The sequence below is a fragment of the Carassius gibelio genome, chromosome B22 (genome assembly GCF_023724105.1).
Source record: "Carassius gibelio isolate Cgi1373 ecotype wild population from Czech Republic chromosome B22, carGib1.2-hapl.c, whole genome shotgun sequence".
Lineage (NCBI taxonomy): Eukaryota > Metazoa > Chordata > Actinopteri > Cypriniformes > Cyprinidae > Carassius > Carassius gibelio.
Window position 1 is genome coordinate 32694117 of NC_068417.1, and position 288358 is coordinate 32982474.

A 288358-nucleotide genomic window follows, 5' to 3' on the forward strand; every position below is an offset into this window, starting at 1 on the left:
CTTACTCCTCTAATATGCCACAGGGAATCACTTTGACTGGTCTTCTTTAGTTCGGTGCTAGTTATGTGTGTGTGTGCTGGCTGACTGACTGATCCCATTTTAACCCAGCTCAGATGTAGCCACACAGACGCTCTCTCTCTTTCTCTCTTCCATTTCTTCTCCATCTCTCTCTGTCAGGGATGAAAAGGAACCACATTATCTTTCCCCAGCACACAGTTGACCCAGTTAAAACTCTGAAAGTATGACAATTTAAGAAAACTGGTGAACTCCATTCCTTTCCTTACTTTAGCAAACATATGGGAACTCCACAGGAACATGGCAACTATTTAAAAATGTTTTATGACTGAAATGATACATCAGATGATATTTTCAAGGACTGGTTGACTCTGTTGTGCCTGGGCTTGCTGTCTCCATTGAGCAACTCCTTAAAGAATAGCTTACCTAGAAATACATTCGGTCAAAAAATACAAAATACAAAACAGTCTGTCTTCATTTACTCATCTTCATTTCAACCTAAACCCATATTATTTAACAGTTTCTATGGAATACAATAGAAGATGTTTATAAGAATGTTCATGCTACTCTTTTCCATGTAGTGGAAGTGAATAAGGTCTGATGTTGTAAAATAGGACAATAAAGCTCCATAAACATATTATTAAAAACTGGAATGAAAAAAACATAAAAACATAATAATAATACAAAAAAGAAGAGTTTATAACACCCCAAGATCTTGGAAAAGTAGTTTTTGTATTAATTTTTTTTTTAAACATAAAAAAGACTAAAAATGTCCAGCTGGTTTAACCGTCAAATAATTTTCCCTAAAATGTAAATACATTTTCAAATCTTATTTATTACCTATATATATTTTTAAAGGTATGACTCAAGGATTTTATTTATTTTTTATTTAATATGAATTCCACATATATTGTTTGCAAATACGTTTTTGAGGAGTTGCACCACATGACAGTTTATAGCTAGAAAGAAAACTCACCTTAAAAATGCATCAATATGAAGCGGTGAAAAAGTTTGGTTAAGAATTTCTGTTTCAGGAATTAAATTTTTATCTTTTAATGAGGCTTTTGTCTTCATTATGATATTAGGACACTTTTTATCATCCTGACATTTCCGACTTTATGCAAAATACTCAGGTGCTTGTATCTATCCTTATTTTTTTCCTTTCCAATATCAGTGAACCCAACGAACTCCCACTTTCCATGCATGCAAACCGTTTCATCTGATGAACACGGCTGCTCATGTCCTAGATTTCCAGATCAGTCCTTCTTGCCGAGGAAGAACTTTGTGAGACAGGTGAACTCAAAGGAAACAGTTGCTCAGCAGAATGGAGTTTTAAAAAGGGATTTTCAAGCATTTAATCAGCGTTCCACTTTTCGAACCGATTTCAGCTGTCACGCTTACAGTCGTGTTAAAACGTTCACAGTTTCCAGCATCTGAGCCAATGTCTGGGTTAACGCTGCAGTAATTAGCTTAAGGACACAGAGGAAATAGATTTAAAGGGATAGTTCACTCAGAAATAATTATAATGTCATCATTTTTTGACCCTAGTGTCACTCTGTGCAATATTTTTTCCCTCTTCTGTGGAACACAAGGGAGAAGGCAGCATATTCAGGCTACTTGTTTTAAAAGAAACTTTGACAGTACAATTGGATGGGAATTCTGGCAGTTAAGCTCTAACAAGGACAAAAAAAATAAAAAATACCATAAAAGTTGTCCATATGACTCATGCACACTATCATTTGTAAGAGTTGTATAGCAGTGCCGAGGAAGATAAATTTAAGTTTGACAAGCTACTCGTTTAAAGCAGTTAAAGTGTAGTCATACAGCTAAAATAGTTATCTAGAAGCTAACAAAAAGCAGATAACAGCTATTTAATGGGCCAATGGATTTTAAACACATAACTGTTAAATGTTATAATTTATATCAGAGCAGTATTTGTGGTTTAAAAACTTTCTTGAAAGGATCAGAATGAGAATATAACTGATATTAACAAACAGAGATGTACAGTAGCTTACAACTAAACATTTTGCTAAAGAAAGCAACAAAATGACAGCATTTAAAATTTCAAGCTGAATCAAATGAATTGATTCATTAAAAAGAATCAGCTTTTTCCTACTACACAAGTTTTTTGGAAGATATAGTTAATTGTGTTTTGTAAAGATGTGTTTACAATAGTACTTGTAGTACGAAGTAGTTAGCCAAAGTACTGTTACACTACTAAAAAGTATACAAAGCATTGGTACCTTTGGTTGTTTATTTCCCAGCACTACTACTGTGTCTATTCATGAGTGTGTGAGTTTTTTGCCTCATGTTAGCAGTTTGAGATGCTATTTGCTAGCTGTGTCATCTCTTCATTAAGTGCAGAGGGAAATGTTATGCTCTGTGAAGTTAATTCCTCAACAAAAATCCATCTTTGTGAATAATTTATCAAAAACTTGAGTCTCAGCTAACAGTTCTGAAAAGTTTTAACTACTGTATGTAAGGCAGAGTTCACCAAGCAAAAATAAGCCCTGTTGAAAAATAAAAACAGCATATGCTGGTTAGGTATGTTTTGAAACATTCCTGCTAGTTTAAGCTGGTCCTTAACTGGTCATGAGCTGGTTTAAGCTGGTCCTTTGCTGATCCTAAGATGGTCCTATACAACTGCTCAGGACCAGCTTAGGACCAACACTTGACCAGTTTAAACCAATTCATGACCAGCTAAGGACCAGTTTAAACCAGCTCAAACCAGCAGTCATGATTCAAAACATACCTAACCAGCATAATCTGTTTAGAAATAAAATAATACACTTTGAATGTACTTGTTAAGTTGTACTATAGTAATGGAAGTAAAAATCTTCATTACTCTAGTACTTCAGAAACCTGTCTTTACTTGTCTTGCCAAGGTCATCCAAACTCTCAAGAATTATATGAACCAGACATCAACAAGAAAATTACAAAATTTGATTTTGAAATTGGGTAAATGAACAAAAAAAACTAGAATCAATTTTTAAAAGCATCTGTCTGGTTTTCAACTCCTCAACAGGATGTAATTTCCTGACCGATTTGATTTTATTCCCTGCTATGTTTTATTTTTGAAGGAAAGTAGGTAGTGAACTCTTCCCGTACATGTGCAGCCTCTTTGTCGGATTAGTGCAATGTCCTGTGGGTGTTTCAACGGACTCTGGAGAACATAATGATGTTAATACTTAATTCAAAGAGCTTTCTTTTCTCTGCTTCTCTCCTCGGCGCTCCCCTTTCCTTCTTCTGTGTGGGAGGAATGCAGAGCGAACAGCTGTGTTGAGACTCGCAATGTGGCATTTCCTTGAGAGATGATTTTTCCCAAAAAGTCTTAAAGGGAATTACGAGGAGATTAACGCCTTCTCGGGCAACATCAACAAACATTTGTTTGTCGGGGCAGCTGCAAACATCATCGCGTTTCTTGGCAATTAGCAACAGCATTTTGTGGGTAGTTAATTTCGCACCCAATGTTATGAGTTTTAGGAAGGGACCTCATGTTTGAACAAGCAATGGAGGACAGCAATATCATCAACCCACTCTTTTTGTCTGTTTTAAAAAACTTAACTATAAAGTGTGCTAAAACAGATCAACAGAAAATAGTTTCTGAAAGACTGAGCTTGAGATTAATCTAAGCACTAGTTTCCACTAGGTGTGGGTGATATACCAGTAGAAATGATTGACCTTTGGAAATTTTTCAACCGGTAGAGATTTTGAACTATCGTCAATATGGTGGTTACACAGTCACGTGACATTGCTGTGCTTAATGGTCGCGAAAATGTATAGTTTGCATGCATGCTAAAAACAAGTGATTTTAAGCCATTTAAACACAATTAGTAGTAAAAGTGAACTCATTTAATTTAATGCATGCACTGTCTGAGAGTGTCTCAGTGTTTCTGAGTGCTGTCAAATGAGGTGCTCACACCTGAAGACGGTGATCATAGAGGACCTATGAAGTATTGCATGGAGTTATTTTGCCACTTTATTGGACACTTGTATGTGTCAGAAGGTAATTTTGGTCTTAAGTGAAAGCAAACAGCTGAGAAAGAAAACATGTGAAACAGTATGTTGGATCCGGGAAGCTCCTAAAGTGACAGCAGTCTAATATTCCTGCTCTCGGTCATTTATGTAGAAATGCTAACATACCGTTTTTCACCTACTATAGGCCTGTTTCTTTTTAACATACCCAGCAGACCAACCAAAATCATAATATGCTACTTGATAATGCTACCTACTGTACTGTAACAGCAGGTGACGGAGGGAAGCTCTCTTGTTAGCTGTATGTTAGCACATATAGATGACATCAAAGCTAACAGAAACAGTGTAAAATATCCAAAACCTCAATTAGACCTCTTCAAGTCATCAAGGTGGATCTAACTTCCTGTGTGGCCACTTCACAGCTCTCAGTCCATCCTAAGGTTAACCCTCCCCAATTTCTCCCAATTCTAATGAGGCATTATTAGCTGATTAGAGAGGACCCTCGTGAAAAAGATGAAAGCTAGAGTGAGCGAGTCGGAGAGAGCAAGCTGGATAGAGGGAGGGATGTAAAAAAAGATCAACTCACTGCTAGTTGTGCTGTGGAAGCAGTGGGATAAAGCTTCACAGTGAGAGAGAGAGGCAAACTGGGATATATTTCTATTTATTTCCCCCCCTCTGTTCCCATTTCTTGGCTTGTTGCAAAAAAATTTCAAACGAAAACAGACGTAAATTTAGCATCCTAGCAGCCAGAGCGTCTCCTCTACGCGCTCGTTCAGAAGACTCTCCGTGTCTAATGTGACACATTGGGGTGGAATCGTGGGACATTCGGTCACGCAGAGCTAAGGGAAGGATGGATAGAGTGAACCGGGTTTTAAACATCGTAAGACAGATGTCTCCCAGGAAAAGGGAAAGAGGGTCTCATTGGGAGGCGGAGAGCCCGGAGACCTGCGAGGAGAGTCTGTGCTCTCTCAGCCTTTGCATCAGCGGTAAGACCACCCCTGGCAAACTTTCTCTCTCGCTCTGTCTCTCGCTCCGTCTCCCCCTCCTCCCACTCTAATCCTTTTTTCATTACTGCTTTGTGGGTTTGATATTAACTTTGACCTGTGGTGTTCGCCACATACACTGAGGAGAAGAAAAAGCTCTCTCTCTCTTCTTTCCATCAGTGTGGCTTCAATTATCATCTTGTTTCCTCTGAGGGGAAGAGCGATTGAATTAATGGTGAAACTCTTGAACTTAATGTGGGGGACGCGGTTTCTCAATCCTAATGTTGTTCCTGAAGAATTGATTTTGTATTAGGCTTTTAAATATTTGATGAAATGGATGTTTCCGTGAGGCGCAATCATCATTTTCGGCTTTCATTTATCGGCTCAACTCATCATCGTTCATTCTACAGCTTTGATTTGGTAGGGTCTTCAGAGATCAGCGAAGCTTCACCGATATTAATAGAGTAAAGATCATAACTCTTCATTAAGTTATGACTAGCATGATTAATGGCTGTTTTAAAGGAGGACTTTATCTTCAGGAATTTTGAAGACACCAAAGTTTGTACGGTTGATTTTGTGTTAGAAATCAAATGGAGAACTGAATCTTTCTTTATACATCAGCTTTCATCTCATGCAAGTTTCAATTGGGTTTCAATTCCTAGTCATGATTGTAGAATCTCTCCTGTTGCTGTTTTTATGTTAAAACTTTCTTCTTTGTGCATACACTGAGAGTTAATGGGGTAAACTCAATGTTGGTTTGGACCCCACTGACTTTCATTACATAGACAAAATAAGCTAAAACATTCTTCTAAATATCTTCTTATGCGTTACACAGGTGAAAGAAAGTCATACAGGTTTGGAACAAAATGAGGGTGATTAAATGATGATGGAAATTTCATTTTTAGCTGAACAATCTCTTTAACTAGGACTAGGAATACATACAAAATATATATATTAAAACAATTATATATTATTTAGTTATAAATTAACAGCAAAATAATGTAACAGCAAACAATTCACCCACAAAAAAAAAGATCAGAATTGAGAAAAATAGAGAATTACATTGGAATTGTTAGGAAAAAAAGTGGAATTGTAAGATAAAAACTCAGATTTACTAGATATATACTCAGAATTGCAAGATATGCACTCAGAAAAGAAAAAAAACGTCTGAATTATGAGATATAAGCTCAGAATAACTAGATATAAACTCAGAATTGTGAGAAAAAAGTCGATAACAAATTGATAACACGTAAAATTAGATTTTTGAGAATCAGATTTGCTAGATATAAACTCAGAACTGCTAAATGTAAATTCAGAATAGTGAGAAAGTAAGAATTGTAAGATGTAAATTCTACATTTAATGAAAACAGACAGAAATGTCCAATATAAACTCTGAATTATGAGATATGTTTTCAGGATTTGCGAGAAAGTAGAATTGCGAGATGTAAACTCAGAATTGCGAGAAAGTTTAATTGCAAGATGTTAATTTAAAATTACATGAAAAAGTCAGAATTTTGAAATGTAAACTCAGAACTGCAAGAAAGTAGAATTGTGTAATTTAAACTTAAAATTACATGAAAAAAATAATTGTGATACGAACTCAGAGGTTTGAAATGAAAACTCAGAATTGTAAGAAAGCAAAATTACATGAACAAAGTAAATAATTCAAAATGTAAAATCTTGCGAGAAAGAATTGTGAGAAAATCAGAATTGTGAGATATTAACTCAGAATTATTTTTTTTCTCAGAAAATTCAGAATTATAAGAAACAGTCTGAATTGTGAAATAAAAAGTTGCAGCTACCTTTGTATTTTTAATTCTGTGGCAGAAATGGGCCTCCATACTTTTGTGTATAAAGCACAATCTATTATAGGCCTAATTAAGGCCCATTAAAAATAAATAGTTTCAATCTCTTTTTGTTTTTAACTCTTGTTGCATATTCCAACACAATCCCAAGAATTGCAAATGCTCCAGATGATGAAATCTCTCTTGCGTTTCAGATATGTTACATCTCGAGCAGTTTTTAAATATTTCATCTTCCATTCACTCCAGGAAGATTACATTGCTTTACATGTGATATATTATTTAAAACCTGGTGGAATATACTCTCAGATGCATTCGTGAGAAGCCCTACGTCTTTAATGAGGCATCTCACGTTTACACACAGGGGAGGCTGTCTCGCGCCCTGCGACACTCTGTAATTACAAGCAAAACTGTATTATTAGGTATCACTATTATATCGTTGTTCAAAGTGACACTGTGTGTTCCAGAGTCACAGCGTCCTGAAATAGCATTGAATTATTCCAATGAGAATTATGCATCAAACTGGAATGCATTTTAATGCTTTGTGTACAAGCTTCCAGTCAGACCTGCTTTGATTCGATGCTGATTATGTTGTTGCTGTTCTGCGCTATAGCTGTGAATTTTGCTGTGTCGTGGCACTGTGTTTTAAGAAAGCCTCCAATGTGCCAGTCGATGTGCTGATCGGCTCAGACTATGTTGAAATAGATTGTGTTACAGGCAGCTGAAGTGACTCGGTTTCTTGTAACTTGGATAAAGTCAGTGTGACTTTAAGAAAGAAAGAACGATCGGTTGCAGCTCGGTTGCTGGGTGCTAAATATACTCTGAACACACAGTGAGGGCACCTGGGAACTGTTCCCTAACTTTAGAAAAGGTGAGCTGTGAGAGGTAGAGAGACTCACAAAGAGAGCCTTTGTTCTGCTTTCGTGTTCGGAGTTTTCTGGATTTACCTTTTTGATGCTAGCTGAGCCCTTAAGCCCCACCTTAAAATCTCACTGACCAATCCTGAATTAGCAAATGTTGCGTTCCGCCATTTTAAATTGCATACAGAATGCAGCATTAGAATTTAACCAGTAGAATGTAAAATTGAATGATATTCACAAAAATCACTGTAACTAATAGACATTCACACTTTTTTTTTGCAATATTAAACATACAAAAAATAAAAATAAATAAATAAATATATATATATATATATATATATATATATATATATATATATATATATATATATATATATATATATATATATATATATATATATTGATTAATGTTTTTGAAAAGTTTATTATTAGTTATTTGAAATAGTAATCTTTTGTAACATTGGAAATGTATTTATTGTCACTTTTGATTAATTGAATGCACCCAAGCTGAATAAAAGCATTCATTTCTTTAAAAACATGAAGCAGCTTATTAGATAGAAGTTCCCTGTTTTATATAATTTTTGTGTATTGTAGTTGTGTTGGGCTGCTTTTGCTCAAAGGTAAGTTAATTTTACTGTAATTAACTTACAGTAATATATATATATATATATATATATATATATATATATATATACACAGATTCAGGTTATTATGTTAAAACGTTTACAGCACCATAATGAGCATGTTAGGCACAGCTCTGTTATCTTACAGTAACACAGTAATGTTATCAACCGTAATATCGGTCAAATGCGGTTTGTCTCTTTTCAGTTGACTTTGAGGAGCGTTTGATACTAATTTGCAGCCTCCACAGTTTTTAATCTCGTTACGGAGTAATTTAACAGTTCCTGTAGAGAAATGGCAGATAAACTGCTTTGGCAATGTCACACTTCATTCCAGTCAATGTCTTGTATTCATTTATTTTATAGAAAATCTTCAGTTAACTTCTGTATGTGTTAACTTCTGTTTATTTTTATTTTTATTTTATTTTTTTTGGTGTATGATGATGTATGGTGCTTAAAAACATTCAAATGTTACATTAGATTCGTTTAATAACTAGTATTGTTATTAAAAGATGATAAAAAAAAGTCAAATATGTTACACCACTTAAAATTATAACCATTGTAAAAATATTTCCAGTGTTTTCCGAAGGCAAACTTAGTTTTATTGCACTGCAGTGGATTTGTGATCCTTTTGTGCACAGTCTCAGCTGTACATTTGACTAGTTCTTCAGGTCAATGATCCTGTGAGTTCATGCTGCAAAGAAAACAATATGAGACCAGGGACTCTTGGGAAGCCAGAGGCCGATATGACACGAATCCACTGTTGTCTTTTGACCTTTGAAGTTTTCGAATTTGTGTCAGTGTGGTTTCGTACCCTCGTAGTGGATGACCATGTGTTCCCCCCCCTCATATAGCCACAAAAACACAATGTAGAGAAATACAATCCACTCCACACAGTATCCTGAATATTTTATGAGCGCTACACATCGAGAAAAGACAACACTGCTTCTGTCGCCTCATCTTTTCAGACATGTCACCGTATCCATCACACAGAACATCCACATTCTGCAAAGAAAAAAAACAAAACAGCAGGATTCTGATGCATCATGGGAATGGCGAAGGCGTCTGAAAGATTTGTGGGAAGGAATCAAAACAAATTTGATTTCACAGCAAATGTAGAATGATGAATACTAGCTGCAATTTGGAGCTGCAGGAAATAAGTAATTCTGTTTTATATAGCTATGCTTTATTATAATATTATATTAGATCTGATTTATTTCACAGGTAAGGAGGTTTTGATCAGGTTTAAGATGAGGCGAGATGTTTCTCTTTTATTGCTCGGAGGTTGCTCTTTCATACTTGAAATTTCATCTATGACTCTGTCTAGGAGAAACTAAGATGGATCACGAATAAGAAAGATTTGAGTTTAAATGGAAATCGGTGGCATTTAATTCCAGATTTTGGAATTTGAGCGATCTGTTGATTAAAAGCCTCAGGAATTGTGCCACCTCAGTTGCCTTTGCGCCCAAAATGGAGCCAAAAATGGCAAGAATGTTTCATCTCTTACCAACCGTGAATAGACCTTCATTTGCAAGTACTTGACTTAATTCAATCCTAACCAGTCGTATCCAGCTTGTGTCGACTGAAATTAGGTCAGGGTACATGTTTTTTTTTTTCACTCTTCCTTTTTATCTAGCTTTGATTCACGTATTTCAACCATCATTTTGTATATTCGTGGCCTTGAGTTCTTCGTTTTATGAAGCGAATGCGTCAGCTGCTTAATGAAATCCACAGAAGTGTGATAATGGAATGTTCGCCATATTTAATGAAGTCACTTTTGAATATTCATAGATTGCAGAATTATTCTCCTGTTCCCCTGTGCTTTTTATGTTGCCTATAAATTAAATTATAAAACTTAAAAGACTGAAAATCAATGGACTTGATGTATATTGTATTTTTGGTAATCTGTACTTCTCAGATATAAAAAATATAGTGTTATAGCCATTGATATATGTATATATATATATATATATATATATATATATATATATATATATATAGAGAGAGAGAGAGAGAGAGAGAGAGAGAGAGAGAGAGAGAGAGAGAGAGAGAGAGAGAGAGAGGGAGAGTGAGGGAGAGTTCTTGGAGCCAGGAAAAGATATCATAGGTGGCGCCAAATGACTATTATAACGTGATTAACGTGTTTAATCCAGCTATTTTTTATCTTTATGACTGATTCATAAAATCGTTCACTTAATTGTGTTTAAAAAATTGATTTAATTCAGGGATGCTTTGCTTACTGCAAAGTACTTTGATGTCAAACACCGATCAGTCTTTGCAGTGCCATATATTATATTTATATTTTGGTTGGCAAAATTGAGCAAACCAACATTGTGTCTAAAATAACACAATATTAACTTCTTAATGAACTGTTGTATGAGTATCACATTTACACTCGTGTGATATTGCACTTAGCCTACAGCTTGAATGATATTTCTTAAATATATATGATGTAAATATGAGACAAAAGTAACTTAACAATATATTAGAAGTTTATAACAAAAAATTAATATACTGACACATTATTTAGTTGATAAATTATCTTTTTGTTTTGTTTGTGTGTTTAGGCTTTTCTAGGGTAAATCTTTATGCCAATAGGGGTCTTTATAAGTCATTATAAGGTTACTCCCTGAGTCCTTCAGTTTCAAACCTTTGTCTTTGTTGTCTTTACGAATGATTCATTGAATCATTTACTTAAATGTTCAGAAACCCTGATTCGTTCAGGAGCGCTTACTGTGTGTTACCCTGAGATGTGCTTCAGACCTGTTGTGACTTAGGAAATATGTTTGGAAATAGTTTTGTCTGTGGAGCAAAAGTAATATTGCATATGAATGTAATTCAATCAACAATAACTCGTTGCATATGCTACGTAGTCATTCATATTGTCTTGAAATTGGTTTGCGTAGTGATATTTGTATATTTACCTCAGTAACCCTAAAATGGGATTTGTGTTCACCTCAGAAATGATTGATTTGTATGTTTACTTCAAGAGCTCCAATGCTGTGCCCTATAAATTGATTATTCCAGCCATCTGAGATAAAACACTTGTGTATAATCATTATTTTATTATAGGATATTTCGATGTGCACCTGTGCTCCAGAGGTGTCAACATTGACAACCAACAAATTACACCCATTTTCATTTTATGCATCAGTTTTCTAATTCTATATAGTATGAATGGATTAAAACTAGTTTGTGTGACCTTTTTTTTTTTTTTACTAATCTGAAAATCTGCACCGTTGCTACTTTTGAAAGTTTGTTGGAGGAAGACAGCGGCTTCGTTCCTCCACTTACAACTTGTTCCCTGAGCGATAAGTGTGAGCTGCTGGAAGTGCGAAACAGGATTACAGGTTCCTGCTTGTAAAAGAAGCCTCCTGTCATCTCTCCTCTTTCACTCTTGAATAAAATGCCACAAAGCTGCAAGGACTCGATGAAAAGGCAGCTCGAGAAGCTTGGAAATCGAATGATCTTTTTCGTTTGCTGTGTTGCGTAGCAGTTCTTGTTAATCACTTTTGATTTCTTTAGGTTTTGAGGTTTGAGGCCTTAAAAGAATGCAGTGTGCATTCGCTTCTTGTAGCAACTCTCAGATCTTATTTGTCTTCTGTGATGCAATGCAAGAAGATATCAGCTCTTTAAATCTAGAGTTTAGCACCTTTATATGCAAAGATAAATCACTGAAGAGATATTATTGTAGCTCTGAAAAGTACCCTATTTGTGTGTCATGGCTCATGTACCCACAGTGTTGACTTTAATATCACTTTTTATTATTTTATATATTATTATTTTTTATTTTTTTTTTCATTTTATATGCAATGGCATAATCAATGATTTGGAAAATAATTAAACTTTGAGCACTTTTATGTTCCTTTTAAGGTATGTTTATTAAATTAAATGCATTATTATTATTATTATTATTCATTACAAAATTTAAAGTACATAAAATTGGCCCCAGTTCAAACTTGAAAGCCTGATTAAAATCCGATTCCTGTATTTTACTTCACTGTAGGGATATTTGTTGAGGTGAGGTGTGGGCAATGTTGGAGTTGTGCCACTCTTATTGATTTGGATTGAGATTAACCATATGTTTTCATAATTCTTTCGGTGTAATAGCTTCTTTTACATTATATCATTCTTCAGTGTTAGTGCAGAGCTGTTTACCGATGCAGATTTATTCCATCCTCATCTACTGAACTTCATAGCTCCTTCAAAGAGATAATTCTCTGTGGTTTCATTCCCAAGTTTCCATATTCCCACAGAATTTTAAATTCATGACCTTCACAAATAACTTTTTTTTTAAATAAAAATAATATATATATTGTACAAGTACAAGTAGAGAAACTACCTTTCTCCGTTTTTAATGGTTAGTTGTTAGAGATTAGTGTTAACAAATTCTAAAACGTTAGTTTAATGTCACACTGTTTATAGCATTTGAAAGTCTGATTCATTTTAGTGAATCAGTTTATCTTAAACTGCTCTCTGATGTACAGTATTGGAAAGTTTGTTTTAAATTACTCTATGTAATACTGGAAATCTTGATTCATCTTGTTTGGTTTGTTCATTTGGTTCATTTAGATAAACTAAGATATTCAAAAGGGAATCACTGCTTCGGTGGCAATCTACTAAACTTTGTAGCCCTTTCAAAGTGATAATTGATTTCTCTGTGGTTTCATTCACAAATTCCCATATTCCCACAGGACCTTTACACGTCCATGTCTTGGTATAATATAACTTGACTTACGTAATATTTGAACCAGCAGTGTCTATCACAACACTTGCAGTGTTGGAAGTAATTAAACTATATTTTTATTGTAATGATCTACTTTTAACCAAATTTTACATCGCCAATTTATATTCTTTTTGATAAAAGTGTTTTAATGTCTGATTCATTCTAGTGAATCTGTCCATCTGAATCTGAAGTGTTGGAAAGTGTGTTTAATTCTAGTGAATCAATTCTTCTTAAAGAACTTTCTATTCATTGTTTTTAAGGTTAAAGATTCATTTCAGTTGATTCGTCTGGATAGTTTGACTGTCTGATTCATGGCTGGTTTATCTTAAATGGCTCTCTCATGTGTAGTATTGGAGAGTTTGATTAATTATATTGTATCGATTCAGCTCTCCGCTATGTGTTGTTGGAAAGTTAGATTCATTTTGATTGACCAGTTTATTCAGTGGGTTTGTTTGGATAGTTGTACATTAACAGATTCAAAAAGGAATCACTGATTCAGTGGCATTTCCGGTCTACATTTATACTAAAACACTTATTTTTTTCTTGTAGTCAGTGTAAAATGTGACCAATCACAGAAAGTCGGTTCTGGGGCATTGTGAGGTTTTCACAGATTCTAAAAGTGTAGTCTCCAAGCTTTCCAACGATGTGAAACACATGGAAATCTGATAATATTTGGAGAAGTTGTGGCCATTTGAATGTAGGCACGCAAAAAAAGCTCAAAAGGGAGAAAATGGCCTCTAAAGATTGTGCAGTTCTCACCTGTTCTCATTGCTGGGAGTGACGATAGGGCTCATTTACATCTCATTTAGATAAGCCATACCCCCTGTAAAGAACCCCCCTGTAAAGCTGCATGGTTGCATAGCAACGACAGATGCCACGAGAAAGATTGGACCACATACTATTAATAATAAAAGATAATATGCATTGTAAATGTCAGTAATTTATATTTTTTTAATTTTATAAAAATTATGTAGAGGCTGAAATCTATATCTATATCTGAATATCTTTTTATAAAACCTTTTTTTTTTTGGTCAAAACTCTATTTGAACTTGTGTAGTGTAGATAACATGTTGCAAGACACTCTTTTAAAATCTGGCCATTATTATTTCAATGTTTATGTAAAAAAAAAATTGTACATATTGATGCTAATTTTAATTGTTATTTGCTGGTTTTCTACATAAAACTTGGTGAATGAACACAAAACGACAAACTTTGATGTTTATGGAAACTCACTCCATAAGAAACAGAAAAGTATTATTGCACACTTTCTTTTGGTGCTTGTTCAATAGCATCCGGCTTGCCGGCCAGATCGCTGCATAATAATTAGCCACGCTTCCCTTGGAGGGCGGGGGCAATAACAAAAGAAACAAAAGCTGCCTTATCCAGTATAGAAAATACACACAGACAATGACCCACCCCTACTGCGTGCTAGAATCTCCCAAAAAAAGGGAGATTTCAACGTCAAAATGTATGCTTTTAAATAAATCAATACTGCTAGCTCAAACACGGAGAGGCTTCTTTGTGATCTCAACTAACAGATTCTGCAAAAAAAAAAAAAAAATCACCAATTTAAAAAAACAACAACAAACAATGCTCATTTTGCTCGAAAGTTGTGCTTCTGACTTGTGTCACTGGTTTCTGTGATGGGTCACAAATATATCAATGGAGTTCATTGGTTTAAAACTCTGTGTTTTTGTGCTAAAATGGTTTTTATTTTATATTTGAAAATATATTGCTCTCTTAAGTAGCTTTGCTGTTAGTTGCTCTTTGTTAGCAGCTTGCGGTGTTGCTAACGACTAGCTTGACTATAATTTAACTGACACCTTTATCTACCCACATGAATGAACTTTCTTTTTTTATTAGCAGTTACACAATATGCCCGTCAGCCTCTAAAATGCACCCAAGAACATGAAGATGCGACTCGCGCTTCTTCAAGTTGTCAAATTCCTTGTGATCCAGTCTCAAAGTGTTGTTTTTTATGAAATACGTTTTGACACGTTCAAACCTTCAAAGTCTTCATTGCTGAAGCTTTGTTGTTGCACTATCCAAAAAAGTGCCAAAACAGTTGCTCATAATCATTCCTGTCATAAATATTGTAGCATCTTGGTGCTCTGTTGGACAGACAGATGTTGACTTCATTCCCCGTTTATTCTTTTATGTTTTTCTTCGCGATCTTTTGAATTCTCTTCGCAAAAAGGATCACTTTCAAAGAAGCGCCTGTAAAAAACACTGAGATCTGCCTATAGGCTCCAGGTCTCTGTTTGTCTTTCTGTGGTGTGAAGTACAGAATCAATCCCAAGTCTCTTTTGTCGTGGCTGCAGGGAGCGAGTAGCCAGAAACTCGGATCAAAGAGCCGTGATTCACCCACCGCGAGAGAAATCCAGCTCTTGTACATGACTGATCCCTGCTCTGATGTTAAACTTTTGTGAAGGGAATTCAGTAAAACAGCCGACAGCTTGAACAAACAGAGTCTGAATCTGCGGCAATGTGTTGATCAGTTGGAGGCGGTTGAAGTCTCCCTTTTTAATTATTTTCTGATGTTCCTTAGGATTCCTCACATCCAGTTGTTAATGACGGCAGTTCAGAGTGTATCAATAATTCTCGCATTTCCAAAATGTATTATAGAAGTAACATGTTGGTGTCTAATTGCAGTTTCATGGAGTTGCGTCAGAGCTTTTAGCTCAGGAATAAATGAAGATGGGAATTTGAACGAATGAGTGGAGAACCTGAATATGAATCGACTGAAGAGAAGAATGAAACTTCCAGACTGACAACTTTACAGAAAAAGAGCAGTGCCATCATCCAGCTTAATTTAGTTCAAGTTTTTCTCAATCAATGTTGTCAGTCAGTGTGAAAGTTTTGTCATAACAACTCTCAGAGAGTTTAGCATGGTAATATACAGTACATGGTAAAGTTAATGTGTTTTGTCTTGGCAGAATAGATCTGCTGCTGCTACTAATATTCCCATAGACATGCTGCTGTGAGCATGTAGGAAATACTACTGCTGCACATATAAAATATATGAAATATAACCTCCGTAACATAACATACATTAAATCACCCTGTAGCAGATCTAGACAGGTGGAGCTGGGGAAGGAGGGGGGTTTCTGAAGTTTGCTTCAACTCAATTTTATTTGATGCGATTTAAAATTTTCCTTTCTCTTTGGAGTGTTACAAGCTCTTGGTGCATAAAGAAAATCTGTAAAGTTGCAAAGACTAAAGTCTCAAATCCAAAAACATATTCTTTATCATATTTAAGACTCTGCTACGCCCCCTAAAATGGCTCATTCAAACACACCCCCACACTTGAACTGATGGTAAAACTAAGGACATTATTAAGTGTCTTTACATTTATTTTGAAAGATAAAGCTTGCGATTATGGAAAGGGGCAATTCATTTCCGATGAGTGCTTGCAGTGTTCGGCCATTTACATTGCACTGGGTCAGTTGGCCAATCAGAGCAGACTGTGCTTGTTGAAACTTTGTAGAAAATGACACGTTTCAGAGAGGCAGGGCATAGAAGACCTACAATAATGTACAATATTTGAAAAATAATGTTTTTTTTTTTACATTAAAGCATGTCAACATCTATCAAGATATCATGATAAACAACGGAAAACTGTCCTCTTCAGGGTAACGTTAGTCTGTTTGTGTAATGATGCAGTATTCGCTTGTTAAGTCTGACGTCACGTAGCAGCGCTTCCGGGTCCAAACGCTCTATCAGTTACCACGAGAAAACAACAAAAGGTGCTAATATAAACTCACAATGTGATAGAATATTAGCGAAAAAGTTATAATCTTAACCTTTAACTCCATACCGAAGTCCCAGATAGCCAGACAATGAAAATATAAATATAAAAAAAAATATTAAAAAATTATTTGTGTTTGGGACGCTGTGAGCATGGAGACTGTAGTGTATACCGTAAGTTTGAAAGCGTTTAGCTTAAATGATTAATATGAATAAACAGTGCTCATAAACGGCTGCTGAGGTCGTATTCTCAAGTGAAGTGAGTTGAGGCTTGGACCCGGAAACAGCGCTTCTTACGTCATCACTTAACAACCGAATAGCGCTCCTGACAGACAGCGATCGTTAAGTAGAAGTGAAAGAGAAGCCCGTCTCACTTTAAACACATTTTTCTCACAATTCCATTCTGGCAAATCATAGCTTTCAACCATCTCCAGATAGCCATAACTTTTGTTACGTTCAAGCTATGGACTAAATGAAAACAGTCAAACTTAAAAAATTTCACCATTGCTGGGTTTTCCTTGATCGCATCACGAATAGACTTTTAAGTGTTTATTTTGTTGTACTTGTATTGTAAAGCCCATTTTCTCAAAATGAGTTTTTTTTTTCTCCTGCACTGAACCAACAGTCTCCACTTTAGTAGAACTTACAAACACCCCCCCCCCTCTCTTATATATAGTTAATTCACCAAAATATTGTGCAATATATAATATTTATACTTTATATTATGCTTATTCATACATAATTAACTGAATATGAAACCAATCATTTGTGGCCAGACTGAAAATGAGCTTCTTTTTTAAACTTCCCCACGCATCTACTTAAGCCAATCATAGATCAATATCAGGGAGCCGCGGTGACATACAACCTCGGCTCCTCCATATCATTCCCGAACAGACTTTCTCCATTAGGTCTGATAGCCGATAGTCTCAGCGCTGAAGCAGGACCTGTAGCAGCATGACGGTCCTCCTACATCACTGCATCCTTGCTGCAGAGACGTGGGCTGAACTGCCATCCTCATTAGCCAAATGATGCAGCATCTGTTTCAGGACCTGGAGTAAACCTTTGTTTCTTGGGTTTTTATTGTTTACTGTGTACAGTGTGATGGCTTGATCTTAGTGTACAAGACCAGTGCCTCAGGAAAAGAGGAAGTGATGAAGCAAGTGTAAAAGTTGGAAAGCAGACAAAGGTAAATATGCATAAAAGGACTAACAACACTATGCTTATTGCAGTTTTTTTGTAACACTTTTTTTTTTTTTTGGTCATTAAGTTGCTCAATACATGATGTTTTATATTCTGACAGAGCTCACATTTTAATAGCACCACAAATAATTGAAGCTAGGCATTTGTTTTCCATAATTCATGAATCTTTCTAGTGTGAAAAAATATAAAGTAATAAAAATTAAAACCCCTGTTTAGTTTAATTCATTTTTTTGTCTGATATATGCCATTTCAGAAAAAAAAATATTGAGATATATCGCTTAAATGTACTGTAATTCAGACAGAGAAGAAATGTTCAAATACCAGGAAAGCACACAGATGCTTTATTAGTGGTTGAATCATTTTCTATTTGGCAACTTTATTATGTAGCACAGAATAGGCCTCCATGCTTCTATTCTGGAAATGGCCTAGTTTTTGGTCTGTTTTTTTTCTTAGGGTGGGCGGAAAGCATGCATTTTAATCAGAGTTTACGAGTTAATTACACAGCGAGCCCAGAGATCAAAATGAATATATATTTCCTTCCCTTTTCTTAGAGTAAAAAGAAGAAAATGCAAAAATCTTTCAATTTAGGAGGCAAACGGGTTACCACAGAACTGTGCAAACAGGTTAAATCTGTGAAACAATAGTATTTAAAAAAAAATACTTGTTTTTTTTTAAAACTCATATGTCTTTCTAGTGAATCCAAAACTTTATATATTATTTGTTTAAAAAAGAGTTAAGATGGTTTTTAAAGCAGAGAAAATCTAATTATCATCTCATTAGCAGTTAACGCAAATGGAAATGTGATACTTTACCTTACAGTTAGAACAAAAACATGATTATTAATGTATCACAGCTTGTGCGTAATACCTCTTGGTTAAATGATTATGAAAATAATTTACATGGTTTACATTTCATACAAGTGATTCATTTACTTTTCCTTCATTTATATTGTTTGTCAAGTGTTGCACTCAGGGAAGAGAGGTAGAATTATTTATTAGGACTGTGTTATGTAATAGTTTATTTTTTTTAATAAAGTGATATGAAACAAGGCCATCACTTTCATAAAGGAGTGGGAGAAGTGGGTGTACTGACAGCAGAATCTTTCAAAGACAATTTGCTTTCATAACTGACATACGGCACTCATTCTTTTTCTCATTCAATTTCACTTTCTACAGAAAAACTTCAGGAATTGTCTTCTGTAATCTGTCTTAAATACATCTTTGGTTTGCCGTTGTGAATTGTTGCTCTACAAGATCTTATCTTATCTTATCTTATCTCATCTCATTTGGGTCACACCTCCAGGTCTGAAGGATTACATTTAATCTAAATACCTTTGTAAATTATCCTTGGATAATCAAACATATTTTAACATCAGCTTTATATAAAAGGGCTGTACATGCATTATATTTCAATTAATTGGCCAAGCATTTGCATCTGCATTTACGTACTTGTGTGAAGTACTATGTTTTTGTATTGCCTGAAGCTTTTAACTGACTGGAAATACATCATAGGCAATACTGTTTTTAACTCTTTGCAGCATCTATATGAAGCAGATCCAGTTTTCCTTAATAATGAGGCATAACAGAAGTCTTAGAGCCTGGAATGGTAATGGCTTTGCTCAGAACATCCCATTTGTAATAATGGCTGAGGTCAAGTTGATTGATTAACTGCTGTTTGAAGATACGTCCAATGTGGTAGTCTGTGAACATAAGCTTTTAGCTTAAAAATAAATATTTGTGTATTTGTGTTGATGAGCATAAATTGGAAATATGGAATTAAGTGTGCGGTCTTAAAATGATAGAACACATCTACTGACATCCACCATTTAGTTCTCATTTCTCAGATTAGCAAATAGTGTAAAAATTTAAACCAACATTACATTACAAAACAATAGTAATGCAACATTAAAACTGAAAGTCTCAGCTTCATGCAATGAAATATCAATTAATCATTATATTTAATGTTAATTGAGCCATGGGTTTATTGCTTTTCATTATGCATGAGTATGCAAATGAAATAGTTTTGATATATTGCATGAGAATGTGTATCTGGACTAATGTGTAAGATTTCAGGTAGGCACCGCACATCAAAAGGCAATGTGAATATGAGGTTCCATAGCCAGCTTATTAATCTTTCATTAAGAAGCACCACAAATGTGCTTTCATTAAATATGAAGAACTGTATGGTGTGTTTTATGTGTACTCTAGTTGTATTAGAATGAGGAAACAATAAAAGAAAATCTTGAAAATTGAAGGAAGAGAAACTTTGTTCATAAGCACTAGTATCACAATATGTAGTTAATATACAGTATTGAGTTAATGTGTCACTGGATACACCATGCTACATGAACTTATTTTGTTTGATTTGTTTATTTTGCAAGTTAATCTTGATGATCATTGTCTCTCCTAAATTTGAAGTATGTCTTGTGTGAAATCTATGTAAATCCTAAATCATACCTTCTGTGCTCCAGAATTTAATTGGGCCAAGTACAGAGCCCAGGGGAACTCCTTAAATCATGATTAAAAGTCATGCGTCTCTGGGTAGCATTTTATTTTAGAAGCTGTCAGTACTCAGGAATATCACTCTACTAATAAAGGGAGAATCCTAAGATGTGGTGGTTTTCAGCAATTGTATTTAGCAACATGTATGCCGTGTTTATATATAGCACAGTGCAAGCAATTGTACGTTTGTGTATCTACAAAGTGAAGTCATGTTCAGCCCTACCCCATACATCTATACCGCACTGCTTCACTTATTAGGAGTATGATGAAGTTGATGCATTGTGTGGAGTACTGTGCTCATCCCTTAACCACAACTGTATTTACATGGAGCGATAAACTCAGCGCTGCTGTGATTAATTAGAGCCGAATTCCAGTATGGGAGAAGAGAGGAGTAATTCTATTCAATTCCCAAAAGCTTTTCAGTGTTACCAATCGAACTGGAAAGAAAAAAAAGCTAGAGACAGATAAAGTGATCAAGTGTGCAAAAAAAAATAGACGAATGGCAAGAAGTGCACTGGAGGAATTGAGTGGAAAAAAGCAGAAGAATACCACAAAAGGAGGGAGTGATGTCGGGAAAGATGAGGAGATATAAATATTGATTACCATTCTTGTACCGATCCAAAGACATGACAAGGAAGCACTCAGATGCCGAGGTGTTCTTTGGCAAGAGCGCGAAACAACTCGTTTGTTCCCAGGCTCGTTTTTTTTACTCCCTCACTCGCTCTGTCATTCTGACAGATGCCGCCTTGCCTAAGAGCGCCACAACTTTCCTCAGCTAAGATGGGGATGTAACGTGTAGAGAGGTAGAGAATGAGAAATTGCCTTTTCTTGTTTCGTCTCCCAGCCTTTGTGGAGTGGCGGACTGCTCCTGAGAGTGCCATGTGACTTCTTCCACAGTGCTTTGGAGCTATTTTCCCCTCTCCCTCTCTTTTTTTTTTGCTTCCAACGATGAGTCGCTGAAGAGGAGAGGAGGTGGTAAGAGGAGGATATGTTTTCCGTTTCGCTCAAGTGCCGGATGGGGGTCATCAGACGCAGGATCAAGGGTACTGTGCAATGCACCACTTTCACACAAGCTTTTGGGATGGGGGTCGAACCCTTTCCAAGTGTTGGGAGGGGAGTCTCGGGATTAGTGTGTAATTAGGATGTGCGATAACTCTGTGTTGTGTGTATGTAATCTTGCCTTGCGCACTGATTTTTGAAACTTGATATAAGGAAAGGTTAGGCTCATATACAATGCTTTGTATTTGAGAACCTGGAAAGCCAAGCTGTTTGCTAAAGTCGAATTTGAACATCCTTTTAAAATCCAAGGAAGGGTGATATTTCAGGTGTGGTGGTGAGTGCTGCAGTTGTCTTTGCCGTATTGATAAACCTCTTATTTTTATTTTATCTAAATGAGTGGCTTATTATTTTAATTATATAGTTGAATTATTCATACATTGTGAACATCAAGTGTGCCAAATTGTTTATCATTGCTTTTCATTAGCGTTTCATTACTCCGAGTAATATTTTTAGACTAGAATTAAAAGGCCTTCACACTTTTATAGTGACATAAGTGGCACAGTTTTGAAGATGGTTGTAATTTGCTGCTTGTATTTGACTGCAAAACTTGAAAGCGTCCTAGTGTTGTGATAAAATTTTATCTTTTTTTAGTTTTGTTGTTCCACTTTTATATTTGCCCTCAATGCAAAAAGTATATACTATTTAGATATAGTCGGCTATATAACTGTACAGTTCACTTAGAGCGCTTCAAAATGCGTAGATGTGATCTTAAATTTACCAGGCCTGTTAAAAACTCGGAAGAATCATTGCTTTGTGGTAAAATTGACGTTGTTTTAACTCAATCACTTCTTTTGCTGCAAAACTACAAAAATATTCATATATAGTTGGCAATATAATTGTGAAGTTCACTTATAGTTATTCAAAATGCATAAACCGGTTGTGATCTTAAACTTACCAGGCCTTTTAAAAACTAGGAAGCATCTTAGTGTTGTGATTTTAAAAAAAACAAAAAAAAAAACACGTACTATTTATTTATAGCTGGCTGTATAGCAGTGTACAGATCACTTAATACTCAAAAATGCATAAACAACGTTTGGTTGTGATCTTAAATTTAACAGGCCCGGGCAGATATCAAGCCGATAAGTTTGACACCTCTTCTGAACCAGCAGTTTAGAAGAGCTTGTTTTTATGCATCTCGGGATCTCTAGCCTTAAGCTAGTTTGCAAGAAATCAATAAAGGATTGCCTACAAAAGTTCAAGACTGTAGAAGCAGCATCAGCGGTTGATGGCAAGCTTGTGTGAGGGGGTGCTGATAGTTTCAGTGCTCTGGTCCTTGGCAGAAGTTCAAGTTTACATGTTGAAGTATCAATGGTGGGTGATACACATGAGGTTTCTTATTCTTTCCTTGGGCCTTCAGCATTTTTATAGTTTTTCTGCTTTGCATAATCCATTGTTTCTTTGAAAACGTGTCTTAGAGACATTTCATGATCAAGTAACGGTCATTCCTCCAACTGAAACAACATATCTTTATTCAAAAGAATCCCAGTTGGCTTTAGTCATGTATAAAGAAGCTGGGAACAGTACACCACCTTGAATAAACAATCATAATGTGACTAATGATGTAATGGCAACAAAAAAGGTGAGAAAGTATTTACGTTAAACCAGTAAAACAAATCTGTTTCCAATGTTCACGTGGACAAATGATTGATGAAGGGAATTCCATGTATTGGAAAAAACTGGGCCTTAATTCCTCAAGTGATTTGTTGTGACAACATCTCTTTCCTAGTCCACATGCTTTGTCCAAGTTTATGGAAATCATACAATTTTGCAGTAGATTATTCTAGGTTTATATGTCAATTTGTATGTGCTGGCTTCATGAAGACTATCTAGAGAAGACTGGAAGTTTAATCTGAGATGACTGATCAGCTGTGACAGCTTTATTGGATTTATGTATGGGAGAGGTGGGCTCAGGACGAGCTTGATAAAAATGCAGGGACTAGACTGACTGCACTGGAGATTTCAAGCTGAAAACCAACTTCTCACTCTATTTAACTATGCAACCAAGATAACTGAAAGCAGCAGGCTGTAGACTTGCAATTATATTAGAGTGGCTTTTTTAGCTTTGTGTAATGGATATCCTACTCACATACTCCGAGTAGACACACATTGCATTGATTTTATTATGGCTTTATTTTTCACTCAAGGAACCGTAACGCTTTAGACATTTAAAAAAATAGATCTAATTACTTAATGACCACACAGGAACCAATTTAACCACTTTTTTTTACACACAGGAATACAGCTAGGACTTATGGGCGAATGCAAGATCACATTGCTAATTTTCTTTATATATTTATTTATTAGTTTTCATTTTTTGTAAAAAGTCTATAGGGTCGCTATGGACCTGTGGTATATAAATGTGTAAGTATTGTTTTCCCCTGCACAACTGTATTTACATATCTGATGACTCAATATGTGCAATGCATCGTTATTTCTCGAGGTGGCTATGTTTGATACACAATGATGATGTGATGCTTCACTAATAATTACCGGAGGCATAAAACAAAAGAATATTATCAGCAAAAAACTGAACTGGTTTGAGTACAGCAGAGCAATTACTGAATGCAACAAAATCTAAATGTCACTGTCATTCGATGCTGGATGTGGTGAATAAGCAGCCAGTGATCACAATATTGATTTTGAAGTCACTGAAGACGATAGTTATGAGAATATGGTTGAGATCGTGAATATGAGGCAGATGCTGAATGTACTGTGCTCTGCCGATGACAGCGATGGTAAAACCATCTGCTCACACTGAACCCTTTTAAGTTTCGAAAGGAAACAAAATATGCTTTATTGTATGCGATTGTTCTTAAAATATCAAGAGAGTTTTTTGCTATTGCAGTAGTTAGAGATCCATTCATGCATTCATATAGGTCCTGGTAGCTAAGGACCCGAATATGTAATAATGATTGGTGAAAAATTCATGCATTAAAGGGTTAATTGAAGTAGAATTGTATATGGTGACATTTTAATAACATTTCTTTCTTTTTTATGCATATATTAAAATGTAACTTAAATTTTGTTGGATCAATGTTTAAAATAAGAAACTTTGCTTGAGGGGTGAAAAACAATGCATCTTTCAAGATATATTTTTTTGACAATTTTAAATGATACGTTTAAATGCTACATTTTTAATTAAACTTAATTTGGTGTTCAGTCAAAAATGACTGACCTTTTAAAAATGTGTAAATCTCTCATTAACTTATTTATAATCATAATCAAATTATAATACTATATAATTATTATACTCATTGAAATACCACGTGTAACAAAAATAGACATTCAGGCAGATATATATATAGACATACAGACAGATAGATAGATAAAAATAACTTATGACTTAATTTATGACCTTTTTAAAATAGTTTCTGCGCCAGTTTTTCATATCAAATTTTTGCATTCATTAGCAAAAGCACTGTGCAGCAAAGAAGAGCAGATCAAAGAAAAGCATGATTGTGAAAATAATTGAACATGGTCTCCATCCCGACTGACTGACCTCTCATCCCGTACGAGAATGTAGGATGAAAGTACATTTAAAGATTGAAATTGTAAAGATTTACATGGGTAAGATGTTAACGCTAGAATTCTGAGCAGCGACTGATGGAAGAAGATGGAATAAGAGGCAGATTAAAGCGAGGAGATCAAAGATGGACGTGACATTGTTTCTGGATGTTCATTTCTAAGTGGTTCACAAGAGACCTTACATCTATTCCCTGGTATTTTCCAACAAAAGGACGAACATGTTTAGGGTGTTTGCTTGGCAAGGTGTTTTGAGGAAATGAAAGCTACAAGGCCCCGGCTAATGAGTACAAACAAAAGCTCTTCCTTTTGATCCATGTCAAAAGTCGCTAGCATAGAGGATGTTGCCAGATGGGGGTGATTTATTGCTTTCTCGCACATGCATTATTTGACTACCTGGAATGCTTAAGGGACCTCGCTCACTTTTATTCACTCACCACTGTGCAAGTTTTTCTGCTAAGGGAGTGTATGCAGGGCGAAAAGATTGCATAGCATTGTTTGAAGATGTTATTGTTTATATTCATCATAAGGTGCATTTGCCTTTGAATTTAGTTTGTTGTGTCTACCTAAAGTTTGTGGATTGGAAAGTTTGAAAACGAAGTCTTGGACTGTGAAAGAGCTCAAAAGATTTGCGCTTATTGTCATAAGTGTAACAAATCCTTTGACTTCAGGTTTATTTGTTTGTTGTCACAAAGAGTCAATATTCAAAGGACCTTTTGTATTTTGCAGTTCTAAGTTAATATGAAAACATTTCAGTGAATTAAATCATATCCCCTTTTTTAAGTCAAGAGTTGAGATAGTGTTTTCATTAAATTGCAAATGGGAGTTGTAAATATGTTTTCCTTATGGCTAGAAGCCAACAGCTGGGCTCTTTTATGTGTTTATCAAAGTAAATGATTTTAGCACAGAAAGCGTATTTAGCACAGAGAAGTACTGTTTGCTGTAGCAATTATTTTTTAATGATATTGTTGTCAGTGTGGCGATGGTGTTGGCCCAGGGCAAGGCTTAACAAGAGTAAGTAAATCACTATTTTTGGTGGCAATATGTTTCACTGTACATACAGCATGTTTTTATTTTATTTTATTTTATTTTATAGTGTAAAAAGCTCACATGCTAGTGAGCCTTTTTCAGAGCAGATTTTTTTTTTTTTTGCAAGTTTTAACCAAATAAAATGGTAACACAAGATTAAATGTGCAACACAAAATAATAAAACTATAGGGAGTCTCTATATAGTGGCAACAGGACACATTTTTATCTCATCCATGTTAATTTATTAATTTTTATTTTTTATTTTTAGTCTGAATTTAGTCTGAATTTATTATATATATATATTAGTAAGGTGTATTTAATATAAAATGTACTAATTTACAGCTTAGACGTACCATACAAGTTTCAACAGAATGACAATATATTTTTGTTTACCATAAATGTTTTCAGTACATTCAGCAGTATATTTTAACCATATTTAAAAGATTATACAATTAGAAAAATGACACATAAAGATGCACTTATTTCCTACTCATGTTAGTAAAAAAATATGAATTGCATTCAATATAAATGTAATCTATAATACAGTTTATAATATATTTAAACACAATTAACATGCAATTAAGTGTCTGAAAACGTTCCATTAAGTTGTTAATTAATGGGAAGGGATAGTTTACCTTTAAATTAAAATTCTGTTATGTTCTTCCAAACCTGTATTGACTATTCTAATGTGGAGCACTATAAAACATATATATATATATATATATATATATATATATATATATATATATATATATTTAAATTTTTAATATTTGAGAAATAAGTACAATTTAGCACATATTAGATAAATAATATATTTAAAGTCTTAAAGTATAACCTTTAATAAATTATTTTAATAAAAAGTGCTAAATTGAACTTTTTCCTCAATGGTTAAAGGGTCATTTACTCATCCTTATGTTCTTCCAAGCATCTGTGACTTTTTTTATGTAAAATATAAGGACAAATTCTGTCACTAGATTTTGTCATTGAATTTGTTGACAGCAGAGTTCCCAACTGATCCAATTCTCAAGTTCAAATCACTGACCCAGTGATTTGTTTGTTGACAAACACAGTCATCCGAAATTCTCTTTGTGTTCCACATAAGAAAGAAAGGTTCGGAATTCATGAGGGTGGCTAGATTTTATCATTTTTTGCCAAAAGTAAAATTTTAGGGTGACTTAAGTTCTTTCATAAACTATTCCTAAGTCTTTGTTTTGTGATCTGAAAGGACAAGGTTGGCGGTCATTATGCAATCACGACTTCATAATTAGGAATATTAATTGGATTTTAATTAAAGATAATGAAATCGCCTTCCTTACAGGATCATTATTCATTCCACGGCGGCCCACAGAGCTAACAACCTGAGGTGCCTCATGTTGTCCCTCTCGGCTTTTAAATTATGCCTCTAGTTGGCAGCCTTTCAGACAAGTCTCCCTATTTTGCTTCCCTCATTTTAAAAGACCCCTTTATGCAATCAGTTTCTTCATGCTCATTTTCTACGTCCATCTCTTTTCTGGTGCGGGCCACTTGTTGGCTCTCAAGAGACCGTGATGGTGCATTCAGTTAATCAGCACTGTGTCTGTGCTGCTCGCTGGTGCTGAATACTGAGAGGATGGTGGCATATGTCCCGTGTGCTGATATGAGCTCCAGCATTCAAGAGATACGAAGAGAGCATGCCATATCTCAGCATGCTGAGATGCCTATCAGACCTCCTCTCTGTGCTGAGGTTCGTTTGAAGCACTGCTTGGCATCCTGAGGCGGATCTGTATTGATCTGGCTTTGTTTGGCTCCATTTGAGAGGCAGTAAAATGAATGAGGTTTGGCAGAGTAGCAGAGACTTACCGATCTGATAGACTGTGAGGAAATTGATGAGGTTTGCATATTGCAGTGACCAGGTGCCAGGTTTCTAAACCATTACCATGTTATTATTTTCCATATTTGGAAACTTTACATGCAGCCTAGACCACAGGTCTCCAGTCCTTGTCCTGAAGGCCCACTGTACTGAAGAGTTTCACACTAAGCACAATGAAACATTCATGAGCCAACATATTCAAGGTCTTAAAGGTTACTAAAATCTTCCAGGCAGGTATGTTGGGACAAATTTGAGCTAAACTCTGCATGACTTTGGCCCTCCAGGAACAGGATTGGACACCTCTGGCTTAGACCAAGCTGTTACTAAAGGCAGCATACCTTGAGGTATCAAATCTACCTCAGACAGATTGAGCTTGATTACAAAATGGATAGCTGTGAACTGTAGGCTAATCATCGCATTATGTTCAGTGACAGAAAGAGACAATATATGGATTTCTGAAGCCACTTTAGTCACCAAATGTGTTTTTAATTATTTAGTTGCCTCAGCAATTGAAAAACATATTTAAGCACTTGGCTTCTCTCCTGTATGATTGACATGAGTCTCTTCAGACCTTAAAACCAGTGCTTAATTTGAGCCGGATACTGTTCTGGAAAATGTCAGATTTCATATTTTTTTTTAAATATTTCCGTATTTGTTTGTATAGATCCAGCATTAACAAGTGCATTAGATCATGACAGTGCATGCATGCATGCGAAACGGCGCAAGCGCAAGTTTATGTGGATGTATTTGGAGCTTAAGTATTGGTATTGTACATATTTTTGTACAGTTCAATGTAATAATGGTATAAAATACCAAATAAAGTGAAATATTAAAATGTATATACATTTAAAAACACTATAAACCATAGCTATACATTAGTTCCCCTTGTGAGGCTATGGCGTGCTTGATCAACTGAAAGCATACTTTTTTTGTCATACAGATATAATTCAAAACCGCACAAATTAAAACCGGAAGATTTGTGCTTTTGTAAAGTAAAGCAAACAAACAGGATGTGCATTCTTTCTTCTTGGTTTCCTTTCTGTGAATTTGGTTACAGAGTGCCACACCTCACACCTGTTTTAAATCTGTTAATTATAAGTAAGATATATTCTGGATATTTATATATTTCATATATATATATATATACACACTATGATTGTATTGTACATTTCTGAATTATATTTTTTATGTAACTTACATATACACTTTCGTTAAATCATCCTGGTGACAAATTTTTGACCCAGGGTTTGAAAAACTGTGCCCTAGGCTATAGTTGAAATGCTGAAATGTGTGAACGATGCTCTTATAGTTGAAGCATCACCGATTAGTAACGTCATTTTCAGTGTCGGCCACGGCTCCTTTTAACAGCTGTTTTGGATCTGTTTAAAAAGATTCAGTTTGATTTGGTGAACTGGTTCAAAAAGATCCGGTTACATCGAGTGATTCGTATTAATGACATAATTTAGATTTTTGGGTGAACTATCCCTTTAAGTACAAACAATGTGCAACCATAACCAAAGTACTCTGTCGATATTTAAAGTGCAAACAGAGAACACATTTTTCCTCAAGCATGATACTGAGCTAAGTGATGATTACAACCAACTAAACATCATAGCCTAAGGCCCGGTGTCCACCAAAGCATTTTTAGGCAGCTGAAAAACACCAGGTGCTCTGTTGAAAACACCCACCTGTGAGTGCTTGAGAGTGCTTTTTGTGGCCCAGCGTTTTTTTTTTTTTTTTAAGTTGAGACGCTTTGGTTTCAATGATATGGGATATGCGCTAAACTGTCTCTTGTATCTGATTTGGTGGATAATTTGTTTCCGACTAAAATGCTCCGAATGCTCAGAAACCAGCAATATTAATTTCTCCTTCATTTTTCTCATTGTTGCGCTTGTTGACACATCGTTGTAACAAAATGTGACAGTTGTGACAGTTGATCAGTGTGGAATTTGCCCCGCCCCTTCTGCTTTCTGATTGGTTAGCTGACTAGAAAGTGACAGTGATGAGCGCAGCGTTTTATCACAAGTTGAACATTCTTCAACTCTCGGCGTGAGAAAAAAAATGCCCGAACGTTCAGCGCAAAAAAGACGCTCTGCACACTCCTGGCATTTTAAAAAAATGTGGCACTCAGCTGGGTTTCCATCCAAAGTTGCGAATTTAAAATTGTAAAATTGGAATATCACATTTAAAACATTTGCGAATAAGCACAGTTTTTTTATCCAACGATTCAAAGAGAGCAAAATCTTCATTCCTATCTACTAAATTACTTGCACCACAGAGCGGGCAGACAAAGCACAATAAAGGTGGTCATTGCTTTATACAGACAATTGTATAATTGTTAAAAAGATAATTATACAGAAATACTTTGATGACAGACTTTGCTCGGGCATTTAAGAATGACCAACATAACATAATATCTCAGATACTGTGCTCACTCCGCTAGTAAGTCAGGTTATTCCATTCAATCTCACAAGGTCTATTCATTTTTTGATGCGCATGGAGGAATAAATTTGGCAAATGCGTTTCTATATCCCATTGTTTGCATTAACACTTTTTTTAGTTCGAGGAAAATAGTCAAAAACCACCTCAAGTGCGCTTATTTTAGATTTCTTTTGCTAATTATTATTATTATTATCATTTTTTAAATTTAATGATTCCATCACTCACTTCTGATGTGATACTTCAAAATCCCATAAAAACAGGTTGTTGAAAACAGCTATTGTATGTAGCCTAATTTGCACGCATCAAAGAGCTGCTCTGAAAATGCATGGTATTGTAAGCGCTTTTGTATGTGTGCTCGTGTTTTACTTTTGAATTTGCGATTACTCATGGAGCAGCAGTGCTGAGCACACAATCTGCAGGCTCTGTTGTGCAGCTAACCCTTAACTGTGGTCTTGTCAGTCATCTCGCCTAACTCTAGTCACATAACCAGTGAAATCTGATTCCTATTGCACATTGTGGTACTCTGCAGCTCGTGGTGGATGAGTAAAGCAGATGCTTTCAGTTTAGGACTGAAGTGACCATTGTCCAACTGAATTAAATTATTTTTTTTTTCTATAAAAAATAAATGTTGAAGTAGCATATTCTATGCAAATTGTATTTGTACACTCACATTATGGTGATATCAAGAGAAAGCTTTTCACCTAATTGAGAAATTAGGTGAAAAAGTGAAACGTACACACAGTGAAAGCTCTCGTACTAAATTTAAAATATCTTAAACTGTGCTCCGAAGATGAATGGAGGTCTTACGGGTTTGGAACGACATGAGGGAGACACATTAATTACATCATTTTCTTTTTTGGGTGAACTATCCCTTTAAGCTATATTAAAATGTATAATTTTGCCATTCTGTGAAAATGTCAGTTTGTTCATCACAGTTTTTGTTCATTTTTGCTTCATGCCATATTGTTATTGTAAAGCAGATTTATGGCTGTGCAAGCTCTTTGTTGTTGTATTTTTGGAGCAATTTAGTTTTAAAAACCGCATTTGTCTTGAAATTAGGATGCCTTCTTTAGTTTTATTAGTTGTTTTTAGTCTAAATTGACCTGTTCTAGTTTAATACTGTCAAACTAATAAAGCTGTCTGGTTCAAGATGCTAATTTGTAGGCCACACCAGAAGTCTAATTAACCACAGGTTCTCTTGGGGATTTGATAATGGGTTTTAGAAATACAAAGTATGCTACAGTAATAAAAAAAGAAAAGAAAAAGGTCTAGAGCTCCCACAGGGGTTTGAGTTTACATGCTTGAAAAATTAGACAACAGTTAGCAACTCATTTTGTAGCAACTTCTTACCAGCTTAAAGGTATAGCGGTTTCAAAATTCGGTATAATTTATGGTGTGGAACAAAAATGGAAAGTCTCTACAAGAAATATTAACCACATCCCTTGATTTACTCCAGAACCACTGTTCTAGAAATGTAAGAAATTTCAGATGAAAACAAAAGCTTAAAATTCTAATTAGCTGATTAAGTTTGGACAGTATTGAGAACCTAATTATTTTAAGCCGCCTGCACAAAACATTCGGACACAACTGTCGCATTTCTCCCTCTAGTGGTAGTTGCATAGCACTTTCAAACTGGTCATGTAGCAATGCCGCCTTTCCACCTTCTCAGACGAACGAAAAGCGACAGTCCAGAAGTCATTCATTTCGAATGGAGAGTAGTGCGGGAACTGATGTATTCTATAAAAACTATAAGCGTAGGGTTAGAATTACCAATATTTTTCTCACTTTAACATTATTCTGTTTTTGTAAAAATGGTGCTTTGGAATAATTATGGAAGAAATAATTATTTTATAATTATTAAATCATTATTATGTTGATTAGCCCCATAAAACCTACAATGTGTTTATTTTGGGGGTCAGTTGTTTTGTGACGATACATTCATACATTATTTTATTTCATTACAATTATTTATTTTACCATGGTGAATAAGCTGAGGTAACGGTTGCTGCACGACCCGTTTGAAAGTACCATGCGACTGCCACTAGGGGCAGAAATGCAACAGTCGTGTCCAAATGTCGCGTGCAGTAGAAAGGCGTTTTTTTACCTGAACCTATTCACCATGGTAAAATTGATGTGTGATTAATTAGTTCGTTTTTTAATCGATTGACAGCATTACTTTAATTAAATATATATTTGTATTTGTAGTTTCAAGTTTAGCAAGATAAGCTGAATTACTGGAAACTTTATACACCGCTCAACTTTAAGTTGTGTTTAATGTAACAGAAATGAATTCTCTGGATAAAAGGTTTTTGGCTGTTCTTCTTCCAGTGACTTTCCCTCCCTCTGCACATGCAGTCCATCATCTGAATGGATCGCTATTCAAATTAGCCTAGCTTATCATTTATAAAGACAGGTTTATGCCTTTTCATTATAGCCATGAATGTCATTTCAAATATATGGCTGGAGTAAAATCAAGCTCTCATTTTAGGGATGGCACCTCAAATATACACATCACATGTCTCAGTTTTATTATTCATAATTCAGTGCTGCTGAGTTTCTTCTGACATGTGTGCACTCTTACTGCCCTCTACTGATTAATACCTGTCATGCAATATTTATGGCTCATCCTCATTATTTCTGGAAAGACTGCATTTAAATTTGGGTCAAAATAGTCTCAGAATGAATATACTAACAAAATATGATTTGCAAATGCATAATGGCATTCATAAATGCCTATTTGTGTATTGCTTTTTGATGTTTTGAGACTTTTCCGACAGGTTTTTTTTACATAAGTTAAATGCGGATAGCATTTAGACAGCTAAATTCTCTATATAATCTCATTGTTATCTAAAATTGAGATATTTAATATCCCTTTTTCAGGTTAAGACACGGCAGCTGCTTATTTATTCAGAGACCATGTAACACAATGGTCCTCAAGTACTATTTAAAGGGTGAATGGAAGTTCTTTAGCCTGTTTTATGGTGCTTGAACCGCGATTATATGTCAGTGACAGACGCAGGAGGTAAAGTGTGTCACGGATTACTGAACAAACAATGTCAAAGTGGCTGAAGTTCAAGGCAATCTGAGAGCAAATTCAAACGGGTTAAAAAAACACTGTGCTGTCAAAGATCCAAAATACATCAGCTTTTATGATTGTCCTCTCCTCTAGCTGAAGCAATAATGCTATCATGCAAGGCGGATGCTAATAAACATCACTGCGGCTTCCAGGTCCAAATGACCGAAGTGGCTGTTGATGGGCCTGCCAGACCTGAATCTGTTTGCTCTTGCAGTGCCATAACAAGTCATTACGACAGATTTGCCTTCTCTCTGGTGCTCTTACAATAGATCTGTATAAAACTTTACGTAGATTTCATCCCAAATGTGTTCGTAGATATTCGATTTTGTGACACTAGATTTTGCGCACTGCATGTACCAAAGTTTTTAGATTTAGAAAGCCATCTGTAAGCCAGAACCTGTGTAAAAATTTCTTTCACAAATTCGCCTTACAGATAATAAAGCAAAAAGTATGTAGTATGTATGTTTAGCATGCTGTCCAGGGTGAGGGCTCAGAGCTTGGTATTTGCCCGAACACAGAGTGCTCCACCCGGATAGGAATGGGTTGACGGTGAGGAGTCGGGGTGGTGGAGGGCTCCTGAAAGAATAGAGAGAATGGTAACGCTGCTATGATTACATTATGTATACTGGATCTCCTCTCTCCTGGTGGCTGGATAGATGATGATGTAACTACTGATAGTGAATTGGCCGGGTTGATTATCTGCACATGCTCCTCCTGATATCCGTTAATAAAACATCACTTGTAATACCCAGTCAGTGGAAGATTCTGTGTACATGAATCTCCACCCTGTCTCCTCCCTGAAATAGCCATTTATGGATCATACATTAATGTCTATACAACGCCTAATTTTAATATGCATAAATTCATCTGCATATCATTTCCATGCATATTCCCATTCACGTGACACCATGTTTAGCACAGTTAAGGGTGCAATACTTTAGGAAAATATGAGATAGGGATTATAAATGCATTTTGAGACACCACTGTTCTAATTTATGAAATTTTCCTAGAAGTTAAACATATATATTAGAATGTTTATAGCCTATATTTTTGTGAATTTTATGAGTGAGTTGCCGGGGAGAGACGAACTCGCGGTGTTTTGGCTTTGTTTGTACATGGCAGTCATCTTCGAGGGATTTCATCAAGGACTGTATATACTATATATCACTGAATATACTAGATTTAATTTAATGCTAACTATATTTGCTGATTATAATTTATCTAACCTAAAATGTGGCTGTTTTACTACTTTCTGAATTAGCAACATGCTAGAATCATTGTTAGATTGGAAGCATGGCAATATTATTCTATTAGTGACCTTTTGACCGAGCGTTTTGTGCATTTTGCATTGTCGGGATTATGCTTACATCCAACTTAAACATCTAAAGTTCTCCCTTTGGAAGAAAATCTAATTAAACCAGCCTAAGCTGGTCTTTTAGTCTTTATGGTCTTTATGTGGAATTTGAGACTGTTCATAGCTGTTTTTTCTTTAGCTGATCAGGCTAAAAGACCAGCTGAATAACCAGGTAAAACTATCTGGACAGTTTAGTCAGGCTTGGAAAACATCCAAGTCTAATCAACCAGCATGGGCTGGTTTTAGCTGTTTTTAATCTTTACCATATCCAGTGTTGTGGGTAACGCGTTACAAAGTAACGCGTTAGAGTACTCTAATTACTTTTTTCCTGAAATGTGTAACTTAACGCGTTAGTTTCGTGCGTAAGTAATCAGTAACTTCGTTATTTTTTAAAAAAAGTAATCCGTTATTTTAAGGAAAGGAAAATCCCGACTGCAGCCTGCTTTTTGTCAGACAGTATGCCTAGGTCTACTGTGCCACCTGCGGATGTATCAGCGGAGCCGAAGCTCTGTGATCGTAAAGTCAATGGCTGTGATGCGTCTGTGCCCTGCGCCTGACCCTGTGTGTGTGTGTGGGTTTTTTTTTTTTCGAACTCCCGGCAAGATAGCAGAGAGGACAGCGTTTGGTTTATGGAAGTACGCACATTATTTTCAATTTGTCAACGAAAAAGAAATCGACTGTCGGACAAACGTTTAGAAAATCTGCTTCTGCTACGTTTTAATCACTACTTTGAAGAGTAAATGTAAGAGGACTGTGTTAAAGCGAATTTAGGCTTGTGACTGTGAGTGACACTTTAATAATAATTAGTTCGCCTATTAAGCGATTTGTCATTTGCCTGTGTGGCAGTGAAGGATTTAATTCGGTTTGTTATCATTTTTGTTTGACAGGCAGCTGTTAATTTCTGTTAGATCATTGGCTGGCTGGTTGTTCATCATTTCTAAATGGATTTAAATCTGCAAGCCTGTTTAAGGTTGTGTTTACAAGTAAGCATACTTGTACTTTGATAACTGCATTATGTAAAGTTAAAGAAAAATCAGGAGTTATCTTGTGGTGCTCATAATATACAGTAGCCTAGGCTACCCGGGCTGGGTAAAGTTAGGTGCGAATTTTGATTAATAATATGTTCTGTGATAATAAATAAATAAAACGCCATGTGGAATAGCCGATTGCTGACTGTCTTTCCTGTTATTGTTATCCTGCAGTGTTAATGTAGTCGGATGACTGACGTTATTCATTGTCGGGAGTCACGACTTCTAGGTGCATTTAAAGGGGCCGGGGGCTGTGTCTGTCATGTGTGAGCCGCTGCAAACGGCTTTTAATTTTTGGTAACGCATGAGTACTCTAACGCGTTACTTTTATGAATAGGTAACGCTGTATCATAACTGATTACTTTTAATTGATGGTAACGTTGTAACTTAACTAACTACTTTCCAAAGTAACTATACCCAACACTGACCATATCATTTCTGCAAACTTTTCCTCATAAACTTAGCAACATGCTAAAAGACTTTTTAATTATGTTTGCATCGAGTGTTGCACTTTTTGTTGGTAGAAACATGTTAAAATCAGACGTTTTAATCAGTTTTGAATCAAGACCTATCTGTGTTTTTCTCATTTTTATTTAAATTAGTTTCTCGTCAGTGTTTTGCATTGCTATCTTAGCAAAATGCTAACATTAAACTTTGTTGAAATTACTTTAGAATTGTGTGTTTTGTGCATTTCATCTTAGCTTAGCAGCTGACAACTATTAATCATCCTTCTATTCCAATTTTAAGATCTAACATCAAACTTTACTGAAATCCACTTTTGAACGGTCCTTTAGTCACTTTCATTATAGGCTAGACACCTTCTTCACTTTCAAGTCATCAGCTGTGCATTTTGCATTTTTAGGTCAGAAACATGCTAACATTAAACTTTATTAATCACTTTTAAATAAAATGTGTGTGTTTCGTTTTAACATCTAAGGTTTTAACATCATGCAATCAAATGTTCTCTGCACTTTGCATTGTTATCTTAGCAACAGGCAGCATTGGAAATGTGGGGGGACTGAGTCCGGGTCGTGAATTTTGAGGGGGGATGGCGTTTCATTTCCAATACGTTAGGTTTATTTGGAAATTAAAGTGATTTCTATAGTTTATCCATTAAAAAATTTCAAAAGCGATCACAGTTCTGCACATAAACCTAGCACGATAAATTCTATGGTTAGCTGTGCAATGCTGTCTTTTGTGATTGGTCATAATACCTGCATTATAACAAAGTATAGAGACGATGTAAATAATAGATTCAGTGTGCAATATGGGGAACTTCATTAATTAAAATGGACAGCTTGTGAGATTACTATGAACTAACTTTTTTTACATTAATCACAAGGGGTCATTAATGATGCTTACATTATAATTTGCGAAAGTTCACACATAACATATATTTAATTTGCCCTGAATTGCAGATTTCTGTCTTAACATCCAAGGAAGTTCAGAGAAAATATGAACAGCATTGCACAGCTAACTTTAGACACAAATATATCGTGCTAGGTTTATGTGCAGAACTGTGAAAAACTATAGAAATCACTTTAATTTCCAAATAAACCTAACCATATATGCTATAACATATATTTAATTTGCCCAGAATTGCAGGTTTGCAGAATTACAGAAAATATGAAATAAGTTTAATATTATTATAGATTATAAAGGGTCTTATAATCAAATGCATCTTAAAGGTTACTATTATTTCCAAAATTTGATGCTACCTTAAATTGCATCTGCATTCATGGTTAGCTTATGCTAACATCAAACTTTATTAAATGTACTTTAGAATTGATTCTTCTGTGCATTTTGTATTGTTAGAAAAAAAGAAAGAAAAGAAAAGAAAAAGCAATGACAGCCATCACAGTAGTTCTAATGGTTTTTTTACTGTTAAGCATTAAGGGTTTCCAATAGCAGTGTTCCCAAGTTCACTGTTTTCTTGCGGAATTGGGCTACTTGCAAGCTGTTGCCGGGTTGATTTTTATCCCCTTCGGTTTGAAGGTGTGACATATTGCATAAATTGTAAATGACTGAAATGTATTTAAATATTTAGTTTTTCATAAAAAGTGAGCTCCTTTCTGAAAACAGATGCTTTATGATTACTATTAGTGATTTTGAAGATGAAATTGTGTATAACTCATAAAAATATTTATTTTAGGTGTAGGAGTTGCAAATGTTGAGTTTTGGCATTTGGATAGGGTCATTTTTTATTGACCTTTGGGTTGGTTTTGTTACACAGACCCAATAGGGTGTATTGGGATATATTCCACCAGGATTCTCCAGCAAAGCAAACAGTATTTAAATCACATCTGAATCTTCTGTGCACTTCCTGTGAGGAGTGCTATTGTGTGGCCTGTTTTTCCTATGTAGGTTTTCCATTAGCATGTACATGCCTATGTACAGTACATGTATATCACATTTGATATTAGAACAAAGCCTGTCCAAACTGCAACTTATTCTGACCAACCCTAATGAAAATGCCAGCACTGTCGCCAGTGTTGTACTGTATTTTAGCATCTATATCAGGTTTTTTTAACTAGCAAACCTCCTGTGGTCCCTCTGAAGTCGAATCACAAAACATTGAGAAATTCAGTAATAAGCCATTTTGCAAAAGCCTTTGCCACTTTTGTCTGCACTGCGCATCAGGTGGTCCATGAACCTTCCTTGGGCAGCTTGCCAAGCCGGGTCTGAAGCGTAGGCTACAATAGATCTGAAACTTTTTGTTCAGTTTCTTCTTGTTGCAGAGGTGACACAAAACAAGAGACAATTCCTCCTCGAGCGTGTGGCCATGTGATGTGTGAAGCTCAACACAGCCCAGGTTTTTTCTCTCTGTGAAAGCGATATGTTTAAGTCCCGGTGGATGGGAGCAATCAGGATGTTGCAGGAACAAGGGAGCGCTCCAGAGAGGAGCTGATCAAAGCGGCTTCTCTTTCCCCGCCGCCGTCTTGTTGACTCGCGATGACACAAGCACAGACTGATGAATATTTGATCCCATCCGGGGTTGCACTTGACACAACTAGCGCAAACCCAAAGAGCAGCAGCACGACAATTTGGAACAGCATGTGGAAATATCTGCTCGTGTCTGGCGCCCACCATATTATTTTTCTTTGTAAAAGGAGGACATAGCAGGGAAAGCAAGTGGAATACGAAAATGTCCTATTTGTTTATTGATGCCGTCTGCACCAAATTCAGACTTTACAAAGGGAGATCTATATTTAAGAGCCACGGTGTTGTATGCTAATAATGCTGCGTTAGTAAAACATGCAACTAGAGCCTTATTCCTTTGAATTCTTTTTTAATGCAGAAATGAAATGTTGTTCTTTTTTAGTGTGCTGCATATGTTATAAAAAAATAGCTTTGGTGTGTGGGCGACACAATTTTGAATCTAGATCATGTTTTATCTTATGATCCCTGCACATTTTACGCAGAAGAAAAACATGCGATGCTGTGGACATGAATTGATAATTAGTATCCACGACTTTGTAAATGGTTCCCTAGTTTTAGGTCAATTCTAGCTATGTTGGACTAATTTGTTTCCACTTAAGTAAATGAAATCAAATAACTAAAGTAAACTTAGTATGGCCACAATTTGACTAAGCAATGAAATAAATAAGTACAACATGGATACAATGTATTAAAACAAGGAATTTAATCAGTACTACATGGCTAACATTTATCAAAACAATTTACTAAAATGAGGGAACAAAGCAGTAAAACGTAACCATGATTTACAAAAACGAGTGAACGAATCAGTACAACGTGGCCACAATTTACAAAGATGAGGGAACTAATCAGAACAACATGGCCCAAATTTACAAAAACGATGGAACGAATCAGTACAACGTGGCCACAATTTACAAAATTGAGGGAACGAATCAGTACAATGTGGCCACGATTTACAAAAACGAGGGAATGAATCAGTACAACATGGTAGGGCTGCACAACTAATCGAAATTTAATAGCAAAGGCAATAAATCACGATTAGGCAGAAGCTGTGATTGTCACGCATATCTTTCAGTGAAGCACAGTTCTGTGATCAGCAGTAAATCTCCATCCAAAGTCCAGATGGCGCTCTCATGCTGAAACTACAAATATGCCCCAAAGAAGAAATCCAGGAAATGACTATTGCTGAAGCTGAATTAACAGAATATTTAACTGCTTTCATTGATTCAGCATGACTAATAAACACACAACTACGGCAATATATGGTTTATCTTAGTTCTTATTATTCTAATTTTCATCATAATAAAGTATATCTATAATGAAATGCTAATAAACATAGTCTTTATCACTGCTCAGAATGCAATGACATATTGTGTGCCTTAATAATTCTGTTTAAGAAGCCACATCATCTCACAGAAGGGTTTATTTTAAACACTCGACTGATGTTATAAAGTGAGTTTGGAGTAAAAACATGTTATTAAATGTGGTATTTTCACATGCTCTCAGATGGAGCAGAGTTTACTACACAGAATCGTAGTTTACTGAGAAGATACGCAAACAGCTGTCATTATTGCAAACGATTTAGTCGATTTCATAATCCTACAATTATATCGTCTGTGATTTATGAACGCAATTTTGCATAGCTTGTCAGAGAACTACGTCTCTGTGTAGTGAATACTGCTCAACCTGAAAGCAGGTGATGGAGATTTACCGCTAATCACAGAACCGGCTTTACTGACTATATGAGCATGACAATCGCGATTAATCGCATTCGATTAATTATGCAGCCCTACAACATGGGAACAAATCAGTACAAAGTGGCCACAATTTACAAGAAACAAGGAAACTAATCATTACAATGTGGCCGCAATTAATATAAAAAGGGGAATTAATCAACACAATGTGGCCACAATTTACAGTAATGAGAAAATTAATCCGTACAACTTGGCCACATTTTCTAACATGAGGGAACGAATTAGTACAATGTGGCCACAATTTACTAAAATAAAGAAGTGTATCAGTAGAACAGGGTAACAATTTATTAAAAGAAGGAAACAAATCATATAACAATGAGGGAACAGAACAGTGCAATGTAACAAGGAATTTTAAAAACAAGGGAATGAACCAGTGCAACATAACCACGATTTACTAAATCAAGGGACAAATCAGTAAAACATGTTCAGGATTTCCTAAAACGTACAATCATACGATCTAGAAATATTTTTGGCTAAAATAATGACCTGATATAATAAAGAATAATAATAAATAATAAAGAGTTTTGAATTGATCATGTATTTACTAGGGTCGAAAGAAATGTGCTATGACTGGTTTAATTTTTACATGACAGCATACATTTGCAAAATCGTATTTGCATTGAGGAGTTTTCACACAGCATTTCCTTACATAAATTCTCAAAATCTGTAATCCTAACAATGCATGGATGGAAAGCTGGCTGCTTTGATCATATATTAATATAGCCATTTGCCAGTGATTTGCACAGTACAGCGATTTTACAGCACACCCATTTATAGCAGAAAGACAATAGCCTTTCAATGGACCTCTATTACTCTCAAGTATTAGCACTCATTTCAGTCTCTCAGCAATGTCCTCACAGCAATGCAGGGCTATTGCCTTTAGTGCTCTATATCCTCGGGGTGGATCAGACAAATTTAATTCCCCCATGCTGTTCCCAAGAGGAAGCATTCAGCTCCGGCCAGAGGGAAACCAATAAAGCGTGTATATGAGAGTTCAGAGGTAATGTGTGCTAGAATGGACAGAGCTGTTTAAAAGCAAGTACAAATGCGTACACATCTCTAGCTGTAAGTATGAGCAACAGTGATAGTTACACTCAGTTTAGCACTGATAACTGTGATCTGATTTTACAAATCAAAGCTGCTTTTTTGCAATCATTTATATACAAATAATCAGAAATGCATTAATGTGCATAATAGTATCCACAGTGAACAAATGAAAAATCTAGTGTCAAGTTCTTAAATCAGTGCTTGTGTTAATGTTGCATTCTTTTATGGGTTTGGAAAAAAAAATGTAATTTGGTGTAACCATCAGTAAATGAGTACACACAGCTTAATCATTGTGTGTGTGTGTGCGTGTGTGCGTGTGTGTGTGTGTGTGTGTGTGTGTGTATATATATATATATAGTTAAAAGCATTGATTTTAGATGTAGAAATAGAAAACATTAATATCAAAGTTTAAGAAAAGTAATACAGCATGACAGTTTATTGACTTAATAGCTGCATAATACATTTTGTAAGAACATACACTTTTTTGTGATGAATTGTGTGTGTGTTTGCCTATACTTTGTGTATCAGTTGTTTGTAATTAGTTGTGCTCCTTCATATTTTTATGTGATACATTTTTTCTCCAGATTTAAACTAAAACCATGGCAGCCAGTCCACCCCCCGCCACACTTTTACTTTTACATTAGTTTTACTTTATATTTAGTTTATCTTTAATTTACCGTATTTTAATTTAGTACTAGTTTTTCCATTTATTTATTTATTTATTTTTTTGTATTCACATCTGCATTCTGCATATTCACTAATTGAGATCTTTTGTAGTGCAATTTTTATTTTTTTACTGATTTGGTCTTATCAGATACTAATGCAATATGAAGAAACTTTGTAATTTTTTTGTAATTATGACTTGCTGAAAATAAAATATAAAATACTTCAAGCATATCAAAATGTTAGTTTAAACATTTAACCTATATAAATGTGCGCTATTGGGTGCATATCCAATAGTTTATGCAGAGAGTGGATGCTGAATCGTGCTTCAGAACATCAGTGAAAACAAATTTAATATGCCATCATTTTTCCTTAAAGATAATCATTATACATGTTCAGAACTGTGAAGGGTCTATTTTTATTTGTGTGCACTCACAATATCAAAGAAAACATTGTGCTTTTTTAAAATAAAGAAAATAAACAGGATGCGCTTGTCTATTCGATCTTTGAACAGGAGTTACGGTAATTTTTGTAGCTAGCTTTAGCCTATTTAGCATGCTCATATCAAGTTGTTGTGCGCCATGGTCAAGAAAACTCTACATTTGCATGTGTTTTTAAGCATTGTGTTTTAACAAAGAGTGATTTAAGCCATTGAAACACAAATAACAGCACTATATGTGCTAGCTGTCCGTTTCTGTTTCTGAGTGTGACTTTCCTGATCTGCCTGCTTCAGTTCTCTCGACATCAATACAGCAGGGTTAAGATGTGGACTTAACTTGGCTTTTCCACAACCCTTCCATTTCTCAGGTCATTGACTTATTTCAAGCTTGACTAAAGGCTCAACCATCATAACAAATGCTCTCGGATTCAAGTTGGCCAAAAGCTGACCTTTTTGATCAAAATCCCAAGTCTACAATAGAAGTGGAACTTTTTGACTTTGACCAGTACGCAGCCACTCATATTCCCCTTAGGAACCCAATTCTCTATATTGTAAAGAGGTTTTGACACTGGTACTCTGTCATTACGATCCAAACAGAACAGGTCGAGGCGGACGGAGCGAGAGTGTGTTAGTGATGAACAGATGCAGTAATGCTATAATTCACAAACACGTCCACCCTGTGGCTTCTCTCTTTGGCTGTGAGCTGAATTAATAGTTTTGTCATCTGATTCTCCACACACATAATAGCTCGCTGAAGATCACACACACTGCTCCCTACTGCTTCAGAGTCCCGAGGCTGTGAAATGACGCTGTGCTGTATCAGTATTATTGGCTGGGTATGAAGTCTCTGTATCACACTGACACTTTGATGTCTTTTAAATATCTTACTACATCTCTCCCACTGGAAATCCTTCTGGATACGATACATGTGGACTTCCTGCTTAATACAAACTTTTGTTTTTATTTACTACCATCTGTTTATTTTATAAAGTGTCTGAAAAATACAAGAATGCTTGAACCTGATACAAGTTAGAAGCGTAGTAAAAGAAGGCTTGCTTGATACTCCTGTTTGTTTTTTATGTTTTATATCTTAGTAATGTAATATATGTACACACTGATATTCAAAAGCTTGGTGTCTGTAAGATTTCTTGTTGTCAAAAATGTTTTACATTACAAGTAACATGAGTAACGTAATCAGATTACTTTTTAAAGTAACTAGTAACGTTATGCATTACTTTTAAATTAAATACGAAATATTGGCGTTAGAGTTAAATTTTTCCCAAGTTACTTTGTTTTCCCATGTATTTACGGATACCTCTCCAAAAGTTGCCAAAAAATGTAACTTTTGGTGTTTTGATGTTAAAAACAAAGAAGCAAGCCAAACAAGCAATGAATTACTTGAAAAAAGATAGCTAAGCATCGCAATAAGTTACTTTTTTGTGGAGTAACGCGATATCGTAATGCATTACTTTTAAAAAGTTACTTTCCCCAACACTTAAAATCAAAAAGGCTGCATTTGTTTGTTATAAAATATAGTACTATTGTGAAATATTATTATAATTCATAATAGATTTTTTTTTATATATTAAAATCTAATTTATCCATGTGATGGTAATGCTAAATTTTCAGCATCATTACTCCAGAGTCACAAGACCCTTTAGAAACCATTCTAATATGCTGATTCTGTGCTCAATAAATATTTATGTTTATTATTTTTAATATAATTATCACCTTTAGAAAACCGTGATGCACTTTTCCCCTCAGGATTCCTTCATGAATAGAAAGTTGAAAAGAGCAGCGTTTATCTGAAGGGTTTCTAACATTATACATCATAACAATCAATAAATACATTTTATATATATATATATATATATATATATATATATATATATATATATATATATATATACTAAATTAAAATAAATAAATAAATAATAGTAATGTGTAGTAAAATTGTATAATAAATGAATACATTTATTAAAAATAAGTAAATTAACTATTATTGGTGGTGTTGTTTGTTTTGTTGGAAAATTCATCACTAGAGAAAATCTAATTCAGATTTAGAGCTATAAGTCTGTTCATGACGTTATGTAAACTATTCATTGTGAACTCTGATCTCAGGCTCCTAAATATGTGCTGAGTGTGTCCCAGTGAATACAGCAGTGTTAACAGATCAGACACGGTTTGTCTAAATAAAGTGCCTCTGATCTGCATACTGTCTTACTGTAAACCTGGAGCTGCTGAGAGCTGTTGTTCATATCTGGAGCTCTTAGCTTTACAGTAGCATGTTATTGTGTGTTTTACTGTGATGCACAAAATTAACATTCAAATTTGAATATCTTTTTCATATATATATTAGCAATCTTTCAACATAATAAACATTCATTTCTTTTTAAATATTCATTTATTCTCCATCGTATTTCCCCTGGAGTTCAGAGAATCAATTAAGTCAAGGTTTCCTGCACTAAACAATGTGACCGTTTTCTAGTCTCTTTCTGCCCCATAATGAAAAAGTCCTGTAACTTTCAAATCTTCCCGAAGTGAAGTGAAAGCTGTGCAAGTGGCTCTTCTCTCTAGAGTCAAACATTTGATCGACTTGAACTCTTTAACTTCTCAAACCACTTACTTCTGAACCACATTTGGTCTATTGATGAAATTAAAGTCATCACATCAGAGACTACAGCTTGCGGCATGAAAGCCACAGTCTATCCATGACCTTCTTGTTTCATAATATAAAGAGACTGCTGCATGTTAAAACGCTGACACAGTGACTTCTAATGATTCTTGGCTTCCCTGGGAATAATTGTTTCTGCACAGGAAATTTTTTGATAATATTAATTAATATTATATTATTATTATTATTATTATTAAAATAGAGAAATAAATTGTAATATTTATAAACAATTTATATATAGACATAAGTAATGATATAATCATGATGATAATAATAATAATAATAATACAAATAATATAGTATAATAGTTTAATATAATAGTCATAGTAGTATATTAAAATATGTATATTTTTACACATTGCGATATAATTTAATCTGGAATATATATATATATATATATATATATATATATATACACACAAATAATATTAATATTAATAATAATAACAACAATAATAATGATAATATAAACTACAGTTGCAGTATTTATAAAATATGAAAAATACAAAAATAAATTACATATTTTTCTAATTATTCTCATTTAAATATGTATTGTTATTAAAATATATAATTTTTTCACATATTTTTCTAATATTGTATTCAATAATACAATCTGTAATTATAATTTTTTATTTTAAAAATATATAAAAATATATAAATATTTTAATAATAACAATAATAATAAACAAAACATTAAAATATATAAATATTATTATTATTATTATTATTATTATTATTATTATTATTGTTGTTGTTGTTAATACTACTACTACTACTACTACTACTACTGGATAATAAGTAATGAGCAGTTTGAATTTGAAAAGTGTGACTGGTAAAGTATAAATCTTCCACTGTTCATGTAAGTGTTGTGTGAGTGATTCATTAAAGTGCTGAGGTGGTTTCACTAGGGTCTTTGTGCTTAGACTGGACTGTTCACAGAAATCGGTGCAGTTTTACTATTTCATAACAGCAGAAATCCCCTCATGTGTCTGAATGGCACAGCACGATTTCTGCAAGGAGATTACAAAATGATATAGCAGCCAAAAAACAGTCTGTACATCCACACATTTCACAGAAATGTGTCCTTCTCTGAATGACTGTCTGAGGGTCATGAAACGTATTTTTGATATTAAAAGGGGTCATATGACGTTGCTAAAAAGAGCATTATTTTGTGTATTTGGTGTAATGAATTGTGTTTATGCGGTTTTAGGTAAAAAAAACTATTTTTTTAATACCAATATACCACTCAATTAAACCATTTACATAACACTGTTTTCAACTATAAACTGAAAACATGTTATGCGTTTTGGCCGTTTTTTTTTTTTTTCACGACAGTGGAGATTTGGGTCCTTAAAAACAAAAACAAAAACATTCAGATACTGGTAGACGAGCATCTGTTTTTGTGTGTAGGTGCAAAAGAGCAGCCAGGACCCCAAACCTACACTTGTGTAAACCCCTCATCTCCAGGTTTATTCAGGAAGGCAGCAGTTTGAGGGCAGAGAGAAAAAAGGGGGGAAAAGTAGGGCATCAAAAGTCCCGAAGGCTTTGAGCATACATTTTGCATTTATTAATCACAGTGAGCGTGAGCCAAGGAGAGAGAGAGAGAAAGATGGGGAGATGGTGACTTCGCATAAAATTACGGTTAATAACGACTAATGATTACTGCTCAGATGAGTAATTTAAAAAGACAAAGGCCGAAACGCCTCGCAGTATCATCTCGTGTCACCTCGCGGGTATAGAGGCGTTATTTATCCCAGATCTTTGATTTTGTCATTGATTGACAGCAAAAGTACCTCGTTGGCTCACAGACGGGACGGAGCTGGGAAGACGTACTAGATACGGAGCAAAGCAGCAATCAGGGAATATTTACCCAGCCGAAGGAAAGGAGAAGGACTATGCTCTTCCTACAGGCTATCCTGAGGAAAAGGATACTCAAAGGTACTCCGATTCTTTTAAAGTGTTAATTGCAATCAAAGACTTTCTTTCATCACCATCTAATGTTCAATTCAGGCATTGCACGGTAGCTAGTAGCCTTCTCAAAACAATGCAGTTAAAGCCAGTTAAAGTTGACGTTTTGGGTCATTTGGATATTTTTATGCAAAGGTCTTCAAGTGCGTGTCCGTTTCGGATGCTTGTGCTTGTTGTAAATGTGATTATGAGTTTATGATAATACAATCTGACAACAGCAAATAAGGCATATCCCTCCCGCGGAGGGCTGGGATTTCTCTGGAGTCGGGTGAACACTGGATGCACCTTGGATTGGGGGGTATTTAGAGATGAGTTTATGTAAATAGCTAGTGTAAATCCTGATGTGTAATTAGTATGTATACTCATCCTATTTATGTATTTGTATGAATGTTTCGATTGTGTTTGTCTTGGAGAATGTGCGAAGATTTGTTTTTCTTCTTGGTCACTCAGACCAGATCTGTGTTTGTTGGCACATTCGCGCTGCTGTTAGTCTTGTGGATGAAATGTTATGAAATATTTATGAGACACTGATCACAGCTCTGAAATGCCAGTGATGTTCAGTCAACAGGAGGAATCTGCCACCTGTTGGCGGACGAACAAATGGACACGCTGTATGAAGACCTCGTGTGTGTCCTGTCTTGAGCTGTCAGTCTTCATGATCTTGAAGAGTGAAGGTTTATCTTGGTTGTTGTTGTTTTGATTTCATTATTTGATGTTGTTTTGCTTTTATTTTGTTTTATTATATTGAGTTTTATGTTGTTTTGCTTTCGTTTTGTTCTATGTTCTTTTGCTTTCATTTTGATGTTTTATATTGTTTTACGTTTTATTTTGTTGTTTTATGTTGTTTTGTTTTTTTGTTTGTTTTATTTTGTTGTTTTCAGTTTCATTTTATAGTGTTTGATCTATTGCAATTGTGAAATGTTTGTGAAAGGTTTTTTTTTTTTATGCACTTTTAATGGCACTTAGTTTCATATATTGTAGTCTAAGGCATTCAGACATTTTAGTTGATCTCTTTCTGAAAACATCCTACTGTATATTGTTCATGCACGGTGTGTTTACAATATTTTGACATTAGTGCTGAATTCTGTTTTGTTTTTACTTTGTTTATTTTTGTTTTGCATTTGTAAAGCCAAACAAACATATTTTTGATTAAAGTTTTTTTTTTTTTTTTTTTTTTACCACTTGGCGATTTTAATAGCATTATAAAGTCAATTTATAGTATAATGTTCATGGATAGTACATATTAGAATGACACAAAAACTTTCAGTAAAATATGGGACTGAAAATATTTTCAATAAAATCTTTTTACATTAGTGCTTCATTTTGTTTTGTTTGATGTATTCATTAAGTTTATTGTTTATTTGTTTTTTTGTTTTGTTTTTACAGGTTTTACATGTTTCTTTTCTTTTGAAACTCTGAAACCACGTTTTTTGACACTTGATGTTTTTAATGGAATTACATGTGTGTGTGTGTGTGTGTGTGTGTGTCGTTAATGGCTAGAATATACATGTCCATACTGAAACAAAGCTTATATTAAAACCCTAAAATACGGCATCTAAAACACTTCCAGTAAAATATTTTGGCATGGTGCTTTGTTATCACCTGTGTTCAGGCGGTTGATGATGACAACCTGCCGACTGCAGCAGACAATTTATCGTAATCCTAAAATGACTTTGACCTGTTTTTGAAGACAGTGTCTGTCATGATTAGTATTGTTTTTCTGTCACACTTATAGTGGAGCACAAAGCATCTTTTGTTCTGCAACCTTTAATACACTGTCACTTATTTGCTTAAGTTTATGGAATATTAGTAAGAATGTGTGTTAATTTTGTTATATTTTAACTTTATTTTGTCAATTCAAAAGACAGAACTGCATTTTGACTCAGTGTTACACTATAAGTACAGAAAGCCAGAAAGATACGCCGTGCTCTTATCTTCCACATTCACAAGCTCCAGATGCCTTGTATTCTCCACACACATTCTCTTTGTTAGCGCAGACTGCGACTGCATCCTGCTTTAATTTGCACGGATATGTGTGACGGCACCTGCTATTGTCAAGTAGCTGCAAGAGGGCAGTGTATGCATCTTTGTTCACGCTGGATGTTCACGCTTTTTTTTCCCTAAGAGCAATGAAAAGAAATAATGAACTCCCATTTGTGAGTCAGGTGTGCATGCAGTTGTTTCAGAAGTGCAAGAACTGTCACGAGCGGCACGGTTATGATTAATTAGAAAATGCATAGGTTTGCACAACTGTAGATATACTGCTGCTTCGGAGTATAAATCTCCTGTCCTGGAGTATCTCATATGGGAATACAGTGCGATATAGTTAATGCCCATCAGCTACACTTTCAATGCACATCTTTCCTTTTCGTTCAAGATGCTGAAGCAGCATCTCTCTTTCTCTCGCTCTCTCTCTATTGCTTTAAAGCCGCTTTCGAAATGAAAACAGCGGCTGATTTGTGGAAAATACTTGAAAAATGGATTTGTTTCCCCGGTTTTGTCATTAAAACCAGCCTGTGGGGCATTCGTTTTTAATTAGTTAATTTTTCATTGTTTGAGTTTCTGTTTGCCCCCGTTCTGAGATGCGGTTTATACACGCAGTTCTTTATAGTTTTAACATCTGTACTATCTGTGCTCAAAATACTAGAAAAACTCTGTCTAGCGTTTGATGGATGTGAGCAAGGCTCTATTTCCTTGCGATATCTCATCCCCCTCTGAGCCCAAAGAAATATTTGTTACTACTGAATGCATAAATATGGTAATTAGTGACAAAACATGACAAATAATGAATGTTAAATTGTCACATAAATCATATAATCAAAGCTGCCCTTTTTTCTAAAAGTACATTACAACATACTTAAAAAGAAAATACTTATTATGTGTGTGTTTTTTAAGAACAGTAAAAAAGTTTTTTTAGCTGAATCCATGTTCCTTGGTAATTCATGATAGCAAGCCAATAGCTGTTGGTTTTTAAGAATACAAAACACATAAACACGCAATACAAAATTTATTTCAATGGCTCCTGACAATATATATATATATATATATATATATATATATATATATATATATATATATATAATTTGCTAGTAAATGTCACCTTACTTTAGTAATACAGATGTATGTGTTAGGAGGTAAGAACGATGGTAGACCAGGGCGGGGTGCAATTGACAGTCTTTAATAAAGAAAATAGTCTTTCAATAGATCTCCATGAGAGGAGAGGCAGGGATCCCGGGATGCCAACTCCCAGTCCAAAACAGAGAAGACCGCCGACGGTGTGAAAAGCCAAGGGCAGGTGCTGCACAGGTTCTCTGCAAACAGGCACAGCCGGATAATAAACAGTCCAATGACAGTATAACTCACAGTTGCAATAAAGACCAAACAATCCACGGACAAGACAGGACAGGACTAGGAAACAGACGTGTCTCACGAAAGGTCATCGAATAATCCGACAATGAGACAGGGCTAGAAAGAGAGAATAAGAAGCAGAGACAATCAAGGGCAAAAGAGGGACAGGTGAGGGAATGGAAGGGGAGACAGCTGAAAGTGATAATGAGCGGAGGAGTGTGCGTGATAGAGTGAGTAAGTGATCACAAGAGGGAGACAGAGACAGAGGAAAAGACCAGGATCATGACAGTACCCCTCTCTCAACGAGCGCCTCCTGGCGCTCCTGAGGGCAACTGGCGGGACCGGAGGAAATCATCGATGAGTGAAGGATCCAGGACATCCCGGGAGGGAACCCAACTTCTCTCCTCAGGACCATACCCCTCCCAATCGACCAGATATTGACGACCGCGTCCCCGACGGCGCATGTCGAGGATGCGGCGAACCCTGTAGACAGGGGTATCATCGACAAGACTAGGGACGCGCACAGGGCGAGAAGGGGGACGGATGACTGGTTTAACGCAAGAGATGTGAAACACGGGGTGGACCCGGCGCAGATTAGGCGGAAGGTGAAGTTTTACTGCGACGGGGTTAATGACTCTTACAATGCGAAATGGTCCAATAAAGCGGGGAGACAATTTACGTGAATCGGACCGGAGAGGTAAATTTGAAGTGGACAACCACACTCTCTGGCCGCAAACGTAACGAGGGCTCTTAACTCTGCGCCTATTGGCCGTAACAGTCATGCGTCTTCTAGCTCGACAGAGAGCAGATCGCACTCTCCTCCAGGTGCGTTTGCATCGGCTAATAAAAGCTTGCACGGACGGAACATTAGATTCAGAGTCTTGGGACGCAAATATCGGAGGTTGATAACCGAGACAGCAATGAAAGGGCGAAAGACCCGTAGCAGAGGAGGGGAGCGAATTATGGGCGTATTCGGCCCAAGAGAGTTGCTGTGACCATGACGCGGGATTCTGATGGGTGAGACTGCGGAGCATACGGGCGACAATTTGATTGGTCCGTTCAGCTAGACCGTTCGTCTGGGGGTGAAACCCGGACGAAAGGCTAACGGATGCCCCAATCAGACGACAAAACTCTTTCCAAAATTGAGAAGAAAATTGGGGGCCTCTATCAGACACAATATCAGTGGGTAACCCATGTAGCTTAAAAACATGATCAACCATGATCTGGGCGGTCTCTTTGGCAGAAGGGAGTTTGGCGAGAGGAATAAAATGGGCCGACTTAGAAAAACGATCTACCACGGTTAGAATAACGGTGTTACCCCCTGAGGGAGGAAGACCGGTGATAAAGTCGAGTGCTAAGTGAGACCACGGTCGAGACGGAACCGGTAGCGGACGAAGTAGACCGGCCGGAGGAGAACTGTCAGTCTTAGTTTGAGCGCACGTATTGCAGGAGGCAATAAATCGTCGCACGTCCCGTTCTAAAGAGGCCCACCAAAAACGCTGACGGATAAAAGCGATGGTGCCCCGGACGCCGGGATGGACTGTCAATCTAGAGGTATGTCCCCATTGAAGGACTGTCCGACGCGCTGACACAGGGACAAAAAGCAGCCCCCTAGGGCAGTTGCGCGGAACTATGACACGAGAAAGGGAACGCTTAACCAGCCTCTCTATTCCCCAGACGGCCGTGCCAATAACATGACCCGGGGGAATAATCTCCTCAGGCTCAGAAGAAGCAGAGGAGTCAAAAAGACGGGATAGTGCATCAGGCTTGACGTTCTTGGTACCCGGACGGTACGAGATGGTGAAATCGAAACGGGTAAAGAATAACGCCCAGCGGGCCTGACGAGCATTTAGTCTCTTGGCCTTGCGGATATATTCTAGGTTTCGGTGATCTGTCCAGACGATAAAAGGAACGGGAGCTCCCTCTAGCCACTGTCGCCATTCGCCTAACGCTAGACGGATGGCGAGCAGTTCGCGGTTGCCTACGTCGTAATTGCGCTCAGCAGGAGAAAGACGGTGGGAGAAAAAGGCGCAGGGGTGTATCTTGCCGTCAGCAGAGGAGCGCTGGGATAGCACCGCCCCGACCCCTACTTCAGAGGCATCGACCTCGACTATAAATTGTTTAGAGAAGTCAGGGGTGAGAAGGATAGGTGCGGTAGTGAAAAGCGATTTAAGAGTGTCGAACGCAGTCTGCGCAGAAGCGGACCATCTAAACTGGGACTTGACGGAGGTCAGAGCTGTAAGGGGTGCGGCTACTTGACTAAAATTACGTATAAAACGACGATAAAAATTAGCAAACCCGAGAAAACGTTGTAGTGCGAGGCGGGAATCGGGCACGGGCCAGTCGGTAACAGCCTGGACCTTAGCAGGGTCCATACTAATCCCCTCTGCCGAGATGATAGAGCCCAGAAACGTAACTGAGGGAGCATGGAAAGAACACTTCTCGGCCTTAACATAAAGTCGATTCTCTAATAGACGCTGAAGAACACGACGAACATGTTGGACGTGCACCTGGAGAGACGGCGAAAAAATCAGAATGTCATCTAGGTAGACGAATACAAAAACATTGAGCATGTCTCGTAGGACATCATTGATTAAGGCTTGAAAAACCGCGGGGGCGTTAACCAATCCGAAGGGAAGAACCCGGTATTCAAAGTGTCCGAGGGGCGTATTAAACGCGGTCTTCCATTCATCCCCCTCCTTTATACGTACTAAGTGATAGGCGTTACGCAAGTCGAGCTTAGTGAATATCTTAGCTCCCTGCAAGATCTCGAAGGCGGAGGACATCAGGGGTAATGGATAACGATTCTTCACAGTGATATCATTTAAACCCCGATAGTCTATGCAGGGACGCAGGGAGCCATCCTTCTTCTTAACAAAGAAGAAACCGGCTCTCGCTGGAGACGAGGAAGGAACGATGGTACCCGCATTGAGTGATTCAGAAAGGTATTTCTCGAGCGCCTCCCTCTCGGGGGCGGATAATGAGTATAGTCTACCACGGGGGGGCGTTGTACCTGGGAGAAGATCTATACTGCAGTCATACGGGCGATGAGGGGGGAGAGAAGTGGCCCGGGAACGACTGAAGACCTCCCGCAAATCGTGATACTCCTCCGGAACCCCAGACAAGTCACCTGGCTCCTCCTGAAAAACAGTTACGGGCAAGACAGGGGGCACAGCAGAAGACAGACAATCTACATGACAGGACAATTTCCAAGAAAGAATGGTGCCTTCTGCCCAGTTAATCTGGGGGTTGTGAAGCACTAACCACGGGTGGCCTAAAACCACGGGAGAAAAAGGGGAATGAAAAATAAAAAAAGAAATAGTCTCTCTATGATTTCCAGAAACAGTAAGAGTCAATGGTGAAGTCCTCTTCTGTACCCTAGGAAGGGAACTACCATCTAGGGCAAACAGGGGGGTGGAGTCTTGCAAATCTAAGAGGGGAATACCTTGTCTTAAAGCCCAAGTCTCATCAATGAAGTTCCCCTCCGCCCCCGAATCCAGTAATGCTGAGCAGGAAACAGACGATCCCAGCCACCGGAGGTGAACGGGAAGGGAAGTGCAGGACTTAGATGGAGAGACCCATGATGTAGCGCTCGCCAGCAACCCTGCGCTGGCTTTTACTGGGCACCTGGAGACAAAATGATCAGCGGCAGCGCAGTACATACATAGACGATCCATAATCCTGCGCTGGCGTTCCCGTGTAGATATGTGAAGCCCCCCTAGCTGCATAGGCTCAGGATTAGCAGCAGAGGGCAGTAGCGGACGAGTAGCTGTGGAAGAGGGGAGTAACGGAGCCTCCAATCCGCGAGCCCACCGTCGCCTCTCGAAGCGTCTTTCAATGCGAAGGGCCAGCTCGACTAGGGAGTCGAAATTGTCAGGAACCTCTCGGACAACGATCTCATCCTTAATCTCAGAGTTGAGGCCCTCGAGAAAGCGGGAGATTAGTGCCGGACCGTTCCATCCACTAGTAGTGGCCAGAGTACGAAACTCAATAGAAAAGTCTGTGACTGACCTCCTCCCCTGGCGCAGGGTGGATAGGAGACGGGACGCTTCAGCACCATGTGCAGACCGGTCGAATACTCGGATCATCTCCTCCTTGAACAGAGAAAACTTAAAGACGCAGTCTACCTCTGCCTCCCAGTTCGCCACTGCCCACTCTCGAGCCCGTCCATTGAGAAGAGAAATCACATAGGCCACCTTAGATCGATCCCTGGCATAGGTGGACGGCTGGAGAGAAAAAACAACCTCGCATTGGGTGAGAAAGGCTCGGCATTGTAAAGGCTCACCAGAATAGCACGGAGGGTTGTTTATGCGTGGCTCAGAAGGGTCGCGCTGTCCGGCTGCTGCAGTGGTCTCATGACGGTAGTGATGGAACTGCTGAGTTAGACCTGAGAGCTGGGCGGTCAGGGATTCTACGGCTCGTCTCGTGGTGGATAAATCCCCCTCATGTCTCCCCAGCAGAGCACCCTGGAGCTCCACCGCACGCTGGAGGGGATTACCACTCGCCTGGTCCATCTTCTGGTCGGATTATTCTGTTAGGAGGTAAGAACGATGGTAGACCAGGGCGGGGTGCAATTGACAGTCTTTCATAAAGAAAATAGTCTTTCAATAGATCTCCATGAGAGGAGAGGCAGGGATCCCGGGATGCCAACTCCCAGTCCAAAACAGAGAAGACCGCCGACGGTGTGAAAAGCCAAGGGCAGGTGCTGCACAGGTTCTCTGCAAACAGGCACAGCCGGATAATAAACAGTCCAATGACAGTATAACTCACAGTTGCAATAAAGACCAAACAATCCACGGACAAGACAGGACAGGACTAGGAAACAGACGTGTCTCACGAAAGGTCATCGAATAATCCGACAATGAGACAGGGCTAGAAAGAGAGAATAAGAAGCAGAGACAATCAAGGGCAAAAGAGGGACAGGTGAGGGAATGGAAGGGGAGACAGCTGAAAGTGATAATGAGCGGAGGAGTGTGCGTGATAGAGTGAGTAAGTGATCACAAGAGGGAGACAGAGACAGAGGAAAAGACCAGGATCATGACAGTATGAAGGGAACTCTATCACCCCTTGACTATGGAGGTATGTTGGTGCCACATAAAGGCAAAAACTGTAACGCTTAAAGTGCGGTAACATTTGTGTTTTAATTTGCATATGGCTAGCTTTAATCCTGTCAAAGATGAAACACGCAGGGACAATAACTCTCACGAAGCCTGTGGCACGAATTAACCTGATATGGTCATTGTGTGTTTTGTTGTGTTTGTTAGGATTTTTCATTTACTTATTCAAGTAATTAATTTATTACGAAGCCCATTTAGCTCTTTGGTGAAAGAAGATCAGTTGCGGAGCGGCTGGTTTGCTAACACACAGAATTTGTAGTAAGCAATGCCTTTGATCTTGAAAGCAGTATGTTGCAGCTGTAGTCTTTTAAAAAATGCTTGTATTGTAGAAAAGAGACAGACCCGGAGTCTAAATTACCCTTTAGACATGTTAAATTGGAGGAAAAGGCATGGATCTCTGAAATGCCTACAAGACCAAATTTCTGATACAGTGACCTATGCATTATCATTAAATTGGCCTTGGGGCGTTTTAGGAACTGAGTGACCTAGATTGATGAATCATTATGCTTTAGATGCAGTGTTGTACTTTTCAGATTTTGGGGTTTTTGTTGTGCAATACAGACATTTTTCCAGACTAACATAACATTTACAAGACTTGTTAAAAGCCTTACAGTGTATTTATGGTAATAATTTTATTACTATACACCTTTTTTTCAGTTCATTTCTTTTAAAAGGTAATTCCGGTCCTTAACTTACTTTATAAAGTTTACTTTAAGTTTGCTTTGTGTGCAGCCGTGTTATTATTTTTTACTTTGACTAAGCACTTTGCTCCCAACTTATTTAGTTTTGTCTGTTATTTGGTTTGTATCATTCTGTTTCGTCTGATTTTTGTTTTTACTTAAATTGAGTGAATTGCCCCCATTTAGCTTTGTCTTTTGTTTGGTTTAGTTAGTTTTTTATTTCATCTTTACTTTGACTAAGCACATTTCCCCACCCTATTATTTATTTATTTAGGAGGGTTGGGTGTTTTTACTTTGATTATGCACATTGTCCCTCCCTATTATTATTGTTTTTTTCTATTTAATCGTTTGTTTTATATATTTAGTTAGTATGTAAATGTGTAAGTACACACATAGTGTGTGGATATGGTCCAAGTACTCATCCCTCAGGTGGTGTCACAGAAGGCTTCATCTACCAAACTTCAGTTGCTCTGACACGCAGCTTTGAAAAGCCAGATTTCATGAGCTCACATCTGAAGTCTTTCCCTCACTGCATGTGATTGTGGTCAATCCCTCCAAAAGGAATAGAAAATGTCTAGAAGCACTGAATTTCCTTTTAACTGAAGGTGAAAGCAAGACCTTGAAAACGTCTTGAAAAGGAGTGAGGAGACGCAGGAGAATTCTTTAAGATATAGCATTTAATCATCGACAGGCATACACAGGAATTAAAAGACATTTCATAGAAGACACAATGGGACACACCTGGGAGCAAATGAACTAAATTGTGAACACTTAGAACTAATAGAACTGAAGACAGGAAACATGACCAAATAAGGAAAACCGGAATAAACATGTGACAACAAAGTTTAGTTTAGTTCATTAAAACATTTTAATCCATATAACTACAGTTTAATTTTGCTGATAAATTACATCGCATTACTTTTACATGACGTTTATTAGCAAATTGGATAAATTATGGCATTGTTTACATACATTCTAAACAAACAGGACAGAGTTAAAGATTCATTTCAGATTTGATTAGTGATTCATTTTCCTGAGTCATTTTGCTAAACAAAATCATAGATTGAATAGGAATCCTATATACAGGTCCTTCTCAAAAAATTAGCATATTGTGAAAAAGTTCATTATTTTCCATAATGTAATGATAAAAATTTAACTTTAATATATTTTAGATTCTTTGCACACCAACTGAAATATTTCAGGTCTTTTATTGTTTTAATACTGATGATTTTGGCATACAGCTCATGAAAACCCAAAATTCCTATCTCAAAAATTTAGCATATCATGAAAAGGTTATCTAAATGAGCTATTAACCTAATCATCTGAATCAACTTATTAACTCTAAACACCTGCAAAAGATTCCTGAGGCTTTTAAAAACTCTCAGCCTGGTTAATTACTCCAAACCGCAATCATGGGTAAGACTGCCGACCTGACTGCTGTCCAGAAGGCCATCATTGACACCCTCAAGCGAGAGGTTAAGACACAGAAAGACATTTCTGAACGAATAGGCTGTTCCCAGAGTGCTGTATCAAGGCACCTCAGTGGGAAGTCCGTGGGAAGGAAAAAGTGTGGCAAAAAACGCTGCACAACGAGAAGAAGTGACCGGACCCTGAGGAAGATTGTGGAGAATGACCGATTCCAGACCTTGGGGGACCTGCGGAAGCAGTGGACTGAGTCTGGAGTAGAAACATCCAGAGCCACCGTGCACAGGCGTGTGCAGGAAATGGGCTACAGAGAAGCAGCACTGGACTGTTGCTCAGTGGTCCAAAGTACTTTTTTCGGATGAAAGCAAATTTTGCATGTCATTCAGAAATCAAGGTGCCAGAGTCTGGAGGAAGACTGGGGAGAAGGAAATGCCAAAATGCCAAAATGCCAAAGTCCATTGTCAAGTACCCACAGTCAGTGATGGTCTGGGGTGCCATGTCAACTGCTGGTGTTGGTCCACTGTGTTTTATCAAGGGCAGGGTCAATGCAGCTAGCTATCAGGAGATTTTGGAGCACTTCATGCTTCCATCTGCTGAAAAGCTTTATGGAGATGAAGATTTCATTTTTCAGCACGACCTGGCACCTGCTCACAGTGCCAAAACCACTGGTAAATGGTTTACTGACCATGGTATTACTGTGCTCAACTGGCCTGCCAACTCTCCTGACCTGAACCCCATAGAGAATCTGTGGGATATAGTGAAGAGAAAGTTGAGAGACGCAAGACCCAACACTCTGGATGAGCTTAAAGCCGCTATCGAAGCATCCTGGGCCTCCATAACACCTCAGCAGTGCCACAGGCTGATTGCCTCCATGCCACGCCGCATTGAAGCAGTAATTTCTGCAAAAGGATTCCCGCCCAAGTATTGAGTGCATAACCGAACATAATTATTTGAAGTTTGACTTTTTTTGTATTAAAAACACTTTTCTTTTAATGGTCGGATGAAATATGCTAATTTTTTGAGATAGGAATTTTGGGTTTTCATGAGCTGTATGCCAAAATCATCAGTATTAAAACAATAAAAGACCTGAAATATTTCAGTTGGTGTGCAATGAATCTAAAATATATGAAAGTTAATTTTTTATCATTACATTATGGAAAATAATGAACTTTTTCACAATATGCAAATTTTTTGAGAAGGACCTGTATTGTATATGTCAAAGTATTCAGATTTTGCTTTGAACCTATTTTTGAACCTAAATAAATCCAACTGGGAAATGAACTAAACAAGTGTCACCCTCATGACATACCTGAAAGGATTCGTGCACTTAAGAGATCAAAACACCTATTACACGGTATGCTGTCAGGAGTCAAACTCAATTAGCTCACATTAGTGAAATTAGTGTTTCATTTTGTTTCTGAACACGAAGTCTGGCGTGAACGCAGGAGTTAGAAAAATATGAGTCAATTGTTCAAATAATTCATAATCAGTTCATGCATCATTAACTGATAATAATTCAACTTACTCCTCTTGGCCACAGTATTAAATCATATAATTAACATCTGTTATATATAGCAGTTGTAGCTCTTCCCTTCACTGGTTGCAGTGCTAATTAATTTTTGCCCGTTTCCACAGGAGATTAATTAAAATTTTATTGGCGATCATTCTTGCATGCTGGAAGAGCCGCATCGACGTGAGAATCTTTTATGAACTCCAAGAGTTTCAGGAAGGGAATGTGAGTTTCAGTATAACCGTGACACACAGCTAATGGAAAGAAGGTTGCACTTGGTTGTTTTAAAGTGACTGCTCACCCAAAAAACTAATATTCTGTCATAATTTACTCACCCTCATGTCAGCCAAAACGTGTATAACTTTCTTCTGTGGGCATAAGAAATGCATCTCGTTTTATCCTGAATGTAAACAATGCTGATTACATTATGGTTGAACCACTGTTTGCTAAGTTTCTGAATCTGGGAACATTTCAGTTGTGTTGCTCTCTATGCAGGATCAGAAAGTTTTTAGATTTCATCAAAAATATCTTATCTTGTGTTCTGAAGATGACCATAGGTCTCACGAGTTTGGAAGGACATGAGGGCGAGTCATTTTTGGGTGAATTATCCCAGTAAGTTAGGGAAAAGTTAACCTTAACATGTGAACAACAACAATTGCATTCTGGTGTTCTCTGGTGTTGGAGCTAACTGTTGTTTAATGCACTCAGTATCCAAAATTGTTTGTTATTGGCAGCTAGATTCTTACTTCAGCATGTTACTGCAATCATTGAGTTCCAGAGAGCCTTTAGGGACCTAATATCTGGAAGAGCTTTCAAGCTAATGCCTTAATACAGGCTAGTGGCTATGTTTAGCATTGGCAGAAATTTAGCATTGGCACTGAGTTTTCTGAAAAACATTTTGTTACCTGCTGTTGCCCTCCTGAACAGCTTTGCCCTACATGTAGTTTGCCGATGTGAAGCTCATTACCCCAAAGAGCAAAGATACTAAAGCCCTTTAGCTGTTTTCTAGCTAAAACTGCTAAGCAACAAGGTTTAGTCGTTGCCTAATTCTTTTTTGAGCTTCCCTCTGTTCACAAGCAATCCAGATTGAACCAGAATCTTTTTTTATTTTTATTTTTTTCAGGGAAAGCCGTACAAGACAACATAAAGAAGGAAAGTGAAAATGTTTAAAGCTGTGGAGACGTGTGTGCTGCCTGCCCTCATTGTGTCAGGTTGTAGTATGTTATCGGCACAGAGGCGAGAGATTCAAAAACAGCTTTAATTTGAGGGAATAAGAGGGAAACTTGGGAAAAAGAGCGGAGCAGCTTTTGGGAATCCATTTGCATTTCAATTGTGGGGTTTAAAAAAAAAACGTCTTAATGGCTGATTCTTCGTTCTCAAATGTGTAAAATTATTAAACCACAGAAGTCACGATTGTGGTGTACACTTAGGAACAAGTGCAAACCGAATAGATACATATCCCATGATGCTTTGCAGCCTTTCTTTCGTGAAAATGTCATGTCTGTTTTCCTGAAAGACAAAGATTGTGAAATTTCTCTAAGTTTTAAATAAAGTTTATGAGAGCACGTTTTACAAGAAAATACCTCTTCAGTTTAATGTAACTTACCATTTTCTACATTTCTTTGTTTTTAATTTATTTACAGACCACGCCAAAATGAAATTACTTTTTTCCAAACGAATCACTGTATTATCTGTCTCTTATCTGATAAACAGACTGTGGTTTATGCGACTCCCCTAAACTGTTAATTTACCAATATATCAAGTAGCTTCTGTAAAAGTCCTTTGTAATTGCATCATTAACATGCAACATGCTAATTTATTCAAACCTAAACCAGAAAGGTCGACATTATTTGTACGTTTTTCTGCAGGGCCCAGAATTGATCTCTCCAGCACTTCAAAGTGAATCCACTAATCAATTTTGACTGTATTAATTGCCATTTAATTATCTTTTGCATCATCAAAGAGCCTTAAATTGGAGTCATTATCAAAGATGTAATACTCTAGTTCATTTAACAGTCTCTATGTTACAGCAGCCATTTCATTTGAGAAAAAAAGCCTGATAGCAAACACACACTCATCTCCCTGATGTAACATGCTTCAAACGCCGCCTCAAAAAGACTGTCAGAAAGTTAGCTAACACCGCCATGAGTAATTAAACAGCAAAGCCATTGAGTAATTATACAGTACGTTATGTAGCAATTCAACTGATGTTCTCTATTACAAATCATTTTAAGAGGTTATTAAAAATTCTTAAGTGCATTGACACTTTTATGAGCTTTATATAAGCAATGTGTGATGAAGAAGCATATCTGTATCTCCCACTTCTAGTTTATCTTGTATTCTGCCCCATTTCTCTATATCCTGTATGTTTTTCTCCTATTCTTTGATGGATGGCAGACCATCTGATGAATAATCCTCAGCCACATCAAACGCTTGCATCGAGGTGAGGGAATTGTGCCAGGAGAGATATTCATCGCATTAGATCTAAAAACTGAATTTGGTGCACCAATAAATCTTAAATAACATCTTGACTTCCCAGGTAACGTAGTACAGGTGCATCTCAATAAATTAGAATGTCGTGGAAAAGTTCATTTAATTCACTAGTTCAACTCAAATTGTGAAACTTGTGTATTAAATAAATTCAGTGCACAGAGATTGAAGTAGTCTTTGATTCTTTTAATTGTGATCATTTTGGCTCACATTTAACAAAAACCCACCATTTCACTCCAAATCTCAACAAATTAGAATATGATGACATGCCAATCAGCTAATCAACTCAAAACACTAGCAAAGTTTTCCTGAGCCTTCAAAATGTTCTCTCAGTCTGGTTCACCAAGTTACACAATCGGAAGACTGCTGATCTTCATTGCCAAAGAAGCTGGCTGTTCACAGAGTGCTGTATCCAAGCATGTTAACAGAAGGTTGAGTGGAAGAAAAAAGTGTGGAAGAAAAAGATGCACAACCAACCGAGAGAACTGTAGCCTTATGAGGATTGTCAAGCAAAATTGATTCAGTGAGTGAACTTCACAAGGAATGGACTGAATGGACGGTCAAGGCATCAAGAGCCACCACACATAGACGTGTCAAGGAATTTGCTGAACCACAGACAACGTCAGAGGCATCTTACCTGGTCTAAGGGGAAGAAGAACTGGACTGTTGCTCAGCGGTCCAAAGTACTCTTTTCAGATGAGAGCAAGTTTTGTATTTCATTTGGAAACCAAGGTCCTAGAGTCTGCAGGAAGGGTGGAGAAGCTCAGAGCGCAAGTTGCTTGAAGTCCATTGTTAAGTTTCCACAGTCTGTGATGATTTGGGGTTCAATGTCATCTGCTGGTGTTGGTCCATTGTGTTTTTTGAAAACCAAAGTCACTGCCACCGTTTACCAAGACATTTTGGAGCACTTCATGCTTCCTTCTGATAACCAGCTTTTTAAAGATGCTGATTTCATTTTCCGACAGGATTTGGCACCTGCCGACACTGCCAAAAGCACAAAAGGTTGACTAAATGACCATGGTGTTAGTGTGCTTGACTGGCCAGCAAACCCACCAGACCTGAAACCCATATAGAATCTATGGGCTATTGTCAAGAAGAAGATGAGAAACAAGAGAGCAAACATTGCAGATGAGCTGAAGGCCACTGTCAAAGAAACCTTGGCTTCCACACCACCTCAGCAGTGCCACAAACTGATCACCTCCATGCCACGCTGAATTTAGACAGTAATTAAAGCAAAAGGAGCTTGATTTTGTATGAATAATAAAAAAATAAATAAAACGAAACTAGGTAAATAAATAATTGCTACAAGTTATTTTAGGCATCATCATTTTTTAATGAAACATGTGAAATTAGTTTGATTATTATATTTACTGACAGCAATGGTAATCTAAATGTAAAAACATGATGTGGTGCATAAAAAAAAATAAAAAATACATTTGTAAAAATATTGAGGCCACAAATAAGGAATTTGATCCCACTACTTAATTTGTTCCTTCATTTTAATACAAACAAATTTTTAAAATGTGGCCAAAGTATAACTAAAAGTAAACCATGGGCAACCAATTAATTACTTGACTAATTAATAAAATAATGCCACAAATGAATGAATCGTGGGAATTGATTCTTAATTTGTTCTGAAAATTTATCCATTTATCATAATATTCACATTATAATTTTCAGTTAGTGATATATTGTGCATTGGACAATTTTTATAATTTTACAAATTATTATTATTATTGTTTTATTTTTTAAAGACATGGCTGATTAAATCATAAAGCTGGTAGAATAGTAAGTTAAGAACGGAAATTAAATAAATAAATATATTGATTGTGTTTTTTGATGCGTGTATGTTGTCCAAACTAGCATACAACCAAAACTATAATTTGTGAAATTAAACATTTTTAGTTAGCTGGCAACCCATTCATTGTACTAGCTTAGCATACTGTTAGCATAGTATTCCAGTTTAGCCTGTATCAATGTGCTGTTTTGATGAGGTCTTTTAAAAAATCATGCATCCTGTTTTGGAGTCATTATTAGTGTACTCCGAGGCATCATGGGATTGTGATTGCCAGTTTGTCACAGAAGCAGCCTGAAATATTTAGACATTTACTAACCCAAGGCCGGAACATAACCCGAGACCACCTGGAACAAAAACCCCACTGACATTCTGATCGGGTCTTGATGTTCTCCATGGAGCGAGTTTGGGCACAATGCAGTTTTTGGTGTTACATTTTAAGAGCACCATTTCAGAAGAATGGTAAGACTGAGAACATAGCTTTTCCTGATTTATTAGAGTAAATACTATCGAAATTGTAACCATAGTTTTACTACAAACAAATTACATAAAATTCTTGTTGTAACATGAACATTTTTGTACGCACTGATTGACACTGATACCCACAAGAAGTTTCCAGCAATTTCATTCCTGACCATCCTCTGTCATTAGAGTTTTTTACCGATGTAAATTTGTTCGTGGATACAAGGTTTTAATTTAATATGCTGCTAGTATTGTACAATTCTGCTAAAAGTAAATCCATGAAATGCAAAAGAGACTGATATACAGGGACAGGGTTTATTAGTCTATGGTGTCAGAGGGGCATGATGGGCCATTGGGGGCAAAGAGGAAAGAGGGGCAGAGCGCTGATTCAGAGTCGCTCTGGGAAGCGTCTAAAGAGGACGGAGTAGCGGTTTGTAGCTGGAGCTGCTTGGTGTCATTGTTAGTATTTGTCTAAAAGGGGGAACAATGTAACTAGCAATGTAACAAAAAAAAAATCACCATCATGAACACACATACACACAGTTTTCTAATAAGTCCTTTTAAGTCAAGTCATGTCACTCGGCCGCCATCTTTTAAATGCCTCTCGGGCATGTAAGTGCAACTCCTATCTCTTAGAAACATCACATTCTCCAAAATTGTTCACTAAGCTTACAATGAAATTTCCTATTTGAAACCAATGAAATGCACAGTCAAAAGAGCACGTTTTAGAAAGCTGACTGTTTCTATAACAACCGGGACTTCTAAAGACAGACTTTTTAAAGACGCACTGACTTTACAGATTCGTGACTGGCTATTCCATCCAGAAGGCGAGGCTTCCTGCAATTGAGCAGCCATATTGAGCATTGCATTTTTCCCCAATCAAAACTGTACGAGTGACATGTCTTGGGTATTCTATAGTCTTTGGTCAAAGGATTTGCACAAACATCTTTACAAAATATTAGCCCAAACTTGGGCTAATGAAGCATGGGAATGCTTATATCTTGTACAACTAGGTTCAACGAAGCCTTGGAAAGATGAAGTCTATGAAAAACTTCAAATTAAATAAGGCTGTGTCTAACATAAATAGACGATCAATGAATTCTATATATAGCCTCATTCCATTCCTTGTCAGTCAGGAAGATATTAAGGTCCAGTTGCCAGGCGTCTATACAAGTTTTGTATATAAGTCAGAGATGGTTCCTCTTTGTTGTGGGTCGTCAGGAATAAGTTGATCAATAGGGTTTTGTTCAGGACCAGAAGGAAAAGAGGAAAAATGATTGCATGTGAAATCGTGCACCTGTAGATATCTGAAAAAGTGGGCATTAGGTATTTTAAACTGAGATTCTCTCGGGCCAAAAGACAAGAAGCAGCCATCAGCAAAAATATCTTTGAATTTTAAGATACCTTTTTCTTTGCCATAGCAAGAATTCCTGGTCATTCAGAGGCTGAGAAAATCTATGATTTCTGACAGCTGGGGCAGAAATTGAACCTTTTTGCCATCCAAAATATTTGGGAATTTTGGCCCAAAGCCGAATGAAAGTTCCATACCATTGGGTGCAACGACTGAGAGTCTAAACCCATCGGCAAGGGTGAAAATGGAAGGACTTAAAGCGATGAAGGAAGGATTCTATCTGGAAACAATCCAGTAGGTGATTTATTTAATGGGAACCTCGCCAATAAGTCAGAGCTCTTAAGTTATAAGCCCAATAATATAGTGGAAAATTTGGGAGGGCCAATATTTAAATAATGTAGGTTTCAGTTACTGTACATTTTGGTTATTTATCAACTTTATACGTATGAAAATTCAAGTTGTATGGTAGCAGGGTTGAAATGATGTACAGTAGTTAAGATTTAATTGCATGTGCTAAAATGTTGGTAACCTTGGGGTAATTAGATTTGATTAGGTTACAGCAATGACAGGGTTTTGTAATCAATAGATCAAGTAGAATTATAATCAAACAACTGCACATATTCACTTTTTATATTGTATTTTGCAAGACATTTTAAGATTGAAAAAAAAAAAAAAAAACATTGAGTAACCATTTCCTGATACTTGAGGTGGACAAACATGTAAAAAAAAAACAAAAAAAACCTCAGCAGTAACCTTTTCATGTAAAATTAAAGTAATTGACATTCAAATCTGCACTTTTTTTCCCCTAAAAACGACCCAGAGACCATAGCCAGAAGACAACAGAGAAGACGTCCGCTCATTTCTCCTTCAAGCTGAGCATTTTTAGTAGTCTTTTATATCCAGCAGAATGAATTGCTCTCATTCAGCTCAGAGATTTACAGCCATGTGAAGCAAATCAAAGGGGATACCAAAAATCTGTAGGGGAGGAGGAACCGTACAGCCCCGCATGGCAAAAAGACAGCTTGCATAGAGTTAGCGGAGAGAGAGAGTGTGTGTGTGTATGTCCACACACACACACACACACACGGAGTCGAAGCGTGTGGCCAGACTGGGGGGCGCTTGCTTCTGTTGCTCTCACACTTCTGTTTCTCGTTGGAGTGTGTGTGTTTGAATCAAGCACGCCAACATGCTCTGTGGGCTACGGAGAGAAGTCAAGACCAATTTTGGTGAGAATTGCTCTTTATTGGATTCAGGATTTGTCGATTAAAAGTGGATCCTTTAGTTTTATAATGGAGAGATGTGTGTGATTCTCAGCGTAGGGGAATTGGACAGAAGTGACGTGAAGTTCAGCCAAAGTTTGCCTGTCAAGATGTCTGGTTAGATCTTGTTATTTGGACTGGGTTGGTTTTTCTGCAGTGTCTTAAAGTTTAATGGCTGTTTGTGTTGTAAGGACTCATTAATGACATTCAGGAATTGTGAGACTGAAGCTGAGTATATGATGTGTTGTATATTGTGTTTTTGGAGATTTTGTCAGTTTTAAACATGCTGATATTTTTTCTATTTGCGGTAATGGTATAAATAACACATGTCATCTTTTAAGTATGTGTGCTACAACAGAGTAAATTTAAATTAAATTAAATTAAATTAAAATTAAATTTATGCAGAGTACATAGTTTATAGAGTACAGTAGTACTATATATATATATATATGCAGATTATAATGAAATATATATAATTATTAATATAAAAGATAATCATGTTATTATTATTATTTTCATTATTATTATTATAATTATTATCATTATTATTATTATATCTTGATCATCATAAGATCATCATAATCATTATTGTGTTATTATTATTATTATTAATTATTATTAATGTATCATTTAATTAACAAACAAATCCATAAATAAATACATTTAAAAATATATATTTTTTTAATGATGCATATAAATTAGCATAAATTATTAATGAAATAGATTTTTATACATTAAAAAAGTATAACTATAAAAATAGTATTATTATAATTATTAATGATTAATTATTCATATTATTAAAACATCAAAGTAAAAAAAAAAAAAAAAAAAAACATTGCTGCAAAAATTTTTTTACAAACATGCCAAAAAAAATAAATAAATAATTTTATTTTTTGCAAAAATATAAGTTCTTTATCTTTTAATTTAGTTCTGGAGGGAAATTAGATTGAACATATAATTACTCAACAGTGCTGTGTAAATTCCCTGGTATTTGACCTCCGTAATCATCTAGTACCATGGTATTTCCATTTGTCACATCACTGTACCACACCACCACCAAAGCACTTTGTGTGAAAAAAAAGTGTATAATGTGTGTGTCTTCTTTCCTAAAGCTGCTGTCACTATGGCAATGAAGGCTCGTAAATATCAAATGCAGAAAGCGTTCTGACTCAGTCTCCATATGTTAGAATCGCTGTTTCATGACATACAGTAACATGTATGATTCCCACTGTGATATTTTTTTGCTGCTTATGAATGACACAGTGTTTGAAAACCGTATTCATGGGCTCCATTGAGTGAGTCAGGGGACGCTGATCTAATGAAGAGGAGCAGAGGAAGCCGTCATGCAACAGAGCTCAGTCTAATGTTCTCCCAGCAGGGGTCACGACTCTGTGTGTGTGTGTGTTAGTAATGATGCTCAGACACTAGCTGAGATTGAGAGATCTTATCATATATAAGCATGCTTTGCTTTACTTGCTACCTGAGCTTGTACGACTATTTTTCAGTTCTACACACACACACACACACACACACACACACACACTGGTGGTGACTACAGCCAGGTTATGTTCTCCCATAATCCTGTCAACAATTACAATCCTGTAAAACACCTCCACATCATTCAGTCTGATACCATCGGCATGTTTTATGGGCTTAAGCTATTTATCATCGCACCTTTCAGCATATTTTGTTTTTCTTTGAATGCAGAGTTTTTAGAATGTGTTGATGGTAAATGTGATACAATTTATAAAATAACATTTCTTCATTGGCAATTAACTTGCTAAATAGTTTGTAAGTAAAAAAAAAAAAAAAAAAAAAAAAAAAAAATATATATATATATATATATATATATATATATATATATATATATATATATATATATAATTACAAGCTTACAAAATTACAAACTTTATCAGGGATTGGCTAAATAAAGGGTTAATTTTTGCCTTGGCAATCTCAAAATGGCCGCCTCCATGAGGAGACCCACTATATGTTAAACAAAACTTTTTTAAAGCTATTTCTGAGACAAGTTTAATCTGTGTATCGTGGATATTTTATATATATGAACAAGTCATGATTCATTAAATTCCATGATAACAGAAAGTGTCATAATAGCAGCTGTCAGCGAGATCGAGGCTTGTCATGTGATCTCAAAATGGCCGCCACCATGAGGAGACCCTCTACGTGTAAAACAAAACTTTACTTTTAGCTTTTTCTGATTAAACTTCAATCTTTATCTTATGAATATATATATATATATATATATATATATATATATATATATATATATATATATATATATATATATATATATATATATTTATGATCAAACCATGATTCATTTAAATCCATGATTAAAAAGTGTCATAATAGTGAGTGTTAGCGAGATAAAACTATACATTTTTGGTTTGTCATAAGATCGCAAAATGGCTGCCACCATGAGGAGACCCACTCTATTTTTTTTTTCTGAGATGAACTGGAATCTTCGTCTTGTGTGTGTATATAATCGTATAAATATTTTGCCAAAGTACTCTTTATTTCTATACTTTTGTTCAAACAGAACCCAAACTCACATCATTAGTTTTAAAAAAATCAACATTTGAAACATTCATCATTTACAACTCATTTTATATGGTAAAAACACAATTAATGTACTTGCTTTTTACTGTTATTTACCAAACATTTTCATTTTGCGAAAAGTGCGTCCAAACAGCAAGCAAGTTTTTCAAACGTATACAGCCCAACATTTGTTTGTACCCAATAACACTGAATATACATGATAACTTCAATCAAATAATCCATCTTTAAGCATCACAGTCCACTTGTACAAACAACGATTACGCCAACAGCCACCTTTCTCTGCCGCCCACACAAGACAACTTCTAATGTGGAGGAGCACAGTGTCCTCCTTCGCTGTCTTTCCTGTGACTAATCTCCCATTTACATCGCTGGCATTTTCAAACCTCTCATTATACTAATTGTGCCTTGTTTGTCCAGATGCTGCTTTGCTTGTTGCGTCGAGTTATTCAGGGGAAAGTGAGTTATGGCCATTGAAGGTGGAATAGGTGTAATTACATGTTTTCGAAGTATATCTCTTTAAATAATAACAGGCGTAATCATTGCGTATTTGTTGCGCTGTGAATTGCTTCGCCACTGTGGCAAGTAATGACAAGTTTGATGTGAAAAGATGAAGCAAGTGTTGAGCGTGCCTTGAATTAGAATGCTTCGTCTCACAAGAAACCTCAGGGAGAATGATCTATAATTCGTTGCTCAATTAATAGTCAAAGAAACTCCCGGTGAATAAGAAATGAGCTTTGTGACAAGGAGACAGTGTTCTTGGATTATAAAAGCTCTGTGATTTTCAGGAATTAATACATTTGTTACTAGCAATGAGTCATTGTAATGTAATTCTACTATAATTCTAAGTCTTTTGAGCTACATTAAACCAGGGGATTTATATATATATATATATATATATATATATATATATATATATATATATATATATATATATATATATATATATATATATATATATATATATAATGTATGTATATATATATATATACACAGTACATGCATAATATTGTCTCAGCAATATATTAATATAATACTAAAATATAATAAAAGAAAACACTAATATATTGTTTTAAAATCGGTTTTTCGTTCTGCATTCTAAACAATGGTCGGAAATTATAAAATTAATCACAAATTCTATTAATTTAATCAGTATTTTTTATTTATAGTATTTTACAGATTTTAAATGCACGGCTTTGATGCAATTCAGCCACAATCAATTTAATCTTAGTCATTTCATTTCCATTGTTATTTTTCGTATTTTACGTTTACACATACTAAAAATAGGTAAATAAATATAGTTTATTAATATAATGCTAAAATATAATATATTAGCATTTAATTTTTATATCGCCACGATTGTAATAATTAAGTTAGGTCAAAAGTAATCCAAATGTAGTCCGATTATATTACCTATAATGTGTAATGTAATGGATTACTTTACTAACTACAATTTTTGTCATGTAATTTGGAATTAGTAACGGACTACAATTTTAAATTAAAAATTAAATTAAATTAAATTTATGCATTTAGCAGACGCTTTTATCCAAAGCAACTTACAGTGCATTCAGGCTATCAATTTTTACCTCTCATGTGTTCCCGGGGAATCGAACCCCCAACCTTGCAAGTAAACCCAGCTCTGTGTATATATATGTACAACTGATCTATACAAGCACTATCTCTCCAGCTTAGTATTTTCAATTCCACAAAATATAAAATAGGAGAACTGGACAGATGTTGTTAACACCACAGGGGTTTGCTTGTACCTCTCTGGCCATCGACTATGTCCTGATGACAGGTTGTTAGTCTGTCCGTTTAAATTCGCTGTGAATTATGGTCATGCCCCGAGGGTGGGAATGCATTACATCTCCCGTGGTGAGCGGGAGACAGCCAGAAGGAAGGTTCAGGGGTTAACATGCTGAAATTTTTTCCCTGTTAAACCTCCTACACCCCTGTTGTCAGACGAATAGCGCGAGCTGTCTGACATCACATTATACCAGTCTAGGAAGGGTAAAAACACGCATCTACCTTTTTGCCAGGGCAATTTAACCTGTTCTCTTGGAGATTTACAACAGCATTACATCCTGTCACATCAAATACGTCCCACCAGGTCTTGAAGTATGGGAGAAAACATCCTGAAATTGTACCTTTTGTTAGTTTTGAAGATACAGTAGCAACTTTTCCATTTGATCTCCAGAATAAACACCGATAGTAAGTCGAAAGTCATACCATGAATTCTGTTTTTGTAGTTTCTAGCTCGTTTTGCCCATTATCAAAGAATCTGTGATTCACAAAATATGAAGCTTTAACAAGTTACTATACTAGACTTGCAATTGATACCAGTAGGCTTTGATGTTAATATGTTGTTGAGCAAATCAGTCTAATAAGAACTAATATTCAAAGCATGCACACATATTGGGTAAACGGATTCAAATGGGGTCTGGTCTGGTGCTAGCATCATGCTAAGGTACCAGTGTGACTCTCTGTAGTCCTAACGTGTCCATTATGAAAATGAACAATGGTTTTCATGGGTTTCATTTGTGGTTCCCATGGTTTAACTATATTAAACTTAAACTAAATCGACTCCAAAAGACACTCTCTGACAATAAACCAAAAAAAAACAAAACATAGATAGCACACATGAATAGGACATGTGATGTTAGCATATTGCTAAACTAATAGTGTAGTATTCTAAGTATTCTAAGTCTACTTATTTGTATTTTTTATTCTTTTATTATGTGTTCTATGTTCTGTCGCTGTCATTCTGTTGTACTGCGGAGCTTCTGTCACGAAAACAAATTCCTCGTATGTGTAAACATACCTGGCAATAAAGCTCATTCTGATTCTGATTCTGATTCTGATTCTGATTCTAAGTATGTAGTGCACACATTTTGGATAACTATTGAGCCACAGCCTACATTCAACATCAACTTGAAATTGATTCTAGTATGGTTTGATTTTAGCATGTCACTGTGTTAACCATGTGATACTGTAAATATAATAATACACATAAATATTGGTAAATGATTCCAGTGGAGTTTAAAGTTGGCATGTTGCTAAGCTAACGATGCATTACTTAGCCTAATATGTAGAAGCACACAATAAATGCAGCTCTTTACTGATCCAGTATTGTTTTATGTCAGCATGTTGCTAAACTAATGACTCAGTGCTCTAATTTAAAACAAAAAATATTTGACACACAAATGTTGGGTAAATTGATTCCGATGGGGTTTGATGTTAGCTTGTTGCTAAGAAAACGGACAAACTAATTTCAAGTACATATTGAGACATTCTAAAAGGGTTCCTATCACTCAACTCTTAATTTTTTACAACTTGGTTTGGCGATAGAATGTTGCTAACAACATAGAACACAGTAGCATATACAGGTGCTGGTCATATAATTAGAATATCATCAAAAAGTCGATTATTTCACTAATTCCATTCAAAATTCTAATGTTCATTCATTACACACAGACTGATATATGTCAAATTTTTATTTCTTTTAATTTTGATGATTATAACTGACAACTAAGGAAAATCCCAAATTTTCACTTTGAGGCACCCACAAGTTTCACTTTTTGAATGGAATTAGTGAAATAATCGACTTTTTGATGATATTCTAATTATATGACCAGCACCTGTATATGCTACTGTGTTCTATGTTGTAAGCAACATTCTAACGCCAAACCAAGTAAAATTGTAAATTCATAAATTATAGAAATATCAGGTAAAATGGTCTATATGCTGTATTTTTATTGTGATGTCCACCTTATTGGATGTACGTTTTCACTGAACTTGTTGCAATGCATCATGGGATACATTATAATAAACACAAGCAATGCTGCCTTGTAGTTTGGCAAAAACAAAAATGAGGATGAAGCAGCCAGCTGTCAAATGTCTTTGTAGGCAGCACAATCTAAAATCTTCACTTTTTCACACTGCAATGCTAATTAGCTTGTTTGCGTTGAAAGCCATCCTATTTGTTTAGTCTAAAGCACGTCCGGTGCATATTTAAAAGGAACAGCTGTGCACACATGAAAGAACGTGATTGGCAGCTGTGAGGCTTAATGGTGTACTTTAAAGTACCGGTTTTCGGGTTAATGTACCTGTAAATATTGCAGAGCGCTATTGCATTGCATTAAACAAGTGGATATTTCAACAAAAAAAAACACTGTGGTGGGTTGAGTGCTTTCAAAAGCAATTAACCCTTTTACCAAGTAGCCTTCCATCAAGATTTTGGCTTTCAGAAAGCGTCGAGAACATAATAATGACAAGGTTAGGATCATTGCCTAATTGCGACTAAATATACTTGAAGTACACTTATTCAAGGAACATCCCTCTGAACTTAAAATGACCCAACTCCCTAAACCCACTGGTGCGGAATACTTCCACTCCCGTTATTATATTCATGCCTGGAAACCCTGAAAAATCCTGTTAACATATCGCCCCAGGGTATCAACGCACAAAATGACAATGTCCCATGGTGCCACTCGCAGGGTAAACTGCATCGGTGTTTGCACAGATGTGCTTTGATCTAAAATGCTGGTTCTACTCACCTCCACATGGTTTCAAAGGACATTAATTTCAGTGGCCAAGACATAAGTGTGGTAAAACCTCACTGCTGTGAAGTCCCTGAACACACGCGCCCCCGCTGGTACGGTTTCAGCTCCCTGAGAGCGTCTCTGAACGAGAACCTGGATGATTATGGTGTTTAGCTGTGACAGTGATTTAAAAGTCTTTTCTGGTTTAAACAACTTAGTGCTGTTATTTCATAGTCATTTCATGTTTGTTGTGTTGTTTTTTCTTTTCTTTTTTTTTATTATATTGTTGAGTGTTGTCGGCTATAATGTGAACTTTATGCTTATGTCTGGTGTAGATATGGTGTTTTGTGGGTTGTTTATGGTTTGCAAGCAATCTTGCAAACCATACCACATTTATATCTTTTTGTATCTTTTTAGTTTATTTCAGTGAACTGTGTCAGACAACCGATTCACCAGTTCGCTTACATGATCACGGAATGACATCCACCCAAAAATGATGTGAAACTTGGATGTTTTACCTGTCTAAAATCTATAAAGTGAATGAACTAATCTTAATCAACTCACCTTTTGAAATAAACCATGAGAAACCATAAGAACTTTGATTTCACCCCTTCAGTCAAGTGCTTGTTTCACACATGCACATATGAACTGTTTCCTCAGTTCAGTGACTGTTGGAGGAACCGAATCACTGAATGAGTCGGCAAAAACCAGCATCATAGGATAATACACACCATATTGGCTCATTTCAAGTCACAGTGACTGTCAGACGTATGAAAGTGAGTGTTGATTGAGTTGCAGGTCTGAGCTACACAAGCTGCAAACTATTTCAGACATTTCAGTCTGATTTGATGAAGTGGTTCATCCAGTTCACTAAAAAGAACCAGTTCAAAAGAATGTTTTTTATGAAGTGGACATCACTCCGAACCATTTGCCTAAGGCTCGAATTATAGGTAATAATATTGTAAATAATGTACAGTTTCCTGCACACACTGATCGTTTCACTTCATAAGACCTCAGTATGTCATCAAGAGCCATGGGTATTGATTGTGTTATTTGTGTAGCTTTTTTGATGTTAAATGTGACAACATTGACTTGTATTTTATAAATTACTACAGACCTCGTTTTCATCTAAAAACTACTTTATTGCTATACTGAAGAAAGAAAAAGTCACCTCTTGGATGCCCTGAGAGTAAGAAATGTTTATTTAAATTTTTGGGTGAAGGACGATATGTTCTAATGTTCTAAAAAAAAAAAAGTTACCCTGAAGAAAAATAAAACCTAGACCTTGCATTTTTTATTCCACATTTTTTATTACAAAAATGTTTCGAAATGTCCCCATCTCTATGTTTTGCGCCATATACTTTCTTCGCTAATTTGATCTGCCAAGGACATGACGTCATGCGATCGACTATACCGTCTACTAAAGAAGCCTTTGTATGTAAATGTATTTGTGGATGTGCATTGAGTTTGCAAGATTAGCTACTATTGTGTGTGTGTGTGTGTGTGTGTGCTTATTGTCGCTGTTTCTTGGGAAGTTTAAGTGTGTGAAGTCTGTGTGTTTGCAATCAGTGCATTTAGCTCGTATCACCCAAGTTGCAGGTTCCTTTACTTGTAAAGCTTTTGGCTGTTTTGGGGCTGATAATGGGGAGTAATTACTGGAGGACATGTGGAGTTTAAACAAAGAGAGACACGAGCTCTCTCAGATTATAGCTACTGTATCTTCAGCTTAATTAGAGCCATTCATTTGAGCAGTTTGCCTTAAAAAAAAAAGGTTCTAAATGGTGTTTGTGCTAAATAACCTGCATTTACTATAGTCTTTGAATAGAACAGTTTCTAGTGTATCATGATCTACATATTGTTATAGTAATGTGGTATTGTGTTCTATAATGTGCATTTGTTAGTATTGCTTGTTGAGTGACTATTATTAGTATTACATTTTCTGCAACTCAAATTTATTTACTTATTTTTTTCATTTAATCACTTCAAACTGTAAATCTGCATTTATTTATTTCCTATTTTATCTCTGTCAATTGTAACATATATATTTATTTATTTATTTATTTATTTAAAGCTTCAGTTTCATTCCAGGTCCTTGAGGTGAAGCTAGGATTAATCTTTATTTTATTTAGCTATTTTTGTGCAGTGGCACTTCGGCGCATGACAAAAACAGATGGTTCTGTGCTCTGCGAGTTAGGTACCCGTCACAGCTAAATCGCTTCCTTTGATAGGTGACTCGTGAAGGTTTCCAAAACCCCCGAGCAAGCGGATTAGACGAATGCTGCTCATCACAGTGAATGCCGATATGCTGGAGTTTTCTGCCGGCTGGGAGGGAGTTTCGTTGGTTTGGTCTTGTGCTAGAGCTGGAGGCTAATCCCACCGTTGAGCCCTGTCAGTAATAGCTTTCAAAAATACAACAATAAACACTTTAGATTGCTCCCTGCAGACTGTCCTCGCATTCTCACGAAGGCTTGCTCATTTTTTAGCACTTGTCTGGTCTCATTCTGTCCTCCTTTGGCGAGTGGCAAAAGGTATTTTATTCTGTTTTTATTTGCTTTGGTCACCCGTCACATCATGGAATTTACTATTGCAGGAGCTTGAATGTATTACTGCATTGTCCTAATGATGTTGTGTTTTGAAGCGTGCAGTTGAACGAACAAACTGTCAAAACATAACAGAGTTTAGTTTGAATTATGGTATTTAGTGGTTTTTGCTAAGGCTTATGGATTTGAACAAGCATCTTAAATTTTGACACAGAAACAATTGCTGGAAAATATACAATAGACTGAAATTAAAGGATGGAATACAACAATCTAGAGACTGAGATTTGAGTTTTGGCTTATTTGACATGGACCATTAATTAAGCCGTGTAGTGCTGTGCTAATCATGCTAAAATCTAATCGGAAACCAATAAAAGCAATATAATAATGTGTTAATCATTTCTAGAACTCCTTTAGAGACATAAAAGCAGTATAGTAATGTGCAAATCATACTACTGTAAAATCCCTCAGAAAACCATAAAACCATTATATGTGATAATCATGCTAAAAATCCATCAGAAACCCAGAAAAGCAATGTGCTAATCATGCTAAAAGCCATCGGTAACCCATAAAATCATTATAGTAGTGTGTAATCATGCTAAAAATGTCTCAGAACGAAGCCCATAAAAACAGTAATTTGCTAGTCAAGCTAACCCCTCATAAACGCACATAAGCGGTATAGTAATATGCTAATCATGTTAGAAACTCCTTAATAAACCTGTTGACGCAATATTATAATGTGTTAATCATGCTAAAACTCCTCAGAAGCACATACGTATAAACAGTTGCATGATAATTATGCTAAAAATATTTAGTGATAATTATGCTAAAAATATTTAGAACAGTAAAGTGCTAATCATGCTAAAATGCCTCAGAAATCCATAAAATCAGTACTAGTGTGCCAATCATGCTACAAACTCCCCAGAAACCCATAAAAGCAGTATAGTAACGTGCTGATCATGCTAAAATTTCATCAGAAAACCATAAAAGCAGTCTAGTAATGTGCTAATCATGCTAAAAGTTTAATCAGAAACCCATAAAAGTCGTATAGTATTTTGCTAATTATACAAAAATCTCCTTAGAAACCCATAAAAGCAGTAATGTGCTTATCATGCAAAACAAACAAACAAAAAAAAAAAACATCAGAAATCCATAAAAGCCATATAGTATTGTGCTAATCATGCAAAAATCTTCTTATAAACCCATAAAGCCGTATAGTATAGTGCTAATTATGCTAAAATCTGTCCAGAAACCCATAAAAGCAGTGTAGTTATGTGCTAATCGTGCTGAAAACACCTCAGAAACAAAAGGTTTTTGGTAATGTACAAATGATAAAACGCCTTGCAGAACCATAAACTCAGTAATAAGGCCTATGCTAAAAATCATGATTATCAATATCTCAGAAAACCCATAATGTGCCAATTCTGCTAAAAAGTCCTCAGCAACATATAAAAGCAGTATAATATTGTGCTAATCATGAAAAAATAAAATAAATAAAATACAGAACACCTTAACAATATAACTACATGCTAAATCAGTATTCAGCACCTAAGAACATTATTTTCATAATAAATGGTTGTTTCAGCTGTAGTTTTGCAGAAATAGAATTTTTTTCTTAAATGGAGTCACCTGTTGAAAAAAGCTGGTACGTTGGTCTTAGCTGGTTTAAACTGAAACCTGGAAGTAGCTGGCTAGGCTGGTCAAGATGGTGGCATCGCATCTGATTAGGACATGGTGTACAAAATTATGTTAATGCAAATTATATGTTAACTAATCATGCCAAAACCCTCAGAAAATAACAAAATGTAAATATGCTAAACATGCTGAAGCTCCTCAGAACGGCCTAACAAAGGCATAACAACATGCTAAAACTTATCACACAGACAACCATATAGCATTGTGCTAATCATGCCACAGAGCACCAAACTCTGAGAGCACGTCTTTAATGTGCATGTTTACATCTGGAAGATGATTTTTTTATTTAAGTGATTGCTTATCTGAAATGCGTCTGTAAAGGTTTCCTGTCAGACATTAAATAGATGTTTAGAACATGTCTTCATGTATGTAAAACCACACTTTAGCTTTTGACGAAGACATTTTGCTCTACACGGATTCCTAAATTCTTTAGAAAAAGTAAACAGCCATGTTTTAACATGGTAACAAGCTGATATTGTTGACAGGAAGTTGCAGGCTTTCATATCAGCTTGCACTATGTACAGTATTATGGGCAAGCTTGTATCTGCTATCAAGTAATAAGAAAATATCCTGGTAACTGCTGCTGGAAGACTCTTATCTCCTCACCGCCTTACACAGCATAACCTCAGTCTGGTGATGGTATCTTTAGAGCCTTCACTCTTCCTCGCTGCTAGATCATTTATTCAGTGCAGGTTCCCTTCATCATAATGCACTTGTGAGTGTTTCTGTTTGAACAATATTCAATAAATTGTACAATCCACACCACTCAGAATAACAGGTTAAAAAAGTATTTGATATAAACTTGTGATTTCTTTCCCAGATGTTTACCTTTTTGTAACTTGTTGCGTGTTTTTAACATAAACTTGTTTGTAAAAGAGAACTTATTACTTTCCATACGCATGCGACAGATGATTGCGCTCAGAAAACTATCAGAAGTTTAAACTAATATGGCTTTAAAACGCACGATTTCAACGCGATAGACATGGTAATCAAAACCAAACAGATGTTTAGTTACGAGCTGTAATGGCGTATAGCTCATTTGCATTTAAAGAGACAGGCACCGAAAACATCCTTTTCCTGCTTCCATCAAAATAGGTATTTTCACAATGATATAATAAACGATTGTCCAGATTACTTCAGGTTTAGACCAAGATAGTATCGTTAAAAAATGTGTAATCGCCAACATCCCACATGTGCGGGGGAGGGGACAGTCAAAAATAGTCGTTAAAAACCTTTTTATAAATTCAGATGTTCATTCTTTGTAATGTGTGAAATGCATTGATATTGAAAAGTTAATTAATTGTTCTTTGATTTTCGCATCGCTGTTCCCTGCGCACTGTAAAGAACTCCATATTACTAAACTGTTATGCCTCCCACTAATATATAAAACAGAAAAGTTATGTTATACCGGTTTGGATTGACATATGATGGAGAGTAAAGTTTTATTTTAAGATGAACTATTCCTTAAATAATTTTTTTATTTATTTAAAGGAAACACAAGCGAAAGTTTATGAGCTTATTAGTATTATAACAATGGCAGCAACAGGTGTTACCTTCTTTTGGCTGAATACATTAATAGTGTTTGTCCTGCTGGCGTGAAAAGATGAAGTGAATTGTGCCAAGCGTAAGAAAGCTCCAGAGACGCTTAGTGCTGATGAGCCCAGTGCACAAGGGGAAAATCCTAATTTATGTAGAAACTTTGAAGAAATTAGACTATGCTGCTCATGAATATTTTATCCGCTCCAAATGAAGCATGTGCAATCAGGCATCCGGCTTGACAGAAAACAATCCGAAAGACGTTTGTCACACAAACGTTTTCTATAAAGAAGGATGGTGTTTCTGTGATTATTACCGTCAATAGATGACAGATCCGCATTAGCATGTCTCTCTGGATGCTAATACTCACTGCACTCGAAGAGACAGTTCATCTGTCCATGAATACAGAGGTGTAATACAGTCTATTTAATAAGAATGAATGTGTTTTTGCTATATTTTTGTTATTTAATACTACATAAGGAAATAAAGAAAGAAAGATATAATATAATACAATATAAGCACAACGTGATAATATATTTCATGATTTTTATGATTAATATTATCTATCTATCTATCTATCTATCTATCTATCTATCTATCTATCTATCTATCTATCTATCTATCTATTTATCGTCCTGTAATGCTATATACTGTATATTTTTATTATTAAATTGTATGTAAGTTTAATCGTTTATTTAAAGTTTAGATGTTATTTTATGGCATTTTAATAATAATAAAAATAATAATAATAATAATAATAATAATGAAATATATCAGCACATTCTTATTAATTTATATTGTATTACATTAGTATTTCACATTAACAGTATTTTTTTGTTTATTTTATTATGATTATTATTATTATTATTATTATTATTATTTATTATAATTTGTTGTGTGTTATGGTACAATTTGTATTTAAAATTGCAAATATTAAAGCCAGTTCAAAAGTACTAACATGATATACACTTTTTACATTTTTAAATGATATTTTAAGGTCAATGCAATTATATATTTGTTTATTACTCTGTTTATTGATGTGTATTTCTATAAATGTAGTAAAATTTAGGTTGTAGATGTGTATAATATAAATTTTCACAATGCAGAAATAATGATTCCAAAAATAAGTATCCTTCAAGAAAAAAAAAAAAAAATGTTTGTGTGTTTTTTTATTTTTATTCTTGTGTGTGTGTGTCCAGGCACACTCTTGACAGGTTTTGTGGGATTCCCTCACCAGTAGTTTTAGTTTTATATGAAAGTATAACTGAGGTCATTGTTCACAGTTGTGTTTAGGGTGGACTGCTTTCTCTAAGGTCTTTTCGTTGTTTCTCTTGTCCTGCAGATGATGGGCCGTACTCTAAGGGGAACAAGGACTCGACGGGGCCAGACAACTCGCTCACATCCAGAAGACAAAGCATCCCAGGTACGCTGACTCTCTTTCTATGTCGTCTGTTTGTGCCCACACAAATCCTCCCAGCTCCGCTCATTCGGCTTCTTTTGATCTGGTGGATCGTGTATGTCTTTCCCCATCAGGGATGTTTGAGCTCTTCTTGCCACATTGGTTGGGATGGCTGTTTGAGATGGAGAACGCTGGGGGTTTGGGGGGTGTTGTTACAGCTTTATCCAGATGTTTCCTGCGGTTCTCGAGAAGTGTCTGTCTGAGTCATTCTGCTTGCTGGAAGCGCTTGCTGATCCAAGACCTCTTTCTTCTTTAAAACTAATTGGATTAGCCGAGTCAACTCAAAGTGTGACTTTGGAAAAGTTTCAGAATGACATCTTAAAGCAGTACAGACATTTTCAAAGGTTATTTTACGTTTGACTTGTGTTTCAGTTTCATTTTTTTCTTCTTCTTTTTTTTTTTTTAAGAAACCTGCTGCAGGTTATTTGATACATGAATCTTCTTAATACAAAACTAATGCTATGTGTATATTTTTAACTCATCAAAGCTGCATTAATTTCCTCAAAACTATTGTTAAAAATGAAAAACTGTAATATTGTGAAATATTAAAATAAAAATGAATAGAAACTTTAAAATAATAGCATTTATTAGAAATATTAATATTTTGAAACATTATTCAAGTAATTAATATGATTGTTTGATCAATTTAATGTATCCTTGCTGAATAAAGGTATACATTTTCTTAAAAAAAAAAAACAACTTCTCTTTAAATTATGTAAATATACATATATAGCAAATTTGTACATTTAAATTAGCCAGAACATTTATATAAAAAATATATGATATTTTCTGTTTTAATATAATATAATATAATATAATATAATATAATATAATATAATATAATATAATATAATATAATATAATTCTTTCATAGAAGATGTTAGTACAATTTTATTGGCAGATTAAGGCATTTTCAGAATTGATTTTATGGGACATATTATAGTAGTTTGAAAAGACAGAGCTGATTCTGTGTCGTCGATTGCGTTCGGTCCATTACATTTTTACTTGTGGAAAACATTTGAGTTCCAAGCTGTTCACATCTAAACCCACACAGACATTGGCATGATTAGATTAGACTCTGTGAGAGATTTCGTGACCCAGCTGGATTCCAGAAGAAAGTGTAGCATCACAATTTCTGCTGCACTACTGGTGTGTGATAGATGTTTTCTTTCATGTGCCTCTTGGTTTGGATTTTATGTTTAAGAATTCATAAAATCACAGCACGAATGGAAGATTAGATGTGGTGTAGCATTTAAAAACAATCTTCAGCTTTCGTAATCTAGAGGATTTTGTGAAATGTCTCATCTTTAGTTAGATGGGACTAAGTGCAGCTCATTTGCATATCCAATATAATATCTGAGACCATCTGAGTGATGGAGGGTGAGGGTCATAAAAATGTGCTGCTGACTTCTGTCTCTTGTGTGTGTGTGTGTGTGTGTGTGTGTGTTTGTCTGTTGTGTTATGTCCTGAAGAACTGCGTGGGGTTACACTGGTTGAGCTGATTAAGAAGGAAGGAAGCACTTTAGGTCTCACCATCTCGGGCGGAACAGACAAGGACGGCAAACCACGCGTCTCCAACCTGCGGCCGGGTGGACTGGCGGCTAGGTGAGGACTGGAGCGGAAGTCATCAGTGCAATCTCACAAATTCATAACTCATTAGCAGTATCAGCCAATCAGAGAATGACAAAGCGGTCACCTGACATCTCAGAAAAACACCAAGCCAAACAGAATAGATTAGGTTGCACTTTGTACCTACAATTTAAAGGTGCTAATCATTGCTAATGTTGCTACATGTAGCAGTGTTGCATTTTTAGCGTGAATTACATCAGATACTTCTACAACAAATTCTGTTGCAATATGTAATTCTGTAATGCGATGTTCGTACGTACAGGAAGTTGAGAGCCTTAGAAATCTGATAAATTGTCGTTACATGTATTTTTCCTCATACTTTTGATAAAACTCATTTCTGTGATGTTAAAGTTTCCCCATCTTCAGTTGTTTCTTCTTTCCTTGTGGTATGAGGATGTTATAGAGCGCATCTGGGCTGATTACATATTTTTGTCAGGCATCATTGTGCTAGCTCATGTACGCCCAGAGGACAAAAGGGAATGAATAGCATTCATTTGTCTAATTAGCATCTAAATGAGCATATTTATACTCCCTGTGGGGTGTTCAACAACAGATAAGGAGTTCTCACTTTGCATTTACTTTCCATTCAGAATATTATTTCTTTTCTATGTTTTTGACCATTGATGGACATCTTCTCTGGACCTTCATACAGTATGTTATCTTGTTCATTTCTCTACATTAAACATGGGAAAAGCCATTTTTTACGTTTTGTTCAACAGACAATAGTGTGCCAGACATTAGCTAAACTGTTTAATTACTGTAATTTCAGTAATTACATGATTGAGTTACATTTCAATGTGTGTCAGGAGCGATCAGCTCAATGTGGGCGACTACATCAAGTCAGTCAATGGGATCAACCTGACCAAGCTGCGCCACGACGAGATCATCAGTCTGCTAAAAAACGTAGGCGAGCGTGTCGTGCTAGAAGTGGAGTATGAACTGCCTTCACCTGGTAGGAAGTTGAGTATTCTGACTTTTGCCTGTCTTGTGGCATGTTCTTCTCAATGTAACCCCGGTCTGAGCCAATCTCAGACCTCATGAGTGAATATCATAGTGAAAATGTCTTAGCGTCAGTAAATCCACTTCAGTTTGTGTACAGTATATATAATTATAAATTTGTAATGGAGAATGCATGAATATATGTTGAAAACTGTTGTGGATCATTTTTGGATGTTAAAATACTTTCTCCGATTTCAACCGAGACATCTATGCGTAAGCCAGTCGGTTATTTTGCAAAGTTGTTAAAGTATTAAGGCCCGTTCACACCAAGCACGATAACTATGAAGATAACGATAATGATATAGTTCTGAAAATCGTTCTCAATATTAAAGAATAGCAGAGTCCACACTACAAATATAACGATAAAGGCAAAGAGAAACGGTATCGTTGGAATTATTTTGAGAACTATTTTTTTCCAGCTGATGAATGATATAAATATTGACATCCAATCAGAATCCATCCTGCTGTATTTAAAGTGGCAGACGCAAGTGCGCTCAGGATAAACATACGATATCGTTCGCTGGTGTGGACGCTAATATTGTTATCTTTACAGTTATCTTTATAGTTATCTTTATAGTTATCGTTCTTGGTGTGAACAGGGCTTTACTCTTGGTCTGAGTGGCGGACATAGAAACATTAGCTTGACCAATTTAACAACATGTGATCCTCTTGCAAAAGTTTTAATGTATACAATACCATGATATCAGCGAAGGACTGATATTTTGCCCAGCAATGTGTTTCACGTTCTCATAAGCAATTTGCTGCTTAACTACTATGGTGTGTGTTTCCTAAAAGTATTGTTAGCTAACTGGTCACAATTCTAATCAAACTCTATTGGTAATGATGGAAGTAACTAGCCAGGCATATTTGTTTTCCAAAACCATAGTCTTTGTGGCTTCTAACATCAGTTTGAGAATTGTAGTCCAATCCAAACAACTTTGCGAATGTTGAATTCAGGAAACAGTGAATTGTTGAACTATGTAGGTGACAACTACGTTTGCGGCCGTAGTTGGCTAATAATAACAAGAAACTATGCTTCTAAACAAAGGTCAAGAGCTAGCCATACAAGTTTTCAAAGTTCATGTCTATGTTGCATCTATGATATTGAAAAATAGCAATTTGTAAAACTATTTTGGTAATGGTCGAATTATGCGACCATAGTTAGCTTATACTAACAAGAAACTCTGCTTATAACCACAGGTCAAGACGTACAGTAGTTGCAACCTCTAAGCTTTGCGATGCTGTTTGTGAATATTCTTTGGAGCTATGATTTCAGGAAACAGCGAATTATAAAGCGATGTTGGTTGTTAATGACCAAATGTGCAGTCATTGATAGCCAATACCAACAAGGCCCTGTGCTTCCAATAACTGGACCAGAGCTGTAATTCCAGCCACACAACTTTATGATTCTGTTTACGAATGTATGCTGAAACTATGGTTTCTGAAACGGCAAATAATAGAAATATGTTGGAAACTACTGAATTTGTGATTGTATACTAATAGAGCTGTAGCTCCAACAACACAGCTTTGCAACGCTGTTTGCGAGTGTTCGTTGGAACTACTGTATGCTTTTTGTAACACAAAATAATTTAGTAATGATGGAAGTTGTGACCATAGTTAGCTAATAATAACAAGAAAATAAGCTTCTAACAAGAGGTCAAGAGCTGTAGCTCCAACCAGACAGCTTTGGGATGCTGTTTTCGAATGTTTGTTGGAACTGTGATTTTGGGAAATAGCAAATCATGGAACTATATGGATAACAACCAAACTTTTGAACATAGCTGGCTAACAGTGCTTTTGGGAAACTCACCTCTGGCTGAATTATTGGCAGATGTTTGGTCAGTTGGAGATTGTTGTCAGTTTATTGGCTGGTAATCGTCAAAGCTTGTATGAAATCATCCAAAATTGTAAACCTTGTAAACAAATAACCATCTTTAGTTAGTTTTTCATTAGATTTTACAAAGTGTGTTAAACCTTTTCCAAACATTTCTAGATATCACATTGTCACTGACCAACAACAACAAAAAATTGACCTCTATAAAATTGACATCCACACTCTCTGATTATAATGGATTGCGGTGATTGTCTCTCATTGGCTCAGTTTGGCATGCGTTGTGATATATTGCAATCGTTAGCCAGTCTATCTTGTGCATGGCAGATAAATTGTCTGGTTTATAAGCTCAGTGTTTCTGGCTGACCTTCTGCTGAATGTCAGTTTGCATCTGGGTTTATTTATCTGATTGTCCACCAGAACTGGCCGTTCGCCCAGTAAAAGGTGCTGATTTAGAGATGCTATTGCCTCTCTCCTGTCTCTGTTGTCCCTCTTAGCGCCAGACAGTACCTCAGGTGTTATTTCCAAGACAATCGAGATCTGTTTGCAGAAAGAGGGCAACAGTTTCGGCTTTGTTATGCGAGGTGAGTTTGGGTTTGTTGGCACTCATTTGATTTTATTCCTTTATTCAATATTCCTAAAATCAAATGGTTGCAGATTAAATTACTGATTAAATTACTGACTACAGCATTTTATATATGTGTTATAATAAAGGTGGATCCCATGAGGACTGGCACAAATCCCGTCCTTTGGTGGTCACACAAGTCCGACCTGGTGGTCCTGCTGACAGGTAATGCATAACTCAAAATGATGCACTCTAAGTTTCTGCAAACAAACTGAGTAGTATTCGGTATTCGGCAGGTCATGTGATTTAAGGAACACAGTTCTTGTTGCAGTCATCTTCCATGTTTGGAGCATCAAGAACACACTATTTGCATTTTATCCAAATCCAGAAAGTAGGTCAGAGATTTCCCTCTCAGCTTAGATTGCTAGCTATTATACTTAGTTTTAGGATTCTCCATGCCTCTCTTACCAACCACTGTTCCCTACTTATAATAGCATCACACAACCTGCCAAAAGAGAAAAAAAATAAATAAACGTGTGTCTGGAGAGATAATTTTTTTTAATAAAACCCCTTTGATGTTAGAGACAAAGGCTGCCTTGATTGATTAGTGGAAATTGTATACATTGTCTTTCCTGAAGGCCCCCAGACATTGCATGAAGAAAATATAGCACTCTCAAACAGGTCCTCTTACATGTAACATTAATCATTAGTGTTGAATATCAAGAGTATTTTAAAGAAGCTGACTACCTAGTCAGAATATATTAAGGCATCGACCATGTTTGCCTTAAAAAAAATACCAAAAATTCATCCATTATGAAGGATGAAGTGAGATTTTTGTTTAATATAGTGAACTAAATGCACAAAAAAACATTTTAAAGCTTGAAGACATTAATTCAAAATATTTTCAAATTGACTCTATACAAAGTTACATTTTACAAAAAAAAAAAAAAAAACCTGCTTTGTTAACATGAACTATCAAAATGCTTCCAAAATGTTTAATATTTATCCTGATTTCAACATTTGCAAAACATTTAAGTTAAAAAGTTTTACTTTTAACATACTTTAGTGCAATATGAACTAGCTTTAACTTTAGTGTAAAAGGGTATTGCTCATTGTTCGTTCATGTTTGTTAAAGGATTATCTAATGCTAACAAATGAGATCTTATTGTGAAATGTTACTGTAATAGCAGTGTAAATTCCATTGAAAATATTACACTTGGTATGTGAACACAAAAAAAAAAAAAAAAAAAAAAAAAAGAAAATCCTGAGGCCATGATTCGGCACGCACAAACACACAGATACAGAATTATACATACTCACATTAATTGGTATGGCTATAACCATATAGCCAAAATAAGTCAGAAGACTGAAATAAGAGGTTAAAATCAGATCAGACCCAGAAGTGTTAAGCTCTGATAAAGCATTAATGTTCATTTTTGTTAGATTTTTTATAAAATGTTAATGTTTTGTGTAACAAAGTGCTTTCTGTGTTCAGGTTTGAATGTAATAGTAATGCAAAAAAAAAAAAAAAACTACACTTCAAATTAACATTTAAATCATCAAAAAAATAAAAACCTTGACAAAAAGTAGTCTTTGACAATGCCTTAATATACATTTCAATCCACAACCTAATAATAACCACAACCAGGAATCTCGTGGTTGCACCATGAAATTACAGGTTTTACTTTTACTTTTGCTCTCAACAGGAGGTGCTATTCTATTCTGCTATTCTATAAATTGGATTTTAAAGGCCTAGTCTCTATTTTAATCTGAAATTGTACTATTTTCAGTGGGAAAAAAGTTATCATAATTATTGCATAAATATTAATTGGTACCATTAAATTCTCTCAAAATACAAAAGAAAAAAATATTATTGAACAAAAATATATTAGATTGATTTTACTGAAGAAAATAAAAGTTACATTTCAGGTGTCTGGTCACTTTTGACCAAGAAGACCATGAGTGTGACTCTCAAATGATGAGCACACGATTACATTTCTTTTTTTAAATGTAAAGACATTTTAATATTTTAAAATGTAATTTATTCCTGTGATGGAAAAGCTAAATTTGAATTATTAAAGAAACAATTATTATTATCACAGTAGAAAACTGCCGTTCTATTTAATCATTTTGTGGAAACTAAAAAAAACTTTTTAGGAGTCAATGGCCAATTTAATTAAACATTTCTGAATAAAAGTATTCATTTAATAAATCTTACTGACTCCATACTATTGTGTGTTCTTGTGCAGGGAAGGGACCCTAAAAGCAGGTGATCGGATCTTAAGTGTGGATGGTGTGGTTTTACACAGTGCCACTCTGAGCGATGCTCTTACAGTACTGACTCAGTCTGGCCAGGAGGCCCTGTTCCAGATCGAATACGATGTCTCCATCATGGGTGAGTTACTTCAGATGCACCGGTTTCATATGTTGACGGAAAGAAAAACCCACATCTCCATTGGATTAAAATACAATTTGTTTTGTATGTTGCACTTTGAAAAGAAATGATGAAGTAACCCTCATAATGCCTCTTAAATCTGTATTCCCCTTTTAACTTTCTAGGTCTTTTGGTATCTGAAGAATCTTTATTTTATAAAACAGTCCTTAATGTTTTTTTTTTTTAACAAGACTTAAAATTAATGAGTGAAAGTGAAAAAAAAAATCTGTTTTTACTGTTACATCTTATAAAAAATATTAACGGTATTACCGTCCTATTACTTCATTAATACTTTTTTATTAAATACAAAATGAGAAATTATTTAACTACACATGATACCACACACACACAAAAGCAAAATATGCTAAATACTTGTGTTTTCAGTGTTGATGAGAAATTCTATTTTAATATATCATTGTATGTATTTTATAAATATGCTCTGAGAATTACCCAAATTCATTATATTGGAAATAATCAAATTAAATTCCTTTGAATTTTTAACTCATAATTGAATGAAAACAGTCCATAAATCATAAACCAAAGATTAAGTATTTTTTAAAGCCCATACATTTTACTCTGAAAAGTTTTCAGACAAAATACATTTAACTAAATAAAAAAGGTGATGCAGTTTTCATGTTGCAAAAGTTCATAAATAAGCCTTTATATTCATGTTTATCAGCAAGGTTAAATATATTTTATAACGATTTTTGACATTAAGTAACTCCATAGCTAATTTTACAAAAAGTATTTTTGACACTAATGGTATTCCATACATACATGCGTATTACCCAAGGAAAATATTGTAAAAAGTCTGAAAATAAATAATTAAATAAAATAATTAACTCTATTTTACGGGTCTTATACAAAGCATTTACAAAGTTTTGGTTTCGTTACTGAAAAATATTTTTCTGTATATATGTTTATGTATCTTTTCGGTGTCAAAATGGAGCTGAATGTATAATAAGGGGTAAATCAAATGACTTAAGCATTTATAGAGTGCTTTTCCATTTGTAGAAATTCTCCAGAAACACAGTGCTTCTCTCCAGAGATATCTGCTCTGTTTAACCATCTTCACTCTTTCATCTGGATGAACAGCAGGTTGTTGACCTTCAAGAGCGGAGAAACAACTCTCACGCATTTACCAATGCTGTTAAGCTAATTCATACTAGCCACGATAAGCACAACACCCACTGTTGTTCTCTTTCTAGAGTTAACAAGCTCATATCTTAACAAAATAGATGTTTGAAATCAACTTTTGATGCTCAAAACTGCCAAAAAGATGCTTTATTGAATGAAAGCTGCAGAAAGGATCCATTTAGAAACACAGTGTAACAATGCTATGCTTGTCTGTCCTTATCACCTGCCCTCAGATTCGGTGACAAACGCTTCAGGTCCTTTGCTGGTGGAGATTGCCAAGGCTCCTGGAGCCAGTCTGGGAATCACTCTGACCACGGCCATGCACAGAAACAAACAGGCCATCGTCATCGACAAGATCAAGCCCGCCAGTGTAGTGGACAGGTACACACTCAATGAGCCTCTGTCCTCAAAGCAACCATGAAAAACAACAAAAATCATTGAGCAGTTTCATAGCATTCCAACGTTTTGTCACTGATGCCGTTTTGTAAAAGGACTTCGTCATCTACAGTAATGGAAATGCATGTTAACATTTTTATAGTGTACACAAATATTTTACTTAATTTAGTTTCTTAATTTTTTTGTAAATCAAAACTTATATAAATGGTAAAGCATTTTCACAAAAAAAAAACCCGTGTGTGTGTTTGTGTTTGTGATTTAAACTATTCTTACATTAATAAATGTATTTCTTTTCACACAAATTGTTTGTAAAACCTTTACCAAAACTTATATAAATTGTTTGCAGAGCTACTATTGTCAGTTATTTTAAATCAAATGTTATTTGTTTGTAAAAGCATTCTTGCACAAATTATTTTTAGTTACTTTTTTTTTTACCTTAATTGTGCACAAAACCATTTTTTTAAGAATTAGGTTTTCTTATTACACAAACTGTTTGAAAAAACATTTATACCCACACAACTTTATTTTACTTTTCACATATTGTAAATTTTGTTTGTAAAATCCTTATTTTGGAAATTATGCTTTTTTTTGTTTTACCATGTGAAGTATGTTCAAATTCCGTCTTTCGATTCTTACGTAACAGTTTTACGAGAGATTCTTCTTTGTAAACTTCATAGTCATTAACTGCACACAGTCACATTTACTCTGACCAACTGTTGAATACAGTTGAACTTAATCCTTCAGAAATATTCTGAAATATGTCATTTTTAATAAATGCAATTTTAATTAGTTATATCTAAGATGCATTATTATTATTATTATTTGAATATTTTGTGAATATGAATCTTATTTATTCTTGTTTATATTACATGTTAAATACCTCATGAAACATCATTCACCGTATAACATTATTTTTCCATATATTTCCAAGAGAAGCATTCAGATTCATTTTTATGATAATTTGGGAGAGCGTCCCACATTTCTGACAGTTCTAGCAGTCCTCTGTTTGCGTCTCAGGTCTGGAGCGTTACACGTGGGTGATCACATCCTGTCTATAGACGGCACCAGCACAGAGCACTGCTCCGTCCTGGAGGCCACGCAGCTGCTGGCCAGCACTACTGATCAGACCAAACTAGAGATCCTCCCCGCACACCAAACACGCCTGCCCGGGAAACCCCAGGACACTGGTGAGAGACGGGAACATGTGGAGACTGCTGCGCTTTCCCAGACATGGATTAGGCTTAATCTGGGACGTCAGATGGTTGAATCTGATCTTGGAACAGACCTAAGCTGTGTCTGGAAAGCTATCTGTGAATTATTATTATTATTATTTATTTTTTTATATAAGGGTGATACAGAGTCATAAAAGTGTTTTGGTCTCATAGTGTACTAAAGCATAATTTGGCATAATATTTGAGTAAAAAATATATATTATACATATTAAATGCTTTTTAATTAAATGTTATAAAAATATATAGTTATATATAAAAGAAAAACAGTGTGTTAACCAGTGTTAGTTTCATTTGGTCAACAAAATTTTTTACACAAATAAAAACGAGACGATAACGAACTAAAACTCATTCTGAATGACAAAAACTATGATGAAAATCTGTTGAAGTTTTTGAATAAAATGAGATGAAAATGTCAGGGAGGGACTATTTGGGAAGAGATGAGTTCACAATGAATATCTGCTGTGTAGTTAGGATTAGATCTGTACATATGAACTGGCGAGACATAAGCTAACATACACTAGCTGCACGGCGCATAAAACTCTCAAAAATGTCAATATGTTGAAGGAAGAGAAGAGCAGACATATGGATAAATTTGACAATGCAAGAGAACTCTCGTGTCATATGAACAGAAAAATACACACAGAATGATGTTGAATTGTCCGTTTTTACAAGTATTCGCGTAAACACAGTTGATTACGTCTTAAGTGAATGTAAACACTGCTCACCTAGGGGTGTAGAAATAGATTGTTTCTTCGATGCATCGCGATGCAGACGAGAAAGATTCAGTATCGGTTCAGTAATAGACTGTAACCGATTATAAGGTACTGATGCTTTTCTAACATCATTTGTCGCGTATGTGCTTTGTCGGCTTGAAGCACCGCTAGGCAGAATGATCAATGTTATGACATCAGGTACAGCGAGAGTGATAAGAGAGCAGACGGATCCTTAGTGCGAGTAATTATAAATGCTCCAACTACTTTAAAAGCCGACATCTGGCCACATCTCGGCTTTTATGAAAAACCTGATCATGACCTGGAGAAGACACGCGCTAAGTGTAAATCATGTCACACACAATGAAATATGCAGCGGGGTAGTTATGGGCAAATTAAGTCTCGTGAAGCACTAAGGATATCCTCTGACTGTGTCGGGAAAAGATTCAAAGCTTTGAGTGTCTCAAACAGCGCCATCTGTAAATCAGCCAGAAGCCTGTGAAAGACACTCTGTAGAATGAGGCATCTACCACAGATCGTTTCAACTTACATGCACAAATAAAAGACTAACAGTGTGTGTGTGTGTTTGTTGAATTTCTGTCTCTGATAAATTCAATCACCCATTAAACTGTGTAATTTAATAACATTACGAATATCATTATTATGTAATAGAAGGATAATGTTCACATATGAATTGCATGACAAATATTGAATTTTTTAGAAATAATTTGTATTCTTCATATCTCTGGGTGCTTGTATTTATTGACAAAATTGTATAAATGTGTAGTAAAATTGAAAATTGAAGATGCAGTGCATCGTCAATGCATTGTGATGCATCGTGATATCGAATTGAATCAAATCGATGACGATTATCGTAACTGAATCGAACCGTGAGACTGGTGTAGGTTCACACCCCTATTGCTACCATTGCATCCGTGCATTCGGTTTTAAATGGAACCTAAATGCGTGTTGTGTTTCACCACAGTTAAATTGGTGTCTACCATGATAAGCATTAATATTAAATAGGGCTGCCACTTTTGTGAAAAAATCATTTTCGATTTTTAAGACATAAGTGTTCATTGAATCGATTGTAAAATTGTTTTTCCATGTCTAAGAAAAAAGAAGTTTCCTTTTTCAACGTCAAATAACGGACGAACGTAAAGAGAGCGCTGGAAACACACAACAAGTCAGCAATATTTCTTATTTATTGGCATGAAGTTTCGTGCAGAATAACAAACAGCAACAGGAGAGCAACATTGTCGAGAAATATATATGCAGAGGGGACAGCTGCCATAACAAAAGAAAAACACCCCTGCAGGCTTCAACCCGGCTGCATTTATGATTTAGGGCAATTCAAAAATATCCAAGATTATTTAAAATAATGATTCAATCCATTTCAAACAACTGTTCAAAAAAATTAAACCTTAAATGGACTTGAGAACAGGCCATGTGTGTTTTTTTTTATTGAACGTAACCGACACTTAGGCTAGGCAGCACTAGGCAGGCATAATGAAAAGCGCAAAAAGGCTAGGGCCATTACAAATTTATTGGACAGGAAAACAAGTCGATCAACATTTTCGGGGTCCAGAGCAGAGCGTTTTTTATTCACTATATGTCCAGCTGTTGAGAAGACGCGCTCCGACCGCACCGATGTCACAGCTGCGCAAGGTGGGGGTATTACTGCCAATTTTCCACCACAAAAGCGAGTCGCTGTCAGCTTGCAATGGTACTTTTCATAACTCTGAATCTCCTGTAACTAGATGCGTGAATGAGGCGAATTCACGTCTATCGCGCCGCGAGACCTCCAGACGCGTGTAAATGCATCTTTACATTGACTTAACATTGAAATAATTCACGCCAGATGCTCTATTTGTGTTTGGTGTGAACGCAGCATAAGAGGTCGCTTTCGACGTCCCCGGCCCCGCGTAAAATTGCTGGTATTTTCTGTCTAGCTTTCGCAACGCATACTGCACTTTCGGAATTCTTTATTTTCTTTTTCTGCTTGTGAGTTTTGTTACATCTATATTTTTTAATTGTTTAATTATTTTTAAATTAATAGTGTACATATTTGGTTAAAATGGATTCCCTATTTTCATTTCAACTTTTTTTGGTTGGTCCGATCGATTGTGCAATCGTTTTTCGAACTAAAAGTGACAGCCCTAATATTAAACCTACTGTATATAATGAGCTTTAAAAATTTAAACAAATGCTTACTAAATGCATTACACTGTAACTAAACCCATTCGATTTTAGCCAACTAAATTTACTGTAGATTTAGTCGACTAAAACTAGACTAAAACTAAAAGCAATTCAGTTAACAAAAATATGATTAAAACTAAATAGCAGTTTAGTCAAAAGACCATTACTAAAACTAATTCAAAATTTGCTGTCAAAATGATCACTGCTATGAACATCTAAGAAACTTTCAACAAAATCATGGCCAATTGTAAAATATGCCATGTGGAACAACCGCCTAATAAACCATATTTCTAATATAATATATAGTATATTTTAATATAATTAATAATTCATGATATTTAAAAAATAATGATTAAGATCATTATATTGTTTTCAGGGTGTGAAAAAAAACTGTTTAGTTGTTGGTTACATGACAGTAATTTAAGCGTCAGTTCATCTGTTGTGAATTCATTGAATTGCTGTTTTTTTAATAGAAAAATATAATAGAAAATATCACATAGTTATAAGATAATGATTAAGATCACATGTATTGATGGTTTAAATTAATTTAATCCCCTTTTAACTTGATGGTTAAACCATATGATGAGTCATTTCAATTCATAATTGAAAATGTGTTGATGTTGGTACATCATGCACTTTATTTTTTATTTATTTAAATAAAAATTTTTTATGAATCTAAAAAAAACCTGCATTATTTCACTGCAAATAAATAAGTAAATACCATTAGTTTTTTTTTCAAATTATTAAATTGTTAATATAGCCTCCTTACTGTTTTTCCTGACACATTCATAATTATTATTTCTGCCAGTGTGCTGTGGCAAGTTTTATGCCTGTGCTTGAGCATTTATAGGCTATGTAGGCAATTAAAGGCTCATTATAATTATTTGAATGGTTTATTAATAAACGTGCAGTTAGTCGACTAATGCTTAAAATTAACGAGTGCAGTTCTAATAATAATCAAGTGAGTTTATTATTAAAACAAGAGCATCTCTTTATCAAGATGGTGGTTATTGACAATTATTTGCACTTGTCTGAAGCATAATCTCGCTTAATTTTAAAACATTTTTCAGAAAACAAGTCTTAATGAGTGCCATTTTTCTTTATTTAATCTTGATTTAATAATGTTTGAATGCTTGTACTGTAAAACAAGACACGAGTACTGAAGAAGAAAATCACTTTTTTTGCAGTGTTGTCATTGAGCAAATCAGTTCATTATGGTTGTGGAGTACCATGCAAATCCAAAGGAGGTCATAATGATCTCTCTCTAATTATAGCGACATAAACTTCACATGTATCCTCTTCGGATGCACAAATGAGGACGAGAAAACATGGATGGCGAGACTGCTCTGTCATCTCATCTGCTGTCATCTCATTTAATTAGCTTCTCGTTCTGCTTGATGCCGCCCCAGGAGCTTTAGACCGCAGGACAGATTTAATCACGGAGACCCGCTCACCCTAGAAAACCAACAGACAGCGGCTTGATATCAAACCGAGACGCGGTGGACGCAGACCCAGATTGGTTATTTTCAGCCCCGTTTATATGCAAATGCAGGAGATGAACAGATGTCCGACCGCGCAATGCGCATTGCACTAAAAGCCTAAATTAGTAGCCTGCATGAGCTCTCGGACTGTTTGCAGCGAGAATCTAATCAATAGCTTATTATCATCGAGCGTATAAACATTTTCTATAATTGCAGGACTTTATGGATGCACCCAATGATTGGGCGAGTCCAATTATAGAAGATGCCGAAACTTTAAATGGTTGTTTTTAACTTGACTTTGAAGTTATTAAATGTGAGTGTACACATCTAAATTTAGGCCATTTATGATGTAGATGAGTGAATGGGTGCCGTAAGAATGAGAGTCCAAACAGCTGATTAAAACATCACAGTAATCCACTCCAGTCCATCAATTAATGGCGTTTTTATGAAATTAAATGTTGTGTGTTTGTAAAACATCATCCAAGACTATAATTTCTAGCCAAAATATGAGATATAATCCATAATAACGCTTCATCCAGCGATTAAGTCACTACAGAGGATTCATTGGTGTGATGTAATGCTACATTCCTCCAAATCTGTTCTGACCAAGAATTAAACTCATCTGCATATTGAATGGCCTGAGGGTGTGTACATTTTCAGCAAATTTTCATTTTTGGTAATTTATATTGCATATCCCACTTTGGATAGAACACAGAATCTAATCAATAGCATATTATCATTAGCATTGTTTTCATCACCCCGTTTTTATGCACATTTTGAAGTATAACATCAGAAAAAAAAAATCCTTAAATAGGTTTTATGCTTGTTTATGCTTATGCACATTTGTGAAAAAAAGGTTCCTGTGAATAATGGGAGATATGCACAATTTCCAAATCTTTAATCTGATAATCCAATTTTGCACTTAAGATAAATTAGTAGCTTGGATGGAAATCCAGCTATTGAGCATAAAAACCATTCTTTATAGTTGCACGACTTCATGGATGCTCTCAGTGACTGGGCAACTGCAATTGTAGAAGACATTGAAACTCCAGATGGGTGTTTTTATGTTGACTTTGAAGTTCTTGCTATTTCTGGTTCGGCAATCAACCAGAACCCTAGATGCCCATCAATTTCTATCTAGTCCAATTTTTTGCCCCACTTCTGCCACCATGACTGTGCCTGTGGAATTAAATCATGTCCACCAAAGCTTTAAACCCCAACAAGATAGCCTTGTGAATTCCATGCATTGCTCGCATGCATCGTAAACAGAGTTTATGATGCCATTAAAGCCCTGACGCCCAGATTTTTGGGCACAGGAACAAACGTCCCTAATGGATACGGACAAGTAAAGTGGTTTAGCTTTTCAGCATCTGAGCTGTCCGGCCGAAATATCACATGGCACTATATAGGTCATTCCCTGCCGTGCTGAGAACCCGAGAGGGGAGGTGGAAGGCTGTAATGATAGAAAAACATATTTGCGAGTGTGAACTTTGAGCCCCGGCAGGACTTCAATCAAGAATTGACACCCACTCGCAGAGCCGTGTCGATAATACATAGAAACTTCACCCAGGAAATAAATGAAGCTTGATATTTCGCCATATGACTACATTTTATATATGCAAATGTTGTAGCTGACCTTGTTAGGGAAAGAAAAGAAAATACGTCTGGTAACAAGCCCATTTGGGATTGCCATCTTTGAGATCCGGGGATTTCAAGTGAGGAAGAATAGAACATGTACATTTTAATATATTTGCATATTTCGTAGACATTTTTATCCAAAGCAACTCTGATATAACATTACACGAGTTTGAAGTAGACATTTAGATTTGCGCTTGCCATTTATTGTGTGCATTATGACCTGAAAAAAGTTTTTAAATGTGCCAATCTCTTAGAAATGTAATATCTGTATTCACAATGGCTTTATATGGTTTTGAAAAACAACAAAAAGTTTACATTTAATGACTTTTTTAAAATAACTTTACTACAACACATTTTAAATTGCGCAAGTTTTTTAATTTTCAAGGGAAAATGCCTTTTTAATACAGAAGACAATTTATAATATTTCAATAGATGTATTTACTACTCTATGACATCATTTCCCGTTTTATAGAAATTATGAGAAATCGTGACGCAATTATGTAATATAATCACATTTACAAGAAATTATTTTTTGCAAGAAAAGAGACAGTTATGAGAAATAATTGCAATATTATTCTGAAAATAATGGCAGAATTATGAAATAAAGTTGCAATCACAACAATAATGTAACAGTTATGAGATTTAGCTGCAAATTTGAGAGATAAAGTCTAATTTATGAGAAATTAAGTCACAGTTACAAGAAACAGTATTCAAAATGACGATAAAATAATTTACCTTTATAACAACTGCAGCATTATTTCTCATAATTGTGACTTTATGAGAAATGCCACAGAACTCTCTGACATCATTTCTTATGTATAATTTTCCAATCCTTTACGACATTTTGGCTAAATTTTATTGCATACATTTTTAATACATATATTTGTATACAAACATTTATATACAAATATTGGTCATATTTTATTACAATTTATACAGTATTATTTTTAATAACAACCATTTGTATTACGATTACTTTGTCGTTTTAATTTCAAGTCATTCTATGTAGGAAATGCATTTTTTATGTGTTTCTGAATATATTAATAGTTTTATGTCACTGACCCATGTTACACATCCCACTTTGGATGGAACATGGCAAGATGGTAGTTTGTTTGATTATAAATTTGTGTAGTATGTCTATATTCTGCGATACAGAATTAAACTACATACAGTTTATTACCAAATTAGCCCGAACCACTGCATATAACCTTAGCGTCAGTCACCTGCTGGTTCAGTAAATGACGTGGTCTTAAAAAAGCATTATTGTAATCTCCTTACTCAAATTAAGCTCCCGTCACATCAGCCTGCGTGGGAGACTTTACCGTCATCGTTCCTGGTGTTCTCAATTCCCACATCAAGAGACAGAGTTGTGTTTCTTAGAGACGTAGCGGACGAGCTTAGCATAAGCCACAAGGAAGAGGGATTTAGCGCTCAAACATTAGAAGATGCCTCATTGGTGCTCAGACGAACCGATAGTAGTATTTAACCTGGCTTGTGAAAATCTGTCTGAAAGTGCCATTTCTCAACGTCTTGTCACATTTTGTGTGGCAAAAAAAATAAAAATAAATACAAACATAATGCTAATAGAATGCTAATATGTGCAAAAGTTTAAAGGTTTGTTTAGTAATGTACCAAAGATTAAAGAAGTAGTGAGCAGACTTCATTAAAACCTTAAAGTGTAACCACACACACAAATACACACATCTCTAAGAGTGTTTTAAAGCTTCTTATGGTTTTCCAGAGATGGAGGAGGGTAAAGCTAAGCTACGTTAAAGCTAAGTTGTTGAATGTCATATTACTTAGTTAGGGCGTTTCACATTATTAATACCCTGCTGGAAAATCCCAAGTTGGTCCTGAAATTTTAAACATGGCAGCTGGTTTGTTGAAGGTCTAAACAGGTAAACCACCTTGGACCATCAACAAACCAGCTGGCAGTTTTTGGAAAGTTTTTGGTCAACCAGCTAATGACCAACTTGGACCAAACAAGCCTCAAGTTTGAGGGTTTTCCAGCAAGTTAAAGAATTGGATCTGTCTTATATGCTAAGCTTGTTAGTTCCAGTTATGAGTTCAGATATATTTATTGTTATCTAAAGAGACTTTGTGTTTTATGTATACAGTTTTATGTATTTTATAGAAATGTTTCAAAGATTATAAAATTTAAAATAATCTATTAAAATAATAATAGTCACACATTACATAAAAAATAACAGGCAGTTTTGAGAAATGGCAATTATGTATGGGATCTAAAATCACAATTGTTAGATATAAAAGCCTGTAATTACGAGAAATTAAGAGTTCACTGAGATTTGAGATTTAAATCATATTTAAATAAGATGTAGTCACAATTGAGAAATAAGGTCGCAATTAAGAGAAATTATGTTGCAGTTGTCATAAATAATGTTGTAATTATGAGATGGTTGGGATTATGAGAAATAATTTCAGAATTATTAGAAACCATGTTGCAATTATGAGAAATTAAGTTATGAGATGTAGTCGCTATTATGAGAAATTATGTGCAATTATAAGCATTACAAAATAAGTTAGTCGCAATTATAAAATCCTAACTTTCGTAATAAAAACGCAATTACAATGAATGGGGGGGGGGGGGGGGTCGGCTTGTTCTGTTTATTGTGAATAATATTTTTGACATTTATATATGACCCTTTCTATGCAATTTTTTTTTTAATAAAAAAATAATTGTAAATAAATATCATTAGAAATAAATAGTGAGAACAAAGCCACAGCTAGAAGATACTGTAGTTGCAATAACATTCATTAAAAAATGAATTCACAGTTTCAGTAAATTAAATAAAGTGGCAATTACAAGAAATGTAGTCACCATTACATAAATAGCTCCAGTTATAAGAAATTGTCACAGTTATAAGACGGTTGCAATTAAGAGAAATAATCTTAATTATGAGAAATGGAGCCAAACTTACAAGAGATACTGTAGCAAAGATATCATTATTACAAATGAAGTCAGCCACGAGACGAAGTTGCAATTACAGCAAATAAAGTCACAGTTACAAAATAGTCGCAAATTACGAGAAAATAAATAAATAAAAATCCCAATTATGAGAAAAAACAACAACCAATTACGTGCAAAAAAGTCACAAGAAATGAGATATAAAATTAGTTTTGTATTGCATTTATCAGACAAAGTCGTAATTATAATATTAAACCTATGTTTTGTTCATAATCTACAAGTTCATGGTAATATTAATAGATTTCCCATTTGTTGCTTGATAAACAATTTTGACCTTGCGTTGCGTCAACCCTTGATGTCCAGAATCTGCTTCCCGAAGCAAAACCACTAGCGAACCACTGCCCTGTAATAAATTACTTGTTTCAAGTGTGCTTGTTTAATTCATTAAATTAATTTTACTGTCTTTTAAATTCAGTCTTCTGCTCCTGTCAGACCCACTGCATTATGAGTGCTTGGAGATACTGCAGAACAAATGAGAACAAGCACATACACGCACACAGAGGCACTCAATTATACGGCCTGCCTCTAGCAGCAGGACTTCATTAGCCTGTTTGCTGATGAGCTTCCTCATTGTTTTGCATGCACAATCATTTTACACAGACCAGTATTAGGGACGAATATTATCACTCGAATGTGACTTCAACAGACCCCCAAGACTCCGAATGATGGATTTTCAGTGTTTAAATGAGGATTAATGTGAACAATACAGAGAGAAAGCCACAGAGAACGAGAGAGAGAGAGAGAGTGTTTGTGTTTGTGTGCATGTATTTTATATAAACGTTGTATTTTGCTATTTATTCTGAGAATCATGTAATTAATAACTCAATTTAGTAATCAATTTTCTGTGTTTAGTGAAAATTCAGAAAAGCGACCACCCACACTGTTGGGACCCCTGTGTGAACTACTGCCATTCTCAACATCCTGGTCACTGTAAGACAATGACATGGACCTCTGCTTCCAGTAACCCGTCCAGCTCTCAGGATTACTGCAAATGTAACTACAGTACATCATTTTTACACTTTTACCACATGCTTTATGAAGATGATTTGACTAGTTATACATATTATATATATATATATATATATATATATATATATATATATATATATATATATATATATATATATTTTTTTTTTTTTTTTTTTTTTTTTTTCATGACGGGGCATTTCACAACAAATGTTCCTCATGTAGATTTAGTTAGTTTTTTTAAGTTGATTGTAAAAATTTCGAGCAAATTGTCAAAGACGATATCTAATCATTAAAATAGGACTACGCGTATTTGCATGAGAACAAAAATAGTTTTTAAAATTAAGCTTGTGTTCAAATTGGTCATGATAATTCGCACAAATATTGCAAATAATATTTTGAATCTTAAATATGACTCTACACAACTGGGAGTTCCGCATAAAGAAGAACATTTTCATCACATATTTTGTTAGTGTACACATTAATAATGCAAATTCGCATACATTTGAATGCAATTTAAATAGGAGTCTGCATGATTAGGAGTTTAGCATGAGGGCGAAAAAGTTTCCCTTGCAGATGTTGACTGTGTTCAAGTTGGTCATGCAACATTTCATGTACGATGTCCAGTCATTAAATAGCAGTCTACGCGTTTTTTCATGTGAGGGTAAAATATTTTTTGCTTTGCAAGTTTCACTCGTGTTTCCAGTTGGTCATACAAATTCACACAAAATTTCATAGATGATATTAAGTTAATGAAATAGGAGTTTGATTAATAGTTTGACATGAGGGCATAGAAGTTTCCCTTTCAGATTTTGTCTGTGTTCAAGTTGGTATTGCGAAATCATTCAGAAATTTTGTTGCCAATTATCCAGTCATTAGTCTGCACAATTGGGAGTTTCTCATTAAGGCAAAAAGGTTTCCTTCTCAGATTTTGCTTGTGTAAAGTTGTTCACAAAAATTTGCGTGAAATTTCATTTACAATATCCAGTCGTTGCGAGTTTTGCATGAGCGCAAAAATCTTCTTGCAGATTTCGTCCATGTCCACGTCCATGGTTTGAATGTGGCTTCTTTATAACCTGTGCGTCATACATCACTACCGTATTGACAATAATATTGACATTTTTTGCTCTGAAATTTCTATATCACAAATATGACCCCAATTTTATTTTATGCTTTTAAGCATTTTTTTTTTTTTTTTTAGCCTGGGTTTCCTGCACCAAAATGCCATTTTTACTGAGCAAGTCCCATTTTCTTCAGATAATCTACCTCTCTAGTTGAAGTCATCCATCTTCATTTACAAGTTAAATAGCATTATGTTCATATGGAATATTGTTCTTAATCCAGACATCCACCTCCCAGGGGTTACCTCCAAATCCAATATAACGTCCTCTTAAATAACAAATGCTTAGTGCATAGATCTGCAAAGACTAGCAAGGGACCAATAGACTATGGATCATTAACCTGCAGTGAGCCGCTCAGTCTCTTGGACCATTACCATCTCTTTGATTTAGGATTTTTTAAATGCAGCTACACTGCCTGACTTTCTCTCTCCTTTCTTCCGTTCTCTCTAGCGGTAGTCTGCACTAACTTCTCTCCTGGGTCCACTACCACATCAGGCATGACCAGCCAGGGTTCGAACACGCTGCCCCGGGCCGCTCCTCCCATGAGCCCACGGAACTCTATGCTAAAGAGACGACAACGGAAAAAAGAGCACAAAAGCTCCTGTAGGTGACTGGATGGGTTTTCTCTTTGACATGCTCTAAAAGCATCTTAATGCATTTCATGACATCTCATAAGTGATGGATTTAATGGTTCATTAAATGAAGTTCTAAATGAATTGGGAAGAGCATAATCATTTAGTACTGTCATCATAACAAGTAAGAGGCAATCATTGCTCCATCCCAGAAACAGTTCTTCCAGCATCCTTCCACCTCCCTATATCTCCTCTATCTCTGTTATTTTCTCTCTGTGTAGTACCACAATGGGAGGTTGAACTTCTGCTGAGGAGAGCAAGCCAAGTTTGCTTAAAATTAACAATTAAGTTTGGATGGGCGCAAAAACTTGTGAAAGTGATGTTGGGAAGATCATATTGATAACGGCACCACAAAGTTATATTTAGTTGAACATACATAGTTAGTATTGCATTGTATTATTAGTGGAGGTTTTTTTCCCAATTTTTAGCTAAAACAATTTATTATCTTCAGAGTTAGGTGTTAGCATGTTTGCTAAGCTAAGAACACAGTACTGTAGACATTTTATACAATACATAACACAAACACATATTAGGTAAATCATTTTTTTTTTTAAATTAGACTGTTTTTATCTATTGGTTGATGTATTTTAGTCACCTGTGTAGTTAGATGTTAGCATGTTGCTTAGATAACAACTCCACAGTCTAAGCATTGTCACAATACATAAGCACATGTTTTGGGTAAATAATATTTTTTATTGCATTGAACTAGTTGTATTTATCAATTACATTTTTTTTATTTTATTTACAGAGTTGGATGACAGAGACTGCAACACATAGTACATATAAATATCTATTTTTGTCTATCAGTTAAACTTTTAGTAGAGTTGGACATTAGCATGTTGCTAAGCTAACAACACTTAGCCCTATCACTAAAACACAGTGAACACAAACACTGAGTAAATAATCTAGTTTTTATTAAATTGATTTTATTAGTTTTTATCTATCATTAAAAAAAAAAAAATGTTAGCATATTGCTAAGCTAACAACACAAAGCACTGTGTTACAGTATATATCACACACAGATTGAATCTATTCTTTTTTTATATGCTTAATACTGAATAATTCTACTTTTATCTCATTTCATTCCTCCATCTTGGACTTTTAATTGGTTTTGGAAAAAAAGTAGGGGCCTTTCACACTGAATTTATTTGACCATTGCCCTCACATCTTATGTCTTTCACAGGATCTTGCACACAATGTTCAATGTTCAAAACGAACAATCAAAAAACACCTTCTTTGTGAACAGCCCCTCAATGGATTAACAAAAAAAAACAGTTTTACGCATCTATTTTTCTCTCCGTTTAGCTGTATCTTTAGCCTCAAGTTCTGTGGGCCCTGGTGGTCAGATCGTCCACACCGAGTCCAGTGAGGTCACTCTGAGAGGAGACCCTCTAAATGGGTTCGGGGTTCAGCTCCAAGGTGGAATATTTGCAACAGAGACCCTCTCTGCACCCCCTCTTATCCGCTTCATAGAGCCAGACAGCTCGGCCGAAAGGTACGTCCCAAATGTTAACTCAACCATGTACTCAAAACCCAGCCATCCATGCTCACTCAAGCACATATGAACACTATAAGGTGCCACAATGGACAGAGATTCCATTAAAAATGCAAGCAGATCTTGTAACGATATCAGTGTTTTAATTTTTTTACACTTATGCCTTATGACAGAGTCAGCGTACTCTGACAGTTGAAAATGATCAAGCTGGATGTGATACTAACAGCGAATCTGAGTCAACACTCAGCAGAAAAATCACGTCTTTTATCAGTGATGTTTAAGAAAGAGACTTTCATTTTTAATTTAAGAGGTTGAAATGTGTCTTTGTCACACTTTGTGCTCTTAATGGGAGGGAAATGTCTCCAAAACGAAAGTCAGTCTGAAAGAAAGAATCGCTTTAACATCTCATAATGTTTTTTTCCTAGACACCCATGAGACTAAATGGAGGGCAGATGGATCCTAATTATTATTCTTATTTTATTATTTTCTGAGAAAGAGCCAATACTAATCTTGGACCACTTCTAGAGTTTCACAAGAGCTCTCAATAATGTATCAAATTGCATCTGCCAAAATACCAAAGATTTCAAACAAAAGTCAAAAATCTCAATACGAACTTCACACTTTTCTGGTCAGATTCTTCAGAGAACAAATTATCTGCTCTATGCTATCCACATTCACTTTATAGCTCTAAGCCTTTACTGTTTTATCAGTAGTCTCATTTGGGTCTCATCTTATTTGACCAAAGGATTTTAAGGAGAAACATCTAGCTGATACAAATTTTTGCTAACATTTTGCTAGCTATAGCGTTAAACTTTTATGATAAAATTGGTCTTGTTTTTGTCTCTTCTTTTGGGAGAATTGTAGAAGAATCACCTGAAACTAAGTTGTCGTGTCAGATGCTTTGCTAACTTTTGCTAGCATTTGGTAGTAGTTTCATTAGGGTCTCATTTTCTTTATTCTTTGACACAAAGGTGCTACATCAGCTGTTTGGCACAATTTTTTTTTCCTAACTATGGCTCTAAACTCTTACTGTTTGTCAGCAATTTTCTCATGTTTTTTTTTTTTTTTTTTTGTATTTGTCAGAAGAAATTGTAGGAAACTAAATAGCTACAAAGGTGCTATTACGACTGTTTTGCTAACACTTGGCTAGCATTTTGCTAACTATAGCTCTTCTTACTGAATGTCAACAGCTGTCTCAGTTTCTTTCATTCTTTTTTTTTATTATTTTTATTAAAATGTGTGGTGTTTGGGCATGTCAAGTCAGTTTTTCTCTTTCATAAACACATGGTTTCCAACAGTGACACTGGGCTTGCATATAGAAACCTGAGAAAACAATACACTTACTGTAAATCGTGCATTTTTATCATTGTGTTTGATACAAATCAACCTCTAAAATCAGTTTTTTAGTCAGACTTTTTGACTATTGGCATGAAGTCTGGTCCACTTTGCACATTCTTTTGTCCAGAAACCAGCCATTTAAAAGCATTATTCGAATTACGTGGTCATTCATGAATGTTGGTAACCAAACTGTTGATGATACTGTAGCTATTGGCTATTATGGAAATAAATACTATGGAAATCAATGGCTAATGTCAACTGTTTGGTTACCAACATTCTTCAAAATATCTTCCAAAAAAAAAAAAAGCACTTCACACAGGTGTGGAACGGTTTGAGGGTGAGTAAATGATTTTTGGCAGAACTTTCCATTTAAGGGGTGTTTGGACTGACAGTGATGTAGACGCTGGAGTAAGGGAACAGTAGCTTCTGAGTCCTTCTGTCTTATTTTGATTGGCAGGTGTGGGCTTCTCCAGGTGGGAGACAGAGTCTTATCCATCAATGGAATTCCTACAGAAGACGGAACGCTGGAAGAGGCCAATCAGCTGCTCCGGGATGCAGCTCTGGCCAATAAGGTCACGCTAGAGATTGAGTTTGATGTAGCAGGTTAGTGAGGTCTCACGTTCACCACCAAGCTCTTAAAACAATAATTGCTCCGTTTTCCACCAAGAGTTCCTAAGACATGAATTTGTCACTGTATTTTAAAGCCGTTGCACTTGTGTTTGTACTCGATCATAGTGTTGTTTTTGTTGTATGGCCAGAATCTGTTGTGCCTAGCAGTGGAACATTCCACGTGAAGCTGCAGAAGAAGAGAGGAGTGGAACTGGGCATCACAATCAGCGGTAAGACCTCGCATTGGTAAATTGCAGCGGCTTAGTTTTGACGTCAAGAGTCTGGGGAACTTCTTCATTTAGTTTGGTCAACATTACACCATATTTTGGTAAGAACTTTCGGTTGCACTTTATTTTACAGTACGTGTACTAACATGTAGTTACAGTGTATTTATCTAAGAAAGTTCTGGTAATACAAGGTAACTACATGGGGTAGGGTTAGGTTTAGGTTCAGGGTTAGTACCCAGTTATTACATAGTTATTGTAATTACTATAATAAGTACATAGTATGTACAAAAGTGCTACCGAACTTTTTTTTATCTACAGGCATCACAACTTTTATTTATCTTTCTCACAATAACCTGCAAATGATTTTAACCTGCAAAACACTTAGACTTTGCAAATGTGTTTTTATTCATTTATTTTATTTTTTTTATAAATTGAGGGTTAACATCTGCACTTGCCACCATCACACATGTAATGTTTCCTGGCGATTTGGATACAAAACCTGATTTATTAATCATAATTATACCCAAGCAATAGTTTGTGGATCTAGTTTAAAGGTATGCAAGATAATTTTGTATTATTGTAAATATTTACAAATATATCTTAAAAATAATGGTCAAAAATAAAAAACAATTCAAAGTTAAACCAAGTCACTTTGATGCTATTTTGCTATAGTAATAATAATGATAAGAAAAATAATAATTTGCATACGCACTGCTGATCAAAAGTTTGAAAATTGTTTTTTTTTAAGTTTTTGAAAGTCTCTAATGCTCACCAAGGCTGCATTTGCTTAATTAAAAATACCACAGAAACAGTAATGATATCAAACACTATTACAATTTAAAATAAATGATGGCTTGTGTCATTTAAGGATAAATTTATGCAAGTTCACTTTAGGATTACACATTTGCATTGATGTTCTTAAAGTCATATCACGTATTGGAAAAACAGCAGAATTTTTCATTATGCTTTGCGGATCTGTTAACCCCCAAACACACAAAAAAAACTAAAAAAAACATTTAAACCATTCTTTTTTTGGGGGAGATTTTAAGATCCCTCTCTCCCTGGCCTGTTTTACCATTCTCGGTTTCACTTCTCGAACTCGCCAAGATGTAGTAAAACTTTATATCCCCGAACGCACGGAAAATAAACCCACACAAATGTTTTGACATCCTCTCCGGTCATTAAACACGTCTGCGAATGGGTTTCCCTGACGGAGCATGTCCGTGTCCAGCCCCCCCTGATACGGGGCGTCCCATCTGGTGCGTGTCACAGTGTTACACGAGCCCTGATCAACACAGACTCATTTTTCAGAGCAAGTGTTTACAGGGCTCTCGCAGGCTTTCCGTGGGTCTGTTTACTGGAGCTCTTGGGTCTGTCTGGCTTCTTTCCATCTGAGCGTTGCTCTAAAGCTTCTTTACGGCATAAACACTGAGGCATCATGGGCCATTAAACTTGTATTATACTTGCATGAGGGCTGGTATGAATCACAGGCTTAGCATTCGTACCACAGTCACTCAGTCATCCACCGGTGGAAAGACTCTTGACCGTTTCTGTCAGATTCACTGCTCGAGTGTTTGAGCGCGGTTCTTATCTTGTCCTTCAGATGTCGGAAACATCTTAAAATGCTCTGCTTGCTGTACAGTAGTGTGTATGAGAAACTTTGAGTGGAAGACAAGAGCTCAAATCAGATTTGATTTTTTTAAGTCTAATAAATGTTTAAATTGATGGCTCTTAATTATAATGTAATGTTGAATGGCTATAGATAATGGTTACATTTTAGGGGGAATTTTCATTTTTATTTAATTTTTTTTATTTTTTTTATAGAGAAATTATATTTATTGGTATCAGTGTTACTGGCATTTAGTCATAATAAAAGATGCCATTAAGTAAATATTACAAATATACTGTCTTTATGTGGTTTGTACATTAATTTGAAGATTGTATGTGAAATTATTGCACTATAAAAGCATATTAAAAATGTTATGTTATGTGGGATTTATCTATATTAATTAGTAGTTTTTTATTATTGATTGACAGCACTATATATAAAAATGTATATACTTATAGAAGAAACGCTGCCACTGGACGCAGGGAGTTTTTACATTTGTTATTGAATCCAGTTCTTAAAATGTTTTATTCCATCTGTGCAAAATATTCCCTCTGAACGTCTGGCTCACGCTCAAGCTGGATCCAGATTTGAGTTACATTTTCCCCTTGAAACCGTGTTTGTGGGGGTGTGTTTTAGTGTGTGTTAGTGTGTGTGTGTGTGTGTGTGTGTGTGTGATGTGCTGAAACACTTGTGTTATGTTTTCCCATCTTTCTACAGCCAGTAAGAAACCAGGAGAGCCTCTCATCATATCTGACATTAAAAAAGGCAGCATGGCACACAGGTATGAACCAACTCTTAACAATACTGGCAGAAACTGTTTGAGCCTATAAATATGCTTTCTTTATGTTCAAATATTTCAAATCTTTTACTTAATTTATTATTATTCATTTTTGCATTACATATAAAATATTTTTACTCTTAGAAATTATTTTGCCCTTTAGTTATACAAATATTCATTTTATTTTAGTTTACTGTTTTGCCTTCTAAAATATAAATTCATATTATTTTATTCATTTTTCTACTTTCTGTATGCTAACGTGTTTGCTTATAGAAATGTAAATCCTGATTTATATATATATATATATATATATATATATATATATATATATATATATATATATATAAAATCATAACATAACATTTTATTTTATTATATTATAAATCTATTATATTTATATGAAATATAAAGTTTTATATTTATTATTTTACTACATTTATCTTTATATATTAGTTTTTTTGTTGTTGTTGTTTATATTTTATTATATTTATAATATTTCTTCCTAACACACAAAAAATAAAAAATTGGAATATGTAAAATATCAACTGAAACGTCTGATGCTGAAATATTTCACATATTTTAGATGCAAGAACAAAATGCTAAATATGTGTTTGTAATATCCTGTAGAGGGAGACAAACTCCGCATATATACTTCAGTAAAACTTGGAAGTAGTGTGCCTTCCTTTTTTTTCCCCTTTTTTATGAAATAAAATCAACATTTTATAATCAAAATTATATATATATATATATATATATATATATATATATATATATATATATATATATATATACACATACACATACACACACTAGAATGCATTGATATGTATTTTACTTGTTTTTGTCTTTTTGAAATATAAATCCCTTTTCTTGTTTGTTGAAAAAGCTTTGCGTTGCAGAGAGTCAAGTAGACTCTCAGTTGTTGGCTCGCTCCACAGATGTGCTCAGTGTTTGTTTGTGAGACTGAAGCACGTTTCATGGTTTCTTCCTGCAGAACAGGAACTCTGGAGCCCGGAGACAAGCTGCTGGCCATAGATAACATCCGTCTGGAGAACTGCTCCATGGAGGACGCCGTCCAGATCCTGCAGCAGAGCGAAGACCTGCTCAAACTCAAGATCCGCAAGGACGAGGACAACTCAGGTGTGTGTGTGTGTGTGTGTGTGTGTGTGACCTGCAGTCCAGCTTCAGAACATGCCAAGATCTTGTGAACGTCCTGTTTCATATTCAAAAGGAAAGAAATAGGACCGTGTATCACATAGGGGACATTATTTTGCATTGTGATATTATATTCCTCCCAGTTTATTTTTAATTCTCATCATAATAAGAGTTTACTTTTTAAGTAATATAGTGCATTATTATCCTCATACATACAGTACATTATATTAAACAAATAGGTTTCTTTATGCAAAATACTGTTTTAGAGTAACTTTGATTTATTTATATTATATATATTTATTTAGACTATTCGAAATATAAATCCTTTTTTTATTTTAGAAGTCATCATCATAACGTTTTACATGCTTCACATTACTTACATTTTTATAAATAATGGTTCCAAATGATAAAGATTAAAGCAAAATAAAAATGAGTTCATGGTTAAAAAGTAAATATTACATTATTATCCTGATTATGTATTTGCATAAAAATGTTTGTGGTCCACAAATAGGCTTTCTTTGTGCATAATACTATGTGTTATAGAATCAGGAATATATTTTATAGTTATATTTGCTCATATTTTATTTGTATGTTGTTGTTTTTGTCTCTTATAAATATAATTTTTTATTTTAAATTGTCATTTGTTACTTTTTCTTGTCATTTATACTGAAGGAAATAAAATTCAACAATAAAATACAAAAGAAAATATAAATACATTTAGTTTAGTGTTTTGTCTGTTAGAAATATAGGATGAAATATGAAATATGACCGGGTCAAGTGTTTCCAAAATAAAATCAGTCAATCCAAAATAAAATTCCCTATTTTGATTTTAAACATGTAATTTGAAAATCATACAGAAATCATGTCGGTGTGTAATTCAACATCTGACCGCCAGGTGTCAGTATATTAACGCTTGTCTACTTCAAACGCCAAACGCAACCATAGAGAAAGAATCCTGTCAATCAAACATTGGCCACACCTACTCACTCTTTATTATTACTATTTTCCACACTGAGAACAATAGTAAACCATTAAAAACTATAAAAATAATACAAGGATGGGAATTACGTAGTAACTTTTTTATACCTGTTTTTTTTTTTTGTTGTTATGAGGGTAAAACACCATCTGTGGTCAGAGATGCAGATCAATCGAAACGTTTTATCGTTGCTTTGAAATGAAGATGTCTTTTGTTTAACCTTTGTTTTGTTTCGCAGCACCAGGAGCAAATCAAGAGATGTAAACACTGAGCTCTTCTGTTCACAGTGTTCAATTATTCATTGGATATTCAGAATATGTTGAAGTGAATGCGTGTCAGTTGAGTGTAGTGTGACGTGTGACAGCAGAAGTGTGTCCTCTGTCCAGACGAGCAGGAGTCGTCCGGCTCCATCATCTACACGGTGGAGCTGAAGCGCTACGGCGGCCCGCTGGGCATCACCATCTCCGGCACCGAGGAACCCTTCGACCCCATCATCATCTCAGGCCTGACCAAGAGGGGTCTCGCTGAGAGGTGAGCCACGGGACACACTGATGGACCCTAAACCAAACACACCAGAAGTTACAGAGCTCAATCAGTCTAATCTCACCAGCACCAGCACGGCTCGAAGCACATTTCCTCATTCATCACCCCTCGCAGGAAACATTTCTCTGTGTTTGGCTTCCCATACCCACATGTATCCTCCTCAGCTGCCCTCAAACTAGATACACACGTGCTGCCCTCGCTTTCTGACTCTTACAATGAATTACAGAATTAACAGTGGCAATAATAATAATAATAATAATAATAATAATAAGGGTAATTCGGCTGTATAAAATATTTTTATGTGAATAAAACCCAGTCTATTTGGAATTATTGATTACTCATAATTAACAGTGATATTTATTAATAATAATAATAATAATAATAATAATAATCAGGTTATTTAAGCTAAATGTATTTTTTTATGTGAATAAAACCAGTCAGTTTGGAATTATTGACTGCTCATAATTAACAGTAGTAGTGATGGTAATAATAATAATTATTATTATTATTATTATTATTATTATTATTATTATTATCATCATCATCATCATCATGGTATTTCAGCTAAATTGTAAATTATTAATAAAAAAATGTTAATTTGGAATTATTGATTACTCATAATTAACAGTAGAATTTAATAATAATAATAATTTATTATTATTATTATTATTATTATTAGGGTAATTAAGTCATACTAAATATTTTCAGTTGAATAGAATACATAAATTTAGATGAAATTATTATTATTATTATTATTATTATTATTATTATTATTATTATTACTACTATTATTATTATTAATGTTATTATCATCATCATGGTATTTCAGCTAAATTTTAAATTATTAAAAAAAAAAAATGTTAATTTGGAATTATTGATTAGTCATAATTAACAGTAGAATTTAATAATAATAATAATAATAATAATTTATTATTATTATCATTATTATTATTATTAGTGTAATTAAGTCATACTAAATATTTTCAGTTAAATAGAATACATAAATTTAGATGAAATTATTATTATTATTATTATTATTATTATTACTTTTTGTTATTATTAATGTTTGTGTTATAGCATTATGTTATTATCATTATGTTATAATAAATAGTTATTATAAATATTGTTATATAAATATTACTATAAATAGTTCAAAGGATAATAGTAAATATTAAATATTTTTGCGTAAAAAACAAGTATATTATTATTATTATTATTATTATTATTATTATTATTATTATTATTATTATTATTATATAGCACACAGCTCACAATGTTTTTCTGAATGTTTTTTGTCATTAGTTGATGTTAACAGCCCTGCTAGAGTTTTATACTCATAACTGTGTCCAGCTTCGTTTGCAACGAAAAGCGGCGTCTGTGACTCTAAAATGATATCCCAGGTTCTCATAAATGGGTTATTACATGTATTTGCTGATCCTGATAAAAGGTCATCTTCTGTATGAACTGACCATTAAAGACTATACCACACACACACACACACACAAACACACACACAGCTACTGAGGCCAAACATGTATTGACAATGCGAGCTCCAAATATACAATGCTTCAAAGTGCATTCAGAAACACACAGATGTTTCTTCAGTTATGGACACGTTGTGTCTCCGGTTTGGATTCTGAAAGTCTGGATGATTGTCCACAGCTGAAGAAGCACCAAAGAGTTCATGATTGTGTGGTTGTGCTCTGTTCTCCCAGGACTGGGGCCATTCACGTTGGCGATCGTATTCTGGCCATCAACAGCGTCAGTCTGAAGGGGAAGCCGCTCAGTGAAGCCATACACCTGCTGCAGATGGCAGGAGAAACCGTCACCCTCAAGATCAAGAAACTGACCGACAGTAAGTAGTTGTATTAGTATTGTTGTTATTACCATTTATATTATGTTACTCAGATTTGATCATCAGATAACTGTGATTCCTCCTTCTGCAGCAGATGATAAGAACGATCTGGATAATGAGCTCAGCGATAACGAGGACGACATGACCGACTCGCAGAAGACCAATAAACTGTCGGACATTTATTCCACCACCATCCCCAGCGTGGATTCGGCCATGGAGTCGTGGGACGGCTCGGGGATCGACGGGGGTTACAGCAGCCAAGGTGAGTCCAGTCTCCTCACTTCTCACTCATCTGCTGACAGACTCAGTCAAACGTGTGACCTGATGCTCCTCCGAAGGTGCCTACACCCATCAGGCCGCTGGGATTGCGCTACACCCTCACGAGTGGCGTAACAGCAAGCAGAGGAACAGCACGCCTCCTCCGTCCCGCCGCAAGAACTACCCCTTCAGTGACGGAGGATTCAGTGAGGACGACTGGGACAAAGCTGCCGGGTGAGACATTTTTGGTGATCGTTAAATATTTTAGTTTTTAATGCATTTATTTGAAATTATATTTATCATTTATTTTAGCAATTAACTAATTAAAAATCTGTATTTAACTATAATTTTATAGTTGATATCATACACTTTTTTTTGTTCAAAAGTCTATACCACTTAAGTAAAGGAGCAGCATGAACACTCTGCAAAATTATAAGTTAATTAATACTCGGTAAATCACTACTTATGATGGGGAAGTATTAATATCATAGCAGTCCCTCTTCAGTTTCTCTCAGGATGCTCCTCTGATGTGGGAGCCAGCTGAAGTGCCTTGACCCTCATTGACTGTGATGTGTGCGTCTGCCGCAGATACAGCAGCCAGCCACATGCCGACGGCCTCATGATGGAGCAGGAGGACAGTTTCTGGTGCCAGGCCCTGGAAGACCTGGAGACCTGCGGCCAGTCCGAGCTCCTGCGGGAGATCGAGGTAAACCAAGAACGTCTTCAATCATCTCATGGGTTACAAAATTAACAAATAAGAGGATTGATAGCATTTCTCTGAAGACAAAAGTTGATAGTTTGCAATTGCAGTGTGATGATGATCAGTTATGTAAGAGTCATTTAACACATTAAACAAAAGCACAAATTAATTAAATATCATGAATTAAAGGTGCAGTGTGTACATTTTAGTGGCATCTAGTGGTCAGGTTATGTAAATTTCAGCGGCATCTATCGGTGAGGTTGTGTAAATCTTAGCGCATTTAGCAGCTAGCAGTGAGGTTGTGTAAATTTTAGCAGCAGCTAGCAGTGAGGTTGTGTAAATTTTAGCGCCATCTAGCGGTGAGGTTGTGTAAATTTTAGCGGCATCTAGCGGTGAGGTTGTGTAAATTTTAGCAGCATCTAGCGGTGAGGTTGTGTAAATTTTAGCGGCATCTAGCGGTGAGGTTGTGTAAATTTTAGCAGCATCTAGCGGTGAGGTTGTGTAAATTTTAGCGCATTTAGCAGCATCTAGTGGTGAGGTTGTGTACATTTTAGTGGTATCTAGTGGTGAGGTTGTGCACATTTTAGCAGCATCTAGCAGTGAGGTTGCGAATCGCATCCAACAGCTCAGTCTCCCGCTCACCCCTCCCTTTAGAGAAGCTACTGTGACTGACACAGGTAAAGATGTCATTGGTAAAGATAGCAGAGAGCAATGAGATTGCTTTACAAAGGTAAATCAAGGAATTATATTTACTTAATTATTCAATACATTGATGGTATTGCAAATTTTAATGTACTTGTTTATCATTGTGTCAGTGTTTTATTCACAAGAATAACAAAGTTACGAAATGTGCTCTGTAGAGCATTTTGTCCATTTAGGGCTACTGTAGAAACATGGTGGCGACTTCCATGTAAGGGGACCCGCGGTGTATGTAGATAGAAATAGCTCAATCTAAAGTAATAGAAACATTATGGTTTATTAAGTTGTTTATACACCTCTGAAATCATAGTTACCTGTATGTATATTACATTGAATTTATGTTTAGATTGTTGTAAATATTATGCATTGCACCTTTAATATGTTAATGGTTCTTTTTTACATTTCAAGAAGCAGTAGTCATCATTGCTGGGCAATCGTCTGTAGTTATGGAAATGGAAACTACTGCAAATATCATTTTTGAGATCCTGTTTGATCCAATAGCAAAATATAAATTCCACGATAGTTTTCTATGACCTTCTAAACCAAGAAATGACTCAAAACCTTTGGAAATCAGCGGTTGAGCAATGCTGTACAGTCCCAGTAAATAAAGTCAGATTGTGTTAGTCCGCCGCGTCTTCCACAACAAAGCACTCAAATCTGGCCTGCAACATGAGGAATTTTTCCGTTAACAATTTTTGTATTTAAAATTTTTGGCCTGTGCTTGTATCCTTGCCTTATTTACATAATTCCTGTAGTGAGTCGAGTGCTTAAACACCGCAGACATCGAATGCAAATATACACCGCCACCAGCATTTGCAGGTGGTTCTTGTGAATTCCCTTTTTTAAGTTGGAAATCCCAAATCACCAATCACTACACTCTTGTCACCACAAAATCACACAAAGTCTCTGCATACTGACTGATGTCTCATTTCACGCCTGTTTGCTCAAAACAATGAGCTCCGTTCTTACACAACCAACCGAGGACAGTTACGAAAGCATGGGAAGTGTTTTTATCAGATGTGTGATGACACTGACTAGCGAGGTCAGCCATAGATGACACGTTTCTTCATCGATACCTGACTTTCTGTTTTCCATGGAAGACAAAAGGATATCTTTGTCTCTTTTCAGTAGTGAATGACAGTATAATAACAGTGAATAAATTTTAATGAAGCCGCATGGTAGCTTTATGTGTGCAAAATACTGAAATTGAAATATATTTTGCATCCATGTCTATTCAGATATGCAGTCGTTACAGGTTTCATGTCAATTTTTTGTTAAACTGTAAAAAGTTCAACATGAAATTACAAATAAACATAAATAAACCCCCAATATAAATATTTTAAAGTATTTGTACGTTTAGATCTATAAATTCATATTCATATTAATTATATTTGAAATATTTTGTATATAAAATGGCAGAACTTTTTGGTATTTGTTCATGGAAAAGAGCAGCCAGGACATTCTTCACAATGTCTTCTTTTGTGGTGAACAGAATTAAGCGAGCCATACAGACTTGGGACAACATGAACACTATGTTAAAAGATTATTGGAGTACATTTTACAAGTAAAACACTATTTTAGTCGTTCTACGTAAAACTTTACAGTTCAAGTCAATGTGTTACCTGCCATATCTTTGTTATTGTGAAATTTACAATCAGCTTCTAAATAAGAGTAGTTTCTACAGCTCTTTTTTTCAGTGATGGTGAACTTTTTAAAATACATTTACATTTTTTTTTATTTTACATTTTAGTAAACTTGTATTAGTTTTTGTCATTTGTAGTATTTTGTTTGATTTTAGGTTTTAATAGTTTTCCATTTATTTTATGTTTTAGTTTAATGTAGCACTTAAATTTTACCCTAGCAACTAACCGAAGTTTAGCTAACTGATATATATTTGCAACAAAAAAGGCGTTTTCACTTAAAAACAGATGTGTTGCAATTCTGCGAGGACAAAGGTGAGATAAGGAGGATCCAAAGGGAGTATAAAGTGTAATAACTAAGAGTAAAACAAACACTAGCAAATCAGGAAACACACATAAGCTCAGATCAATGAGGCCTATGATCAACCAAATCCAAAAAGAGAAACGAAGCCTGTGCTAATTCAAAGAAGGGAAGTTGACAAAAAGACTGAATTCAAAGTTTGATGATGATATACTGTTTTTTGATTGGGAGCAATTAATTTCGTAAACAATGTCCAGTACAACACATAGGTTAAGAGAATGGCTGCTTTGTGGTTTCTGAGGGACTTTACAGAAGTATCTGTTGTAGTTATGTTCCCAAAATCACGTATTACTGAAAGTGCAAGCCAGCACAAATCTCAAATTATGTCATGAGGCGTAATGGGCTGCAGCTTTCCAAGTAATCTGCAATTTTTTGTACATTAACTCTGTTTTGAAAGTAATTTCGTAAGCGTTGATCCACACTGATCCTATGTGTATTGGATTGAGTTAGTAAAACCCATTGAATTACAGCTTCAAAGAGGCACAGATGCCAGAACTCACAGTAAACACTCATTTCAGTTGCAGTTCATTGGGCATAAATGGATCTGGAGCTCATTAAATGTAAATGAGGATGGGCTTCACGACTTCTGGTTAATAGAGTTTTATTAAATGAGATAATTAAATAATAATAGGAGCTCCCTATTAAAACTACATATGGCCTAAAGGCCCTCTCCATGACAGGAGTTCATTGCACTGGGGAACGTCGACTTGTGAGAAGGCAGGAATCAATGTTTGTGGTTGTTTTCCACCCGTAGGCGTCGATAATGACCGGCAGTGCCCTGAGTTTGGGTGTAGAGGGTGGAAAGGCCCACGGCGAGACGGTCAACCAACCTCACCTCAGCCCTCTGAGGAAAGCCCCGCATCTCCTCAACGAAACCAAGAACAAGAGCACGCTCCGTATGTCCGAGAAGACCTGGGAGTCACGGAGGATCAAAGAAGAGATCCAGGACATCCTGTCGCCCACACCGTTAGAGCTGCACAAGGTGGGCCAAAACGCAGCATAAGTTGAACACACAGTTGAACAGTATGTGGATCAAGTGTTGGTCAGCATGGGTGGTTTTAGAAACCACTGGGAGTATATATCTTGTCTGAAAATGTCCCTGGGAAAGGGCAGGGAGATTAATCTTTCACTCCTCATTGGTTAATACTGTAGGTGCTTTTTATGCGGTTTAGCCTGACATTTTGTTTTCATGCTAAGAATGTTATTTTTCCCTGTAGATACTTCATGAAGTTCATGCGAAACCGGTAAATGATGATATGCACAGATCTGTCGTATCAGCATAACCTTGGTTTATTTCCAAGGAAAGTTGATATATCCGGGGAGTTACTTTGAAGATTTTGTTTTGTTGTTTTGCTTTTTTGTTTTGTTTTGCTTTGCTTTTGTTTCCCTTTGTTTTTTTTGCTTTTTTTATTTCAGATTGCTAATGAGGTCCTGGGAACTGCTTTGAAAATTTTGTTTTGGAGTTTAGCTTTTTTTGTTTTGCTTAATTGATTTATTTTTATTTATTCATTGTTTTTCTTTTGCGTTTTTTATTTGCTTTGCTTTGATTTTACTGTTTTTATTAGATTTTTTTGTTTGTTTGTGTTGCTTTAGTTTTTGTTTCACTTGGTTTGATTATTTTAGAGGAAAAGCGACATGTCCTAGGAGTTGATTGAAATATTTTGGAGTTTTTGTTTTTAGTTTAGTTTATTTATTTTTTTAAATAGTTTTTGTTGTTTTTTGCTTTTCATTGATTTGCTTAATTTTTTTGTCTTGTTTTTATGATTTTTGTTTTGCTTAGTAGAGGTAGATAAATGCATACAGGTTTGTAAAATTATCTTTAAAATATGGTTAATATACTTTAAAATATGTTGCATAAGATGTAAAGAATGTAATATTCTGCATATTTGTGTCTCATAAATGTTTTACTGGGCAACATGACAATTTTTTTTAGAAACTTAAATAAAGTTAAACTATTTAATGAAATATTTAATTTAAGATAGATAGATATAGTGTTTTTTATAGTCTAGGGACTTATTTTTATGTGAACTGTTCCTTTAAGACTTCAACATCATCTGCTGAACATATTTAGAATAAATTAGCTCATAGCTGAATTGTTCAAATCATTTTGTGTTACACAATTACAGGTGACTGTGATGAAAGACCCAGAGAGCGATGACTTTGGATTTAGCGTATCGGACGGTTTCTTGGAAAAGGGTGTTTACGTGAACATGATCAGACCTGAAGGTCCAGCGGACCGTGCTGGACTCAAACCCTACGACAGGATCCTTCAGGTGCCTCTTCTCAGATCACCACACACTGGTTTGCCAGCATCCCCTCCCTTTCTCCAGCTATATGATCTGCCCAGCTTGGTTAAATATAAACTCAATCTGAGAGGGCCAGAATGAGGTATGAGAGCGTCAGTAGGTGTTTGACTCTGGGAGGACATGTCGAGTTAAACAGTGATTCGACTGGATCTTCTGCGTGGCTACACAGCACTTGTGGTCAAAAAAGAGCATCCCCCTGTTGCTAATCTGCCACACTTCACTGTCTGTGGAAATGATTAAATCTGTGCAAAGATTATACTTAACAGCTCTGGTGTGTTAACCACAGTTGCAACCATAGTTGTAGGTGCTTGCTTTATGGTGTCTGGTTTTGTATGTTTGTTTTCATATTTAATAATGGGTTGAAAATGTCTGAACAAATTCTATTGCAGATAAAGTCAAAGTTACATTAATGTTAGAATGTTAATTATTTTGCATACGCAAACATTTACCAAAGTTGCTAAAACAATAAAGTCTATAAAATCATACGTAAAATTCTGTGAAAAGATAAAAGTCTGTATTTTAGAAAAAAGAAAATTCATTCTAAATATTTTGTCATTAAATCATCATTTGTTAATACTGTAGGTACTTTTTTTCGCAGTTTCAAACTTATAAACGAGTTTTCCTCTCAAAATACTTTATGCAGTTTTATTTTATTATATAAATATATATATATATATATAATAAACCAAGAAGTTTTGATACTCGTGATTTTGTTTTCAAGAAAAACTGACATATCCTGGGAGTTGCTTTGTGATTTGATGTTTGTTTGCTTGCATTTTGTTTCTGTTTCCACTTTTTTTGCATTAAGAAAAAAAGTTTGATTTTAAAAATGTTGTCCTAAATATCTCAAAATTATGTTGATTAGCATATGCTTACGTCAGTGTTATTTATATACTATTATAGTATTTATTCATCTTTTGAAATAATTTTTTTGTTTTTGTTATTTTCAGTTTTCATATACATTTTTCTATTAGTAATTGTATGTAAATTTTTAAATATATTTAAATATAGTTCCCCTTAGATTTATTTTTATTCCAATTTTTAGTTTTTGTCATTTTGGTACTTCTTTTATTTCACTTAGTAGTTAAGAGAATTCAAAATGTAATTTTTAGACTCTTAAACTAAATGATGCTAAACAAAGGAGGCCCTTCATAAAGATGTTGCCATTTATAATCATGTAATAAATCAAAAAAAAGTGTACTGAATCCGATGTTTAAATATATTTCCACCAGGTGAACCACGTGCGGACGCGAGATTTCGACTGCTGCTTGGCTGTGCCCCTCATCACAGAGGCCGGAGACAAGCTCGAGCTGGTGATTAGCCGAAACCCATTAGCACAGCCGGGTGTTGCTCAGCCCCACGACTGCCATCCACACTTCAACCCCGTAGGCCATTCCCGTGAGCACCAGACCAGCACGCTGGACCTGTGACCACTGGGTAACTCAGACTATGACCACACCGGACCATTTGTTACAATCAGAAGAAGCCATCATTCACTGGTTTCATTACAAAACTCAAGTAAACTGAAATATCCAGACTATAAAGAGTGGTCGTGGAAACGAAACAACTAAAGATTTGAGCCAGTTTTCAGTACAAAACTCGAAAGGATCTGAGCCAGTGTTTTTTCTAAAGCAGAACAAAACAAAAAGCTAAAAAAAGATATATTGGACTACTACAATGCATACATGCAAACCATACATGGACTTCGCCCATCGAACCATTTTTTTTCTTTACTATGGAGCCTAGCACATGATACGGGGGAAAATATTAATATAATGGCCACAAAATTAGAATTCATTCTCTTGACTTAATTATATAATAAGTTTTTGTAAATCGTGGTCACATTGTACTGATTCATTCCTTCATTTTCGGAAATCACAGTCACATTTCACTGATTCGTTCCCTTGTTTCAGTGAATTGTATCCACATTGTACTGCTTTGTTTCTTTGTATTTTTTTTTTTTTTATAAATCATTGTCATTTTAATGATTTGTTTCCTCGTTTTAGTAAATTGTGGCCATGCTCTACTGATTCATTTCCATGTTTTAGTAAATTGTGGCCACATTGTACTGATTCATTCGCTAGTTTTGGTAAATTGTACTCTCATTGTACTGATTCATTCCCTAGTTTTAGTGAATCATGGCCATGTTGTACTGATTCATTTTCTCTTTTTCATAAATCATGGTCACTTTGTACTGATTTGTCCCTGCATTTAGTAAATCGTGGCCATGTTTTACTAAATTGTTCCCTCATATTAGTAAATAATGGTCACGTTGAACTGATTCTTTCCCTTGTTTTAGCAAAATAATGGCCACGTCATACAGATTTTGTTCCCTTGTTTTAGTTAACCATGGTTATGTTCTGCTGATTTGTTGCCTTGTTTTTTCAAACCATGGTCACATATTACTTATTAATTTTCTTGATTTAGTAAGTAATGCAATGTTGTGCTGATTCATTTCCCTCATTTTACGAACCTCAAACGAAGGTATGATTTAGTGTAATGTGATTGCATTCACTTTAAACGAGGAAACATTTAATTTAATTTTGAATTTGTGGCCAAGATGTCTATTTTTGTTTTCCTACAATTTTCTTTTCTTTTTTGTTTGGTGTGTTTCTGTTTACTTTATTTATTTTTTGATAAAAACACTGTGTTCAAATGTTTACAAAAAAGGAAAAGAATTCTGCTTTTGAAGTAGATCGCCATTAGACGTAAACATTTCTTATGTTTCCATTTTCAATGGCAAGTGCTTTTACTTCCAAAACAAAACTACAAATTAAGCTTTATTTTGGTTTTAGTGATGGATGAGTCACTGCAGGAATACCTTCGAGCACACATTGTACTTTCTCCCAAAACACCGCCATTCTTTGTTCCCTAAACGCATAAACATTATAGACTCCCTACAAATAAACTTAAATTTGCCTCTGTTTGCCTCAGACACAAACATACAAACAAGGCTTCAGGCCACAAGTGCAAATGACAACAATGCACATGATGACTGCCTGCTGCTTTAAAACTAAAGTTAATGTTTGATATTGCCAACAAAGACTTCACAGCATCTGTCAACAACAACACGTTTCTTATTTCTCAGGAGTATGCATTTTACATGAATAGGGTATATTTTAGTGTGCCATTACTTTTTATTGCAATAGTCATAAAATCACATACATCACATATATATATATATATATATATATATGTATATATATATATATATATATATATATATATATATATATAAATATAATATATTTGATTAAATATGTTGCATAAAATATTATTTAACAAAAAATGGCACGTACATAGTTTTAAACATTTCATAGTCAGTCATTTCTCATTTAAAATTCTTGTTTTTTAAAATAAATATTAGTCATTTCAGGTTATATTGCACAATATGCATTTATATATATATATATATAAATGCATATTGTGCAAAAAAACCTGAAATTGTCATTGTCATTGACTTCTTGAAAAGCTTATCATAGTAAATATTGTGGTAGCCCTACCTTTTCTCTCCACATACCTCTATTGATCTTTTAACACCAAACTGCTGGACAATGTAGCATTCGTCCAGTCACCACAAACGTCCAGGCCTCAAGGGCACGTTCTTTCACGGTAGACTGTCGCCAGGCTGCCATTTGCCACCACTGGCCAAATATTACAAATGTTTCCGCCACAGGCTATTTCAGACACATCAGATCAGGAGAGTTTGTAAAGCCGTCACATCGTTAACTCGTGTTCCACACTCGTGGGGCACCGAGGTTTTACAAAGTCACGTCTCGTTGGACATGTGCGGCCCCACTAAACATTTATCTAGTGTTTCACAAATGTGAGATTCATGGACTCCATTGGGCTGTGTGTGGTTGAATTTCTCTTGACAGCTGAGGGGGGAACTGAGGACGTTTAGTGTCGTCTGTCATGTTGCATGTTTGAATCATGGAATATTTTGCTGCTATTGAAAACCGTTTCACCCCACAAGAACATTTTATGTGAACAACTGGTTAAAGTTAACTTGATGATGGTGTGTCTGATCCCTTTGTGTGTGTTTGTGAGCTTAATGTATGGAATACAGTGTCTTTGAAGTTTAACGGAAACCACTGTTAAGGATGCCTCCTGACAAGGTTTGGGAGTCAATAACCGGTTTTATTCTGGGAACTGTTTCCATTTTTTTTTTTCATATGCAAAGGGAACTCTGTGTCCTAAGTACTCGAAAAACAGACAAGCAATGTATTTAATTGGGTTTCTCAATAACCACTGTTAAGATGCTTCTGGGCTAGATTTATGGATTTAGAAGCATTTTTATTCTGGCAATTGGTTCCATTTTTTTTTGGCAATGGAACACTGTGTTCTAAATACTCTAAAAAACAAAAACATTGTCTTTAATTGGTTTTACGTTTCCAATATACATAGTTTGGACAGAACTTACAGAGTATTTTTTTTATCCTGGGTGAAGAAATGTATCATTTTTCATATCCAACTTTTATGAAGGGAAGAAATAGTTAATCCAAATTCTGTCATTATTTACCAAAATTATTGCCAATTTTTAGTACAAAGCTATCATATGTGCTTAATGGACAAGGTCACTATTATGTTGTTTTTCTTCCATTTTTTTCTTAGTGTGAAAAACATTTTTCTTTTTTTTTAGGTCAAAAGAACATTTTTCCATTGTAAAGAACCTTTTATGAAATGGACCATTTCCGTGGATGTTACAGTTTCCTGATGGAACCATCAGTGTTAATAAAGAACCTTTATTTTTAAGAGTGTGAGTAAATCTGTATGGGTGGCAGACTTAAATGTTTCTTGGTTCACCTAATAACCATAAGCAATGATCAGCTCAGTTATATCCTGTTTTCCCCCTCATACAGGACTTCCTCCCTTGTGTGATTCAAACAGTTTTCCCACACTTAAAAGTCTGATTTGGGGGGTTATTTCTTCTTCAGTGTGGTCTTGTCCACACCAAAGCACTTATACCCAGTAATTATTTGTGGATTAGGTGAATTTATTTCCTCACCCTGCAGTCTTTACTACCATGTTGGAAGCACAAGCTAAATCTATTTGCAGTTAAGTAGAAAGCACTCATTGTTCTTCAAGACTTTGTTGAACAATCAGAGTCTCTGTTCTGGCCCATTGCATTAGGAGTCTACCCAAGGCTTGCTCCTAGGCCCCTTTAAGTTTCAGTTTTTTTTTCTCCCCTCTACCTTCCTGCCGTTTGCGTAATTCTACTCACTGCCTCCAAAAGCTGACTACAAAAGAGCACCTTTATTTTGTGTAAAATATTTTTGGGGGGTCTACTGTGTTAGACCACATTGTAGGCACATCGAGTGAAGTATCAGAGAAGGGACAGTTTTATTGCGGAGACGTTTAACCACGGTATTGTTCAGTGTAAGTATTTTAACATGTTGTATGTACTATTCCAGTAGGAAAGACAATGGGGTTCCTTTTATATGTGCAATATTGAGACCAGAGAAGGCTTTTAAAGGATTTTACATAAGCTTTATAAAGCTCCAAACGTGTTCATCCCTATGCATTTGGAATTCCTGATTAATGTATGCATTGATATTATTGTGTATTTTTGAATGTGTAATATGAAAGTTCTATTCTATGTACAGTATTTTTGTATGAACTCTAAACCCTGCTGTTTCCACAGCGTATTTGAAGCACAAATGGAGAAAGAGAACCAATAATCGAGTCTTTTCGTGGTTTGGCTAGACTGGTTTGGTGTTGAGACCCATTCCCAATCGATACGGGAATGTGCTAATGATATCCTTTTTTAAAAACAGCTGAATAAAAGAGGTAAAATGCACCACTCTGAGTCAAATTCAATGTGTTTGAGCACTTTAAATGGACATTTATGAGAAGCCACTGATTCTTACATTTCTAAAAACACTCTTGTGTAAAACGATGCATTCAATTTCCACTTAAGTTCGGAGCAAATCATGTAAATGTAAACAGGTGGTTTAAAAAATAAAAATCTTTCAAAAAAACATTTTTACAGAAATTGTTTCTTGCAACATTGTACGTAAGAATGCTTTTGCATGCTTTTTTCGTATATTGTGCGTTTTTTTTTTTTTTAAGTTAATTGTAGGTGTTGAGCTACAAGCACACAGGTTGTTCAGATGGATGTTTTATTTCTGCTGATTGGAGGCAGATCCTGAGGGATGTGATTGTAGCTGGATTCTCTCTGCAGCGTTTTTACCAAACCTAACTTGAGCATCACTGCGGCAGATGAGTTTGACTGTGGGTGTTGATGTTCTGGCATTTTTAAAGGATGCTAATCCGGTTTAACATAAAAAAATAAGACCTTTAGAGGGAAACAACTGAAAAGATGCCATCCAGAAAAGCCCTGATGAATCTGTTTTTGTTGTCTTGAGATCATTTGTTCCTCTTAAGAATAAACAGTCCCGTAACAATCAATCATTCCTTCCATTCACCTATGGAATGCCTATGCACTGTGTTTATTTTTATTTGTAGGTTATGGTAGGCAGCCAAAAATTCCATATTTACCATGGTGAAAGATGCTGAGGTCAGAGGAATAACACATGTGGAGTTTATACTCAGAATTTAAGCCAAACAAAGCAGCACTACCTTGTTTGATCTAACTAAAAACCAAACACTAAATAAACTGTAAAGCCATTTTACAAATTCTGAATGACAAAGGTTCACCACAATCAGAAGGGTTTTTAAAAGATAAATGTTTATTAAGAGATAAAAACTTATTTTTTCCATTTTTCCTTTTTTCTTCTTTTTTTGGTTACTGTAAATTCTTTTAACGATATACATGCTTTTTTTACACACATCCTCGAAAAATAAAAAAATAAAACATTTCTAATCATTACTTTAAAAAGTTTCTCTCTTGCATTTATAAACACTGCCCCCTTTAGCGCTTCTTCAAAACTGGAAGGGTTACACGAGATGCACAACAGCGGGAAACACACCGAGACTGCACATTAATCTCTGTATTGCTTAAAAATTGTGCCTCTTTCAACATTAACATTTACAATTAATTTTCTGTAATGAAGCATACCAAAGTAGAAGCTGTTGAGATCAATGGAGCATCTCCCTTTGCTACCGTTTCAACTTGGCCATGTCAAAAAAACCATATTAAATCCAATAAATTGAATCCATAACATTGGCGTAATCCTTAGAATCAAGATTGACTTTCTAATTAAAAAAGTATAAATTGTCACAGTAAGTAGATCTGCATTGAATTTTTGGTGTTAATTCAGCATACCATTCATGGTAGCTTAAATTGGCCCCTGTTCATTGTTTCTGAAATATCACAACAGCTTAAAAATCATACGTATTTTCACACTTCCAAGTACCAACTTTCTGAAAGACAGGTGAAGAAACAATGCATATCGTTCTACAAAGTATTGCACATTACAGTTCGCAGCAAGCTTTTTTTGTTGTTGTTGTTGATTAACAGTTGTGTATGATATCTATTGGTAATTGCTGAACAGATCAGTCAAATACAGTGATATTTTTTTGAATACAAAAGGCAAATGTGATTGGAAATACAAACAAACAGATTTGATACAAAATGTACGAAACTACCCTGAATCTATGTGGTTTTAAAACCTTTCCAGGCAGCTTTACATTCTGACATCCCAAAATCAGAATGTGTTTGGTGTCTATGAATCAATGTGGGCGACTTACGAACAGCACAGTGGATGGCCCGGATTTACTCTAAATTCGCAGTTTCTTTGCTGATAATTGCGCAGATAGAATGGACACACCTATTGTCTCTGCTACAAAAGTTGCTCACTGTGAATGCATCTTTAGAAGTGGGAAGAGACAGCTAAGAATTAGTGTGCTGCATATTTCCAAAGTCGTGCGCCGTTTCCAACTTACGACGTCGGAAAGTTTACAAAACAGACTTAAAGGTACAGTTTGTGCAAAAATTAAGTTCTGTTAATTACTCACTCTCACATTGTTCCTTTCTGTTGCGGAACTAATTAGAAGATTATATCTGCGAAAACAGCTAAAAATGCTGTATTATGTATGCCAGGCCAGTAGTTGGCGAGGTAACTTCGTAAAGAAACAATACGCGCTTACAGACTGAACACGTAATACAATGTCAATGTTCTTACAAATTTGTATTTTTATAGTTTACATTGGCATTATCAAAAACTTGAACTTTGAAACATGTTTTAAAAATCAAATGCTTGAAATGCTTCAATTGGTAGAGCATTGCGCTATTAAGCGCAAGGTTGGGGGTTCGATTCCCCGGGAACACATGATGGGTAAATATTGATAGCCTGAATGCTCTGTAAGTCGCTTTGGATAAAAGCATCTGCTAAATGCATACATTTTATTAAATTTTTAATTTAAAATGCAGTGTTTGTGTCAATTTTCATTCTTATAAAACGTGTAAATGTTATTGACGAAAAAACGTTGAATAATTCTTATACCTGTTCCACATAAAAACTAAAGTCATGCAGGTTTGAAACGACTTGAGGGTGAGTAAATGATGACAATTTTCTTTTTTTTTTCTGTAAACTATCCATTTAAATGGTGCAACAGTATGGAGAATGTAGTGTCCTATGTGGTATAGTGCATTGAAAACAAGCAGTGCTAACGGCTCGATTCTTCCGGACAGCACAATCTCCAGTCTACACAGTTTGTCGGGACACAATAATGCATAACGACTTCTATCCCTAAAAAGATGAACTTTTCACGTTTGGGGAGGACGAGATCTTTGCACACCAATGTGCACTTTTTGCAACTCGCGTTTATGGAGCCCTTTGTGTTTTTTTTTGTTTGTTTGTTTGTTTCCCCATGATTCTAAATTCTCTAAAAAATAAACAGCTTAATTTGGTTTCGATATGTACAAGATAAAAGTTTCTAAAATAGAACGGGCATGGTTCTATGTTCAGGATACTGCTGTTTGAGATCTGTTCTCGGTCTATTAACAGCGACAAAAATAGTAATATAATAGCATTATGATAAAAATATTAAAAATACAGACAGAAAAGTGTAACTTCCTCTGTAGAAAAATCAAAACAAAACAAGGACTCCTAGTGCAGATGCGTAGCAATGTAAACCTGGTCCTACGACTATGTCAAAAGTTACAGAGTATAATTTTAGTATATATATATATCACATATAAATATATATATATGCAATGGAAAAGCAGGTCATTATATCCTCTCACAGAGAGCGTTCACATCATAGTTTCTACTATGGTGTGGGTGGGCTTCATCAAGCCTCCGTTCCAGTTGGGGTCCAGCGGCTGCGCCAGCTCATTGCATTTGGGTTGGTACTCCTGAGGGCGAGAACTGGCTCCTCCTCTCACAGGTGCCGCCACTGCTTTGATCCTCTGGAGGGAAATGTAAAAGGAACATAATTGGCTTGTTCATTGGTGAAGAACCATTTTTGTCATTGAGACGATTGACTCACCTCTATGAGGGGTCCATCTGATTGAATGATTTTGATCACAACCACCATTGGTATGCAGATCATGGACGTGAGGGCCAGGGTCCAACCGACTCCAATAGACCAGTCCGGGTACTCGTAGACTTTGTTGTATCTCAAAGGGGTGTACTTAACCAATGAGAAGATAAAGCATCCCTGCAGCAAAAGAAAAAAGCAGTGGTCACAACAGCACACTCAATCCAAGTCTAATACAAAGTAGTATCTCCCATTACTGTGCATGACATATGTAATAGCTCACAGACTCATCAAACTGACAGATTATTGAAAAACTCTTAAAGCGATGTCACTTTGTAAAGAAACACTACGCGCTTACAGATTAAACAAAAGTGCATGATGTCACAGTTTTCACAAATTTGTTTCTAAACGTCTGCATTTTCAAACAGCCAAATTGTGTGTTGTTTATTATTGAATAAAAAGCATCATTTTACTTTAGCTAATCATTTTTTATAAAAAGAAAAAAAAAAGTTTTGCCTAATTTGTTTAATAATGATATATAAAAAACAAGTAATAGATTTATTTATTTCCTGTTTACCGACATTATCAATAATACATTATTTTTTTAATCATTATTAAACGCAAATAATAAATATAATTGTTGATCATTAATGTAGTTATTTGTAAACAAATCAGTGTGTACTATTTAATAATAATAGTGCTTGATAATTATTTGCCATTTAATAACAACAAAAACAATAACAATAACAATAATAATAATAATAATAATAATAAATGTTTTAAAATAGGCTTCAGTTGTATTTATAAAAATATTAATAATAATAATAATAATAATAATAATTTAATTTATCTATTTATTTAAAATATCTATTTATTTATATATTAGGGGTGTAACGATACGCGTATTCGTATTGAACCGTTCGGTACGACGCTTTCGGTTCGGTACGCGGTACGCATTATGTATACCGAACGGTTCGTTGGAGTAATTAATTATATTTGAAAAAAAAAAAAGAGAGAGAGAAAGAAATATAATGATATGCGTTCAACAAGGTAGCCCAATAACCCAAACAACGTAACAGGCAACGCCCCTGACACTCCCGAAGAAGAAAAAAACACCATCTTATATGTTTATGTTAGGCTACTCAGCAGGCGCTCGCTCACTCAGTACGCGCTGAAGGCTCGTTGCAAAATAGCCAATGCGTTTAACAGACTAGAAACGAGAAGATCCTCCAATAACCAACAGGTCTGGTGTTTGGGTGCACTTTGGATTCCCTTTAAGCTATAATGGTGATGGCAAGAGAGTGGTGGATAAAAAAACAACGGTATGTCGCATCTGCAACATGACAGGGTACACCAGCGGGATTACAAAAAAAAAAAAAAAAAAAAAAAAAAAAAACAGCGGGAATATCTGGGATATATGCGTCAGTACTATCTGGGAGAAACATGCATGCAGCAAACTATCCCTGCAGCATTTAGACACTATAGCTTACAGGGAATCCAACCCAAACACCAGACCTGTTGGTTATTTTAGGATCTTATATTTCTGGTCTGTTAAATGCATTAGATATTTTGCAACGAGCCTTCAGCGCGTGCTGAGTGAGCGAGCGCCTTAGGGGCCGTTCACATATGGTGCCTAAAAACGCATGGAAAACGCTAAGCGCGTCTTTCTCCTCCTTTCCAAAGCGCTTGGGCAGAAGCGCTCATGAGGCGTCTGTCTTTGCTAAGCAACAATGACATGCTCTCTCCATGAGACGCGGAAATTTCAGCGAAGGATAAATGGATTTGCAGCTCTAAAAATCGCTTGCAGTAGCTCTGCTACTGAATTTATTTCAAAATTGCAATCCATATACAACTATGATCAGCTGTTCCTTCATCTTGGCTGAGCTCTCAACGTTGTTACGGGAAAGGATGAAGCTGATTGGTTGGTTCTTGTCACATGACCCGCGGTGCGCTTGCGGCATTCTGAAAAGTTGAGATGTTTTTACATTTTGCTGTATCTAAAACGTATCGAACCGAACCGAACCGAACCGTGACATCAGTGTATCGTATCGAACCGAACCGTGAATTTTGTGAACCGTTACACCCCTATTATATATATATATATATATATATATATATATATATATATATATATATATATATATATATATATATATATATATATATATATAATTTTTTTGTGTGTGTGTGAATTATGATGTAGAGTTCTCTTTGTGTGAATCACCATTTAAAGTAGTAAAACCAAGTTTCCAAAATAACCAAAAAGGTTAATCCACTGCAAAAGAGACATTTAATTTAAAGGTTTCCTCAGTCTCCTCAGTGTTTAAAAGCTGTATGGCTGTACATACGGAAGGGATTTTTTTTCCCCCTATAGTCCTATGATGTTCACAGAAAAACGACATTCATGATCTCATGGAAACTAATCCTGCACTCATCCACAGCTTCTTCCATTCATTCTGTTGGCCAGGCAGATGGTCACCCCATCTGGAGCTCTGCTACAGTGAGATGGGAGCCGGATTTTTGCAGCAAATCCAAAGCGGAAAAGCAGCATTTGAATTTGCAGCCATGGGGGAGGGTAGAACAGCACAATCTCAAACTGAACTGTGTAAAATACTTTTTCATAGCACCTCAATGTGTCAACTTAGAAAAACACACTGCGTAGCGACCTAAGAAGAACTGTAGACAAGCACGTTTTTGCAATGCATCTATAAATAAGCAAACTACTAATTTCATCTGTTTTAGCGACTCTTTCTTCACCTAAAATGAACTTACCACACACAGAAAAGGTGTGACTACAGTCCAACTCCACTTCATCCAGGGATTTGGTCTGTAACCAATCATCTCTTCAATTGCATCATAGAAATTATCAGCGCCTGTGAAGGAGGAAGAATGTGATCAAGTATGAAATACACAGACATAATGACATGATACTACAGTGCAGATAGACGGAAACAAAGTTGCTGCATTATATAAGAATTACATTAACGGTTTATTAATTTGGTGTCCTGTTTGGGGTTGACAGAGAAAAACAATTACGAAGTGTAGGGTTACGTTTGTGTAACAAGTAGTGCAAGTAGTGCAGTATGTTATCAGGAAAATCTCCCATAGTAAAGGATTTTAGCGTTTTAACCTGACTCTACCTGCATGCAGGGTTTAAGCCACCTCAGCAGCAGCGCTATTAACAAGAGAAGTTTGGCATATGCTGACGCATTTAGGTTTAGAAATCAAGGTCATGACAGTAGGGAACAAAGACGTTATGTACTCTTTCAGAGCTAGGTTAATTCATGGCGAGCGTGTACATGTTCAAGTACATGTTCCTGGATCAACATCCTTGTTCCAATCAACCAATGAGTTTGAGATATACATTTTCAGAAAAAAACTGTCTGTTAAGTCTTGGGCTGCACGATGTGTCGTTTAAGCATCGGTATCGCGATGTACGAATCCACGATAGTCACATCGCAGGATGTGTGATGTAGGCTGTCATAGTTGATCCGTTATTCATTAACTGTACGGCCCTTGACGAATGTGATTCGCGGATTAATTGCACAGCAGTTTTAAAATTTTAAGTCCTGTGAGTTTAACAGGGCAGAGAGAGACAGAGAGCGCGCACGCAAGAGAGAGCGCGAGAGAGAGAGAGAGCGAGCCCCGGCCGCACGCTCACCATCTTCAAACAACACAAGCGCCATCTTGCTCTCTCTCCCTCGCGCATATTAATCAATTGACATGATGTTGTCGATGTTTAAATCATTTATAAAATAAAAAATGCTCACCCCATTTTTGTTTGTAAGAAAAAATTTGATTAGATTTCATATCGCAATATATATTGCAGAAAAATAAAATATCGCAATGTCATTTTTTCCCAGTATCGTGCAGCCCTAGTTAAGTTTATATTTTTGGACAATAATGTTCATCCAGGAACATGTCTTACTTGTCAAAAACACAGCGACCGTTAATTCATACAGCTGAAACCCTGATTTGTGAACTAAATCATTCTAAATGACACACGCTCTGTTCAAACATAGAACCACTCCTGAGAATTTCTCAAATATTCCTTTCATAACAAGTAATTTGCAATAAGGGTTTTCTTTTCATATCCCAAGAAAAGAGAACTCATTTGCTGGCTTGTTGCCATTTCTGTCAATAGATTAAGAAATAGTGCTTAAAGGTCCAAATTATGGAGCTTTGTCAGTGAGTGGTGGTGTTTAACCATAAATATTAATAATAATACTAATAATTTGTTATGATGTGGTAATCATGCAGTAACTGGGATGAACTCAAAATGCTACATCTTGCATTTTTACTATTGAAAGCATAACAGTAACAAGGTTTTGTTTTAAAGTACTGGCACACCAAATGTGTACCCTATTTATAATCCAGTACACCGTTATGAATAGAAGTCAAATTGTCTGTTTACTACAGTACTTATACTTACCATAAACCCAGGCTACAGCAATACATTCAAAGAATGCAACCCATAAAAGGCACACGCCACTGGCTGCATAGTAGTCAAAGAGTTGAAACACATACATGCCACCCTGAAAAACAGACACAAGTAAGTATTGAAAAAAAGAAAGTAGTCTGGTACATGCTGTAATTGCAAGGCAGACACAATAGAGAACTGTTTTGAGCAAGGGTTGGTTAAACACTTGACTAGTTTTCTTTTGGTAACAAAAACATTTGTTGCACAGGGGTGACATAAGACATTATGTCACGGAAAAATGGGACAGTGTGTGGCTCAAGCCAGATAATAGCATTGCCAGTTTATCACTGTTCCAGGAGCTTAGTGATCAGGGGTCGAGATTTGAAAGGGGCCAAGAGAATCTTAGATGTGCATTGTCGGACCAGGCCGGATCTCCTAGTATAGCAGTGTGATTCCTCTATGGAATTCTCACTGCTCAAAGCAGGTCAGGACTTCCATAAAAAGACATAGAACCGGGAGCGATAAGACACTGCTGGGACTGAAGGCCTCTTCCTTATGGGAGAGAGCCGGGGCAGTAGATTTGGCATGAGTGTGGCGTTCTTGATTACAGGAACTGTGGGTTTGGTTGAGGGTCACACACTATCAAATGACAATGTCACTAAAAACCTAAAAGGAAAACATATGGTGCCCTCCCATTCAAATAAGCTTCACTTGATATGCTCTTTATTTAGCCAGGGGAAAAAAAACAGCTGGTCCAATTTGTTTGCAAAGTGCTAAAGACTAGAATTAGTATGGATTTGAAGGGAAATCCTTCATAAAAGTGTTATTCGACTGTTGCGCTTACCTCTGTGACCATGGTAAGTCCCAACAGGTAGCTCACGAAACAGACTATAGCTATGAAGATTTCACGCCGGTAACCCTTCCTTAGGAAGGATGGATACAGATCCACTAGGGATGTGATCTGCCCTTCCACTTCGACAAACTGGGAAAAGAAAAAGTAACATGGTCATCCAAAACTGGTTTTATCAAGGATTTCATATTTTGAGTGAAAATTCTACAATGTAAAATAATAAAGACAGAATAAAGCTCATGAAACTGAGTTTGTGGCTTTTTGTTCAGGATTTTGGGCTTTGAGGACAGTCAATAGGAAATAGGTCAGTGCAGTTCAGCATCAGCTTGATAGGTCTATAAAGCTGTAACATACTGTAATGAAATCTATTACTGTAAGTAGTACTGTACATACAGTAGACCCTTTAATGTTATCTAGCACAGCTGCATTAATATTATTTTAGATACTTTATTTACCGGTCCAACCACCACACTCCAGTATAGTGGACCCACTGAATGTGGATGGACACTGATTTAGCAGTATTTAGTTTCACTGGGACCGAGAAATATGATCGTACATGACTGCTGCATGGGCGATTAGCTGCCAATTTTTTTTTTTTCCCTGTTTGTTAACATGTTTTCTTGTGTACTGTGGTTTACTTTGCTACAAAGATCTGTTGTCAAATTTACAGAGCTTTTTAATTGTATTTAACTTAGACAGCACTGCAATTGTTAGCTAAGAAAATAGCTTTAGCCATTAGCTATTAAATTCCAAAAATGTTTTCTGAATGGTCCACACACTGGGTTGAATATCAACATCTGGCTGCATCCAATGACTACTCTGTAAACTTATGGTACTCAAGCGGTATAACCGTTTTTCATATGATCCTTACCTGACTGTCGAGGCCCAACAGCAGAAGCATAATGAAGAAAAGAACTGCCCAAAATGTAGGAAGTGGCATCATAGACACAGCTTTAGGGTAGGCAATGAAGGCCAAGCCAGGACCTATTGGAAAGAGAACAGAGGGGGTGGGGAAGTGGAGAAAGCCCAATTAGCAATGCTAGCAATTTGCACACCTTGATCTATGCCGGTATGGTGCGTTTCGTTGTCGGCACAGACCAAAGGGAGACTTGAAAGAAAAAAATGAGCGAATATCTACATGACAAAGCGATCAAGCCAGACAAAATTACTGCCAGTGGTTCATTGATGAACAGTCCAGTGACTGTTTCACTCCATCTCCTTGCGAAATTAGCATCTTGAGGTTAGCATTGAAGTCTAGAAAGTGTTTCATATTCCATATTCAACATTACAAAGGACAACTTCAGAGGTAACATACAAACAACCCCAATTTGCTACTGCAACATAAAATGTAGGATCCAAACTGTTCACCAGAGGTTAGATGCAAAAACAAGCACAACACATACAGTATATAATTAAACCAAAGACCAAATTGAAACAACGACTCACATAGCATAATGTCAAAGTACAATAAAATGCACTTTCCGCAGAGTCAGGTTGATGCATCTATGACTGAACGCCCCCAAATTTACTTCTCTTTTGCAAAAAAAAAAGCCTTTTACCTTTCAGCTTCTTGCCATTTGAAATGTTTAGAAATCTATCCAACCAAATAATCCTGAAAGACTCCCTGATAAGGATCCTGTGGCTCCATACAAACATAATTGTGCTGATATGCACGGAAGTTCAAGTAAAGTTTAGGTTTGCGTGTCTTATAAACAAAGTGATAAAGATGTATGTTTTGTGCACCTCTCTTGAGCCAGACATACTTAGACCAAAGTCTCCACAGAGAAGGGCCAAAGCATGAACGGTGCAGAAGAAAAACTTGAGCTTAAAAAGCAGTCATTACATCAACTGATCTCTTTCACCATGAGACTTTCTAAAGACGATCCTGAACCACAGATCTAAAAGCAGCGTGAAAGACAAAGAGCCATTTTGAGAAACGTTTGATATGCACTACATGGTCAAAAGTATGTAGACACCAGAACATCTCACCCATGTGGTTGCTAAACATTTACTTTCAAAATCATGAGCATTAACACCCTTCTGGCTCACAGTTGATGTTTCAGTGCATCCAAACAGTGCTCAATGGTGTTCAGGTCAGAGCTTTTTCCACATCGCAGTAAACCATTCTGTCTTAAGACTGCAGGGTTGTATACTTCATTGTAGGCTCCGGCTTGTAAGTAAAGTCTATAACTGAAATAGCCAAACCCACCAAACAGATGCAAGTGTCAACATACTTTTGGCCATGTAGTGTGCCCAAGGTAGAAAAAGGAACCAATAGGAACTGACTTGGCGACCTTAGTCAAACTGCATAGAGTTCTCGAGGACTTAAACCCAAACTCGACAAAAGCATGTTGTAAATAGTCTCTATCCTGAACTTGGCACAAGATGCTTCTTGATTAGGGTCACCAGTGGAAACTTTCTTGAACAGCAGTCAATGCTGTTTCACACAAAAGTTGATTCTTCGCCATTAGTGGACTAGGACATGATGTTCCCAGTGGCTCCAAGAATGCATTCTCCGTACAGTTCTACAGTCGATTCCAATCGAATTCCGCTTTCCACCAAGAGACCTTCTACATTTCTTTTTGGTTTTTATCTAATGACCGATGATGAAGGTTCCGAATTTAAGGCTTTCTTTTTAGTCCTAGGTCCTGGAACTAGTTTTATTGGCTCCAAATTATCTACAGGCGTCGATGTTTGCCGCTGTTTTCTCTACAGGGTTGACCAAACTTTTCGTGTTGTTATTTGCAGCAGCAGTGCCCACCATCACTGTTGCTTGACCCTCGTACCTGACTCTGCCACATCGGCTATGTCCACCCCTTGCTCTTGTGCCATGAAGCCCAGGACGGAAAATATTGCGAAGCCAGACACAAAACTGGTAGCGCTGTTCAGGCCTCCCAGCAGCAAACAGTCCCTATGTCACACATATGTCATGGAGTTCGTTAATTAACACAAAGGTACCCTACGTTCCCACTTTGCCCGTTCACTGGACTAAGCCCCCCTCCCGCCCCCGGGACTTCGAAACACACCTGTAGCAGTTGTATTTGTACTTGTTGTAGCTTCCCAGTGACGTCATGGCTCCAAGACAGATGGCGTAAGAGAAGAAAATCTGTGTCCCTGCGTCGATCCACACCTAGACACAAGACGCCAAACCATTTGCTGACTGACAACATGAATTAAACGAACTCAAATATTTGCATGCGTTCAGCCTCTTGTAGGTCCTCCAGAACTGGATACATCATGAAGGACTAATATAAATTGTTGCAACAACTTCACGTCATGTTTAGATTTGTAGCTTTCTGACTGAAGCCATCATAAGCTTTTTTTATGTAGACTCTTTTGCATATCTTGGGTTTCTCTCTGTAAACTGTACATCCAAAGTTTATTCTGGGTTTAAGTTGCAGAGGGTCAATGGTGTACATTATGTCGACAAGCGTAAACAGCACTTTTCCTGGTGAAAAGGCCATCTTAGATGGCTGATTTATATTCGGGCTGATTTAGTAGCTAGACAGCACTGGTGGACTAGCACAGTCATGCAGTAAAAACTAGTTTTGGAAGTAGGTCAACTTAAAGTTGGTCTTTCTGTTGCAGCTAGTTGACCAAGGTTGTCTTGCTGGTTAAGCTAGTTAAGCCTGATGTAGACCACCATCCAAAACATAGCATTCTAGGAACCAACTATGTCGTTCTTTTCAGCAAAGTTGATAGTCATAGAGACCAAAGTGATGTGGAATCATGTTTTGGTGTGTAGGTTAAATTATAAAGCCTTTTGATGAAAATAGCTATGAGATCTTACCTCTGGGTCTCCAAGGCGAGTCAAATTTGGGTACAGATAAAATTTGATGCCCTCCGCTGCGCCAGGAAGAGTGACACCCCGTACAAGCAGGACAATTAACATGACAAATGGGAATGTTGCTGTGACGTACACAACCTAAGCAGAAAAGCCAAGAACACTGAGGTTAAACTTAATGCTATGGTTGTATGAAAACCCACAAACTTAGCAAGTTATTGGACAATTTAGAAAACTAAAGCAGAGCTTTTTCACTGTGTCTTTAAAAGACTTGTCATACTTTCCAGCATTCTAAGATGACATTCTGTCAAAAATGATTCCAAGGCTAATATGCAATTTACAGATTAACTTCACTGACAGTTTTATATTGGCTTTAGCAGATCTACTTTCTGGTCAGCTGTTTTCCTCCCATCATGTAATGTTTGGCTTGGCTAGCAATGTTATTTTGACCACAATGCTGGTGAAAACTACAAAAGTACATTTTAAAATTGCATTGTAAATTTAAAATTGCATGTTAAATATGCAGACTGTCACAAAAAAAAAAAAAAAACAGATAACGGAAAGTTATCTTTCATTTGCCTCCTTTAATGGAGCTCCGTCACATTAATGGCTTCAAGTGAAAACCAAAAGGAGCCTTTTAATGTTTTCCTAACATACTAAAATCCAAACACCAAATTGTAGTAGCTATTGCTAGAATTGCTATACAGCAATCTATTCTGACAGTGTCTGGAACCATGAAAAGATTCAAAAATGCATGCTCAAGGGAAACTTATGCCCAAGTCAAGAGGTGGTGCCTGCTGATTGACTTTCCTGTCTCTATTAGGAAGGAGGTGTGCTATATTTAATATTACTGCCAATAACCAGGGAACTGCTAGTATGTTTATGTTGACAACACTGACTAAAGTAACATTCGAATCTTCCTAGCTACTTATAAATCCAACGACATTGTAAAAACTATTATTCGTAGCTCTTAATTTAACGGAATGAAGTTGAAAAGATTTGTGTAATGCAAACAAGCTCACCTTCCCAGTGGACTTAACACCTTTCCAGATGCAGAAGAAACAGATGACCCATACAGCGAGCAGACATAGAGCCAGGTCCCATTTAACATGACCCACATGCTCGATACCATCTGAGATGCTGAGGACATTTCGCCTGTGGTGGAAAGAATGTTTGCTGGTGAGACACTCTAAAGCCCTTTAGGATGTTTAAGGAGCTACCATTCAAATAATCAGAGAAGTGGTTTAATCTGCTATGGCAGAAGAGTTCTCTACAAGCGCCACAATCTTTTGGAATGATTGAGGACAACTGTACAGATATACAAGGCAATGTCTTTGCTTCATAGTCCCACTTCTTCTCAACTAAATGCTCATAGCTTGATTTAGATGGCTTTGAAAGTACACAACAAAATTGTACTCAAGTAACGAGTACTTACTCCCAGAACTCAGTGACAGGTGAAGTGAAGTTAGTGGCGTTTGCAGCGCCCCAGAGTGTCTTGTTCTTGCGAAGGGTATCCTCCACACAATTTGCTGTGTTCCATTTGTTGTTGCAGCTTGCCCAGGGAAGCTCTGGCTGAAAGCACTGGAACAGGTAGTACAAGCCCCAGGCCAGAATCACAATGTAGTAGATATTCAGCAGAGACACAATCACTATGGACGCATAGCCGATACCTGTACAAAGAGAGGAAGGATGCCATTAAGCCAATGGCACTCTAGACTGACTTAGCACATTGTAGTTGTTCAAAGTGTTTGCGATTTGTTATTAGAACTTTAATGGACACAATGAAAGGAGTTGTGCTCCAGTGGAGCATGAGAATGGATAAATAAATGACAAACTTCTATGCAACCTTCTTGTGCTTTCTGTATAAACATGGAATAAACTTGTCGAGAGTTGGAGGTAAGTGATCCAAGACATTGGTTTCGAGTTTGAACTGTGTAAATCAATGTTGGCCAAGTTGACTGGAAAGCAAAACAGACCAAAACTTTCACCTCATTCACTGGCAGAGGGATATGGGTAATTCAACAGTTTGTATGTAATGATTGCTCACTGGTAAACTCTGTTTAAATAAGTAATGAACTTGTGGTCTGAAGACATTTTTGTGAGGTTTGATATACTTTGTTATATAAGAGAAAGAAATTTTAGTGGAAATCTGTTGCTTTTTTTCCCAAAGTAGTCATTTAATCCTTTTTAAGGATTAGGTTTTGATTCCTTTTTAGGGTGCAATGGTGATTGCTCTTTATTGGGATCAAACCAGAAACCTCCTGATCCCTAGATCTAGCTTTAGCCATGACACCACACGTATCATCAAAAATCTTGTATCGTTATCCATTAAGAAATAATCTATTACATATCGCTCTTGGTGCAAGTCAATAAAAGTGTGAAATTTAAAGCACTGTCAAGGTCTAACTAGGACTGACTAGTTTTAACCTAATTTGTAAAATATATTTTTTTTTAGTGGATTTGACGATAGGGTTTATCCTAACTGCAACTTTTTTTTTTAATAAACATATTTCCTATCAGACACTTAACATGAAACTTGTATGTCTTGCACAGCCTATCTTCAGATACAGATGGTGGTCTCTGTGACACACCTCCCACTCTGTGTCCTTACCAAGGGGTCAAAGTGGTTGGCATGGTCCCATTTGCCCCTGCTGGTAGATACCGTAACTACACCAACTGGCAGCAAAAAGCATTGTTCTCCACTAATGGCCATTTTAATCCCTGGTAAACTAAATACTAGATCAAAAAACTCACCTGTAAAAATTGGGCAAAGTTTCTCCCAACAGGTGATACCTCCCTCAGAGGTGAACTGACCAAGTGCAACCTCCAGGAAGAATACAGGCAGTCCTCCACCAAACAGGAAGATGAAGTATGGGATGAGAAAAGCACCTAAATGGAGCCAGGAGAAAATTTAATATTCTGTTAATTATTATATGCTATTAACTGTTTAACTCATATTCCTCAAGGAGTTCATCCACTACAATGTAAGGTTTTGACACTTGCTCTCATTCTCTTTCTGCATCTCTGTTGTGTGAAGAAAGTTAGTGATATGACAATTATGTTATTGACTAAATGGAAGGGAAAATCTAAGGGGATTTTTCAGAAAATATTGTAAATGAAATGTCTTTAATGTGTTGCTAGTGAATGTTTTTATGTTGATCTGAGGGTAAAGAGAAACATCGTTCCAAATGTTTTACATTATTCTCTGAAACAGATAAGATTTTTCATAATGTATAGTATTGTATAGTATTCTATGTAAAAAAAGAGGATAGTAATTTATCTGTCAAACTTAAAAACAAAAAACCAAAAAAGAAGTCCATAGGACCCAAAATAAGTCATGATTCACTCTCAGATCATATTTGTGTGTGCATTTTTATAGAAAATGAATTGGCCATGAGACACATGATAATGTATGACATGAGATTAATTTTCGTATGACTTTGAAACATTTTATGGTTGACATCATTCTCTTGTGTTCTATGGAAAAATAATAGCTTCTAAACATCTCCATGTGTATCCTACACAATAAGATTATTATTTGGGTTTAAAAAAACAACAACATGATGTTGAGTAAATTACAATTTTTTTTATTTTTGAATGAATTTATCGAATTGATGATCTTTGGAGTTGATTCATGAAATTAGGTCAGGAAATTTAGTTTTTATGATGGTCCCTCGGTGTTCAAAGTCCAAAGTATCAACAAATATACTCACCTCCACCATTTTTGTAGCAGAGGTATGGGAACCGCCAGACATTGCCTAAACCAACGAAGCCCCCGGCGACTGACAGAAGAAAGTCAAGCTTGCTAGCCCACTTTTCTCTTTGGGGGTGATTCCCCTCAGCTTCATCCTCTGGCCTTGTGCCCGGGCTCTTTCCAGGGGAGGGTTTCAGAATGTCTTTGTGGAAGTCCTTTAGACACTGAAGTTTCTCCTTCTGAGCCATGCTAAAAAGAAAACAAGGGGTCAGAACTCTTGACAGAATGCCAACAGCCTTAGGTTCAGAGATCACAAAGATTAGTTTTCAAATAATTTGTAATTAGGTCAAACATAAATAGTTAATTTAGAACAGCAGCTTTTTCAGGTATAAGAAATGTTTACACAAGAATATAACATGATGGTTAGCGTGATTAAAGTATCTTCTTTTTGTGGTTTGAAAACAGGAAATTGGCATGTATGACACAACTGAAAGAAACTTAGTACAATAACTTAGCTATGACCAAAAGTACATAAAACCTAAACTGATGTCTGTAGTCAACATGAAATGATGTTGACATTTTTACTTTCCTAAAACATTTTCCTGGTCTTGTTTTAAATGATTTGTACACTATAAACCTATTAACACATTCTACAGTTTGTCAAAGTAAATGTATACTTACACTATTAACTACTTAATATTATTGGAAATCAATTCAAGAGAAAATATAAGAAAATATTTTTGTCATTTTCACAGTCCATTTACTTCCTGATGGACAAAGTCAAAGTCAAAGTACCTTTATTGTCCCACAAGGGGAAATTGGATTTGCAGCAAATACCCAAATACCAAAATACCCATTTCACTCAGAAATACGTCACCTTATGGCGCACAAGGAAACCCTGAACACCATCACACACATAAATTAAATCTGATTTAATCAAAATAAAACTGCAGAACTGGTATGTGTTTATCTTGCCCATGTCCCTTTAAGTAACACAGTGTTTACGCTGTCAGGATTCTATTCAAGGATGGAGTAATTATGTCAGGCTTGGCGTCTTCTGTTTCAAAGCAGAAGCCAAACTTGCAATGGAGCCCCTAAGATGAATCCCAGAGAGTAAGATACCAAAGTCAGCTCCAATATACCTACCCGTTCCAGACTTCCTTACAGCCTGGCAACGCTTGAACAAACTATAGCCCCACTGTGAGGCTGGTTTCTTCAACACAAGCCTGCTTTTTTCCTTACTCTCAAGGAGACGGAAGAAGAGGGGGAAAAATCTACGGTGTGTTTGACAATCAATAAATACACATATATTCTCTTTTCCGTTTCTTTACTAAACATACGACCTAATAAACATACTAACTAATGTGGCAGCATGCCAGGACTCAAGTTAGTTCTTTTAAATTGGTCTTCCGGAGGTTTCTCTGTCTTTAACAGTGAAAGAATTTGGATGTTATTTTTTACAGTAGTTCCCATTTAACTGGTGATTGTCTGTAATGTTTTCGAATTTAGCACATGAACAAACACTTGGCAACACAAGACTGTAAAACACGGTCTAGAACTTTCAGAAAATTATGTTCATCCTCTTTAGGTAGGTTAAATCTGTATATTTCAAAGGCTTAGGAGCTCGCTACAACTCAAACACGCTCTGTTACATAACTACAGCGAAATCCTCCAGACACTTTCCATTTCCACTCTAAGCACTGTGGTGACAAACTTTACTGGCCGAGAGTCAAAGCAAGCAAACAAGTGGGTTAAGAAATGCAACTGGTTGGTGCCTTGTTGCAATGCCATGTTTGCCCACGAGTTGGCAATAATTTAATCGTCAATAAAATAAATTCAGTTTTAAAAGACAATTCTGATCTAAGTTTTTAATATCCAACATGACAAACTCCATTTAAGTGTAATCTTTAACCTTACTCCTCTAATTCGACCCCTTTCCCATTATCCACAAACACAAACATTCTCTCAAATTGACGTGCTGCCTGTCACTTACATTTCCTTCATGGCTGAATCCAATCGGTCTGTGTTGTTCTCTCAGCAGACACCATACCTCTGACCACACTCCCCCAATCTCTCCAGGGCTCAGTGTAAGCCGAGGTGACACCACGGCCCGCCCACAGACTAAGACAATTAAAAGCAATCAGTAGATTGGTCGCAGCTTCGGAGCAGTGGATAACCCGAGCGGCGGTCGGCTGGATGGTAAATTTCCACTCCGCAGAAGCCTCAGAGATCTATCTGAAACTATTTATCTTTGCATGTGTCGCGTCCACTTGTGGCAACCCGAGCTGCAGACATGACAAACAAGAGCATGTGGATGGCAATCCACACCTCTGTTGTATTTCATTTGAACAGCTGATGGTTTCCAGGCTTCTGTCATTAATGGCTTGTCTTTTCAAGACAAGTAGCTTAGCTTAACACACTATGACATGTAGTCAAGGAACAATTATATACGTTTGTTAAGTGGTTTGAAGACAGAGCACAATATTTGACTGACTGACAAGTCTGACTAAGATTCTGGTCAGCATTGAAGCAAAGACAATGCCACACACATTTGCATAGGGCTAAATGTGACGAGTAACAAAAGCCTATTGTACGACTTGTTTCCCTCGGCCGTTTGCATTTGGCAGCACAGCCATGATAAAGGGACAATGGCGATTTGTGCTCACAGGACCATTTCTATGAATTTTGGATCAGGCAATTTGTTCAAAAATGCAGAACAAAGGATCCACTGGCATTTTTTGCCATTTTTGTGCACAGTGCTTTGGAATGCTGTGGAATTTCTAAAACATGGCAGCCTACTTTGGAACACTGACTAGGTCTGTTTGATTCCCATGTAGAAACAATAGACTTCAATCGCACCTTTAAAGGAAGATGGAGCAGCTTCACTCCGGAATCCGCAATCAGACGCCTCCAAGAAGCTCCTAACAGAAAGTGATTTGTTCTTCCGCATTTATAGGTCACGTAGCCTGTGTGGCCATCAGGGATTTGTTGGGCCATCAACTTTGTCATCTCAGCTGAGCAACAGGATTGCTACATAGTCCCAACTACCATGGGAGACTTCAGGTCTGGAGTCGGCACTAGGCACTTGGCTCATTACGTAACCATCCCTATTTTAGAACCATGTACATTTCCTGAGTGCTCTCACATTAAATTCCTTCCTTTATGTACTCATTCCACCACATAAACGGAGTCCGGAGCACTAGAAGCACACTCTTATCCATTTATGTAAACCTCACCATGTAGCAATGATGCATGAAACTGAAGTCATGAACATTAAAGTCAAGCGTTGACAGCAGAGTTTGATCCACTTGTAAATAATCTATTACATGAGGGATTGTGCTCTCATGCAGTGCCTATAGTGAACCAAACTCTATCAATAGAGATTATGACGTTTGCATTTGCATTCTGCAGCAGTGCTGTGGTCATTGTGGGACATGGACTAGGTGGTCCCACTGTAGGAATACAGTCCTATATTACAAAGCACTCGCTTTTACGGCTCATTGCAAAGAATAAATCTGACCCAGTGGATTCAGGGTCAGTATGCCCATTATTAAATATAAATGAGAGAGGATCTAAGTATTGGTCTCAACTCTTGGAGAATAATTCAGAGTTAAGCACCAGTATAATTGAACAACCTAAGCTATTGTTTAATAATTAAAGTTTACACACTGTTGACTCCTCATTGTTGCACTACATGCATTGAAGAAACAACACTGCTACAAATTGACATTGTTACCAAACAAAGAAGGACTTCATCTGTTTCTAAAGTACAGTATTGTCACAAAAAACATAATTTAACTACTGGATGTTTATGCCGTAAATCAAGTCAACTGGTCTGACTTGTCAGTGTACAGTAGCAGATCAGATCAGATTTCTGTCATACGTCTCCAGCGTCCACCAAGAACTTCTACCCTTGAATATTTATGATTACACAAATGTCATGCTTATTCAAGGGGGATATCTATTGTCTGACCAAAACAACAAGTGGAAAGTTGAAGACATTATAATTTACTAGAAAAACAAAGAAAGAAAGAAAAAAGAAGATGACAAATAAATTCATTTTTATGGGTGGCAAATTTGGGTACAGGGACTGTTTCATGTCAATAAAAAAATGGTAAAAATAATATTTGAAAGGGAACCGAAGTCAGTGAACTGCATTCAGAAAGTGAGCTGTTCTGCTATCTGTCCTCTTTTTTTATATGGTTTAATTTTTAAGAAACTAAAAAGTGTTTGCATTATTCAGTCTGCTCGATGTTAAAGTTGTATATTAAAGAGAAACAACTAAATAATAATAATAAAAAAATGTTGGAAAAGTTCAAAGTCTAAACTGGTAAACCAAATTCTAGGCAGAGCTGTTTGTTGGCAGTCATGAAACAGTATCGCCTTTGTTAACAAGTCTTACTTTTTATTGACATCAATTAAAAAGCAGCTGATAGGCTCATATATTTGCAGTTCTCTTTTATGACACACTAAGATATAGACAACACACTGAATAACTGTTTGGCAGTGTTCGTCCTCACTGAGAAAATGGCATCTGCTCCAAATGCATTGCGGCTGTTATTATCAGCGTGCTGGGTATGCAAGCTGGCAACGTGCATAGAAACCTAACTCTGTATCCTGTATTGTGTTTGCTTGAGCAGGGACTGCAAGTGAGCTGCCTGACTTCCGCATAACCCAAAGCAGACTTCTGCATGAGGTGAACCTGTTTGCGAGACAACTTTATAGCACAGTCAGTTCAGGATGCTGTTTCATACGAAAAGCTGTTGTATCTGGCCGGTTCGCAGCATCTCGTTACAAATAACATGGCGTGTCAAGTTAAAAACAATTTTGTTAAAAGCCGTTCACACCTTGAACGCAGGTGTCTCGAAACTGGGGTTTTAAACTGGAAACGGCGTTTTTAGAACCGAGGAACTTACAGCAAAGACGCTGACAATATTCTAAGAAGCAAACGTTTTCTATGTAAACGCCGCCTTAGTTAGACGCTTTTTAAATCCCCCTCAAGTTGCTTTCAGTTCCGCTTCGTCTCGCTTTAAAACGCAAGGACTTGTCCTAGTGTGAACCGAAGCCAAAGACGTGTACAAGACCAACGACAGCAAACCTGCATCCGATCGCTTTGAAGGATGCGCGTCCGTGTCACAAGCTTTCGCGAAATGTTAGTTTTTCTCGAGAACGCATCCAACAGGTTGTTGACGCACCGTTCCCGGCTGCGTCTACAGTCGCATCTTCGTGTGCGTAAAATGTTCATTAACTTTATTCCACCCGCTTGACGCTATCTCGCGTTGTTAAGCCCCTCGACGATACAAGTTTTCATCGAGGGGACGTCAAACTGTCTATTCTTAACTCCATGCAGTCAGCACTCAGTTATATTTGTCTAGAGTGGGAGTGTGAGAAACCCAATGACAAGTGACAGCATCAACACAAACGCACAGAGCAGCACAGAATTGGACCAGCAGTTTAAAAGCCTGTCAAATAATCATGAATCATCACAAGAAAATGCAACAAGCCATTATATTATTCTCTTATAATATGTCTATTACTGAAGGCATTGTTTAAATCGCTTAATAACACGAGACAGAATCTTTTAAATAAACTGATACAGTAGCCTACTTCCTATTGAAACTATGTGTGACAAATAAGGCAAGCTGTAGACTTTTAAGTAATGATGTAAAAAGAAAAGAAAAAAAAAGATTCTTAAAAGGTAAATTTAGGTAAAAATTGAATAAAACATCAGTGGTCCCGCATCCGTGTTTCTACTAAATCCAAAGAGCAAACATGGGAAATAATGTTACCTTTAATGTTTATTTCCGTTAATTCCTTTGAAACGCTCGTGTCCCTTCTGTATTGTGCGGCGGCTCGGTGCTGAATAACAGCGGCAGCGGTACATTTAGTTTATGAGCGTTTTTTTTCTGACCTTTGTCTCTCAACATGGGTGACCATTAGACATCAGTTGTGGAAAAACACCGGCCTGCCTCCCGTGCGCGGCAGCAGCGCGTCTTCTTAAAGCGCCCGCTTCCTGTGTGTTCAGAAAAGCGCGCCTCCGACCAACGCGCATCACTGCTGCTCGCTCATCAAATGCGCCTCTGCTGGCCGTAAAGGCACTGCTGTGTCAGTACCTGTGCTGCGATACAGTAATCTTAGTGTATGAAAATGAAAGGAGCAAGCGAAAGTTTAGTGAAATATGGCACTTGATGCCAAATGATTCCTGTGAGTTATGCCTAAAGAGTGGCTCATCTGGTTTGTCACTTAACTTTTGCAGGGTGAGTCCTGCCAAAGACGTGAGTGACATTGATAGGTAAGAGGAACCATTACAGCACCTCAGGCCCTTTGAACTGAACAGCCTCTAACTGAACCTCAGACGAGAGCATCTCTAATTTAATATCAGCTGTCTGAATACGTGGGCCATTGGTAACTGTAAACCTCCAGAGAATCTCATTAAAGTCAGATTCAGCTGCATTTAAACAGGCAAAGTGGCATGCAGAAAGAGTCAGTTTATATCTGAGGTTCAGTATAGGCACATTTGTAAGCTAAACCGTTTTTGATGCTTATAAAATAGGAGGATGATCTGGTGAGTCACCCCTTTTTTTCAAATATAAAGCCGCAGTATATTTATGTTTAAAGGATTGATTTGCTGAATGTTTAATCTTTACCCTCAGGTCATCCAAGATGTCTGAATCAGGAGAGAAATATGGACAGATCGAACCACATTTACAAGCAAAAACAGTCGAAATCAGTTCTAAATAAATGTGCTGGTGGACTTTGAGGTAAGAAAATAACATGGGGTGGACTTTTTCCAGTGGAGGAAACATTAGTATGGATTATAAACTCATAGTTTGGCTAGCAGCAATGGTTTAAAGTTGACATGCTTTAATGATGTATTTGGTTTCTTCAAAACATGCAGCTTTACGCTTCTCAAGATGTTAACTGATAGACCGGTGTGGATTACTTGTGCATTATTATGATTTATCATTATTATTTTTTTTCATTTTGATGGCACCCATTCGGAACCAATGGTGCTAAATCTCTCTAAATCCTTTCTGATGAAGAAATAAATATCTTGGATGAACTGAGGTTGAGTAAACTATGAGTAAATTATAATTATTGGGTGAACTATTTAATACTTATCTACCCAAAATTAGAATATGAAAATCTGGAGAAAAATAATATATATATATATATATATATATATATATATATATATATATATATATTTTTTTTTTTTTTTTTTAAAAATACATTCAAATGTAATTGTATAGCATTTTTCACTTTAACTATCATTCCAGAGCATTCCTATGGTTAAGTTCGAAAACCCTTAAGAAAAAACGAAAAGAAACCTGAATAAACAGTTTCTCATAATGTGGCATGCTGGATTGCCACTTGTTGTGCAAAGTAGAAATCTGGATCTAGAAAAGAAAAACCAGTTGAGAACCATTCATTTCTCATTATCTGAAATGATTGAAGATGGAATTAAAGTACAGTTTTATAGTCTATAAAACTTGTAAATCAAAGATTTCACATTATAAATCACAATTTAGCTGAAATGCACAGCCATGCCAAGTGGTTTTAATATTGTTTGTGTACATCTGCTTTTCAGGGGAAAAACACTAATACAACCCCAAATTGACAGTAAACAACTCGATGGTTGACTTGGTGTTCTGCCTCTGCATGCGCAGCGAGTCCTGCTGTAGTTGTTGTGATTACGGCCCTTGTTTTGGCCCACGTTAACATCAGCTTGACTGAATTAAGATACTACCCACACGATACGAAGCATTAGTTTTGCTGTGTATCAAAACAGCGTCTAGCCTCCGACTAAAGTTTCTGTAATTTTCCACCACTCCTCGCTTGCGCTTCACTTCTCTAATTTGATCACAAGATCTCTTCTTTCCTTTCACAATTGTGTCACAACAGCAGTCCTGCGCAGCCCAGTGCCTCAGGTGATCAAAATAATGCAGCAGCTGTCAATCACCTCGAGTGCATCTGCTTGCAATGCAAACATGCTGTGTGAATGTTTTTGCATTATTTTAGTGCACTGCAAATCAAGTCAGGATCTCTTTAAGTCAATTTGCTCAGATGGGAAAATTTACAAATTAACAAGGGAAATTAACAAAATGGCGGTCATTTAAAGTATTAGAAGTTACAATAACAAATCATAATCTACAAAACAAGACATTATATTATATATATATATATATATATATATATATATATATATATATATATATATATATATATATATATATATATATATGAGAGAGATAGAGAGAGAGAGAGAGAGAGAGAGAGAGAGAGATGAAATTCAACATCTGGACAACTGCATGGCAGATCATTTATAAACTAAAAAGCAATGGACCTAGAATAGAGCCCTGGGGTATGCCTATTTCAGTCTATATATATATATGTATGATGCTGATCACATGGTTTCATGATAAAACTTTTTAGTTTTCAGAGGTTTTATGGTTATTGACATAGTTGACAGAATTTTGTGAATATAAGTCAAATATTTTCTTATTTGAAAGAAGATTGAATTTAAAATCAATCTATTTTCAAAGGTATTTAAATTGAATATAGAACATTTTATTTATTATTATATCAACTCAAGATTCAATTAATTAATTTTAGGAACATTTCAGCAATTTCAGGAAAATTGAAAAACAGGGTGACGCATATTATTATGTGTGAAATTATAAAAAATAAATAAAATGGTATTTCTGGAGAAAATGATCATAAATGGACATGAATGTATCCTAAATTATAGAATGACCCATAAACGGTATTCTTCATATCTGATATATATTCATTTAACATCTTAGATGATCTAATAAAATAGGCTTTGCACCAGAAAATGTACCAATAACCACCATAATAAAAGCATGTGCATTTTTACAGACAATTCAGTGCAACACTTTATTTATATACCAATAACAGATTAATATTAATCAACACAGTAGTTCATGTAATAATGCTTTTACACAAAATCTTTAATCCATAAAAATACATACATTTGAATTAAGATTTTACAGAAAATCTAATGCAGTTATTTATACACACAAACACAAATGTTTACTGTCTAAACCTGTGTGGTCTTTTTAAACAGAATATAGGTTTGAATCCCAAATTAACTGGCAAATCATTATTTTTACATGGAAAATAAAGAAATAAACATACATGTGTTGTCCCATTAAATATAATTTATCACAATATATGCTAAAGTCACTTAGCATACTTAGCAACCTGTAGCATTTTTACATTCTTTGCTTAAACTTCTACAGTTAAAATCGAATAGAATTCTTGTTCCTTCAGACTTGACTGAAGTAAAAGTCCCGCTGCAGTCGTTTTTTGCGTGAAAAGAGGATCTCCACAGAGCGACGGTGTCTGAAACATGTGAACGCTTGTCTGTTCGGCTAAACTGCTCAGTAGTTTTCCACTGTCTTGCAGAGGAAGTTGAAAAGAGGAAGGCAGAAACTTGTCATCAAACATGTTTACATGATAGTCCTTTAGCAGTTTCGCTATTTTTTTTATCAACGTGGGCTTTCACACGTTCATTCTCTGAATAACCTCTTAATGTTTTGACGGCTTTTCAGCAGAACGCAGAACAATTCTTCACGTTTGCAGCCAAAGAAAAGACAAGAAAGAAAAAAAACAATGACAACAAAGAAAACATTTCCTCTTCCAAAACTAATTTTCATTTCCTTTCCGAACTGCTTTGTAGAAAGATGAAAGTGTTATGTGATAGCAATAAGTAAAAAACAGTTACGCCCACTGTTTCCTCACAAGTTGCTGTAACAGTAAAACCATCAGTGTTTTCAAGGCCTGATAATAACCCACAAACTCAATTCTGTGAAGAGATGCAGGTACATGTCAAGCAGGATGCTGCATCATTCAAAAGTAAAATCTAACCACAATATGGCTGATGAAGGTTGGCGAACTTTAAAAACTAAAACTGAAAAATGTGGTCTTGTTTACAGTGATGAACAGTGCGAGCACTAACCACAACACAGTTGAACTGTCATTTGACACCATTCATTTGTCTCAACTTGAAAGTTTTTGTCCTTAAACGGTAACATCTCAATTTGGCCATCGTTCATAAAACAATTCTTATGTAAATTACTGCAAATCTGCTGTGTTGTTTTTCACAGACATTTCAGCGTGACGATTTACATAAGAATGATTTGAAGAACAATTTGTATAAGACTGAACAATACAACAATTTACACAAACGTACGTTTTTTTTTTTTTTTTTTTACCAAAAATTGTATATACGTGATAATTTAAGAACATTTTTATAAAAATTTAGTGCAGCGGTTTATACAAAATGGTTTTATGAAAAATTATATGCAATAATTAAATTAAAAAAAAATTTTTTACAAAGATTTTATATAAATTATTATTTATGCAAGACTGTTTTTACAAAAATTCAGTGCAATGCAAGCATGATTTTGTACCAAAAAAAAACAATTATTACATTAAATTTTGTGTAAATTTGCGTTAACAATCGTTTTGTGAATGATTTAATACAACAACATAAAATAAAAAATTAATGCAAGTATTTACACAATTTTAGTTTTTTGATGATGATGATGGATTCAATGCAATAATTTATACACGCATCATTTTTACCAAAGAAAAAAGCGAAATTTAGCATTACGCATGGTATGTAATAAACCGTTTTGGTAACAATAGTTTTGTGAAGGATAAAAAAAACTGAGTTTATGAAAGGATTCACCCACAGTTTATGAAATATAATGGTTTTAGAATCGATTCAGTGTAACAAATTACAATTTAAATGCTTTGATAATCAATAATTTACATACTATTGATCGTATAGAATATGTGTGCAACTCTTTGCACAAAAATAGTTTTATGAAGGATTAAATGCAAGCATGATTTAAAAAAAGTTAAATAATAATAATATTTTTTTGCATTACAATGGTTTAATGAATGGTTAATACAACAACTTAAATGGTCCTACAAAGGATTAATATTGATTTGATGAAAAAAAAAAAAACTATTTGCAAAAAAAAAAAAAAACATTTTACAGTTGATTCAATGCAATAATTTATGCAAGCATGATTTTTACAAAAGTAAAAAAAAAAATGGTTTTATGTAGAATCATTGCAACAATTAAAAAAGCTTGATTTTTACAAGAAAATAATGTAATTACAATTGTTTTATGAATGATTCTGTACAATAACTTAAAGAATGTCTTTACAAATTATTCAATTATATGACATTGATTTTTACAAACAATTTATGAACATTTTACAAAAATTTCAATGCAGCTGTTTACACAAAATGGTTCAACAAGGAATTCAATGCAATGTACTGTATGCAAGCATTAATTTTTACCAATGAAATAATATTAATTTTGCATTCCGATGTTGTCATAAAAAAAATTTAGTGCAACTACTTTTGCAAAAAATGGTTTTATGAAGAATTCGATGCTTAAATTTTGTAAAGGCATGACTGTTTATTTATATATTTATTTATTACAATAAAAAAAAGTTTTCCTGTTACATTACAGTGTTTTTAAACAAAATTCACTGCAGCAATGTATCTTGTTAACAAGCAGATCTATCTCATTGTGCATTTTGCACACACCATTATCCAAGTTTGCACCAGAATGCCCCCAATGTAGCTGGTGCTTAATTTTAGTATAAACTGCATTAAACATCGATTTCAACACCTCACTGGAGTAAATGAACTGTCAGCAGAAAAACAGGATATAGGCGGTCCTGTTCTTTTATGGCTTGACTAACATATTAATGTTTTATTGAGTAATTTATGGATGTCATTGGCAAAGATAGGACACAAGAAAGGAAGTCAACATGAACTGAAGTGACTCTTAAAATAAGGAAGTTAAAGAAGATCTACAGTACAAAAGTGCTCTGTTTAAAGCACACTTAGGTCAGTTTGTTCCGTTTTTTTGATGACTATAAACCATAACATCTTTATCCTTGACCCAAGTGCAATAGCTATTGGACAAATCCTTTATTTACCACAGAGATGCACAACTTGAGTGAGTGTCCACAACACAGGCTTATGACAATTCATGTTTTGCATCAATGACCTACATTTACCTCAAATGACTAAATTGTTTATGATCATGATCCTCAGCACTGAGCTTTTGTCTGTTATTTTCAATGATTCGCCAAAGACAGACACCTGTTTAAAGCTGCAGTCAACCAAAAATAAAATAATGCACCTTGAACATTCTGTGAAACGTCTCCTTTTGTGCTTTACAGAAAGAAAAGGCATAAACGTTTTAGAATGACATTAAGGTGAGTGAATGATGACCAAATGTTAATTTTGGGGTGAATGGACCCTGTAGCTTCTGTTATTGATACAACAGAACACTGTTTAGGGAAAATACAAAATCATGGAGGTGATAATGTAGTGCTACACACCTGCTGAGTTTCTGTTTAATACAATGAAGTGCAACATTCAGTGTTCCCAGTCACACATGCAAACGATCACGGAGTCCATGACCTTGGGCCCAATGTTAGGCTTGAAAAGGCACTCGGGCTTTTGGATGTAATCCTCTTTGCTGCTCACATGCAAACATGGTCAGACTGTCTCCTCTACGCTCTGGTTCGTCCCTGTACAGAACAACTCTACCAATGTCAATCCAAACCACGTTCCCAAAACCTCCCAGTGTCCTGCTTCAATCAGAGCAAGGCTAAGATTACACAAGCAGACTGACTTATCAGAAATTCAGGAAATGAAAAAATATATATATGCAGATCATTAATTTGACACATTCATTCACTGAAATATTACAGAAAGAGGAAAAAAATATTGATAAAAACATAACTTGCTTTTTGCCACTTTTGCCATTTAAAAATACTGCAAAAACTGTCAAAATATAATTTAAAAGTGTGTGCTTAGGCTACATAACATGCTAGTTATGAAATTAGCTTTATCGAGACATGAGAGTTAGCTGTTAGGCTACATACCAGCTTATTAGCTTCTTTGTACTTACATGACTCTTTGAAACTGTCAACAAAATATATTACTTTTATATATTTAAGATGCATAAGATAAAAGCTATGAAATTAACCTTAGCTAAAATACCAACATGTTAGCATTTTGTTACATAAAGGTCTCTTTAAAATTATCAAAATACTAAAACAATTATGCTAGCTATGAAATTAGCCTTGCAAGACAAGGGAGGGGGGCATTACATACCTATTTAGTGTTTTGTTACTGAAGTTCACTTTAAAATTTCAAAATAATACAAAAGGTATGACAGTATCATTTAATTTTGTGTATTTAGGCTACTTAACATGCTAAGTATGAAATTAGCCTTAGCTAACATACGAGCTTATTAGCTTTTTTGTTATTTAACAATCTGTCTCTCCCCACATCATTGTAGTACCACTTTGGAGAGTATGAGCTAACACAGGCTACTTACTTTCTTCTGTGTCAGCTACACCACACAGAGACATTTTCTACTTGTATTTTGAAACTCTACGCATTGCTTTGAAAGAAAACAGTGCATTCTTGTGGTGCAGCTGACACAGAAGAGAGTAAGCAGCCTGCATCATCTCATATCCTCCATTCTCTGGCGCTAGGGTGATGTGTGGAGAGACTTTTTGTGAAGGTATCTTCAAAACATGAAAATGTATATTTATGCTACAATATGTAACATGCTAGATTTAGGAACAAAAGTGATTCTGCCATTTTTTGATCCATTGTTATTTCCACAAGCATCATTTAAACTACAGAATGTGTGGACTTGCATGGTAATTGAAATGACCATTGTGTTTCAGAATTTTTTTTTTTTTTTTTTTTTTTTTTTTTTACAAAATTGACAATTCTCCTGTGATGCTATATGTACATTATTGGATGCAGTTAGAAAATTATAATGGTTTCCAAAACAAATTCCATTAAAAACATAAAGCATAAACTTTTAACCATTAAAACCATTCTAAAATGCTTTTCTGTGGTGTGTTTTGGGACATCTTCAATTGGGATTACAGTTTCCATTAAAACCATTACAAGACATATTATAACCAGTAAAACCATTAGAAATTTTGTGATGGCGTCTATTGTTTTGTTTTTATTTCAGCACTGTAAACACCCAAAAATAAGTTTCTGTGTGCGCGAATCAAAGTTAAAAACGTTGTTTGACAGTTAAACAAACAGCTTAGCTTATAATGACTGAACCGTCACGATCCAAAACAACATGTGAGTGAATGAAATGTCTCCAGTTACCTAAGGCAATCCTCTATAAACAAATACATGCAAGGTAAAAAGACAGAAATGGCAGACGACCAAATCCTTTAGGATATTCCCTGCTGCCAAGGTCAGTTAATACCACAGCAGAGATAGAAGAACACAGAGTAGACCACATTTAGAGATGCAGAACCTGGAATTAGCATGCTTGCTAATGTCATGTGCCTCTATATGACTGAGGAATGGACTTGTGTGTTATTTGCTTGCTCTTCTGACCCTCGACTGGTTGAAAGTGCTCTGTTTAATCCTATATATAACAGGCAAAATCTGTAGTGTGAATTCTAAGCATCTGGCTTAGACTCCATTCAGACTATAGCGGATTAAAACATAAGTGAAACTTCCCAGTAAGGGACCATCTTTGAAAACAATACAGTACATGATTAGCGCTATAATTAGCATTCTGCTGAAAAATGTGGCATGCTTTTAGCGAACAGTGGTTTTGAAAAAATGAACTGATCAAGCACACTTGATTAAATAACATTTGTCTAGGGCTTTGTCTGAAATCACTTTCATACACTTATGCATGCACTATTTGAGGGAACAGCCTTTTGTAGCACTTAGCTAGCTCTATAATGCAAATGAATAACAAGTGTACTGCCAGTGTACACTCAGATGGCAACCCCAGCACTTCTGCCACACTTAGTATCCAAATTTGCTTAGATGAGTTCGCACTATAGAATGAATACATTCATTTGGTGAAACGCTAGGCATTAAAAGTTAAAATAGTAGTCCTAGTATAAAATTTTCACATGACCTTGTTATTAGGGATGGGTCACAATGGATAGCTAATTGCTAAGTAAATTAATGACTTTTAAAAATATATTTTAACAATATGTTTATTAAAATATATTTAGATATATTTTGTTCAACTTATTTATTTCTATGAATTGTTACTGAATTTACATTATAATTACTGTTACGTTTTAAATTTGAAACATTTATTTATAATGTTGGCAGTTTACTGCGCTTTAGCTGTTTGCATGGTAAAACTCTGTCAAGTTGTGTCTTTAAATTAATTTCATGGAAATAAAATTAAGGTACCAGCACTAAAACACTAAATATTTTCTAATGATCACAAAAAAAAAAAAAGAATAGTGAGATGGACTTACATTGAATGCTTAATTACTAAATAAAAATGTAATTTTAAATCTTGCACATTTTGGCAAATGTAGTTATCCAAGTATTTCTTAATGTGCAATGTAAACATATTTTGTAAATAAAAATAAATGATGATAATAATAATAATAATAATAAATAGTAAGTATCCTTTGTTTGACAACTGAGTTTGACAAAACCAGAGTACATTAGGGGAAAATCAGGTTTACTTAAACTCCTAGTTTCGTTCACATACAATTAAACAGATGCCACTTATCGACTGGTTCCCATGCTTCAACAATTAAAGTTTTGACTGTCCAATCACGTGTTGTCCTGATTATATGACACCGCACGAGAAAGCACCTGCATTTTATTCCTGCTGCTTCTAGAAGAACAAAAAGTGCAAAGTTCACAGTCTGAGTCGTCGTCTGAGAGAGTGCTATGTTTGGCTGATAAATCCACTTAAGGATTTCCTCTCCTTCACTGCCGTACATAGACAATCACGTTATTATGTGTCTCCAGTGATCTCATAGAGAACAAAACTTGATCCCTCTTAAAGGAACAGTTCGCCCAGTTTGCCTCTAATGTAGTTATTATGTTTCTGTTGAGCATGATTTGTTACATTGAGTTTTTCATTTAGAAATATATAGTCAGCAGTCTATGCTAACCTTAACGTAACAAGTTGGTTGTGCAATTGTAATGGTTAAAGATATGAGCTGTTACTGTAAAGGGTGAAGGTTTTGTCCTGGTAGGGAACTAACACGTCATCGACCTAACAGTCCTGTTGCATCACAATGGTGCCCTTGATCAAAGCCTGTCACTTTAAGAACGGCCCAGGAGTCTCTATAATTAGTGTACTGTATTATTACATCTGCTAAATTACACCTCAGAGTCCCCAATAAACTAATGTCTGTCACTTTGAAAAAATGGTTTTAGCATTAATGCATTTAAATATCTGTCTCACAAAGGAAAATGAATGACATTTATGACAGTTCCAAACATGTCGTTTTACTCCCTGCTGAAGAAAAAATAAATAATAGAAACCATCACAGAGATTCTGATGGTTTCTACTACAAATACTGTTATAAACATTACAGACCGTTAACTTTTTATTTTTAACTATTAAAACCATTTAATAAATGGTCTCCTAAAGTGTTTTCTGACATATAGATACATATTCCATTAAGATTTTTATTGGTTTTAACAAGACACCAATAAAAGGCAACAAATTACCAGTAGAGACCAACGGGCGCCATAACAGTTTACATTAAAACCAGTACAATTACTTCTATATATACAGTATAGTAAAACTATTACAAAATCTTTGTTGATTTCTATTGTTTAACATTGATCCCTATTTAGTTTCCAATTACAATGGTTGTAGGTAAAGAATGTGTTAGACCTGCATTGAAAGGTCTATTAACATCTCCTTTTAAAAGTATTAGCTTGCTAAGCTAAGCTTGCTTCCCCCAAATCATATATTTCTCTCCTTACAGCTAAGCAGACCGAGATTAGCATGCTAAACCTCGTTTCGGGGAATTTAAAGATTAAAGATTACGTGATTTTGTGTTAATAGCTCTCATAAAACACTCTGTTTTTCAGATTCAGAGTTAACTGAAAGGTATTTAATATCAGTTTGAAAGCTAATCGGTTAGCATTAGCATTCATCCCACTGGACGAAGAGGTTTTTTACATCCATAATGTGTGGATGGATTTACTGTGATAACCAGCTTAACCTTGACCGCTTGGCTTGTTGACCGACTTTTCCAGTGAGGGTCTGTTGTTGATGTTAGCAAAAAGGCGGATGTTAGCAAAATGGCGGAAATGGCTTGCTGCATCTTTAAATGACCTCATAATTTACTGCAGAATTGCATTGTAAAGTGACTCAATGTGTCCTTAAACAATTCAGTGAGGTTTCTAAACCATTTAAACTTTTTCCATTACAATTTTCCAATTTAAGTAGTGTTTACCTATGCACAACTTAATGCTAAGATGCTAAAATACTGCAAGCGAGTTGTTATGTTGTTGCTAATGTGTTCTAATGGTTTCTTTTTTACCTCAGTGTTAACTGGGTTTTAGCAAGTTCTTGATGGGCTAGTAAAAAATAAAAATCACATAGTAGTTCAACACCATAGTCGCCCTGCTGAACAGACCAGCTAAAACCAAACCTGCTGGCTTTAACCTGGATGTAGTTGGTTGATCAGCTGGACTCCCAGCCTGACCACCTAAAAAAACCTTGGATCATTCTTCCGATAAAATTCTATTTGGCTTTTAAGTGGAAAATCAATCAGCAGGAGTATGATGTAGGTGTTGACTGAGGGATTCTGTCAGGACATGCACCCATCACTGCCTAGTGTGTAATGATGCACTGGAGGTGCCAATCTGTCATGGTAACCATAGCGGGCCAACTCCCTGTGGCCCAATCCAATTGGCAGTCTAGCACTTTACCAAGAGCCAGGTAAACCAGTGGAATAACAAGCGTGCGTTTCACTGCATGATGCTATATGGTTTTGTACTCTTAAAATGAGCATGTGTTCGTCTTTTGAGGAATTAATTTGCCTAAAATCACAATAGAATGACCAAATGAAAAATGTTTGAACATGCTGAGGGTTTGAATGCCCTTTGAAAAATGTATGTTTGAGCTTTTTAAAATAGGAGTGTGACCTTGAAAGAAAAAAAAAGGCAAAAGTGTACTAAAGGCACATATTCAAAGGCTCTATGAAGTCAGGAACAGAGTGACCAGAGTTTGCATTGACAATTGAATTTAAACCAATATGAAAATTAATGCTCAACCACAGTGTACACACTCACTTCAAATTAATTTGTATTTCTGAGACAGATAGTTTGCTTTACAATTGAATGCTTTCGGTTTGGTGTCCTGACAATCCTACAGCAACACTGGTTTGCATTATTGTCATTTAAAAATAAAAGGTTGCAAATATTTCCATTCGGGATTAAATACTCTAAAATCCTGCCAATCAATATCAAGAATTTATGAGACATCGTTTAAAAGACTGAAAATGGTGTTAAGAAGAAAGGCATAATAAAATGCAAATGCAATTATGGTTTTCTCCAATTGAAAGTTTTAGCATCCATGCATGTATGACCTCTGACCTGTTTTGACTGTTTTGGATCATGCATATGTCAGCCAAATCATTTCCATGTTGTTTTTCATGATTACTGGATAAGGATTTTAAATATTACACAACTGTGCAAATTTCCAAGGAGCATCGGGAACCCAAGCTTGGGAATAAAACACTTATTCAATTAATAAATGCGGTCCAAAAGTTTCAGAACCCTAATGAAAATGCATAACAAGTTTAAGTTAATAAAAAATAAATAAATAAACAAGTATGAATTTGGTGGTTTCGGGGCATTTGGCCCACTTCTACAGCACGTAAGACGAACTCTACAAATGCAAAACATGATGATCCTGTCCAACAAGGGTTGAGAAGAGCTTCTTGTGTTTGAGACACAGAACATCTGACATCGCACAGGTCAGTGTCACAAATTTGTTTACATTTGATTATGTTTTCTTAGTTTTTGGACCTCTCTGTACGTATTAGTATACACAAATCTCCAGTAAAACCGCCCATTGTACTCTACACAAGCAACACCAAGCCGATCAAATACAAAGTACTAAAATACATAATTAAGTGTCGAAATTTCCCATGACCTATTCATATAAAGATCTTGTTGAAATTCCCTTATATGTTTTAAGGTTTTCCTTGATCTTAGGTTGTCTGTAGTGTGTATGCGTTGATGGAAGGGAGTGATAAACAACCCAAACATGGTGACTGAAATGCCCATTCAGTGTGGTGGTCATGTTTAGGGCCTGACGGACGTGCGGTTTGTGATCTAACGGGTGGCTGTAAGCGGAGAGGGCATGACAGGTGTCATTTAGGGTAACAGCCGACATTCCGTATGTGTGAGCAGCAGTAAATAAAGTTAAGAATGTCATCAGATGCCAATGCCATCTTCAAACGAGTGGAATCCTTTCCTTAGAACATCACAGAAAATCAACCCCTGAAACTACATGGGTCCCGCTGGACACGCTGTAACAGTTCACAGTGTTTTAGATTTCAGTTGTACATTGAACAACAGATTGTAGTTAGATGTAATGGATGGAAAAATTAATTTGTCTGTTCATCCATCCATCCATCCCTCCGTCTGTCCATACAACAATCAGTATATCTGTTTATCCATTCATCGATCTATCCATCTTTCTGTATGTCTGTTTATCCATCCTTTTGTCCATCTGTCTGTCAACCCATCTGCCTGTTCCACCATCCATCCATCCACCCATCCATCCAACCATCCATCCATCCATCCATCCATCCGTCCATCCATCCGTCCATGCAACCATCAGTCCATCCATTTATCCATTTATCCATCTATCCATCTCTCTGTTCATCCATACTTTTGTCCATCTTTCTGTCAACCCATCTGTCTCTCAAACAGTCCATCCATCCATTCATTCATCACTCCATTCATCCATCCATGAGCCCATTAGTCCATCCATCCATATATTCATCCATCAGTTAATTCATCCTTCCATCAGTCCAACCATCCAACAATCCAACAGTCTATCCATCCTTTCAACCGTCAGTCCATTCATCCATCCATCTATCCACCCATCAGTTGATCCATCCATATACAGTATCTGTCCATTCGTCCAACCCTCCCTCCATCCATCCATCCATCCACCAGTCCAGCAGTATATCCATTCATTAATCCATCAGTTCATCAATCCATCCATCTGTCTGTCTGTCTGTCCATCCGTCAGTTCACCAATCCTTCAGCCCGTCAGTCCACCCATCCATGAATATATCTATCAGTCCATCCATCCATCTGTTCATCCATCCGTCCATCTATCAGTCCATCCATCGATCCATCCATGCTTCCATCCTTCTGTCCGTTTGTGCATCATATCTATTTATTTCTAAGGTACATTAATTAAATTTATTCAATGCATGTGGCATTGCTCCAATATTCAGTCAAAAGAAGCTCCCAGTTTGTTTTTCTTTTTGTTTTTCCTTTTCAAAAACAAATATCACAGGGCGTCATCATCATGTGCTAATCCTCTCCGCTATCAAATTCAATTTTTATGTAACATTTCATTTTTATTATTTATTTGTGTATTTTTGGACCCCAGTGGCCTAAACTAGATTATGATTCAGCAGAATGAAAGCAAAGCCGGGATTGTCATACAGGGCCTAGAGAGGAGAAAGCTCAATTTAACAGAAGACCGGTGATCAGGCCGACGGCAGCACACGTGCCCCTGCATAACCAGTTACATAATGCAGTGACCCACCGCAGCTCGCGGCATACCTCCAACAGATGATACACGCCTCAACATGCATCAACACATTTGCTGGATCTGTCAGCGCATGCATCTCCTAATATTTCATGGGATTTCTATACTGTATGATCAGTGTGAAAAGACTGAGCAGCTCAAACAGGGTCAAGTACAGAAACAATGATCATTTCCATGTAAGGGGTAAATTGCGACATGGTTGTTGTGTTTTTCTGCTGCTGCTGCTGCTGCTGTCCGATGTTCTCCCTGCGACTCTGGCTTGCAAATCAGTCTGTGAATCAGCAACTCTCCATGCAAATAGAAGCAAATGGTGCAGTAGTGTGCGCTCTCGGTAGGGCCTCTGGTGTTACGCATTAATATGTCTGGACTAGATTGTTGCAGTTTTCATTGGCTGTGTTTGTTTATGCTTTCGATTTATACAGTACTTCCAAATGGAGTGAGGAGTTATTATTGAAACGAGATTTGAAGAGCGCAACTTTTCAATGTCACAGTTAATGAAGGTGTGGCATCAAACTTTTGGTTTTTCCAATGGTTTTTGGATTATTGCTAAAAAAAATCAGCTCTGTTAACAACAAAACCTTTATACGTACACAATGGAACTCAATGGAACTAGAAGTGAGTTTTGGCCTACATTAATATGTCATCCTTGCAGCACTCTATAAGTAGAGGCAACTACTGCACAATCAACCAATTGTGTGTGTATATATATATATATATATATATATATATATATATATATATATATATATATATATATATATATATATATATATATATATATATATATATATATATATATGTATAAGAGCTAAATGACAAATTACCTTATTTTTGTAGTAGCTTTAATCAGTCACTAAGAGAACATTACTCCCCAATATAAGTGCAAGACGAATCTGATTTGGTTAAAGGACATAACCTAATCAGTTTAATGAATCAGAATTCCTCTCATGCCTCATCAGAGGACTAATTGGCTTAAAAAAAAATCTGGAACATTCTGGACCCAATCAAACAAGCCACTGGGCACTTGTCCCAGCCGTCTGTCCGATTATTTGCTCAAATTAGTCCTAAGCAGGTCACTGGAAGGCTTAACAAAGTGTCCCACTGCTTGTTATAAGCAATGTTCCCCAATAGAATTAATAAGTAATCGTTTATGACGTTGCGTAAAATCAGGACTGTGTCGATTTGATCATATACTGTAGTTTAATTCGTGATAACTTCAAAATGTATCTAAATTCGTTGCGAAAAAACATTTAGACCATATTTTAAAGCTCTGGAACAAAGACATTGGTTCAGTAGTTACTACTAAATTGACTCTGTACTAAATAAATACCAGCACAAAATAAAATGACTTTAGATAACAGCATCTGTCTAACGTGTAAATATAAATGCTTCGCACACAAACGAGCAGTTGTCGCTGTGTGACATTTTCATGGGTTCGGTTTACACCGCTCTTAAGACTCGGTTTGCTATTTTTAGCGCGCTATCTTTAGTCCAACAACGCTGTAAAAGAACAAAAGATCTGTATTGATTTGAGGAACGGGTGTACGTTAATTGCAGGCTTGTCGATCATGCAGGGGTCTGGTCTTTCAGACAAAGCTCACAGCACAGTTTGCATCAGTTCCTCTTGGAGCGTCCATTACTCTAGACGGACTGCTGCCTTGAGTCAACATTAGCACAATCAAATAGTTGTTTTTTTGGAAAGGCACCGCTAGCGGTTTTCGCACAGTGCATTCCAGGCATTATTGTGGCCGGAGCGTATGAGCTGGAGAAGACCAACACTTCTGCTGACAGATGCTGGCTCCGGCGCTTGGCCGGCCGCCTCACATTCAGAACCTGTTGATAGCTGAATGGAATTTCCAGGTTGTCTGTGTTCCTCTGATGCTAAATTTAAATGTTTTTCTTGGTAAAACTACCTTGTGGACGGGCCATATTTTAGGGCCAATAAATGCAAGGGCCCAAAATAGCCCTGCTTGTGCCTTTATTTCTCCACAGCGTGAAATTAAACTTTGCATGCATGCCTACCATAAAATGAAATTAATAGACTTGGCGCGGCTTCTCTTCCCTGTGGGAGGGTATTTGAGAAATAAAACATGCTCTTATTCTTCTCCGCTCTGTAGAACGGGATCTGGAGGCCTGTTTGTGTAGGAACAATCGGGGCCTTCTTACATTCCTGTCAAGTGAGGGTTTCCTAGCGTCTCTTTATTACAGTGTTTAATAAGTGTGTCTCCTTTAGTTTCTTCTGCATCATCTGAAGCCAAAAACTCCCATAAAAAACAAAGCATTTTTCTCATTGATTAACGTTTTCTCTTAGGGTATTTACTCACCATTCAAACTTCCTTTGAAAAGCATAGTCATTCATTCATTCAAATCATTTTTAGAGGGCAAAGTCTGAAAATCTGAAACCATAATAGACTGACAATGTTATATATATATATATATATATATATATATATATATATATATATATATATATATATATATATATACACACATATATATATATATATATATATATATATATATATATATATATATAAAAATAAATAATTATTATTATTAATGTAATTATGGTCAAATCAAAGTCACGTTGTGTAAAAAGAATTAATAAATATAAAATAAAATGTAAAGCACTAAACAAAATTGAAGCACTTGTCATGTCACGCACAATCAAACAAACAAACAAATACATAAATACATACTTTTATACAAAGTATACATTAACAAAATATATTCACTCATTATTTATTTATTTTTTTGGGGGGGGCAAATCAGTCATGTAATACAACAACAACAACAACATAAATAAATAAATAAATATTTATCGTTATGTTGTGCACAAATAAACAAATAAATACATACATAGTATACATTAACAAAATATATTCACTCATTCATATTTAAAAGATTTTTGTGAGCCAAATCAATCATGTAAAACAACAACACCCAAACAACAACAACAACCACCGAACAAACAACAAAAACAACAACGACACACAAACAAATAAATGTTAAGCTCTAAACAAAATGTATGCATTTTTTTCACGTTTTTAAAATATTTTTGTGGGCAAAATTGAAGTCATGTGGTTCAACTAACATTTGGAAACATGAATGAATGATAATAATAAATAAATAAATAAAGCAGGAAATGACATCACAGAGACGACCCTGCTGAGCAATGGCTGTGTCTATATCAATAAATCTCTTGAAATGTAGAATAATTGGACCTTCTAGACTTTCTCTCTTTGCGTTCCTCAAAAGTCCGACAGGTTTGAAACAACACGAGGGTCAGTAAATGATGGGAGAATTTTCATTTTCAAGTGAACAAACTCTCTCTAGTCTGTGATTTGGTAGTTGGTTTAAGACTTTGCATGATCCAAATAAGAGTTAGGACGAAATGCAAACAATTTCATTAAAACCATGCAAGAAACCTGAAAACCAGACACTCGGAGATCTCTACTTCGTTGCACAATGCAAAGCCAGTCCTAGTGAAGGACTTCATACCGAGTCTCAAATTGCCAACCATCAGCATTCAGTCAAAAACGGCTTGTTTACTTTCAGCAGGATCCCACAGTTACTTCAAGATTACACCGAGAAGTCAAAGCACTACTGACCCACATCTGTAATCTGTTATGCACCGATAAATGCTATTAAGTAGCATCTGTAATGTTTTGACACAGTTCAATTGCCTTATTGACCCTCTTCTGTTGTTTGACTTCAGCCAAAGCAATGGATAACTTGGAAAACCTGAAGTTTAGGCCGCAATATACTTTGAGTTTGGGATTTGTTTGATTTGCAAAAGCACAAATAATTAGTCAACAGCTTCAATCTGTGAAAACATCTCCAGTTTTACACCACCACTATCATGTGACCTATTTTGAGTGCACTTCCTTCGGATAAGATGAGTGTGCTCTTATCGGCTCCATTGCCTTTTACAGTGTTCACAGTCCTCTGTGATTGTGTGAGCACTTCAGAAGCCCTGTGAGCTCACGCTGGTCACGTATCTCTGGACGGGGGGCCGTGACCTCCGGTCGTGCCACCGGACCCTTATAAGGTGACTGTGTGTGACGGCTAGTGTTACCTGCTGCTGGCCTCAGTAGGGAAGTGATTTCTGCTGACCTACAGGAAGGGAACTAAAAGAATGATTTAGAAAAAAATCCAAATGAATTCTTAGTAAAGGTCAGACCAAGAGGCCGTGAGACCAGACATATTTTTAGTAAAATATTATGCAGATGGGATCTATGATGCATTCCGTGGACACAACAACAAAACACATGGAAAATACCTTTCATGCAGAAAAAAGAAATAATACATACATACCTATTGTATTTATAAATATTAATAATTTTACAACAGGTTTCTTTCTAAATTATCCTATTATATTATCATACAATTTTAATTTATTAAAAAATAAAAAATAAAATTGAAAATATTGAAACTGTGTATACGTTTAAAATTGAACAGCAACATTTTAAATTAAATTACATATCAATAAATTAAAGTATGACGAAATTGAAAATTATTCAATTGTAATTATGAAGCTGTTCATGATAAAAGCATAATTGTTACATTGTAACTACTATGATTATTATTACCACTACTACTACTAATAATAATATAAAAAAGTTTGTAATTAAATTGTATTTATTGTTATTATTATTATAAAGAACATTTACATATTCCTTACATATTTCTACTTCTTTTAAAACTTAACTAAGTTAAATAATCAATAATAATAATTAATATAATTATAAATACATTGTATTAAATTATACATATTTTTATAAATATATAATAATATAATATAAATAAGAATGATAAAATCATTCAAACAAAGCCACATATAATAATTTCCTAGTTACTTGCATGGCTACAAACCCTGTTTTCCGAATTCAGATCTCTTACATAATCAGTCTCGCTTGCAGGCCAAGACACATTTAGCCAGTCATTTATCTGCGCATTATTATAATCAAAGGCTCTTTACCGGCACATTATTTCTAAAATCACTTCAATATACAAATGCATCTGTTAGTCTTCAGCCTGAGGAGTCACATGACAGATCGGTTCGCCGTATTCTCCATGTTTTATACTCCAGTGACAGTGGAGTCTTTGCTGTTCCTTTGCTGTTTCAACAGATTAAGCTGGAAATAGATGAGGTTTCTGAAAGGCTGCTCACCCTCATTTCGTTGTTTCTTATCAGCTGCTGGGAGTCTCTATATCTCCCCTCTGGATCCAATTCAACTTTCCATTTCAGTCGTCCATCCTCTCCTAGCTGAAACCTCTACATTTTCTCGAAAAACTCTGCCTGGAATAGAAATGAAGAGACAAAAACAATGACGAGCTGTCAAAAAATGGCTGCGGCGTACCAAACGTACAACACAGGGGAGGAAAAGTCTGCTTCAATCTCCAGCTGAGACTTGTCAAAGCAAACTTTCTCTGCCTGCAACACCATGAGGATACGACACAGTATATTTAACAGAAACCCTGACAGAGAACTACATTATTTGATTGTGGTTTCATGTTGTTACACTGAAAACGTTATACTTCACTCAAGTTTTAGAGAATAACTAATGTAACTGTAAAATAAATGTAACTGTAATCAGTTACCAGTGTTGGGATGGAACTACATGCAACTAAAGTCCAACAAAGTCAATGGTTTTGCAGTATTTGGACCCTTTCCAACAATGACTGAGGGTTGAAACTTTTAGAATTTGAAGATCGGGGTACATTGAACTAATTTTGTCTTCTGTAGCTTCTGAAGGACAGCGCTGAATGAAGATTTTTAGGCAAAATAAGCAAATGTTCAAAAGTTTTCACGCCCCGGCTCTTAATGGATGGGTTTTCCTTCTGGAGCATCAGTGAATGTTTGAACCTTCTTTAATAGTCGCGTATGAGTCCATCAGTTGTCCTCAGTGTGGAAAAGATGGATCTCAAAATCATACAGTCATTGTTGGAAAAGGTTCAAATACACAAAATGCTGCAAAACCAAAGAATTTGTGAAGAACAGCAGGCGGTTAAACTGTTCAGGACAAACAAGGGACTCATGAACAACTGTCATTAAATTAAAAAACAGAGCTGTGGATCATTCAGATAACAACACAGTGTTAAGAATCAAGAATCAAATATTATGTGGCTTTTATGAACGTAAAACGCAAGTCGTTTATTAATTAAACAAATGAACCATGTCATTATTTTCATTAAGTGTGTGCCTGTGGCATTTCCAGCTCTTCATTAAGGGTTTGTGATGGTGTTTTGCTGTTCTTGTTCAGTCTCTCGGACATAATGACTGCAATAGTTTACCGCCATTTCTCTGAATGTGTGCAGGATTGCGGTTAATAGGATACTGTTTCCAGGTTCTCCTTGGACGTATTAAAGGGAACAGATTAGGTATGAGCTCTTCAAACAGGCTGGACGGTTCGGGCCCGTCTGCTCTGAATCCTGGGAAATGAAGAAAACTCTCATTACTCCCCAGAGGTTTGGATGGGTCATTTGATCCGTCTCCCCCGCTTTGAACAGAACAGAAAGACATGGTTGTTATTGAAGCGGAGTCGAAAAATAACGATTATAATTCCAGGCACCATATATTTAACTATGTTTCCTTGTAATTCAAAGTGATGGACTTGCCATGCCATGAATAATAGAAGTGAAAGAGCCCGGCGCATTTCGGCATGAGAGCTCTTGAATATCTCCTTCAGGTTTCCTAGAAAAACCTTTGTGGCGTCTGCAGCGAGAGACGCGCTAATTGTCTTATCAGCGGGAGGCCAGCTATTGGTTTTGGCAGGCAGCGTTTTGGTTTTGTATTGTGCAAGAGCAGGCGAGTGCTGGGCCTAAAGTCAAAGCCTCTAATAGAAAGAAAAGAGTTTAGGCGGTCGCTGTGGCCAAAACAGGAAGGAATGTTCGTTTCAGATTCCAGAAGTGGGTGTTGGACGCAAAGGCCTTGAAACCAGGAAATAAAGTATTTTAGCACTGTTAATGCTAATATTGTCATTACTGGTTTTTGGTAAATGTGTAAGCTTTGAATTCAATTAAAATGACACCAAAAGACACCAAGAATGTTTGCATTCCCCCTCGAGCTGTCCCAGATCCACAGGACTTACTCCCTTCTGTTGAACACATAATGAGATGTTTAGCAGAAAGTTCATGCTGCGCTTTCCCACATGATGAAAGTTAATGCGGATTAAAGGTGTGGAGGCAATAAGAGTGCCCACAATAAACAAAAGGAAAACGGTTTAAACACTTCTTCACGTGGTTTTGAAAAACTTTGAGGCCACTTTAAAGAAAACGTCATTTTAACGATCCGCTCATTCGGCGAAACCAAATAAAAGGAATATCATATTTTCTTTACACCCCGAAAAACAGCATAACAATGCTGACCATACAAGCTTTATCAACAAGAACAGAACATACAGAAACATCTTTCCTGGACCAACCTGGTTTCGAGTAACCTTGCTCAAAGGCACATAGGTGACAGCAGGATTGCTATCTAAGTAACTCTACAGTTCCTAGTTCTCCCGCACTTGGAATTGCACCAGCAGCCTTCGTGTTAGCATGCCAGAGCCTTCACCCTTACCCTCGCTCCACCTTAGCTTCTCAGCCGGTCATTCATAAGGTTCAAAGAGTCTTAATGGATCATATCTGCTAAGCTGACATTTATATGTCAGTGGGCCAGCATAGGGTGGAGTTGGTCAAGGTCTGTATTAACTCACTATAAGGTCATCAACAGACACAGAGGTGAAAAAAAAAATATATATATATACTTTTAGGGCAGAAATTCTTATATTATACTTCAGAAAGATATGCTATTATCAGAAAGTTGTGGTAATGTAGCTGTAAACGGTCATAAAGTTGATAGTTTGCAATCATAACTTCCTGCTTCGGTGAATGCAACTACTTTTGCATTGATGTTTGCTGGTTTCCATGATTCATGTGAGCTTGCATTCCATTCTCCTCAGAGGAACATGCTCACAGGACACTTGCTGACTCCGAGTTAGCCTGTTTCAAAGGTGAATTAAAGTATTGGCTGTGACAGGAATGGTGAATCATGTCTAGCATCCTGTAATCTCCCTGAGAGGATCTGCTCATTAGGTAAGACAAGGTCGCTCCGCCAACACCCGGCAGAGGCACAGTCAACACGTGCAACCTGCCTTATCAGCTGTGGAAATTTACCCTCAGCGTGCCTGTTGCCAAACAAACAGAGCAAAGAAAAGCTAGGCTCAGTTGTAGCGGGTGTCAAAACAAACCGGAGCATGTTGGCCAAATCATAGACAAAAGATCACATCTGTGCTTGTGCATTTAATTAATTCTCGATTCATGACACTAAGGGAATTTGTGCTGATAATTACATAACGCCAGTATTTGTATATTTGGAATGAAAACTGAAAGTACTGTGGATATTTTTATCTAAGCCAGTGTTAACTAAAGTTAGTCTAGTGTCAAGATAAAGCAGACAATTACATTTTAAAATCTACCATAACAATTATCTTTTAAGTGTAAAGTTATGCAAGTTATGATCGAGTTAGTCTAGTCTTAAGATAAAGTTGAAAAATATTTTGTTAGCCAAACACTGATCTCTTCATGAGTGGAATGCTGTTTAGAGTTAGTGTAGTCTAAAGTTACAGTAGTCTAGTCTCAAGATAATGTTTAAAAGTATTTTTTTTATATATATCAACCACAACAATTCTTCATAGGAGTTAAAATTTAGTCTAGTCTAAAGATAGTGTAGTATAATGTTAATGTAGTCTCACGATAATATTCAAAAAGTATTTCTTTATTCAAATTCAATAATCTCTTCATGAGTGAAATGTTAAGATAAAGTTAGTGTAGTCTAAAGTTAGTCTCGTATCAAGATAGTGTTTAATATATATATGTGTGTGTGTGTGTGTGTGTGTGTGTGTGTGTGTGTGTGTGTGTGTGTGTGTGTGTGTGTGTGTGTGTGTGTGTGTGTGTGTGGAATGGACTGAGGCATATAGACGTGTCAAGGAATCACTGACAGTTGTCATATTCCTCTTGCAAAGCCATTTCTGAACCACAGACAACGTCAGAGGCATCTTACCTGGTCTAAGGGGAAGAAGAACTGGACTGTTGCTCAGCGATCCAAAGTCCTCTTTTCAGATGAGAGCAAGTTTTGTATTTCTTTTGGAAACCAAGGTCCTAGAGTCTGCAGGAAGGGTGGAGAAGCTCAGAGACCAAGTTGCTTGAAGTCCAGTGTTAAGTTTCCACAGTCTGTGATGATTTGGTGTGCAATGTCATCTGCTGGTGTTGGTCCATTGTGTTTTTTGAAAACCAAAGTCTCTGCAACTGTTTACCAAGAAATTTTGGAGAACTTCATGCTTCCTTCTGCTGACCAGCTTCTTGAAGATGCTGATTTCATTTTCCTGCAAGAAAATGCCCACACTGCCAAAAGCACCAAAAGTTGGTTAAATGACTATGGTGTTGGTGCGCTTGACTGGCCTGCAAATCTATGGGGTATTGTCAAGAGGAAAATGAGAAACAAGAGCCCAAAACAATGCAGATGAAAAAAAAACCTGGGCTTCACACCACCTCAGCAGTGCCACAAACTGATCACCTCCATGCCACGCCGTGCCATGCTACTCTGTGCGGTCATAAAATAATCTTACATATTGTGCCTTTAAGTAATGTTCTTAAGTCACTGGGAGCAGTAAATTAGACTTAAACTTAAATGTGAGGTATGTGTATATATATATATTTTGGAGTGGAGCTACAGACTAGATACAGATGAAAGCTTGTCTGAAAATATAGTCCTTTTGCAATTCTATTTGGTCCTATAAATACACATACACAGATTTCAGTCTAAATCTCAGTGTTCAGCAAACAAGAACAGCGATGACTTCCTACAGCTTGTGTTGTTCTAGCTTTGGGCCACTAGCTCAACAGCAGAGCTTGGTGGAGAGACAGAGGCATGGCTAGTGACTTCTCATCTGGCACCGTGCCGAGTTACAAGAGTGCAAGATGAAGATATACTTCCAAAGAAAAATAAAAAATGAAGTATCAGTTTCATATTAACTTAATGTTTCGAATTAAACAATAACACAAGCAGCAGTCAATGGAGTCAACCAGAGGACCAAAACACTGCAATATAGAATTAAAATACAAACCACACACACATATAACGCAACATTTGAATAATTAGCCAATGGGAAATCAACAACAACAACAATAAAGTACAGGATGCAAGTTAAAGTTTGACAATAAATAAATACATTCTAATTTTGTTTTAAATACCAAATCTGTTTTTTTGTGCCAATAAACACATTTGGTATAGCATGGGAATTGGTAATCCAAAAACAATGGACTCTTCACCTTGATCTATAGCAGGGTCTCCTCCCATGTTCCTGGAGGCCATCCAACAGCACATTTTGGATGTATCGCTAATTAAAAACATCTGCTCATTAGTACATGAAGACCTTAAACAGGTGTGTCATATGGAACACCTAAAACATGTCGTGCTTCGGGGGATTTTCAAGGAACAGGGTTGGGAACCACTTACAGCCTCAGGCGGTTTCTTTATTTCTGAGAATATCTACTCTGACGTACTTTTCTCCTTTGTGTACTTGTTGTTACAGGCCTGTATCTTTATCTAAATAGCCCACGAAAAAAACCAACCACGAGATTCAACGCCTCAAAACTACACAATCCGCCAAAAACACACCAGAAAACATCTCGTCTCCCATGAATGAGTGCAACGTGCACAAAAGAAATATCAGCCCACAATGTAACCGAAACCTCAACACCCGCAGCGGCCGCTTGAGATTCATTCCACTCATTCATTTGCTGCATTCAGCCTGTTTTTTCACTGTTCGGGGAATGACAACAATGAGGAATAAAGAGGACTGGATCGGTGTATGGTCTGCAGAGCAAATCGGTTGGAGGAGTGTTGACATAGCTATAGCAGGTTTTTTACCGATCCTCCCCAAGGGACTGAAATGAAGCCAACAGTGTGTGAAGACTTTATATAAACAGGTTTAATATTTCATTAGCTTCTCAATTGGTCTAAGCTAAGCTAAGCCCGTTTGTTGATACAGTAGTTCACAACAAGATACAAAAAGCATACAATACACTACTCTGCAAGTAAGTAAATAAATAAATGGGCCTGTTCAGAGGAAATTACTATAATGAAATGTATCAGAATTTATAGACTAAACATTTCGACAGCAATAAAAATAACTTGTATTAAACAAACAAAATAATAAACGAATAATCAATCAATCAATGTAATTACTCTGGAAATTACTACCTTAATAGTAACTTAATACACTGCAATATGAGCCCCCCAAAAATACAGAAAATATAGATAATAATAATTATCTACATTTTGTGTTGCACATTTAACTTTTAAGTATTGTTTAATTTAATATACATTTTCTCTATAATGCTGTATGCATTTTCTTCCTCATTTTCTTTTTCTTTTAAGTTTGTTCAACCCCGTTGTGCCTTGACATCCTCTTTAAAAATAACAGTTCTGACATCTGACTGTTTTTTTTTTTTTTTTTTTTTGTAAATTGCTATAAGGTTCAAATAAGTAAGTTTCTTAGTTTTACACTTACAATGAATATATATATATATATATATATATATATATATATATATATATATATATATATATATATATATATATATATATATATATATATATATATAATTGATTAATCAATTAACTAAAAATAAATAAAAGTAATAAAAAAGTCAGTTTTCTGGAATTTACTGCCTTACTAATACATCATTTTATAGACTATCCATTGTGAAGACTGTAATAAAAAAAAAACTTTTTACAGAGGATATAAAATTGAATTATCTACATATTGCTTTGCATGTTTAACATTTAAATACAATTTTATTCTGTATGCAGTTTAACAATTTATGCATTTTATTGAAAAAAAAAAAAAAAAAATTCTTGGACTTTGTTCAACCCTGTTGTCCCATGACACCCTTGTTAAAAACAACAGTTCTGACATCAGATATTTTTTGACTTCAATGTTCAAATACATTAGCATCTTATGGTATGAGTTATACCTTTACATTGGCCTTGTGAAGCTCAATAGTTCAACTCTGTTACGGAGGAAAAACAAACAAAGACAGAGGGAATACTGTTCTTGCCAAATAGCAATGTAATGATAGTGTTACACTCTTAAAAATGAAGGTGCTTCAGAAGGTTCTTCAAGCGATGCCGCAGAGTTACCATTCAGTCAAAGGTTCTTTAAAGAACCTTCTCTTTCTTATCTTTTTATAATCTGAAGATTATCATCAGATGGTAAAGGTTCTTTATGCAACCATTTAGACAAAAAGGTTCTTCTATGGCATCGTGAAGCACCTTTACTTTTAAAAGTGTATTAATAATAGTAATGATAAATATCTGACATATTACGTGACTGCATTTTTAAAATTGGGGCCACTGAAAAAAAAAACTTCACTTCAAACACTAGCAGGTTATCACGAGTGCATCTGTGCAGGGAAAAAAGCTTATTCATTTTTGCCTCTCGGAAAGCTGTTATTTTGGAAAGATTTGATTTTTATAACAACAATCCCATGATCAAGTCAGATGACGGCTTATGAGGAAATAAAGCAACTAAATAGTGGATCCTTGTAAATCTGATCACATGCAGGTCCTGAAACCAGTTTATTCTTATTCTTACAACAGTTTGAGCCTAGTTAGCGCAAATGGTACATGGAGTTATAGTGCTCATATCATATGGGAAATGCAAGTTCAGATCTGGATTGATGGGATCTAAACCAGATTTTTATTTTAGAGTGAACTAGCCCTTTAAATTCCACACATGCATGAACCCATGTGCACTGTGCAGTCAGAATATATTTATTGCATATGTCTCTGACTCAGTGCTTTTCCTGCAGGCTATAAGCTGATGTTCAGGATGCTGACTGTCCCCAGATTTTCATGGTTAGCTGCATATTCATACAGTTTAAATGTTGCAGTATTACACATTCAATGAATGTAAACTAAATGTTTCCATGGCAGGGTTTTGTATGGCAAATGTATAACTGCCATTTATGGCTTTGACACAAGATATTGTGTGAGGTATTATGTTGAACAGGTTATCTGATCAACTCATGCAGCTGGATTATACAATGAAATGACTCACGCTGTGCTTCACGTCTGAATTGGGCAATCATCTGCTTTTTTTTTTTTATAAAAAGGGTGAGTCAGTGCTACAGATAAGATGGAAAAAAACAAGACGCCAGACTTAGGAAATTTCCACTCGCAAGCTAAAGGCCTATTTCAGAAAAAATGTCTTAGATAGTAGTGATGCAAAATTGAAGTTGCTGTAAAGTTTACAAGGAAACGTTTTTATAAGCAATTCATCTGAAATGTATAATATAAAATAGGTTAGTTCAGTTATCTAAAAAGTTAATACACATGCAAAAAGACAATTAAAAAAGAAATAAATCTAAAAACAGTAAATAAATCTACCATTTAAAAAATGCATTGGGTTTTAACTATAGTGTACACATTGCTATGCTAGTCATCATTTTTTTCTAGCAGTTCAAGTCTTTGTCTGCTGCATTTATGGGACTAATAAAACAGGTTTATTTCAAACTGTACCTTTATGCAGACTCTGTTGAAATAAGCACAGTGAAATTGATCAATGCGGGAAGCCATATTTCAGCATGACTAAGTTTTTGAATGCCGTGATAAATTTATTACTCGAGGTCAGTAATAAAGATCTGTCCTATGTTTGCATTCCTGAACCCAGGAGGCTACGATATAATACTGCAACACTAGACTATACCAGGACTTAAAGTGCATTAATAAGTCAACAAAAGCACGGTACATTTGATAGCTTCATTTGGCAGTCAATTTGTTATTCTACCTTACGTTTCGCAGTTAATATAATTATTTGTTGAAAGATCCACCTCGTAGTTCACAGCAGAGAGCATCCCGTCTTTTTAGATGTGATTTCTGTAACAAAAAAAACACAAATGTACATTTCAAAACCCCCCCAAAAAATAAAAAATTAAATAAATCAGTCAATAAATCGACCAATCAAACAATAAATCCCTTACTGGCTTATCTGAAATTATTGGATAATGGTAGACCAATGCATTTGTAAAAAATTATACTCTATCAACTGCATTTCATATATATATATATATATTTATACACAGTATATATTGTTTGTATTGTGCATGAAGCTTCATTCACATCAGTAGGTGTCAGTATAAAGTACAAAACCTCTGTTGCATCCTTCAACAAAATATAAATAAGCCAAACAGCAGTGCTAAAAACACTGAGAATGTCCTAGCAATATCCTAGATCACCATAGTAAATGCACAGCAGCACCCATGCAACCACCCAAAATACCCAAATAAATGGCATTGCACTGTCCTACTGTAGTAACCACAAAACAACATGCTAATGTAAGCATGCTAGTGCTTAACACTAAAGAACACCCTGCCAGCCAGCCATCAAGGCCATATAAAGTATCCAGAACATCTTATTAGCTACATGGCACCACCCTGGAAACCAATCAAAAACTTCAAGCAAAATTAACCCTAGAAACAAAGCAACATTAAAAAAAACTCAGAACACCTTAGCAATCATAGTCCTAGGAACCACACAGCAACATTAATACACTCACAACTTCTTAACGACAGAAACCAGCCAAAATATGGTAGCAACCACGTATTTATAAAAAATAAAAATAAAAAAAAATAAATAAAATAAAATTCCTAGCAACCACACAGAACACCTCAAAAACTGCATTTCAATGCCCTGGCAACCATCCAAAAACAACTCTAGCAACCACAAAGTTGTGTGCTGCAATACACTCCAAACACTTTAACAACCATCCTAATAACCACATAGCACCATGAAATAAACTATTAGTACACCTTAGCAGCCACATAGCAATGTCTTGGCAACCACTCCAGAAACTACACATAAACTCATTAAAACACCTTGCAAACACATATTAATGTCTTAGCAACCACCTGTCAGTACCCTAGAAACTGCCTAGAACATCTTATAAACTGCATAGCAATGCTTTGGCAACCATCCCATAAGCTATATTGTGCATTTATACACTCTTAACACCTTAGCAACAATCCTAGCATCCACATGGCAACATCAAACACTTAAAACACCTTAACCACATATCAGTACCCTAGTGACCAGCCGAACAATTTTGGCAACCATCTCCCAAAACGAGACAAAAAAAAATAAAACCCATTTCAAACGAGGCATTTGTTGCATCCAGTGGCGACATAATTTCTGATTATAATGACTTATACTGTCTTTTTACGCATTGCGTTACATATCATGATGCATAAACATAAAACCATGTCTGCATTTGTGATGCTAATTTTTATTTTTATTTTTTATAAAGAATATCTCTATTTGGATTTGAGACTTTAATCTTTGCAACTTTACAGATCTTTTTTATGCACCAAGTGCTTGTACCACTCCAAAAAGAAATAATTTTTAAAAATCGCATCATATGACCCCTTTAACAATGTGAAAACCACTTATACACTGTGAGAATTTCTTATCAACCATATAACAATGCGTTAACAACACTGACTATAGCTTAGAAACTACCTACAGCACCCTAGGAACCATCCACAACAAGCAAACTCAGTGCTGGCAAGACACAATAACACTTTTTATTTAAAAGTGAAAACAATAATACCAAACTGTATCTAATCACAGATCAGAGAATATTAACTTGGCTAGAAGTCTAGAAATGAAGAATCTGTGCTGGTCACACAAAGGTTGTCCGTCACTATTGTGCTCTTGATCCCCGGGGGACTGTCTCTCTGATTACTGCTCTGGGTACTGGATAAAGAGCATCTGCTAAATGCCAAATAACCAACACAAACTCCATGAGAATAAGTTTTGAGTTTCCAAATATGGACCATATTTTATGACATACAGTCCTGAGGGGATACACTTTTTCAATACTTCTGAACCCAGTGACTCCGGCACACGAAAACAACTCAAGTTCAAGCACAGTGGATGTAATGCAGCTAAATGCGCCAGTCCAGCGTTAGCATGCCCCTCACTGAAAGCAATACAGGGAACATGTGCTCAAGAGCCGACGGAAAAATAACATGTCATGTGCTGAACCACAACAGTTATTTTTCTACTTCAGTACATCTGTTAAACCACAGAGCCAAACATGCGCTGCCACTAACAATATTAGTATACATGCTGGGAAACTCAATGGACCTTTGGAGGGGTTAAAAGTATACATTTGTGGCCTTATTCTACTCTATTGAGTGAAGCCGAGAAGATTATGTACCCCCCCAAAATTGCCTAGTTGCTACTATTTTTCCTAATGGACCCTCAGTTCCAATTTTTGGAACTTCTTTTATGGGAAAAAATAAATTGTGAACATTCTTCTAATAGTCTTCAAAAATACGATCAGAACACCCTGGCAACCACCCTTAACTGCCTAGCAACCACATAAAAACCACCTTAGAAACACCCTAACAACACCTTTGAAACTACCTACAACACCCTAGGAACATCTTAGCAATGGATAAACACTTTCTGACAACTAATCATAAAACCTACTACCCACCTAGCAACTAGCCATGACACCATAATAACTTACTGGCAATGTTCCCAAAATCTCAGAAACAACACTGCAAACACAACGTCAACCACCCCTGAACACCCAAGCAACAAGCAACACATTGAACACATTATGTAGTAGCAGTAGTAACAATAGCAATTCCCTAAAACAACACCCGTTACACCATAGCACCTACCTGCAACACCCTAGCAACCTCGTAGAAATGGTTGGGCAAGCACTACAACAGTATAGCAACTTACTAGCAATGTTCCCAACATCTCTGAAACCACATTGTGATGCAACTTCAAACACCCTGAACATCCCAGCAACACATTAAAAAACATTCTGAACAGCAGCAACGCCGTCCTAACAACATTCAACAACAGTCTAGGAATCTCTTAGCAATGGTGACACACCTTCTGACAACCAGCCAAAAACCCTTCCTACCACACAGTAATGTGTTTAAAACGCATTTCTATAACCCTTCAAGTTGCACAAACTGAATTGCGAGTTGAAAATACGCCCAATAGAAACACATACATTTCTCAAAAACTCCCATACAGTATATCGCAAAAAGGTTTTTACGCTCACATGAGTTGGGTTTTTCAAGCACTTTGAAAAAGGAATATATTGCAAATCTGCAATGGAAACCTCCAAGAAACACCTCATATGTGGTAGCTCTCAATTAGGCTATAATGGGCTTTTCTTGCCATTAATGCTTGGATAACCCCTTATTTAAACACAATTATGGCTCCAACATGGCCACTGGAGCAGATTGCGGTAACTTTATTCAATGCTTGTATTTATACCAGCCATACCACAGCATGTTTCAGAAGCAACCCAGAAGCATCTCTCCATGCTGCTTTGCTTAAGATACACACCTACGTCTCCTTCGATTAAACATGATGACTAGTGCGGTGGCTGCGATACCAATTCTGTCGCCATGACTTATCACGAGAGGACAAAATGACATCTTGGTTGCATAATATCTGTTAATGGAAACACCGTCAGCTTTCCGTCCCTACAACCAACAAAACTCTAGCAAGCTCTTAGCTGTCTGGAATATCTTGTCAACCACTTTATAATGTTTTTTTAGCTATGATGAATGAATTCTCTAGAAACAACACCACAAACCATTAAAATAAAACTTTCAGAAGACAGCTCCACATGGCAATGTACGAAACACCCATTACACAATAGCAATTACCTACATCACTAAATCTACCTCCTTGCAATGTTCCCAACATCTTGGAAACCACATGGCAATGCCATGTCAACCACCCCTAAACACCATAACAACTGCACAGCAACACACCAAAAACACTCTGGGCCATAGCAATTCCCTGAAACAACTCATTACAGCATGGCTACCTAGTAATCTTGCAGCATTGGTTTAGCAAGAACCCAAAACAACTTATCGACAACATAGTAGTCGAACAAGAAAAAACTAGCAACCACACAATGCACTTTAAACTTTCACTACACTCTACAAAAAAAACCTGAAACCCCCTAGCAAGCTTTGAGCAATGTCTGGAACATCTTGTCAGTCTTGTGCACATTTAACATCTAGAAACAACACGATAACCCATTTAAAAAAAACAAAAACAAAACACTCAGAACACCTTAGAAACCCCATACGAATGTAAAACAGATCCTACAATCCACCTATATCGCCAAAGCAGCTTACCAGCAATGCTCCCAATATTTTCGATACCAAACCCCTAACAACCAGCAACACATTAAAAAACATTCTGAACAGTAGCAACTATCTACAGCACCCTAGCAACAATGAAGCAATGCATGAAACATTGTCAATTGAATTGCAATGCTTTGTAAACCACCTAGAACACCCTAAATAGAACACAGGAAAACTTTAACAAATCAATGCTTAGAAAACTATTGCAACCACATTGCAATGAACATAAACACTCAATACACACCATAGTAAAACCCTAGGAACTACCTACAAAATTACAGCATCCTCCAAGTTTCCAGCTTTTTGAACATCAAAACTGCATTGCAACACCATGTCAACCCCCCCTGAAAACCAAAGTAACTGCATAGAAACATATTTAAAACCGTTTCAACACCCTAAAAGAACACCTTTGGAAGTACTTTACAATGCCCTGGCAACCAACCTGGACAAACCAAATCATGTTCTAGAAATGTAAGAGCAATGTGAACATTCTTTAAGTCTTCTTTTTTATTTTATTCTGTACAAGTCAAATACTTCTGCAAGAAGGTAAGTTGGGCATCATTAGTCAACATAACAATCCTATTGGCAAGAATAGAATAAATCCCAAAATATAAACATGTGAGACAAGATTAATGACAAAGCAAAGTGAATTTGTTCCCACATGTGTTTTTGGTAAAGACATTCATCAAAATCAAATAAGAAAAAAATGCAAAACAAAAAACAGTAGGACTGGCCACAAAGGGGTTCCCAGGCATATCAAATTTCAGCTTCATTTTCAAAAATGACTTCTTGGGCTGTGTTTATAGATCTGCTTGGACGATTGTAAAGAAAGGACTTGTCTGAATGCACTTGACAAGAGTTGAATTTAAATCACATTTAATACATTTAAATCCAATAATTCAAGTAAAATGACATATGCTAAACAATGTATGCATATGTTGACAGTAACCTTTGACTTCTACAGTATTGTTTCCACATATTATGGAAGTCAATGGCTACCGTCAACAGCATTCTTCAAAATTCTTCTACCAGAATCTTCGGGTGAACTATGCCTTCAAGGCTCATTTAAATATAGCAGGTTTTCTGAATCTATTCGTGCTATATGTGGCCATCCAGCAACAACTCAATTCTGCTGTCAGACTTTTATTTTGACGCAATGGAACTGGGAGAGGTGAATCAAACGTTGTGAAGAATGGAAGGCATGCTTTCCACAGGGTCGCTGAGCCAAGTCAAGTGCTTGTTTTCCACATGATCCTGCTTTGGAGGACATCCAGATTGAGTGATCCAAGAGGTCCTTTAGTGACTATCAATGACTGGTGGGAGAGATACCATAAGTTCTCCGCTCTTCCCTAAGGCGTATGGTCCACAGCTGATACATTGTTGAGTGTTACAGAGGAAACGCACTGCAAGGGGAAAGTCATGGATGCAAGGTCAGGATATCTGAACTGGTATGCAGAAGCTGGATATTTCCATTCCAGACTGTAACTTACTTTACCCTCTCTCTTGTCAACATGTAAGGACAAAGACTATCTGCAGTTCCTGAACAAATCGATGTGCAATGTGCAATGAGCAATATGGGTGTTGTCAGATGGAATGATAGAGATCAGATTGATCACGGTTTAGTCATCTACCACAGAGAGAAGTTGTTTGCTTGTGCGTGCCGACAACGTCATTGGTTACAATATTGTGCCTCAATCAAACAAATTAATACAATTTATTTTTTCATACCTGTTTGTCTCTACTGCCAATGAATTGTTAAAAGCACAGTTTTTCAATAAAGATGCATGCAAAATAGACTGAAGCAGGGATGATGTATTTATGTAGGCCTGGGGTGCCCAAACCTCTTCCTGGAATGCCAATGTCATGCAAATATATCTGAAACCCTTATTAAACAAACCCGAACCAGCTAATCAGTGTCTCCAGACTCACTAAACACTTCTAGGCAAGTATGCTGGAGTTGGATTTACCTCAAATCTGTAGGATGTTGGCTCTCAGGGAGCAGGACTCTGGTCTCAACTCTGGTTCTCCAGGTCCACTTTCCTGCAGAGTTTAGTTCAAACCCTAATCAAACATACCTGAACAAGCTTTCCAAGGTCTTTAGGATCATAAGAATGTTACTGGGAGGCAAGTTTGGAGCTAAACTCTGCAGGAAAGTGGACCTGGAGGTCCAAAGAGGAGAGCCCCTGTTCTACGACATAAAAGGTGGCTAAATGGAACTACAGAGGCCTACAAAAATTGGTACAATTATATTTCCCCCCCAATTAAGAATATGGATCTTACACAGTTATGAGTGACTCAATGTTTTAAAGCTTCTCATGAAGCGACGCAATCCACTCACTCCACTTTCAGCACTGTGTCAAGTGAGGATTTGTGGCCAGCAAGACCAATCAATCCTCCTTTGTCCCACATATTGTCAGGATTATGGACCTGTCTGTGTGTTTTTGCCCCCTGTGACCAAGTTTCTGTCTCCCTATGTTTGTTAATTTTTATTTCCAGGTGTGTCTAGTTTCTTCCCCATGTGTTCCATGTCCCCGTTAAATTCCATATACCCGTGTTTCCCCCATTATCCTGCCCTCATGAGCCCATGTCCTTTCTGTTCAGTTTTGTTGGGTCTTCCAGTCAAGTACATGTGTCTTCCTCCTGTTCGTCATGTTTGAGTTACCCCTGTGTTGGATTAATAAAGACTCTTTCAATTATTCTCAGCTCCGTGTTGCTTCTAGCAGAGTAGTGTGACACATAAGGTGACGCGACTGGCTCTCATTGTTTAGATTTCCCATCTTGCGAAATTCTGCCGTAGTTGTCATGCTCTTGATCACTTATTTTCCCATAAATTAGCATTAAAGGGTGTCTTGCAGTCACAGGTGTAATATTCTTAATGTCACAACACTTAAAAAGTTTTAGAAGAAATGTTTGTTGACAGTTGGTCAATTGATTTCTGAACACAAATTTCTAGAATGATATATATATATATTTTGGTTAGGGAGAGCTTTATTGTGCCAATTAGTCAGCATCCATTTAAAAATTTTAACAAAACAATAATTTACACTCAATATGTTATTAATGCATATTGTTTTATAATGTACTATTGTATGATACAGAGGTGCAGATATTTGCCATCGTTTGCAATTAGTATAAAAATCAAACGATACTGCAATTTTTACATGGTGTAAATAGAAGCAATGGCAATTTGCACTTAGAGTAAAAATAATCCATTAATATTTGCACTGTGTAAATGGCTGACGCCTAAACAATCAAACAAATGAAATAAATAAATAATGGCTTCGACTAGCAGATATAATTACAACCAACATTATTAAAGTAAATATTTTAATAATAATAAATAATAATAAAAAAAAAATATATATATATATATATATATATATATATATGTATATATATATATATATATATATATATATATATATATATATATATATATATATATATATATATATATATATATATATATGTTATTTCATGTTTCAAATAACTTTTGTGAAAATACAATGACAAAATATGGGTAAAAGAATGCTCCAAAGTGTAAAATTGTCATTCAGTTTAATGGTTCGGACTATGATTTTACTAATACATTTTTAAATAAACGTGTAATATACCATGTTAAATACATTTTTTGCTTCCTTGGCATGTTCACATAAGTGTTGGCTGTATTATATTAATAGGACTATGTGTTATTTTTTTCATTAAATATTGAAATATCTAGGGGATTTTGGTCATTCAGTGTAAGGCGATCAGGAAGCCATTTTGAAATTAAATAAACAACCAATAGTCATCAAGCAGTCTGTGACATCATCAAAAGGCTCCCTAAAGACCATGTGGTGATTCAGTAAGGCAAGTTTATTGCTCTTAAATATTTGATAATTTCACCTTTTTATAGTGTGGTATCATGAGTTACAAAAACAAATGTCATTCAGTGAAATGACATTTTCACTGTTACACAACAGTGTCATCCATTACACTGAATGACAGTGTCACTGTTTAGATAACATTTTAGCATTTTATTTATATTTAAGATAAATTAGTGATATTTAGCACCAAAAAAATATATCAAACTTTATAAATATTAATGTTTTAATGCATTTTTGTCTTTTTGGTACTGATTTCTTTTAGATGCCCACAAACAAAGAGAGAGTTTCTAGGCACCGGCAGAAAGTTAATGCAGACCCATTTAGGGCAGTGCTTTTAGCAAGGAGACACAATGACAAAATAATAGGGCTGGGTTTAAAAAGATAGATTTCTCGATTTTAATCCATTCTAATTTTGAAGAAACAATGCTGATTTGTAAATCCCAAGAATCAATCTTTCAGTCTATGCTGTTTTCAGCTGATGTTAATCAATATCAAATTGATTTGAAATTGAATCAAATCGTGAAATTTGTGTCAAAGCCTAGCCCTACAGAATAATAGTTTACTGCTGTTTTTAGATAGAGACTCCACCCTACCTATACCACAAGTTAAGAGAGGCCACCAATCCTTAACATGTCATTTATGTTGCCAAACAGAAAGTATTTTTAATTAATATCACAGTTTATATAGATCTATGTCAGTAATTGTATGTCAATAATTAAAAGGAATCTTTATTTCAGCTATCAGAGCAGAAAGTGGTCCTCTATGATGGGCAGGTTTTGGGGGCTGAAGATGATGAATTAGAGGTCAACTGCATGCATCAAAGTGGGGCTGGAAAGAATGCATTTGTGTGGCCTGAGACACCAGACAAACTATTTTACTTCACATCTGATGTGAATGTGATGTGAATAGTGTCTGAACCTGAGCCATTAACCCTGAGGAAGTCCAAAATCACTACAGCACACTGGGAGAAATTTATTGAGTAGGCCTCTCTCTCTCTCTCTCTCTCTCTCTCTCTCTCTCTCTCTCTCACACACACACACACACACACACCCACACATACATTGATTGTATTACCACCATCTCTGTTCTTGATGAAATCTCTAAATCACTATATCTGTTATTTATAAAATGAGAGAAATTGTATTACCACCACTTTTTTCACAATTGTTAAGGTGTGTGTTCGTTTGTCCTTCAAGTTCCAATTTGTCAATGAAATGAGAGATATTGATTATACAGTCTTACCACCAGTTCAGTTAATTTTTACAAATATGATATGCATTGTGGAATAAAATTATTATTCGTTTCATCATCTGCTTCATTCAAAACATTGCAATATGGAAACAATGACACTATTTTCCACATTTTTGTCAAAAATGTCATTCAGCGTAACAAACCATGGTCATTTGGTGTAACAGATATATTTATGTAGAAATGAAGGAATATACTTATTCTGAGCTGTACTTAATATGTAAAATAATATGTGATCCTACAAAATTTTATTTGATTTTCAATTTCTTACAAAAACTTCCTGCTGACCAGTGGGTAAAACCTAATGGTTTAAAGGATATTGGCGAAGTATAATGCTGTAAAATTACAAATAATTCAATTTAACCCATAGAAATCCAAATTAGACAACAAAATTTAGTACCTGTGATTATTCAGTATTTAAATCAGTGTTTAATTTCTATGCAACCATCAGCACCAAACAGAACTGTAATATATACGTTTGAGCAAAATGACACCATTGGCTCAACCAATGGCAATCATTTGGGGAAAGTCTACTTGTTTCCAAACAATGGGAAACAGGGGAGTGTTTGAAACTTGTTTGTGTTTGGTGCCATCAGTGGTGCAGAAATTATTAGCTTCAATTTAATCCTCAGGATTTTCAGGTTTCTTATAAGAAATGGCCTTTTGCATACTGTACAGTAAACATACATTTCAAGCAGAGCTCTGGAGCTGCGTCAACCATACAAAACTTGACTGTGACGGAGACAACTGGGAAAGTCTCCAAACGCTTCCTTCAAACTACAGACCACATTCAGTTGACATGCAAAGCCCCCCGTTTAAAACAATCTTGCACAGCAGTGAACATGCTAAAACATGAAAACTCTGAACCATACTAACCATTTGCGGCTTGTTGTTTCTATATGCACACTGCAAACTGTACCGCTTGTAGACAAATACATGCATCAGCTGACACCAAGTTTTATTTGGCTTGGACAGAGTTGATTTCAGGATAGTGGTATAAATCCCAGATCCTAGAGAGAAGCTCGCTGGTAGGTGACAGATTTATTCAAATATTAACTCACAAGCTGGCAAACAGTCTCTTGGAGTGAGTTTGCACAGTCTCTGTTAGATGGAGGGAAATAACAGGGTTTTCACATCAGTGTCAATATAGAACTAGATCATTTACTGGAAAAAATAACTACATTTATGGTCTCTAGACTTATGTTAAATTCTAATACATTGAATCATAATACAACATTTATAATGATATCTTCTGCATAAAAGTCTGACAATAAGTCTGAACTATGTTGGGTAATCTACAATGCAAAAGATGGACAATCTTTGGAAGATTCATAATGGTAAATTGATTGATTTATTTGTATTTATTTTTATGATCCAGTAAACCCTATACATTTCTTTGTTTCCTGATGTTTAGAAACCAATCACTAATGGAAATTATGATACCTCATGTATGTTGCAAAAGTGTAATGTGTGTTGTAATCAATTCAATTTGTGATTCTGAGTTTTGAAGTCAAATATGTAAAACATGAGCAAACACTGAGTGTATATGTTAAACAAGAACGTATTTTCAACACTACATCACAGATCTTATTAAAGGAGGCACATTATGTTGTTGCTCACAATCATGTGCATTACATTAAACATGAGTCATTCAATTAAGTTAAATTAGTTTCATTTTTATTTTGTTTTTAGTCAAGGACATCACTATGATATCACATAGGCTGTTCCACTGGCAGAAAATTATTGGTCTAAATGACAAAAGAAAGAAAGAAAGAAAGTTATTCAAATATTTTGAGATTTCAATTTGAATTTATGTAGAGATTATTTTAATTATAACCAAGTAAGCTCCACCATTCTCATTACTTTATTATGAATAAATCTAATATTTTATACATTCATTATATACCTGTATATGTATAGGCGCTATGTCACATCAGCTAACCCCTGGGGTGCCTCAAGGTTCGGTTCTGAGCCCCGTTAAATATTATATAATTTCCAATAAAGCAGGAATTATATAACATTTATTTTTATGATATAATGATAATAGTCCACAGTGCATTAACTAATGTTAAAAGATACAAATTAATTAATACACATTTTTTTTTGTATTGCAAAAATCAAATTTCTAATTTTACCACATAAATATTTTTAAACCTGACTTTACAATATGTTATCCTGAATGTGGTGTTTTTTTGTTTTGTTTTTTGGACATGAGGCTTTTTTGACTGTGTATGCAACCTGTTCCCAGTGGCATTTCTCACAATAACTAAAACATGTTACTAAGGATGCAAACTGAGCCACCCAAATTTCCCTCCTTTAGAAACCCATCTGGCCCCAACCCAAAACCAATAAATCTGAGCTTAGGAAAAGAGCAAACAATATAGTTGCTCTGACCATCAATAGATAGAGGACAACATGCTTTCTTGTATTGAATTAGGGCCTTTAGAAAGCAAATACAGTCCACTGAGAAAAACTAAGACAAGGCTCACTTAAGGGGGAAAGGAAGTACTTTCAATGCATGTCAACAAGCAGCGGAAGAGAACTCCTAATGGGTACAGAACTGCCACTGGTGTGCATGAAGAAAAACATGTCTCGTTGGAGTATGGTATGCAAACACACACAGGCATCTTTCAAGCTAGTCTGGGCAGTGGCATGAACTCCTTAGCAAGTACGGGAAATGACACTTGCAGAGCACGCAGACCTTCTCCTAAACCTTTCCACTAGATGGGTTCCACATGGTCTGTAGATAGTAGTGGCATTATTATAGCAACCTCATTGCATTTTTGTGTTTAGAGCATTGTGTCGTCCCAAAATCTTGGTTAAACCATTAACGTGCCATGGCACCAGATGGGTTGCACGATTGTTGGTGCTGGTTTGTGGTTTGATTCAAGTGATGGAATGTGACTAGGACCTGTTATTGTGTTTATGGTTACTGTAAAGGGCTCGGCTCAGGCACATTTACCAGGAAATGATGAGATGAGAGTGAGGCATTGCTGGAATCTACTACTTAAAAATATTTTCATTTTACACTGTTAAAGCATTTATGAGCATTATGATACAAAAAATTACATGTCTGAAAAGATAAATGGGATAATTTATGGTTGCACATTATTTTTACAGTCCACTTTAGACATTGCTATAAGTAACTTTGCAACTAAATGTCAACTAACTCTCATTAATTTGCAACTACATGTCTATTAACTCTCAGGGTAGACTTAGGTTAGGTTTAGGTCTGTAGAATAATTTGACATATGCTTAAAAAGTTTCTAATAGTCAGTATGTTACTGTCACATGGACTTTATAAACCACAGCAAGTGAAGGCCACCAGACTCCACATACATTTTACTATATTAGACAGGGCTAACCAATGGGGTGCCTCAGAGATCAGTGCTTGGCCCTTTTTCGATATACAAAACCTCACTCAAACCATTTAATTAATGAAAATCCACTGTAAATATATTATTATATTATATAAACACTGAAATGTTGTTGAAATTAAATCATGTAAAATTTGAATTCTCCCATGATTCATGTATAACCTGTTTCTTATTGTTGGCAGACCAGTTAAATACATGGCATGAGATAATAGCAAGATTGTTTTTTCTTTAGTTTGTTAATGAACAAGTGCCCATAATTTTCAAAACACCTGCCCATGTGCAGTAAATGTTTTAGCAATAATAATATTAGGTAATGAAAACATCAATTCAAAATGTGGAATTAAATGCATTTTTGAAGCTATATAAGGCTCTGTTACAGTCCAGTTCATTGATTGGCTACTGTAAATGTAAATAACAGCCCAACTCTCTTTTCCTCTCCCTTTTTAATATTATTATCAACTTTTTATAGTGATGCTTACATAAACCGACCTTGGCACATATTAACTGTCTGGCCCTTCATCCAGGACTTCTTCCTGTCATTGACCGCCTGTTATCTAACTGCTTGGAATAAATTATTGCATTGTGATTTGTTGCTGGCTACTTCGCAGAAGTCATTTAACCCATTTTCTCCTGACAGATCCCATAAAGCTAATCCTCTCAGTGAGAAAACGTGTGTCAACTTAAATGATAATCAGCCTGTATATAAGCTGGGTTGGGGGCTGGTACTACTTGTGGAGTTATGGTAAGATGGGCTTTGACAGTTAAATCTGGCACAACAGAGCACTGTTCCAAAACCTAGTTAGCTGCCTACCAAGACACCAAGTATGCTCCCAGTCCCAACACAAAAATGCTTCCAGTTAAATAATATAAGTCTGTCTTTGAAAGTACCTCAGGCCTGTCGCAATACTCACACATTTACCATCTTTGCACTTGACCATTTGTCTACTTACATTACATATTTCCTTCATGGATAAACTATTTGCTCATAACCTTGAGAGATCCATGCCTGAACACTCACTGTTAGCTCTGCAATACAATTTGCAACAACATTTTACTACCAAATGATATGTAATATCTTATTCATTTAACTTACATCAAATCTTGCATTTTTTATGGCAAATTGCTTCCTGAATATGGGGAATGATGGGATACGTTTAGCTTCGTTTATTCGTTTATGCAATCCCAGAATGCACTGCAGCAACCACAGTGAAAAACGAATATTCTAAATCAACCACTGAATTTCAGCTAGTATGCTGCCTCAGATGGTTGATGCCTATGTAGACAGCAAGGCAGCATGCTATAGCTAATCCAAGGTGTTGTGGTTTTGCGTAGACTGATGGTTTTAGTTAGGAAAACATATTGAAGGTTCTCAGGGCAAAAAAATGAAATAAATGGAGAGCACCAGACTTTGTCAGCTTTCTATAAATACCCTTTCAACACAAACATCAGTGAAAACTATTTAAAGTTCATAGTTATTTTTTTAAAGGCACTTGTAAAATTGCCTGGACGCCTTTAAGTATATAAAAGATTTATTTTATAAGCAAAATAACCAAGCTGTTAATGAGTGTAACAAGAAGACAAAAATATCCTATAGGTATGAGGTTTGCCTTGGGAACAAATTAATACTGAGCGGTACTTTAGGATGCACGACTTGAACAGAAACCTAATAACACTTTTACTAGTTTCTGCCGCCAGTAATACATACGTTTTGTGAGCTGATGGCTTTATTGTTGCATGAGCAATTGAGCTGCTGGTTTAATAGAGTTGTTGTTGATAGCAGGAGCGACTGGAATGTTTGCGTTTTGGCATTTCTTCACCTCCATACAAGGGCAAATGGTGGCTAGCCAAAGCTGTATATTGTTTTACAAGAGTTGGAATTACAATGTGTAATAACAAAACCAAACTAGATGAGTGGTGCTTACCCATGCATTACTTGAAGCCACAATGCAAATAGCCAGGGCATTTCTATGCTATTGCTAACGAGTGTTTTTTGTTAGTAGCGGTGGCCCCTGTGGGGGGGTTTATCCACCTTATTTTCCAATGCGGAAGTAAGCCATTTTCTTTGTGAATTCCAGTTCATTAGATGCTATATGTAAATAACTAGAAGAATAAATAAATGTATGCATTTAGCAGACGGTTTTATCCAAAGCGACTTACAGTGCATTCAGGCTAACAATTTTTACCTATCGTGTGTTCCCAGGGATTCGAACCCACAACATTGCGCTTGCTAATGCAATGCTCTACCACTTGAGCTACAGGAACACTATAAGAAAAGTAAGTGCCATAAATGGTAAAAAATTTGCACTGCAAACCTGTGTGATTATGATAATTAATTAAACTAATATGACAAATTCCAGAGTGCAATGTGCAGGTAAAATAACTGGAAGTGGATGACACCCGAAGACTCAAAAATTCAAGGTACTAACGTCAAGGTAAGTTACGCCTGCTCTAAGATGGATGTATTATCTTAACGTAAACAAATTACATCCTAAAATAGTCTACATATTTAAGGACGCCTTATAATATATGCAAGCACCAACATTTTCTGATACAAAGTTTGTGGACAGCATTGGAGGGAAGGAAAAGACGTTACCTTGCATTGACTGTGACTGACGATGAAGTGTGTCACAAACACCCATAGAGTTAAGTACAGAAAACATGGATAAACAACACCTGAGAAGTCCAACACTTCAACACAATACACTTGAAACAGCAAAAGCCCACTGGAAATCGTTTGTTATGTACCCTACAGGTGCAAGAGTGTGTGCACCAGTAATACTGTTCAGTGTTTACCCATTGTTCACAGATACAATATGGGTCCACTGCCAGATGCAAAAACATCCTACAGGGAACAATTAATATTACACGAACAATGCTTTCGCTAGATTAACTCGACACAAACGTGCTGTCCCCTGCCATACAAGCTCTAACGACTGGGACAAAGCCACCAGGAATACAGTCAGTGAATAAGTCCAGCGCTGCTCTCAATATAGACCACACACTGTTACGATTCTAAACTCCAAATGTAAGGTAGATCTATTTGTGTAGCGTTCTGGCATTTGAACGGGATCTCTGACGCACGGTCCGATCAAGGTCAGCGGGGCCGTTTATTTTTCCCCTTGGCTGCGAGCGTGGGCTTCTGCAGTCCGTCAGCGTGGCTTTTAAAGGGAAGCGCAGCTGTCCATCGAGTCAGGCGAGAATTCACAGGTGCCCGTATATCAAGCTCTGTGGACGTGGGCCTATTTCAGCCATTGTGTCGTCACTTAACAGACAATCGCTTTATAAACTGTCCTGACAGATCGGCATGACCTGAAAGTATCTGATGTATTCGTAGCAGAGCTCTTTTCACCTGCGACCGAAATAGGAATTTATATGCGACTTTACTATTATTCGTGGGTCAGAGTCTCCTAAAACCAAAATACAGTGGAAAATAACAAAAACAAAAGAGGCTTCTGTTTTAATTGGGGTCGGTTTAAGTGCGGGCAGGACACTTCAAAGCCGTTGGAAACAGAAATTTACCGTAATACTCTCTGAGCAATGTAAATTGCTCTGTTTACTCCGAATGACACTGTTGAACCCAAAAACTCTGCGTAGCATGTCTAGGAAAGTCATCAAATAAGGAATCCCTGGCAAACGTCTGCAGTCTCTCCAGACCCTTCTGGCTGTTGTGTGTAATAAAGTTGTGGAAAGGAATTGTAAATTCCTTTCGGGTATTAGCTCAAATTTGCCCATTTGAGGGTCAACAAAAATGCTGCTGGTGAACGTCTGAGCACAGAAAAAAATGGGATGACTGGACATAAACAATTATAGAAACAATTCAGTTTTTCCACATGAAATGCGATGCATTTATTTAAGTACTGCCTGCCAAACACTTGAACAAATAAAGTATTAAAAACGAATTCCCATTAAGCTATTTCTCATGATGCTAAGGTTTATTTGATTGTTGTCAGGTATGCTTGTGTTGCTCTATTCAGATTTCATTCCAGTTAACAGAAATGTTTGATTCTAGAAATAATAATAATAATAATAAAAAGGGTGTTATGCATGTTTGCTAGGTGGCTGCTTTGTGAAATCGGGGAACACACTATTAACTATGAGTTTTCCCTCAATAAATTCCTAATTTGCTGCTTATTAATAGTTAGTAAGGTAGCTGTTAAGTGTAGGTATTGATCAGGATTAGGGATGTAGAATAAGGTCATGCAGAATAAGGCATTAATAAGTGCTTAATATTCTAGTAATATGCATGCTAATAAGCAACTAGGTAAGAGACCCTAAAATAAAGTGTTACTGTGAAATCTTATGGAAATTTAAACGTGCACATTTTCTTTATGTTTTAAACCATATTTCATATTTTGTAAATAGTGCTTTTGTGAGTGAAGAATGAGAAAGTTATTGCACTGGCCTGTTTCTTGTTTGTAACACCACCTCATCTCGCTCAACTCAAAGCTGCTTTTCATCAGAATCTTGTCTGAATACGGGCCAAGCTGATAAATCTGATTGTAGGCCTGTCTGTTCGGGGACAATTAAATCAAAGTTTGAAAATATACAGAGAAGCAACAGAACCGCTCAAATAACAGCATGCCATAGTTTATCGGTTTGCCCGACAACTATTTTCAATAACAGCACAATTTTGATTTTATGTCTGCAATTTAAGAAGAAATAAAATCAAGGAAACTCGAAACGATTATATGTCGAGGAATCCATTTAAATTAGTTTTTATTGCTTTTTTGGGGGAAGAGAGTTAAAAACAAGCAGACCACAGAAGCTACTGTTGTTTGACACAGCAGAGATGTAAATCTCTGATTTTATGAGAAAATAATTTGTTTACTCCATTTCTTTGGATGCGACACTGTCTGAACGTTTTATGAACATATTCAATAGATTCTGACAAGTGAATAACACATGGAAGCAGAAGAGAGTTTAAAAGCAATTGATATGGATATTGATAAACAATAAAATAAAATAAAAAAGTCTAAATAATTTTTTTTAAAAAGCATAAAATAACAAATTCATTGTTTTGTTTTGTTTTGCATGGTTGGTTGTTTGATTATTTTAGATTATTGCTTTTTTCTTCTTTTTTTTAAATCAATCATACTGAACTAAGAAATACTAACAAAAAGATTAGGCTGTGCCCTTAGAGTATTTGAGATAAAAGACTGAAGTTAATTTTTACTACTTGTTTTACTGCTACATCAAAGAGAGTAAAACATGTTTGGATGCTTTGCTTTGAACACAAACGAAGAATGTTGGTCTAAACAAAATTATATCACAAACGTTCATCGCTTGGACAAAAAAAAAAACATTGTGACTTTTTTCAAAATATCTTCTGAATAAAAAAAGGACAAACAAAACATGTTTTTTCTTTCTCCAGTAAACAGCATTAAATACATCACGTGTCTCATTTCTAGACGGACAACAATAAAAATGAATGATCCACTAATCTCCATTTAATAACTGATTTCACATGTTCATGCACTGAGCACTAATCTAAACTGACACACCTGTGCAAATTAAAACTCAAAATGCCAAAAACAACTGGACTATGCACTGACTTGCCAGCATCTTTCTTTGCACATTAGTATAACATCTTACAGTGCATGTGTCTATGTTTAGCGCTGCTATTTCCAGCTCAGGAGGATTGCTGGACTCTCCAGCCGATCTAAGTTTAGAGCCGCATGTCTTTGATGTCACGTCCCTCACGGCCGTAAGCCATTCTCAACATCCCGAGACATGCTTTTCACATTAGTTAGTGGGAAAAACCGATCCTGAAAGGTGATGTGGATTCAAAGTTCTCCAGAGGAAGATGTGTATTAAAGAACGATTGCAGGTACAATGAGTTCAGGTCAATCAGCATTTCTAATGTTGAGTAATGATCACTTAATATCTTTGTTTCATTTCTTTGGGTTTACAGTGAAGCACTAACAATGGAAGTGAATGGAGGCCATGCATTTGTTAATGTGTTAAATACTCACTCCTTTATTATATGGCTACAAAACATAACCAAATATGAGTTTTAACAAGATTTTACTATGATAACCACTTTCTTTATTTCTATAAAATAGCATCCAACTTTACACATGTTTGCCATTATACAGCATTAGAGCTCAATTAATAGCCTACATAATAAACCCATTATCAGACAATAATGTTCTGATTATTAAGTGTTGCACTTTGTCGTCTCCCACTCCCAACAAAGCTTTTCTAAGTCTGGTAGATTCTGATTGGCTGTCCATATATATTTTTTTATCATTCATCAGCTGAAAAAAATAAATAATAATAATAATAATAATAAATTATATATATATATATATATATATATATATATATATATATATATATATATATATATATATATCCATTGATATCATTCCTCTGTATTGTCATCATTGTAGTAGTGGTATGGCCTTTCTTGTAGAATTAGAAAGATTAATGTAGCATTACATCACTTGCTCAACAGTGGATGCTCTGCAGTGAATGGGTGCCGTCAGAATGAGAGTCCAAACATCTGATAAAACATCACAATAATCCACAAGTAATGCACCACTCCAGTCCATCAGTTAACATCTGGTGAAGTGAAAAGCTGTGTGTTTGGGAGAAACAAGTCCATAATAATTTTATTTATATATATTTTTTTACTTTAAGATATTGCTTCTGGCCAAAATATGTGTAATCCATAATAATGCATCCTCAAGTGAAAAGGTTCATCTCCTGTTGTCTCTCACATCAAAAATTCACCCACATATTCTTTTTTTTTTTTTTTTTTACTCTGTTTTGGATTGTTTTGGTCTCTAAACAGAGTTTAATTTGTGCATATTTCTCTCCTGATTCAGTCGAGACAACTTTTCCCCTGGAAAAGCCATCTAATGGATAGAGTACCTGTTTAAAGTTAATACTGTCTCAATGTATTTGTGTTTTACAAACACACAGCTTTTCACTTTGCAGTATGTTAATTGACAGACTGGAGATGGATTACTTGTGGATTACTTGTGTATTATTGTGATGTTTTTATCAGCTGTTTGGAGACTCTGACGGCACCCATACACTGTCAATAATGTAATGCCAAATTTCTCCAAATCTGATGAAGAAACAAACTCATATAATCTTTGAATGGCCTGAGAGTGAGTATTATTTTAGCCATTACTTTAAAACTTAATGCATTCAGATACTTTTATCATTCTTGGTATGCACAACTCTTTAAGATGACTTTTTTGAAACAAGGTATGAGAAATTATCGTTTGTAGTAAACTACATTATGGCTACAAATGATGTCGACTGAACTTCTGCAGCACTAACGTTCACTTAGACAGTGTACAGACAGTAATGTGCACACAGTCTTTATGATTTCTATATGTAATGCATTTTGTCATTTCTAAGCATTCACCTGGAGGCCATTCATGTTGAATTGAATTGTTTCGGGTTCAGCTAACTGAACTGCTCCAGTGTTTATATAATCAGTGCAAAGCCCAGGAACATGTTTGTAATATGAAAGAACACACTAATAAAGAGGAATGCAAACCGTCAGTCTCCCTCTCCCACAGAAATACAAGTTTACTAACAGGATCAAATGAACTTGGCCAAAGAGAGTGAATTGTCTGAGATAAAAAATACACCACAAATTCCATTTAAAAAATGTCTCCTCAAAAAATTATCCTGTGTTTCCAGTGCTTATTCCAGCAAAATAAATGTAAGACACATTTGGTAGAAGTTAGAGAAATATTTAAACCATCTAGAGGCCATGGTTATATTTTTATACAAATATCTGAGCAGAATATTTGGTGGAGCAACTTGGCGTTCCTCCACAGAAAAGCTCAAATAAGCTCGTCGATTAGCACTTCATAAGTTTTAATGTACAAATAATGTTGTATTGGTAATATATAACAGTAAATGTATTTAAAGATGTCTTCTTTTCATCATCTAGGATCTTATGTATCATTTTGTCACATGACCACTAGCCTGATGCTACAATAACACTGTTCTGAGATGCAGCCAGATTTTTAAACGTTTGTCAGCGGCTCAGAACAGTGTTCCCTTTTGGTCGGGTCTCAAAACTAGCTATATTTGGTTATCAGCCACCTCCAGGAGGCTATTTTAGGCTGTGGGAAAAGTTAGTCCCTCTTCATTGAGAACTCTGTCACTGTCTGCTAATGGGAAAGACCCATATCATGGGAAAGTGTTATTTTGGTGTTCTTCTCCAAACAACGGCTCTATTTTGGGAGTTGCGCTTTTAGTTTTGACCCAGGAGGCCGTTTAATACATCATTGAAATGGTAACTGAAAAGTGAATTTGATGTTAATTTGGGGGAACAGTAGTACACAGATAAATCGCTTCGATGCGGAGTCACACAGAACAACAGCGCCTCCCACAGGAACTAAACATCGTCCGGTTGAATGTAGCGTTGTCTCCACCTACTGGTCATAACAGAGCATGACACGCCCAATGCATTTATTGTGATTTAAGTTAAAATGTAATTATATATATATATATATATATATATATATATATATATATATATATATATATATATATAATTATAATACACTACTAAAGTAAAGAAAGACCCTTGAAAATTTAATACAAATATTATAGCACCTTTAGCAGGGTCATCTGATCAAACTTCGAGTAACTGAGCTGAACTACATCATATTAGCCAAAAATGAGCTCATAAATCAAAAGTTTAGATTCACACTTGGGGAAAAGATGAGCCACAGACTCTATGTACCTTCAGTATGCTCTTCAATTATAATTCACATACTGCTCTCTACTGGCTACGGTTTATAATCATAAAACAAACTGCACACAGATGCATCAAGATTGATCAAGGATCAGTTTATTAGTAACTCAAGTTCAATTATGTCATCTGAAATCTATTTTAATGTATTTTAATATGTAATATGCTCCTGTGATAGGAAAGCTTCATCACTCCATTCAGTGTCACATTGAGCCTTCACAAATCATCAGATAAATGCCAATATTCACTAATCATATCTAATATTTGCTGCTCAAGAAATATCTTATAATTATCAGTGTTGAAAGCAGTTGTGTGGTTTAATATTTCTTGGATATGATACATTGCTGTTCAAAAGTTTGGACTAATACTTTATTCAGCAAGGATGCATTAAACTTATCAGAAGTGACAGTAAAAATATTTATAATGCTCCTTAAGATTTATATTTCAGATAATTACTTTTCATTGAATGTTTTATTCATCTTAGAATCATGAAATAAAAAAAAATCTATATATGGAGCAAAAACCATGTTTACAATTCATAATAATAAGAAACATTATAAATATTTGACACTAATGATAATTTTTAATTATTAAGGACCAAAACTGCTTATTACAAGGATTTAACGACTAATAATAATTCAGAATAATAATGGTCTTATTGTATTTTATATTTAAAAAAAAAAGTAACCTTTGTAAAAAGAGACTTTTCAAAAACATTTTAAAATCTTAATAAGAAATTGTATATTTATATACTATAAAAAACATGCATATATTTACTCCTATGATAATATCCCAACCTAACCTTAGTAAGAATATCATTCATTAAAAAAATAAAAGAAAATAATTATTCTGTTCTAATGTCTCAGTGTGGAGTTAAGGATGCACTTATTGTATATAATATAAGCAGATGTTTAGTAGAAATGTTTCTGCATGACAGATCAAAGGTTTTATTATATTAGTGAAACCAGCAGCCATTCAAGATAAAAAGATTGAACTTCAGGAATTTTAATGACATGTCAAAAAATGCCAAATGTCAATCATGTCAAAAACACATTACGCAAATGAAGTGCCAACACGGGTTTCCAAAACGTAAAACAATCAACTTGCAAAATAAACAGATTTACAGCTCTGTGGTTACAAAAACAAAAAAGTCCATCACTTGAAGAATCTAGAGTCAAAAACATAAGTGTGTAGATACTCTTGAGTACGACAAGTCACCCGACCCTCAGCGGCGGAGCCACTAACACGACTCCATCCCCTCGGACAAACAGCATGGGGATGTTACGCTTCGTCGACTGTAAAACAAACACGCATTTCAACACCACACCGGATGACTTCAAATGAAATACAACTTCAAATCTAATTAAGTGTCGTTACTTTAGAAAAAAAAGGGAAGAAAAACAAAATTATTTTGAATATTAAAGATTAGCAGCGCCCCAATCCTACAATTACAATACTGTTTATTCTAATAGATTAAGTTTTTTCGTTGCTGCTGTTAAGATTGATTTATATTTGTCACCAATATAAGTTTAATTAGAAACAATCACAACATGGATGATTTTTTACAAAAAAATGATGCATAAAGGGGGTCGCACACCGGACGAGAAGCGCAGCTCCGCGTCGCGTCGCGCCACGTCTTTCAAATTCGAACACATTATTCTCTATGGGTGTACACACACCGGCGGCGCCATTCGGCGTCTGTCTGCGGCGCCCAGCTACGACTCAGAACGCTGTTCAAATTTCTGCCGCGCCACAGAGCGCCATCTGCATAGTTTTATATTAAAAAACCCAGATGTTATAATTGAAATAAAAGTAAAATACAGTACACTTGTTTCATTCAAATAAAACATTACAAAGTGTTTGGTTACGTTTTCAGCTGCACAGTTACCTAGACAACAGATACAACAAAACAATAACAGACTTATTATAATAACACAGATTCTTTTCATTAATTAACGTTCAAAACTCAGCTTTTATCAATTAAAATCATATATTTAAAATAATAATAATAGATGAAGTTAAAACTCTCCCATCTTGCTGCGAAATTGAGCTCACGCAGAATGTGCGCGTCCGGTGTGCGATACTTTGAGTTGTCCTACATGTGGCGCGACACGACGCGGCACTTCTCGTCCGGTGTGCGACCGCCTTAACCCCTTAGGATTGAGTTTGAATTGTACATCTAAGACCGCAAAAACACTAAGAAAACCGTGGACTGCAGTGAGAGTGACCTTATAAATCTCCTCATACGTCTCCTCGTCGATCTCCACAGTCGTCACGGTCTCCTCAACATCTCCCAGGATCATGTTTAAGTGCTGGTCATAGGCCTAATGCAGAAGAAAAAATAATAAATGTATAAACAAATTGTGTATGTAAGAAGTTTGATTCTATATAATAATGCTAAAAGTATCCATATAAATTTACAATTAGAGACTGATTGTTTGTCTACATCCTGCTGACTAAAACAATTGAAAAAATAAAAAAATAAAATAATTTTATTTGGCCAAAATACAAATGTATTTGAAAATCTGGAATGTGAGGGTGAAAAAAAAAAAATAAATCTAAATACTGAGAAAACGCAAGCCTGATCAGGGTTACCCGTACCGAATCGTACTGTACTGTATCGTATCGCTCAGTGAAAACGAGCCAAGAGAGAGAGCGAGAAAGATTTAGTTTAACTTGAAGTACCATAATAAATACTACTTAAACTGCAATAATATTCATTAATAATAATTAATTATTCAATAATACTTCATATAAATTAATTCTAGATATTTTTAAAAGGACAAAACTATATATATATATATATATATATATATATATATATATATATATATATATATATATATATAAATACAACAACTGACACATATACTACAGCTACCTGAAATGAAACCAGGAAAAATTATAATAAAAAAAACATTATAATACACATATTATTAAACACTATACTGTTGTATACCAATGATGCTAAAATAATCCTTGTGTTACGTTACTTCAAGACATTATTATATACTACTATATTAAAACGTTACTAACATTAGCAAAGATTAAAACTTTCACAGTGTGTTGTCCTGCACTGTAGTTGTAAACTGATAACAGAAGTAAGGAAAGCTGGCCATCAGTAAACACACGGGCTGCTGCATGGATGAATGAATGAAAGGATTAATAGATGGATGGATGGAAGAGTTAGTGTGTCTCACGTGCAGTCTGCCGCGCAGCTCTCTGTCGTTCCTCATCTTCACATAGATCCTCTCGTCCAGACTCAGCCGGATCAGATCCAGAGGCTCTTCCACTGTGTTGCTGCTCTGCTGCTGCAGATCACGTTAACATTACAGTCATATTAACCGAGGAAAGTGTGAACAACCTTCTAAGACCTGCGGTTTATAAACTGCCTCGAAATACTCGTGTGTTCAACAAGACACACATTAAAACATCCGCATAATATTCAGCAGCTCCGCGATTATATATTAACAAATATTAACGACATAACGTTACACTTGTCACTTACGTATGTAAAACAAAATAGCATACCTGCTCAGCGTCGTCCGCCATCTTTCAAAGTTACCCAGAATGCTTTCCGTTTGTCTCCCACAAATCGTTGGGCGGGAAACGTGACTGTTTCCTGTTAGTCGAAACAAAAAAAAAGAGTTCCTCCAGAGGGCGCGTGACGGCTCAGAAACCTGAGTCCTGAACTGAGAGGCATCTTTGAACGCTTTTAGTAATTTGTAAATAATAACTTTTAAATATATTAGTTCCAACTACTGGAAAACGACTAGGCCAAGGCTATATTTAAGATCAGCTTTAACATACTCCTTACGTTAGTTTTTTAAACATTTGAGGCTTATAATAGGCTACCAATTTTGTGAATCATATGAGGGAAAAGTTTAGTGGACATTACTTACACTTGCGTATATCAAAATAATTAGGCTAATATAGACAGGGATGGATCATGACACAGCGGTGCCCTGGGCCCCCCTAGGTTGAAATTTTGTTCCTTTTTATTCAAAACTTTCCCTATTGGCTAAATATATAATAATAATAATAAAAAATAATGATTCATAAATATAAGTAAATACATTGTACACCTTTATAAATCATGTTAGTTTATCTTTAAAGCACTATGGGAAAAGTAGCCTAATATTAGTCTAATCTATTAACTAGGTGAAGTTAGATAAATGAGTCATCAGGTAAAATGGGACAAAAAAGTAGTAGCCTCATATCTCTTTAAACTGTTACAGCCAATCGTAATAACTGATCTTGCATTGTAGGTTCAACACTTGTTGACATGTAAAAATATTTTTTAAATAATGATTTGTTTTAGAGTCTGAGTGTTACATGAAGATTGTCAGAGAAATTGTAAGGTAAGTGAGCCTGACATAGTAAATTTCATTCAGAAACTATAAGTAATCTTACCAACAAAGCAAAGGTTTATGAACAAGGTTTTGACATGCTCTTTCAAATAAAAAACGAGTTTAAAACCAATACACAATTGGTGCTCTGCATTTAACACACCCAGAGCAGTGGGCAGCTATATAGCAGTAAAATATGGAGTGCAACAAGGATCCGTCCAAGGTCCCCTTCTATTTTCAATATACATGTTGCCCCTTGGTAATATTATTAGAAAATACGGAATTAGCTTCCACTGTTATGCTGATGATACTCAGCTATATATATCAACGAGACCAGATGAAACTTCCCAATTATCTAAGCTAACAGAGAAAAAAATGTTATTTCTCTTATTTAATTCGGATAAGACAGAGATATTAATTATTGTACCAAAAAACAGTACACAGAATCTTGTAGATTACAAATTGCAACTAGACGGATGTACTGTTACTTCCTCTACAGTCAAAAATCTGGGTGTTATAGACAGCAACTTGTCTTTTGAAAATCATATTTCCCATGTTACAAAAACTGCATTCTTCCATCTTAGAAACATTGCCAAGCTACGAAACATGTTATCTGTTTCTGATGCAGAAAAGCTAGTTCATGCATTCATGACCTCTAGACTGGACTATTTTAATGCGCTTCTAGGTGGTTGTCCTGCTTCTTCAATAAACAAGCTACAGGTAGTCCAAAATGCAGCAGCTAGAGTCCTTACAAGGTCAAGAAAATATGATCATATTACCCCAATTTTACAGTCCCTGCACTGGCTACCTATTAAGTTCCGTATCAGTTACAAATTATCATTACTTACCTATAAGGCCCTAAATGGTTTAGCTCCAGTGTACCTAACTAGCCTTCTACCACGTTACAACCCATCACGCACCCTAAGGTCACAAAACGCTGGACTTTTGGTCGTTCCTAGGATAGCAAAGTCCACTAAAGGAGGTAGAGCTTTCTCACATTTGGCTCCCAAACTCTGGAATAGCCTTCCTGATAATGTTCAGGGTTCTGTCTGTTTAAATCTAGATTAAAAACGCATCTCTTTCGCCAAGCATTTGAATAATGTATATCTGAAATTGTGAAAGCAGTTGTATCTGATCAAATGTGCATTCCTATATTCTTTAGCTTGGGTTAAACTAATTAATTTTACTTTGTTGGAACAGCAGCTTTGCTAATGATGTCTCTATTTGTTTCTATGTTTTGCCATTAGGATTTACACAAGCTCCAGTCTGGATCCAGAACACCTGAGAAGAGATGATGCTGACCCTCAGAGGACCCCAGATGATGCTATCCCTGAATCAACAAACAGAACTAACAATTATTGCTACAAGTGTGACTGCATCATATAATAATTGCTGTTAATAATGTTCATCGTCTGGCTGACTACGTCTTGTATTAATTTTTCTGAAAAATCCTGTCATAGGCGCACAAACTGACAGTCACCACTTATAAGATACTACTAAATGTTGTAGAAACATAATTTTCTGTAAAGTTGCTTTGTAATGATTTGTATTGTAAAAAGCGCTATACAAATAAACTTGAATTGAATTGAATATCCAGCGCCCGAGGAGCAACCGGGGGTTCAGTGCCTTGCTCAAGCGCACTTCAGTCATGGGTATTGAGGGGGATATTTTACTCTCATTGAAGCTGTTTATACAGTCAAATAAATATCTTACATACAGACATCTGCACTTTGTTTAAGATGAGAGAATAAATTCTCCAGAGAGCAACATTCAGTCAGCGAGCATGCGCACTGAAAAAAACACAGGCTTTTCAGCGATGACATCTGAACGTCTCTGGCCATTGCATTCATAAGCTCAACAGAATCGTGTGTGATTGGTTATGATTCAGCTGGGCCCCCCTCTGGTCTAGTGCCAGGGAGGACTGTGTGTTAATCCGTCACTGGACTATAGAGTAATTTACTTTTCAGACAAAAAAACTGCAAGTTTTTCTGCAAGCTTGTTGTGACATCACATAGGTCTAAATGTAAACTGGACTAACTAGGCCTATACATAAAGCGTCTTGCTCTCAAGACCCAAATTAATTTGAACAATTTAACATGAACTCTTCCTTTTTGAGATTAAGAAAACATTGCGTAGAAAATGATTTATTGCAAATAAATGCAAATAAAAAAAACATTATTGGCTCACTCCCCCTCTATTTCTAGAGGTGAGACTTTGTGGTTCATTTCTTGTACGTGCAAGACCAGTGGAACATTTTACCCGAGCATCTGTAAAAACTTTACATAGCCTGTAGGTCTCCTGGGGTAAACATGTCTAAAGAAGTGTTAGCCACAGGTGAGCAAAGCTGTGCAGATGTAGCATAACTAGAAACCAAGTTGTGATGTAAAAAAAAAAAAAAGAAAAAAAAAACTTTTGGAGCGCTCATTTTAATGTAATTACTTTTCTCCACTAAAAATCAGTCATTTAAATTCCATAATTTACCCAAAGCATTCCCTTTAATTTTCTGTGGAAATGTGGATGCATTTTATGGAGGATTATTCTTTTTTTAAATTAAAATAGTGGCAAAGAAATGGTTTAGCGAAAATGAAAACTGGTGTGAATTGTTTTATTAGTTTCAGTTCCTCTTTTCACATTGAATGAATGTGTTCATGTTGCAGTATAGAAAATGATGTTATGTCCCACACATGGTCAAGGAAGTATCGAAATAGTGTTTTTAAAATAGCAACCTGAGACGTGCAGACAATATGCTAAGACCACATACACATACCACATACACATAAGATCAGTATCACAGTGAAAAATTTGTTTTAACACTACATTGCTTTTATTATTGCAAGTTCTTAATATGTGTGTCTTTTTTCTGCTCAGAGTTCTTGGTTGATGTGACGGACTGCTTTGTTGGCTGTTATTAACCCTTCTTTCTTGCAAGGTGATCTCTTTTTGATCTAACAAATAGGACTATACACACTAAAGACCAGTCTTAAATGTTAAAAAACATCCGAAAGCTGAATAAATCAGGTTTTCATTGATGTATGGTTTATTAGGACAGGACAATATTTGGCTGAGAATGAGATACAACTATTTGAAAATCTGGAATCTGAGGGTGCAAATAAAATAAAATAAAAATAAAAATACTGAGAAAATTACCTTTAGCTGTCCAAATGAAGTTTTTAGGGATGCATAATACTTATCAAAAAAATTAGTATATTTGCTTTAGGAAATGTTCAAAATATCTTCATGGAACATAATCGTTACTTTGATTTTTGGCATAAAAGAAAAATAGATAATTATGACGCATACAATGTTTTTTTGGCTATTGCTACAAATATACCCCAGCGACTTAATATCTTAGCATATCTGCTCTATTCATTATAGTGAAAGGTATACTGTCAAACTCCGTGAAGCGCACACAATATACTGTGTATTATTATTATTATTATTGCTGGTCTTCTGAAGTCATACATTATGTGAAGAACAAATCAAATGTTTTTAAATGTTCTCCAACTCTCAAACATCATTCGCAATTGCGCAAGAGACAAACATAAAACATAACATTCATTTGTTCAGTGTCGACATGAATGGGGTGACTACATGATAACATATTCGTTTCAGAAGCAAACATTACGCACACAGTTTACAGTTTGCATTGTAACGGCTTTAATGGAAAAATACAGCAGCACGCGTACATGTGTCTGTGTCTCTGTTTAACACACATATTATCCCAATCCTTACAACACTTCTAATGAAATAAACACATTATTGCAGTACATCAGCAGAAGTCTAAGGAGAGATGAGAGATATGAATCTCGCATAGCTACAGTTAATCAATTTCTTTGCCGAGACAATGGCCAATTATAAAGTTTTTAAACAATCATCGTACAGATGTCTGACAAAAGAATTGCTCTCAAGACAGTTAGCTAGGTCAAAATTAGCATATCTAGCCTATACCATCTCACAAACATTTCTAGAGCAACAGTCGTCTGACTTCCTGCCTTACACCTACGGCTTCTGTCTGAAAACCCAACGGTTTTGACAAGCACAAATCAAAGTTAATCAACTTGACAGCAATACTACTGGCAAGGCAATTGATTTATAAGTCAAACATATTTCATTTGATTACAAATTCATTAAATTAATCTGTACAACCACTGAGGTAAAGAGCCAAAACCTTTGATAGAAGAGATATAGGTATATACAAAACACTTTTTAAATGCAAGGAGGAATCACACTAAATGGGGTTATGCTTGGGTGTTCTTGATTTTGGGAACTGTAGAAGATCATAGGTGCTGTTGACTTCGCTGGAATGAAACCTTTGACACGCCACTGGAAAGTTCACTGTAGCGTACTGTAAAAGCATTCAGTTATACCATTTAAATCTTAATACAAAACTGATAGCACTTTTCTTAAAGAGGACAAACAGTTTAATCCATACAATCAGAAAAACACTGAATGCCACTGTGGCTTCTTTGCAACAAACCTCTGAAGGGTGCAGATACTGTAGATAACTTTAAAGCTTTCATGTTATGTGGAACAACTAGGGTTATTCAGCTCTACCTTTTCAAAAGCATGTCCATGCATGAATGCAAGCCCAGAATAATAGAATATGCAATACATAAAAAATGTAAACCCAGAAAGTTCTCCAATTTGTCATCTTATTGATGGTAATTCCCACATGGAATACTTTCTAATTTGTCAACTGTCTATTTCCTAACATCCCATTTCATTAGCAAGGTATAGCATCTGTTGCATCATATCGCAGACTTTATTAAAACGCAGTTAGCACCATTCTACATTTTAGTTGTCGACTATAATCACTTCAGAGGAATTTCAGTATTTATATTGCTGTTTGTTTTGTTGCTACATATTTTATTCAATGAGAAATAAAACCAAACAAGTTGCATTTTCTTGACTGAAGATTAAAGATAACCAGTAGAATACACTTGTCTACTAACGGTACACTATCTCTTAACTAAAGGATACATATGAATGAATGAATGACTACGGTTATATTAATCAGGGTTTTACTTGTTTTACCTGCACTTGGCTTGCAGCTTGCCGTTGTCCATGATCCATAACTTGAGGCTGTTGTAGGTTTGTATCTTGAGATTGTATCAAGTTGTCTCTGGTTCTCTTGCTTCCACAAACAAATACCTTTAATAGTCCTTGGAACGACAATGTGAATATAGATTAAAAACTGATGTTTTTACATTTTTACAGATGAAGTCATGATTCAATCAAATAACTGACCTGTGATCAGAATGATCAGAAGAGCATTGAACAGAGCAGAGATGATGAGGATGATAATCTGCCAGTGAGTCTGCTTCTGCTCAATGTCCTTCACCGCTGTATGATTCTGGATATCTGCTGTTGGTTCTGATATATAATACATCCAGAGGTGTGCATTTTGTTTTTGTTAGTGTCTTAAAAGCATGTATTGAACGGTCACTCACCAATGATCTTCAGTCTCATGACACTGCTGTATTCTTGAGGAGGATGAAATTTCATACAGTAATAAACTCCTAAATCATCAATAGTGATGTTATTTATGAACAGATTGTGCTTATTTTGTACTGAATATTTCTGTTGAAATGTGTTATTTAAGTAAAAAGGAGCTGTATTTGAGAAAGTGCGTAATATCAGAACTGGAGAATCTAGTTTTATTAATGACCAGATAACCTCATTTGCATTAAGATCACAGTTTATAGTCACATTTTGACCCAAATCTGTTAAAAGATCTGTTAAAGTCTCTGCAGCTCGACACCATAAGAGCAGATCTGTGGAATAAAACACACACACACATACATTGTTATTAAAACATATTTAGTCATTGCTTTAGTTTACACAGCAGCAAAAAAAAAAAACATAAATAATAATAAATAAATAAATAAATAAGTACATAAACTCACAGAGCTGAAGGTGACTGAACTTCATAATGTAAGTTTCTTTCATGCTGCGTTTGCAATGAAACTTCAACTGAGAGCTTTCAAGCGGGGAATTTTAACCACATTAGGAGGAAGTTGAAGGCAGGTTTGCACTGGCCACATTCTGTAGTTTTTATACCATTAGCATAAACCTGACCAACGCTCACACACACACATTTATATATATTTGCAAGAAATTTAGCTTTTTAATGTTCTATAAACTATTATTTAATGGTTTGTTAGTTTTACGAGTTCTCAGTAGTTTTACTTCAGGACCCAGATATCACATTGAACATCAATTCATACACAGACACATGTGGCTTAAGAAAAACGTTGACATTTATTATAATTTACCATGTATATACTCACAAATATGCAACATTCTTAACATGACAAAGCTAGAATAAGAAAATGCAGTTTTTAGTTTTACATTTTCTTACAAGGTTTTCTGAGTGTCTGTTGAATGTTGGTGGTTTATGCTCTCTGCATTCGATACACCACAAGCTCAATGTGGTCCGTGCAAACTTTGTTTATCCTGATTGCAAGTGAATAGTTTTTTTTTGTTTAGTTTTTTACTTTTAACTTGCCTAGTATTTTTCATATGTTTAATGAAATCAAATGTTTACATCTAGGGTCTTCAAAAGGGGCTCTGTCATTTATTATTTTACTAGATTGTGTGAAGAAGAAAAAAAACAGACTTTGAACAAAACAATAACATTTAGTTATGTTCAACAAAAGCTAATGTTCAGTTGAATGTCATAATCTGTCAATATAAATCCGTACGTGACACTATATACATCAATAATGAGGATTTGCTGTATAAACGCTATGAAAAGCTACGCTATATTAATGTGATTTTAAATGTGTACTGCAACTAGTACTGCAGGCTCTAAGTTACAAAGAATTAATTAATACCATTTATATATAGAATTGTATGGTTTTATTTATTCTGTTCACTCTTGGGAAACAAAATATTATTAACTTACATTTTGCTAAAAGCCATTAAGGATGTATTTAAGTAACCCACGGGGCTCCTCATTTTGGGGGTCACACTTCACAACTTTAAAAGTGAACACCTCAAGTCTAACTTATCATATATGTGATCTCAATAGTTTTTTTTTTTTTTTTTTTTTACATTCCTTATATATATTCCAATTAAAGGAGACAGAATGGTGTTATGTGGTGGAAATAAACACATCAAATCATATGCAATACCATGATGTAGCCACTAGATGATGTATAGCCTTTATAAACTACTAGAAAAACAATCTTATTGGATCATTATTGCAGTGATTTACATGTTTCTGGCGTGTTGTATGTTTGGCAACAATCCTTTTAACCTTAACTATTACGTTGCACACTGTAATTTCAGTGAACCGCATTAAGCTTTGATAACATTGTGCATTCATTAAAAAAGAAAAAAGATGTGCATTCACTATGGCATTATTTTGACACGGTCATGCAGCAGGTAGTTTACAAATATAAACAAGCAACAGGCATATAAATGTGCATTCCCTTTTCCCTTCTTGAAAGGTATTCAATCAAAGTTTCAAAAGATCCAGTCTTCTATGTATTCCCTAAACAGCCAAAAACAGTTATCAAATTGAGGATGCTGGAGGATATTAAATAAATGAATACATAAAACAGATGAGGAGTGTCGCCAGCTGTTTCTTGAAGGTTGTGGTGATCTTAGCTGATCAGGTTAAGGTTGGAATCTCATTCCATCTCAGAGAAACACACAATAAGCTCATGTAGATACTGTAATAAGAAGATAAACTGCTTCTCTGGTCAATATACTTGAATACAGAGCAGAATGAAAACAGAAAGCAAAGCCACAATCTTCTCTGTTCTTGATTGTGTTCCTTGGTCTTTTTCACCTAGTAGACGAAATAGACAATTTCATTAAGTTGAGCAAAGCAAATAAAAAAATATTTAAATAATAGTTTAAATGAATCATCCTTATTTTTTCTCCACTAACCTTTGACTAGTAGCTCCATGCTGTAAATGAGTAATTCATTTGTGATGTGGCATTTGTAGTTTCCTGAATCATTGTACTGAAGGTTGTTGAGTTTGAGGGAGAAGTTTCCAGTCTTAAATGCTTGAGGAAAGCTTTCAGTTCGGTTCTTATAAACTGAATCCTGCTCTTGCAGAGAAACCTTACCCTTAATAATGTCAAAGACTTTCAGACTATCATTGTGTCTCCAGTGCACTGTAATGTCTTCAGCCGTGTTCTGCTCAGAAGAACAAGGTAAAACCACAGAATCTCCAACAAAACCCACAAATAAGACCTGCAGAGGCACTGAAAACAGAGAGAATAAAATATACTGTTTTTCCCACAAGAAACTTGATATATGTAGCATTCATGAATGATCGTTGACTGGATAGCATCTAAACACTAGTTTACTCTCAATCAGAGAACACTGCAAATGCATTGATTTTAATAAAGATGTGCATCACAAAAACAAACAGGAATAATAAAGGTAACTGTTGAAGTAACAATCCATAATGTGACCAAACAAATTCAGTTTCTGAAAACTAATTTTCTGTTCCCACTTGATTTCAGACTAATCAGGCTCTTCTCATTACTCATACCCAAATTAGTGGCAGTTTTCTACAGTGTGTAGTGTTATCCAAATTACCTGAAAATATCTGATAATTTAAACATTTTTTAACAAGACATTTATTTATTTATTTTTACAAACCTTTGATACGCAGCTCCACAGTTTCAATTTTTGATTCTTCTATGATGTAGCACTGGTATTCTCCTGCATCAGTGTGTTGAAGATCATTGAGTTTGATGGAGAAGTTTCCTCTCAGATACTCCTCAGTGAAGCTTTTAGTTCTGCTCTTGAACTTTGGGTCTTGTCCTTCCAGAGAGACTTGACCCTTAATAATGGCATATACAATCAACCTGTCACCATATCTCCAATTCACTGTTAGTTGAGATTTTTTAGAAGAACAAGGTAAAACAACAGAACCTCCAACGACACCCTCAACAGTGACCAGCAGAGACACTGAAAACAGAGACATTGTAATAAAATAAATAGTTTTCATGCAAAAAAACAACAACCTAATAAATGTTTAAATTAGATAAATAATTTTTTTCCTTTTCTCTTATCATTATTTATTTTGCAGGACACTGACCCTGTTAATATTCTTGCTCACCTTCATTTATCATCATTAACAAATGAAGTAAAACAACGCAGCACCTGTAAAAACAAAATTAATTGAAATGTTTACATTCTGCAATATAAAAATTCAAAAATATTCACATCTGTGTTTTTAAACCATTGAGGTGCATGATTCCTTTTTATGTTATCAATAAAATTCCTAACTTTGATACAATATCTTGAAAAAATTATATTCAATATAACTTTCTATTCCATGGAAAATACATTAAAGGCATAATATAAGGCATGGTTATTTGAAATTATAAAAACAGGGTGTGGTTATCTAGGGATGCACCAATCTGATATTCATATCGGGTATCGGCTCTGATAGCCTACTGCCATTTTTATCAGATCGGGTACTGGTCAGAGAGGGCCGATTCAAATACAAGATTGTTTTTTCAGTGCTCGTTGATGTATTTCAAAACGCAATTGCAATGTTTTCAAATGACACTATAGTATAGAAAAACCCATATTGGTCGATCTCTAGACATCACTAAAACAGTTTTTTTGACTAACCTCCGCCCACAGGAATACACAAAAAAGGGGGCGTGGTCTTGTTGCGCTCAGATGGAGGAGGAAAAACAGCGTTTGTGTTTGTCGCCATTTTGTCGAAACGCTGTTATTTTCATCTCAGAGTCCAATCACCTTTGTTTTGGGCTTCCCAGGGACGCTGTACTTAGAGATCAATGCTTACAATTTATGTTTAACTCAGTTCCTGAAAATTATAATCCACTGGTAAAACTATGTGAAGCACATTTTGCTGAGTACAGCTAGCTTCCTCAATCTCAATCAGTTTAACGCCGTATTCGCACAAAGATTATTCTTGAAAGATGGAGCAGTTCCCTCTTTGTCTGGAGAAGGCGTTGTTTATGGACCACAACCGGTTAGTGTTTTTTATTATTTAAGTTGGTGCGTTTAACAGTTTCTGTAACTTATTACACAAAGGGCAACACTGTTTAGCTTTGTTAACTAGATCCGTGAATGTTTGGAAGTGAGGTAAACGTCAACAGATTTTCTCTGCTCAGGGAGTAGGGAGCAATGAACACTGTCAATGGAAACACAGTTCATGCACGGAGCTCACTTCTAACAAGCTGATTATCTGAATAAGGTGTTACAAAGAGACGTGCAGAATATGCAGAGCTGGGGGGCGCGAGGACTGGAATTAATAACCGCTGGCTTAATGTGAGCTACATATGAATATTCAAGTCCTTACATTAAAGTTCACACAAACCCTGGTCTCTGCTGTGTCTATCAGTGATTCATTTAGCCTTTAAACCCTGGCCGCGTTCGGATATGAGAGTCAGCTCAGTAAAGCTCTCCAAGATCGTTCTGTGTTCCCATTATTATACTTGATTTGTAAATACATGGCTATGAATTAGCAAAAAGGGTTTTATCTACTTGCCAGAGTTAAATGTTGTTTTTTTACTTGCTACCAGGTTGCTGTGAGAACAAAACACGTGCTTAGAAAAGACTACAAATTGTTTTTAACATGCACAGTAACTTAAAAAACGATTAATAGAAAGACTCAACTGTTGCACATATATAATACACTACGCATCAATCTCTATTCCCTTTTTGCTTTGCACTTTTTAACATTCTGCCGACAGGATGCACACATTGTAAACGCTTCGTGCTGCACTGTATTTGTTTTGTCCTATCGTATATATCGATACCTTTTTTGGCCTCCGAAGTAGCTCTTGGGAGAAAATTTAGATATATGTTTACTTCAAATTTCTTCAAAGAAAATTATTAACTTCCTATTATTATTTATTTATTTATTTTTCTGAAAATTGGGTGGCGTGAGCATAATGTTGAATGATAAACACATGTAATGTTTCATTCATACAGAAAACGCAGGGCACATAAAAAACAAAAATGCCTTAAAGTAGTAATAGAACACATCAGGTTCATGGAAATCCCTAACATGGATTAAGGCCTCTAACTATCACTGTAGCTAAATAAAAAGAAGACAGAAATGCTGATCAAACATGAAAACAATAAACACAACATCTGTATTGTACACTTCACGAATTTTCATGAGATGAAATTATTTTAATTATTCAAAGTATTAATAATGCAATGTTATTCGTATTTAAGTGAGTTTGGAGTAACAACATATTATTAATAGTATAGTTCAACCCAAAAACCAAAATTGCCCATAACATACTTACAAAATGAAACTATTAATGTTGTGTTAACAACAGTATCTCTATTACAGTATTTCAATTACAGTATTTCTTAGTATAGGGACAGAAATCTTTGGCAAACTGCACCATATGGCACGAGCCCCATGAAAAAAGTGCTATGGTAATTTACAGTAAATACTATAGTGTTTTTGTGCTAGAGGTGTCGCGATATACTGGTATTGACGATAACCGTGATATTCAAAACAACAATTATCGATATTGTGTTAAATTAGTGTGTGACAATATACCGCTATTAAATTAAAGCAATTGTAGGATGATTGTAATTAAGATGGCTGAAAAATCATAAATACAACCACTAGTAATAAGATTGAATGGCTTATCACTTTTGACCAACAGGTGGCGCTGTAATCAAACCATTTTGGTGTGTTCTGTGTGAGATGACAATGGCACACACAAAGTTTGGTGTCAATATGCCAAAGCATAGCAGAGACACAGGCTGAAGTATCATTTTGGCATGATGCCTCAAATTCGTCGCGAAAACGGTTTTGTGTATCAATACAAAATCCATAACATTTTTTCAGCACAGTCTAAATATCATCTGATTCAATTTTGGGGAAAATCGGACCAATGGCTGAGGAGTTTGAAAAAGTAGGTTTTCAACAAATCAAAATGGTGGACAAGAAGTTCAGCTCACTCTGGCATATTTGGTATCTATGTTGTCGGCATAAGCCAGGGAATATTTTGAGACCAGTTTCATTACAATAGGCTAATACAATAAAAACGTTATAAGCATTTTAACAAGTGTAATTATTAACCGTTAATGAATGGTTTATTACTCTTGGTCAATGTAGAAATGGTGAAAAAATCATAAATACAACCTCTCGTAGCATGATTTATTGCCTTATCAAGTGTGACCAATAGGTGGCGCTGTTATCAAATTGATATGGTGTGTTCTGTGTGACTGACATTGACACACACTAAATTTGGTGTCAATATGCCAAAGTATTACAGAGCTACAGCTACAAGTGCCATTTTAGCATCATGCCTCAAATTTGTTGCTGTAGTATGTGAAAACGTATTTGTCTATCGACACAAAATCCATAACATTTTGTCTAGATTATCTCACTCGATTTTGGTGAAAATCGGACCAATGATTGATGGCAAGTTCGAAAAAGTAGGTTTTCGACATAAATAAAAATGGCGGACAGGAAGTCCAGCTGGCATATTTGGTATCTATGTTGTCGACATAAACCATGGAATATTTTGATTACAGTTTCATTACAATAGGCTAATGCAATAAAAAGGTATTATGATTTTTATAAATGTAATTATTACTGGTTAATGAATGGTTTAGTACTCTTGACCAATAGGTGGCACTGTTACCAAATTGATGAGGTATGGTCAGTGTGAAGTGACAGTGACACATACAAAGTTTGGTGCAAATATGTCAAAGCTTTGCAGAGATATATCCTCAAATGCATTTTGGCACCGCGCCTAAAATTTGTAACGGTGCTGTATGAAAATAGTTATGTCAATCAACACAAAATGCCTAACTTTTTGTCAGCTTTGTCTTAAGATGATCTGACTTGATTTTGTTGAAAATCTGACCAACAGTTGAGGAGGAGTTAGAAAAGGGAGGATTTTAACAAATCAAAATTGCGGACCGCGAGTTCAGATTTCCTACAAAAAAAACTGGTATGTCTATTGTCGGCACAACCCAAGGAATATTTTGAGACCAGTTTCATTACAGCCTAATGCAATCAAAAGTTATTAGAATTTTTGGAAATGTCATAATTGAAGGTTAATTAATGGTTTATTACTCTTGGCCAATAGGTGGCGCTGTTACCAAATTGATGTGGCATGGTCAGTGTGAGGTGACAATGACAAATACAAGGTTTGGTGCAAATATGTCAAAGCTTTGTTGAGATACAGCCTACAATACATTTTGGAATCCTTCCAGCAAATTCGTTGATTTGCTAAATGAGAACCATTTCGTATATCGACACGGAATCCCTATTTTTGGCCAGTGGGGTCTGAAGATGATCCTCGTCAAATTTGGTGAAAATCGGACTACCAGTCTAGGAGGAGTTAGAAAAAGTGGATTTTCAACATTAATCAAAATGGCAGACAGGAAGTATGGCCAATTTTGGCATAATTGGTATCGATGTTCTCGGCATGACCCAAATAATATAGGGAGACCATTTTCATTGCAATAGTCTAATCTATTCAAAAGTTATTAGCATTTTTTTATATTTCATTATAACTCTTGACCACAAGGTGGCGCTGTCATCAAACATTTTGAGTACCTTCAGGGCATGGAGCCCAATATTTTTCATAACGATACGATAATTACAAAAATACAGCATTTTAAAACAGTTTAAAACGGCCGACGCCTAAAATGGCTGACATGGGAAAACTGGATATCATTGGACTCGACATGACTCACTGAATCTAAAGTGAAGTGAAGTGAAAGTGACATTCAGCCAAGTATGGTGACCCATACTCAGAATTCGTGCTCTGCATTTAAACCATCCGAAATGCACACACACACACACACACACACACACACACACTGTGAGCACATGCCCGGGGAGCAGTTGGGGGTTCAGTGCCTTGCTCAAGGGCACCTAAGTCGTGGTATTGAAGGTGGAGAGAGAGCTGTTCATGCACTCCCCCCACCCACAATTCCGTCCGGCCCGAGACTAGAACTCACAACCCTTTGATTGGGAGTCCAACCCTCTAACCATTAGGCCACGACTTCCCAGACTTCACCAGACCATTCAGAAGTTATGGCCGAAAATATGCATTTTTCATATCTCCTGACCAATAGGTGGTGTTGCGTCGAAACACTGAAGGTAGTCTCAGGTCATGGTTATTATAACGCACCAAGTTTGGTCTCAAGATGCCAAACCATTGCCGAGTTGTTGTGACTGTCCTCCCTATCAGTGTGCCAAATTATACAACTTTCCCGCAAGCGGTTCTATGGGCTGCCATAGATTTGCGGCAGAAGAAAAAAATAACGCTAACGGATACAATAGGGGCCTACGCACCTTCCGTGCTTGGCCCCTAATAAGAATCCTAACGGATACAATAGGTGCCCACGCACCTTCCGTGCTTGGCCCCTAATGAACAGTTATCTTATGATAACACCACATGTAAATACACCACAAAACAAAACATACTCCAGCGCCAGTACCTGGTTGAGCTCCCAGGTGGCAGTATTGTGCCTTAAAGCTGACACCTGTCACAAAAGGAAGACACAGCACTCGCAGCCACTCAGAGGAGAGACGTGTTCAGAGTAAGTGTTCAAAGAATGGGAAATGTTACATTAAACTGTTAACAGCAGTTTTTTTGTGTGTGTTCATATACTTAAAGGGATAGTTTACCCAAAAATCTAAATTATGTCATTAATAACTCAACCTCGTGTTGTTCCAAACCCGTGAGACCTCAGTTTATCTTCGGAACATAGTTTAAGATATTTTAGTTTCAGTCTGAGAGCTCTCAGTCCCTCCATTGAAGCTGTGTGCACGGTATACTGTCCATGACTCTTTTAATGTGGCTGACACTCTCAACAAAGTTCAAACAAACCAATATCCCAAAGTAATTCATTTACTCAAACAGTACACTTACTGAACTGCTGTGAAGAGAGAACTGAAGATGAACACCGAGCCGAGCCAGATAACGAACAAAAGATTGACTCGTTCACGAGTCAAGAACCGGTTGCATCGGTTTTTGGATCACCAGTAGTTCTTTCGGACAGTTCGATTCAATAAACCGGTTGAAGAAAACTTATTGGAGACGCAAACTTAAAACGATTCAGTTTTATTTGGTGAACTGGTTCAAAAAGATTAGGGATGCACGATCATGATTTTTCATGGGCGATTCTGATTTTTTACAGGCAAACTGGCTGATTCACATTTTTTTTAATCTTTAAGCAACAAACAAGAAAGAAGGAAAGTGTGCATAAACAAGATGTTTACTTGGTATTTAATAGGGCAAACTGGTTTTTGGCTATTGAAAACAATAACCATAACCATCTGAAATTAACAGCAGTTAACTGCACAGTAAGTAGCCTATACATTCAATACAAACACAGATGGTACAGACATCAGCATTTAGCTTTTGTTTTTGAATTGGGATGGAACTACATAGAACTGACCTTGTGTTAAAATATAAAAACAATGTTGGTGCGAGATGTAAAGTGTTTCATTCATCCAATTAAAAAAAAAAAAATAGGGTAACTATTCACATATTTTTTTTACTTGAGCCACTGAAAAGTAAATAACTATTGCCTCAAGTTAAAAAATACAGATGTGAATCATTACCCTACAATTTTTTTTAATTGGATGAATGAAACACTTTTTTTTCATTTTGCTACAGCAGGTGATTTTTAAATCAAATTAAGTCAAAGTATTTTTAAGGTAAAATAAAAATAATCATCCCATACAGAACTGACGTTTACTTCTGGCTTTTCAAACGTGTATGCAAGTTCTACTTTACCAAAAAAAAAAAAAAAAATTGTTTTGTCACAGTTTAGTCCGTTTCGTTTCTCATCCAACACGCGAGAAGTTGAGCTGAACATCCCTTCACAGGGCACGGACAGATACAGTACGCTCGCGCAGCTTCAGTGAGAATTTTGTGCACAGCTTATTTTGTGCACCAGTACAACAACGGCTGTTCGCTTCCTGCTATCTGTGCCTCAGACTTATAGCTCTACACTTCCAGTGCTGATCGGCTGCCCCTGTCCTGCGCACAGATTCCGAAATACTTCCACACAAATGACATAGTGAATGATTACAATGTAGTCTGTGCACACGGGTGCACTTCCAGAAAAATTGGCCGAAAAAAGACAAAAAAACGATAAAAAAAAAAATCAAAATTGCCGATTGCGTATTTTAAGCAAAAACCGGCCGGTTCCAATTTATGGCCGGTCAACCGGTGCATCCCTAAAAAAGATCCGGTTACATCGAATGATTCGTTCGCAAACTGGATATCACAAACTGATTTGTTTTGAACTTTCTCATAACAGACATGGAAGAGAAGACAATGCTGAATAAAGTCGTCCTTTTTGCTATTTTTGGACCAAAATGTATTTTCGATGCTTCAACAAATTCTAACTGACCCTCTGATGTCACATGAACTACTTTGATGATGTTTTCCTTACCTTTCTGGACATGGACAGTATATCGAACACACAGCTTCAATGGAGGGACTGAGAGCTCTCGGACTAAATCTAAAATATCTTAAACTGTGTTCCGAAGATAAACGGAGGTCTTACGGGTTTGGAACGACATGAGGGTGAGTTATTAATGACATAATTTTGTTTGCTGTACTTGACTTGTTTTAGTATTTGGAATCAATACAGTCTCTTTATTTCTTTGTTAAAATCTATTAACAGTTACACAATTACAACTGATCATGAAAAACTGAGGGACAACATCGCTATATTAATTAAACTTGTAAAATGTTAAGTTGATCGCGTGCCATGCACTTAATTCCTCATCTGCGGTCATTCTTCAATAAGGTTCATTAGTTAATATTAGTAAATTACATTAGTTAAGATATATAAATAACAAATATTAAAGAACCATATTTCCACAGCATTAATTAATCTTACGCTACGTTCACACCACAGGGCTTAATGCTCCATTTTTTTGCAAGGCCGTTCACATTTCCAGTTAAATGCGACCTTTTGGGATCTCCTGTGTGAACGTGAAATGACCCAGAAGTGACCCGAATGCGCAGAAGAGTACTCAACGGTGAACGACGTCACTTGTTGTTAGCGGAAGTAGTTAACTTTATACATAGATGTCAACAACAGTGTAGTCAACAGCGGAGCTCTTTTTGCAATATTAAAGTTATTTCACCAATGGAGCCAGCACAATTACAATCTTCTCGTTTTAAAAAGAAAATTAAAAAGAGGGTTTTTGGCCATGGCGTTTTGTGGAGCAGTGTTAGCAACGTTGGTACAGAGAAATGCATGGGTGCGGACTCGGAGTCGCAGCCAGGAGTGGTGGGATACTGATGTGAGTGGCTGGCTCTTCTCGTTCCCGCCTACTTCAACACAGAATTATGACGTTTGTAGCGTATCAATGACGTACGGGTCGGATACATGTGGCCTGGCCGTTCAGACGGAGGTCGCATTTCAAAAGATCGGAAACGTATCGGATTCAGGACCACAGGACCCAAGTGGCCTGGGTCACATTTGAAAAGATCGGATCTGTGTCGTTCAGACTGTCATGAAAAGATCAGATACAGGTCGCATAGGGGCAAAAAAAAAAATCGGAATTGGGTCGTTTCAGCCTGCAGTGTGAACGTAGCCTTAGTTCATGTTAATTTCAGCATTTACTTATGCATTATTAAAATCACAAGTTGCGTTTGTAAACAGTAAGTCTATTCATTAACAAATAATAATAAATTGTGTAATAAATGTATTGTTCCCTGTTCATTCTTGTTAGTTAATACATTAATGTTAACTAATGACATCTTATTTTAAAGTGTTACAATTAATTTATTCATCACATTGTTGAGTATTTTCTCTCTTGTTATTTCATGGGAGTTTCATAGAAGACATTTCATCAGTATCCTTAAGTTTGTTGGGTAAAACTCATAAACAAAGTGAGTTTGACTAATACCCCCGCCCCCCCATAGGTAGCACGATATATAGTGATAATATATTAAATAATGTAATGTAATAGTGCAATACTGTACTAAGTTTATATTTTATATTATACAACAATAAACTACAGTTTATTGTACAAAAAACTAAAGTATACTGCAGTATTTATTCGTTTACCAGTTCACTATAGTTAATACTGCAGTATGCTTTAGCATTCATTAAAAAGTGTTGTAAGTACTGTAATATATACAGTATAATACACTTTACTATAGTATAGTTCATAAACACTACAGTATTTACTATATTATGAATGCTGTACATATGCAAACTATTTATGTGTCTATACAGATAGATAATGTAACTAAACGATTGTAAAAGTTTAGACATGCTAGTCATGCTAATCTTCAGATCAGGGTGGAGTCCACATTTTACACAAATGTGAAGGAACTTCCTTCAGAATTTGTTTTACTCTTCGCTACTGGCAAAAAGAAAAGTGTTTGAGGATGTCGCTTCACTAGTAGACACGGATGACACAGAAACTTACGTTTATTTATTTTTCTACTAAAGGCCTAGTATTAGCCTACATATGACTTCATTTCTTTCAAGCGTTAGGGTTCTTCCCTAGCTTTGTTTAGCTAGATTTCCTAATGCTATGTAACATATTTGTTTAAGAATAATCAGATAGCATACCTGATGATCATGACTTGTGAAATAACTTAGAAATGTAATGTTTGTCTCTTCAATCGTGGAAATTTCGCTAATCTAAAAGACCATTTGGACCGCGAGATTGTAACGGAGGCTTCTCAAATCAAGACAATAGTCATGTCCGGTTCGCAAACGAATCGTTCTTTTGAAACGGTTCTTTTTAGTGAACCGGTTCAACAAAGCAGACCGAATCGTACAAAACAAATCGCATCTCGAGTGCGCACTGGTCCACAATTTTCTAAAGTGTCTTACTTTCAGTCATGCCTTACAAACCCTACGATTTGAAATAAACCAATTAAAGTATGTCCTTAACTCTAACAGCATTAAACGCGTGCAGACTGAAAGAAACGATGAGCACAAGCAGCTGAAATAACGGAGCATGATGGATTCTCTTATATTTCTAAGAGATCTTTAGTGCCAGTTGATCAAGAAGTGACGATGTTGTTCTCTTTGACTCGTGGAAACGGTGCTTTAAATGTTTTATGCGTTAGCAAATTTTGCACATAAGTTAAATTCGAGTCTTTGGATGGAAACATAGAACCGAGCTAGAGAAACGGATTTTTTTGAAGCACCTCTGGGCGCCGCCACTGGCTAGCGAACCCCCACCTGCAGTTAGCATTCCGTTGACTCCCATTCATTTTAGCGTCACTTTGAAGGCGAATAACTTTGAATCTGAGGCGTTTAAAGAATCCATTTGTCCATTAATCATTTCTTAAGAAACACGAAAATGTTTAAAAGGCTCCATTACCTTCTATCTTACGTTATGGTCCCGTAGAAGCAGTTTTTGTAAAAAACAGGCTAACGATTGCGTCATAACCAGCGTCCAGTGTTGCCAGATTGGACTAAAGATGTCCAGCTCAACTACAGCTTAAAACCCGCCCATTAAAAAAAAAAAAATGCCAGCCCAAAATACATACTGTTATTAAAACTGTTAGAATAAAACACACCATTTTTTTTCTTATTAGACAACCAGACTAACAAATCGCACATTGAAGACCAGGCTCGCCCCAAGTATATCCACGTGCATCTTTTTTTTTTTTTTTAACTTTTTTTTTTTTATATATATATAAATGATAATTTTAATAAAACACAAGGTCTACATCGGAAACCTCAGAAGGGGACACAATTTTTTATTGTTCTTGTGCTACTATTGTCAGAACTACAGTTCTTTTCTAATAGGCCAGTTCTCAAATCATTTCATTATACTTTTCTTTTTGTATTAGTAGGCTACATACAAATTTGTGCTTAATTACCAACTCATATTTTTTTATATTATCATTATTAAAATTATTATTATTATTATTTAACTTCTAGACCACTGGGCGAATCAACATGAATTCTCGTTTTTTCCTTCTTTTAATTTTAAATAAAATAATGACTGAATGATACACGGAATCGTCACTAGACACAAATCAGCTATTACGTTTCAGAAATGATCAAACATCAGAATTGTACATCAAAATAAAACTTTAGGCTAATAGCATAAACACCTTTAATATGAAGTTAATGTAGATAATCCCCGCAGAACTGATGAAAATATCTTTATTTTAGAACAATTCTAGAACTATTTAATAATAGGACCAACTTTGTACAGTCACAACCAGTTTGATTAATAGATCGTTGAGTCAAATCTCTCCAGCAACTGCCTGGGAGGTTTGAATGTTGCCGAGGTAAACCCATTTCTGACCAGGCCAGTGCGCACATCCATGATGCTGGAGAGTAAAGGTAGTCCCATGCGATTCCTAGTGTCATCTTTTAAAAGAGACGAGGGAAAATGCCCGCTCAACATGGGCATTGGAAGCAGCCAGAACAAGAAGTCTTATGGCACCTTGTGCCAATTCCTGGAAACACTTGTGCCCCCCTGCATCTTTAAACGCTTCGACTTCGAGCCAAAACTTGTCAATGTCCTGATCATCAGAGAAGTTTGTGGTTGCCACATTCCTCCACTGCATTTCTAATGTACCAATGGGACACGAGAAAAGATCAGCTGGCAAGTCCTTTACTCCAGGCCTATTTATATTATGACAGATTTCGGGCAGAAGAGCTCCAGTTTGCTCAGGATTTCTGGGGCTAGCCTACTTTCCTCCAGTTTGTCCATAAATGTGGTACCCAGGTCCGCATCCAGAGGTGATAGGAATATGCCAGACTGTGTGAGGTCAAGTTCACGGAGCTGCTTTTGATTATGCAAGACGCTCGATTTGAGAATGCGTCTCACAGTTGTCATGTACAGCCTTTCCAAGTCTCTAAACACACCGAGAGAGTTTCCTGTTTCTAATTGAAAGCATTTATTTACAGCTGTGATTTCCATCAGAACAGGCTGAAGAAAGTAAATGTAAATTTAACAAACTGCCGAGCAGTATAGCAGTGTTCTGTACTTGAAGCCATGTTAAAGTGCAGTGTGAGGGCATCTTTTTGATCCACAATGCGGTTCATGCAGTCAGCCATCACAAGCCAACGGGTACAGCTTGGACTTCTTAATTTCAAGGGGCAGCCCCCGTTATTGATAGTCTCGTATATGTTCTTGTACTCATACTGCCGCTTTGCTGAATGTGCGAACCAGTTGTAGGTTTCTCTAACCATGTATTCTATGTTGCTTGGAAGAAGCTGCATTGCTTTATTTGCAACAATGTCAATTTAATGGCAAACATAGCGAATAAGCTGCAGGTTTGGCTGTATTTGTTTAAGTAGGGTGAAAACCGAGTGTTTTTTCCAACCATTACGCTGGCACCATCTGTGGCAATGCCCATCATGTTTTTAATCTGGAGACCATTCTTTGATAGAAAAGCGACAACAGTGTCTGATATGACTTAAGCATTAGCATCTGTCAGCTCCACAAGTCCAAGATATGTACTTACAAACTTGTTGTGTTTTTTTTTTTTTAGTGGTATTTCACACAAATGCATAGAAGTTTGTTCACGGATATGTCAGTGCTTTCATCGAGATACAGGGAATATGGAGACTCCCCAATTTCCTCCACAAGTTTTTCTCTGAAGTGTGGCGCGAGGACAGATTTGATAATGGCTGTACACTTTGTCCGGTGCATTTGCAGGGCTCTCAAGTCTCACGCATTGGGCGTGAGACCCACACATTTCAACACGTTCACACGCTCACATGCCACACCTTGTATTTCTCACACGGAGACATTACGAGGACAACGCCCACCAAGTTGTGGCGCTATTTTTTAAACAGCGAAACAGGTAGAGGAATCAAGTGAGTTCCCCGAAGGACCTGACACGCACCAGCTAATCAAATAAAAAAATATAGCTACCGATTAGCCAATCAGAAAATAGCATTGCTGTATCTGGGTAGGATTTTCACAGGCTTGTGCGCAAAACAGATTCAGACTCTCGCTGAAGTAACTTAGGTAACGTAACGGTTACAGAAGAGGACAGCAGTTGTCACATTTTAAATGATTTACATCTGACCAAGCTATTTTTTTACAGACTGATCTGTAAATCGTAAATGCTGAATTAAATAAATATTATTTTATTTGTAAGAATGTGTCATTTATGAAATCAGACACCTGTCCCCATCAAACCCCTGCCGCCATCGCGGCCGCCGACAAAATCTCACTCTGAACTCAGTTCAAACTTGAGAGCCCTGCATTTGGAATGTTCCCATCTCATCTTTCAAAATGTCTGACAAATAGTCCACCTCATTTATTGAACTGTGACAAGCAATGTAAGCAGTGTTTCTAATTTCAAGGCGGTTTTGGGCATCTTTGATCGGACACTGCCCTGCTGCTCCCGCTGACACAGTAAAAGTTTTTATACTTGGTGCACAGCGCGATTTGTGTATTTTTTGTATTAGCATGCTCTTTCAAATCATTTAAATGTGCTCTGATTTCTGATTGACAGTATTTACAAAATGCCTTTGTATCATCGCCTATTCCAACATGTGGAATTATATATGGAATTATATACATAACAAAAAACTGAAAATATGTCATATTGTAGGTTCTTGAACGTAGCCACCTTTTGCTTTGATTACTGCTTTGCACACTCTTGGCATTCTCTTGATGTGCTTCAAGAGGTAGTCACCTGAAATGGTCTCCCAACTGTCTTGAAGGAGTTCCCCGAGAGATGCTTAGCACTTGTTGGCCCTTTTGCCTTCTGTCTGTGGTCCAGCTAACCCCTAAACCATCTCGATTGGGTTCAGGTCCGGTGACTGTGCCAGGTCATCTGGCACAGCACCCCATCACTCTCCTTCTTGGTCAAATAGCCCTTGATGCCTTCAGTGTGACTCTACAATTGTCATAGTCATGAAAATAAAGAAAACTCTTTGAATGAGAAGGTGTGTCCAAACTTTTGGTCTGTACTGTATATCCAGGTGATGATCAGGCAAGGGGCAGACAATCTCCAAAAGTTAAAACTAAGGCAGGCAGAAGGTCGAGGCATGGGATGAAAATAGAATGAATAAAGCTAAGACACAAAATAGCAGAACTAAGACTAGGAATTAAGGCAGGGAACTAAAATGAAAGAACTATAGTTAAGACATGGAAAACTCAAATAGGGAAACGGCTCTGCAAAGTAGCTAAGGCTCTAGAGCGCTAAACTCTAACAACACTCGGCCCAAATGAGCAAGAGAGCGAGCCTTTTGTAGAGCGTGTGAATTGGCCTTAGATGTGCATGTAATCATTGAGATGCATTGTGGGAAGTGTAGTCCAGGGTGATCTGTGACAGTCTGTGTGGTGCAAGAGTCAATGTAAAGCACAGGCAAATTCTGGTGGCGATCGGACAGAAGACTACAAACCAGATTCGTTACAGTGTCTCATCTATAGAAGATCCCAATAATGCGGGCTGCAGATCCTTTTCCTATTTGGCGCCTTAACTCTGGAATAACCTACCTTACATTGTTTGGGAGGCAGACACACTCTTGCAGTTTAACTCTAGATTTTAGGCCTATCTCTTTAACCTGGCTTACATATAACACACTAACACATTTCTAATATTCAAATCCATTAAAGGATTTTTAGGCAGCATTAATTAGAAAAATCGGAACCGGGAACACTTCCCATAACACCAGATGTACTTGCTACATCATTAGAATGGCATCTACGCTATTATTAGTCTGTTTCTCTCTTATTCCGAGGTCACCATAGCCACCAGATCCAGTCTGTGTCCAGATCAGAGGGTCACTGCAGTCACCCAGATCCAGTACGCATCCAGACCAGACAGTGGATCAGCACCTAGAAAGGACCTCTACAGCCCTGAAAGACAGCGGAGACAAGGACAACTAGAGCCCCAAATACAGATCCCCTGTAAAGACCTTGTCTCAAACGACCACCAGGACAAGACCACAGGAAACAGATGATTCTTCTGCACAATCTTTGCTGCAGCCTGGAATTGCACTGCTGATTTCGTCTGGTCGGAGGAGAACTGGCCCCCCAACTGAGCCTGGTTTTTTTTCTCCATTCTGTCACCGATGGAGTTTGGGTTCCTTACTGCTGTCGCCTCTGGCTTGCTTAGTTGGGGACACTTCATTTACAGCGATTTCATCGACTTGTTTAAAAAGATAGTATTTAAACAGAACTGATCTGGATGATGACATCACTGAATTCAATGATAAACTGCCTTTTTGCTGTATTGATACACTATTTTTCTATTTAATGCTGTCCAGTTGCTTTGTTAAAGTCTGTATTGTTAAAAGTGCTAAATAAATAAAGGTGACTTGACATGAAGAGAAACAATCAGTTTTTTGAACCAGTTCATCAAAACAAACTGTCTGAAAGAACTGGTTCGAGAATGCAACCTCTATCGGTGTGTTTGATAAAGCACCGTAAAATGAAAATGTTGAAAATGTTGCAAAATCGTTTGTGTCTACCTTATAGAACACAGCTTATTGAAAAATAAATATTTTATAGCAAAAATGTAGAAATATGACTGGACTTACGGCTGCACTAAAACAAAATGTATAATGCGTTCCATATGGAAGGGCTCATCCTATTCCCTAATCCCTTAGCGGAGCTAATGCGAAAATTGGCATTTTCACATTAGCTCCGCCCACATCTGGAGAAACCTACATATATTCTGCTTGTTCTAAAAAACTGAATAATTCTAAATGAACTTCATTATTTTGACAGGAGAAGACAACAAACAATATAGTTTACATGTAGCGTGTCGATTCAGCGTTGTAAGACTCTCGCTCTCTCTCTGTGCATGTCTGAGAAATGTCTCGTTTAGGTATGGTAACCCTCGTTCCCTGAAGGAAGGAACGGAGACCCCACGTCCGTGACTGACGCATAATGTTATATCGCTTCGATAGACTGTAAGACTCCAGCCTCTAGTTGCTGCCCATGTAATGACTCTCCCAACCATTAATTGGCGCTGTCACTCATGAGGTGTAATGACTCTCCCATCCACTAGGTGGCCCAGCCGTTGTAGAACTCTCTGCGTCACTACTAATTAGGGATTGATTTCTACCACCTGCTGGTCATTATCTTGTTGGTGTTCTGCCTATTTAAGTGTGCCTCTTCCTGAGACTTGTGTTCAATCTTGAGCTAACCTGTCGTGTGTAATCCTTGCCTAGGAAGTCAAGTTTGTTAAACTTCTGGTTTTGTTACTGTTCTTCTTTTGTTTTGTATTTTCACTGAGGAAGCACGGCTTATTTTATGTTGTTCTTTGGGAACTTGGAGCCTACAGTAAAACCCTTTTGTTTGATTGACAAAGCCTGCTTGTTATTCTTCTGCTCTTGGGTCCAACGGATATCTATCACTCACCATAGCCCTGTGGTAAAGAGGGAGCTCAGTTGACTAGAAGACCTGAGTTCGATTCCAGCCTCAGACACCCATTACATAGACAAATCTACTTCTAGTGTAAAATAAACGAGCCAATGCACATTGGAATGCAATTATTGCATTCAGCTGCCGCTCATCACAGCGTGAGTATAAGAAAACAGCAGGTCCAATGCATTCCAGGTTTTCACTGATGAGCCGAGTCAAAGACCCGGCAGTTCAGCAGCGGTACAGCAACCATGGTGACAGGATGTGGCGTGTCCGTTCCCTCCTTCAGGGAACAAGGATTACCATAAAATGTGGGTGAGATTGGATAACACTGGGAAAATGTACATGTTCTGCTTGGAACAGGGATGCTGGGGAAGCCCCATCCTTCCCGAAGGAGGTCTCGGGAGCAAATACACATATAGCATTCAGTTAGGTGTATATGGAGAAATTTGAGGTGATTAATACCCTCTTGGGGTGATTAATACCCTCTGCAGGGGACACACAGACTCTAAGGCTATACAGTGGACTATACACATACGAGTACCGTTTAGGCCTTAGTACGGAACACAGCCTTCCATGGTTCTCATGGATTCATCATGAAGGCCTGGCGCCGGACGTTCTGAGCTAATGTGTTAGGGGTTGCCCAGCCTGCAGCTCTACAAATATCTGTCAGCGAGGCACCACGAGCCAGCGCCCAGGAGGATGCAACACTTCTAGTTGAGTGAGCTCGCAATCTGAATGGGCAGGGCACACCCTGAGCCTGATAAGCCAGGGCTACGGCATCCACAATCCAGTGGGCCATCCTCTGCTTAAAGACGGCACTCCCCTTCTGCGGACGGAACAGAGCAAAGCCAGGGCTGGGTCTGGCTCCTTTGGGGGCAGCCCTTCGTTGACCGAGAATGCATGCAGGTCCCCTGCCCTCTTGATGGAGGCCAGTGAAAGTGAAAGTGAAGTGACATTCAGCCAAGTATGGTGACCCATATTCAGAATTCGTGCTCTGCATTTAACCCATCTGAAGTGCACACACACAGAGCAGTGAACACACACACACTGTGAACACACACCCGGAGCAGTGGGCAGCCATTTATGCTGCGGCGCCCGGGGAGCAGTTGGGGGTTCAGTGCCTTGCTCAAGGGCACCTAAGTTGTGTATTGAAGGTGGAGAAAGAATTGTACATGCACTCCCCCCCAAAATTCCTGCCGGCCCGAGACTCGAACTCACAACCCTTCGATTGGGAGTCTGACTCTCTAACCATTAGGCCTTCATCACTCGGAGCACATAGGCACTGCCGGTCAGACCAGACAAGTGCCTACAAGCCCGGGAAGGAAGCACCGGGTCTTCACGCCAGGAGGAGACGTGGCGTCGAGGGTGACCGACTGAAAGGGAACAACGCTATCAGCAAAGCGACATTAAGAGTTTACAGTTCTGCAAATACAGGTGCACTGTGTGTCCATTGAGATGAATTGAAAAAGTACAGATCGCTTGATGAAGAGAGAACTCTGAAGCGCTCAGTCATTGTTCAGCGAGTGAAAATGTGCTAATCTTATAATAGCCTTGAGCACACACACTGGCAAGTAAAATCTAAGAATTTATTAGCCAATGGCTTACGATAGACATCATTTACTCGTCCAGAGCAAAATTTAGTTGCATATGATATGTGAGTGATTTACTCCAATCAGCTAATCAACTCAAAACACATGCAAAGGTTTCCTGAGCCTTCAAAATGGTCTCTCGGGTTGGTTCACTATGCTACACATTCATGGGGAAGACTGCTGTTCTGACATTTGTCCAGCAGACAATCATTGGCACCCTTCACAAGGAGGGTAAGCCACAAACATTCATTGCCAAATAAATAGGCTGTTCACAGAGTGCTGTATCCAAGTATGTTAACAGAAAGTTGAGTGGAAGGAAAGAGTGTGGACGAAAAAGATGCACAACCAACCAAGAGAACCACAGCCTTATGAGGATTGTCACAAGGAATGGAATGGACTGAGGCTGTGGTTAAGGCATCAAGAGCAACCACACACAGAGGTGTCAAGAAATTTGGCTACAGTTGTCGTATTCCTCTTGTTAAGCCACTCCTGAACCACAGACAATGTCAGAGGCATCTTATCTGTGCTAAGGAGAAGAAGAGAACTGGACTGTTGCCCAGTGGTCAAAAGTCCTCTTTTCAGATGAGAGCAAGTTTTGTGTTTCTTTTGCAAATTAAGGTCCTAGAGTCTGGAGAAAGGGGGGAGAAACTCAGAGACCAAGTTGCTTGAAGTCCAGTGTTAAGTTTCCACAGTCTGTGATGATATGGGGTGCAGTGTCATCTGCTGGTGTTGGTCCATTGTGTTTTTTGAAAACCCAAGTCACTGCACCCGTTTACCAAGAAATCTTGGAGCACTTCATGATTCCTTCTGCTGACCAGCTTTTTGAAGATGCTGATTACATTTTCCAGCAGGATTTGGCACCTGCCCACACTGCCAAAAGCACAAAAGGTTTGCTAAATGACCATGGTGTTTGTGTGCTTGACTGGCCAGAAAACTCACCAGACCTGAACCGCAGAGAGAATCTATGGGCTATTGTCAAGAGAAATAAGAGACCAAAATGTACAGTAAATAAACATACTTTCCAGAAGACCAACGATTCACAATGTTTTTTGTTTTTTTTGGTTGTCTCATGAAGGATTCTAGTTTGTTTGGATGGTGAATTGTTGGGTTTTTGTTAAATGTGAGCCAAAATCACCACAATTAAAAGAACCAAAGACTTAAACTACTACAGTCTGTGTGCACTGAATTTAATACATGAGTTTCATAATTTGAATTGAACTTGTAATTTATTGAGATGCACCTACATTACATTTTCTTTTATTAATTGTCAAATTCTGCTGTTTTGAATGAAAAGTGAATTCATGTAATTCATAATTATTTTGATGATAATAGCATTTTTTCTGTTTTGTGTTTTCAACATACTAGGGATAACTAAAATTGAATTGGATGCATATTTTAAAATACAAAAAAAAAGTTCATATTGATCACTTTACAAAAATTATTAAAGATTATTTATTTATTTGCCATTAACATAGTGGTCTTTTATTAATATTTTCCTCAAAACAACAGTCCCCCTAATGTTCTAGATATGATTGTGGGCTTGTTTGATACAAATAAATACAAATATATAAAAAATAATGATCCAGAGAAAGAGAACAAAGAGGGTTGATTATTATTATTATTCCATAAAGAAAAACAAATTCTACAGGGTTGGCATCCCACGGCTGAAGACATTACAGTGCACTGGAGACACAATGACAGTCTGAAAGTCTTTGACATTATTGACAGTAAAGTTTCTGTGGAAGAGCAGGATTTAGTTTATAAGAACTGAACTGAAAGCTTCCCTCAAGCGTTTAAGACTGGAAACTTCTCCCTCAAACTCAACAACCTTCACTACAATGATACGGGAAATTACATATGCCAGATCACAAATGAATTACTCATTTACAGCATGGAGCTACTAGTCAAAAGGTTAGTGGAAAAATAATTTAATGTTTGACAAAGGTTGTATTTAACATATGTTTTTATTTTTTTACTCAACCTAGTTTAATTGTCTTTTTGTCCTCTAGATGAAAAAGGAACACAATCAAGAACAGAGAAGATCGTAACTTTAGTGGCTTTGCTTTCTGTTTTCATTCTGCTCTGTATTCAAGTATATTGACCAGAGGAAGCAGTTTATCTTCTTATTACAGTATCTACTTTAGCTTGTGTGTTTATCTGTGATGGAATGATATTCATAAACATAACCATCAGTTACATATATCAAAACAACATTTATTTCATTATTTACAGTCGCTAGTTAAAAAACAAACAAAAAATTATGTGCATAATACAGGATTGGAAAATCAATCCTGTAACAGAACAAAATAAATGAACAACAAGAATAATGAATAAAAGCATCAGCAGCACTTGTACCCTTAAATAGACACTATAGTTTACAAAACTGACAATGTCGCACATAATCCCTAGAAGTGCTCCAGGAAAGAACCCAAACCAACCACAATCATGCTAAAAATTCACAATAAAATACACGAAATAATGAAAAATAAACACCGTAATCAAAAGCAAAACAATAGGCCTCTATGTGAGAAAGTCAACTGCCATATGCACTTTGTACATAAATTACACTAAATTAGTCCAAAGAGCACAACTTAAAATAAATAACATGCCCAAAATGAAATACAGCCTAAACATTACAAACCAATTCCTCTCTACAGAAATGTTCACAATACGGACTATAACTGATAGACGTACTTCTGACCAGTGTCTAATATACAAGAGCAAAGATAAAGGCAACAAGATTACATAGCAACACTCAACAAGAAAAGTGGATGTGTAAAATATTGTCATAATAGGATTTCAATTACTAATCTTTACAAATATAGTAAACTATAAATGCAATGATTCTTTTAAAAAACAACTAAAGCGGATTACATACCGAGCTGCCAGTGGAATCTGTTCCTACATGTCAGATCATGTGCTTAAACCACCTGTATAGGGAAGATCATATTCCCTCAGGTTTCACTTCCTCATGTTTCTACTGTAGGCCTATAGTCCCTCCCAACAGTAAAGGACTGTTTACACTCCATATCAGTCAAGGGACTTTAGACGTGACAGAGGATAAGAAGATATATTAGGGTGAACCTAATCAACACACCAAATTGAAAAAGAAAGGAATATTATGTTTAAACTCAAATAATTTCTTATTGAAATAGTTAATAGTTAACAAATTAGCATTGAGGTATTTTGTTCTGTCTTTATACTTTTTAATATATATATAAATATTAAATATATATAGCTTGGATAGACACACATGGGGACACACTTAACTGTGCTCAAAATTATCAAACCAAGCAGTATTTAAAGTAGGCCTACAAGAACAGTGATCAGTGTCACCTCTAATTGTCAGTGTGGGTCAATGCTGTCCTCTGGTGGTCACCATCATGCATTAGAAAAAAAAAAGACCCTCCTGACCCGAATAAAGTAGCCTACATGGTCGGTGTGATTTTGCGAAGTAAGACGTGTCCCTGGATCAACATTACGGTCCAAAAATAGACTTAACCCATTCCCTACCCCTAAACCTACCCATAATTTATTCGTAAAATCAGTGGGAAATAATAGCTGATTCGAATTCAGAAGGTACAGCATGCACATCCAAAACAATAAAACTGGGTGCTGGACAGACAAGTAGTTGCAAAGGAAAACAATGAGTCCGCACACCAGAAAATGCTCCTTAGCAATTTTAATGATTGCTCACCACGTGTAACGTTTCGGGCCCAAGACCTTCATCAGACATGAAAACAAGTGGAGAGACACACCTCCATATATACAGCCATGTATGATCACATACATCCCTGATTAATCACATGACCAATCAAGTTAAATTGCAATTACATCAGGAAAACAGATTAAAAATATATATACACACCGACATTTGTAATACAAAAAAAATATAAGTGGCTAAGAGAAGGCCTGCAGTGCTTAAAGCATAGCCTAGAAAGTTTTTTAAAAATGTCTATCACTGTAGGCAGTCATGATAGAGGAGCAAGAATGTAAGGGGTAAATATAAGGGGTACCACAAAAGTGTGTTACATACATCATATATCAAGTCAGCAAAACGAGAACACAACATTTACAATATTAACACAATTAAAGGAGTTATTTACAGAAATGGCCACATGTCAAAGTCTTCATTCAACACAATATTTTAATGTTATAGTAAAGTAACCATGACCTTGAAATCCATTACTAGTACACCTTGCCTTGAACCGTCTCAAAAGGTCTTACGAGGCAAGCATGTGCTGGTCCGAACGGACAACACAGCGACCATTGCATACATCAAATGACAAGGTGGTCTGCGCTCCCTTCGCATGTCACAACTCGCCCGCCACCTCCTCCTTTGGAGTCGGAAGGTTCTGTGGTCACTTCATGCCATTCACATTCCAGGCCTGCTCAGTCGTACAGCCGACGAGATATCTCGAGCAATGCTCCCGGGAGAATGGCGACTCCATCCCCTGACGGTCCAGCTTATTTGGAGATGGTTCGGAGCCACTCAGGTAGACATATTTGCTTCTCCAGAGACCTCTCACTGCCAGTCGTTCTACTCCCTGACTGAGGGAACTCTTGGCATGGACGCACTGGCACACAGCTGGCCGCTGGGCCTACGCAAATATGAGTTTCCCCCAGTGACCCTTCTTGCACAGACACGGTGCAAAGTCCAGGAGGACAAGTAACAAGTCTTGCTAGAGGCGCCGTATTGGCCCACTGCGAGCTGCGGCCTGGGCAACCCCTAATATGTTCGCTAGGTTCTATAGCCTTTGTGTAGAGCCGGTATCCTTCTGTGTTCTCACCTCAAACGGGTAGTGGCACTGAGAGGCCCCGGTTAGTGTCAGCTTGATTAAACTACTCCAGAGTGTCCATACTGTAGACCCTGTTGAGATCCTGGTATACATTGCTCCTGCTGCCTTCTTATACTCACGCTGTGATCAGCGGCAGCTGGATGCAATAATTGCATGCCAATGTGCACTGGCTCGTTTATTTTACACTCCAAGTAGATTGGTCTATCGAAGCAATATCCCATTTTGCGTCAGTATGAACCAAAACAAATCCCCTATCGTGACACATGGGTCTAAAATGACCCGTATTCAATTCCTGTTATTTGATACTTTACTGAGCATTGTTTTGTTATATCTTTTCAAATCAGTTTATTTTAGCATTTAATATTCCCTGATCTATAAATTCCATGATCTATGAAAATGTCCATATGTATGTTTTGAGTGATGTGAAACATGTTTTTTCATACTTTTCTCGCAGTATGGCAGTATTTGATTTCAATTCAACCTCTAAAAAACACCTTAGACCTACGTAATAGTTCACGCTGCATCAAAAATGGAGAATCTACTGTTTTTGTGTTATTTTATGAACACTTGAAAATGAATGCAGGTTTATACTGATTTTTCATGATTTGATGTGCGTAACTGTCAAAGTAAAGGTCAGAACTCACTCTCTGACTCTGAGTTCTATTCTTGCAAATTAATAAGTTACAGTTGATCTATAAAATATTTAAAAAATCAGTCACCAAATATCAAAACTGCAGACTTTAAGCTTTCAAACGATACAGAGTTTGTCAAGAATACTTTTGGGTTCAAGCTAAAATACTATGGTTTAAAACATGTAATGAGATGTGGGCCCACACTGTACAAAACAAACAAACAAACAAACAAAAAACAGTTGACCTTACTCAAAAACAAACAAATAAATAAGGCAATCTATCACACTCAATTTGTTTAGTCAACTCTACTAACAACCGACAATTTAAAAACTTTAGTTCATCTAATAAACAAAAGTCATTCTACTGAGTGTAAAAAGATGTCAGAGCAACCAACGACTTTTTAGCATTTAGCAATGCAATTTTTTAACAATTCTTTCTTTTAGATTTATTTGCAAAGCATTCATAACAATAGTAGTTATAAGTAGTATTTGCCTCTTAAAATTAAAAGCACGCTGATAGACAAATCAAAGTTGTAATGAGATGCCTGTATACAGTACCTCAGCACACGACTGTAAACCATGGTGAGAATCAACTAATTTTAAATCAGTAAAAATATGAACTCTAACACATGACAGCTAAGTACAATTTAAAACGATGATCATATTTTATTAATAATTAAAATGTATTCATTTTATAATGATTGGAACTTGTGCAATATTGTTAAATGTAAAAATAATTTTTCGGATTACTCAATTTGAAAAGTTGGGAGAACATTTGGATATGTTGTGAACAAATACTTGAGTATCAAATTAAGGTAAACAAAACAACTTTTGTTAGTGACATGTTTAGGGGATTTTTGTTCGGTTCACACAAATTAAACTGACTTCGACTAAAAAATCATTTGAATCAGTTCTACTAACATCACATTTGTTAGTAAAACTTTTTGAAAGTTGGATTTTTTTTTTAAGTTCACCGGTGGGCCAGAGACAGGTAACGGGTTAATCATTAAGATGACCTTTTGTCTCGAAGTATATTCAATAATTTGAGCGATTTTGATTTGCTACTTAAATCTACAGCATTTAAAAGAAAACAAAAAAAACCCCCATCAAATTCAAGTAATTAACAGGATCAACTTTGCACTGCTGCCTGCGATCGTGTCAAGTATCAGCAAGATTTGCATCATCTTGTAAAGCGAATGTTTTAGAAAGTGTTTCACCAAGTTTTTGTGTCATCTATTGTTTTTTTAAAGGGAAAATAATATCAAAGGCACTGTGTACCCTGGGGTTCCTTTAGCCCCATTGTACCCTACTCTTTCCACAACTGCCAAATAAATGTGTTTAACATGATATACTTTGTATGATTTTATTATGTGAGCAGAAAGAGACAGAGTCGAGAGACATTAAAGTAGCACAGCTGGAACAACAGTCAGTTACACTTAATGACATTCATTATACCAATGTATCTGATCACAGAATGGAAAGACAAGTCAGCTCAATAAACTTATTTGAAGCATTGCAAAACTGAGCTACATGGAACCCACAGATAATGATTCTTGCTTCCGGCGGCTGTAGAAGTGTGGAGCTGGACTGTAACCTTTTACATGGTGTGGGAAGTCCACTGCAACATACTGGAAAAGTAAAGGGAAAATCAGCAATAATAATTAATGTGCATGAAACTGTGCTGCAGTTGTATTTAAACATTCAGATATATGCAAAATCCACATTTTCTACACTGAAAATGTGTATGCCTCATCTTCCTCAATTAGTACACTTTATTTATCCTGTTATATTAGTCCCGATATTGTTTTACCTGCACATGAGTTGAGTCTTGAGGTTGGTCAAGTTCCACCCGAAGCTCTCTAGTTTTCTTAAATCCATGAACAAATCTTAATAATCCTTTAAAGTGACACAAATGAATTTAGATTTAACATTAATACTCTTAATACTTTTCCAGTTGAAACACACATGCAGTTCAATCAAATAACTGACCTGTGATCAGAATGATCAGAAGAGCATTGAACAGAGCAGAGATGATGAGGATGATAATCTGCCAGTGAGTCTGCTTCTGCTCAATGTCCTTCACCGCTGTATGATTCTGGATATCTGCTGTTGGTTCTGATATATAATACATCCAGAGGTGTGCATTTTGTTTTTGTTAGTGTCTTAAAAGCATGTATTGAACGGTCACTCACCATTGATCTTCAGTCTCGTGACACTGCTGTATTCTTGAGGAGGATCAAATTTCATACAGTAATAAACTCCTAAATCATCAATAGTGATGTTATTTATGAACAGATTGTGATGACTTTGTCCTAAATATTTCTGTTTAAATGTTTTCTTGAAATAAAAAGGAGGCGTAGATGAGAAAGTGCGTAATATCAGAACTGGAGAATCTACTTTTATTAATGACCAGATAACCTCATTTGCATTAAGATCACAGTTTATAGTCACATTTTGACCCAAATCTGTTAAATGATCTGTTAAAGTCTCTGCAGCTCGACACCATATGAGCAGATCTGTGGAAAAAAACACACACAAACACACAAACCATTGTGGAATGTAATTGTCATGAAACAAAACATCTATTGATTAATTTACAAAGCAGATTTAAATTAGTGTAATAAACTCACAGAGCTGAAGCTGCATGTTCTTCAGGATGTTAAAATACTTCATGATTCAGTCTTGTTTCTTTCACACGACTCTAGAGATGAAACTTTACCTCAGAGCTTTCAAGATAACCGGGTGATTTTAACCACAATCAGGAAGAAGTTAAATGTGCTCCTACCACACATGCAGTGCTTCTTTATTTGTTCGAAACTTAATCATTTTTTAACTATTTATCTTTTATTTGACTGTAACAGTTAGCAGTATGACCCAAGACCGTGACTAAAATCTGGTTTGAGGTCTTTCCAATGTTACACAAACACTAATATTTTCTTCAGCTGTAGATCATTGAAAACGAAACGTGTATTCTCAAGCAAGTGAGCCTATATTTACATTACCCTGGGTTGTATTTTATTTTGCATAATTTTGTTCATGACTAAAGGTTTCACCTTATACCATTTTTGTGTTGACCGTTTTGAGAACATTTTTAGAACCGAACCGAATAGAACAGAATTGTAAACCCAAGTGTTCAGTGTGAACAAACATGTTTGAAACCATGGTGTGTGTTAATCACAAACTAAACATATTAAAAACAATTAACATGCATGTCAAAAAATATCTTTAGTACGTTTATTAAGCTTTGTTTATTTAATTTCTAGCTGTATGTCATATTTATGAAACAAAACATAAATTAGCAGAACATTATACAGTTTTATGAAATTTTAGCATGAATTGGAAAAATGGTGCGAGCAATGAAATGTATGTTTAGAAATGCTACAGTAGCTGAAGAATGATATATGATCAAGTATAATTTGTCACATGAAGTTTCATGAAAGCTGTTGTGTAGGGTAAAAGGCTACTTCAGCACAAGACATCTCATTTGCTCTTTAATTTACAACTCTTAGTGCTACTGTGAACTTGTCAACACACTTATAATAGATAAAAATAATTTTATAAGCAATATCTCCACTCAAAAGAGTACGAGAAAAACCATAACATTATAACATTAATATTTTCCACACTGCATGTTTAGATGCAAAGCAACAAACTTACAAAATGTAACAAAAGAAAATATATTTCTGATGTGTCATACTGAGAAAAAACAACAAATTTAACTCCATTATACATTATTCTCAGTTGGAACAATACATGTATAATTTTATCAAATAACTCCCCTATGATCACAATAATCAGAAGACCATTTATGAAAGCAGATACGAGTGTAATAATCAGCCTTTGTATTTGATTCTTGCTTTTTATCAGTCAGTTTTATAAATTATGTTATTTATTCAGTGCCATGCAGTCAGGAAAATTGTTTATTTACAATTCACATAATGAGAAAAAAACAAGATGCAGTATATATTAAATGACTGTATAACATCAACGTGATCAGTGAATGTTCACTCACCAGTGACGTGTAGTCTGGTGCTGTCTCTGTCTGTGTCTGTGGTCAAACAGTAATAAAGTCCTAAATCATCGATAGTGACATTATTTATGAAAAATTAGGTTTACTTTGCACTGAATATTTGTGTCTGATTTTATTGTTGTAGTAACGTGTTGGAAAGAAAGTGTGTAAAATCAGAACTGGAGGATCTGGTAGTTTCAGTAATAACCAGATAACCTCTGTTTCATCAAGATCACAGTTTATAGTCACATTTTGACCCAAATCTGTTAAATTCTCTGCAACTCAACACCATATGAGCAGCTCTGTGGAATAATTAACACAGATACATACAAAACAAACTATATTAATTATAATAAGTGTGTCATAAAACAATACATTCATTTATAAAATTATGAATCACATTAAAATATTAATAAAACACAATAAACTCACTCAGAAGAATCTTCCGGATGTTAAAATACTTTAGCATGATGTAGTCTTTTGTCTTTCAAGACATCAGAGATGAAAAAACAAACAAAAAACCTCACAAGCAAGAGGAAGTTAAGGCCGTTTTACTTTGACCACGTGTAGTGTTTTCATTCATTTGTTCAGAACTTATTCGTACATAATAGTACAAATTATTTTGCTGCTTTTGTGTTACATAAACACCAATGTGATGTTTTCTTCAACTGTAGCCTAGTCTGTCATTTTAAGTAATGTCCAATAACTCAATAAATAAAATTTAGGTGAGGTTTGTTTGTTCCCATGAGTCTCAATAGTTTAATTCTCTCATCAACCACAATGTGTTTATAGCATTTTTTGTTGTATGGTTATGTTCACTTGTTCAAAGTTTAAACCACCTGCTGTGTGCGAGTGTATGTGAGAGTGTTTTTCATCAAGTGACCAAACCAGTGGAAAACTTCACTTGCATGAAACCATGCTGCGTGTAAACCACAGACGAGCTGTGCAGAAGATGTGACACGTTTTTGGGTTTTCTATATTCTATCTTTGATACACTGGATGTGGTGTGACATGACTAACTCCCAACAGTAAACTGATGCCTCGTTCCATTTATGATGTACTGACACAAAGATCAAATGATTTGCAATGGTTGCTTTGTCACATCCAGTGACGACAGACTCAAGCTGTTGTATTATTTCTGTAATTTATTTGTTTATTTTGGTCATTAGAAGGTATGAATGGCTGGTAACTTAAAAATGAAGTATAGATACAGTATACATTTAGTACATATTTAATATATTATAATGGGAGGAGCCAACGACAGACACAGTGGGCGTGGCGTCAGGCCTCGGAGAGGTTTTTATTAACAGAAAATCAAATAAAACGGGATAAAGGTGGCCAAAGGGGGAGAGTGTCCAAAACAAAAAGGGGATCTGGTTTCCTCGTCATGCTGGGGGATTCATGTGGGTCATGGAGGAAGGGTCCAGGTAAGGGGCGGAGTCCAATGGGCGCACTTGCTCCCCTCTTCGGCCCGGGGCGCGTGGGGCGGCGGCTTCCTCTAGCGGCCGCATCACTCTCATTGGCCGAGGCGTTTGCAGCTCACGTCTCTGGACCCACGAGGACACCAGTGTGCATGCACGGGGAAGAGCTCGTCTAGCGCCCCTCATCTCTCACACACCCACTCCTGTCGGGAGCCTGGTGAAGGGCGGCGATTTACTCTGAACTCACTTTGCATAAAACTACCATTCATGTCATGCCCTGACATTTGTGCTTTTTTCAGTTGCTTATAAACATCTAAATGGCTAAAGTCTAATTTCACTGTAATCAGCACAAACTGGGCTTAAATAATATGTGAGCAGCATGTATGTACATGATTGTGTTTTTGAGAAAAAAAATTGATGCGTGGTTAGTGAAAAACAAAAATAATTAAATCACTTGAATAAGGCCTAAACACCTAAGCCCTTTTCACACTGCGATTCCGGCAAATACACGGGTAAAGTGTTCCGGGTAGCGCAATAACGTGCGTTGTAACCAGGGCCGGCTTTGCCGACAGGCGATATAGGCGGTCGCCTGGGGGTCCATCTGCTGGACCGGGCGCAAAATTGCAGAATTATAAAAAAAAAAGTTAATTAAATGTATGTATCATATTATGAAAGCTGCGCACACGCAGTACACTTTTACTGTGCACTGTCCACACACTGCTTGTATTTGTCCATTTCTTTTACTAGATTTACAATACTAAAAAAGGAGTCACTCTGACAGGCAGCTGTCAAACTCAAGGGGGGGGGGGGGGGGTCTCTCTCGCCTTGGGCACCAAATAACCTAGAGCCGGCCCTGGTCATAACTATGACACGGCATTAGATCTTGCTTTTGTTCACACAGCGCTCTTCCCGGGACTGAACCCGGGAATGTTTCTTGCTTTTGCCTCGTAACAGACAAAGCTAACAAAATACCAGAATGGAGGAAAAGAGGCATTATACATTTCTTTATATTTCATGCCATGAAAAGCCATTTCTCTTGAAGAAAGTTTGGTAGCTTTTCAGCTATGGGATTTACTCCTCTAGCAGTGTCCAGATATGTTAGGCCAGGCAAATAGCCATCTTGGCGCGCCACCTGTAGTTCTATCAAGAGATCGCCTAACTCTCTTAATTTGACATAGTCCTTGCTAAGAATCTTAGGGAAATTTTCTAGCCTTTGCAGGAGTGGATTTTCAATTAACTCAGGAGCACTAAAACATTCTGTTAATCTTTCCCAGGCCACATTTAGTGTTGCCTTAGGATCACTGACATGGGCTAATTGTAATCTTTTCACATGGTCAGATGATTCTTTACCAATCCACCTAATACACAGGTCCAACTTTTCACCAGCAGTCAGGCCTAGGCCTTCTGTGGTTCCAACAAAGGCTGATTTCAATGCTCTAAAACTCTCTGGTCAGTCATCAAACTTAACTAGACTTGTGTTTACAAGCTCATGACATGCTAGAAATTTAGCAAAATCCAACATACCCGAGGCTGCATTCTGGTAAATTGGTGTTGACTCTGGGCATACCATGACAGGTTCCCTCTGAGAGAAACATGAAGTACATGGGTCATTTATTTCCTGCTTAACCTCGTTTTTGACTGACTGATTAAGTGGCTGAGATGGCAGTTCGGTGAACACATCCTGTACATAATTCATTATAGAGAGATGATGAGCAGTATTGTTAATGTCCGAGTCTTCAGGATACAAATTGTTACTGAAATTTGAATTCTGTATGTCTTTTTCTTTTGGTTTATAAAGTCCGCTCTAGTTTGAGTCGCAACATAGTCTTTAGCCCTATTCGGGCAGGACTAGTTTTACAGGGGTCGTTAGAGAAATCTGCGTTTCACAGACGTACTTGGTGATTTTAATCCCGTCCGAATCTGCCACGTCTGTGTTTTTCTCACACAACCTCTGTGATAATTCCAGAGCAAATTACCTACTGTTTTTCAGCAAACTCAGTGATCCTCTGAGAAAACTAATCCCGTCCGAATGCGAATGTCTGTGATTGCCGGTGATATTTTATTTCACAACGCGTTTCCTTGTGTGTTTTGGCCAACGTGAATTACCGTAGATGCTCTTACCGCACGCATGTTTGATATATTTGCTTACCGGCAAATAAATAATAATAAAAAAATAATACAAATAATAAAATCAAGAGCAAGATCACGTAAACTGTAAATACCGGCTATTGTAGTATCAGCATCTGGTAAAATTACTCACGTTCATTTATAATGTTTGAATTACATATGTAACTTTATGAAAATTAAACATACGGTAGGTTTAGCCTACTACAAATAAAAGGAAAACAAGTTAGACTAAAGGAACCACACATTAACATGGTTTTTCTATACTAGCCATTTAGTATTTATTGTGTAATACTAATGGCAATCATTCTGAATGAATGCAATGCACGCATAATGATCACGTGATCTCTTTGACGCCCAGATGTTATACCTTTAATAATAGATACTTGTATATTATTTGCTCTTTACAGGTGCAGAAATGAAAGCTCTCAAACAAACATGTCACCATATTAAGAAGTGGAAAGACATGTTACACTACCGCAAACATAAATTCTGAGTGATTTGAAAATGTTCTTTGTTAGTTCATGATAGCTCTGATCCATTAAATAATGTCAACAGGCACATCTTTTGTTCTTAACAATGTATTAGTAAATGCAGTAGCGTGCCATGGGTTTTCAGTTAGGACCTTCAGTAAGCAACTGTAAACTACACACCCTTACAAATCTATCTTACACATCTCCGCAGCCATATGCAGATAATTTGACACAGGCTCTTAACGGCAATGCCAGCTGATCAACAGCTGATCCACCAATACAATGATGATGCACCCACAGCTGCAGAACTGTACAAATGCTGGACATCCACACACCACGTCACAGTATTTTCAATAAACACATACACCTCCATAACAATGTGCATGACTCAATACTCATTAAATAATAAAGCACTCACCTGTCACTTGTAAATAACATCTGTGCGCCTGTCATTCCATGTCCATTTACTCGTATAAAAAATAAAAATAAACATGGCCAAATAACTTGTGTTTCCCACAGCCTTACACTCTATTTGAAGTGGTACTCCCATGCCCCCATATACAGTACATGTATATGTATATGCAAATACATTTTCTGCCAGCAGAAAAGCGGGCGAGAGAGAGGTTTCTACAGTAACGGCTGTAAAGCAGCGCTGAGCTCACAAACATTGCTTTATCAGGCAATGACATTGAACATTTTCTAAACAGTGATACAGTGAGTGATATAAAAACACTTGCCCCGTTTTTTTTTTTTTGATTTTGAAATGTGTAATGCTCATGTTTATGTCAAAGTCTTTTGAAAATCACTTGAATAAATCTATTTGTGGTGGTCAGTTTTGATATTGTGGCAGCCCAGCACAAATAAATCAATGTTTGGGAAACCCTGTGCTCAGTGCTAGCTGTTAGCCACTCATAGATGCTCTTTGAAATGAAAACAAAACCGTTGTTAGCGAATTCAGTTTAAGTAGTTTATTCCTCTTTTGTCTGCAAAAGAACACCTTGAAAAAGGCAGATCGCCAACATCTTTGAACAAAAGGGAAGCACTATCAGTTCAACCTCAATTAAACTAATCATAGGCCATTTTGTGGACATTACACAAATGAAAATTATACCTAAATAATAATAATATATATTTTTTTTTACATAATTAAATTTGTATAGGGCAAGCAGAGAAGGCCATGCTGGCCCACCACTGTGTAAATGTTGAAATTAGCTAGGTTAATATAGCAGTGTCTCTCAGAAGTCAAGATGGGCAGAGGATCACCAATTCCTCCAATGCTGAGGCAAAAAATAGTGGAGCAATATCTGAAAGGAGTTTCTCAGAGAAAAACTGCAAAAGGTTTGAAGTTATCATCATCTACAGTGCATAATATCATCCAAAGATTCAGAGAATCTGGAACAATCTCTGTGCGTAAGGGTCAAGGCCGGAAAACCATACTGGATGCCTGTGATCTTCAGCCCTTAGACGGCACTGCATCACATACAGGAATGCTACTGTAATGGATTGTTGGTGAACACAATCCACCATGCCATTCGCCATTGCCAGCTAAAAAGAAGCCATAGCATGATCCAGAAGTGCAGGCGTTTTCTGTGGGCCAAGGCTCATTTAAAATGGACTGCAAAGTGGAAATCTGTTCTGTGGTCAGATGTATCAAAATTTGAAGTTCTTTTTTGAAAACTAAAGAGACTAAAGAGGACAAGGACAACCCAAGTTGTTATCAGCGCTCAGTTCAGAGAATCTGACTGGAACAGGCCTGGGTGTATTTTGAATCTGGGGGGCCACAGTTTCGCAGTAGAAAATGAAACTAAAGAGATGAAACAACAACAACAACAAAATAGCGCAGACTGCAACAGACAGCCGCGTTGAAAAGCTCTTATGAGCAAGAAGAAATGGGTCTGCTAGGTACATTAGTCGACCTGGAACATAGACAACATTGATATCATATCGCTGAAGCCTCAAAAGCATTCTCTGCAATCTCTTAGGTGCGTCTAAAAGTGGCTTTCTTGTGATAGTTTCTAGGGGTTTGTGGTCAGAATGGACTTCTACATTCCAGCCATAGGTGTACTGGTGGAATTTCTCCATCCTAAACAGGATTGCCAGGCATTCTTTCTCTATTTGAGCATACCCCTTTTCTGTGGGTGTAAGTGCTCTGCTGCAAAAAGCAACTGGTTGTCCTGCCTGCAGAAGTGCTGCACCCAGCCCTGTCTCTGAGGAATCACATTGGAGAACCAGGTCTTCTTCTGGATTATAATATTTCAAAACAGGTGCAGAGGCAATCGTTTGTTTTAATTTATTGAACGCTTCTTCCTGTATATCAGTCCATTCCCAGACCACATCTCTGTGTGTCAGTTGTCTTAATGCGTCGCAGCTATCTGACAAGTGTGCACAAAATTTGGACAGATAGTTCACCATACCAAATAATCTCTGCAGCCCCTTCACATCTGACGGCCTGGGCATCTCCGCTATGGCTCTCACCTTCTCTGGATCAATCTTTACACCCTCTGAAGTCAGTCTGTGTCCGCGATGTATGGCACCTCTTTCTGTTTCAGCTTGAGTTTGTTGAAATTTAGTTTGATGTTTCTGTTTCTACATCGCTCCAGTAGTTGTCTTAGTTTTTCGTTATGATCTTTCTCAGCTGCCTCATCATTATCGCCTTCCCCACAGATGAGGATGTCATCCGCTATTATCCGGATTCCTGGGAGCCCCTCCAGCGCCTGAGTCAACCTGTGCTGGAAAACTTCTGGAGCCGGGCTGATCCCCATGGGCATTCTGATCCATCTATACCCGCCAAATGGAGTAGCGAAAGTAGTAAGATAACTTGACTCTTCTGACAGCCTTACATGCCAGAATCCGTCCTTTACATCACACACTGTAAAACTCTCGCCTTGGTCAGATCCGGGAGAACATCGTCTATGGTAGGCAGAGGAAAGTGTTGACGCTTAAGTGCTTTGTTTAGTGGTCTTGGATCTATATAGATTCTTAATTTTCCACTTGGTTTCTTCACCACCACCATGCTGCTTATCCAATCTGTGCTCTTTTCTAACTGAGCTATGATGCCTCTATCTACCAGGCTTCCTAGTTCGACTTTTAGATGCTTCATTAGTGCCACCGGAACTCTTAGCTTTGGAAGCCTCACCAGTTTAACTTTAGGATCCACCTCGAGGTTATATTTCCCTTCCAGGCATCCATCTCCCTCAAATACATCAGCATACTCTCGTTGTAAGTCGTTCTTGCCCCACGTTTCGTTTTCTTTGCATCTCTCTGTGGTAACAATATCAACAATTGCCATAATGATTTCATGCTGTATTCTTACCAGATCCATTGCTTGCACAGCCTTGTTTCCTAGCAGGGGCACTGATTAGCTTTCCTCCACTACAATGAACTCCAGACGATAAAGTTTTCTGTTTCTGGGGTTTCTTATTTTTATTCTGCACTTCCCTATGGGTTACAAAGTGCTCTTGTTATACATGACCAGAATCTGTTCAGTCTTTTCCATTACTGTGTCAGGGTTTAACAGTTGAATTGGTATGACGTTGCAACTGGCTCCGCAGTCTAGTTGAAATTTTACTGGCCTCTCACCTATCAGCATGGTTGCAAACAGCTGTTTTCCATGTTTGTCCTCCTTTTGTGAACTAAGGCTTAGGATTTCTCGATATGGTTCTTCTTCCTTTTCTGCCACACTGTGTATTCCTTTTCGCACTGTCTCTTTTGTTTTGCAAATGGTTCAGCTTGCCACATTTCCTGCACTGCTTTCCATAAGCTGGGCAACTCCATTTTTTCCACTCATGCTGTGTTTTCCACAGAATTTCCACTTAGCTGGTTGTGTCTGTTTGGCACTCTGGGCCTGTCTAACTCTCTGAACTGCGTGCACTTCCGTTTTCTGACCCTCAATAGTCATCACATTCTCTTTTGACAGTTGTGATGCTTTACATATACTCACACACTTATCAAGTGTCAGGTCCATCTCTCTTAATAGGCGTTCTCTCACGTTCATTATGCCGCATACTATTCGGTCTCTAATAAGAGACTCTCTCGCCGATCCAAAATTGCATGTTTCTGCCAGCACTTTCAAGTCAGTAACATACTTGTCAAACGTTTCGGCTGAGTTATGATTTCTGGTGAAAAATTTGTATCTTTTCCACAGTTTCATTCGGTGCTGGATTGCAATGATTTCTGAACGCGGTTAACAGCCATTCCAGCATCAGCTCGCCGTCAGCCGGCAGAGCCGCGCTCAGCTTCTTACACAGTTCTCTTCCTGTTTCTCCGATTAGATATTGGAAAACTTTTACTTTCGTTTTGTTGTCCGCGTCTTTAAGCGGCAAATCCATGTACAGGGAAAACTCCTCTTCCCACGCTTTCCAAGCTTTGGGTATGCACGTAGCATTCCAGTCAAAATTTGCTGGCGGTTTCAATCTGAACGCACCCTCCATAATCAGACCTCGTCTCTCGCAGTTGCTTTCTCGATAGCAAACTTAATATTTCACTTTTATATCGTACTTTACCGCTGCCACCATGTTATGCTTGGTTCTCTCTGTCAATATCTCTATTTTTTATATAAATAAAGGAATCTCACAAAGCATGCTTCTCAGTGCTTTCACTTTACTACACGTGCTCGCGCATCTTAATGAAGTCAAATACACAGGACTCACAGTTTAACCATACATGGTCTGTCACATCCTTCTGACAATATATAACATATTGTAACAGGTTATATAAAATATCAAGGTGAAAGTCATCATAGCTTGCTTAGTATAGACCCAGCTCCCAACCCAACTTTGAGAATAGATTAACGGCGATATTTTTTTTATCGCCCGATAAGAGTCTCGCATTAACACAGCACGTTAATGCCGACAACGGCCCACCACTACAAAACATATAACTTATGGATTGTTATGTCATGAAAATAAATAAGTAAACAAACAACCATAGCCCAGGTGACAAAAAGTAACACAAATGTAACATAATGCATTGCATTCCATATAGAGTAATGCTATTAGTTTTTTTTTTTTTTGAAGTAACGCAATATTTTAGTGCATATCTTTTAAAAGTAACTTCTCCCAACACTACCAGTAATTTCTGACCTTCTAAAATCATACAGAATTTGTTTTTTTGAAAATCTAAAATAGGTTTTGGGGTAGGGTTAGGGGATAAAAAATACAGTTTGTACAGTATAAAAATCATTACGTCTATGGAATATGAATGTCCTCATAATACATGGAAACCCAACATATGTGTGTCTGTGTATATGTAAGCTGTGCATAATATGTCACATGACCCCCATATTAAAACATATGATCTGCAATTTAGAGATGCACATTCAAGTATTATTTTTATGCTCAAAACAGCTTTTGTTGCAGGTTTGGTGAATCGCCAATGAAAAAAAAGCTATGCTTGGAATATAGCACAAGATTAATGGATAACTTAATTTTTTGGAGGATATCTACCTCTTGTATAAAACAAAGCAGTTTGAATACCCTGCTGAAAACCTCCTTTTGTGTTTGATAGAAACTCATAAAGGTTTGGAGAGACAACAGAGTGAGTGAATGATATCTCATCGAATTGAGAAGTTGACAAATAAGAGGACTAAGAACCTATATTAAGGAAATAAGATTTGGCACAGTTTAGATTTTAAATCCATGTTGGGCCATATTCAGCTCAAAGTTGATACACAAGTCCCACAAATTAAGCAGCAGTCATCTTAAAATTCTAAAACTAAATGTACTAAATGTAAACTAAAAATCTAACTAAATGTACTTATAAGCACAGACTGCACTGGAAAATTTACAAATTTGCAACTAAATAAAAACAGCAGAAGTGTGATTTACCAGCCAAACACTTGACACATTTGTACAAACACGAACACTAAACAACTGATTGATCCAAAACATAAAGTAACACAAATTAAACAACTTAAAATTCTACAAAAGAAAATCACCTATACTGGACTGGGATCATTAAAATCTGTGCAGACCTAAATGCCAGTTAGGGTGACCATGAGCCATTTTGCCAGGATTTTTATATTACCTAAAATATCCAGATTTTGGCTGTTTGTGCTGTGCAGATCGATCATTGTATGGCATTCATAAGAGCTATAGAGAGCAGAGCAGACGGCTCCTTATTCATTCAAATCACTCTCTTGGTACTTTAGTGTCATGCAATGATCGGTGCACAGCGAAGCTTCAAGTTGAATGGACGACCAAACACCTAACATGTATGTGTATTTGCATTGCTTTGATCATTCTCTGGAGATCTCACCTTCTCACACGCCACGACTGGTTGATTATGTAACATGCCTGCATGTTATTGGTCAAACTATTTTGGATGTTTTAGGCAATATGGAAATCCTGGCAAGGACGCGTCCTGGAAAACAGGCTCATCCTAAGTTTACTTAGAAAAAACTTTATACTAAAAACAAGAAAATCATTCTACAGCCCAGGGAGAAGACAAAATCGAACATGCTATTCTAGAGACAACCATTTCCTTATATTCCCTCTTTCATAAACATAAAAGACGTACCGTTTACACTCCATCTGATTTTTAGAAGAGACGGCAGAATCTGTATGTCCTTCTAACATCAGCTGGATGTTGCTGTGGCTCACTTTTTTTCTTTAGAGCTTCATAAATATATATTTTTCCACTTCAGTTTAAATTATTTATGTTCCCCTGAGGGGCAGTGCCAATAAAGATGATAAATTTGCCGCACCAAAGACAGTCAATTAGTTTTAAAGACATTAAATTACAGTGTGATTAATCTTTTTTTAAACATATTTTACACCAACGCCTCAACTAAACTCACACCTTTAATTAGAGAAAAATATATCATGCCAATTACACTGTTAAGTAACTCAGAAATCATAAAACATTGCGTGCATAAACACTATCAAAACGGTGACATGAACTACCAACTGTAATTGCATTGATACTAAACCTGCTGTACACCCTAATGAAGAAATGAAGATGCACTTAAATTTACATTAGGAAAATTATCCATGAACTTTCAAAACTTTACTATATGTTCTTTAATAATAACTATAATCATCATCATCATCATCATCATCATCATCATCATCATATTAAAACAGCTACAAGGACATTAACAACCTTGGTTGTGCTTTTATAGTGAAATATTTCAAGAAGTGCTATATATATATATATATATATATATATATATATATATATATATATATATATATATATATATACATATATACATATACATATATATATATATATATATATATATATATATACAATAATTAAATAAATAAAACATTAGCATGGCATAAATTAAGCTTGACATGACTAGTGAAACTAAACATGAAACCTGCTTAAAAAGGGTTACATTTAGACAAACAACAAGAGACTCATTGGGGCTGTTTTCACAAGAGCAGAATACAAAACATGGAGAGAGAGAAAAAAAATAAAACAACAACAATCAAGACAGGAAATAATACACATGACCAGAAACTGACTATAAATGAAACCATCACATAATAGAAATCTAAACATAAAAAAGTGTAAAAAAAGAAAAGAGAAAGAACGTAAATTAATTTTCAAATTTATTGTAGATGGTCATTGAATACTTAATTTGTATTTCCCCATTTCTCTGAAACTTGCATGATGAAACTGAGCAATTCATATTGAGAAATTCTGTAATTGATAATAAACATTATTTTCTAATCTAAAAATTAATTTAAAATTTGTTAAAAGAGAGTTTTCATATCTAATTTATCAAATTTCACTGTTGTAAAACAATAAGATATATAGGATGAATGTAATGCTGTTTTATTAAAATATGAAATTAAAATAATACATGAAGAGTGCCTCTAAGTGCCATTTAAAATTTTCTTCTAAACTGAGCGTTTTTTTATCAGGCTCTCATGTGTAGGTTCAGTAATTTTACTTTAATGTCAATTCATTTATTTAGCAATGATGACTCCATTAAACTCTTTGGCTGCATTCCTTTTCAGATGGGAAGTGATATAAAAAAATTATATCAAATTCAATGTTTGCATTTCAGTGTAGTTCTGTGTTATGTAATGTCTAACGTTATTGCTTGCATTTCATGAACTGTATGGTGCATGGTGTTCTTTACTAAATGGAGGTGTTACTATAACATGCAAGTGAATTTCACAATCAATAAATTCCATAAAGTCATTACAGTTCTTTACAGATGCTAGGACAAATTTCTCAATACTTAGGTCACTTTTGCAAAACTCTTCACACAGTTCTCCTAACCAACTTTCAGCTTGGCAACGCAGTTCATTTCACATTCAAAATGCACAACAAACAAAACACTTTCTTCAGGTCTCAAATCAACTCATTCTTCCAGAACACTAGCTTTTAAATAACTTTTAAATAAAAAAAAATAAATAAACAACATAAAATATTGACATATTCTGCATCATGTCTGATTTATTCCAGTAAAATATATTGCAGTGAATTCTAAACAGAGATGTGTCCTTGTTTTACACAAGAAAACATTGTATAATACTACATGTTGTTAGTGTTTTTAGGTCATTGTTTTGTGGGTGATAAAGTGTGTCGGCTGTCGACCTTTGCTAGTGTTCTGGAAGAATGAGTTGATTTGAGACCTGAAGAAAGTGTTTTGTTTGTTGTGCATTTTGAATGTGAAATGAACTGCGTTGCCAAGCTGAAAGTTGGTTAGGAGAACTGTGTGAAGAGTTTTGCAAAAGTGACCTAAGTATTGAGAAATTTGTCCTAGCATCTGTAAAGAACTGTAATTTTAAGATTTAAAATATATTTCATTAAAATATTACTGTAGAAATGTAGCAAATTGCTGTCTTATTCAGTTTTGTATAATGTTATTGTTTTGAACATAAGTTTAACAGTTGTGAAAACAGTATGTAAGCATGTGCAAATTGGCCTGTACGTACAAAGAGTTTTGGCAGTTGTTGTGTCTGACTGAGAAAAGAATTCATGAAATTTGAGAGATGTAGTCATTGAATGCATTTTGTGTCAAAGCAATCATAATTGATCCTCAGTTTAGCCCACATAAACTTCTGTTGTGCTCACTGTGTGAATGATTTGCAAAAGTGACCTAAGTATTGAGAAATATGTCCTAGCTTCTGTAAAAAACTGTAATATCCCTATAGTTGATTCAGTGCTGTCCTCTGGTGGTCAACAACAGTAGTGCATTATGGCAAAGGACTTTTGACATTTTAAAGATGTCATAATGTCATTTCTTTAATGAGTTTATTTCAGTTTGACCCTTATCTCATTTAGATTTGTTTTAATAACTCATGTAAACCTCAGATTTTAAATATGACTGTTTTTTTTTTTTGTGATCTCATCTCACAAGCACTTCTCTGACACTGTTGTTTCCTTCATAAACAAGAAACAACTTTTGAAACACATCTTTAGCTGAAATCTTTTTTTTTCTTTCTTTTTTTTTCTTTTTCTGATTGCTAACTAAAATGAAAAATAACACAGGTTAGTGAAACCTGACACTCAAAGAACAAAACCTCAACCCAAATCTGCACATCTATAAACACATTCTCAGCACACTTCTCTACATTAGACACAAAAATATAAATTATGTCACTTTGCAATGTGTAAGTGGTTCAAATGGAACCCAACTGTATGAACCATGTGTGTGTTTTATACGGTACAAAAACTGGGTTTTGTTAAATATAGTTAAATAAATAAGGTTTTAAATGAAGTGTTTTGTTTTGCAAAAGATTTTGAATGAGAACTTCTGATTCTTGTGTGTGTGGATGTGTGAAATGTGTGTAGTGTTTTGACAAAATGAGCCTTGTTTTTTTTTAATTGTGCCTAAGCAATGGTAAAAAGCTGTAAGCTCATTCCTGTCAGGAAGATGCTGAAAAGTGTTCTGACTCGGGTGAGAACCAGAAGGGTGTAAGTGAGATTTTACCAACTTTACAGGAGGACCAAAACAAAAAAATACCATAGTTTGAATAGACCATTGACCTGATTTTGTGTACTCATTTCAATCTTTCACAATAAAAATGTGTACAAACATGGATGACAGTACACTTACAGAACAACATTTTAATAGTTAATCAGGGTGTTTTGTTGTTGTTGTTGTTGTTTTTTGTGTATAATCATGGGTGTATCTGCTGACAGTATGAACAAAACATTACATTAATGAGTTTAAAATAAATAATAATCCATTGTGATAAAATATCTCAGAAAAAAGGCCAAACATCAAATTAGTTAATTGAATGTGAATAATTTTACTAAATAGTAATCTCAGCCACTTACAGTTTTTTACAATCACTATGACAGTTTTTTTCAATACATTTAACAAGTTTCCTAAACTCTTCACGCACCAACACACCTAAAACACACAACTGGCAAAACAGTTAATTTCATGCTCAAAATCACACATTTAAAAAAAAAAAAAAAAACTAATTTTCAAAATACAATAACAAACGAACACTATAAACTATGTCTAACAAAACACTGCAAACATGTTTTAAAATCAAATAATTATTCAAAACATTAACACATGTTCTCTTCCTAGAGGAACATTTAGTCAATCATAACACAATGACAAAAAAAAAAAAAAAAACACTATCATCCGCTGAAATTACAGAAACTGCATTATTTTATGTGTCAGGTCTGTCCTTATACAATAGACCGTATTGTATTGATCATAGATTTTTTTTGCACTGTAGTTTTTTTTTAAGACTCTCTATATTTTAGTTTTTTTGAGTTTAGTAAATGCATGCATTTTGTTTCTTTTGCTGAAGAAATTCTATACAAAAAAAATTAATGACCATCTCAGAGTAGCTTTATAAAATATAGTTTATGTAAAAAAAATAATAATACAGACACCGAATTGCTGCAGTAAAGACTTTATTTGCAAAAGGACATTACTGCAAGATATACAAACAGAAAAAGCACCGGAATTCTAATAAAAAAAATTAAAAAAAACAAAGTAATCTTCTAATCTGCCGGGTTTTCTGCATTTGGCCACATGTTCTCATCCACATCACACCTGATATCTTCTCTGGCAAGGCATCGTGGGAAGAATCTTTTGGCATGCCTTATTCACCCCTGGCAGTGTTCAGCTGTGTTGTCTTGGCATGCAGCATCCATTGCATCCAGGAGAGACATTTGGTCATGTGGATGATGGTCAAAAACCTTCCATCTCCAGGCTGAGAAAAACTCCTCAGTGGGGTTGAGGAAAGGGGAGTAAGGGGCAAGGAAATGGGACATCATCCTCGGATGGTCATCAAGCCAGGCTGTGACTGCACAGGAATGGTGGAATGCCACATTGTCCCATGTGATAACATATATTAGCAAGTTGTCTCCCACCTGTCACCTTTCTACCTCTGGCACCAGTCTTTCTTGCAGGTCTTCTAAAAACAGAAGAAGGCGGTCAGTGTTGTAGGGGCCAATCTTACATTCATGCAGGAGTGCACCGTTGTTGGAGATTGCGGCACACATGGTGATGTTGGCTCCTCTCTGCCCCAGCAACGTAACTGTGGCCCTTTTGCCAATTATGTTTTTCCCCACGGCACCGCCTTTTGCCAAGTTGAAGCCAGCCTCGTCAACATAGATAGCCTCCAACTCCATGACTGAAAGTAATTAGACACAGTGTATGTAAATGCTGTGCTGTATTGTATCTACTGTATGTTCTAATGTACTCCAGGCTTAAAGAGTAGTTTACTGAAAAACACACTGTGTATAATACAGTAATGACTGTATTGCATAACCTTACCTGGACGTATTGGTGACAGAGTTCTTTGATGCGCTCACCGTTCCTTTTAAAAGGAACTTTGTATAGTTGTTTCATTCAGACTCTGTGTTTAGCTAGAGTCAGAGAAATGGATGTTATGCTGATTTCTGCAATGTTCCTAAAGACAAGGTTGTCCTTTACAACTCTGGACTGAATGTCCTTCAGTTTTATTTCATTGTCAGCAATAATCATGTTGACAATAGCAAATTCATGTTCTTCATTCAAGAGCATTCCTCTGCCCCCTGAGGGAGGTAGACGTTGAATCCTTAGAGGGACAAAATAAAGTTACTGGAGATTGGAGGCATACATTCACTCTAATACAGTAAATGGTCAAACTGACACTTTTCAGTAGGAGAAGCAATATCCTACCTGTTGGTTTCTCTGAAAATATGGACAATGGATGCAACTGTGTCCCGGCTGAGATTTGGCTGTACTAGTTTACCAGCCTCTCTGTATGATATCCTGTGGTTTATGACATGGTCAATGATAGTAGCTCTTATTTGATCAGTTACCCTAGCTCTGGTCCTTCTTTGAGCGCCGTCACACATTCTAACTCCCCTCCCTCTAACTTGCCCCACTCCTCTCACTTGTCCTTGTCACACTCCTCTCACTTGTCCTTGTCACACTCCTCTCCCTTGTCCTTGCCCCACTCCTCTCACTTGTCCTTGTCACACTCCTCTCCCTTGTCCTTGCCCCACTCCTCTCCATTGTCTATGTCCCACTTCTCTCTCTTGTACTTTTCCTTGTCCCACTCCTCTCACTTGTCCTTGTCACACTCCTCTCCCTTGTCCTTGCCCCACTCCTCTCCATTGTCTATGTCCCACTTCTCTCCCTTGTACTTTTCCTTGCCCCACTCCTCTCCCTTGTCCTTGTCACACTCCTCTCCCTTGTCCTTGCCCCACTCCTCTCCATTGTCTATGTCCCACTTCTCTCTCTTGTACTTTTCCTTGCCCCACTCCTCTCCCTTGTCCTTGTCACACTCCTCTCCCTTGTCCTTGCCCCACTCCTCTCCATTGTCTATGTCCCACTTCTCTCCCTTGTACTTTTCCTTGCCCCACTCCTCTCCCTTGTCCTTGTCACACTCCTCTCCCTTGTCCTTGCCCCACTCCTCTCCAGTGTCTATGTCCCACTTCTCTCTCTTGTACTTTTCCTTGCCCCACTCCTCTCCCTTGTCCTTGTCACACTCCTCTCCCTTGTCCTTGCCCCACTCCTCTCCATTGTCTATGTCCCACTTCTCTCCCTTGTCCTTTTCCTTGTCCCACTCCTCTCACTTGTCTTTGTCCCACTCCTCTCACTTGTCCTTGCCCCACTCCTCTCACTTGTCCTTGCCCCACTCCTCTCACTTGTCCTTGCCCCACTCCTCTCACTTGTCCTTGCCCCACTCCTCTCACTTGTCCTTGCCCCACTCCTCTCCCTTGTCCTTGCCCCACTCCTCTCCCTTGTCCTTGTCACACTCCTCTCCCTTGTCCTTGTCACACTCCTCTCCCTTGCCCTTGCCCCACTCCTCTCCCTTGCCCTTGCCCCACTCCTCTCACTTGTCCTTGTCCCACTCCTCTCCCTTGTCCTTGCCCCACTCCTCTCCCTTGTCCTTGCCCCACTCCTCTCACTTGTCCTTGTCACACTCCTCTCACTTGTCCTTGCCCCACTCCTCTCACTTGTCCTTGCCCCACTCCTCTCACTTGTCCTTGCCCCACTCCTCTCACTTGTCCTTGCCCCACTCCTCTCACTTGTCCTTGTCCCACTCCTCTCCCTTGTCCTTGCCCCACTCCTCTCCCTTGTCTTTGTCCCACTCCTCTCACTTGTCCTTGCCCCACTCCTCTCACTTGTCCTTGCCCCACTCCTCTCCCTTGTCCTTGTCACACTCCTCTCCCTTGTCCTTGTCACACTCCTCTCCCTTGCCCTTGCCCCACTCCTCTCCCTTGCCCTTGCCCCACTCCTCTCACTTGCCCTTGTCCCACTCCTCTCCCTTGTCCTTGCCCCACTCCTCTCACTTGTCCTTGTCACACTCCTCTCACTTGTCCTTGCCCCACTCCTCTCACTTGTCCTTGCCCCACTCCTCTCACTTGTCCTTGCCCCACTCCTCTCACTTGTCCTTGTCCCACTCCTCTCCCTTGTCCTTGCCCCACTCCTCTCCCTTGTCTTTGTCCCACTCCTCTCACTTGTCCTTGCCCCACTCCTCTCACTTGTCCTTGCCCCACTCCTCTCCCTTGTCCTTGCCCCACTCCTCTCACTTGTCCTTGTCCCACTCCTCTCACTTGTCCTTGCCCCACTCCTCTCCCTTGTCTTTGCCCCACTCCTCTCACTTGTCCTTGCCCCACTCCTCTCACTTGTCCTTGCCCCACTCCTCTCCCTTGTCCTTGCCCCACTCCTCTCACTTGTCCTTGTCACACTCCTCTCACTTGTCCTTGCCCCACTCCTCTCACTTGTCCTTGCCCCACTCCTCTCACTTGTCCTTGCCCCACTCCTCTCCCTTGTCCTTGTCACACTCCTCTCCCTTGCCCTTGCCCCACTCCTCTCCCTTGCCCTTGCCCCACTCCTCTCCCTTGCCCTTGCCCCACTCCTCTCCCTTGCCCCTGCCCCACTCCTCTCCCTTGCCCTTGCCCCACTCCTCTCCCTTGTCCTTGCCCCACTCCTCTCCCTTGTCCTTGTCACACTCCTCTCCCTTGTCCTTGCCCCACTCCTCTCCCTTGTCCTTGTCACACTCCTCTCCCTTGTCCTTTACCTTGCCCCACTCTTCTCCCTTGTCCTGGTACTAGTTGTCCTCTCCCTTGTACAGGCATTTTCTTTCTTTCTTTCTTTCTTTCTTTCTTTCTTTCTTTCTTTCTTTCTTTCTTTTTTTCTTTCTCTTTGTGTTGCTCTATATTGTTCCTTTTCCACACAAGATCAGCCCAAATAGTCCTCTTATAGAACCTATGATCATGCGAAACCTCAACACCAGGGTGTGGTTCCTAGATCGGAATCAGCTGTGTTTTATGTATTTGCATAACTGCATTATGGAATAAAATTGAATAAAATACAGTTATTATATTTGTGTTTCAATTCGCAATATAATTAGCTGTTCACTTTAACTTTAGTCTATATAAGTTATGTTTAGAACATGATGTTATCTGTTCTAACATACAGTGCGAAAGCATTTGTAAATTTGACTGTAAAATTACATTGTTTTGGTCTTGGTTGAGCTTGTGTGTAAAAGGAGTTCAAGCATTTTAAATTGGTGTTAACTGTATGCATTTTGTATCAAAGCAACAAGAAATGTGTTAATTGTATAGCCTACAAAAACGGATGTTGTGCTAACCGTTTTAAACGGTAAAACTTGTTAAAGGTATTGAAAAAACTGTCTTAGCGATTGTAAAAATTTTTAACAATTTGGTCCTTTACAGATTCCTTCCCTAGTGAAAAATAAATATATACAAATTGGTAGAAGGCCACATAAGATATAATACTGCAAAGTAAATCTTTCTTTTTCACAGAAGTGATCTTTAGTGGATATCTATATAATGTTTCACTCACTGCATTTCTTGCATCCTTTTCCCAGTCATCTCCTTTGTCACAGATACAGACACCCACAGCCATATAACCATGCAGCCCAAGTTACCCACTGAAGCTAAGCAGGGTTTAACTGGTCAGTACCTGGATGGGAGACTCCTGGGAAAACTAAGTTGCTGTTGGAAGAGGTGCTAGTGAGGCCAGGAGGGGGTGCTCACTCTGTCATCTGTGTGGGTCCTGATGGGGACACTATACTGTAAAAAGAACCATCTTTTGGATGAGACATTAAGTGAAAGTGTAAGCTCTGAAATTCGCCAAGGATGGTAACCCATACTCAGAATTGGTGCTCTGCATTTAACCCATCCAAGTGCACACACACAACAGTGAGAAGTGAACACACACATCCGGAGCAGTGGGAAGCTATATATCCAGCGCCCGGGGAGCAACTGGGGGTTCAGTGCCTTGCTCACAGGCATTTCAGTCATGGAAGAGAGTGCTGTTCATTAACCTGTCATAAAAATACTTGGTCATAAAAATGTTGTCAATAAAAAATTAGGTCCTACAATACATATGTAAGGGAAAGAATAAGTTTTAAGACAATGTGATATGTGGAAACCCAAGTTTATATCAATATTTGCAATATCTTACTGGGTCGGCCCAATCCTCCAATTTTATTATATCTGCTAGGGGTAAGAAATAATAAATATAAAAAAAGAAAGAACAAAAGACTTCCAGACCAAAAAAAAAAAAAGAAACCAAAGAAAACACAATAAAGCTTTATTGTACATCAAAGACCAAAAAGGCAACTACCAATTATTAGAATTCATTAAGAAGAGACCCAAGGCCCAAAATAACAAACAAAACCAATCTAATAAAATAAAATAGCAATATAGGTAATGTCACAAAGAAAAGATAAATAAATACAATCAACCTAAACTAACTAATCAAAAACACGGTAGAAATGAGACTTAAACAAAAGGGCAGGTCTTTCCTACATTACTACCACATTCCAATGGAAACAATGATCAAAAGAAACATATAAAACACTAACAGTCTGAGTCTGAGACAGTTTTGCGGCAAAACTTAACTCAAAATATGAAACTCGACAGAAAAGAAAAGAAAGTAAAGTAAAAGAAAGAAAGAAACAAGAAGAGTGTGATGAGACCAGATGGCTTCTCTCCTAATGATCACAGAAGAGCAGCAGACATGCAGAACATAAAACTTAAAAAGCAGCAACACAAATTCATGGAGCAATAAAGCAAAATTTGTTGCGCCCTGAGTTTCTGAACTTGGCTGTTGGACTCATCCCAAATTGTGTCTTGACCAATTCCACTAAAGATCACTTCTGTGAAAAAGAAAGATTTACTTTGCAGTATTATATCTTATGTGGCCTTCTACCAATTTGTATATATTTATTTTTCACTAGGGAAGGAATCTGTAAAGGACCAAATTGTTACAATTTTTTACAATCGCTAAGACAGTTTTTTCAATACCTTTAACAAGTTTTACCGTTTAAAACGGTTAGCACAACATCCGTTTTTGTAGGCTATACAATTAACACATTTCTTGTTGCTTTGATACAAAATGCATACAGTTAACACCAATTTAAAATGCTTGAACTCCTTTTACACACAAGCTCAACCAAGACCAAAACAATGTAATTTTACAGTCATTTGCTAAAATCATTTAAGTTAATTTTTTTCTCATTAATATACACACAGCAACCCATATTGACAGAAAAACACAGAATTGTTGACATTTTTGAAGATTATAAAAGAAAAACTAAAATATATGAATACTTTCCGTACTCTCTGTATATGCTTTGTGTGACACATATGCACACACTCTCTCTCACACACACACACACACACACACACACACACACACGTTTCATATATATTTACATATATAATACAAAATAGATAATGTACAGTCACACTGGCTTTGAGGATGTTTTGTTGTTTGACTTACAGCCTAAAGCTACAACATCTTCACGAAAACTCAACATTATTATTTAGCACAAATCATGCCAAATATGTGTAGTTATGCGATACGTTTTCAAATACAATGAGAAATACAACTAAAATGGTCAGATGTTATTTGTTGATTCTGGCAGCTCTAGAAGTGCATATGTGCCATTTATTTGGCGCGACTGAAACCTTTTACATGGTGTGGAAAAGTCAGCGGTAGTGTACTGAAAAAAAAACCCAATACCATTTAATCATAATGCAGATTTGATACAGTTTTCTGTTAAATGATTTTCTAAAACAAGATCTTCTTTTGTGCTCCACAGAGTAAATAAATACAGGTTTGAAATGACATGAGGGTGAGTACATGAGAGAATTTAAATATCCTTTTGATGGGTACATAATAGTATCCTTACTCATGTTTTATTGTATTGATATTACTTGTTTTCCCAGTGCTTGGCTTGAGATTTGTTGTTGTTCAAGATCCATAACTTGGGGCTGTTGTAGGTTTGTATCTGGAGATTGTTTCAGGTTGTCCCTGGTTCTCATGCTTCCAAGGACAAACACCTTTACTATACCTAAATGGGACAGTAAATTCAGATTCAATTCTTCCCATTTTTAAAGACAGAAAGATGCATTTCTAAGAACTCACCTATGATCACAATGATCAGAAGACCACTCAACAGAGCAGATATCTGGGTAATAATCTTTAAATGTGTCTGATTCTTCTCAATGTACTTCACGACTGTTTGATTCTGGAACTCTAGATCTGGAGTTGGTTCTGTGCAATCATTGAACAGGTTTAATATTACTATTTAATCTTTTGTGTCTAACCATGATTTAGTGTTTAATTTCAGTGAATGTTCACTCACCAGTGATGTGAAGTCTGGTGCCGTCGCTGTATTTTGGAGGTTTGTATTTTTCTATGGCACTGGTCACACAGTAATAAAGTCCCAAATCATCAAGAGTGACATTATTTATGAACAGACGATGATAACCCGGCACTGAATATTTTTGTTTAAAAGTTTTATTGTAGTAAAAAGTAGCTGAAGTATTGAAAGAGAGTAATATCAGAACTGGAGGATCTGGTAGTTTCAGTAATAACCAGTTAACATCCGTTTCATTTAGATCACAGTTTATAGTCACATTTTGACCCAAATCTGTTAAATGATCTGTTAAAGTCTCTGCAGCTCGACACCATATGAACAGATCTGTGGAATAAAACACACACACATATATTCAATATGACCTCACCATTAGGAAATTAGAAATCAACGTAGATTAGAAAGCTCATACAAAAACAATTATGAATTATAACAAACTCACAGAGATGAAGCTGCATGATCTTCATGATGATCAAACTCTTCAACACGATGCTGTGTAGGTTTCTTCTGTCTGTGCTGAGGAAACTGTACCCCAGGAGTTTCAAGCGGCGAATTTCAGCCACATCAAGAGGAAGTTGAAGTCAAGTTTGCACTGACCACATTATGTACTTTGCAATTCAATTAGCTTTTAGTGTCCTATGAACTACTGTATTATTATTTGATAGTTGTATATGCCAGTTACTTTATTGTTCTCAACTGGTTTTACTTCAAAACCCATAATTTATATCCAACATCTAATGGAAACCCAACACAGAACCAAAAAATGGTTTTGATGGACAAAAATCTAACTCTAAAATTGCCAATACTGTGAACCATAAAAGATACATAAATATGCTTTATTATTAACATGACAGAAGCTGAATAAGAAAGCTGAATCTTTTAATTTAAATTCTCTGCACATTGTGTGTGTGTGTGTGTGTGTGTGTGTGTGTGTCTGTCTGTGGTTTCTGTGTCTTGGATGTTGATGGTTTTTAACACTCTTGACATCACTTATTGTGGTCAGCACAAACCTTAGTTATATTCATTGCAAAGTGAATTGTCCTTCTTTTTTATCTTTGAACTTTTGTATTATTGTATCAGATGTTAACACCTTATCGTCTTTAACGGGGAGTCTGCCAATTATTGTTCAATCTCAATATATTTTGTGAAAACAATTAAAAACATAATAATGATAATATTTAGTTCATTTAAACAAGCTAAATATGTTATTGTCCTCTCACATTCTATATTTTAATAGCTAAATGTTAATATTAATAGGCCTGACATATCATTTACCATCATCGCTCATTGATGATTTTGATTGCTTCCGTTGTCCTCATTTGTAAGTCGCATTGGATATGGAATAGAAACCATTTTCACTCAGAAATTGCTGGTAAATTTCACAAACAATTAAAAAGAAACCACAAGTAACACACTTAAATAAAGGAGCCATTATAAAGTAGAATGCCACTTAAGGTTCTTGGTCTCAAGGGGGGTTTTTTTTTTTTTTTTTTTTTTTTTTTTTTAGAACTAAGCAGACTCTTCAGTGTCGTGATGTTACTGTGAGAAATCAATAATGGCCTCCAAAGGGAGAAAATTTGATAAGGAAAATACAGTATAGAGATAGATTTGTCAAATGAAATTGTTGGACAGTCTGATTCCCCCTAAAACACACGTATCTCAACCAGTTCGCATGCTCCCACACCACACCTTGTACTTCTCATGCAGGCATAAAGAGGAAGTTTTCTGCTGAGTTTTGTCTCCATCTACCAGCCAATCATAAATGATCACCCCTTCATTTTTTAGCATTTTTATTTTAGGATTCCTGGATGAAATCACATCCCTGTGATCAAAGACAGTCAAAGTCAAAATCACCTTTATTTATATAGCGCTTTAAACAAAATACATTGCTTCAAAGCAACTGAACAACATTCATTAGGAAAACAGTGTGTCAATAATGCAAAATGATAGTTAAAGGCAGTTCATCAATGAATTCAGTGATGTCATCTCTGTTCAGTTAAAATAGTGTCTGTGCATTTATTTGCAATCAAGTCAATGATATCGCTGTAGATGAAGTGACCCCAACTAAGCAAGCCAGAGGCGACAGCGGCAAAGAACCGAAACTCCATCGGTGACAGAATGGAGAAAAAAAAAACCTTGGGAGAAACCAGGCTCAGTTGGGGGGCCAGTTCTCCTCTGACCAGACGAAACCAGTAGTTCAATTCCAGGCTGCAGCAGAGTCAGATTGTGCAGAAGAATCATCTGTTTCCTGTGGTCTTGTCCTGGTGCTCCTCTGAGACAAGGTCTTTACAGGGGATCTGTATCTGGGGCTCTAGTTGTCCTGGTCTCCGCTGTCTTTCAGGGCAGTAGAGGTCCTTTCTAGGTGCTGATCCACCATCTGGTCTGGATACGTAATGGATACGGGCGACTGCAGTGACCCTCTGATCTGGATACAGACTGGATCTGGTGGCTACGGTGACCTCGGAATAAGAGAGAAACAGACAAATATTAGCATAGATGCCACTCTTCTAATGATGTAGCAAGTACATCGGGTGTTATGGGAAGTGTTCCAGGTTCAAAATCCTTTAACGGATTTGGATATTAAAAGCATAGTAGTATGTTATGTATAAGCCAGGCTAAAGAGATGGGTCTTTAATCTAGATTTAAACTGCAAGAGTGTGTCTGCCTCCCAAACAATGTTAGGTAGGTTATTCCAGAGTTTAGGCGCCAAACAGGAAAAGGATCTGCCGCCCGCAGTTGATTTTGATATTCTAGGTATTATCAAATTGCCTGAGTTTTGAGAACTTAGCGGACATAGAGGATTATAATGTAAAAGGAACTGATTCAAATACTGAGGTGCTAAACCATTCAGGGCTTTATAAATAATAAGCAATATTTTAAAATCTATACAATGTTTGATAGGGAGCCAGTGCAGCGTTGTCAGGACCGGGCTAATATGGTCATACTTCCTGGTTCTAGTAAGAACTCTTGCTGCTGCATTTTGGACTAGCTGTAGTTTGTTTACTAAGCGTGCAGAACAACCACCCAATAAAGCATTACAATAATCTAACCTTGAGGTCATAAATGAATGGATTAACATTTCTGCATTTGACATTGAGAGCATAGGCCGTAATTTAGATATATTTTTGAGATGGAAAAATGCAGTTTTACAAATGCTAGAAACGTGGCTTTGTAAGGAAAGATTGTGATCAAATAGCACACCTAGGTTCCTAACTGATGACGAAGAATTGACAGAGCAACCATCAAGTCTTAGATAGTGTTCTAGGTTATTACAAGCGGAGTTTTTAGGTCCTATAATTAACACCTCTGTTTTTTTCTGAATTTAGCAGTAAGAAATTACTCGTCATCCAGTTTTTTATATCGACTATGCTACCATTAGTTTTTCAAATTGGTGTGTTTCACCAGGCCGCGAAGAAATATAGAGCTGAGTATCATCAGCATAACAGTGAAAGCTAACACCATGTTTCCTGATGATATCTCCCAAGGGTAACATATAAAGCGTGAAGAGTAGCGGCCCTAGCACTGAGCCTTGAGGTACTCCATACTACACTTGTGATCGATATGATACATCTTCATTCACTGCTATGAACTGATGGCGGTCATATAAGTATGATTTAAACCATGCTAATGCACTTCCACTGATGCCAACAAAGTGTTCAAGTCTATGCAAAAGAATTTTGTGGTCAACTGTGTAAAACGCAGCACTAAGATCCAATAAAACTAATAGAGAGATACACCCACGATCAGATGATAAGAGCAGATCATTTGTAACTCTAAGGAGGAATATAATTGTGAGGATACCACCTTTTCTAGTATCTTGGACAGAAAAGGGAGATTCGAGATTGGTCTATAATTAACTAGTTATTTGGGGTCAAGTTGTGGTTTTTTGATGAGAGGCTTAATAACAGCCAGTTTGAAGGTTTTGGGGACATATCCTAATGACAATGAGGAATTAATAATAGTCAGAAGAGGATCTATGACTTCTGGAAGCACCTCTTTTAGGAGCTTAGATTGTATAGGGTCTAACATACATGTTGTCGGTTCATATGATTTGACAAGTTTATACAATTCTTCCTCTCCTATAGTAGAGAATGAGTGGAACTGTTCCTCAGGGGGTCTATAGTGCACTGTCTGATGTGATACTGTAGCTGACGGCTGAATGGTTGCAATTTTATCTCTAATAGTATATATTTTAAAAGTAAAGTAGTTCATAAAGTCATTACTGCTGTGGTGTTGGGAATTGTCAACACTTGTTGAGGCTTTATTTTTCGTTAATTTAGCCACTGTATTGAATAAATACCTGGGGTTATGTTTGTTTTCTTCTAAAAGAGAAGAAAAGTAATCTGATCTAGCAGTTTTTAATGCTTTTCTGTAGGATAGGTTACTTTCCCGCCAAGCAATACGAAATACCTCTAGTTTTGTTTTCCTTCAGCTGCGCTCCATTTTTCGGGCTGCTCTCTTTAGGGTGCGAGTATGCTCATTATACCATGGTGTCAAACTGTTTTCCTTAACCTTCCTTAAGCGTAAAGGAGCAACTTTAAAGTGCTAGAAAATAGAGAGTCCATAGTTTCTGTTACATCATCAAGTTGTTCTGAGGTTTTGGATATGCTAAGGAATTTGGATACATCAGGAAGATAACTTAAAAAGCAGTCTTTTGTGGTAGAAGTGATGGTTCTTCCATACTTGTAACAAGAAGTAGAATTTACAATTTTGGCTATATTAAGTTTGCACAGAACTAAATAATGATCTGAGATATCATCACTTGGCTGAATAATTTCAACACTATCAACATCTATTCCATGTGACAGTATTAAATCTAGAGTATGATTTCGACAATGAGTACGTCCTAAAACGTGTTGTCTAACACCTATAGAGTTCAGAATGTCTATAAATGCTGATCCCAATGCATCTTTTTTATTATCAACATGGATATTAAAATTACCTACTATTAAAACTTTATCTGCAGCCAGAACTAACTCGGATGTAAAATGCTCATGTTTATAACAGTAATCTTGGGGGGTGGACTCATTTAAAATAATGTAATCATCAGGTTTTAGCCAGGTTTCTGTCAAACAGAGTACATCTATATTATGTTCAGTGATCATATTATTTACAACAAGTGTTTTCGTAGAAAGGGATCTGATATTCAATAAGCCAAGCTTTATCATTTGTTTATCCATATTGCTTCTGTTTTTTATTTGTTGAACCTCAGTTAAATTGTTAATCTTAACTTGGTTTGGGCATTTTTTTATTTTTTTATTTTATTTTCTAGTTCAGGGAACAAACACAGTCCCTATAGTGTGATATCTAGGTGAAAAAGTCACTATGTGCTGAGAATTAGCTGACCTAGCTAGCAGACGGTCGGTTTAGCCAGTCTGTCTGCTTCCTGATCTGGTCCCCAGTTAGTCAAGTATAAACACTAAGACTATTTGCCATATTTCTAGAGAGGAGAGTGGCACCACCCCAGGAGGGATGAAGACCATCTCTTTTAAACAGGTCAGGTCTGCACCAAAAGCTCGTCCAATTGTCTATGAAACCTATGTTGTTCTGTGGGCACCACTTAGACATCCAGCCATTGAGTGATGACAATCTGCTATGCATCTCGTCACCACGGTAAGCAGGGAGGGGACCAGAGCATATTACAATGTCTGACATTATGCTTGCAAGTTCACACACCTCTTTAAAGTTATTTTTAGTGATCTCCGACTGGCGAAGTCGAACATCATTAGCGCCGGCATGAATAACAATCTTACTGTATTTACGTTTAGCATTAGCCAGCACTTTTAAATTTGCCAAGATGTCAGGCGCTCTGGCTCCCGGTAAACATTTGACTATGGTGGCTGGTGTCTCTTTATTCACGTTCTGTACAATAGAATCACCAATAACTAGAGCACTTTCATCAGGTTTCTCAGTGGGTGCATCACTGAGTGGGGAGAACCTGTTTAATGTTTTGATCGTAACAGAAGAGCGGTGTTTTGACCCACGACTACGCTGCCTCACTGTCACCCAGTTGCCCTGCTGCAGGGGCTCTGTTGCCGGAACCAGACAATGTGCAGGAATCCCTGAGCTAGACGCATCCAAAGCCATATCTAGTCCCCTAACATTCTTACTGTCCTCAATTAAAGTTTGGATGCATGTCTCTAATTTTGAAATCTAATCTGTCAGCCTAACTATTTCCCTGCATTTATCACATGTGAATCCCTCATCAGCGACAGAGATAGATAAACTGTACATGTGGCAAGAGGTGCAACGATAGCAGGAGAAGCCATTACTCACCGTGCTTGATGAAATATTCTTACTGCGGTTGTTTGATGAACTTGTGAAAAACTGGAGCGAGAGAGAGGAGAGGAGAAAAGAAAACGCTAATGACAAGCTAACGAGTGCTAACGCTTTGCAGGTGTACTGCACTGACGGATATAAAATAAAAGTGAACGATCAAAGTTAATCTGATAAGATTGATCGATAATATCAGAAATAAGCTGTGAATTAAGTTATATTTTACCACTTTAAAAAAAACAGAGAGTGATAGTAAGATAAAGATTCTAGAGAAAAAAATTAAATAAAAACAGCTACACAGAGCTGAGAGCTGATGTTGGGGAATACACCCAAATTTGTGCTAAATTATTATTGATGCAGTCAAACACTCTCCAAGTCCAGAGTCTGGGCTCGAATCCAAATAAACATTTCTGAAGAAACTTATAAATAATGTCCGTCAGTTATCCGACATGACAGAGCTTGAGAGGTGAAGAAGTGAGGAGAAGAATGACAGATAATTGCCAAATGCTTATGTGCAAAACTTGTCGCATCATACCAAAAAGACTTGAGGCTGTAAAGGTGCTTCAACTACATACTAAATTAAGGGGATGGATACTTATGCAATGAACTTATTGTTGTTGGTTTTTTTTTGTATATAAATTTATGACGTTTTGGCAATACTGTTTTTGCTTTGTCATTATGGTGTGTGGAGTGTAGATTGATGTGGAAAAAATGTAAAGTAATTTAAAATAAGTCAACAACATAACAAAACATGAAAACAAAAACGAAGGGGTATGAATACTTTTACAAGGCACTGCACTGTATAGTGCAAGTTGTTGAGAGTGCTTGAACTCTGTCTAGTTTGCAATGTGTTTATTAAATATGTTTAATATAAAGTCAGATGTATTAAAAATATTCTATGTAATGACACCCCTATCTAGCACAAATAAAAAGACGAGTTTTACAGATAGGCTAGTTAATAGATTACACTAATATTATACTATTTTCCCCATAGCCCATTATAGATGAACTAACATGATCTATAAAGGTGCAAAAAAAATTGTTTACTTATTTGAGAAACGTCATATTTTAGGACATAGTTAACAGGTTTTGGAAAATTTTGAATCGAAAAGGAGCAGAATTTCAACCGAAGGGGCCTTTAATCGGTCCATGTCCAGGTCACTGCTGTGTCATAATCCGTCCCTGAGACCTGGACGCTCCTAAATCTTTATAATTCATTCTATTTATTCATTTGCATTGCAAATCTTACAAATCTGTCACTGTACACATTTATAATAAGTGGCATTTACCTAAAATACATTCAGGAAAAAATGTTTTGTTAAAATGTGTTTATTTATTTGTATGTTTACGTTACTTTGTGTTTTCTTGTTTATTGCATGTCTGCAAGCATCCTTTTTTCAGTCTTTTATTCATTTATTTTTGCAATTACTGTTACAGAGTGGAGTACAAGGAAAAGAAGGTGGAGAGAAGGAAGATGTTGCAATATGAGCCAAGCCAGACTTGAACGGTTGTCCCCATGATCTAACAGCTCTTAAGTCTCCACAGTCCACCGTGTCACAGTTCTGACGAGTGGAAATTATTTTAATAATAATACAGCACAAGCAAACTGCATTTAAGTGTCCTTTGGTGTTCTCTGATGTTCAAAAACATTAATAATGTATTATGGCTGCAGGCTGAGGAGGGTATTTTGAAACTTTTCATCAATTCTTTATTTATTTATTTTTTTTATTTTTTTTGATGTCCACTTTTTTATTATTTCGTTGACTTTTTATATACTATGGAAATAGATCTCCACTTAAGAGTTCGAAGTACTAAAAATAAATAATAAAGGCATGATAAAAGTCTCAAATCCTTGTGTGTGTGTGTGTGTGTGTGTGTGTGTGTGTGTGTGTGTGTGTGTGTGTGTGTGTGCGTGTATATATATATACATATATAAAACGAATAGACAAAATCCTCATCTTAGATGTCTTTACACAAAACACTTGCCAATGGTCAGTGGTTTGTGTATTTAGTTAGTTAGCTGGTTTGTTCTTGGTTTTCTATCTCAGAACTGCTCTCTTGTGGTCAGGAGGCATTTCCTTTGCACTGTGGCTTAATCATTTAGTTACATCTGCAACTTAATACAATTTAACAGAAATAGACAGAAAACATGAAAATCACACTATTTCCAGTAAAATTCTCGACTCTAGATCTGTGAGTCTCTCATGCATAATTGTTAGGTACTGTATTATGTTTTACGCATTTGCATGCCCCTGGCAGTGTATACATTGGTGTATAAAAGCAATATCAGCACATATGCATAAATATAATAATATTTGTAAGCTTCATAATTAAACTTTACACTAGGCATATTATGTTTCTATACTTTATATAACATGGTTTATATTTTCTCATAACATATCAGTGTTTGAGTTGAGTCCTGAGGTTCGAAATCCAGAACTTGAAGATTCTGCCGGATTGTATCTTCAGATTGTTTCAGGTCATCTCTGTTTCCTTCATCACTATGAAGCTTTATTAGTCCTTAAAAGTGAATTCAGATTTGACATCAAAATAGTTCATCCAAAAAAATATTGTTTGGTCACTTAAGGTTTTTTTTTTACATTACATTATTCAAAATAAAGAGATGTAACTGTAAGAGCTGTTCAATATTCTTCAAAAATATTAAACAATACCATACACAGTTTAATCCCATAATCTTCCTATTTGGAGCCAGTTATGTGCAATAAAAGGACTCACCTAAGAACACAACAATCAGAAGAGCATTTATGAAAGCAGAGATGTAGGTGATAATCCGCAAATGTGTCTGATTCTTCTCAATGTACTTCACGACTGTATGATCCTGGATCTCTAGATCTGGAGTTGCTTCTGTGCAATCATTGAAGGGTTTAATATTAATCTTTTGTGTCTAACCATGATTTAGTGTTTAATTTCAGTGAATGTTCACTCACCAGTGATGTGAAGTCTGGTGCCGTCACTGTATTTTGGAGGTTTGTATTTTTCTATGGCACTGGTCACACAGTAATAAAGTCCTAAATCATCAAGAGTGACATTATTTATGAACAGACGATGATAACCCGACACTGAATATTTCTGTTGAAAAGTTTTACTGTAGTAAAAAGTAGCTGAAGTATTGAAAGAGAGTAATATCAGAACTGGAGGATCTGGTAACTTCAGTAATAACCAGTTAACATCCGTTTCATCAAGATCACAGTTTATAGTCACATTCTGACCCAAATCTGTTAAATGATCTGTTAAAGTCTCTGCAGCTCGACACCATATGAACAGATCTGTGGAATAAAACACACACAATATGGATTATTATGGTGTCATAAAACATTATAAAGAACAGTTCATAATGAAAAATAAAGCATTCAAGTACAATAAACTCACAGAGCTGAAGCTGCATGATCTTCATGATGTTCAAACACTTCATGATTCAGTCTTTCTTTCACACGACTTTAGAGAAGAAACTTTACCGCAGAACTTTAAAAATAATGGTGATTTTAACCACAATCAGGAGGAAGTCAAGGGAAGTTTTTATTTTGCTTGCGATCCTCCCACATATAATCCTACATATAATCTTTTGTCATTAATATATACAACAAAAATGTATATATATATATATATATATATATATATATATATATATATATATATATATATATATATATATATATATACATACACACACACACACACACACACACACAAGTTCTCAGAAGCCACTATTTATTTATTCTTAAAGCAAGTTTGGATTGTAGATTGTGTTGGATTTTTTATTTATTTTATTTTTATTTTTTTGTCTCTTCGCAGCTAAGGCCTGGTTCACACGGGACGATTTTAAAATTGTCGGCCGATTTTCCAAATATGAGAGACCCCACACACAGCGATAAAAAATCACGGATCTAACAGTTTTGGTCGCTCCGTGTGTGGTGTGCAGCCACACGGCAAAATCAACACATCACACACGAACCGATTTGACTCCCGAGCATTCCCAGGTCAGACTGGAAATCTCGCAAAATCCCTCGAGATCAAACGTGACTTTAGAGTAAACAATCATGGCGGACGAAGAGGATGCAGTGGCCATAGTTTGTGCTTCGTTTTTAACGGGAAAAAACATAAGAAAAACAAGAAAAGGCGATGGTCAAAGAGGTGGAGACAACGCGAGCATGGACTATACTTGCTATATCATAATATGGAGATAAGTTGTTGTTTTATCTCATAGAAATGTTGTTACGTACTACACAGATTAATAACCGTTGAAATAAACGTTCATATATTCGTTTGTACTCTGGTGGACTGCAGTTGTGGATGTAGTTATGCCCATCGACTTTATTTGTATTTGTTATATTATATACGCCGGCTGTTTTGATTTTGTTTCCCGGTACTATCACTGCCTCGTCACCTTGCTTTCTGATTGGCTACATGCCACAGTCCACAGGCTGCGTGATTGTTTGTCCTCGGGGGACACCACACACGAGAAGAAATCGGGCAAAATAAATCCAACATGTTGGATATCCCCGATTTGAGATCGGAGCGGTCCCGACATTCTTCCGAGCAGAGGAGATTAGTCTTAACACACCACACACGGCAGGAATATTTGATCAGATTATTTTACGATAATCGGAGCATCCTAAAATTGTCGGAAGGGGTGAATCGGGGCTAAAATCGGTCTAATTATCCTGCCGTGTGAACCAGCCTTAAGTGGTATTATTGGGCCTTGGAATGAAAATTATTCATTTCAACATTTGAAAGTTTTTTGGAAATGTTTAGAATACAATAGAGTGGGAAGTATGAAACTTGTTTGTTAAAGTATTTATTATTATTTGTTAGCTTTAGTTACCATTCATTTTTAGTTATTTTTATGTTAATAAATGGAACCTCATTGTAAATTGCTGCCACAGTGTCTGGTGTCATTTTCACCAGGTCAAACTCCTAACCACATGATGCATGCAAGTGTATGTGATCATGCTGTTCATCTAGTCATCAAACCACTGGAAAATATCATCTGCATGAAACCATAAACGTGTTAACCACACACCAGTAGAAAATAAAATAATAATACTGATAAACTGTGCAGAAGTTAGATGTTATTAAATTTGTGTGTGAAAATATTAAAAACAATATGCTTGCCAGAAAGAAATTTAGTGTAATATGAGAGGATTGAGGATGGCAGATGGAAACAACGAATATCAAAAACAAGTGAACACAGAGAGCTGAGAACGGAGACATGAGCAACTGCATCAGGAACTGTGGGACAACAGGGAAAACTACAAAGGACTACAAACATGGCACTAGAAACAGGAAGTAAAACAAAAAACATGATGACACAGCGAACACATGACAAAAAAAATGCATCTCCATCATCTGATCCAGATGAATACAGGTCTAGGCTGGGACAAAAAAAAAAAAAAAAAAAAAAGGGCACTGGCATTTTTGCTCAGACTGGCCCACCACAATCATTCAGACACAACCAACCAGTACACCATCCTTGTGGTCCCTGTAGATATGCAAATCTACCTTTCCATTCCCAAAACCCCTACAAAGCTGAGAACTAAGTGCCATGGACCAGTGTACTCCCTATCTCTTGACTGACTCCCTGGTGATCAAAGGTGCTCTCCTCCACTGCTAACTCTACATAAGGACAGAGAGAGAGAGATGATTACAATTATTTGGAAGAGTTATTAAACATACACTTAATAAGGATCCATTTTGGTTATATAGTCCTGTATTCTTGAAGAGCAGGAATAAACCAAGAGACTCAGGAGTGGAGCCTGTTAAGAGATGATTGGGCCAGCCCAGTGTCAGTAAAGAAAATGGACCAATGGGCCGCTGTCCCTGCTTTATGGGCTGGAAGCCATTTATACTGCAGTGCCCAGGGAGCAGCTGGGGGTTCAGTGCCTTGCACAGAGGCACCTCAGTCGTAGTATTGATGGTGGAGATAGCACTCCACCCACCTGCAATTCCTGCCAGCCTGAGACTCGAACTCACAACCTTTGGATTGTGAGTGTGACTCTCCAACCATTACACCAAGACATCAGAAATACAAATGTAGATTCTACAGCATCTAAATACTTCAGTTTCATCCATCGCACCCAAAGATAAACTGCAGTGCTTTACAAATATAGGACAGGAAGAGCTAAATAAACTTATCCCTGTATCTAAACCAACAACATGTTTATTAGATCCTGTACCCACTAAATCACTGAAAGAGCTGTTACCTGTAGCCGAAGAACCGCTTCTCAATATCATTAACTCGTCGTTATCTTTAGGACACGTCCCAAAACCATTCAAGCTGGCGGTTATCAAGCCTCTTATTAAGAAACCAAAACTAGATCCTAGTGTACTGGCAAATTATAGGCCTATTTCAAATCTTCCATTTATGTCTAAAATTTTAGAAAAAGTTGTGTCTGCTCAATTGAGCTCCTTCCTGCATAAAAATGATCTGTATGAAGAATTTCAGTCAGGTTTCAGGCCCCACCATAGCACAGAAACTGCTCTTGTTAAAATTACAAATGACTTGGTTCTTGCTGCATCTCATTGCTAGTTTTACTTGATCTTAGTGCTGCGTTCAACACCATAGATCATGAAGTACTCATAGGTAGATTACAAAACTATACATGTGGGGTGATTTCTGTATTGTAAAGGGAGTTGGAGTTCATACATAACTAGATTAATTTGGCAGATGATGGGAAAGGGACCAATTAATCTGGGACTCATTGGAGGACCTCAGAGATATGCAGGCCATGTTCAGCCTCATTCCAGGAGTACACAAGGATGTCCTCAATATCGACCAGCACGAAGCGATGTAGATACTCCCGGAATACCTTATTCATAATACACTGGAATGCATTGGCGGCAATGACCAAACCATAATGCATGATGTGATATTCATAATGGCCAGCAAGCATCACCAAGGCAGTTGTCCACTCGTCCCCCTGACATATCCAAATGAGGTTTTATGCACTCCTGAGGTCCAGCTTGTTGAAGATCTCTTTTCCAGTACAGATGGGATGAAGGGAAGTTGATGACCAGTATTTGACCATGATTTTGTTTAGAGCCTGCAATCTTGGCCACGTCCTTCTTGGCCATGAAGAAAAAGTTAAAAGCAGCAGGGGAGGTGGATGGACAGAAATAGCCTTGCTGTAATGCCTCCTCGATGTACTCCATGGCCTTCTGTTCGGGGATGAAAAGGGAGTATATTTTACCTCTGGGTACTGGTTCATCGGGTATGAGATCAGTGGCACAGTCCAATGTTCTGTGAGGTGGCAACTTGGAGGCTCGCTTTGGACAGAAAACGTCACTGAAGTGGGGATATTAATTTGGAGTTGATGGAACGATTCTCTAGCAGGCTCTCTATGGATGTGGAGTTGACTGGGATCATCGGAACGGACAAGATGGGTCATGTGAGGTTAGGAAAACATCCAGGAAAGTCCCCCTGTCCCCCTTCATGACTTCTCCAGTTGACCACGAGATTGAGGGTTTGTGGGAAAGCCAGGGACACCCTAGGACAATCCCAGTAGTGGGTTCCTCCAGAACCAACAAACAACAGCCTTTGCACCTGTAACTTGCAGACACGCAGCAGGATGGGACCCACACAGTGTCAACCTGTCCTCAGCTGAGGGGACTTCCAGTTATTGATTTAATTTATATGTACATTAATCCGGATAAGATATGGACTTTGGTTTCAGATGCTTTCCATATGCATACTATCTTCCAAAAGATGCTAGTTTACTCAGAAACATCTAAAAATGCAAAAATTACCTGAAAATGCTTAAAACAATTGTTAATCAAACAATGCACTTCAGTGGCTTAACAGCATGAATGTGAATCTTGTTTTGAAGTTGCTAAAAGTCATGTGCCATGTTCTTAGAAGTCTCATTTGGTTATTGTAATATTTTGAAAATCTATCATTTACAGAATAATGACTAGAAAATGGTGTAACCATGGTGGTGTAAAATAACAGACATACCTTTTTTTTTCTTAAAGCTGTGGTAACTTTTGACGCTCTAGTGGTTAATAAACAGAACTGCTTGCGTCTTGTGGAAGAACATCGTAGCCGGAGCTACTTCTCTCTGTTTATGTCCATGAAGAATCACAAAGGTACTGGGTTACTCCGCCGCGGTACCCACGAAGCAATCTAAAATAGTCCGAATATAAACTCTTATTATAGGTGCACCCTAGTGATTCAGGACAAGCCAAAAACACGGTTTGGAAAATGGATTCATGGTGTACTCGCTTATTATATACATTTTTCTACATTTTGAACACAAACAAAGTTACGGACCGCAGCTCTGATTGGTTGTTTCTTAACGGGAGCGGATGACTTTCTGCTAATGGCAATAGGACACTGGGAGGAGCCAGAGGAGCTTGATTTTTCATTTTTCTCATATTCTACTGTCAAGACATAATGACAGGTTTAACAAAAATGTAAAAAAATATATTTTTACAAAAGTTACCTACTGCAGCTTTAAGTTTGTTTGGTAAGGTTTACTGACAATAAAATCATTGTCAGGATAATTTCAATTGATATATTATATTTACACTACATTCATGAGAATTTAAGAAGAAATAGCCTATGCTTAATTGTTATAATAATGTTAATTTATTTTTACTCAACCTAATGCTGTCGACATTGTGTCCTTTAGATGAAAAAGATCAAAGAGCACAATCAAGACCAAAGAAGATCATAACTTTAGTGCTTTATTTTTTTAGCCTACATTCTGCCCTTTCCTGAAGTAAACTAAGAGGCACTGCTGGCCTCTGCTGGTCACAAAGAGCAAAAATACAATGCTTGAGTTTTACAACCTTTTCCATTTTTCAAAGGTGTCATGGATATCATGGAATTGTATTTATTTATTATTTATTTTCCCCCTGAGGTCCACTATAAAGTCAATTTTTATTTATTTATATTTATGTAATTATTTATTTAATGACTAATGTCCACTCTTTTTATAAACCTCGGAATGTCCTGCTATCCAGAGACAAATAAAGATTTAAATAGAGGTTCATGTTTCTTCAGTTTCATGATGGGGAAAGATGGTGACAGAGTTTTACAGATTAACATATTAATAAAAGACATGGCAAGCTTGATCAAAGTTTCTAAGTCACTTTTAATATGATCTTAACAAATATACAAAATTCTTAGGTTTAATCCTTATAAGAACCTTAAGCAGGACCCGTTGTGTTGTGAACTTGTGAATTTAATTTCAAATTGATTTTAATTTGCATATTTACACAATGTTTTTATTCATTATCAGTTTAGTCTAAAACCTGCTTTCTAGCTCAATACTGCTCTCTTGTGGTCAGAAGCTGTGGCTTAATTGTATTGTGATATGACAGTAAAACAGAAATAGACAATCGACAAAAAGCACAGAATATGACCAACAGAAAACATGAAAATCACATTATTTCTGCTCACATTGTCCTGATTTTAGGACAAAATATGAACATAATCTCAAATGATTTAACTAAAACAATATATATATATATATATATATATATATATATATATATATATATATATAGAGAGAGAGAGAGAGAGAGAGAGAGAGAGAGAGAGAGAGAGAGAGACAGACAGACACATATGAATCTCGAGTTGGTTCTGTGCAATTATTGAATGGTGATTTGTAGTCTGGGGCGTTGCTGTATTTTGGAGATGTGTCTGTGGTCACACAGTAATAAAGTCCTAAATCATCAAGAGTGACATCATTTATGAACACACGATGTTTACTCTGCACTGAATATTTCTGTTTAAAAGCTTTTTATTCTAAAGTAATGTACTCCGTTACGTTAAGATCACAGTTTATAGTCACATTTTGACACAAATCTGTTAAATGATCTGTTAAAGTCTCTGCAGCTCGACACCATATGAACAGATCTGTGGAATAAAACACTCTAAAATATTCACATTAAAATATGTTAAATGATATTGTGTCATAAAACATTGTTATTAATTTACAAAGCACGTTATAATATTCATGAAGTACAATACACTCACAGAGCTGAAGCTGCATGATCTTCAGGATGTTAAAACACTTCATGACTCAGTCTTGTTTCTTTCACACGACTCTAGAGAAGAAACTTTACCTCACAGCTTTAAAAATAACGATGATTTTAACCACAATCAGGAGGAAGTTTTACTCTGACCACATGTAGTGTTTTTTTTTTATTTGTAAAAAAAAAAAAATCAACCATTAAGCTCTTCTTTTTTCTTTTCTTTTTTAAGTAATCTCTAATTTCATACTTGTAATAGTCACACTTTATTTTATGGTCTAATTCTCACTATGCCTAAATATCCTAATTTGCTGCTGATTCATAATTAATAATGTAGTTGTTAAGTTTAGGTATGAGGTTGAATTAAAGGATCTAAAATATGGTCAATAAGGCGTTAAAATGTGCATTATAAGTACTAATAATCAGCCAATATTCTAGTAATATGCTTGCTAGTTAACAGTGAGAATTGGTGCTTAAAATAAAGAGTTACACCTGTGACATTTACATTTGTTGTGAGAGTTGTGTTTAGTGTAGCTTTGTTCATAGTTTCTTTGTGGTCAGATGTTGCTACTATTCTGTGTCCTGATGAAATGTTTGTTCGGTTTTATGGAATTGAATAAGAAAGGAGTAGAATAGGAAGTGTGAAACTCAAAAGTAAAATATGTGTGCATGTGTTAATGTTTCGTGGTCATGTTCACTTGGTTAGAGTCTAAACCAGCTGCTGAGTGCGAGTGTATAAGATTGTGTCGTCTTTCAAGTGACCAAACCAGTGGAACATTTAATAAGCACAAAACCATGTGTTTAAACCACAAACAAGAGTTGTGCAGAAGATAGACGTTTCAATATGTACAACAATATTCAAAACTGATAGAGTGAAAGCAAATAAATAAAACTCTATAGTACATTTATTGAGGTTTGCGTCCTTGATTTCCTGATTTATGAAAAATAATAAAACACAAAAATGCAAAAGTAGCAGAAAATACCATGATTACATAAATTTGGAAGAAATGGTGAAAGAAATTAGTTGTTGCATTTGTAAAAAACTGATTCATATTCACCAAAATGTGTATTATGATATAGCAAAACTTATAATTATAATAAAAAATAAAATAAAAAAAAAACTCAATTCAGTTCAAGTTTCCTATTAGGCCAAATAACTAATATAAAATAATAAAAACAGTACATTTTAGTTTGGTGGCACAATTTCTGCATATTTACATCACACATTGTCTGTATAAGACAGCCGTCCTCTGCTCTTGGATCAGTTTGATGTTAGCGGCACACAGAGAAAAATCTATCTCAGCACACTGAAAGAGGAAGATATTAAACATCAATGGCCTTATACAGTAATGAAAGAACAATATAAGATAACATTTACTGAAGATGTATCTCACCTGTAGATTATTTGAGTTTTTAGCTGAAGTGTAATTTGTTGATCTTCCACTGTAGCTCTTCACCAAACCTAAAGAGAATATATATTCAAACATTCCTCAATACACACATTATAACAGTTGAAACAAACGAAGTGCACATGTGATAGTGTTACATTAGATTAAATCTAATGTTTGTTTTCGTGTAGTACAAGTACAAACCTATTAATGTGAAGATCAGAAGCACATTCAGCAGGACAGAGGTGATGATGCTCAGGTTTCTCCATCGAATCTCAGATTGGGAAAAATCATGTGATTCTGTCTGATTCCTGAGGACCGAGTCTGTAAAAGGTTTGTAGATCAATCTTTATTCAATTTCAGTCTTTAACATTGTAATGAAACAGAAAAAAATACTAGTTCTTCATAAAATGATAAAGTATATTCAATACTGAAATCCATAATATGATTTAAAAATAGATCTGAAATGCTAAAATAACTCACCGTTGATGTAGATTTTGGTGCCGTTGCTGAATTTTTGTGGTTCACTAGTTTTGACACAATAATAAACTCCTAATTCATCAGCGCTGATATTTCTGATGAACAAACTGCTGTTAGTTTTCACTGAGTATTTCTCTTCCAAGGTGCCGTTTTCATATAGAGCTCCTTCATATGTGCTATCAAAAGTGCGTAAGATCAACTCTGGAGGATCTGGTGATTTCTGTCTGTACCAGTAAACCTCCTTTATATCAAGATCACAGTTTATAATCACATCTGCTCCTAAAGTTACTGAAGTGTTTGTTAAACTCTCTGCAGCTTGAGACCACATCAACAGATCTATGAGAGAAATAAAACACATTTATTCAGACAGAAATAAACCTAATTTACTGATTTAATCAAGTCTAATGTTATAAACTCACAGAAGTGAAGCTGTATGATCCTCATCATCTGATCTTCTGTACTGTGATCATTCAAACATCTCTTACTGTGAGAGGAAACACTGTGAAACCTCGACCACGCACAGAAGAGGGGAAGTTAGAGAATGCACTATAGGCAGTTCAAAAAATAATAATACAAATATGGCATCATTTTTGTAAAATAATACAAAAATGGCGTCATGCGCAGTACTTTTAAATAACAGAAAAAAAGCATAATTTTATGAAAAATTGTGAATAAAAAAAAATACAATTCAGTGCATTCAGAAAGAGTTCAGACCTCTTCATTTCTTTTTTCAAATTTTATTATATAAAGCTTTATGCAAATATATATATTATTGTGTATTATTTTACATTATGTCATACATATTCCATAGCCACAAAGCAAAAACAATGAGATTGCTAATTTATTAAAAGGAAAGAAACTAAAATATCACACTGACATAAATATTCAGACACTTATGGCATTTGAAAAGTAACACAGATGCATCACAATTTCTCTGGAACATTCTTAGAATTAATTGTGACTATATTTAAGAAAGGCACAGAAGAATATAGAAAGCTCAGAGATACTGTAGTACACACACAAAAAGTAAAAGAAACGGCAAAAAACACTCGCACATCATTCTAAAGTCTAGTTCTCACTATTGATTAACTGACTTTAAACTCTTAACTTGATGCTTATTTGTCACATTTGTGAGATGTGTTTAGTGTAGTTTTGTTCATACCTTTTTTTTGGTTTTTTGTGGTCAGATGTTGCTTCTGTTTGGGTTGACATATTTAACGGAAATGAATAAGATGTGTGAAACTCAATAGTAAACTAAGCACAATTGTACATTTGTTGATGTTTTGTGTTCATGTTCACAAAGTTTAAACCACCTGCTGCGTGCGAGTGTATGTGAGTGCTGTCTGTAAAGTGGAAAACTTCACTGTGGGTAAACCACAAACAAGAGCTGTGCAGAAGAATATTGAAAACAATTAGCAAGCAAGTCCAATTGTTTCTTTAATACATTTATTGAGGTTTGTGTCTTTAATTTCCAGTATGAAAAATAATAAAACATAAAACTGCAGAACTAGTAGAAAGTTTCATTGGCTGTAGAGGACAGTCGTGGTCTGCTCTTGACAAGGCCCCATGTTGAATAAATCAATTTCAGCACACTGAAAGAAGAAGATATTAAATATCAATGGCTGTAGACATACTGTAATGTACAGTCAGCTGGTGATTATTTTTCAAGTATTACAGGCTTGAATCACATTTTTAAATATTTTCTACCTGAGTATGTTTAACAGCGTAACATTTTAAATGTTTAAGATCATTCAAATAATGAATCTTGTTCATGTTATTTGAGGTTGAAAGGACTTACTGCAATCATCTCTAGGACAGTTACAAATAAGATAACAGATATATTTTACCTTTGGATCATTTGAGTTTTGAGCAGCAGTGTAATTTTTAGATCTTCCAGTTTCGTAAATGTAAGCTACGTAGCTCTTCACCAAAACTGAAACAACAATCAATCAAACACGACTGAATTTACACATTACTACAGTCGAAAAAGACCACATGTGATATGATTACCTTTGTGTAGAACTAGTTTTCCTTCTCGTAGTGAGTTCAATGAGACCTGAACATATCTTTAGTAAAAGCAGTACAAACCTATTAATGTGAAGATCAGAAGCAGACTCAACAGGACAGATGTGATGATGGCCAGGTTTCTCCATTGAGTCTCATGTGATTCTGTAAAATGTTTCGAATTCTGTCAATCTCTGTTTCAAACATTAACAACTTTATAAACACATACAGTACTGAAATCCATAATATGATTTAAAAATAGATCTGAAATGCTAAAATAACTCACTGTTGATGTAGATTTTGGTGCCGTTGCTGAATTTTTGTGGTTCACTAGTTTTGACACAATAATAAACTCCTAATTCATCAGCGCTGATATTTCTTATGAACAGACGACTGTTAGTTTTCACTGAGTATTTCTCTTCAAAGATGCTGTTTTCATATTCAGCTCCTTCAGATATGCTATCAAAAGTGCGTAAGATCAACTCTGGAGGATCTGGTGATTTCTGTCTGTACCAGTAAATCTCCTCTATATCAAGATCACAGTTTATAATCACATTGGATCCTAAAGTTACTGATGTGTTTGTTAAACTCTCAGCAGCTCGAGACCACATCAACAGATCTATGAGAGACAGAAAAACACATATATTAAGATTACAATTGACAAAAAAAAAAAATAAGTTAATCAAATGTGACATGATAAACTCACAGAAGTTAAGCTGTATGATCCTCATCATCTGTTCTTCTATACTGTGATCATTCAAACATCTCTTACTGTGAGCGGAAACACTGAAACCTCGACCACACAGAGAAAACAGGAAGTCAGAGCTGGGCTTCTCTGAACACTTCAGCCATTTTTAGCTTCGTAACCTGAATGCACATTCAGAACGGCCCAAACGCAGTTTATAAATATTAGGGCCGGGACTCGATTAAAAAAATTAATCTAATTAATTAGAGGCTTTGTAATTAATTAATCGATATTAATCGCATTTTAATCGCATATAAATATTTGACCTGAGAACAGTGAGAAGTAATTTTTTTCACATGGATTTATAGTATACCATTGAATAATGACTGAATACATAAGCTTAAGCAACAAAATATTGTTTATTTTTGTTCAACCAAGTCTAGCAGAGCAGTGCAATTTTTGCCATGAAGTGTAGCAATAGCATATTTAGAAACAATTTAGAAATAGTACATTTCAGAAATTCAGGAAGCTCATAGGTGCTGGAACCTTCTGTAAAGTGTTTTTTTTTTTTAAGTAAAACACAATACTGTCAAGTACATTCAGAACATTGGAAACACTGACTATTAGAAAACATCTCTCTGTTGCTTCAGAGGCCATAACATACTCAAGTCCAACTCTCAATAACTTTGGCCAAAACAATAACGAGTTCAACATAAACTGTTGCACCAACAAAATAATACATAGTTCAACATAAAGTGTAAAGTCCACGCTAGCTGCTATATGTTTTGCGTTTAGGTGATACTTGAGGCTGGATGTGCTGCTGCGGTGATATGCGAACTATGATGCGAACGCTAGTCGGTGCTCCAGTATATTCGGTCCGCCGAAACGCGTCCAGTGAGAAACGTTCCGCGGTGCAAAAATAAGTTATTAAAAATGCGGGAATTTTTTTTTCTGTAATTAATTAATCTTAGTTAACGCGTTATTTTTTGTGTAATTAATTAATCTCAATTAACGCGTTAAAGTCCCGGCCCTAATAAATATGTTTAACATACAGTTTCACATACATATATTTACAATATCATATACAGCCGTGTGAAAAAGTTATTGAACACCCTGTTGAATTCCATGGTTTTCTGAATCAGGACATCATAAAAAAATTTGGAAACTGAAACAACAACAACAACATCATCATTATTTAACAAAAATAAAGCCAAAATTGAAAATCCCTGTGTGACAAAGTTAGGACAAAGTTACTGTTAATATAAGAATTAAGAGAGTAAGTAGCAGTCAGGCATTAGTCCAGTCAAAGTCCATACCTCATCCTAACCTCAATAAACTGGAGCAATGTTGTAAAGAAGAGTGATGTGACAAACTGATAAAGCCATACAGAAAATTACTACTTAATTTATTGCTGCTAAAAGTGGATCCACTAGGAATTGAATCATAGGCTTTCCTGACTTTGTAACACATGGTTTTTCCATCTTGGCTTTATTTGTTTATTTTTTATAAATAATGACATGGTGTTATATGTCATGTGATCTTCTTCAACTATTTTCAGACTGGACCCACCTTTTCATCGGAGGACTCTCGTGCGGATTTGCTTGACGAATGAGCGCCAGGCTTGTCCTTCTCTTGGGTCTTCGGGCCATAAGCATCCCACCTCTGAGCGTTCCTCTTGCGAGAGGAAATCGGTCGAGGAACTGCTCGAGGTGGTTACTCGTTTGGTGGACAGGTTGCAGCTTGACTGGCCACGCGAACAAGAGACCCCCAAATGGAGTAAGCTGGAAGATCGGGTGGTACGAGAGAGAGAGACCACAACATCAGTCTTTCCCCTTTTCGGGGACCTCCATGATGAGCTATCAAAGTCATGGAACAAACCGTATACTTCTTTGTGCCCTCGACGTTGATTTTTTCAACTATCGTGGATGCGAAGTCACGGGGGTATTCGGAGATGCCGCGGGTTGAAGAGACGCTTGCGAGCTATCTCTCGCCCAAGTCTGCATCCTCGGTTATGAAACCTACTCTCCCCACTAAGCCTTGTAAAATAACATCATCGCTAGTGGGTAAAGCTTACCAAGCTGCAGGTCAGGCTGGTGCTGCGCTGCACACTATGGCAGTGTTACAGGCATACCTGTTGAAGGACTTGAGTGTGGGCGGTACAGTCGACGAGGAAGCATTCACTGAGCTTTGTCGGGCCACAGATTTGTCCCTCCGTGTGACAAAGCAGATGGCTCGTGCCACTGGACAGTCAATGTCAGCTTTATTCAGCACGGAGAGGCTTCTGTGGCTTAATTTGACGGGCATTAAGGAGAGGGAATGTTTGTTTCTTTTAGACTCTCCTATTTCTCCATTAGGCCTGTTTGGCGATTCAGTTAATACGGTTTTGTCAACAGGTTTGGGGGGGGTGAGGAAACATGAAGAAGCAGAAGCAGAGCGTGCTCAGCAACCTCCCAGGCCAGACATCAGGACTGTCCTTGATAAGATGAAGTCCTGATGCTCTGGCACCCTTGCTGTTGGGGGTAGTCCCTCATGGGATGGTGCACGCTCGAGAGCTTTTCGCTTTCTGTGATTCGGGGGCAGGTGGTTTCCAGCGAGGTATTAGATAAAAACAGGAGATTGTTCTGCCAACCCTGTCAGTGTTTCAGGGTGCCGCAATCTCCGGTGAGCAATTCCCTCAGGTACCGCCTGGAAACTAGCGGTGCTAAGAGGCTCGCTACCTCAACGAAGGTCTATAGAGCAGCTAGTACAGTCGTCCCCTGCCAGTCCGCCGCTTCAGGGCACTGAGGTAATGGCTCTGGGCACACGAGAAAGCGGTCGCTAAGTTTCGTAGAGACATGGATTTGTCTCAAGGGGAGGGGACATTGACACAATATTACACAGTGCCCGTCTCTCCTCAGTGCCCTCAGGAGACCATTCTGCCAACCCTACTGGAGGCTAACTACCTCCATGGAGGTCTCCAGAGCAGCTAGTATGGTCTTCCCCTGCTGGTTCGCCGATTCAGGGCACCGAGCTAGTGGCTCTAGGCGCACAAGGGAGGGTTTTTGTAACCTTCACAAAACCCCTCCATCCCCGCCACTTCTTGTGCTTCGGGGGGCGGTGGTTTTCCAGCAAGATGTAATATGTTCCAGTGTTTCCTGCCATGAACATCTAACATCCCCTTAAAAGGAAGTGTTAAAATTGACAGTACGCATAGGATACAGGATCCAATTTATTCGTCAGCCTCCAAGTTTCAATGGCGTGGTCTCCACTTCTGTGAAATCGGAGCTGATGCAGGTTCTGTCTTGAGAGCTCCAGACTCTTCTGGGAAAAGAGGCCATAGAACATGTTCCTCGTCCAAGGAGAGTCAGGCTATTACAGCAGATACTCCCTGGTTCCCAAAAAGGGTGGGGGAGTGCACCCAATCTTGGGTCTTCGAGGCTTAACCCCTTTACGTGCAGACATCGCTGACGGCCCCAGTTTATTATTGTTTCACTTTCACAGCACATTAAACATCACTGTCTTACTTCATCTGGACAAACTGTGCATCAATGGAAAGTTTAAAGACTCAAGCTTCGATATTTGACCAATATTTTGATAAAACATTGTTGCAGTGACAGATATTTAGTGATTTATGTCAGGAGTGCAAAATAATAAATCCGTATTATGCCACATTTTGAATAGAAATTCACAACTCACTCATATTCAGTCACGTCAAGAGCGGTTTATTTGTGTTCACATAGACTCACTGAACAGCGTCAATAAGGATTTTTAGACCAAAGATGCATATCTGCGGAGATATATGGATATATTTACTGATGTTTACTTCATATTTCTTCAGACAGAATCGTCATTTCTATTCATTTTCCACGGATTTACGCGATCAGATGATAAACAGCCTCTCCCAGCGATCTGTGTGTGCGTGCAGTAGTCACAGCTCGTGCGGTGTGTGACTCAGACTCTGATTGGGTCTTTCAAACGTAAATCTTAGAGTTTCATATCTGGACACCGCCCCATCGTGTCACATGCTTCCTGCACACTTCCTGGTAGTTATCTGGCCAAAACAACACTGAAACACCTCTCTACATACAAAATTTCCGAATAATAAACCCGCGATTACGATAGTAAAGCTTGGTATGAGAATTTCTTGAGATCTGGGGGGTTTTTATAAAAAAAATCGAAAATGTACATGGAAAAATGCTAACTTGTGCAGCGATGAAAAAGGCTACAAATAACATATTTTTACAACAGTAAACGACCAAATTCCACCCCTGATCGCTAAAGGAAGTTATTATAAACACTCGATCGGGGTTTAAAGTGAGTTTTGAGTAAAAGTGTACTAATAATTTCATAAATTGTCAGATGTAGCTTGATGCTAACGTTAGCACCAATGCTACTAATAGCAGGTGCTTTTCTTCTTCATAATGCATTTTTGTCTCAATAATTCACGTAAGGTCGTAAGAAAATGTTTTGTTGTATTTTTATAGTAAGACTTGATAAATAAGGGCTAAATGCAAAGAGAGACTGAAGTGAGATCGCTGCTTTGTTGCTTTGTAAAGCCTGAAAAACCACAATCAAGGCTAATAAAGGTGGAATAAAAACAAAAGAATAATGATAAAAGAATAATGCGGATAATGTGTCATACTTGGCGGAGGTGTGAAAGAACCGTTTGGTGAGAACAATACAATCATGATTCGGGCAGTTTTCAACAGTGAAACATACACAAAGAGCACAGGAATGTTTACATGTGAGATCTTACAGAGATGACAAGGGCCATAAATCAATCTGATTAGCCTTCTCTAAAAACACACATGACATGGCCTTAGAAAATATTTCATAAAATTCACAGTTTTACAGATTCGATTATGAAATTTTTTATGAAGTCTTGGAAGACTTGTGGCCTTAGCTACACTGTGTTTTCAAACTCATTTCCTACATCAACATTTTTTAAAATATATTTAAAACATATGTTTTTAATATTTTTATTTTTGTTTTTATGTTTGAGCTTATATATCTCTATTATCATAACAGTCTGAGTGATTCTGATTCCTGAACAGTAAACTTTAAAGTGTCAGCTTTGTGAACAAAGGTTGATTATGTATCTAGTCAGAAAGAATCATGAGCAGAAACCTTTTTATTTTGGGTATGTAATTTCGGTCTCCATGCCAAAAAAGGGGGGTTACTAGTAAGGGGTTAAACCTTACAGTCAAAGTGTTCAAGTGAAATATGTTAACCGTCAAGACTGTCGTTTCACAAATTCAGCATAGAGGGGCACCATGTCCTCGCAGACTGCTAATGACAGATGCCTCCCTGATGGGCTTGGGAGTGGTTTTGGATGGCTACCCAGCTCATGGGGAATGTCATCATCTCAAGTGGCACATCAATTGCCTCGAGCTGATGGCCGTATTTCTGGCTCTGAAATAGTTCCTCCATCATTTAAGGGGCTGTCATGAAACTCATCTCAGGGCTTCCCGTGACGTCATGGTAGGAACAACAGGTTAGAGACGAGGCTCCGTCAGAAAAAAAAAGTTAGAAAACAGTGACAGCTGTAGATATATAAAGCTTTCAGGGTGGAAAATAGCCCAGGAACAAGATGACTACATCATCGAGAACGAGAGGACAAGGAAAACCAGGACAGTTGAAAGAAACTGAGAACAAACCACCGAGCACAAACAGCACTAGCTTAGATGCTACTAGCCAGGAGGAGCAGGTAGCACGGGAGGGCGAAATGTCTTTGATACAAGAAATTAGAAAACTTCGTGAAGAAAACAGTCAGGGACACAAACGAACAACAAAGACCCTTGAACGCTTGGAAAAGACTGTGATAGATATTAAGGAACAGCTCGGTGACCATCAGCAGAGGATCGGTGAGCTGGAGAGGAGAGTGAGCGATGTTGAAGATGCGAGGGCAGGGCAGCATCGTGTGATAAGGTACCTGTTTCAATGCGAAAAACAACTCACAGCGGTTTGTGATGATTTACAAAACAGGTTGAGGAGAAAAAATCTTCGAATATTTCTAATACCAGAGGAGAGTGAGCATGGAGACGTGGTTGCGTTTGTGAAAGCCCTGCTTCCCAAAGTACTGACGTTACCACCCAATTTGGATATTAAAATTGAAAGAGCGCATCGCTCTCTTCAGTCTAAACCGACAGATCCAGCGGCTCCCCCCAGATCAATCACTGTGAGATTCCTCGACGCAGCGGTAAAAGATATCGTTTTGCAGCAAGCATGGAGCCAAGGAAAGGTGATGTTTCAAGACAAGAGGATTTTCTTCGATCAAGATTATTCTCCTGAGCTACAAAAGAAACGAGCTAAGGTTCACGCAATCGTTAAGCAGCTAAAGCAGAGGGGCATTCAGGCAAAATGCCTGTATCCAGCACGACTGAAAGTCAAGATGGACTCGGGAGAAAAAACTTTTCCCTCGCTGACAAACGCCGTGGATACCTTGCGGGAGATGGGTGTAGAGGTGCAGTGCGGAGAGAGAGAACGCATCGAGGAGAAACTAACTGGAGGATGGAACATCAGCGCGAAGAGGAGGAAAACCAACATGCTGGCAATAGCGGACTTGAAGGCTATGATTCAGGAAGAAGATGAGGATGAGTAGTCGGAGGTATATAACACTTAAAATTTATTTCAGTTTGATTTCAGACTAGGGCTGCTATAGGAATACATAAGGTTGAGGGTGTATGAACAATGCATAGACTGAAAGCAATAATAGCATAATACAAAATAAAAAAGTAAAGTTGTCACAAAGGGTTAAAAAAAGGGAAAAAGGTCTGACGGACTCTGGATATTTACATGAGTGGCTCACACTCACTAAGACCTTTCTTACATGCTAGTGTAATACTGGTCATTATTGCACATTGGGTGCTTTTCTCCACAGAGAGATTAGGTCACCACTCTCTGTCCCATTATCACCGGGGATCAGACATGGTTATAGTTTACTCTCTGTGTCTGACTGGAAATGTGGAAGCTCTGTTCTATGTTTGTAATGTTATTGTTTTGTTTT

At 36.4% G+C, this 288358-nt stretch overlaps 5 protein-coding genes, 3 long non-coding RNA genes and 1 gene segment (V, D, J or C); 2 read left to right on the forward strand and 7 right to left on the reverse strand.

The window, feature by feature from the left end:
* The first annotated feature begins 4709 nt into the window (after nucleotides 1-4709).
* Nucleotides 4710-121629, forward strand: LOC127988434 (glutamate receptor-interacting protein 2). Of its 4 annotated transcripts, none has more exons than XM_052591193.1 (24): nucleotides 4710-4976; nucleotides 80936-81016; nucleotides 82525-82657; nucleotides 83488-83633; nucleotides 86009-86095; nucleotides 86226-86301; nucleotides 88326-88471; nucleotides 89881-90028; nucleotides 91061-91230; nucleotides 101142-101282; nucleotides 102827-102979; nucleotides 104314-104503; nucleotides 106299-106444; nucleotides 106600-106680; nucleotides 109004-109067; nucleotides 110059-110204; nucleotides 111582-111726; nucleotides 113454-113593; nucleotides 113688-113855; nucleotides 113932-114085; nucleotides 114440-114557; nucleotides 118006-118233; nucleotides 119378-119524; nucleotides 120790-121629. In XM_052591193.1, exons 1-24 carry the CDS (start codon nucleotides 4841-4843, stop codon nucleotides 120985-120987), a joined length of 3342 nt encoding a protein of 1113 aa, XP_052447153.1. In that variant the 5' UTR covers nucleotides 4710-4840; the 3' UTR covers nucleotides 120988-121629. The 4 variants fall into 4 exon arrangements, with proteins under 4 accessions (XP_052447153.1, XP_052447152.1, XP_052447154.1 ...); XM_052591192.1 differs by having other exon boundaries at nucleotides 4711-4976; nucleotides 113685-113855; XM_052591194.1 differs by lacking the exon at nucleotides 4710-4976 and adding an exon at nucleotides 21323-21472 and having other exon boundaries at nucleotides 113685-113855.
* Nucleotides 121630-126229: 4600 nt separating this feature from the next.
* LOC127988436 (sodium- and chloride-dependent taurine transporter) lies at nucleotides 126230-147673 on the reverse strand. Of its 2 annotated transcripts, none has more exons than XM_052591197.1 (14): nucleotides 147482-147673; nucleotides 141712-141941; nucleotides 140753-140887; nucleotides 139434-139668; nucleotides 139021-139153; nucleotides 138005-138139; nucleotides 137241-137344; nucleotides 137001-137125; nucleotides 135086-135198; nucleotides 134209-134346; nucleotides 133377-133479; nucleotides 131717-131817; nucleotides 128954-129124; nucleotides 126230-128873 (listed from the first exon to the last, which is right to left on the reverse strand). In XM_052591197.1, exons 2-14 carry the CDS (start codon nucleotides 141938-141940, stop codon nucleotides 128718-128720), a joined length of 1878 nt encoding a protein of 625 aa, XP_052447157.1. In that variant the 5' UTR covers nucleotide 141941; nucleotides 147482-147673; the 3' UTR covers nucleotides 126230-128717. The 2 variants fall into 2 exon arrangements, with proteins under 2 accessions (XP_052447157.1, XP_052447156.1); XM_052591196.1 differs by lacking the exon at nucleotides 147482-147673 and adding an exon at nucleotides 143686-143821.
* Nucleotides 147674-165139: 17466 nt separating this feature from the next.
* On the reverse strand, nucleotides 165140-171274 carry LOC127987038 (uncharacterized). The gene is made up of 2 exons (XR_008161033.1): nucleotides 169764-171274; nucleotides 165140-168839 (listed from the first exon to the last, which is right to left on the reverse strand). It is a non-coding gene; the product is annotated as an uncharacterized LOC127987038 (long non-coding RNA).
* Nucleotides 171275-181065: 9791 nt separating this feature from the next.
* LOC127988569 (uncharacterized) lies at nucleotides 181066-182420 on the reverse strand. The gene is made up of 3 exons (XR_008161748.1): nucleotides 182308-182420; nucleotides 182070-182206; nucleotides 181066-181982 (listed from the first exon to the last, which is right to left on the reverse strand). It is a non-coding gene; the product is annotated as an uncharacterized LOC127988569 (long non-coding RNA).
* Nucleotides 182421-198787: 16367 nt separating this feature from the next.
* LOC127987999 (U6 snRNA-associated Sm-like protein LSm3) lies at nucleotides 198788-201479 on the reverse strand. 2 transcript variants are annotated; one of them, XM_052590484.1, is made up of 4 exons: nucleotides 201330-201479; nucleotides 200999-201109; nucleotides 200027-200122; nucleotides 198788-199093 (listed from the first exon to the last, which is right to left on the reverse strand). In XM_052590484.1, exons 1-4 carry the CDS (start codon nucleotides 201348-201350, stop codon nucleotides 199013-199015), a joined length of 309 nt encoding a protein of 102 aa, XP_052446444.1. In that variant the 5' UTR covers nucleotides 201351-201479; the 3' UTR covers nucleotides 198788-199012. The 2 variants fall into 2 exon arrangements, with proteins under 2 accessions (XP_052446444.1, XP_052446446.1); XM_052590486.1 differs by having other exon boundaries at nucleotides 200999-201106; nucleotides 201330-201376.
* A 4301-nt stretch (nucleotides 201480-205780) lies between these two features.
* LOC127987997 (V-set domain-containing T-cell activation inhibitor 1) lies at nucleotides 205781-238521 on the reverse strand. 7 transcript variants are annotated; one of them, XM_052590483.1, is made up of 7 exons: nucleotides 238465-238521; nucleotides 237083-237153; nucleotides 236871-236968; nucleotides 207598-207823; nucleotides 207395-207520; nucleotides 207182-207309; nucleotides 205781-206492 (listed from the first exon to the last, which is right to left on the reverse strand). In XM_052590483.1, exons 2-7 carry the CDS (start codon nucleotides 237123-237125, stop codon nucleotides 206376-206378), a joined length of 738 nt encoding a protein of 245 aa, XP_052446443.1. In that variant the 5' UTR covers nucleotides 237126-237153; nucleotides 238465-238521; the 3' UTR covers nucleotides 205781-206375. The 7 variants fall into 7 exon arrangements, 5 of the variants coding, with proteins under 5 accessions (XP_052446443.1, XP_052446442.1, XP_052446441.1 ...); XM_052590482.1 differs by lacking the exons at nucleotides 207395-207520; nucleotides 207598-207823 and adding an exon at nucleotides 236442-236567 and having other exon boundaries at nucleotides 236645-236968; nucleotides 238465-238519; XM_052590481.1 differs by lacking the exon at nucleotides 207598-207823 and having other exon boundaries at nucleotides 236645-236968; nucleotides 238465-238518.
* A 20842-nt stretch (nucleotides 238522-259363) lies between these two features.
* LOC127988218 (uncharacterized) lies at nucleotides 259364-270304 on the reverse strand. Of its 3 annotated transcripts, none has more exons than XM_052590848.1 (4): nucleotides 270211-270304; nucleotides 269769-270107; nucleotides 260313-260441; nucleotides 259364-260238 (listed from the first exon to the last, which is right to left on the reverse strand). In XM_052590848.1, exons 1-4 carry the CDS (start codon nucleotides 270251-270253, stop codon nucleotides 260084-260086), a joined length of 666 nt encoding a protein of 221 aa, XP_052446808.1. In that variant the 5' UTR covers nucleotides 270254-270304; the 3' UTR covers nucleotides 259364-260083. The 3 variants fall into 3 exon arrangements, 2 of the variants coding, with proteins under 2 accessions (XP_052446808.1, XP_052446809.1); XM_052590849.1 differs by lacking the exons at nucleotides 259364-260238; nucleotides 260313-260441 and adding exons at nucleotides 268710-269340; nucleotides 269557-269685; XR_008161587.1 differs by lacking the exons at nucleotides 269769-270107; nucleotides 270211-270304 and adding an exon at nucleotides 260533-260859.
* A 7540-nt stretch (nucleotides 270305-277844) lies between these two features.
* Nucleotides 277845-281532, reverse strand: LOC127988292 (Ig kappa chain V-III region MOPC 63-like). The segment is given in 5 exon segments: nucleotides 277845-278123; nucleotides 278211-278278; nucleotides 280773-280853; nucleotides 280975-281307; nucleotides 281395-281532. Coding segments are annotated over 5 exon segments (603 nt in total).
* On the forward strand, nucleotides 278688-281306 carry LOC127988293 (uncharacterized). Its single transcript, XR_008161611.1, has 2 exons — nucleotides 278688-278827; nucleotides 281115-281306. It is a non-coding gene; the product is annotated as an uncharacterized LOC127988293 (long non-coding RNA).
* Nucleotides 281533-288358: the final 6826 nt, after the last annotated feature.

Bases quoted from the DNA above. Each gene is read 5' to 3' on its own strand.
- LOC127988436 (XM_052591196.1), bottom strand. The intron at 137,345-138,004 runs GTAAGATCTCAT...TCTTGTGTCTAG, and splicing joins CTCGCCTTGGAGACCCAGAG to GTGTGGATCGACGCAGGGAC. The intron at 131,818-133,376 runs GTAAGTATAAGT...CCTCCTTCACAG, and splicing joins TGCTGTAGCCTGGGTTTATG to GCGCTGATAATTTCTATGAT.
- LOC127987997 (XM_052590479.1), bottom strand. The intron at 211,083-211,233 runs GTGAGCAAGAAT...CTCTGTTTTCAG, and splicing joins GTTAATGATGATAAATGAAG to TGTCTCTGCTGGTCACTGTT. The intron at 210,368-210,770 runs GTTTGTAAAAAT...CTCTGTTTTCAG, and splicing joins TGTGGAGCTGCGTATCAAAG to TGCCTCTGCAGGTCTTATTT.
- LOC127988434 (XM_052591192.1), top strand. From the start codon at position 4,841: ATGGATAGAGTGAACCGGGTTTTAAACATCGTAAGACAGATGTCTCCC. The intron at 106,681-109,003 runs GTAAGACCTCGC...ATCTTTCTACAG, and splicing joins ACTGGGCATCACAATCAGCG to CCAGTAAGAAACCAGGAGAG. The intron at 110,205-111,581 runs GTGTGTGTGTGT...TCCTCTGTCCAG, and splicing joins CAAGGACGAGGACAACTCAG to ACGAGCAGGAGTCGTCCGGC.
- LOC127987999 (XM_052590484.1), bottom strand. From the start codon at position 201,350: ATGGCGGACGACGCTGAGCAG. The intron at 201,110-201,329 runs GTATGCTATTTT...CGTGATCTGCAG, and splicing joins TGGCGGACGACGCTGAGCAG to CAGCAGAGCAGCAACACAGT. The intron at 199,094-200,026 runs GTCACTCTCACT...TTTGTTTTACAG, and splicing joins CGTATGAGGAGATTTATAAG to TCGACGAAGCGTAACATCCC.
- LOC127988218 (XM_052590848.1), bottom strand. From the start codon at position 270,253: ATGAAGTGTTTGAACATCATGAAGATCATGCAGCTTCAGCTCT. The intron at 270,108-270,210 runs GTGAGTTTATTG...TTTATTCCACAG, and splicing joins GATCATGCAGCTTCAGCTCT to ATCTGTTCATATGGTGTCGA. The intron at 260,239-260,312 runs GTGAGTTCTTAG...TGTCCCATTTAG, and splicing joins TCTGATCATTGTGATCATAG to GTATAGTAAAGGTGTTTGTC.